The 238281-nt window shown below is 41.8% G+C and overlaps 1 protein-coding gene and 1 pseudogene across 2 annotated transcripts; one reads left to right on the top strand and one right to left on the bottom strand.

Annotated features, from left to right (window-relative positions):
- The first annotated feature begins 31555 nt into the window (after positions 1–31555).
- On the top strand, positions 31556–219304 carry DAPK2 (death associated protein kinase 2). Of its 2 annotated transcripts, XM_043985910.1 has the most exons (12): positions 31556–31690; positions 45781–45878; positions 134081–134302; positions 152650–152788; positions 178412–178541; positions 186300–186348; positions 186908–186934; positions 192045–192197; positions 194180–194225; positions 210208–210297; positions 210429–210512; positions 218348–219304. In XM_043985910.1, exons 2-12 carry the CDS (start codon positions 45802–45804, stop codon positions 218426–218428), a joined length of 1098 nt encoding a protein of 365 aa, XP_043841845.1. In that variant the 5' UTR covers positions 31556–31690; positions 45781–45801; the 3' UTR covers positions 218429–219304. The 2 variants fall into 2 exon arrangements, with proteins under 2 accessions (XP_043841845.1, XP_043841844.1); XM_043985909.1 differs by lacking the exons at positions 210208–210297; positions 210429–210512; positions 218348–219304 and adding an exon at positions 197118–197832.
- On the bottom strand, positions 76713–76812 carry LOC122744947 (annotated as a pseudogene).
- Positions 219305–238281: the final 18977 nt, after the last annotated feature.

Genomic DNA, 238281 nt, shown 5'->3' with positions numbered 1-238281 from the left:
ATAAATCTTTCCAGGTTTCTCTCTGAAACCCTCCCTTTTGTCATTTCTTACTGCACAATAGTGTTCCATTTTATTCATATACCATAATTGTTCAGTCATTCCCCAATTGGTAGGCGCTCCTGTAGTTTCCAGTTCTTTGTCACCACAAAAAGAATGGCTATAAATATTTTTGTACATATGGGAATTTGTCCTCTTTCTTTGATTTCCTTGGGGGTATAGACCTAGTAGAAGCATCATCGGATCAAAGGGTACACACAATTTAATAACTTCCAGAGCATGGCTTTGTTATAGGCCTGAGTACCTCATTTGAATGGTCCTGGGTACCCCAGAAGTTTTGTGGGGTAAATCAAAAGAACCTTCTCCTTGAGAAACTAAACCAAAAGATAGACACACCTAACTAGTCCCCCCCACCCTGTGGGGGAGATAAGATTGGGTGTGGCTGCTGCTTTTGTGCCAAGAGGAACAGAGAGATGGTGAGAGGGACATAGGGATATGACCCTCCACTGAGATGGAAAGTGCCCCCCACTTCGGCCTAGTGATCTGATCTCAAAGTCTTAAAGCCCCTTAGAGCCCCTTATTTCTCTCTCTGTGTGTGTTTTTTTCTCTAGAGAGAGGCAATAACGGGAAGCTACTATCCCCCTTTCTAAATATAGGCATATCAACTTAAAAATTGCTTCATAGGGTCTGCACCGAGATATTATGTAGATATGATAGATTGTTGCTGAAACAGGAAATTTTGCAAAATAACCTATGGCTGAACCCCTGAGGTTGGGGCACTCTGACCCAGGAGAGAGAGACTTACCGCTGAACATCCCAGGAGAGAAAGATTTATTGCTGAACATATAGTATTAACCCAATTACCGCATTTTTGTTCAAATTAGATGTCTGTAAAGAGTATAAAAACTGCTTGGTTTCCTAATCTTGGTGTGTCACACCTCCTGGTTGTCCCAGTGAGTGTGGTACACCTTTCTTTCAAAAGAAATAAAATCAGTGCTTTGGCCTCCTTTCTCCTCGCGTCTCTATTACAGGAGTCAGTGGGTATACTTCCCATCCCACTCAATGGCTTGAGAGATCTAAAGCCGTCCCTCACCCAACTGCCCCCAGATACCACCAGTGGGGGATGGTCCTCCCCCAATAGGGGAACTTTCCACGGTTAGACGATCACCTCATTGGGCCACCATCGGACTTCTATAAAAATATCTGCCTGTCTCCTGCTTGAGGAAATAGGTATCTCAGAGCCATGCCTCTGTGCCATGCCTTCTCCCCATGAGAAGTCCAAGGATTTCTCTCTTGGTTTCCTTTCCCTAGCACCCCAAATAAACTATCATTTTATTCTAATTGGATTTGTGTGCAAGAGGGTATAATTCTTTAAAGAGGAAGTCCTAAGGACCCCTATCCCAAACCCCTATCCCAAATCCCTATCCCAACCCCCTATTCTATTTCCCCATAACAGCTTCAAATTGCTTTCTGAAATGTCTGAAAAAGTTCATAGTTCTACCCACAGTTCATTAATGTGCCCGTTTTCCCTTAGACCCTTCAATTTCAATATTCGTTTTTTTCCTTTTTTCTTTGTCAGCTTTGTTAATTTGATAGATATGAGCTGAAACCTCAGAGTTGCTTTAATGTGCATTTCTCTGATTACTAGTGATTTGGAGCACTTTTTCATACTGCCATTGATTGCTTGGATTTTTTCCTTTACAAACTACATCGTAGGGGGCAGCTAGGTGGCACAGTGGATAGAGTACCGGCCCTGGAGTCAGGAGTACCTGAGTTCAAATCTGACCTCAGGCGCTTAACACTTACTAGCTGTGTGACCCTGGGCAAGTCACTTAACCCCAATTGCCTAACCCCCCCCCCAAATAAATAAAATAAAAAACTACATTGTCACATCCATTTATCAATTCCTTCTCAATATTGTTGACACCCAACCCTCACTCCATAACTCTTGTGGACACCTATGTCATCTTCATTGAAAATTCTGAACAATAAGTATTTATGTTCAGAGTCATGGTCCTGGAGTCTTCAAGTTCATCCACTGGCCAGATTTTCTATTTTAAAGCAATTTTCAATGACCATATTTGAAACAAAAATTGTTTCCTGGAAAATTCCATGAACTAGAACTCCTAAGCCTTCCCATGAAGGGAAACATGTGGTACAGTGTGGATTTGTAGTCTCAGAGGACCTAATTTGAAATCCTTGCTCTAATATTTATTTCCTATGTGACCTTGGACAAGTCTGGACCTCACCTTCCTAATTTGTGGAATGTGAAGTCGTACTACATAACTTCTTCTTCTTCTTTTTTTTTTTTTTTTGCGGGGCAATGGGGGTTAAGTGACTTGCCCAGGGTCACACAGCTAGTAAGTGTCAAGTGTCCGAGGCTGGATTTGAACTCAGGTCCTCCTGAATCCAGGGCTGGTGCTTTTATACACTGCGCCACCTAGCCGCCCCCGTACTACATAACTTCTAATAGCACATATAAGCTCTAAATATATGATCCCAATTGATATTTTACTATAATGATCTACATGCCCCCAAATATGACAAACCCTCTACTAAAGTCCTAATTTGATACCTGATCATTTTGTATGCAATTGACCTTCAGTTGCTGAAGGTTATAGCAGTGAAACACAAACTCTGATAGGTCCTATCAAGCTGATCCAAGAAAATAACTAGGGTGGGACAATAGGTTATTTGCCCAAGGGCTGTGAAATCTAAGGTTCCTGACATTTACATTCCTGTGGAGAAACAACTAAGTTTAGCAGCTAGTTAGTAAGAATAATTAGTTAATATACGATGTTCCTCTTCTCTGTAGCTATATCGCCTAAGTAAGTACCCCTAACCTATCTCCCTCAGCAGCAACCTTGCAGTGTTCCATCTCTTAGCACAGTGCCTGGTAAATAATAGGAACTTAATAAATGCTTATTGATTTATTGTCCAAGAGTTTCTGTCTCCTCCTCTTCAAGGTTCTCTCCTGGGGTTCTTTCCTTCCATGGAGAGCTGTTGTGCATTAGGTACTCTTGTTCCCAATTGGATTTGTCTTTCATGAACCTTGTTGCTAAGCACCAAAATTTATAGTTTTGATTCCAGGGCCTGGTGGTGAACTGTAGGACCAAACCAGTTGAGTTTGGAATGACCATTCACCAAATATATGAGGCTATAGCCTCATTCTATCTCTCAGAATCTCTAGTTTCCTTCAGAGCTCAGCTTTAAACCCAAATCATTCTGGCTGTCATTGAATGGCCAATAATAGCTCCCAAACCAAGCCTCTGTGACTCATTATTTAGGTTTTGGTGGCTTAGAATGAGTGTAAATATCAATTTTTTTCTGTTCTAGCCAGAAACTCTAAGGGTCTTCCCTCCCAAACTGATAGTTTTGTGATGATAAATTGGGCCATCTTTTGTTTCAATTCTTACCTAGCCCTTAGTCACTGAATGAGTGTTGCCTCAAACAAACTGAGACTTAAAGAAAGGCCAAAGTCACCTACTACATGCTGGGCCATTGCCAGTCATCTTGACTTTTGTCTTGCCACCAGACTTCTGATATGAGAAGACTAGGGGAGAGAGTGAGGCTGATGTCTGCCCAGCTTTGTCTCACTTAAATTCAATTCAAGAGCAAGTCAAGACATCACCCTTGGTATGTCACTGGTCCTCTTCCAGAGTGAAGGATGAACCATTGTAGAAATTCTTGAAGACAGTCTGCTAATTTATTAGTGGGGTTGTAATCTGAATTGCACACACAGGGATACAATAATAGATCCTTGTACTCAGGGGTATTGTGAAAATCAAATGAGATAATGGATATGAAGCAATTTGTAAACCTCAAAGTGCTATATAAATGCCAGTTATCATCATTATTATTATTAGCCTCCAGTCACCAGGCCTCCAGTGTGGCAATTACTGCATTCCCTGAGCCCTTTGCTATAGTCCTGTTGAGCTCAAGAAATATTTATAGAACGCTACAAGGGTGTGCTGGTAAATGTTTAACTATAGGGCTCTTAAGGGAAAAGAAATTATAGACACATATACTTTTTTTTTTTTTTTGCGGGGCAATGGGGGTTAAGTGACTTGCCCAGGGTCACACAGTCAGTAAGTGTCAAGTGTCTGAGGCCGGATTTGAACTCAGGAACTCCTGAATCCAGGGCCAGTGCTTTATCCACTGCGCCACCTAGCTGCCCCTGACAATATACTTTTAAGTTTAATCTGTATTATTAACATTTTAGACAATCAGTAAAACAACAAATCAAGTCTTGATTTATAGTTTTTGTTGATTTTCAAGGTGTAAATGCTCACACTGAAAATTTAACAATGAGCTTTCTCAAACCAGAGATAGCTCCAGCACAGTACTTTTGAAGTGTAAGGCTAGAGAAGATAATATTCAACTCTGAGGCCTCAGACAAAAGGCAGTACATAAAATCCAAGGAACACTGCTCCTCATCTTATCACCTCCATCATTCCTGTATTCATTATCTTGGTTTCAAATGCCTGAGAGCTTAGTGAAACTCAATACTCCTTAGCAAGAATGATGAAATTTAATAAATGGCCATCAAATGGAATTAAGATAATCAAGTATGAATGAGCATTAGCCGAATTTAACATGTATTAACATGCCTTAGCCAAGATTTCATGAGTACTAATGGTCATTATTAATCATGACATTCAATAACAATCATCATCATGATGGATAAAGTGTGTCATCTTCCAGGTAACTAGGAAAAGTATAGGATCAAGAGTTGATTGAGATTCACAATCTAGGGTTTTCTTTTACTTTTTTTTTTTTCAATTGGAGGATTTGGGAGAGAGAAGGCTATAGGCATAGGGAAAAAAGGAAGAAAAAGAGAAGAGAATCATTGAAGCATCTTTTAGAAATGCACAGAAGTAGGGGGCAGCTAGGTAGCACAGTGGATAAAGCACCGGCCCTGAATTTAAGAGGACCTGAGTTCAAATCCCGCCTAAGACATTTGACACTTACTAGCTGTATGACCCTGGACAAGTCACTTAACCTTCATTGCCCCACCAAAAAAGAAAGAAAGAAAGAAAGAAATGCACAGAAGAGAACATAAGGAAGACAAGAAAAGAACCACAGATAATTGGGTTAAGTGACTTGCCATGGGTCACACAGCTACTAAGTGTCAGAGGTGAGATTTTAACTCAGGTCCTCTCAACTTCAGGATCAGTGCCCTATCCACTTTGCTACCTAGCTGCCCCTGAATTTGTTATATACTAAAAAGAAAAACAAGCAGTGAGAAAATGGGGAATGGTCTCCTCTCAATAAGGATATAACAGTCACCATTCAAATTACACTCCTCTGGATCTGTTTGAGGACAAAGGTCTCAGTTACCTTCCTTTCCCTCCAGCAAACAAGATCACATGGATCAAGGAGCCCTGAGCTGGTCTCAGTAAGGTCCTCTTCTCTGCTGTGTCCATATAAAGGAAGATTGAAAAAATGTCCCTGTGTCACCTCCCCTATTGGCTAAGAACTCAAAGAATAACTATGGAAATTAGGGTTAGGAATACTGTGTTCTGGTTAGCTAGTTTTTGCACATATATTGTAACCCTTGAGTAATTGACCAGTGATGAAAAAGGGGAGGGTCCATTTGTGTTAGGGACTAGGGGTTAAAACAGGGCCTGTGAGCCCCCATTCTTTGTACCCACCAGCTGTACACTGGGTGACCATTCTTGTGAGAATGACAATAAATGAGCCTTTGGCACATCACCACCCCTGAATTCCAGAGAATTATTGAGCAGGACTCATTTTCCTCTCACAAGCTATGTATAATAGAGATTCATATGCAGGACATTTTATTTGATGTTTAAGTTCATAAGTTCTTTTTAAAGAATAATAAACATTTTTATTTATAATTTTGAGTTCCAAATTTTATTCCTCTCCCTTCCCTGAGGCATTAAACAATCAGATATGGGTTATATATGTGCAATTATGTAAAACATTACCATATTAGTAATTTTGTACAAGAAAACTTGAATAAAAGAAAAAATCAAAGAAAGAGAAAAATAGCATGCTTCAGTCTGCATTCAATCAATATCAGTTCTTTCTTTGGAGATGGATAGTATATTTTATCGTTAGTCCTTTGGGGTTGTCTTGGATCATTGTATTGCTGAGATTAAATCATTCACAGTTCTTCATCAAATAATATTGCTGTCTCTGTACACAATATTCTCTTGGTTCTGCTCTCTTCACTATACATCAGTTCATACAAGTCTTTCCAGGCCTTGCTGAAATCATCACATTGCTTCTCATTTCTTTTCTTTTCTTTTCTTTTTTTGGTGGGGCAATGAGGGTTAAGTGACTTGCCCAGGGTCACACAGCTAGTAAGTGTCAAGTATCTGAGGCAGGATTTGAACTCAGGTCCTCCTGAATCCAGGGCTGGTGTTTTATCCACTGTGCCACCTAGCTGCCCCCCTGCTTGTCATTTCTTATAGCACAGTAATATTCCATCACCATCATATACCACAGCTTGTTGGGTTTTTTTGTTTTGTTTTGGGTTTTTTTGGTGAGGCAATTGGGTTTAAGTGACTTGCCCAGGGTCACACAGATAGTAAGTGTCAAGTGTCTGAGGCCAGATTTGAACTCAGGTCCTCCTGACTCCAGGGCTGGTACTCTACCCACTGCACCACCTAGCTGCCCCTATATACCACAGCTAGTTTATCCATTCCCCAATTGATGGGCATTCTTTTGATTTCCAATTCTTAGCCAACACAAAAAGAGCTACCATAAATAAGTTCATAGTAAAAAAAAAATCTTTAAAGAATAGGTATACAAAGGTAAAATTTCCTAAAATGCCTGCATTATAATTATACTTTTAGAGTTCGAAGGTTCTTTATAGGCAGAGGTATGCTGGCAAATATTTAACAACCAGCTCCCCAGGTGGAAAATGTACCCTTTTAAGATTAATCTGAAATTAACAGTTTTTTCCATAACTTTCTTTTATCTAGACAATCAATAAAACAGTAGATCAAGCCCTGATTTTTAGCATTTGCTGATTTCCAAGAAGTAAGAGATGAATTTTCATACCGAAAATTTAAGAAACAGCTCTTAGCAGTACAACCTAACTCCAGCATCCCCTTTGTTGGGTCCAATCTCTTCATTTTACAGATGAGACTAGTGAGGCCCAGAAAAGTGAAGTCATTTTCTCAAGATCACAAAGGATAAAATTAGGCTTTAAATCCTAGTTTTCTATCAATCCAGAGGTTCTTTCCATTAGGGAAAATGAGGTAGAGAAGTTAAGTGATTTGCGGTAGTTCACATATCACGTATCAATGACTTCTATTTCCCAATTGTTACTTAGCCACTGAGATTCCATGCTGTCTCCTAAAATTAGAATGTGATTATAAATAACTGGGTAGTTCAACAGCACTTACACCTATAATGCCTATATTATTTGATGTTAAGAATTGAAGTTGAAATGGTTTGGTGGTATATTAGGGAAGGTATATTGGGAAATTAGATATATTAGGAAATCAACTGTGGTGAATATATACATTGAGTGTATATATATCAGCAGTGGAACTGAAGCTAGACAATAAAAGCTATTATCTTGGGCACAACACTCAGAGGAAGCAAACAAGGATCACTTTGATATGACCTGAGATAGCTTGGCTCTATGATATCCTAATTGTCAAGACCTCCCTAAATTTAGACTACTCCAAACTCAATCAGTTTGGCCAATCAATGGTCACCCTGACCATTTTCTAACACTCTACCACATGTGTATTTCCCCCTTTCCAGCTTACTCTGTGGAAACTGTCAAATTCAAATCCTATTGCTTCTAGAAAGATATAACAATTGACTGCCTTCTGGTTGCATTCATCATTCTTATGACTTTCAGACCAAAGCACATTTCCTTGGCTACTACTCTCAAGTATATGTTGCCTCCCTTTATTAGAATCCAAGACCCTCGAAGGCAGAAATTGTCTTATTTTTATACTCTCTGTTCTTAGCATAGTACCTGGAACATAAAAAAATGCTTAAGAAGTGATTCTTCACTTGCATTGCATGAATTTTTACAAACACAAAAATTTTAATGCCAGAAAATTCTGCTTTCCACAGCATGTAGAAACTTATTTTGGAACAGGTCAAGTTGCATGTTACAGTTTAAAGTCAAAGCCTCCAGTGTACAATATCACCCAAGGGGCAGATATGTCTTTCTTTCTTTCTTTCTCTCTGTCTCTGTCTCTTTCTCTGTCTCTGTCTCTATCTCTATCTCTCTTTCTTTCTTTGATAATAATCATTTTTATTTAAAGTTTTGAGTTCCAAATTGTATCCCTCCTTTCCTCCCTCTCCTCTCCCCTCCTCCCTCCCTTAGGCAGTAAGTAATACGATATAGATTATACAAACAGGCACATTTTAAAAATGCAGGGGTGGGACACTTGACACTTACTAGCTATCTGACGCTGGGCAAGTCACTTAACCCCCATTGCCCGCAAAAAACCAAACCAAACAAAAATAAAAAATAAATAAATTCTGGGGCAGCTAGGTGGTGCAGTGGATAGAGCACCAGCCCTGGAGCCAGGAGGACCTAAGTTCAAATCTGGCCTCACACACTTGACACTTATTAGCTGTGAGATCCTGGGCAAGTCACTTAATCCCAATTACTTCACCAAAAAAAAAAAAAAAAAGACTTATAAGATACCCTGTATTTTGGGGCAGGTAGGTGGCACAGTGGATAAAGTACCAGCCCTGGATTCAGGAGGACCTGATTTCAAATCTGACCTCAGACACTTGACACTTACTAGCTGTGTGACTCTGGGCAAGTCACTTAACCCTCATTGCCCCGCAAAAAAATAATAAAACATTTAAAAAATGCAGGGGTGGGAATAGAAAAAGAAGAGCAATTTTAAAACCCTTTTTAAGGGCATACAAATGCCCTTTTTTGCCAGGCAATGAGGCTTAAGTGACTTGCCCAGGGTCACACAGATAGTAAGTGTCAAGTGTCTAAGGCCAGACTTGAATTCAAGTCCTCCTGGATTGAGGGCTAGTGCTTTAACTACTGTGCCACCTAGCTGCCCCCCACAAATGCCTTTTTTCAGGCTTCTCTGGGGTTTACAGCATTGTTGTTGTTCAGTCAATCAGTCCCCATGGATCAAGTATCGATGGGGTCTTCTTGGCAAAGATACTGAAGTGATTTGTGATTTCCTTTTCCAGTAGATTTTTTTGTCAGGCAATCAGAGGTTAAGTGACTTGCCCAATTTGAACTCAGATCTTCTTGATTCCAGCCCCAGTGCTTCATCCACTGAGCCACCAGCTGCCTCATAGAGTATTAGAAAGGTTAGCTTTTCTCTTTAGCTCTTTGGAATGAAGGGAGATAGGAGAGATGGAAATGGCCTGATCTACAAATATTTCCTGAATGCTTGCTATGTGGAGGGCACCATGGGAGGTAGAGAAGAAGAAGAAAGTATGATCCTTTTCATGAGGGAGATTGTGAGATTCAATAATAACATAAAATAACAGTACAAGGTAGATGATTAATAGCCAAATAAATGAGACACACAATTAATGCTATGAGTTCAGAGGAGAGGAACATTCCAGTGGGTTAGAGTAGACTGTGAATGCTTCTTTGAGGACCTGGGACTTGAATTAGAATTTGAAGAAGGGGTAGGATGTATCTAGGTGGAAGAGGGAGTTAGTCATGTGACCTCAGCAGGGTCACTTTGCCTCACTTGTCTTATCTGTCAAATGGGAATAATAATACTTTAGCTACCCGAAGACAGGGGGCTGGGCTAGATGATTTCTTGAAGCCCCTTCTAGCTCAAGGTCTATGATTAGATGTATTAAAGGATATCGTGATGGGGCGAGGGAAAGAAAATGCAAGCGGTTGGGTGTGAATTTGAAGTTTCCTACACTGAAACTGTGGGACTGGGAGGGGCAGGGTCCTTTACTGTTGGCTAAGTCAGCGATTCTCAAAAAGCTTGTCTCTCTTCCCCAGTCCAGGATGCATCTGCTGGTAATCGTGGTCAGAACCCCACCATTTGGTGACTGCCCTAACGTGTGAACCAGGTCGAGTTGGCAAGCCATACAGGGCAGCGGGATTAATTTATCACAGCAAGTTGGCGGGGAAAGAAGACTAAGCTGCCCAGGGTGGGCAGGAATGTAGTGTGGGAAATGACTCTCCAGATGAGGGGACAGTTTGTTCCCAGCAGTGTCTGTGTGACTCGAGGAGATGGAAACGGGCCTCATTGTAGGGCATCTGAGGCCACTGAAGGGCTGAAGAAGGGCTAGCCTGCAGCTGAGAGTCAGAGATTCTCTCTAGGATAGTATAAGGGGTACCACCCCCTTGAAATGGTCTAGCAGTCTCTCCCTCTAGAAAGTTTCATTTGGTGACTTCCATGGTGGACAGAGCTGTACACTTGGAACCAAGAGAGTCTGGTTTTTAATTCTAGCTCAGACACTTATAAAATAGCATGACCCTAGATAAGTCATTTCATATTTCTTACCCTTTGGGCTTTTTTGTTCATTTATTCATTTATTTATTTATCTATTTATCCATTTATCTATCTATTTATTTATTACCTATTCATTCATTCATTTATCTATCAATTCATTCATTCATCTATTTATTTATTGCAGGGCACTGAGGGTTAAGTGACTTGCCCAGGGTCACACAGCTAGTAAGTGTCAAGTGTCTGAGGTCAGATTGAACTCAGGTCCTCCTGAAATCCAGGGCTGGTGCTTTATCCACCATGCCACCTAGCTGCCCCCCTTGTTTTTATTTTTTAATCTATTAAATGATAGGGGGAAGCTTAACATTATCATGTCAAACAGCTGACAGAGTATCTAGAGTAGTAGTTGGACCCTCTAAGACTTGGGTTCAAATCCTGTCTCAGATACTTACTAGGTGTGTGGACCTAGGCAAGTTATTTTTAATTTTTTTAAAATATTTTTTATTTTTTGGTGAGGCAATTGGGGCTAAGTGACTTGCCTAGGGTCACACAGCTAGTAAGTGTTAAGTGTCTGAGGCCGGATTTGAACTCAGGTCCTCCTGACTCTAGGGCCGGTGCTCCACCCACTGTGCCACCCAGCTTCCCCTAGGTAAGTTATTTAATCTCATTCAGCCTCAGTTTCCTTATCAGTAAAATGGAGGTTATAATAGCAACCTACCTCCCAGGGTTCTTAGGAGGATCAAATGAGATGATGTAAATGGCACAGTTGATAGAGTGCAGGGCCTGAAGTCAGGAAGACCAGAGTTCAAATTTGACTTCTGACACTTACTAGGTATGTGACCCTGGCCAAGTCACTTAACCTCAGCATGCCTCAGTTTCCTCATCTATAAAATAAGGCTAAAAATAGCGCTGCCCTCACAGGGTTTTTGTAATAATCAAATGAGATAATATATGAAAAACACTTAGCTTTTAATTTGTATTTATGTTCCAGGCACAAAGTAAGCACCATATAAATGTTAGTTCTTGTTGCTGTTGTTATCTAAAGTACTTGGCCAACCTTAAAGTGCTTTTAGAATGTCATTATTGTTATCTTCCTTACCATTTTGTAATAAGCCTTAAAATGCCCTATAAATGAGAGCTATTATTAGTAATCAATCCAAAAACATGTACTTGGCTTCAAATGAACTTCATCCTTTACCAAGTTCTACTGGAAATATTGAAGGAGTGTAAGGCATGGCTTCTGCCCTCCTACAATCTGTCTGGGTAGACTAATACCCTTGAAGAAATTAGGAAACGGGACAAGATAAAATGTAATCAAACTCTAGGTCATGACATCCAGGCTGTAGATGCTGTGGAAGGTCAGGGCCAGGAAATATTGAGGGCTGAAATAACAGGGTGAGTTTATAGAAGAGAGCCAAGGTCTGGAAGGGAAGGAGGAGGAGGAGGAAGAGGAGGAGAAAAAGAAGAGGAGAAGGGAGAGGAGAGAAGGAGGAGAAGGAGGAGGAAGAGAAAGAAGAGGCGGAAAAGGAGGAAGAGATGGAGGATAAACAGGAGGAGAAGGAAGATATTTTAATAAATCAAATACACAGAAGAGCCCCACTGTGGTTGTGCATTCCTTTAATCCCTGCTACTGGGGAAACTGAGGTTGGTGGCAGTTGGGTATTTGCACTAAATCCAATACTGGTATGGTGAGCCCCTGGGAATAAGCAGCCATCAGGGTGTCTAAGGAGGGGTGAACTTTTGGGAAAACAAGAGCAGATGGGGGCTTCCATGTCCCAAAGTACTGGAATCTGGCCTGTGAGTGGCTGTTGTACTTCCAGACCAGGCTAGATATAGAGAAGAAAGGAAGGAAGGAGAGAAGGAAAAAAGAAAGAAGGAAGGAAAAAAGAAAAGAAAGAAGGAAAAAAGAGAGAAGGAAGGAAAAAAGAGAGAAGGAAGCAATAAAGGAATAAAAGGGAAAGAAGAAGAAAAAGAGAAAGAAAGAGAAAAAGAAAGGGAGTGAGGGAGAGAAGGAGGGAGAAAGAAAGGAAAAGAAAAGAGAAAAAAGTTCAGAAGGGGACAAACAAATAGGGCAATTTTGTTACTACCTTGTTAAATTTAATATTCATTTTTTAAAAAGTTGTATATGATACACTTATAATAATAATGTTAGATCACATTTATATAGCTCTTGAAGCTTTTAAAACCAACTTACATCTATTCTTTCATTTCATTTTATCCTCATAATAATCCTCTGAGGTAGATGTTACTATTATGCCCATTTCACAGATTGTTGTTGTTTGTCTTTTATTCTCAAAGAATGCCATGAGGTAGGGGTGATGTCATGACTTGCAGTGAATTGGATTTAAGTGAGGGAGGGCTGTGCAAGGTTACCAACCTCACTCTCTCCTCCAAAGCCATCTGGGTCGAGTGGCAAGGTATATATCAGGACAACTAGATGGACCCCTATGTTTAAGGCAATTGGGGTTAAGTGACTTGACCAGGGTCACACAGCTAGTAAGAGTCTGAGGTGAGATTTGAACTCAGGTCTTCCCAACTTCAGGGCCAATGCTCTATCCACTGTACCACCTAGCTGTCCCTTTTCATAGATTAGGAAGCAGAACAAGAGAGGGTAAGTGACCATAATATTATTGACCATAATCTCACAAATACACAAGTGTTTAGGATAGGATTTAAACACCAGTCTATACCTCATTTAAAACAACACTGAGGTGTAATAGTGTCTCCACCACACCAGTGATGTCAAATTCAAATAGAAACAGGGGCCATTAAATTGCACATTAAGGATCCATGTGGGCCACATATTGACTTTTTTTTTTTTGGTGGGGCAATGAGGGTTAAGTGTCTTGCCCAAGGTCACACAGCTAGTAAGGGTCAAGTGTTTGAGGCAGCATTTGAAATCAGGTCCTCCTGAATCCAGGGCCAATGCTTTATTTACTGTGCCACCTAGCTGCCCCCGTGGGCCACATATTGACCTAGAAAATCATGTATTAACATCACCCATGTTCTATTATATATGTATTTTTTGTTAAATGTTTCCTCATTACTTTTTTTTTTAATTTTTTTTTTTTTTAGTGAGGCAATTGGGGTTAAGTGACTTGCCCAGGGTCACACAGCTAGCAAATGTTAAGTGTCTGAGGCCGGATTTGAACTCAGGTACTCCTGACTCCCGGGCTGGTGCTCTATCCACTGCGCCACCTAGCTGCCCCTCCTCATTACATTTTGTTTTTGTTTTTCCCATTACATTTTAACTTGGATAGGGTTGCACGCAGGAGTGTTATAGGTCTCATGTGTGACATCATGGCACTACACCAAGTAGCTCTTTCTACTTTATATACAGTTCTCTTTTTTGTTCTTCTTTGTATATGGAAATATGTGCTTGTTGAGGATTAAATTCATAATAAAAAAGAAAATATGAGAATATTTAAAAGAAAGAAGATAGAGAGGAAGAGAGAGACATTTCCAAGGCAGTGTATGCACATGAGCAAAGGTGCAGAGGTCAGAAATAGCAAGGTCTAGATTTGGGTGGGTGGAGGGACTAATAAGGAGGGTGGCCATACTTCACTGGAGAGTCTATTTGGCAAAAAAGTAAATCCAGATCTGGTAGAAGAACAACTGAAGCAAAGAGGTAGAAAGATAACAGCTACAACCCTTACAGGAACCTACAGTGATAGGGACACAAGTTTATCTTCTTAAAAATATTTTTTTAAAATGTTTTAAATCATAGGAATAAACAAAACCTATCTTAAAATGATACATAATATCTCTCTAAAACCAAGAGTAAGCATTATCTCTAATGGAAACAAGCTAGAAGAAACCTTCCCCATAAGATCCTTGGAGAAGCAAGGATGTCCATCATCACCACTATTATTCAGTATTGTATTAGAAATGCTGGCTAGAGCAATAAAAAAAGAAAATGAAATACAAGGAATAAACATAAGCAATGAGGAAACAAAACTATCACTCTGTGTAGATGATATGATATACTTAGAGAACCCTAGAGAATCCACTAAAAAACTAATTGAAACAATGAACAAGTTTAGCAAAATTGCAGGATATAAAATAAACCCACATAAATTATTAGCATTTCTGTATATTACCAACAGAACTCAGCAGAAAGAGATAGGAGATATTCCATTTAAGACAATTTCAGACAATATAAAATACTTGGGAGTCTGTCTGCCAAAACAAACCTAGGGGCTATATGAACACAATTACAAAACACTTTTCACATGGATAAAGACAAATCTCAACAATTGGAGAAATGTTCATTGCTCACAGATAGGTGGATCTGATATAATAAAATGACAATTCTACTTAAATTAACTTACTTATTCAGTTCCATACCAATCAAATCGCCAAAGAATTACTTTGTAGAGCTGGGAAAAAATCATCTGAAAGGACAAAAGGTCAAAAATATTAAAAGAATCAATGAAAGAAAAATGAAGTGCAGCCTTGCAGTACCAGATTTCAAACTATATTACAAAGTGGTAATGATAAAAAACAATCTCATATCTCAAAAAATAGAGTGGTGGATCAATGGAATAGATTAGGTACATAATACACAGTAGTAAAGGACCATAGTCATCTAGTGTTTGGTAAGCTAAAAAAATCTAAGCTTTTGGGGCAACAAATTACCATTTGACAAAAATTGCTGAGAAAACTGAAAAGCAGAGTGACAGAAACTAGGTATAGACTAACATTTCACACCCTATCCCAAGATAAGATCAAAATCAGTAGATGATTTAGATATAGGGTAATGTCATAAGCAAATTAAAAGAGCATAGAAAAATATACCTGTCAGATTTATGGATAAAAGAAGAGCTTATGATCAAGCAAAAGATAGAGATGATCATGGAATATAAAATGGATAATTTTGATTACTTGAAATTTAAAAGGTTTTTTGCACAAACAAAACCAATGCAGCCAAAATTAGAAAGGTCTCATTTCTCAAATATATAGGGAACTGAGCTAAATTTATAAAATAAGAGCCATTCCCCAATTGATAAAGAATATGAACAGGCAGGACCATGACATCAGGGTGATGTCATGACTTGCACTGAATTGGATTTAAGTAAAGGAGGGATGTGCAAGGTTGCCAACCTGACTCTCTCCTCCAGAGCCACCTGGGTCCCAGTGGCAAGATATACATCAGGATGACTGAAGATGGCCCTGGATGTTTTAAGGTGATCAGGGTTAAGTGATTTGCCCGGGGTCACACAGTTAATAAATGTCTGAGGTAAGATTTGTATACAGGTCCTCCCATCTTCAGGGCTAGACTGCATCACCTATCTCCAGAGAGAGAACTAATGAACTCTTGAGTGACTTTTCTGTCACTGACCTCCTTGGAGTACATGCTTAGTAGTAGACTTATTGAGCTAGAGGGTGTGATTATTTGAATAACTTTTCTCACAAAATGTCAAATTGATTTCCAGAATGGTGGCACCATTTGCCACTCTACCTGAAGTCTGTTATCTACGCATAGCATATTTTCCATATTTCCCTGCTATTAGTGAACAAGGTTAAACCATAAGGTTGGATCCATGATGTCACAAAATATGAGCAAGCTGATGTCATCATTTCTTTTTTGTTCTTTTTTTTTGTGGAGCAATGAGGGTTAAGTGACTTGCCCAGGGTCACACAGCTAGTAAGTGTCAAGTGTCTGAGGTCGGATTTGAACTCAGGTCCTCCTGAATCCAGGGCTGGTGCTTTATCCACTGCATCACCTAGCTGCCCTCTGATGTCATCATTTCTTATGTGAGTCATCAGGGACCATCAGTACTACTTTCCCTGTTAGAACTCTGAGGTTCCCTGGGCACCTGAAGCCCTAGGGTCTATGGACAAGAATGACATGGACTATTGAGAAGGGGGACTGGGAGGAGTTTTAAATCTTCCCAGGAAGGCATGTCCAGAGAATCTACATCCTTTTTGTCAGAAAGAGTGTTAAGTCAGCAGAGGAGGAGCCCTGGGCACTGAACACAGTGAGGAAGGAAATAAAAACTGTCAGGTCGTCCCCCAAGCACACACACCAAATGTGTGAGCCAAATGGGTCATGATGCTGAGTTGAAGTGAGCTTGGGTGTGAGAAAGTGGATGAGAACATGGCAGATCTTGGCAAGAGCTTATCCTCCTGATCGAAGGAGAACTTTCTTGACGCCACCAGGGTCAGAGGGCAGAAATGAATGCTCCCAAAGGAAGAAGGAGGCTTCCTGAGACTCTTGAACACCTAGATATAAGAGTAGCCAGGGAATTAACTGTGCTTGGTCATCCTTAGCCTGGGAACTGGTTTAGCCCTGCACCCATGCAGGTTGGGGATTTCTTTACTGGGTTGGGCAATGGGAAAGGTCCATGTGAATCATTAGACAGAGATTTGATTCTGTCCACATCAATGGGAGCCCTTAGCCTTGGTGCCTTCTAGGGAGAGATCAGCTTTGCCAGAGTTGTGAAGGGAGAAAAACTTGTCTTCTTATCACCCCTTTTCCCTCTCTAGGGGGGCAGCTAGGTAGCTCTGCAGTGGATAGAACACTGGCCCTGGAGTCAGGCAGCCCTGTTCAAATTTGACCTCAGACACTTGACACTTACTAGCTGTGTGACCCTGGGCAAGTCACTTAACCCTGATCGCCTCAAAACATCTGGGGCCATCTCCAGTTGTCCTGATGTATATCTTGCCACTGGACCCAGATGGCTCTGGAGGAGAGAGTGAGGTTGGTGACATTGCACAGCTTTCCCTCACTTAAATCCTATTTGCGGCAAGTCACGACATAACCTCCCGATGTCATGATCCTCTTTGAGAACAAAAGATGAACAGCTACAATATCCCCTCACTAGGTCCTATCTCCTCCTCACATAACCCCCATCTACCTGAGTAACCTGGGGTCTGCACTCAAGTTTTTCTCCAACCCCTTGCCAGTACTTTTATTTCCCTCTCCTGTGAAATAAGGGGGTTGGGCTCAGGGCTTCTGAACTCTTCTTTGTATGTATCATTGACCCCTTTGGCAGTCTGATAAAGTACATATAGATCCCTTCACAAAATAATATCTAAAACAAAATATAAAACATATACATGTAGATACACATATAATACAAACAAAATTAAACACATAGGATTGCAAAGGAAAACAATTATATTGAAATTAAGATGTAAATTTTTTCCCATCCAAGTTCATGAACCCTTGAACCCCCATGATTCTCTGGATCCAGATAGCATCTTCCTTCATGTGTCTGTTGTAGTTAATTTGGGTATTTATAATAGTGAAAATGACTTATTCACTCAAAGTTGTTCTTAACATAATATTGTAATAATCCAGGTGTGAGATGATGAAGGCAGCTGGCAATGTCAAAGGAGAAAAGAGGGTTTATATGAGAGATGTTACGAAGTTGAATTGGCGAAGCTTAGCAACAGTTATCAACCAACCTCTTAGTTGAATAACCAGTGGAGAACACCTTGGAGAAGTAGATGAGCTATCTGAATATGTGTGGTAGGGGCAGTTTCTGGAGGGAGGAGAGGGATACCAATGGGACAGTGAGATGCACAAAAATAAACTTTATTTATTTCACAATTTGGCCAAAAGTTAACCCTGTGAACTGATGGGGTTATGATTAGAACTACACCGCGTTAAAGCTGGAAGTGTCTCTTGGTAGCAGCCTCTTTTTAGAAGTGCTCACCCAAATTTATCACAAGAACTTTCTTACTTCCTCTTTCCCACCTCAAATGCTCTCAGAACATCCTCCCCTACTGTTCCTTCCCCTATGAATGGAGGCAAATAGTTGGAATAAACTTGAAGTGCTAGATGAGAAAACAAGAGGCAAAAAGAGATGTTACGACTACCCAGAGTCTCTGGCAAAGCCGGAAAACTGAACGGAACGAAGAATATAATAAACACTTTCACATAAAAAACATGGGTGACCCTTATTTCAGAGATCTGCATAACACAGAGGGCTGAGGTACACTTCGGAAACTTTTCTTTCTCTTTAGCCACCCATTCCCAACCCAGGAAAGCTGGGAAAATATATTAACCATATCCCTGGTATTCTGAGACCAACTGCCCATTTTGCAAGCACACTGTTCATATTACTGAGGAATGTTTGATTGAAAGGAAGGAAACCAAACAGAAATTTTAGAATGAGCAAGCATTCCTCCACGAATCTATGTAAATCCTTAAAGGCTTGTACAGTCTTGAGAATAAAAGTTCCCTTGATGAAGGCCCCTGCACAAATATTCTAAGTCTGAGGCTCCCTGTGTCCAAACGCTTGGTCCAATTGTTCAATGCCATCTCCCAAGTGTGAGATGAAGGCAAAATTATCTTCTGGAACTTCTCCTCTCTGGCCATTCTTTTTCTTCTTCTTCTTTTTTTTTTTTTTTGGTGGGGCAATGAGGGTTAAGTGACTTGCCCAGGGTCACACAGCTAATAAAGTGTCAAGTGTCTGAGGCTGGATTTGAACTCAGGTCTTCCTGAATCCAAGGCCAGTGCTTTATCCACTGCGCCATCTAGCTGCCCCCTCATTATTCTTTTCTAACCAGCCTTCTTCTTCATACTGTTTTTGCTTGTCAGTTCTCCTTGGTTACCAGTCCTGACCCCCAAATCATCAGGCATATGCTTTCAGAAAGACACCTTTCCCCAGTTATTCAAATGGAAAAGAGCCAAATATCCCAGAATTTGCTATTTATTTATGCTTCATGGTTCAGAAGGGCCCAAAAACGTCATCTCCTAGTGGCCAGCTTTCTAGTGATAAACTCTGGTTACATTGAGGTTGGTCTCCAGACTTCAGATACTACAGAAATAAAACTCAAACTCTTTTTATTTTGGAAGATCCAATAGAGTTTAGCCAACTCTGATGTGAGACTACAGTTATCCAGACAATGCTAGAGTTCTTTTGTTTCCAATGGTAACTTCTTGTTTTGCCTGAACGACTGTGCCATTTTTTTTTCAATGGTGAAGGAACCAACAAGGGGAAATTCTATTCTGGATCTGATGCTGAATGCCAAAGAGGAACTGATTACTATGGTGGAAATGATGGTAAGCCTAAGGGGAAGTTATTCCTCTACCTTAGAGTTTGTGAAAGAGAAGAAGAGGAAACCTAGGTCTAGATTCACACGTACCTTAGATTTTTGGAGAGCAGATTTTGAAGTGTTCAGAAGAAAGATAAATAGGATTGCTAATTGCTATCCAAATATCTCATTACATTTTTTTTTTTTTTGTGGGGCAATGAGGGTTAAGTGACTTGCCCAGGGTCACACAGCTAGTAAGTGTCAAGTGTCTGAGGCTGGATTTGAACTCAAGTCCTCTCGAATCCAAGGCCAGTGCTTTATCCACTGCGCCACCTAGCTGCCCCTCAAATATCTCATTTAATCAATGAAATGCCAGGAGAGTGAGACACAGGAATCTTGGAATAGGAATCCAGGCTGGGGTTTGCAGCCAGTAAGGCATCAGTGCCCTGTGGAACAAAGAGTGATCTTCAGGAGTAAAGTTCGGGACTCCAGCCCAGCAGAACAACTCACCCAAAAGTCACACTAGATCAAGACATGAAATTTGGTGGCACCAAAGCTATGTTGAAAGTGAGCTAGGTTTTGAGCCTATTCTTCCAGAAACTGAGGTGATGTAGGTGGAGAACCTGGAGATATTGAGGGGAAATATACTCTGCTTTTGCTATGTCTTTGAAGTAAATACCCTTTTATAAAAGCAACTTGAGGTGGCAGCTAGGTGGCGCAGAGGATAAAGCACTGGCCCTGGATTCAGGAGGACCTGAGTTCAAATCTGGCCTCAGACACTTGACACTTACTAGCTATGTGACCCTGGGCAAGTCACTTAACCCTCATTACCCCACAAAAAAAAAAAGCTAAAAAAAAAAAGCTACTTGATATGAAATGGCTAAGTGGAACCGGAGTGCTCGTCACAGACTCTTAGGAACAAGGGTAAAGGGGGATAGTCAGTGGGGGCTTGAGCTGATGGTGCAGAGAAGAGAAACTTTTACCCCCTGGAACCTTGAGGGGAGATGTAGCTGACTTGGCCCAACTTAGGATTGCTTTTTGGTGTGCTCAGTGAAAAAAACTCAAAGAAGAGGAAGAGAGATTTGAGGTTCAGCCTCAGGCCCATCTCTGCTAACATAGGTACTCAATCTTAAACTCAGTAAGCTGTCACTGCTTCAAGCGTGGGGGTAGAGGAAGAGATCCCCTCCTACCTTCTTGCTGCAAATCTGAGAGCAAGAACCATGTGCTGGGCAAATGGGGAAAAAAGAGAATATAAGAGTCACTGTTTTCAAAGTCTATTAAGTGGGCCTACTTTTCCTGGCTTACTGGATAATCCTTTTAGACTGCTTCCATTTTGGAGAAGGTAGCAGAAATAGCACATGGGCAAACTTCTAATTTTATATGTGCTTTAGCAAAGGCCACAAGAAGAAATGGGCCAGGGGCATGCTTAGCTTCAGGAGGTGTGACCCAGTCTGGAAGATGGAATAGAATTCCCCTGATTACCTATTACACATAGAAAATTATATGGAAAATATTTATAATGTAATTTCTGAGGGGAGAGAACTAGGAACTAGGGAAATCAGAATAGGCTTCCTGGAAGAGGTGGCACTTGATCTAAGCTCTGAAGGAAGTTAGGGCAATAATGAAGAGGTCAGTGTGGCACAGTGGGAAGAGCAATGGCTTTTAGAAATTCTACTACTTTGTACATGTATGTTCTATGGTAGGTCATTCATTCAAATTCTCTGGTACCTTGGATGATGCAGTGAAAAGAGCACTGGGCTTGGAGTCAAGAAGACTTGAGTTCAAATCTGGCCTCAGACATTTGCTAGCTGTGTGACCCTGGGCAAGTCATTTAAGCTTTGTCTGCCTCAGTTTCTTCAACTGTAAAATGGGAATAATAATAATAGTACCAGACCTCACAGGGTTATTTTGAAATTACTGACAGACAGAAAGTACTTAATCAATGTTTATTCCTTTTCCCTACCCTTAATCTTAATTTTTTCATCTGTAAAATAAAAGGGTTGGATCAGCTGGGCTCGAGGTTCCTTCTATCCCTATTTCTGTGATGCTATGAATATATTCCTTGTGCAAAGGAGCAGAGACAAGAGATAGAATCCCATAACACCCGATTACCATTATAAGCTCTATGAAGGCAAGGAACCTGTCAGCTCCAATCTTTGTAAATGTTCCAAGGATTAACATAAGAAATAAAAATAGCTGTTGGAGGTTGTTGAATTTACCATACACTGCCTAGAATTGTTCATTATCTTTTTACCACTCAAATTCCTTGAGGGTAGGACTGTATCTTCCGGAATAAGTTCTTGTTATGCATCTGGGACAGTGTCCTATCCATAGCAGACACTCGATAGGTAATTCTTTGTTGATTGATTGGTTGATTGATTGCCAACAAGGGATGTGATCTGATTTTCTAGCCTTTATCAGCTAGTGTATAACTTCAGGCTCCTTAAATCACCTTGAAAAAAACAACGGTAAAAGCTCTTAGTACACTCTTGGTACACTTTGCTGAGGGCATTGAGAAATGGTGTCATCTTTCCAGAAAGCAATATGGTCACAGACAACAAGGTTTATAAAACTAACCATTCTCTTTGACCCGGTAATCCCACCATTAGGAATTTGCCCCAAAGGTTAATGTGGTCACAGTCAACAAGGTATATAAAGTTGGATATCCTCTTTGACCTAGTAGTCTCACCATTGGAAATGTGTCTCATTGGAAGTAACTGAAGATGACTTAAAATAAGAAAAGAGCTATTTGCTCAAAACTATTTATAGTTGTCTTATGTGTAATAGGGAAAACCTGGAAACAATCTAAATGCCTAACAGTCAGGGAATGGATAAACAGACTGGGATACATCAATGTACTGGAGCCCTAAACTGTCATAAAGAGTGATAAGCATGAGGAAAATACAGAAATGTAGAATGCTTTGTGGGAAATTACATGAAATGAGACAAGGAGTAGGAGCATACAAGCTATGTCTTAAAATGTGCATGTAAATAGCAGCATAGAGCAGTGAACTTGGAGTCAGTAGACTTAGATTTTAGTCCCATTTGACAGGTGGCTCAGTGGATAGAGTGCCGGGCCTGGAGTTAGGAAGACTTGAGTTCAAATCCAGCTTCAGACACTAATTGTATCACCCTGGGCAAGTCACTTAACCTCTCTTTGCCCTAATCCGCTGGAGAAGGAAATGGTAAACCACTCTAGTGTCTTTGCCAAGAAAACCCCTTGAACAGTACTGGCATGCTAGGGTCCACAAGGTCATGAAGAATCAGACACAACAACAACAACAACAACAACAACAACAAGTTTCTCATTGGGCTAAAACTGCCATTTGGGACTCAGCCGGACTGTTTAAAAACCATGGCAACTAGTAAATGAAAATGAGCTTATTTTATGTATTAATAATAATAAAATCTACATGGATTCCACGAAAGGTAAGGAATCCAAGTCTCTGAAGTATATCTCCCTTGGAAAATAATCCCGGTGTAAGCAAAGATATTTTTTTCAATGTCCTAGGCATGGTGTTAGTCCTTGATAAATGGTATCACTATGCCTCCAGTCCTTGACTAAGTGACAAGAGTTAGATTAGATGATCCCTGAGGTTTGTTCCAGCTCTAACATCAAGGACAACAACTCAGGAAGTATGGAGGGTTTGTTTCTGGGACTCCGGCCCCTTGCCTTTTCTGTATTCATCTTCCCCTTTTGGTTTTCTCACGTACTCAACGTCCTTATGCCTCTTCTCTGGTTCTCCATATCAAAATCTCCACCTAAGAAAGGATTTGATAAATCATAGACACTGAGGTGTCAGTGACCGAAAGGGCTTAATGGGTTACTTCTCAGGGTATATTTTCAGAACACAAAGTTCATGTTTGGCTTGGGTCCAAAGAATAAAGTTCTAATGGTGCAATTTCAAACAGTTGCTGAGCTGGTTGGGTTGGTAGAAGGAGATTTCCTTTTCTTAACTTCTTCAAGTCATACAAGTAGGTGACCTCCTATTGTATTATGCAAAAGGCTGACCTTGATTATCATGAATAATTAGAACTTACACTTATATAGCTTTGTTTGCAATGTCTGTATGATGTTGTAGCCTGAGGAAGATGGAAATTAAATTTGCCTTTGAACTCTGTGGTGTAGTGGAATAAGGGATGTTTCTGGAATCAGAGGATATTGGTTCAAATTCTGCTTCTGACACTTATTACCTGTGTGACCTTGGGTAGATCACTGAACTTTCCTGGACTTTAGTTTCCTCATCTGTAAAATGAGGGGGTTGGGGGGGACAGCTAGATGGCTCAGTGGATAAAGCACTGGCCCTGGATTCAGGAGGACCTGAGTTCAAATCTGACCTCAGAGACTTGACACTTACTAGCTATGTGACCCTGGGCAAGTCATTTAACCCCCATTGCCTGGCCAAAAAACAAAAACAAAAAAAAAAAATGAGGGGGTTGGACTAGGTAGCCTCTGAGGTTCTTTACTTCTCAAGATCCATAGTCATTCATAAGAATGCTGGTTGAGACACTACTCAGGACTAGTTAAAATTTATCTTCTACTGTCTATGTCCTACATCTCAGTGTGTGTGTGTGTGTGTGTGTGTGTGTGTGCAGCTGGGTAGCTCATTGAGTTCAAATCTGACTTCAGACACTTACTAGCTATGTGACCCTGGGAAAGTCACTTAACCCCAATTGCTTTAAACATTCAGGGCCATCTGCAGTTGTCCTGATGAATATCTTGCCACTGGACCCAGGTGGCTCTGGAGGAGAGAGTGAGAGTCACCAAGACTTTGCACATCCCTCCATCACTTAAATCTGATTCACTGCAAGTCATGACATTACCCCAATGTCATGGTCCTCTTAGAGAAAGAAGGACCACCACCACCACCACCACCACCATCTCAATGGGAGTGATGAATATGGAGAAGCAAAGGAAGACTAATGTGAATTGATTTAAAGTGAAGTAAGCAGAGCTAGGAAAAAAATATATACAATAAATGTATTTTATTTATAAATATATAAGCATTTTAATTTATAAAATATATACACTTTTATTTATAAAATATAGGCAATAAATACAATTATATAAAAGGATAGAACGAGAAAGAAAGAAAGAAAGAAACAATGCTGTGAGATTATAATGATCAATCTTGGCCCTGAAGAGGAGGTGAAAAAATGCACCTTCTTCCCTTTTTTTTTAATTTTCTGGAGATGAGAGACTACAGTTGTCTAACATTATACATGTTATATGCAATAATTCCTACATTAAAAAAACAAAACTGGATTACTACATTTTTGACATGGGAGGATCTCAAAGGTGGGTTTTGGGTTTTTTTTTGCGGGGCAATCGGGGTTAAGTTACTTGCCCAGGGTCACACAGCTAGTAAGTGTCAAGTGTCTGAGGCCGGATTTGAACTCAGGTCCTCCTGAATCCAGGGCTGGTGCCTTATCCACTGCGCCACCTAGCTGCCGCCTTCTTTCTTTCTTTCTTTATTTTAAGATATTGCCTGTTTTGTTTTTATTTTTGGAGGCAATGGGGGTTAAGTGACTTGTCCCAGGGTCATGTAGCTAGTGATACTCTGAGGCTGGATTTGAACTCAGGTCCTCCTGACTCCAGGGTTGGTGCTCTATCAACTATCCACTGAACCACCTAGCAGCCCCAAGATTCTATCTGTTATAGAATGTAGGAATCTAAGCTTTCTGAAGTAGGCAAGGAAGAAGAACAGGATTACTCTGAGAAAGATAGCATAGTGGGAAGGAAAAAGGAAATACACTTTTATATAATGTCCACGATGTGCCAGGCATTGTGCTAAGTGACTTTTACAAATATGATTTCATTTGAGGTAGAGTATATAGAGTGCTGGCTTTGGACTTCAGGGTTTAACTCTGACACTTATTAGTTGATAGTCCACAAGTAAGTCACTTCAGCTCTGTAAGATTGCAAGTATGCAAGTATACAGAGTGTTCTAAAAGTCTACAAAAGCTTATCACTGCACTAAGACTTTGGGGATGCCCTATATTGCTATTAATAATAGAGTGCCCCCTTTGAGGCCAACTGAGCATTAGAACTTACATGTTGGGATCCCATAGAATAGCTACTTCTTATTATTTTATTTTATTTATTTAAAAAAATACATGGGGAGCTAGGTGGCGCAGTGGATAGAGCACCGGCCCTGGAGTCAGGAGTACCTGGGTTCAAATCTGGCCTCAGACACTTAATACTTACTAGCTGTGTGACCCTGGGCAAGTCACTTAATCCCAATTGCCTCACTAAATATATATATATATATGCACATTTATTTGTTTTTTCCTTGTAATAAACATTTTTATTTATAGTTCTGAGTTCCAAATTTTTATCCCTTCTTCCCTCCCTCCCATTCCCTCTCCCTGAGGCAACAAGCAATCAGATGGGTTATACCTGTGCAATTATGTAAAACATTGACATATGAGTCATTTTGTACAAGAAAACTTGAATAAAACAAAAAATGAAAAAAAAGTGAAAAATAGCATGCTTCAGTCTGTGTTCAATCAACACCAGTTCTTTCTTTGGAGGATAGTATGTTTCATCATTAGTCCTTTGGGATTGCCTTGGATTGTTGTATTGTTGAGAATAGTTAAGCCATTCACAGTTCTTCATCAAACAATATTGCTGTCTCTGTGTACAACATTCTTCTGGTTCTGCTCACTTCACTATACATCGGTTCATAGAAACCTTTCTAGGCCTTTTTGAAATCATCCTACTTGTCATTTCTTATAGCAGAATAATATTCCATCACCATCATATACCACGGATTGTTTAGCCATTCCCCAATTGATGGGCATTCCTTTGATCTACAGTTCTTAGCCTCCACAACAAGAGCTGCTATAAATATTTTTGTACAAATAGGTCTTTTTTCTCTTCTTTTGGGATGTCTTTGGGATATAAACCTAACAGCGATATTGCTGGATCAAAGAGTATATGCACAGTTCTATAGCCCTTTGGGCATAGTTCCAAATTATTCTCCAGAATGGCTGCATCTTTTTACAACTCCAGCAGTGGATTAGCATCCTGGCTTTCCCACATCCCCTTCAACATCCAATATTTCCCATTTTTGTTATATTTGCCACTCTGATAAGTGTAAGGTGATACCTCAGAGTTGTTTTAATTTGCATTTCTTTGATCAATAGTAATCTAGAGCATTTTTTCATATGATTAGAGATAGCTTTGATTTCTTTGTCTGAAAACTGCCTGTTCATATCCTTTGACCATTTATTAATTGGGGAATTGGGGAATGATTTTTATAAATTTGAGTCAGTTCTCTATATAATTGAGAAATGAAGCCTTTATCAGAGTTGTTTCAAAAATTATTTCCTTGGTTTTTGCTTCCCTTGTAACATTTATTTATTTTTAATAATATTTTAACCTCCCCAATTACATGTTAAAACTTTTTTTTACATTTTAAAAAAGTTTTGAGTTTCAAATTTTACCCCTCCTTCTCCTTCCCCCTCCCTGGGATGACAAACAGTCTGATACAGGTTATACACACGCAATCATGTAAAAGATTTCCATATTAGTCATTTAGTACAAGATGACCCAAACAAAAAGAGAGAGAGGAAGGAAGGAAGAAGAATATGCTTCAGTCTGTTTTTAGACAATATCAGTTCTTTCTCTGGAGGCAGATGACATATTTCATCATGAGTCCTTTGGGATTGTCTTGGATTATTGTATTGCTGAGAATAAGCTAAACCATTCACAATTCTTCATTAAACAATATTGCTGTTACTGTGTACAACATTCTCCTGGTTCTGCTCATTTCACTTTGTATTAGTTCATTTAAGTCTTTCCAGGTTTTTCTGAAATCATCCTGCTTTTCATTTCTTATAGCACAATAATATTCCATCACTATCATATACCACTACTACTTATTCTCTTTTCAGTTCTAGCAGTAATCCAGAGGGACTGTGGTTCTAATACTTTTGCTCATGAGTTCCCACCAATGTACTTACTTCATATTTACGGTTAGCCAGTAAACTTCAATTAGCTTTTAGAAAAGAGATTTACTGAGAAGCTTTCACAACAACAATTGGTACAAAACATTTTCCCCAAAGCCAAGAGAGCACTGTCTCACAAATCTACTGGCTTCTCTGACTTCCTTTAAGTCAAAGCTAAACTTCCATTTTCCACAGGAAGTCTTTCCCAACTCCTCTTAATTCTAATGTTTCCCCTCTTTTAATTATTTCCTATTTATCCTGTATGTAGCTTGTTTGTACGTATTTGTTAGCTGGTTATTTCCTTCATTACATTGTGGGCTCTTTGAGGGCTGGAACTGTCTTTTGCTTTTTTTGTTTGTTTGTTTGTTTTTGGTATTCCCAGCTCTTGGCACAGTGATACATGTTGTTGTTCAGTTGTATCCCAGTCAGTGACTCCATTTGGAGTTTTCTTGACAAAGATACTGGCGTGGTTTACCACTTCTTCTCCAGTGGATGAAGACAAACAGAGGTTAAGAGACTTGCCCAAGGTCACACAGCTAGTAAGTGTCTGAGGTTGGATTGGAACTCAGGTCTTCCTGACTCCAGGCCCAGTGCTCTATCCACTGATCCACCTAGCTGCCTCAACAGTAGTACATAGTAGGTACTTTTTTTTTTTTTTTGCAGGGCTATGGGGGTTAAGTGACTTGCCCAGGGTCACACAGCTAGTAAGTGTCAAGTGTCTGAGGCCGGATTTGAACTCAGGTACTCCTGAATCCAGGGCCGGTGCTTTATCCACTGCGCCACCTAGCTGCCCCTCATAGTAGGTACTTAATAAATGTTAATCCATTAACTGACTTAAATGTACACAAAGTCCATGGGTAGCGTGGGCACTAACTTAGAGAATAATGAAACTTGGGGCAGCTAGGTGGCACAGTGGATAAAGCACCGGCCCTGGATTCAGGAGTACCTGAGTTCAAATCTGACCTCAGACACTTGACACTTACTAGCTGTGTGACCCTGGGCAAGTTACTTAACCCCCATTGCTCTGGGGAGGGAGAGAGAGAATAATGAAACTGGCACATGTGAGGAGAACATATATGGCAAATTCCAAGCCCTGGAAATCCTTTTTTTTTTTCTTTTGTGGCGTCCTCAAGAAGCTCCCGTTATGATATGGCAGCTTCCTTTCGCGTGTTGTCTTCCCCCATTAGATTGTAAGCCCCTTGAGGGCAAGGATATCTTTCTTTTTCTTATTTGTATAAGCTTAGCACCAATGCCTGGCATGTAGTAGGAGCTTAATAACTATTTATTGTATTGCACTTTGTTGTTCTATTGGGCTCTCCTCCTCTTGCTGATTATTCTGGTATTGTCTTGCCCCCTTATGATTGGGTGTCAGAAGAGGGGAAGACACCAGCTGTCATCCTGCAATCTCTTCAGACTTGAAAATGCTCATAAAGTCAGTGCTGGGGCACTTTTTATCTCCAAGCTGCTTATCTCAAGGCCTGGACCCTTAATTAGGGAAGAAAACACAAAAAAGACAAAGTTGGCTATATGCTCAGAACCAGTGTTATCCAGATGGGAGACAGGGCAGCCCTTTCCTGACTTGGCTCTGGGGAGGTAACTCCAAGTAATCTTGCTACAAAAGAAAAAGGAGCAACATAGGGGCATGCTGACCCTTTTGTATAAATACTGGGTTCCAGCCCAGCAGCCCAGGAGTCATCAGTTCTGGTTCTGAACCCAATTAGAGAGAATTCTATCATCATACAGCACCGGTTCCCATTTATAAATGGCTCTCCTCCAAGTTTCCACATGGTTGCATGGACTACAACCAGGCAGGGAACATTTATGCCTGATTCACTCTCATATGCCAGTCCACCTCCTCCCACCCCCTCCACCCCCTAGTTACAATAATAATTGACCTTCATGTAGGTCTTTACAATTTCCAAAGTGCTTTCCTTATAGTCATCCTTCGAGGAAGGTAGCACAAGTATTGTTATACCCATAGTATAGATGAGGAAATTGAGTCACAAAGACATGAAGTAGCTTGCTTAGGGTTACAGTCAGATTGGAAATAAGGGTCTTCTGCTTCTAAGACCAGTGCTCATTCTGCTATGCCAACCTACTACAAGTCAAACTCAGGCCATACACTTAGTCAACATTGTGAAATATTCGTTCATCTGACCCATGCTAGTGCTCTTTCCACTAGACCCCAGAAACATGGATCACTCCCTGGCAGCTGAGCTCAAGTTGAACGACTTCTATTGTTGCTTCTGACATTTACCAGTTGTGTTACTTTGAGTAAGTCTCTTGATCTCTCTGAGAAGCAGTTTCTTCGTCTGTAATGGAGATATTACTTCTTTTCTACCTTCACTATTGTTGTGAGGAACAAGGGAGATAGTGTAAAAGTACTTTGTAAAGCATTCCTTTTTTTATCCTCTTCCTCTTCCTCTTCCTCCTCCTCCTCTTCCTTCTTCTTCCTCTTCTTCTTCTTCTTCTTCTTCTTCTTCTTCTTCTTCTCCTTCTTCTTCTTCGTCTTCATCTTCTTCTTCGTCTTCTCTCTCTGTTGATCACTCTCTCTCCCTTTCTTTGATTTTGGGGTGGAGGTGGATAGGCATCCACACTCTTGTTCTCCCTTATCTGGAAAAAGGCTTTCTGGAGAAAAAGAGGTACAGAGGGCATGTTCCAAATACTGTACCTGAATTTCATCTTCCACAGCTTCACAGTTTTATTTTTCCTATAGATTTCATAAACTCCAGGGACTCCTTATTGCCTATAGAACAAAATATAAACTCTTCTGTTTGGCTTTTAAAGCCCTTCACAACCCATTCCCAATTTATTGTTCTAGCTTCAGTCCCTACCCCCCAGTCTAAGATCCAGCTAAACATAAAATACCTACTATGTGTTGAGCCCTGTGCTAAGTAGTAGGGATACAAAGAAAGGCCAACAACAACAAAACAGTGTTTTCTCAAGGAGATCACAGTCTAATGGAGAGGACAACCTACAAATAACTATATAAACTATCATCTATCTATCTATCTATGATAAATTTGAGATAATCTCAGAGAGAAGGCACTAAGATTATGGACCAGGGATGGATTCTTGTAGAAGGTGGGACTTTGGCTGAGATTTGAAGGAATTCAGGAGATGGAGAGGAGGAGGGAAATAGTTTGAGGTATGGGGGAGAGACAGGCAGTGAAAATTCCTGGAGCTGGGAAATTGTGGCGTTGTGTACCGAGGAGCTGCAGGGAGGCCAGTGTCACTGAATCACAGAGTAAGAGTAGGAGAGTAAGGTGCAATTACATGGGAAAGGTAAGAAGGACTCTGCCTTCCATCTCTGCCTTTGCACTGGCCATCCCTCTACCCCCTGTGCCTGCAATATGCTCTCTCACTTTTCTTCTTATACAGAATTTCTCTCTTCCTTCAAGGTGCAACAATAACAAGAACCACTTTCTTCAAGTAGCCTTTCCCGATCCCCCCAACTGCTAGTGCTCTTCCTTCTTAATTACCTTGTAATTTTTCCATATTATTCTATTCCAGTTATTCCACACACATACTTATTTTGCTTTCCTTAATAGAATGTGAGATCTTTGAGGTCAGGGAATCAATCATAGGACCATAGATTGGGAGTTAGAAGGTAACTTGGGGGGACAGCTAGTTGGGCAGTGGATGAAGCACCTGCCCTGGATTCAGGAGGACCTGAGTTCAATTTCGACCTCAGACACTTGACACGTACTAGCTGTGTGAGTGACCCTGGGCAAGTCACTTAACCCTCATTGCCCTGCCCCCACCCCAAAAGAAGGTAATTTAATCTGCTCTAACCCCCTTAATTGTACAGGTAAGGAAACAGAGGCCCAGAGAGGTTAAATGACATCAAAATTAGAACCTAGATCCTGACTTCAAATCTACAGTTCTACTGAACCACATTCCCTCTCTCCTTGAATTGCTTCTTTCTTTTTTTTCTTTGTAATTTTCATTGTTTAAGCGGTGCCTGGCACAAAGTAGTTCTTAATAGAGGCTTATTTGTTTGATTGATTGATTCCGATCCTAGAAGTCCCCAATATACTTCGCCAAGATTAGGGATTGCTAGAAACTCCGAGGTTCTAGTCCCGCCCTCTCGCCCCTGCCCCCGGCAAGGCTGCAGGCTGCCAGCAGGGGACGCCCCAATCCCCACCCCCTGTCCCGGGGCCGAAGGGGACCTCTAACGGGTGGCTGAGTCCGAGCCACCCCGCTCCTCCCCTTCTGCTCCTGTGCTGCGTCTCTCCTCTCCGGGCGCACTCGGAGAGCTGGAGCTGAGCGCTGCGCATTCCCCGCGGTGTCCGTGCCCGGCGCAGCAGCGGCAGCAACGCTAGCAGTGGCAGCAGCAGCAGCAGCGTCCCGCGGTGAGTAACGAGCGCCCCTGAGACCCGACGGAAACAGCCCAGCCAGGGGGGTTCTTTCAGGACCCGACGGCTGCAGCCCAGCTTCCCAGGGGGTCCAGCACCCAGCGGAGAGGGCGCAGGGATTGACAGCCAGAGACTCCCCCTGTTCCTTCCAGAGGAGCTGAGTTCGGAACTCCCAAGCACTTTGCTGTCCTCCCTCTTACCGTCGGGGTCCCAGCCTAGCCAGAGTTGGTGACTTTTACTTTCCTTCGCTCCTCGCGAGTTTGATTTAGCGCATTGTGCCGGCTCCACTCCTAGCCCAGGCTTCCCCGAGCGTCCAAGTGGGTCTTCTCTTCCACCTCCTCTACTATATCCAGACTTCTCTTGGACAGCGGGCTCCCTCAAGGTTGAGGGTAGGTGGGTAGGAGCCGAGGCGGCAAATCCTTCCTCCGATTGGCCCCTCTCCTAGTCTTCGGAGAGAGATCGCGGCATCCAAACGGAGTTTTATTTAGCGTGTGATTTTCCAAGTTACTCTCTCTCATCGTCTTGCTTCCCAGAATCCTCACTATCCCAGTTCCCACCTGTCTCCGGGTGTAGAGGCTGTTCCCTGGACAAACCTGTTGTCTGCAATGGGACTTGGGGAGCTTGGTGATAGCTATAGACCTTCAAATCCCACTCCCCCCTGACCCTCAAGGTGGTTGTTTCTTTGAGCCTTTGTTTTGTCCTGGGGGAATCCTCTGGTTTGACATGAAGATGAGTTTGAGACTGACAGCACAAGGCTCTGTGAGACCTCGTTTGACCGTTGCTACTTCCCCAGCCCTGTCTGTCATTCGGGGCTAATTCTCTGCATGGGCCCTGTCTTTCTCCATTTAAAACTCAGGGTCATCCTTGCTACCTAGGGGCAAGTAGCAAAGGAAGCACAATAATAATAACAGCAATAACTTCATGCAGCATTTTAAAGTCTACACAGCACTTTTCCACAGGAGTAGTAGGTAATAACAAATGTTAATCTCCATTCTACAGATTAAGAGACTGAAGCTCCGGGAAGTTTAGTAACTTGCTAACACGAAGTGCTGGAGCAGGATTCGTACCCAAATCTCCTACACTTTTTCTGCTATATTACGCTGCTCTCCCCAAAATCTTTTGAGCTTAAGAGGGTTGAAGTTCTTTTTTTTTTTTTATTTTTTTATTTTTTGGGGGGGGCAATGGGGGTTAAGTGACTTGCCCAGGGTCAGACAGCTAGTAAGTGTCAAGTGTCTGAGGTTGGATTTGAACTCAGGTACTCCTGAATCCAGGGCCGGTGCTTTATCCACTGCGCCACCTAGCTGCCCCTGAAGTTCTTTTTTTAAAAACTAGCCGGGGGGGGGGGGGGGAAGGGGGGAAAAAACTAGTCCTAGAACCCCTATCATGATGCAGAGACTGTATTTCTTAGGAGAGCATATTTGTTACCCACTCAGACTGTCATCTCCCTATGACCCCATTATATAAAATACCATACAAGGGAGAGGAAGTTAGAAAATCTTCAATACCCATGGCTGCACCAGCCTCATCTTTAAAATGCTGAATTCTAGGATTTAGATCTGGAAGGGAACTTAGAGATCATGTCTTTCATTTTACAAATGATTAGGAGATGTAGGGATGGAAAGTTACTTTGCCAAAGATGACACAGTAAAACAGGACATTGGAACCCAGGTCCTCTCACCCCAGAGCCAATTATTTTTTTCATTATACGATGCAGCTTCTTGGGGCTCAATATACTCTTAGGCTTAGTAAATGTTGAATCTTAACTCCTGGGCTGTATCCTGGACATATGAGAGTTCTACTGCCCCGTGGGCAAGATGGCTAGGGATGGGGAGTGAATGAAAGGAAAGAAAGTCAGAAACTATGGAACATCAAGAGGTAGAGAGCCTTGTTCAGATGGGTAGGGAAGGGAGATGGGGCAGAAGTCTTTTTATACCATCCTGGATGACACCTTGTCCCTGATTTCTTGGGGCAAAATTATATATCAATTAGAATTGCAGTTCTTGTCTAAAAAGGCCACTTCCTACACCATTGAAACACAGTCCTAGTGTACTTCCTAGTAGAGAGTTGGAATTTGAACACTGGTATACCATAGCTATAGGAAGGCAGTAGGGTTTTGTGCCCAACAGAGCAGGTCCTTCTATCCTTAATCCTGATTCTCTCTCCCCTTTTTATGTTATCGTCTCAAGGGACCAAAAACATCCCCATCTGTCCCAAATTTGTCTCTACTTCTTGGTGAGTATCTGGAAATGTAGTGAAAAGAGCACGGGAAGTATGAAAAGTCATAGGTTCATATATTTAGATCTGGAAGAGATCTTAGAGGCCATCTAGTCTAACCTCTTCATTTTACAGATGAGGAAACTGAGGCCCAGAGAGAATAAGTGATTTGCCCAAGATCACACAGTTAGCAGGTATTAGAACTCAGAGTCAAACCCAGGTCCTCCAACTTCAAAACCACCACTTTTTTTTTTTTTTAGTAAGGCAATTGGGGTTAAGTGACTTGCCCAGGGTCACACAGCTAGTAAGTGTTAAGTGTCTGAGGTCGGATTTGAACTCAGGTACTCCTGAATCCAGGGCCAATGCTGTATCCACTGCGCCACCTAGCTGCCCGAAAACCACCACTTTTGTGACCCTGGGCAAGTCATTTTAACTCTGGGAAAGAGTCTTACTTTCCTTATTCGTAAAAAGAAGGGGTTGGACCAGATGACCCCTAACCTCTCTTTAGTGCTAGATTCCTTATAATAATAGCTAACCTATACATAATGCTTTGAGGTTTTCAAAATGCTTTGCAAATACTCATTTCCTCCTCACAATAATCCTGGGAGGTGGGTACTATTTATAATCTCCATTTTACATATGGGCATACAGAGGTTAAGTGACTTACTTGCCTAAGGTCACATAGTTTATCCGTGTCTGAGGCCAGATTTGAACTCAGGTCTTCCTGACTGCAGATTTCTTCCTGACTCTGCTAGCTGCCTAATTTGTAGAAACATAACGCTGAACCAGATAGCCTCTGAGGTCTCTTCTAGATATTCGATTTTATAATTTTAAGGCATCCCAGGATACAATCCTTTGAAATCTTATTGCATACCATTACTCCTTTGGCTCAGTGTTTTGAACCTGGTTAAAATTCAAGTCTTTCCTTATAATGGTAACTTTAAGGGGTATCAATCTTAAAGACTTTGATGTCAATCTCAGAAGGGCCCAACAGTTTTCATGAAGAGAAGATAGAGCGGAATGGTGCAGTAATCCATAGGAGGGCAAGGAGGGAGATGGGCTTGTAGCTGGGCAGCTGGATCACTTCATTGAATTCCAGATTTTCCATACTGCCCACCTTGGGACTCACAGTCCCACTCCCCGCAAACCCAGGGAGCTAGTCCCTTAGGTAATTTCAGGACCATTTGAATGTTTCAGTGGTGCAAAAGAGTTGGAGCCTTGGATAGTAGTTCCTTTGCCAGGAGCTTCTCTTTTAGGGGAAGAGGAAGTCTGGAAGCAGGGCCACTGCGGATGAATGTGCTGAGGGTGAATAGAATGTCACACTCCATAGAACTGGCTTCCATCCAAGCTGATGGTCTGTTTGTCCATTCCTGGGACCACTGCCAGTGGATTGTTTTGGGGGCTTCCACTGTAATTCCAGCTGTGCATGAACCAGTAAACTGTCCTCCCCCCCAGGCATGGATTGTTGGGAGGATTTAAAAAATAATAATAATAAACATTTTTATTTAAAGCTTTGAGTTTTAAATTCTATCCCTCCCTCCCCTCCCTCCTTCCTGAGGCTATAAGCAATCAAAAATGGATTATACATGTACAATTATGTAAAGCATTTCCATATTAATCATTTTATATAAAACAATTCAAATAAAAGGAAAAATGAAAAAAAGAAAGTGAAAAATGCACTCTATCAGTTCTTTCTCTGGAGGTGGATCGTATGCTTCATCATTAATACTTTGGGGTTATCTTGGATCATTGTATTGCTGAGAATAGCTAAGTCATTCACAGTTCTTCATCGAACAATATAATTGTTACAGTGTATGACATTCTCCTGGTTCTGTTCATTTCACTATACATCAGTTTATTTATTTATTTATGGTTTTTGTTGTTGTTGGACACATCAGTTTATGTAAGTCTTTCCAAGTTTTTTCTGAAATCATCCTGCTTGTCATTTCTTATAGCACAATAATGTTCCATTGCAATCATATACCACTGCTTGTTTAGCCATTCCTCAATTGATGGTTATCTCTTTGATGTCCCAATTCTTAGCTACTGCAAAAAGAGCTGCTATAAATATTTTTGTACAAATGAGTCCTTTTCTCTTTTTTTAAATGTCTTTCGGATATAAACTTAGCAGTGATATTTTCTGGATCAAAGGGTATGCACAGTTATTTATTTATTTATTCTTAATTTTTTTTTTTTAGTGAGGCAATTGGGGTCAAGTGACTTGCCCAGGGTCACACAGCTAGTAAGTGTTAAGTGTCTGAGGCCGGATTTGAACTCAGGTACTCCTGACTCCAGGGCCAGTGCTCTATCCACTGCGCCACCTAGCTGCCCCCAGTATGCACAGTTTTATAGCTCTTTAGGCATAATTCCAAATTGCTCTCCAGAATGGTTGGATCAGTTCACAACTCCACCAACAATTCATTAGAGTCAATTGTTGGGAGGAGTTTTGCATCAAAATTGAGAAACCAGAGGCCATAGCCATCCCTGGCTGACCCTGAAAGGGGCCTAAATTTGTGGTGGGGGTGGGTATTTCTTATATGTCTGGCTAAACTTGGACTGCCAGAGGACCCTTGAACCCCACCCCCACTACCCCTGTAGAGGCAGCACAGTGTCATGGAAATAGTACTGGATTTAGCACAGAAAGACTAGGTTCAAATCCTGGTTCTGTTTCTTTATTATGGGGATGATCTTGAACAAGTCTTAATCCCTCTGGGCCTCAGTTTCCTCATTTGTAAATTGTAGGTGTTATTTGATCTCTAAAGTCCCTTCCATCTCTAAATTGAGATACTCTGTTATCTGCTTTCCACCGAAAGGAACCAAAGAACCTACAAACATTATTAAGTATCTGTGTACAAAGCCTTATGGTAGATCTGAGGGAAACATGAGGTAAAATAAACTATAGTCCTCATGGAAAAATAAATTAGTAGGGGAGAGGTCATGTATCTAAATAACTATACTGTAAACTCGTGTATTATAAGAGAGGCACCAAGTGCTTTGAGAGATGTGGGGAGGGAGATATCAATTCTGGCCAGAGGGATCTGGGACAAGTGTGAGGGAAGAAAAAAGCAGAGTTGGAGCTGGACATTGGAGGAGATCCAGCCCTGAAGGGAGGATGAAGACCGGAGATGGAGGGAGGTGGGAGGGTGGGGCAGCTGTGATCAAAGGCACAGAGAGAGGAATGCTCAGGTTGTGTTGTTGGTGGAACAATGCAGAAATAGTTCAGTTTGGCAGGAGCACGGGAGAGATGAAGGGGAGTAGTGTAAAATCAGCCTGAAAAGATAGGTTGAGGTCAGATTAGAGAAGCCCTTGAATACTACACTCAGAAGCTGAGGCTTTGTTTGGTAGGCTCTGGGGAATCACTAAAGATCTTCAGCAAGGGAATGTTTTCGAGTCTGTACTTTAAGATTACTTTGATAGTGCAATTCAGGGGGCCTTGGACGCTGGGAGACACTGGACAAGAAGGAATCTCTTAAGAGGTTATTGCAGTAATCTAGGGGAGAGGTAATGAAGGCCTGGATCAGGGTGGGGCAGCATGGTGTTGGGGAAACAGCAACTGTGTATCAGGGTTTAGATCCTGGTGAGCAGTATTTTCTCTGTGGGATCTTGGACTGGTTACTTAATGGGCTACCATTTCCTCATCTATAAGAGAGGTTGGTCTAGATAGCCCCTTTTCCAGCTCTAAAATCTACCATCCTATGAATAACAGGTTTTCCACTGATTAGATGTGATTGGCAAGGGGAAGGAGGGAGGAAATAAATATTTATGAAGTGCCTACTGTGCGCCAAATGCTTTCTAAATATGATCTCATCTGATCCTCACAACAACCCTGTGAGGTAAATGCTGTTATTCCCATTGTACAGTTGAGAAAACTGAAGCAGAGAGTAAGTGACTTGTCCAGGGTCACACAAGCTACTAATCATCTGAGGCCATATTTGAACTCAGGTCTTCCTGACTTTAAGCCCAGCACTCTGTCTATTTCACCACCTAGCTGTAAGGTAGAGGCAAGAGTCAAAGAGGACTTTGAGGTTTTAAGTCTGAATAACTGGGGAAAGAAAGCGCCATTAATAGAAACACCAGAAAGAACAGGTTTTCCACCTCAAAAGTCTATGTTGGATTGGAAGTACTGGGAAGAATTTATGCCTGATAGCACATCCAGACAATTGTTTCAATTCAAACCAGTTCAGCAAACTTCTGTTAGGAACATTCAATAAAATGAGATTAGATGAAGTGATCCCTAAGTATCTAGCTGCAAGACTTATGATCATGTGGCTTACCCTGTAGATAGAATATGATTCTAGGCACTGGAGGATACAAAGACACAGTTCTTATCCTCACGGAGTTTGTAATCTAGCCAGATGATTAGAATAAATATTGAAACATGATGTAAGTAAGGTACAGAGTGCCTTATCGGCATGCAAGTCCAACCAAAGGAGGAAAGGATTTCTGACTGAAGACACCAACCAACAAAAACTTCTTGGAAGAAGTATCATTTGAGCAGGGCCTTAAAGGATGAGTAAGATTCAAAAGGTAGATATTGGGAGGACATGCCAGTTATGAGCAAAAGCATACAAACAGGAAAGTTTAGGAAATGTATAGGTGGATGGTGAACAATGTAGTTTAGTTGAAGCACTGAGTAATTGATTGTGAATAACGTGAAATTAGGCTGGCGAGGTAGGGTAGCATTGTGTTGTGAAAGATTTTTTTTTTAGTGAGGCAATTGGGGTTAAGTGACTTGCCCAAGGTCATACAGCTAGTAAGTGTCAAGTGTCTGAGGCTGGATTTGAACTCAGGTCCTCCTGAATCCAAGGCCAGTGCTTTATCCACTGCGCCACCTAGCCGCCCCTGTATTGTGAAAGATTTTGAATGCCAGGCCAATGATATTGGATTTTATTGGGTCTGAATAAAGAGTCATGGTTTTTTTCGGGGGGATCAGAGAAACAGTGTGATGCAATGAAAAGAACACTGGATCCAGAGTCCAAGGACCTGGGTTCAAATCTTGACGGCCACTTATTACTTGCGTGATTATAGACAAATCACTTAACCTCCTTGGGCCTCAGTTTTCTTATCTGTAAAATGAGGGGATCGGATTCATCTTTGCTTTCCCTTTCAACTCTAGATTTTTGATCCTGCAAGATCATATTTGTTCATAAACGAAGCTAATTTGGTAGCAGTGCAAAGTATCATTAGGAAAGGGGTCAGTCTAGCAGCGGAGAGATTGGTTAGGTGATTGTAGCCTTCTGTGTAGGAGGTAATGTGGGAGTAGATTAGATGGTGACAATGAGAATAGAAAGGAGGGATAAGCAAGAGATATGTTGTGAGGTAGAATTGGCAGCTGTTGGGATGTGTCTGAGTAGGAGGGAGTGAGGATGTTATTGACAGAAATAGGGAAGTTGGTTGTGGTTGAGTCATTTTTCAGTCTTGCCTGATTCTGCATGACCCAATTTGAGGTTTTCTTGGCACAGATACTGGAATGGTTTGCTATGTCCTTCTTCAGCTTATTTGACAGATGAGGAAACTGAGGCAAACAAGGTGAAGTGACTTGCCCAGGGCCACACAGCTACAATGTGTCTGAGGCCTCAGTGGAGGAGGGGAGAGGGGTGGTTATTGAACATGATTTATTTCCTCCTGGAAAGGAGGGCACTGTGTCCTAGGAATTGTGCTCCGGGTTTTAGAAAGGGCTGAAGTGGATGAAAGAGAATGAAATTTACACACCCGCTGCCATATTTGACCTTTATAAGGCTCACTGTTGTGTAATACAACCTCTACCAGAGCTGGCTAAAACAATCTGATTGTCTGCCAGGAGAAAAGCTGCCCTGGAAGGTAATTTTTTGATCTCTTAAAGTCTCTGCTGATGGTTGGTTTTGTTTTGCAAAATGTGTCTTAGGTGCTTCAAGGATGTCATTTAGAGGTGAGGTGGGATGGATGAGAATTCTGCCTTGGGAGACTGGGGGAGTCACACTCATGGTAGTGTGTGTGTGTGTGTGTGTGTGTGTGTGTGTGTGTGTGAGAGAGAGAGAGAGAGAGAGAGAGAGAGAGAGAGAGAGAGAGAGAGAGAGAGAGAGGATAATTCTTTGCATTTCCTTAGTGCTTTGATTTTTTTTTTTTGGTGAGGCAATTGGGGTTAAGTGACTTGCCCAGGGTCACACAGCTAGTAAGTGTCAAGCATCTGAGGTTGGATTTGAACTCAAGCACTCCTCACTCCAGGGCTGGTGCTTTATTCACTGCACCACCTAGCTGCCCCAGTGCTTTGATTTTTAAAAATTCTCTCATGCTCATTATCTTATTTCAGCAACCCTAAGTACAGCCATTATTGTCCTAATTTTTCTATTTAGGAAACAGAAAGATTGAGAAATGTATTGGGAAGCATTTGGTATATAAAGTTGTATAGTAGACAAATGCTGATTTGAAGTGAGAGTTCAGATAATTATTTAACCTTCCATGGGCCTCAATTTCCCTACTATAAAACGGGATTCTATTAAGTCCTTTTCAGTGCTAACTCTATGATTTAATAGATTTAGGAATAAGCCTTGTTTCTCCCAATACCCTTTCCCTCTTGAAATTCCTTTGTATTTACTCACTTGCTTAAAAGTTGTATTCCCATAGGGGCATATTCTTTGAAAGATGAAGTTGTTTTGTTTTGGTTTCTTTAGAAAGTGACTTACATGCTGGAGCATTTAAATGTTTGTTAAATTAAATTGCAACCTCTCTCCAACTTAAACTCCAGCCCAATGTTACTGGCACTTTTTTTTTTTAAACTTAACTTGACTGTGGACAAAATGAATGAGGTGGGGCATACTTGTATCGGAAAACTGAATTTGGAGCCAGAGGACCAGGGTTCAAATACTAGCTCTATTCCTTATTCTCTTTGTGGCCATGGGGCCACATAACTTTTCTAACCCTCATTTCCTCAGCTACAGAATGAATTCATTAGACTGGAACTGGGTTATTAATCTGCAATACAGTTCATGACCTCTTGCAATAGAAAGAAGTCATGAAGTCTGTGAACTTGAATAGAAAAGAGATTACAGCTTTATTTTTACACACCTCTAATTGAAATTTAGCATTTCTTTTTCTTTTTTCTTTTTTTTGGGGCACACAGCTACTAAGTGTCAAGTGTCTGAGGTCGCATTTGAATTCGGGTCCTCCTGAATCCTGGACCAGTGTTATATCCACTGTGCCATCTAGCTGCCCCCTAGCATTTCTTTCAATTATGAATTTTTACTACTTGTGTGACCCTGGGAAAGTCACTTAACCCTGTTCGCCTTAGTTTCCTCATTTGTAAAATGGCAAACCACTCTGGTACTTTTGCCAAGAAAACCTCAGATGGGGTCATGAAGAGTCGGACATGACTGAAAAAAGACTGGGGGGAAAAAGAATCTGTTCAGTCAGTCATCCTACGGAAGATTGAGAAATGAAGTGATTTGCTTAACCTCTCCAGCTAATTAGTGGTAGAATGTGGACCAGAACCCAGAGCTACTGACCCCTCATCTAGGGAGGGACTACCAAGCTCCCTTTTGGTAAGAGTAGGGTGCTCTTTCCACTTGTTATCCTTTTTCACTGGAGAAATTTTTACAGTACCCCAGGTATATAGGTGTATAAAATAGGTATGCATAACTTTTTACTGTTGCCAATTTTTTCATGATTCCCCCCCCCCATTCAGTTAGGTGACTCCACATGGGGTCTTAGCCCATGGTTTAAGAAGCTTTGTTCTTAATCACCCAAAGCAAATTAAGGAATCATAGTTGAATCGATTAGAATGAGGCCAGTCACTTAGTTTTGCACCCTATATCTTTCTCCAACTTTCTCAACATACATTTGATTCTTTAAATGAATGAAGGAAAATCACTTTGGAAAGGCTGGCAATCGTTATCTGTTTTTGAATTTATTTTTCTCTAACAAGGCACCTTCTCCACCCTCCTCCCCCATTTGAATATTTCTGTGGGGTCCTCCACTGCTGTAGATTGCAACCCCTTCTTGCTTTTCCATCTTGTGCTGGCCTTTGTGCATTTCCATCTACCTAATTTGCTTGGGGAGGGGTGTGGTGTAGGGAGGGAGAGGGGATCCCTCTGGTTCCTTCCATTTCATGACCAGGAGAGCAGCAAGTGGGCTGTCCATCCGTTTTCCCTTAATCTTTTTCAGATTAAACATCGTAAAATTAAGCTATAAGAACAGCTGTGACTTGAGAGATTATAAGAAAGCCCCACTCTTCTCCAAAATATGGACTAGGGAGACTTGGATTTAAGTCCCATCTCTGACACATACTAGGTAATTGACCCTAAGCAAATCATTTAATGCTCTGGGCCAGTGGTTTCCAAAGTAGGGTAGGGGGCCTTTCTCCCTCAGGTTGTCCTTACTCCAAGAGCATCCTGGTCTGACTTCGAAAGGTGTGTGACCTGCCATTGGGAGAGTGGAAAGCAGGTATCATCCCATCCTGTAATGAGGCTTATCTTCTTGTCAGCCATACCTCTCTTCTACCTGTTCCTCCCTCCCTCTACTGTGCAAATTCCCAACCTTTCCCCTTCTGTATCAGCATCACTGTTTAGAGCAGTTACAAGGCAGATATAACCTGTGACCCAGGTACACACAGTAGCACCTGCACAAGTGCACCCCATCCATACAATACCCATTTGCCTGTACATCAGATCATCTTGTGATGGTAGCAAGCAACCCGTGGAAGATGGACTCTGGCTCAGGGGCAGTGACTGGTAGATGAGAGAACTGCTTTCCCCCTTTTCATTTAGGGTGGGGCAGAGTAATGCCCACAGGATGATCAGGAATAGGTGGGTTCCAATATCCAATATTAGATCCAATATTGCAGATCTTATTGCATGTTATTGTTTTCTCCTCCCTTCAGATCTAATCCTCTTCCCAAATTCCTTATTACTGTTGAGGATTCTTCTAATCACCTAAGTGTTTAGGCTTGGTATCACCCTTATTTCTTCTAATTAGTTTCCAAATCTTGTTCCTTGACCTCTATAGCATCTCTCTTGAAGGTCTCCCTTCCCTTTTAGCAAAATGACAACCACCCTAGTTCAGGTCTTCATTACACCTTACCTGAATTCTTTTGGTGGCCTCCCAGTTGGTCTTCTGCTTCAAGTCTCTCCCCAATCCTACATACTATTGCCAAAGTAATATTCCTTAAACTCAGATCTGGACATGTGGCTCCCCTATTTAATGAACTGCAGTAGCTTCCTATTGCCTGCAGGATAAAGTATAAACTCTAGCTTTTTTTTTTTTTTAAGTGAGGCAATTGGGGTTAAGTGACTTGCCCAGGGTCACACAGCTAGTAAGTGTTAAGTGTCTGAGGCTGGATTTGAACTCAGGTACTCCTGACTCCAGGGCAGGTGCTTTATCCACTGCGCCACCTAGCTGTCCCTCTATTTAGCTTTTAAAGCCCTTCACAACCTGATCCCAACCCATCTTTCCATCCTCATTCTTCATTATTTTCTCTTTCAAACTCTGGGATCCAATCAAACTGACCTTTTCTTTGTATCTCACACACAACACCCCATCTCCAATCTCTGTGGTCTATACTGACTGTCCTACGTGCCTGGAATGCACTCCCACCTTACTTCTGCACAACTGATCTGCCTCAATACAAGGTGACTTGGGAAAGAGGGGACCAGCTGTTGGGGGAAATCAGGAAAGACTTCATGGTGTAAAAGACGGAACTCTCTTCCCTTACAACATGGCTCAGGCACCATCTTCTATACCATGAAGCTTCTCCTGCTTTCCCCCAAGTGCTAGTCCCCTCTTTCCCAAATCACCTTGTATTGAGGTAGTTATGTGGTGCAAGGTATCGATGTACTGGGCTTGGAGTTGGGAATACAAATTCAGCTTCAGACACTTAACTAGCTATGTGACCTTGAGCAAGTCACTTAACCTGTTTGCCTCAGTTTTCTCAACTGTAAAATGGAGATGATAATAGCACCTACCTTGCATGGTCATTAAAGATCAAATACAATAATATTTGTAAGATATTTAGCACATTGCTTGGAACATAAGTGCTAGCTATTATTATTAACTACATATTTGTATTATTCATTTTATATTTGTGCTGTTTATATTTTTGTATGTTCTTCTTGTCCCCCTTATTAGAATATAAGCTTCCTTTTAATAGGAAGCTTACATCCCAATGTAAATAGAGATTGGGATTGCTTTTTCTTTTTGTATTTGTATCACCATTACCTGGCACATTTTTGGCAAGTGCTTAATAAATACTTCTTGATTTGCAAGTATTTACATCTGAAACCTTCTTATCTTGAAATATCTTTCTAACATGCCAGTTCCCCGTCCCCCCACCCCACCCCATTGGTGAGTTCCTTTCTGGGCTTCCATTTTGGGGATGTGCCCAGGCTGGCTATTCTTTATTCCTGTTCCAGCTTCTTATTCTACAGATTTCAGACACCATGCCCCTACTCCTTAATCCCACCCATCTTGCTTTTCAGCTTCCTTTTATGTGTTATCTTCCCCCATTAGGATGTAAACTCTTTGAGGTTAGGGTCTGTCATTAGCTTGTATTTGTATCATCAGGGCTTAACACAATGTCTGGTTGAGCACTTTAATAAATTCTTATTGCCTTACTGCCTTGATTGATTGATTGTGTGTGGGGGTGGGGGTGGGGGTGGGGGGGTGGATTGGAACAGAAATCCCTTTTTCTTTAGGATGACACTCAGTGTATTCCCAATAAATAATAGTATTGGGCAAAGGGCATGCTTATTTTATGACTGTATACTGCCAGATTATTCTCCAAAAAGATCCTACCTTATACAAATACACTAACAATAAAGGAATGTGCCTGTTTCTACACAAACCTGCCAACATTGTGTTTTGACACTTGAGGTTATATTGTAATTCCCCCCACCTCCGGATTCTTAGAGAAGTTTCTTCCTAGTGATATGTGGAATGTTATTAACTCCTAAACCAAATGAACCTAGAAGGCTGTGTTTTTCATTCTTATGTCTGCTTTTAATCCTCTTTTGTTTGTTTGTTTGTTTCTTCCCTTACTTTCAGACCATTCCTGTTATAGGCTCAAAGACTTAAAGCTAGAAGGGACTTTAAAGGTCATTTAGTCCAGTCCATTGCTTTTGATAAGCCTTGTTTCCAGGTGTCTTCCCACCTTCTACTGTTCTGATTTTAGATAACCAAGTGATTTAGAGTTATGTGCAAAGTAAGGGTTATCACCAGAGCTACCTGAGAACCCTTCCTTGGAAGTAGGTGCGGGCTTTGGACGTTTCTTTCTAGACTCGGCGGCCTCTCTTGCCTCCTTCTACATGTGCGGCTGCATGTGTTCTGAGTCTTTGAAGTTGCTGGAAATCTGACCCCCAGATAAGTGGGATATTAGTGTAGTACTTGCCAAGAACAATTTCAGATGGCCTGCTTTAGTTGGGCTCACATACAGGTTTTAATGCACTCTGCCAAAAAGTCAGTGGATCTTTTTCCAGACTTAACAGGGCCAAAGCTGTGATATAGTTGATGAGAGCAAGCACCAATATTCAAAGAAATGTTACTCAGATGGAGGTGGGGGTGGGGGGTGGGCAAAATTTCAAGGGCTTGTGGAGATCAGAAATGTAGGCCAACTTTTTGGTAGTGGTGACAGCACCAGTAAACTCTGGGTTATATATGTGATTTTTGTCTGACCCCTTCTGAGTCTTCCTCCTGGTTTTAAAATCACAGCATAGAGAGGGTAGGGTCCCAGTATTTAAAAATGTTTGAGAATGGGTTTTCTAAAAAAGCCAGGTTTATAAAGCTCTGCTTTATTTATTTATTAAAGATTTATACTTTCTCTGCAGCCTGATTTGTTTCCATGCCCAGGCTTTGAGGTCATGTTAATTTGCATGGCTGTGCTAACACTTCTTCCCATCTATTGGCAGGTGTATTAGCTCCAAGCCTCAATGAGGAGCCCAAACATGGCGACCTTCAAACAGCAGAAGGTGGAGGATGTATATGAAATTGGAGAAGAGTTGGGAAGGTAAGAGCCTGTGGATTCTGTGTATGTGTGTGTGTACCAGAGATGATAACAGATGCAGCCACGTCTGTTTACCCTTGTCTTATTACAATCGTAAACCAGTTTCCCAGGGGCCTGCCTGGTAACTGCACCCAGACACTGGTGTGTGGTTTTAGAAATGAATGTTCCCAGCCTGAGTTTTATGTTCAGCTTTCAGGTGAGCCTTAAGGAACATAGCCACATGTTTGCCTCTTTGGACATTTGCTGCTCAAGACAAAGGGACGGAAACGGTAGACTTCTCTATTCTCAGGGCAGTAGAGTGGACCTATTTGGTAAGGTCACAATGGTCTTATATTGTTATTCATTTTTAAACAGTTTCTCATTAAGAACTCTGACTAGTCTCAGGGCAGAGACCTGACCTGTTGATCCGTTTCTCCTGTTCCCATTTGTGACTCTCCATGGCTCCCAGGAATTTCCCTTTTTAAGCTCACAGCTTGATAGAAAGGTGATGTAATCTTTCCCAAAACTAGTTTGTATAAAAAACAAAAAATAAATTGGTCTATCCATGATGAAATCTCTGATCTGAGTTATTTGGTATATCAAGTTTGTTAAGCCCAGGACTCCCAGGGAAGAATTCTTTTCAAGATCTTGAAAGCAAGTAACAGTTGGAAGGGAGTGGAAATTTTTTTTTCTACATTTCTTTTGACCTACTGATTATAAAAGACCTATTTAAGAAATGCCTATTAACTTATTGACATGCACTCTTAGTGGTTCATTTATGCATGTGCAGCAACACACTCATAGACATACACTCTCATAATTACCTCATTAGGGTCTTGCGATTTAGAACTACACCTTTGAGGTCATCTAACCTGAACCCCCGCACCCCCCTGCCATTTTTCTGGCACAGGAGGTAGTGGGAGGAGGGCCTAAATTGAGGTCTTTAATCTGAAATTGGACGAACACTTCTCAAGGAGTCAAATTTAATTCAAAGAACATTTCTTAAGCACCTGCAATGGGTAAGACACACTGTACTAGCTGCTGAGACAGAAGAGAAAATAAAATCAAAGAGCTTCTGCCTTCAAGAACCTTCATTCACCGAAATGGAATATTGGAAGGGGGTGGGTGTGGGGAACAGTCTTGTTCACATATGGGTAGAACTAGATGTCTTCTGATGCCCCTTTTGTCTTGGAGGTTCCAATGAAGATGAGGGAACTGAGGCCCAGATTGGTTGAGTGACATCCATTTTCTAAGGTTGTATTGGTTGTGACAGGCCCTGGATTCAAGTCTAGGTCTATGGGTTCCACATTGAGGACTCTTTCCAGAACATACACACACGTGCTCTCTCTCTCTCTCTCTCTCTCTCTCTCTCTCTCTCTCTCTCTCTCTCTCGGCTAAAGCTAGGCCATGAAGGCTATATAACTCCATTACCTTTGGATTACTTCATTTCTCTGGGAAAGTTGATACAGAATGCATTATGGGAAGAGACAGTGCAGAAGTTATTTTGTCTTCCTGGGAAGCTCTTAAGAGTGAGGTCAAATTTTTGTCTCCCTTTTATTTATTTTTTTTCCTTTAAAAGGTGAAAAAAAAAACAAAGAGAAAAAGCTTCAAAGGGTCAGAGAAACCTTTTTTGCAGGAAGAATAGGATCTCTGGCTGTTTAAAGTTCAATCCGAGTTATCCAGGCAGGGGAGCTGACTCACCCTGAGGAAGGAGGGAGCTGGGGCATCTGTTGGGGGGGGGGGAGGGGTGGGAAATAAGAATCTTGACAGTTATTGACACTAGGGACCAGCTGCCTTTGCTGATGTAGATTCTGTTTGGAGGAGTCGGGGGAAGGAGTAGGGGAAATCAGGGCCAAGAGTTTGCCTGGGATCTTGAGTTAGAGTCTGCTTTTGTAACATGAAGCCAGCTTCTTGCTAGTTCTCAGTTCTTGGTCAGTGCCCAGGGAAGCCGAAGGTTGAGATGCTTCCCCCAGGAAGTGGGGCCCTGGCAGACAGTGTCATCATCCCCTTATTGTCCATCATTCCGTTAGCTCCTAAAAGATGATCAGAGGATGGGTGTGGGCCAAGTAACCTCCTAATCATCCCCCACAGAAGATGTTTATTTAGTTGCATTTAGAGGAAGAGTTTTCTTGGATAGGGCTGTCTCCTATGAGATTGTTTTGAGTCCTCCCTGAGAGGCAGCATGACAGAATGGATAGAAAGCTGGCCTCAAAAACAAGGTTCAAATCTTGCCTTAGATACATAGCAGTCATGTGACCCCAAGAAAGTCACTTAACCTCTGTGTTCTAGGTAATTCTCTCGGGCTATAAGTCCCAAAGAATGTGACAGCCTGCGCTGATGGGGGGAGTTTTCCATATTGGTGAAATGATAGGTACCTACTTCTATTAACCTTGACTCTCTTCCCACACTCCTTTTTCTCTTTGGATTTGGAGAAATAGGTGGAGGGGAGGGAGGGGAGATGTCATTAAGGTTCCACCATTCACTACCTTTCCCTCCTTCCTAGTTAATCTATTTTGGTTTTGTTTCTCATTTTTCCGGGCTTCATTTTATTGCACTGTGCAGACACTGTGTTTTTTACAAACTGAAAGTTTGTGACAACCCTGAGTCAAGCAAGTCTATCAGCACCGTTTTCCCAATGGCATATGCTCACATTGTATCTGTTACATTTTAGTAATTTTCATGATATTTCAGACTTTTTCATTATTATTATATCTGTTGTGGTGACCTGTGATAAGTGATCTTTGATATTACTATTGTAATTATTTTGGGGCACCCTGTTAGCATTTTAGAGCAAAAAAGTATTTTAAAATTAAGGTATGTGCACTGCATTTTTGGACATAATACTATTGCACACTTAATAAACTACGGTGTAGTGTAAACATAACTTATATATGCATTGGGAAACCAAAAGATTCATGTGATTCACTTTATTGTGATATTTGCTTTATTTTGGTGGTCTGGAACCAAACCCACAATATCTCCAAGGTATGCCTGTATGTAATCCCTTCTGATTTAGAGTATTGCATTTGGACCCTCACCACCCTTCTCAAGGGGAGCCCTTTGTTCTCTTTAGCCTGAAGACCCTAATCAAGGACCTGTAGCACAGGCCTGAGGCCAGTAACCTGAATCTCTGATCCTTCTTTGGGAACCTTTCCAAATAAATGATTTAGACTTGGAACCTAAAGGTACCATACAGTGCACTTAGTCCAACACCCCCATTTTACAGATGAAAAAAAAACAGAAGCCTGGGCAAGTTAATTGAACTGCCCAAGGTGACACAAAGTTAGATATAGCAGAGTTTACAAATCCAAATCCGGGACACTTTCACTGTACTTTGCTGGGCTCAGATATGAGCAGTGCCATGGGATCAAGTCTCACGAGCTCTGAGTAGTTCTCCAAACAAGGCAAAGAAGACTCTCCTAATCTGCTAAGTGCCACGTTTTGGGAACGAGAATCTCTTTCTATGGGAAAAGCTGGGTGAGTCCGGTTTCACATTTGGAGTGATTGACCGGGCATGGAGAGCCCTGATCTCTGCTGCTGGGTCTTTGACCCTGGAGCTGGGAACAATGCCTGCTTATCTCAGCGTCAGCCTGAGTTTCTGCCTCTCAGGCCCAAGTGCAGAAACTTGGCGGGTGAGTGGAGTCCTGATGCTCACACTCCCAGGACAGGGAAGGTTATCACCTCATGACGCCGGATGATGTTTTGAGAAATGGTCGCTAAAGCATTTTGGCTTCTCTTGTTCTTGGCCAAATGCAAAGAGTACCAGACCATCTGTGACAAGAGAATCATAGATCATGGGAGCCAGAAGAGGGAAAGACAAGATGATACAGTGGAAGGGCTATGTATAGAATCCAGAAAGACCTGGTTCACATCTTCTTTTCTATACCTCCTACTTGTGTGGCCATGGATGGGCAAGCCACTTAGTTCTTTTTTCTTTTCTTTTTTTTTTTTTTCCGGTGGGTCAATGGGGATTAAGTGACTTGCCCAAGGTCACATATCTAGTAAGTGTCAAGTGTCTAAATCCGGATTTGAACTCAGGTCTTCCTGATTCCAGGGCCAGTGCTTTATCCACTGCACCACCTAGCTGCCCCAACTTAGTTCTTTTGACCCTCAGTCTGTAAAATCTTTGTAATACTTATCTCATAGCCTTGTGAGGATCCAACAAGGTCATATATTATAAAGTGCTTTTTACATCTGAAATTGCCATATTAATTTCATTTATTATCTTTATTATTAGAAGGATTGCTAAAGATTATCTAAAACATTATCTAAAAGGGTATACCACAAAATTCTGACTGTTATTATCAGTCCAGATAGCCTAAATTGTTTATAAATTTTCTGCAAATATAAATTTTACTTTACCATGGCATGGTCAATTTAGAATTTTCAAGATAAACAAAACTTGCCTATTACATGTACATGTTATTGAAGGGAAGGGTCAGTTAGGTGGCAGGGTCTATAGTCTGGAAGATTCATCTTCCTGGGTTTAAATCCAGCCTCAGGGGGGAGCTAGGTGGTACTGTGGATAAAGTGCCAGCCCTGGATTCAGGAGGACCTGAGTTCAAATCCACCTCAGATACTCGACACTTACTAGCTGTGTGACCCTGGGAAAGTCACTTAACCCTGTTTGCCTCTGTTTATTCATCTGTAAAATGGACTGGAGAAGAAAATGGCAAACCCGCATCTTTGCCAAGAAGACCCCAAAGGGGGTCATGAAGAGTCCGGCACAATTGAACAGCAGCAACATTGAGGAGAAGCTGTCTTTTGATTCTACTGAAGTGTCTTTAACAACTTTCATAGTCAGTATGGCCCAGATCCTCACAGAAAATAATATGGTAGGGGGCAGCTAGGTGGTGCAGTGGATAAAGCACCAGCCCTGGATTCAGGAGGACCTGAGTTCAAATCCAGCCTCAGACACTTGACACTTACTAGCTGTGTGACCCTGGCAAGTCACTTAACCCCCACTGCTCTGCAAAAAAAAAAAAAAAGAATATGGTGCCATGAGCAGAATTAAAAAAAAAAAGGTGTAAGAACCATCAATCTAGTACAAGTCCCTTCTTTTTTTTTTATTTTTATTTTTTATTTTTGCAAGGCAGTGGGGGTTAAGTGACTTGCCCAGGGTCACACAACTAATATGTGTCAAGTGTCTGAGGCCGGATTTGAACTCAGGTACTCCTGAATTCAGGGCCAGTGCTTTATCCACTGTGCCACCTAGCTGCCCCCCTAAGTCCCTTCTTTTTTGCTGAGGAAAAAGCAAGCTCCAGAAGCAGTTAGTGGCAGAGATTGAACTTGAACCCAGGCCTTCTGACTTCAGTCTAGTGTTCTGGCCACTGCTGGGCTGCCCTGTCAAAGTTTGTTTTCCTCCTTTTCCAGGAGAAGGAGGTGCAGAGCAATTGCTCTGGTCACATCAGATTGGTAAGGCCTAGGGGAGGAAAGGGGAGCATTTGAGGGGTGGTAGACATGAGTGGGATGTCTCCATACAGGTCTGTGCTGTTTACATACACACACATTCTCCTTCTTAAACATGTATTTGCTCTCAGACTCATGATATATGTACAGACATTTATTTCAGGGCATTCAAGGGGCAGGCTAAGGCCCAGCCCCAGGTTTGGCACTGAAGGGCTTCCATGATTTGTTCTTTACTTAGCTCCCCAGACTTATCTCTGTTATTCCTTGACATGAACCCTTTGCTCCTGCCTTCCTGTTCCCAGCACATGCCATTTCTGGACCTTTGCTCATTCTGTTGCTTTTTCCTGATATAACCTCCCTGCAGTTCTTTGTCTGAATGTTATTGTTCCTTCAAGGCCTAGTTCAGGTCTCTCTCCCTCTATTCCTTTCTCTTCTGTTTGGCACTTGCACATGCTGCCTTGTATTGTTATCTTGCTATTTAATTCCTGGAATGAACTTCTTGTCTCCCTTTTTCAGAATCCATCTCTTCCTTCAAGACCTAGCTTAGGTGCTTCCTCCACCTTAAATCTTTCCCCAATCCCCCCCACCCCTTGTTAGTGCTCCATCTCTCTCCTCAAATTACCATGCTGTCTTATCTATTTGTGTACATAGAATCTAGGATTTAGAGCCAGAGGGACCTCTAGAGATCATCCATCCAGTCTAGCCCACCCCCTCATTTTGTAGATGAAAGAACTAAAGACCCAAGGTCACAGAGGTAGCAAGTGCCAGGGCTGGGGTTCAGACTGGGGCAGGGACACTCAAAACCCAGCATCCTGTTATTTCCCTGGCAGCTCATATTGTATCCTTCTACTTCAGTGACTTTCTGCTTGCCTCAGACATTTAATGAGCTGTGTGTCCCTGGGTAAGTCACCAAAGTTCTCTGAGCCTCACCTTTTTCACCTAGAAAGCAGGGACAACATCACCTACCTCACAGGGTCTTTGAGAGACTCAGACGAGTGTCCTAAATAAGCTTCACAGAAGGCTCAAACAGGGTCACATGCAGGGTATCCTAAGTCTTAGTGCATTTTTTGTAATAATAGTACCTATCTTTTTTTTTTTTTAGTGAGGCAATTGGAGTTAAGTGACTTGCCCAGGGTCACACAGCTAGTAAGTGTTAAGTGTCTGAGGCTGGATTTGAACTCAGGTCCTCCTGAATCCAGGGCCAGTGCTTTGTCCACTGCACCACCTAGCTGCCCCCAGTGCATTTTTAAGCTTTGAAAGTGTAAAACTGCACTAAGACTTATGGTATGCCCTGTATGTAAAGTGTTTTATAGACTGAAAAGCCCTAAAGAGTGGAAGCTGTTATTAAGCTTTTGCTTCCACTGGGACACACACACACAGATTTTTTTTTTCTCTCAAAACTCTCAAATATATATTTATTTAGGACCTGAAATGAAAAACAATGGAAGACTTTTATGAAAGGTGATGTCCTACTGATGATAAGCCTGAGTTCAGGAGGCATCATCACAGTGTGCCAAGGACCCTGGAGGTTGTGGAAGGAACAGCTTTTGCCTTGAGGAAGGAAATAGAGAAGAAAAGGGAATAAGCATTTATATAGAGCACCTTTTGTGTGGCAGGAACTTGGCTAAGCACTCTACACATATTATCTCATTTGAGGCCACTAAGTGGCACAGTGGAGAGTACTGGGCTTGGAGTCAGAAAGACCAGAGTTCAAATTTGACTTCAGATACTAGCTTTATGAGCTTGGATAAGTTACTTAATCATTCTGTGCCTTGCTTTCCTCATTTTTAAAATGAGGGACACTCTCTCCATTGCTTCTCTCCCAGGTCGATGTTTTCATGATGGTAAATGAGTCTAAAGTCATCCACCACATCCCAGGCCATTGTCAGTCACCTTGACTTTTGTCTTGCCACTGGACTTCAGTGACTCTGGGAGAGAGAATGAGCCTGATGACTGTCAAGACACCTCCCCATCATGTCATTAAACAAAGGACAAACAACAAAATCAGGAGGTTGGATTCAATAGCCTCTGAGGTCTCTTATGATCTTTCCTTTTTGATACTTAACTTCCTCATCTGACAAGTGGTAGGTTTGACTAGCCCTTACTTAAGGTCCTTTTTAGCTCAAATATGCTGTGGATTTATGAAAATCCCATAAGACCATCCTCACTATACAACGGAAGGAAATGTACATTGGCTCAGACTTGGAAAGACCTACTTGTTGGAAATGGGGGAGGGAAAGGAAGTAGGTAGGGGAGGTGGGAATTCCTAAGTTCTATTTGTGACTTTCTTCGGGGATTTGTCAAGTTTCCTGGAAGAGGTCTCTGGGCCTTGGATGCTCCTTTGGTAAAGAGGGAGAAACCTCTTTCTGTTTTATTTTAAACATAGATATTCATTGACATATTTTCTTTTTATGTGACCTACATTTTCCTCCATATCCCTTCACCCCTCCCAGAGAGCTGATATAGTGGGGAATGGGGTACGGGTTGGGGTTGGGGTTCTTGGGAATTCCTCTTTAAAGAATTACACCCTCTTGCACACAAAACTTAGTTAGAATAAGGTGATAGTTTATTTTGGGCCAAGGGAAGGGAAGGGGGGGGGGGGAAACCATGAAAGAAATCCTTAGACTTTTCATGGGGAGATTTGGCATAAAGCACATGGCTCAGAGGTACCAAATCTCCTCGAACAGGAGACCGGAAGGTACTTTTATAGATGACTGATGGGGGTGGACCATCTGCCCGTGAAAAGTTCCTTTAGTGAGAGAGGACCATCCCCCACTGGTGGTAGCTGGGGGAATTGGGTGAGCAGTGGAGGACCATCCCCCACTAGTAGTGACTAGAGGAATTGGGTGAGGGGTGGCTACGGATCCCTCTTCAGGACACAAAGGCCGCAGCCACACCCAAATTTATCTCCCCAGGGTAAGGGAGACCAGAATGAAGGGTAGGAATCCCAAACTAGCTCAGTCCGATTTGGTTCCTCTAGGCGTTATCTGTCCTCTGGTTTAGTTTCTCAAGGAGAAGATTCCTCGGTGTGCCCCAGAGAAATTCTGGGGTGCTCTGTGCCCCATGACAGAGCCATTCCTTTCACTAATTATTTGAGAGAAATTCTGGGTTCCAGGACCTTTTGAAGTTCAAGGCAACCATGGTACCGGCTTAGTGGTTCTGCCTCTAGCTGGGCCTAGTGTGAAGTGGGCAAAAGAGCACAGAATCATATTATGGGGAAATAGATGGGGGTTTGGGGTAGGAGTTCTTAGGAATTTCTCTGTAAAGAACTACACCCTCTTGCACACAAATCCAATTATAATAAAATAATAGTTTATTTAAGGGCTAGGGAAAGGAAACCAAGAGCGAATTCCTTGGACTTCTTCTCATGGGGAGAAGGCATGGCACAGAGGCATGGCTCTGAGATACCTGTCTCCTTGAGCAGGAGAGAGGGAAATCCTTTTAATAGAGGACTGATGGGGGTGATGATCTGACTGTGGAAAGTTTTCTAATTGGGGGAGGACCATCCCCCACTGGTGGTGGCTGGGGGAAGTTGGGTGAGGGGCAGTTCTGGATCTCTCAAGCCATCTCTGTCCTCCTCATGTCACAAAAGCAGCAGCCACACCTAATTTTGTATCCCCAGGAGTGGGGGAGACTAGAATAAAGGGTGGCGGTCCTGGAGCTAGCTCAGTCCCAATCTGGTGCCACTTATCTCTTTAGGTATGCCTGTCCTTTGGTTTAGTTTCTCAAGGAGAAGGTTCTTTGATTTACCCCCAGAAAGCTTCTGGGGTACGCCAAAGGGGCCATAAATCTAGAGCTGGAAAGGCTCCCAGGTTCTAGCTCTGGCTTTGCTGTTAACTTGCCATGTTCCCTTTGAGAAATCACTTAAACTTCCAGTGTTCCATTTTTTCTTCCTTCTTTCTTTTTCTTTTTTTCTAAATTCAATTTTATTTTCAGTTCTAAATTTTGTTCTTTTCCCTCTTCGACCCATTGAGAAGGCAAGAAAATCCCTTTACACTGATTATCTCTTTTGAACCTCAAGAGATAGGTTGTATAGGTATCATTTGTAGCCCATAGAAACAGAATTTTAGGTTTGGAAAAGGACCTGGGGGGAGGGGGCGGTTTTCTAGTCTGACTCATTCCTGAAAGGACAGGGAGAGGGACTGGAACCATGAATTAATCTGTACAGGAAACTTCTCAGTGAGGAATTTTCTTCTATTAATGCAAGTCAGAACCTTCTCTGCAATTAATTCCCTGATCCCCCCATCTTCTACCCCTCCAGGGAACAGGATGCTAATCGTAGCACCCCAGATTCAATTCTCCCCAAACCGAGCCTAGCCAGGGCCTCCCGGCAGGAGATGCATTTGCCTTCCAGGCCTGTGTCTCGACTGTGGGATGAATGTGTGGTTAGGATCTTTCTCTGCTGGCTCAGCCCTGAGAGGCAATCTCTAGAGGGGGAAAGACAAAACCTACAGGAAATTCTTAAGAGCTCAAATGAGGCCGGGCTGCTTCCCCCACCTCCTCCCAGAACCAGCAGTCTTGTTTATTGAAAAGAATAACAAAAGAGGACATCAAATACCTGCCGCACCTCATTTTCCTCTCCACCTCCTGCTTTAAAGTAACTTCCAGGAATGATGCTTGGGAGAAGAGACTGTTTCTGACACCTAACAGTATTCTTTCTCAAAAAATAACTCCCATGCCTCTTCAGTCAGTCAATCAACGAGGATTTGTTAAGTCACAACCATGTGCCCAATGCTAGAAATACTAGTAGAAAGAATGAAAGGATTTCTATTCTCAGTAAGTTTGCATTTTAATGGGGAAGACAACAAATATGTATAAAATGGAGACAGAATAAATGTAAAGTTAATAAACGCACCTACATGCATGTATATATACACACAGAGACAATGGCGCAATAGCAAATGTTTAATAACTAGGTTTTTTGCGGGGGGTGGGGCATGAGCATAGCACACTTTTAACTTTAATCGGCATTATTAACATTTTCCTCGACAACTAGTTTTATTGTTTTTAGTTTTATTGCTGAATTTAATCCAGAGAAGTTAGATGATATGGCCAACGTCACATAGTTTGTGGCAAAGTTGAAAACCCAGCTCTTTGGTCTCCTGGTCTAGATCTCTTCCCAGCAGATGATGCTGTCTCCTCTCTCCTCCTCATATGACAACTTCTGAATCAGAAATGTAGAGGGCATGTGTGAATCCCAGGGGACAGAGAATTATCTGTATTTCCTCAACCTAGCTGGAGGGAGTTAGGATTTAGCAATTACTAAATTGGAGGAGGGAGAGATGTTTCAGGGATGTGTTTCTCTCTCTTGTGTGTGTGTGTGTGTGTGTGTGTTTTCTCTCTGTCTTCTCTCTCTCTCTCTCTCTCTCTCTCTCTGTCATCACTCAACAGACTGTCTCATCCTTTGGCCCCCCTTCCCCATCGCTCTCTCTCTCTGTGTCTGTCTTCTCTCCTCTCTTTCTCTTTTTCATCACTCTCTGACTGTCTCTCTGTTTCTATCTCTGTCTCTCCCCATCCTCATCTTTCTCTCAATACTTGGACCACCTGAATTTGTGAGGTCAGGCCATTCATAGATACTTAACCAGACTCTTCTTTTTCAACTCAATTTCCCCAGAAACATATAAGCTGAAATAAAAGCTGAAAGCTAAGGTGAAAGCTGGGGTGGGTGGGTTCGGGAAACGGGACAGCCTTCTGAAAGAGGTTTTCTCACAGCTCACAGCTCTCTGGCTGGGGCCAGAAACTATTGGGGGAGGTGTAGGCAGCTTTGCCTGCAGCTGGGGATGAATGAGCCTGCCCCACTGACACTTTCCTCACAATACAAGTGGTTAGCCTGTCAGACTCCTACTAGGGATTACTCTCCTGGGCTTTATCCTATACCCAAGAGCCAGATTCTTGGTTCCCGGTGGATTCTGGAGGGTGTGGCTAAATTCTAGCTGCGGTTTCCATAAACTCCACCTTGATACTCACTTAACTGGGCCAAGGGATCATTCTGATGCCTTTGACCAAGGGCACTCATGTGTATCACACACTTATCACTACTGGCATTAGAGACCTAGGTTCTAGTCCATAATTCTCCTGCAAATCCCTTCCTTTCCCAGGACTTCCCTTGCCTCATCTTTAAATTGAAGGGCTAGATTTCCAGTTCTAATGGTTGTGCATGATGATGCAGTGGAAAGACTGTTGGATTTGAAGCCAAATTTGACCCAAATTCAAATCCTGGTGCCAATCTCTATTATTGGGGCAGCTAGATGGTGCAGTGGTTAAAGCACTGGCCCTGGATTCAGGAGTACCTGAGTTCAAATCCAGCCTTAGACACTTGACACTTACTAGCTGTGTGACCCTGGACAAGTCACTTAACCCCCATTGCCTACAAAAACAAACAAACAAAAACCAATCTCTATTATTTTGGGTAAGTCACTTTAATTCTCTGAGCCTCAGTTTCCCCATCTGTTCTAGGTGAGGAAGTTGTTCTAGGTGATCTCTAAGATCTTTCTAAATCTGCGTTGCCCTTGAAAGGCAGATACTAGCACACAGGCCAGCACTCGACTGGATCTCAGAAGACCCAAGTGCTAGTTCTGGCTCTGTAAGTCCTTGTTCACACCAGTCTTAGCTCACCCTTTGCTGTGTGAACTTGGGCAAATCACTTTCTCTCCCTGGGCCTCAGCTGGAAATGAGGGGTTTGGATCGAATGGTCTCCAAAGCCCCTTTAAACCTTGACCACCTGTGCTCCGGGATAGCTTACTTGCCCTTTTATTGTTTTTTCCAGGATTTGTGAAGGAGACTCTATCTCTCACTGTTTCTCCCTTCCCCCCTTCATAGTTTTCTGGGCAAGATTTTGCCCTTTTCTCATTTCATACCAAACCCAGGGGTCTTAAAACGAGTGGGAAACACAGCAAAAACAAGGGTCCCAAGAACAGGGGTCCCGATGGCCCGATGGCTGGCCTGGCCCGAGACCTCGAGCATTGTCATTTTCTTCCTGGGGATGCTGTAATATTTGCCTGGTGCTCAGTGGGTAGGGGCCCAAGAGCCTGAGGGGAGGAATTGCTGTTGAGGTGACACAGGAGTGGGGGACCCTGTTTGAGGAGGTAGAAGGGTCCTTTCTGATCTGGGCTGCAGATACTTTGGAGACACCTGTACCAGGCATGGAGAGCTCTTAGATGAGGCCAGGGAGGAAGTGGGGAAAGGGAAGTGGTAAAGGAGAGTGAGAAGTGAGCTAAGTGATGAGAAGGCCGAGAAATGGGGCTCTGAGGAAAGGATGGGAGTATCTTCAAGCTGTAGCCAAATACCGTGCTGTTTCCAAAAATATATATATATATTTTTTATTCTGAACTTAATAAACACCAAACAAAACTATCATTTCCATGTTCACAGTAGACAGAAAAAGATTGTACTTGAAACCACACATATTATATCTTTTATCTTTAAATATACACTTGATCTTACCCCAAATATGTCAAGAAGCGATTTAACATAGTTTTCATCATGCTTGTCTGTGAGTCTGTCTGGCCTTGCTTCTGTTCTTCAGTCAAATGCCATACTTTTTATTGTTTTTGTTTTCTTTATGATTTCTTTTTCTAATTAAATTTTATTTTTTATTCAATTAGCAAAAATATGCTTTCTCTCCCTCCTGGCTACCCTCCCTCCCCCATTGAAAAAAGAAAGAAAAACAAAACCCTTCTAAGAAATATATATATACACACACATACACACATATATTTCTTAGAAGGGTTTTGTTATATATAGTCAAACAAAACGAATTCTCACGTTGTTGTTCAGTTGTTTCAGGTGTGTCTGACTCTACACGACTGAATTTGGGGTTTTCTGGACAAAATACTGGAGTGATTTGCCATTTCCTTTTCTAGCTCATTTTACGGATGAGGAAACTGAGGCAAATGGGGTGAAGTGGCTTGCCCAATAAGTGTCTGAGGCTGGATTTGAACTTGGGTTTTCTTGACTCCAGGTCCTACAGTCTATCCATTACACCACCTAGCTGCCCATAATTTCCACATTAGCCAAGTCTAAAAAGTAAGTATCTCTCAGTCTGTGCTCTGAGTCCATCACATTTCTGTGAGGTAGTATTTTATTATGAGTCCTTTAGAATCATAGTTGATCATTGTATGAATCAGAACTCTAATGAAGTCTTTCAAAGTCATTTGTCATTACAATACTGTTGCTATTGTAGAAATTCTTCTCTTGATTCTGCTCATTTCATTCTGTATGTTTATACAAATTCTTGCAGATTTCTCTGAAATCATTCCCTTCTTCATTTCTCATAGCATAATAGCATTCCATTATATTTGTATGCCATATTTTTTTTAGCTGTTCCCCAATTGATAGACATCCTCTTAAATCTAGTTATTTGCTAAGACAAAAATATCTTCTATAAATATTTTTGTACATCTGAGTCCTTTTTTTTTTTTTTTTTTGGCCAGGGTAATGGGGGTTAAGTGACTTGCTCAGGGTCACACAGCTAGTAAGTGTCAAGTGTCTAAGGCTGGATTTGAACTCAGGTCCTCCTGAATTCAGGGCTGGTGCTTTATCCACTGCACCACCTAGTTGCCCCCTCATCTGAGTCCTTTTTCTCTCTCTCTCTTTTAAAAAATCTCTTTCAGTTTAAATCTAGTAGCGATATTATTGGGTCAAAGGGTGTACCCAGTTGAATAACTTTTGGAGCATATTTCCAAATGACTTTCCATAATGGTCAGACCAGTTCACAGCTCCATCTACAAGGCACTAATATCCCCGTTTTCCCATGGTCCCTCTGTCTAAATGTTGTACCTTTTAAAAAGCACCTGTAGAAAACTAGGCTAAATCCTTTCTGGAACTGATCTAGTGTCTAAAACTGAATGGTACACAGTAGGCCTTTAATAAATGTTTGCTGGGTTTTATTGACTTTGAGAAGTCCCGATAGTGTCCCCAGCTTCCTGCATAGACAACATCAAAAAGTCCAGAGGAAGTAAGTTAGTCAGCTGGCAGTATTCATTTAGCTTATGCTGAGGTCTGGGACACTGCAGAGAAAATGAAATAGTAATAGTATTATCTTGTATTTGTTGGGTCTTCAGATACACAGGCATCTTATTTAATCCTCCTAATACCCCGATAAGGTCAGCAAGAGTGGGATTATGATTATCATTTTACAAATGAAGACACTGAGGCTCAGAGCGGTTAAAGAAGACTTTATTGTATAATTTGAAGAAAAAGTTAGACACAAATGAAATAGAAATTGTGCCATGTGTAGCAGAAACATGGATGCAAAGTTATTGAGTTATCTTAAAAGAAGAATTTTTCCAAGAAAAAGATGTTCTCTTACGGCATCAAGAAACACTCCATGTTGTCTCCCCAGCCTTAGGTTGAATTCAGTTTGACAAGCATGTAAATATTAACTGCCGACTCTTTGCCAGTCTCTGTTAACAAGTTCCTCATAATGTTTTACTTGAATCTCTGATAGAGAAACTTCCTTAAAGGGGAGAGAGGGAGCCCTGGCTCTTGTCTGAAAACTACACGGTGTTTGGGCACATCAGGATGCACCGTTATACCCTTCCTTGTTCTATGTAGGGAACTGGGATAAGTGGATGACCACTTAAACTGTCACCAGTTGGGCACAGCCCTGGCGTCTTCTTTTAGCCCCAGGGCTTCTCTGGATTGAGAAGTCTGTGCCTGAGGAGCCACTCTTACCACCCTCATCTCTCTCAGAAGATGCTCAGGTTTCAGACATCTGGTTCTGATTCAGAGCAGAGAGAGGAGCAGAGCGAGGTCACTGGTGGGAAGGGTCGACCCATATCTTTTCCTTTTGTCCCCAGTAGGCCACAAAGGAAACTATGTAGAAATGACAGGCTGTGACTCCACTATTTCTAGGTCCTGAACTTCTGGGGAAGATGAACTAAGTCCAGTGGTTTTAATTCTGGGGTAGGGCCAGCTAAGAGGTTTCATATGGTGCCTCTTCCCCACCCTATTCTCCTGCCTGCCAGCTGGGAAGATCTCCCTGTATCCAGCATCTACCAAACAATTCCATGCCTTTATGTCCTTGTTCATGTTGTTCCCCTTCCCAGAATGTTGTTTCTTTTCTTCTTATCCAAAGTCAACTCATCCTTTTTTTTTGTGGGGCAATGGGGGTTAAGTGACTTGCCCAGGGTCACACAGCTAGTACATGTCAAGTGTCTGAGGCTGGATTTGAACTCAGGTACTCCTGAATCCAGGGCCGGTGCTTTATCCACTGTGCCACCTAGCCACCCTCAGTCACCTAGTCGCCTCATCAACTCATCATTTAAGATCCTTTTCTAGGAAGCCTTCAGGACAACTGCATCTAAGACTGATCCCTTCTTTGTGCCTTTGTGGTGCTGATGATCACTTTTCTGCCTTATTATTATTATTATTATTATTTTTTTTTTTTAGTGAGGCAATTGGGGTTAAGTGACTTGCCCAGGGTCACACAGCTAGTAAGTGTGTGTTAAGTGTCTGAGGCCAGATTTGAACTCAGGTACTCCTGACTCCAGGGCCAGTGCTCTATCCACTGTGCCACCTAGCTGCCCCTCTGCCTTATTATTTTTAATTATTTCATATATGTCATTTTCATGTCCTTCACCAGGCTTTAAACTCATAGAGAGCAAGGACCCTTTCTTAACCTTCTTTGTATCTATCATTCTTGCTTCCCTCCTACCCACTATACCTAGAAAAGAGCTGGGAAGGGAATAGATGCTCAGTAGATATTTTTGATCGGTTCTCCAAATTTGGGATTTCTTTGCTCCAAAACGGGTCTGTTCTCTATGCTAGGGCTTGTCCGAGATCTTTGTTAGTTCTTCCGTGGCCAACTACTGGGTGGAATTTGGGACCCAGAATAATATTCCCTCTTACCAAGATGGAAGACCTAGCTAGTTAGCAAAGTATAAACCACTACTTAATGGTTCTGATATGAATGGCTTTAATGGTAAATATGTGGTGGTATGTAATCCTATTTAGAGCTGGTTTAGTAACTTGGTACTTTCAAGTGAAAGATTAACTGAGGCTGTTAGGCTTACTGATTTTTCTATCCGATAATAATGAAAAGATAGTAAGAGCTGGCATCTATCCGGTAGTTGAAGGCTTACAAAATACTTCACCATAAATTATTTTACTTGGTCTTTGCAACAACTGTAGGGAGGTGGTGTTATCCCATTTTACAGATGAAGGTGATGAGGCTTTGAGAGATTCCACAAGAGGTTCTCAGGGTCACAGGGCTAGGGAAGAGGTTACAGTGGGATTCGAACCCAAGGCTTGTGATTGCAAGCCCATCACTTTCTCTCTTTAACATTCTGGAACCTAGAAGCCCCTGGTTTGGGAAAATTAAGGTTCAGGAAAGCCATGGAACTACAGAGCTGGGATTTCAGGCAACCAGATGAACATCAAAATCCGAAAAGACCCTACCTATGGAGTAAAAAGTTGTGATCAGTTATCAGGATGTGGGATGATGGTTTTAGTAGGGGCCTTCAGGAAAGATGGACTTCTGTTTTGACCATGGGAGGAGGGACTTACTTTGTGTCTCCTCCAATCCCCACCTAGTACAGGGGTGGTGGTTCAAGGGTTGCTGAGTAGAGACTTGTTGATGGAGTGAATGATTTCACTTTTCCCCTTTCCACACTCATCTTAGGTTGCAGCTAGGAACCAGCTGGGTCAGTACTGTTGTGCCCTGGATGGCTCTCTCAAAGGCAACATGATAAAGACTGGGTGCTTTTCTCTGCATGGCCTTGGATGATTCTCTTTGTTTCCTTGGTGAGGCCCTTGAGGGGAGGGGGAAATCCACATGTCGGGGAGTTTCTTTGTTATCCCCAGCAGATGCACAGAATGCTCACTTGTTCTGCCTTCTTGGGTGCCAGGGCTGCCCTGGTCACATGCGGCCTCGGTCCCCAGCTGTAGAAGGGCCATGGACATCAACCACATCCTATGTCCTGTACCCTCTGGGGATGGAAAGCAACTATAGTCACAAATGGAGACCCCTGGGAGAAAAAGAAGGGGTGGGGTTGACATCACACATCACAGCTGGATAGATTTAGACTTGGAAGGGACCTTGCAGATCATTTTATAATAATTCACATTTACAAAGTGCTTAAGAACTCTGGGTAAAACTCTCTGTTCCAAAGACTGTATGTGAGTCTTCTGGTGGCATAAGATACCATTGCATTTATTTACTTGATAGGGCACCAAATACAGGAGAAAAACATGTGGAATAAAGAAGAAAAGAGCAAAGGAATGACTTGTATGCTGGACTTGTTAGGAGACCAGGACTTGAATTCCTGTGTGATCTTAGACAAGTGACGTGATTGCTGAAGCTCAGTTTCCTTTCTTGTCTGAAATGAAGTGGTTGGACTAGACTCTAAGATCCCTTTCATCTACATCTATGATCCAATAGTGTTGGTTTTTAAGGAGATGACCCATCTCATTAGAGATGAGCACAGACACTGTCACATTCTCAGCCCACTGATGGCCAGCCTTGGAGGCCAGGGTGTGACAATCACTGACTGCCTTAGAATAATAGCTAGTGCCATTCAAAGGACAGCCAAGCCTCCCTCCCACTTAAATTCCCTCCCTCTCCTCTTTTCCTAAATTCTACTATATTTGAATGGAAGGCCACTTGGGAAAATGGCAAAACAACAACAAAAACAACAACTGACTAAGCCTCAGGGACCCCATCAGATATGGGCTATACATGTATGATTATGTAAAACATTACCATATTTGTCATTTTGTACAAGAAAACTTGATTAAAAGAGAAAAATGAAAGAAAGTGAAAAATAGCATGCTTCAGTCTGTTACATCAATATCAGTTCTTTCTTTGGAGATATATAATATGTTTCATCAGTAGTCCTTTGGGATTGTCTTGGATTGTTGTATGGTTGAGAGTAGTTAAGTCATTCACGGTTCTTCAAATTGAAGGAAATATTAAATATAATTTTGAATTTAATGAAAACAAAGATGAACTTTTTCCCACCCCAGTTCATTGATTCCCTGAAATTTGTACATAGAAACCAGGTTAAAAAAAAAAGAAAGAAAGAAAAAGAAAAACTCTGCTCTAGATGACATTGGGGGTTCCTTCCATCTCTTGTATTAATGAAAACTTTGCTGTTTCAGAGATAGATTGCCCACTAAGTCACAGAATCCCCTTCTGAGGACCTTGGGACATTTGTGTGACACTGGGGATCTGGTCTGAGATTAGACTAGGAGGTTTGTCATAGGGTCACACAGCGCAGTGCCTGTTTTTAGCAACATAGCTAGTAAATATTGACTTTGCTGGAGTGAAAATGGAAAGCAGAGATGACTCGGTTAGTGCTGCTAAGAGGGTAGAAGTTCACTGGTGATAAGATGAAGGGTGGTTGTGTAACATGGAGGGGACGTGTCATTGTCCAGTAAGTTGTTTAGGTATGGGTGGAGATGCAGAGGGTGGGAAGAAGAGGTGACAAAGCAACCTTCTAGTGGCTACTCAAGTTCTGGCTTCCTGCCTGGTCCCTTTCATTCTCCCCTCCTCCCCCCTTGACTAGGAGGGAAAATCCAAAATATAGGAACATATAACACATACTTGAGATCTTGTATTTTCTCAATTCTCATGAGCTGTGTGTATGCATGTGGGCTTGTGTGTATATATATATATACATGTATATGTACACACATACAATTATATAATTTAACACACATGTGTATACATACATATAGACAGCTCATGAGAGTTGAGGGAAATATATTCACACACGTGTCAATATTGTATATACATTTATACATACACAGGTGGGTATGCACACTGCATATACATATATGCATACGACAGACACATGTACATGCATACACACGTACACAATACACACATACACACCAAGCTGTCTTTTTTCCTTTGATTTAATTCAGCACAGATTTGTAAAGCATTCTTGTTTTTCCAGAGTGGTTGAGGAAAGGACAATTCTCAGTAAGGTACTTAGCCACTTAGCAGGTCACTTCATCTCTCTGGACCTCAGTTTCCTCATCTGTAAAGTGATAAGAGTTGGATTAGATGATCTCTGAGGAACCTTCCAGTTCCAACATTCTATGGTTCTCTGACTGTGTAATCTTGTTTACTGAGATTTATCATAAATTTGCCAATTGTTTCATCCCAAACTAGAATAGAGTAAATAAAACATAATTTAATTGTATCTGATGATTCAGAAGGCATATCAGGATTTTGCTGAGCCTCAGTTTCCTCACTTTAAATATTGGGTCTTTCTGTTCAGGAGTTGGGCTGTAGGAGTAAGAGAATCTTGACTGACTCCATGGTGTATCCCAGAAATTGATTTTATGAATCCCAGATTGTATTGTATTATTTGTTGTTTGTGGAGAAAAAAAAAGAATTATAGTTATTTGAGTCTTTGGTATTTCTAAGAAATTCTGGATAAATAGATGTTTACTATATTAAAAAAAATCTCTGTAAGTCTAGCCCTTAAACCTTTGCTTGTGTCCGATATGCCCAGATGGGGACCAAAGCTGGTCAGGCAGGAAGCAAGGACTGGTTTCTAGATGAGGAAATGGCAGGGTCCACTGATTGCACCAGAATAATTCCTACTGCTGATTCCCTTCTTCCTTCTTCCCTTCTCCTACGTGGGTAGGTTGGTAAATGTTTAACAACTGACACTCCAAATAAAATATGCTAGACACACTTTTAGGTTTAATCTCCATTATAAACATTTTCTCCATCACTTTCTTAAATGTCAACAATTAAATCAAGCCCTGATTTGTAGTGGTTGCTGATTTCTGAGGTGTAAATGATCCCACTGAAATTTTAACAAGTTGCCTTGGGAGCCAGTCCTGTCCATCTCCATTTCCTGCGCCACCCCCCACCATCCCCAGGTTGATGCACTGAAGTGTAAAGCTCCTTAGTTTGGGTTCACAGTTTCCTTATGTGAAACATAGCTCTTGCAAGCAGAAAACACCCAAGTGAGTTCTGTCCTAGGGACTGGCCACTCCGACTCTTTGCCCCCTTTTTACATATCCTGCCCAGGTTGGAAGTGACTTTGGGGTGGTGGATCCAGGCCTGAAGATATGTAAGGAAAAGGGACTGTCACTGGTTAAGGAAAGTGTGAAGGGTCAGTATGTGGAGCATGACTGAAAGCCGGGCCAGATGGCAGGTGCTACCGTGGGCCCAGGATGAGGTCTAAGAAACCCTGATTGATGGTTCTGGCTGAGTAGTGCTCCTATCACTAGAACAGGGATCCACAACCTTTGAATGGTGATTTGCTAAAGTTTCTGACCCTTTCTTTTGTTCTCATGAGAGCTCAGGAATATGGTAGAGGGAGACAGGTGAGTGTGTGTGCGTGTGTGCGTGTGTGTTTTTAGGGATAAGGAAGGATGAGTGAGTACCAGTGGTGGGCTCTTCGTGCAGGTTTTGGAGAAGGCACACCTTTCAAAGATGGTGGGGAGAGAGATGGATTGGTAACAACTGACCTGAGTCTCAAATTGTCAGTGAGACAACATTGGCTTGTGTGACCCATTTGCACGTGTCATAGGTATGTTGCTGTGTCATGTAGAATATTTTAAGGAAATGGTGTTGCTTCATACAGAGGACAGAACCTCTGATTTCATTGATACAGATATATTCATCAGTGAGGGAACTCCCTTTACTAATATAGGTTGGGACTTTCTCTGGGACTTTGGTTTTAGAGAGTTGCCTGAAGCACTGAGAGATTAAGTTGCTTGAACTCACATAGCTAGTGGTCTGTGGGATTTGAACCCACATCTGCTGGCGCTTATACCACATTGCCTCTCCAGAGAAGGGAATTAATTCTCTTTTTTATAAAGTTAAAAGTCAAAGAGATTGCTTTAACTTTTAACCTTATTGCCCATGAACTAACTAATGCATTTGCTCATTAAAAGAGATTTAAAGAAATCTCATTGGCTTAACTTTTTAGCTGCTGTAGGCTCTAACATTAGCATTTTCACTGACTAATACACTAGTATTGCCATTTAGCTGTCTGGATTGATCAGAAGCCACATCTGCATCTTTCTACCTCCACTAGAAATATCTTTAAGTCTTAACTTTTAAAAAATACATTTTTGTTGATATCTTTTGTTTTTATATCACCTTAATTTCCCTCCTTCCCCTCCCAGAGGCCCATCCCTTATTGCAAAGACTTAAAAAAGGGGGGGGGGGAAGCAGTTCAACAAAACTAATCAATGTACTGGAAAAAGGTTGATATTGTATACAGTGTTCCACACTCAAAGGCCTTGCTTTGACCAAGAAGTGGGGGGAGGTACTCTAATTTGGGACTGATTAGTCTTTATAATTTTGCAGCATTCAGTTTTAAATGTTAAGTTGTTTTCCTTTCCATCTAGATATCATTGTAATAATTGTGTATTAGCAATTGGGAGTATTTTTAAAATCACAGTAACATTGTAAAGACAAACAATTTTGAAAGATTTCAAAACTCACAACAATGCAATAATAAAATTAACCATAATTCCAGAGGACCAATGATGAAGCATGCTACCCACCTTCTGACAAGTGTAGTAATGAATTCAAGATGCAGAATGAGACATCTATCTTTGGACATTCTAATGTGGGATTTTTTTTTTGGTTGAGCATGCATATACACTACTAAGTTTTTGTTTTCCTTTAATTTTTTTTTTTGGTGGTGTGGAAAGAATGGAGCTATCAATAGAATTACCAAAATTGGGGAGGGAGGAAAGAAAATAAAGGAGATCACTGAAACTTTTTTCTTTTACCAAAGCTTTTTTAAAAAATGCAAAAAAGACAACAGAAAGATCAATGTAGGAAACACAGAAAAGCAGGACAGCTTTGAAAACAACATGTTGAATTCATTGTGTACTTGGAGGTCGAAGCAAGCTGCTCATGGTATAACTTACAACTGCATGTATCACCCTCCCTTTCTGTTTTGCCTTATGTATGGCAATACCTATCTTGATATTTGTTAAGTTATGAATTGAAAAAAATATTTCGAAGCAACACTGACAAGAAGTCAAGCAGTTTTTATCCAAGGCTGCACAGCTAGTGTAAGAGCTAGAATTTGAACCTAGGGCTTTTATTCCAGGACAAGAGCCTTTTTGTATCTATACCACATCCTGGCTTGGATTTTGTCAGTTAAGAGTCACTGTCAGTTAGGTGCTTAAAAAATTCTGTTGGGTTTGTGTGTATGTGTGGGTTGGGGCATGTATTATTTTGTTTTATTTTTTTAGCCCAAGGTTCTGTGTTGATTAAAGCACAGTTGGTAGCAGTTGTGGTAATGGCTTGCTTTGTGGTTCCCCAGTGGCATAGCTAGAATATTTTTGGTTTCCTGGCAAAGTCAGATAGGCTTTTGTAGTTTGTAAAAGATGCTACAATATTCCAGTCCCTGCAGTCTAGGGAGCTTTCCTCCTGCATATTATACACTGAGTGGCCTTTTTCTTGTTGTCAAAACTTGAATGACATGTCGCGAGTCTTCTTAGTAGCTGTTCTAATTGGATCTGGAATGGGAACAGGCTTGGCATAACGGCAGCCTTATCTAGCAGCCCTGTTACCGAAGTAGTTCAAGATGTTGAGTCATCCCATTCCAGAATGCTCTCTCTTTGGAAATAAGAGATAAATAGGAATGCCATGAATGCCAGAGATCAGGCCCATGGGCCATCTAGTCCAATGGTGCCAGACTGCAGGTAATGAGTTCCTCCTTCCGTAGTGTAATGTGATGAAGCCCAGGGAGGTCCCTCCCTTCTCGTCTCCCTTCCCCCAAATATCTCTCCCCCTGTGTGTTACAGTGCCTGATATGTCACTGTAAGAGCTTCATGCCTTTGAATTTTGTACAAGTCTTCAAGAGACTCCTTTTATCGACTTGGAAAGACTTAAGAATTCTGATCAATGTAATGACCAACCACAGTTCCTGATGATGAAGAATGCAACCCATCACTTGAGAGAAAGAGAGATATGATGATGATGATGGTGGTGGTGGTGGTGGTGATGAATGAACCCAAGGCATAGAAGGAGATAAACATTTTTGGACATGATCACTGGGAATTTGTTTTGCCTGACTACCCATATTGGTTATGAGGGTTTATTTTTGTTTTTCTGTTGGGGAGGGTAATTCGGGAGAGAGAAGGGTCAAGTGATCTATAGAAAAAAAAGAAGAAAAAGAAAAGAGGGTCATCACAATATTTAAAAATGCACAAAGACTGTGACAGAAGGAAGACAAGATGGAAACACAAACAAAATCACCACTCGTTGAATTTATATACTTAAAGGGAAAAGCAAAATGATCACAACAGCCTGAGACTTATCTACTAAGTGAAGAGATGGGTTGTGATCTGAGTTGATGGACAGAATTGCCCAAACCTAGGAAATCATAGAATCTTTATGTATTGATATATTGTTTCATGCTCTACTCATAAAAAACCTATGGTATAGGTAGGATGGGCATTGGTGTACCCATTGAACTGATCAGGAAACTGAGGCCCAGGGAAGTAACTCGGCTAGTCAATGGCTGAACCAGAACTGAAAGTCCTGATACACAGCCCAGTGCCCTTTCCATAGTACCCAGTGGCAATCTAGCACTGTATTGTAACTAAGCTATACCTTGGTTAACTTTGCCTTCGAGGGTTTTAGGATAAGTCTGGGTGGGATTCTGCAGTGCAGAGAACAATGGATTAGGAACCCTTGAGGCCTGGGGTTCTAATCCTGGTGTAGCCACTACTGTGCTGTCTGACTGTGGACTTCACTTGAAGAGACAGTGTTGTACATTTGGAGGGAGGTAATGAATTCGGAGTTGAGGGCTTGGGTTCAAATCTCACTTTTACAATTTACCACTTGTGTGACCTTGGATGAGCAAATTATGTCTCTGGGCTTTAGTTTCATCATCTGTGAAAAATGAAGGGGTTGGATTTTATTTCCATTGTAGCTCTAAATCTATAATTCCATGATTCTCCAGGTCTTAGTTTTCTCATCTATTAAATAGGTATCGCAATAACCTGGAAGGGAGTTTCCTTCTATAAAATGAGGGTGTTGGATTGGATATTTTATTCTTGATACCTGAATATCCTCTAATCCAGCTTTGGATACTTACTCACTTTGTGACCCTGGGCAAGTAATTGAACATCTCTCTGCCTCAGTTTTCTCATCTGTAAAATGATGGTGATAATAGCACCTATCTCACAGGGTTGTTGGGAAGGAGTCAGGGAATACACATTTTTATAGTACCTACAATGTGCCAGGCACTATGTCAAGTGCTTTCCTTAAAAATTATCTTATTTCATCCTCACAACAATCCTGTGAGGTAGGTGCTGTTAAGTGACTTGAACAAAGTCACACAGCTGGTAAGTGTCTGTGGATTTGAACTCGAGTCTTCCTTACTCCAGGCCTGGAGCTCTGTCCACTGTATCCAGTGCTTTGTAAATCTTAAAGCCCTATATAAATGCTTTGTTGTTGTCTTTTGGTCACGTCTGACTCTTTGTGACTCCATTTGGGGTTTTCTTGGCAAAGATACTGGGATGCCTTGCCATTTCCTTCTCCAGCTCATTTTGCAGATGAGGAAACTGAGGCAAATGGGGTTAAGTGAATTGCACAGGGTCACATTGCTAGTTAGTGTCTGAGACCGGATTTGAACTCAGGAAAATGAGTCTTCCTGATTCTAGGCCCTTCACTCCATACACCACCACCTAGTTGCCTTTATATGAATGCTGGTTATTCTCATTATTCTTTGACTACGCAGAGGAGGTGCTGATCCAGCCAGATTGAGCTCATTTGAAGAAGTTCTTAGAATTTCCTCTTCCCTTTCCCCAGGTGTGTGTGGGCTCTCAGCTTGTAGGCTGATGTAAGTGATTGATACTATTTGGCGCATGTCTTTTTGGCTCTGATTCCTCAATTATCCTGCACCTGGGTGCCACAGGTGTTAGGCAAGTCATTCCTTGGAGACTCTTCGTTTTTTCATTGTTGATCGATTGCATGGTTCAGGTGAGCAATATGCCAAGTCCTCATTTGGACTTCTAAGAGCTTCTGACTTGAGTTTGCTTTCTTTCCATTTAACAGATGGGAAAATTGAGATATGGGGTGGTTATATGTTCAGGACAACAGTGAAGAATTGCATCTCTGCCCCATCAGAGCCCTTCTCTCTAATGTGATTGTAAAAGGTCATTTCTCTTTTGGGATGGCTGACCAGACAGTTTTCCCGGGGTCAGCCACAAAGCCCCTCGAATTAGCATTGAGGCCTTCCTTATCCTTCACACTTATTCAGATGCCGTTCATCCTTCAAGTCCTGGCTTCAGGCCCACCTCTGCCATTAAGCCTTTCCAAAGCACCCTAATGGATAGGGATCTCTCCTTCCCTCTGATCTCAGTAGCACTTAACTGCTGGTATCATGGACTGGATAACAAGCATGCTGCCTCATATTTTATCTTTTGCCTATGTGTGTTTTGTCTCCACTTAGATTGTGAGGTTCTGGAGGCAGAATACAAGTCTTACTCATGTTTGTGCTTTATACGCAGTAGGTACTCAATAAATATTTGTTGTCGATAGCAAGAACAATGTGAGGAAAGCAAGTAGAGTGGATATTGACCTGGCTTCTGGGAGCCAGAATGCCTCCCAATTCAGTAGGTAAAGAGGAAGAGAGAGGAAGAATATTTGAAAATAGGGAACAGCATGAGCATGGAGATGGGAAAGTACAGGGCATGTGGGGGAGGGGAGGGCACCCTAATTTAGTTTTTTTTTTTTTTTAGTGAGGCAATTGGGGTTAAGTGACTTGTCCAGGATCATGCAGCTAGTAAGTGTTAAGTGTCTGAGGCCGGATTTGAACTCAGGTCCTCCTGACTCCAGGGCTGATGCTCTATCCACTGCACCACTTAGCTGCCCCACCCTAATTTAATTTTGAGGAGGAGTCAGTCAGAGGGGAGAAACTGACAGATGTGGAGGGGATTCAGAGCAGGCAGGGATGAAGCTGTTTTTCTGGAGCAGAGAGAGAGCTATGTAGCCTGTGGGCAGGGCCCATCTTTAGCTCCTGCTAACAAGACCTGTAGAACCCTGTTGTGTCACACGATGAGAGAGCAGGATGGGAAATATTGTCCACCCATCTTTGAGTCACACTGGCACTGGCCCAGAGCCCAAGGGGCTGGGGCTTCCTCAGCAGCTGCACCCCTGTGCAATGGCTTCAATCCTAGAGAACCAGTTGCAGCTGCTGCTTGACTCCCTCTGCAAGGTAGCTAATAATTCTTTGCTTTTCTTGGTGTTTTACTTTTTTACAAAGTGCTTTCACTTACCTCATCTCCTCTGATCTTCCCAAGTATCCCTTGGGATAGAGAAGACAGGTCTCCCACAAGCATTTATTAGGCTCCTACTGTGTGCAAGGTTCTAAGTGAGAGAAAAAGTTTAGGTGAGACAAGATCCCTACCTTCATGGAGGTTGCAATCAAGTTGGTGTAGCTGGAGTACAGAATAATACATGCTAATTGCTGGAAAGAAGGCCCCCAAAACGCTATCTGAGGCAGGTGGTGCAGTAGGTGAAATACTAGAACTGCAGTTAGGAAAACCAGAGTTCAAATCCAGCCTCAGACACTTACTAGCTACATGATTCTGGGCAAATCATTTAACCTGTTTGCCTCTGTTTTCTCAACAGTAGAATAGGAGTTCTACTACACCTACCTCCCAGGGTTGTTGTGCGGATCAAATGAAGTAATATTTATAACATGCTTAGCACAGTGCCTGGTACATACATCATTTCCTTCCTAGGGGGAAGGGGTTGTTACCGCTGGATGATGAGGGAAGGCTTCTGTAGAAGAGGTCATATTTGAGTTGGGGTTTTAAAGGATGGGTAGGAATTCATAAGACCATAAATTTAGAGCTAGAAGGGACCTTAGAAGTCAACTACTTTGTTCCGATCCTTCATTTTACAGCTGAGAAAACGACACTCAGAGAGACTTGTGATTCACTCAGGGTCCGGCAAGTCATAAAAGATAGAGCCTGAATTGAAGCCCAAGTCTTCTAACTCCAAGCAGAGCCCTCTTTCCTCATCTCTCGGGTCAGAAGGTGGAGGGAGGGAGAGGGGAAGAGGGAGGGAGGGAGAGGGAGAGACAGAGGGAGGGATTGAGGGAAAGCGGGAGGGAGAGAGAGAGCTAGAGAGAGAAAGAGAGACAGAGACAGAGAGTACAGTATGTGTGGGGAACATTGTATTGGGACATAGAATTTCCATTTGGTTGGAGCACGGGATCACATGTTAGTATTCCTGATTCATCAATAAGGACACTGAGGCCTTGCTAAGTTAAAAACTAAGTCGTCAGTGCCATGATGGTTCAGACTTCAGCCCCATGTTGTCTCACCTTGGAACTCAGGGTTTTCTCTACCCTTGATGAGCAAGAACCTCTTTCTATCTGGAAATAATCAGTCATAAGTCCCATGTTCTTTTCCCTTGTCTTTCCTCCTTCCACCTAGCCCTAGGTTTTCCTTTACTCATCACAGACCTTTTTATTAAAAACCAGCACTGTGATAGGCAATTCACCTTGCTGAGAGTAGCTGGCACCTGTCCACAGATTTGCCCATTCACTGGTGGGGGCTCGGGTGGAGCCCTTGCTGATAGGTAGGTTGGAGGACATCATGTAAGTAGTGGTGTGTGCACTGTGCTGAGCAATCTCTGACCTTCAGAGTAAAGACACACAAGTATAGAACATGCTGATCCATCTCTCTTCCCCCAGCTCCCGAACAGTGCAAACAGACCAGCATTTTCCAAAATAGCTGGGCAAGAGGATGAAGCCAATCTGTTCCCCTGCCAGTTGGTTCTCACCATCCTTCAAACACGCCTCACACTTTTCTGCTTTCTCTGATTCCCCTCATCTGGAAAGCCCAGCTCGTGCCCCTTGTCTGCCTTTCTCAATCCAGCCATCCTTCAGGACTCGGTCCCCTTGTCCTCCCTGACCACTCCAGTGCATCATGCTTCCCTTCATGCTCCCATAACAATTGTCCAAAGCACTCGTTTGGTGATTTATTACACAGCACCATGTGACAACGGCCGTGTGGTTAATTATCTTGTATGCCCATTCAGCTTTTCCTGTGTCTATATCTTATCACCCCACCTAGACTGTAAATTGCTCTAGGGCAATATCGAGCCTTATATAGTAGTATCTTCCATGATGCTTTGTCTATTAAGTGTACACTTCTAAGTCCAATTGAACTTAGGAAGGGAGATCACTCTGTGGGCTGGAGGAGTAGATGGGTCTACCAGCAGTTTTCAAGTTATAAAGAAACCTGGGTTTGAGAAAGGCAGAGTGTTAAGCAATAAGCCTAGCTGGGAAGCCCAGGACAAAGGGAATGAGTGTCAGGGAAAACAATGGTACAGAAATGTTGCATCATGACATTGTATTCACGAACAGGGTGAAAGTGTATGACTGTATTTGGAATCTTAGAAAATGGACAGGAAACACATCCTTCTTTCTTTTCTCTACAAAACAAGCATGCCTCAGGAATGGTTCCTAACACCTCCCCTTCTTGTCATTTCCCTTTGGAAAGAGACAAGGCTAAGCATCATGGTGCAGCAGAAAGAGGGCTAGTTTTGCAGTCACCTACTTCTGCCACCTCCTATCTGTGTGAAAGTCATTTAAACTCTCTGGGCCTCACTTTGTCCACATTTAAGAGGAGGAGAGTGACCTTGGAGGTCTCTCCCAGTTCTCTCAACCTTTGGTCAAGAATCATGGAGCTGGGGCAGCTAGGTTGGCGCAGTGGACAAAGCACCGGCCCTGGATTCAGGAGTACCTAAGTTCAAAACTGGCCTCAGACACTTGACACTTACTAGCTGTGTCACCCTGGGCAAGTCACTTAACCCCCATTGCCCTGCAAAAAAAAAAAAAAAAAGAGGAGCCACAGTAAAGTCTCATTGGTTCCAGGCTGCTGGTTGTTGCCTATGTGATCCAAGCCCACAGTTCTGCCCATTCTCCTTTTATCCCCAGCATTGGTAAGAACATTGTTCTTTTTCTGACTGAGCAGTTAGTTCACCACACCCAGATTATGCTGGTGCCCTCTCCAATTTTGCTGAGTGAAATAACCAATTAGGCCTGAAGAGGGAGATTTATATCAATTCATAATGCCAGTCATGATTTATTCATGTGAAGTTGAAACGTTTATATGGATCAGGTCCTTGGTTCAGGCAGTTCCTATGTAATTTTGGGTCAGTTGGGCAATATGCCATCAGTATTTTTCCAGAAAAAAAAATTGTTTTTGAAAATCTGATTTGCTTTAACAATTTCAAGAAAATCTCTGCTCCTGGTCATTTAATAATATGCTCCTTAACCCCACCCCACCCCATCCCCATCCCTCCAAATTGCATTTCATGCTTTTGGAAAACAGCATGGCTTAGTGCTAGATGAAGGCAGAATACATGGGTCCAAGTTCTGATTCCTCCACTCACTTGGACAGATCATTTCCTCTTGATGGGTCTCGATTTTCTCTTTTATACAGTGAAGGGTTACTCTCGAATACCTAGGTATGTGATACTGGGCAATCACTTAAACTCAGTTTGCTTCAGTTTCCTCATCTATAAAATAATAACAATGATAATAATGCTATTATATAACAGCAAAATATTTATAAAGATATATGGTTCTCGAAGATTTGCAAAGCATTTGCAAATATCTCATTTTATACTCACAATAACCCTGGGAAGTAGGTGCTATTTTATTTTATATGAAGAAACTGAGGTAGACAGAAGTTAAGTGACTTGCCCAGAGTCATACTGCTAGTTAAGTGTCTGAGGCTTGATTTGAACTCAGGTGTCTCTCCTTCCCTTCTTCATTTTTCATTTCCCTCCCTCACTTCCATTCTCTCTCCTTCCCTTCCTCCCTTCCTCTAATTCCCTATAATATGATGAATGCTGGTAGATACTGATCTCTTTAAGAAGCCATGAAACTGGGGCAGCTAGGTGGCGCAGTGGATAAATAAAGCACTGGCCCTGGATTCAGAAGGACCTGAGTTCAAATGCAGCCTCAGACACTTGAAACATACTAGCTGTGTGACCCTGGGCAAGTCACTTAACCCTCATTGCCCCCCCCCAAAAGAAACCATGAAACCTTTCAAATTATCTTTAGATTGGATGGAAGCCTGACCTACCTCACTTCAGTATCTGAAAGATCTCCCTCCTTGGGCTGATTTTGTTTCAGGACAATTAGCTTGTATCTTAGTGGGTCCTGACAAGCACATCTGTACATCAGGTTTGATATTTGGAATGAGTTGACAGCAGAAAAGAAATTGTGATCATCTCCCGGTTTTTTGTATTTGTTCCTCTGTGGAACATCAGGTGGATCTCCTATCTCTCTCTCTCTCTCTCTCTCTTTCTTTTTTTTTAGTTTTTTTTTTTAGTGAGGCAATTGGGATTAAGTGACTTGCCCAGGGTCACACGGCTAGTAAGTGTTAAGTGTCTGAGGCTGGATTTGAACTCAGGTCCTCCTGAATCCAGGGCTGGTGCTCTATCCACTGCACCACATAGCTGCCCCCCCCCAAAGTCTTAAAAACATGAAACATTTCAGGAATTTGGGTGTCATCCTTGCTCAGGGGCCGTGCTTCTCTCTGTTTTGTTCCAATTTTAGTAAATATGCTGCTGAAGCAAACATGGAGTCAGAAGATTTTAGAGCTAAGCTGGATCTTTGAGTGGGCAGCTAGGTGCCACAGTGGATAGTGTCAGGTTTGGAGTCAGGAAGGCCTGAATTCAAATTTGGCCTCAGACAACTTACTATCTATGTGACTCTGGGCAAGTCATTTCACCATATTTACTTCAGTGTCCTGATCTGTAAAATGAGCTGGAGAAGGAAATGGCAAGCCACTTTAGTATCTTTGCCAAGAAACCCCCAAATGGGGTCACAGAGAGTCAGACGTGACTAAGAAGAAATCAACAACAACGGCAGACCTTTGAGCTTATCCAGTGCAAATCTCTTTATTTTATAGATGAGGTAACTCAAGTCTGGAAAGGCCAGAGGTTCATAAATCTAGATCAGGAAGGAGCCTTAAAGGTTACAACTCTCACATTTTACAGTCAAGGAAACCAAAGCTTAGAAAGGTTAAGTGACTTGGCCACTTAGATGGTAGATAAATGTTAGCTGTTTGATAAATATGCATCAGTCAACATCTCTCCCTGCCATTGTTACTGTGGATAGTCAAGAGTTGAGGGGGCAGCTAGGTTGCACAGTGGATAGAGCACCGGCCCTGGATTCAGGAGGACCTGAGTTCAAATCCAGACTCAGACACTTAACAATTACTCGCTGTGTGACCCTGGGCAAGTCACTTAACCTCAATTGCCTCATCAAAAAAAAAAGAGTTGAGTAATTTTTAAACATGCATTTGTGATTATTCTCCTCTAAAATTATCATGAGGTGGTTTGCCTGAGAATACTCCTGTTTCACCATTGTGATGAGGCCTGGAAATAAGGAAGACAGCATGGTGTAGTGAAGAGGGGGCTGGCCTTGGAATCAGGACTTCCAAGATGATCAGTTACAGATGAGTTGTCACTCTGCATCAGTGAAGGGTGTTTGATGATGAGAGTTCCTTACAGGAATGAAATGACAGGTCCCAATCAAAGGAGATCATAATATTTATTAAGGGAGATAATATGTACATATAGACAGATATATAGAGGATAGTTTAGGGAAGAGATAATAATAATAATTGTAGAAATACTAATGCCACCTTGTGTTTACATCACATTTGTGTTTTACTCTTCTTTTTCCTTTTCCAATTGTACGATCTCATTTTGGTCTTTCTAGTAACCCAGTGAGGTAGGTAGATTGGGCTCGCACAATTATTCCCATTTTATAGATGAGGAAACTGAGGCTGGGGAGAGATTAAATGGTTTGCCCAAAGTCTCACAAAGAGTGTTATAGCCAGGGAGGGGAGACCTGGACTCGCAGTGTTTTCCTTGGGTGATAGTGCAGCTTAGAATCACGGGTGGTCAGAAGAAGAAAGAATCTTACAGCCCATAGATGTAGAGTTGGAAGGGACCTTGGAGGTCTTTTAGTCTATTCCCCTCTTTTTGTATATGAGTTAACTGAGGCCAAGCAACTAAAGTGGTTTGTGTAGAGTCACACTGTGAAATGGATGGCCTTATAACCACATGGTATTTTTTTTTTTTAGTGTGTGTGTGGGGGGGAGATGGGACAAGTTAGGAAAAGTTTGAAGGAGATAGATTTTGGCATGGCCCACTGGATAATGAGCTCTGTGCTAAGGTAGCATCCTTCTACAGGGCTCCTTAGCTGGTGTCTCACATATCAGTCATTGTTGTGCCCAGAAGGCTTAGCTGCTGCTGTCAGATGAGTTAGAAACAGTCACAGTAATGGGAAGGCTATGCCTTCCGGACTTTACACTCTCGTGCCCACAGACCTGCCTCCTTGAACCCCGTCCTATTTCTGACAAAGACAGAGGCATGGGTATAAACAAGAGTTTATGAAAAGGATTACTAAAGGTGTGGCTGAGAAACAACTCTGCCCAGCAATCTTTAGTTCTGAGGCAGGTGCTGACGCCAGGCGAGCCTTGAATTTTGCCCTTGGCAGAGTGAAATCTGAGGAGCTGATATTACCTTAAGTCACTCTTGAAAGGGGAGTGGGGGTGGGTGGGGGTGAGGGTGAGAACTTGGGCTGGAGACAGGATGGCCAGAGGAGAGTATACCAGATCTTAGGGGTTTATTGAAGTCATTGTACTCTAAAGCCCCTGCCTACTCTGATGCCTCATTAGGGTGTGGACGTGACTCTGGGTTTTCCAAGTCTCTCTCAGTGGAAGGAAGACAAGCTGTGGTATCACCTAGAACGTCTTCTAGTAGGGATCCAATGAGGAACTATGTTCCAGGGACTAGATTGTATAGAAAGCCACTATTTTTTTTTTTAGATTTTATTGAAGATTGATCAGTCCAATTTGTCAATCATGTCATTCAACAAATATTTATTGAAAATACATTGAATAAATATGTTTGTGCTGGGTATTTCCTTAAAAAGGAGGGTATGGGAGAAATTGACCCATCAGAGAAAGGGGTGGCTGGGGTAAGTGGGATCTTCCATGATGAAAAGGTTGCTGTAGCATAGTGACAGAGGCATCTCCCAGGGTGATTGAATAAAGGAATGAAGGTAGGGTTTTTTTTGGGGGGGGGTGGCACTAGCACTTGAGGAAATCATAAAGAAGATGATGCTGGAGCTCCATCTTTTTTTTGTTTAGAATTTTATTTTCCACATTACATGTAAAAACATAGAGCTGCATCTTAAAGCAAGAGAGGGACTCTGTGAGGGGGAAGTGAGGAAGGAGTGCATCCCAGGCATGGGGGATGACCAATACAAAGGCATGGAGGTGGGGCTGTATCACATGTGATGAATAGGGGAAAAAAGCCAATTTGACTAGATTACAGAATGCAGAGCAGGGAGTGATGTCCAATTCATCTAGAAAGGTAGCATGGGGGGCAAGATTGTGTACAGCTTTTAGAGTTAAACTGGAGAATTTCCATATTGTCCTAGAGGAAAGAGGGAGACACTGGAATTTATCGAGTTGGGAATTCAGAATGCTAGACTTGGAGTTAGATCAGGTTTCTAGTCTCAGCTCTGTCACCAAGTAGCTATGTGACCTTGAGACAGGTCACTTAACCTTGGCCAAATTCCAGGCTATAAAGTAAGGGCATCGAATCAAGGTCTCTTGTAGTTCTGAAAATCTGTGACTAACACATTATCAATACAAATTATTATATAGTTGAGGCACCATGTTGTCTTTGATACAAATGAGAAGTATTTTAGGATCAGAAGAGAGGGAGGTCATTGAATAATTGGAGAAGTCCATAGGGATGGTAGGATTTGAATTAGACCTTCTAGATTGAGTAGGATTTACATGGAAGGTCACAGCAAGTGGGAGAAATAACACAAGTAAGAAGGGGAGAGTGGAGATGCCACATTTATGGCACGGCAAGCCCAGCCTGACCAAAGCAGGAAGTATGATTTGGAGAGTAGTGATAAATAAACTTAGATTGGTGAGATAGGGACAGAATAGGGAGGGCTTTGAAAATCTGATGGAATAATTTTTTTTTTTGGTGGGGCAATGAGGATTAAGTGACTTGCCCAGGGTCATACAGCCAGTAAGTGTCAAGTGTCTGAGGCCACATTTGAACTCAGGTCCTCCTGAATCCAGGGCTGGTGCTTCATCCACTGTGCCACCTAGCTGCCCCATGATGGAATAATTTAAAATTGACTGTGATGCCTCCTGGTGACATGGAGATGGCCTTGGGTTCTTAAATGCTATGTCGATCGAACTCAAGGGTCTACTAAGGGAACAGGACCGTACTTATACTCTCTGAATTTGATTAACTAGGCTAGTTGAGAAGGAGTTTAGAGTAACAGGAAGACTACTGGGCTTGGTGTCCACCATCACGAGGACCCTACTCATACTGTATAACTGAAAAAAATCACATCATCTACACATCACATCAGCCCTGGTACTCACACCTCATCGGTACTCTCTGCCCCTGGATCCTCTTTGATTAGAGGGTGAAGTGGAGAGCATCTTTTCAAACTTCCATTTAAGGAGGATCCTCAGGCCAGCCATCTCTGCATTTGCCATCTGGCTGCTGCTCTCCTTTGGACTTCTCTATCATGTCCCACTATCTTGCTTGCTCCTAACCCCTTTTCAGCTCTCTTTCATGTATTATCTTCCTCCATTAAGCTTCTTGAGGACATGAACTATGGACACCAAGTCCAATAGTCTTTTTATTACTCAAAACTCCTCAGTTAGCCTAGTTAGAGAGGCCAGGCATCAGAAAGTTATCCACAGGGTGATGAATTTTTCAGCCATAAAAACTTATGAAGATGTCTCCTATGGGGGATCACAGGATAATGGAGCCGAAAGACAAAGAATTATGGAGCTGGAAGACACCTGAGAGGTTTTTTAGTGCCTTTCACTACATTTGTATAAATGAGAAGACTAAGGAACAGAGAAGTTAAGTAACTTGCCCAAGGTTGCATAAGTAGTGGTAGAACTAAGATATGAACATAGCTCCTCTGCTTCCAAGTCTAGTACTGTTTTCACCACAGTGTGACCCATATGGGTAAAAGTGCCTGTGATGATACCTCATGCCTCCTTTAAGTACTGATGTTAATGATTGTAAATTCAAAGTCACTGAACAACAGGAAAGTGACGTGATGAAGAGAGTGTTTTAGGAAGATTAATTTGGTTATTGGGACATGCATGGGCATGAGCAGACTGCAACATGTTACTAGTGAAGAATTGCACAGGAAAAACAGCATGAAAGGATGTCATTGGGAGAGGGAAAATCCATAGGGAACAGTATACCCTGGACAACTTATCCTCCTCAGGCTATATCCCAGCTGGAACACTTCTCTACTACTGAAGCTCTAGTTTGCTGCTTATCTGTAGAGATGATGACTATCATCTGCTATGCTGTTTTTTTCACTTTGCTAAATTGCTACTTCCATCTGCTAGTTTTCTTCTGAATTTTAGCTTATATTTAGCCTCTTCTCTAGAGGAAAGCAGTTATAACTTTTTTTGTTGGCAACATACCCCATTTCTTCAGGGCTATTTCACCTCTTTTGTGAGTCGGGCCCATAACTGCACTTGGCCAGTACAAGGAAAATCTCTTAGGTCAAATCTACATTTTGATCTACTTCTCTTTCTTTCTTTTTGTTTTTTTTGTTTTGTTTTTTAGTGAGGCAATTGGGGTCAAGTGACTTGCCCAGAGTCACACAGTTAGTAAGTCTCAAGTGTCTGAGGCCAGATTTGAACTCAGGTCCTTCTGACTCCAGGACCAGTGCTCTATCCACTGTGTCACCTAGCTGCCCCGATCTACTTCTCTTTCAATACCAACTCTCTCAGGCCAACCTGTTATTTGGGTTGGGGAAAGTAAATTTCTTGTCATTTTCCCTGAAAAACCATACTAGAGTCATTCAATATTACTCTGGAATTTCCTTAGCAGAATTGTAGATATAAGTTATCTTTGGCTTGCATTCCTAAAACTATACCCAAATTAATGCTTTCCCTACACAAATATTTATTGAATACTCGCTATGTCCTTGTCTTCTCTTTGACAAAAGGAAAGTCAGAAGCTTTTTAAAGGAAGCACAATGAATTAGACTTTAATGTGTTGGGTTTTTCCTCTACTACCAGACTTAATTTTTGTATTTACTTTTTAAATGGTTTGTTGTATTGTATTACTGTACTGTATCAAAAAATATTTGAATAGGGAGCACAGTGTTTTAGAGGATACAAAGAATAATTCATAGTTTTTGCCTTCAAGAACTTTATGATCTCATTGAGAAGATATGATATTCACCACAAGAAAAAATATGGGAAATGTGCCTAGGTAGTATTAGATGCTAAGTACCAAATGTTCATATAGTTAAGTGTTATCGGAGGAACTCAGAGTAGGAAGAAGGAGAGCACTGTGGATAGTAGTGGTTATAAAAGGATGCATGAAAGAGGAGACAGGCCTTGAGTTGGACCTTGAGGGCAAAGAGGATCAAAGGCACAGAGACAAAAACTGACACGTTCAGGGGATAGGTAGTAGATCAGTCTGGCTGGAATGGAGGATTCATGTACAGGGGAATAGGGAGGGAAGTCTGGGAAAATATGATAGGGACAGATTATGGAGAGCCTTGAATTTCAAGCTAAGGGAAGATTGTGCATTGCCACTGTGGGTCCTCTTTGCCTTGTGTGTTTCTTGGACCTCATCCTAAGAGTGAAGGGAATGCTTCTGCAGCCCATATGGGTTGTATAAGTGAAAAGACAGAATTGAGATTCTGAAACATGAGTGGTTGTCTTTTATATATTTCTCCTCTGTCATAGGCATCCCTCTGTTGACTATCTTAGCTGTGACAAGAGTATTTGACAGGTTTTAGCTGGTTGTTTTTCAGGAGCTTCATGGAAATTGGGTTGCTTGTGAGAGGAAAGGAGAATAGTTTCTACTTATTTCTTAGCTAGCTACCTGTGAAGTTGGTGTGTTTTGTGCCCCCCCCCATTTCCATTCCCTCTATCAGCTCAGATTTCCCTGGATTGGTTGTATATCAGTGAAGTTTGAAAGCATGAGGAGATGTGATGCAGTGGAAAGAACACTGAGCAGTGGGGGAAAATGACCCCTCTTTTATTGTAGGTGAATTTTTTTGCTATCATATGTGTAAAACAATGGGATAATACAAAACTGTAAGGTGGAGTTTTAGGAAAGGATCAGTGAAGTGGGTAAAGGCAGAAAGGAATCCTGAAAAACAATGACCCATTACCTTGATATCTTAATGAAATAGAAAGACTAGGCCCTGGGATGGGATGAAATGTTCATTGAACCCAGTAAATATCAATATTTACTGTCCATATGTTTTGGAAGCAACTGAAGTAAGATCTTGCTAGGAAGCCTAGTGGGGACAAGCTAGAAAAGGACAATCATTCCTAATCAGTGAGAAGTGAATCACTCCAAGGATTTGTTCTAGGGTTTAAAGTGGTACAGCCATTGAGAGCCCAGTGGATAGGTTTGGATCAAGGCTGAAATGTCGGTTGAAGGTGAAGATGCTAGATTTTACTAAAGGAAAGAATCAGGCTTAAGGAATATGCTAGGCTACTGAACTGGGAATAAAGATGGATGAGGGCATGGGTAGGGCTGTGAAGAAAGGGTCCCAAGGTGCTAAATGGGATATTATGATACTCCTTCATAAGTTAGACAGTTCTTTGTGATTTTGCTTCAAATGACTTTTCCTCTTATTTCTTAGTAAACCTCTTAAACCCTGATTTCATCTGCACCCCTAAGGGAAGCTGGTTTTGCTAAAACACAGGCCAGAGAGATAAGGGAAACAGCTTCCACTGGGGTAAGGAAGAGGGAGAGAGAGAACAAGAAAATCCTTTTGGGGAAGGGGCATTGAGCTTTAGCAGCAAGAAGCTGTTTCCAGCCTCCCAAGTGTATTCTATTAGATAAGCAATCAGAAGATGTAGATTCTCATCCCATCCCTGCCTCCAACAAGCTGTGTGACCTTGGAACTTTTGACTTCCCTTATCTGAGCCTCAGGTTCCTCATGAGAAAAATGAGGTAGTTGGACCAGATGAACTCTAACTTCCCTTCTTGACTCAAAAATCTTGAGTCTATGTGAAATAGGTTTATGGTAAATGCTTGGGATAAATGTTGTGGCTTTTTTAAAATATAAGGTTTTGGCATGTATAGGTCTGCATTTGCAGAGTTTGTCCCTTGGGCTGATAATCCTGCCTAGACCAGAGCTGTCAAAAATTCTCTTGAGTCCACCCAAACCAGATTAAAATGTAAATGGAAACTATTTGACAAAATTTCAAAAAACAGTCAAAACATAGATAATATTGATCAATTTTCTAGGTCAATATGTAGCCCACAGGGATCCTTATGTAAGGTTCCTGTTTCTATCTGAGTTTGACCCCAGTGGTCTAGTGTGACAGCAGACCAAGGCTCCCTTCCCTTTCTGCCCCTTCCCCATATGTGCTGTATACCCATAATGCATGGTTTATTTACCTAGAGTTCATGGACTCCCAGGGGGGTCTGTGGATAGATTGCAGAGGTCTGAGAACTTGGATGAGGAAAAAACAATGACATCATGATTTTCATTAGTAGAATGTAAGCTCCTTGAGGTCAGGGGTGGTCTAACTCTTATATTTGTATCCCCCATTTCTGGTACAGTGTCTGGTATAAAGCAGTTGCTTTATGTAATGTTTATTGATTGCCACAGGTACAAAGGCTTCTTTCTTTAGCTGTTTGTGGGCACCATGACCACACCAACCAAAAATGTGAGGTAGGCAATGCTTGGCATAGATTCATAGCTTCCTCTTCTTTCTCCTATTGATGAAACTCTTGTGCCTGCTGCCTGTCTCTGGGTTCTGTTCAACTCTTACAAAGTAGAGTGTGGGATAATGGAAAATACACCAGAATCATCATCAGAGGGTCAATGAATAAAATGATGGCAATTTTTGCATTGCACCATTCAGGCAAATTCTCTGTCAAATTTTGATATGTTATAGAAATGTGAACTGTTATTTATGTATGTTATATTAGATATTTTGTTATATGTAAAAATGTATTTTATAAATTTATATTTATTTTTACACGCTATTGTTTATGTATTATTATTTGGTCATGACATGTGAGACGCAGTAACCAAAATTATGTACAATATTCCAGGTGTGGGCACAACACAGTTTGGGTAACATCTATTTTGTTGCTAGTACCCTTCTTGATACTCCTGATCTCTCCCTGCCCCCAACTCCTGTAGGTCTACACTGAGTCCAGGGAATTAAAGGCCCCTCGGTGGAGATTATGGTTTCATTCAGAAAAGTCAAGTTTAAATAGAGGAGGCTCCACTTTCCAAAATCAAGCTCCTGCATTCTTCATGTCTAGTTCTTATGCTAAGAGCCAGAGAACAGCAGGGAGGATGGTGCTCTCTATGATCTCTTTCCCTACTTGTGAAATGGGAATTGTAACAAAGTACCCCCTTTCTATTTTGCTGAAATGGTCTAAGGATTAAATAGAGAATGTGTTCAAAGCCCTTGAAAATACTCCAATAAAAGGAGCTATGTAAGTAGAAAGATTTAACACTGCCAAAGGATGGGGGGGGGGGAGAGGGGAGTAATTATCACTGATATTGGTACCAAGCCAAGAATGTGAGGTTAAGAAATAACCTGTAACTTCTAGTAGAAGAGAGCTCTCAAGAGGGAAGGATTCTTGAGTTTAGTCCTTGACACAATTAGGAGCCAGTTCTGCCAGTTGGCCCTTTTGTGTTTAGTGGGGGCAATGCTGGGGTAAGACTGAAGGGCTAAAGGCACATGAAGGAAGTCAAGGAACACGTGCTAGACTGAAGGATGGCAAGACCAACCTAACACATTTCTATGGTGTTGGGCAGGGACACTTAGGATTATAAAATCATAGATGATAGGTTTAAAAGATTTATAGTTGGAAGGGACCATCTAATTCAGTCCTATTTCTACTGTACCATTTTACAGGTGAGGAAACTGAGGCTCAGAGATAAGCCAGTTGTCCATGGTCATACATGTAGAATAGAATCTAGAAGTGGAATTTAGTCCCTGGTCTTCCTTCCTTCCTTCCTTCTTTCTTTCTTTCTTTCTTTCTCTCTCTCTTTCTTTCTTTCTTTCTTTCTTTCTTTCTTTCTTTCTTTCTTTCTTTCTTTCTTTCTTTCCTTCTTTCTTTCTTTCTTTCTTTCTTTCTTTCTTTCTTTCTTTCTTTCTTTCTTTCTTTCTTTCTTTCTTTCTTTCTTTCTTTCTTTCTTTCTTTCTTTTGGCAAGGCAATGATGGTTAAGTGACTTGCCTAGGGTCACACACCTAGTAAGTCTGAGGCCAGATTTGAACTCAGGTCCTCCTGAATCCAAGGCCAGTGCTTTGCCCACTATACCACCTAGCTGCCCCAGTCCCGGGTATTTCTGACTCCAAATCCCAGCACTTTCTGCTCACTATCTCAAGGGTTCTTAACTTTTTTGGATCCCTTTGGCAAGAATGGCAATGGTGATGGATCCCTTCTCAGAATCATTCTTTTAAATGAATAAGCTAAAATACATGGGATTACAGAGGAAACCAATTATATTGAAATACCATCAAAATGGTTTTTTTAATTGAATAGAATTTTATTTTCCAAAATATATGTTAAAACAAATTTTGACATCAATTTTTTAAAACTTTGTGTTCCAACTTCTCTTCCTTCCTCCCTTCCCACCCCCACCCACAAGAACTCAAGCAATTCAAAATAAGTTATACATGAGTAGTCATGGAAAACATTCCCATATTAGCTAGGTTGTGAGAGAAAACAGTCAAAAAACAAAACTTCATATCAAGGAGCTATCAAAGAGAAAAAAAATTTAAAAATGTGTTTCCATCTGTTTTCAGATACTATTAGTTCTTTCTCTGTAGATGAGTTGAAATTTTCATAAGTCTTTCAGGGTTATATTGGATCATTGCCTTGCTGAAAATAACCACATGCTTCCCAGCAGATCATCCCCGACTATTGCTGTTATTTTGTATACAGTACATTTCACTCTGCTTCAGTTCGTGTAGGTCTTTCCAGGTTTTTCTGATAGTATCTTGTTCATCATAACCTGTATATAGTACCTTAAACTTGACAAAGAGTTTTCTTCATAATAGCCCAGCAAAGTAGGTACCATACATTTTGCCATTATAATCAATCATCATAACTATTTCCCTCCATCCCATTCCCTTCCCATGATATTTACTCTATCGTCTATCTTCTTTTAACTTATTCCTCTTCAAAAGTGTTTTACTTCTGACTGTCCCCTCCCCTGCTCTGCACTCCCTTTTTTCACCCTTCCCTCCTTATCCTCTTCCCCTCCTACTTTCCTGCAGGGTTAAATAGATTACTCCTCCCAATTGGGTGTGAATGTTATTCCCTCCTTGAGCCCACTCTGAAGAGCTAATTCTGTGTTCTAAATTTTTCTTCCTCTCTCCCTCCTCAACCCTCCCTATGAAATCAAGCAATTCAATATGTCATACTTATGTAGTAATGCAGAACATCCTCACCTTCCTTGAAAGTGTTTTCATCAAAACGTTTTTAAGAAAAAAAACCCAACCAAACCAAGTTCACAGACTCTAGGTCAAGGACCCTTGAACTCTAATAATTTGCAGATTCACTCTATATAGTGCTTTAATGTTTACAAAGTGCTTTACAAATACCTCATTTCATCCTCACAGCAACCCTGGGAGGTAGGTGCTTTTATTATCATCCCCATTTTATAGACAAGGAAACTGAGGCAGACAAAGGTTAAACGACTTGCCCAGAGTCATACAGCTAGTAAGTGCTTGGGGTTAGATTTGAACTCAGGTATTCCTGACTGCATGCTCAGCACTCTGTGCACTATTTGGAGCCACCTAGCTGCCAACTCCATGCTGATTCTGAATTGAAAGGGACCCCTAATCATCAGTGAAGTGAATAGAGACCAGGAAGACCTGGATCCAAATCCCTGCTTCTAACACTAGCTGTATGTCTATGGACAAGTCTTGTCATCTCTGAGTATGGTTTGCTCATCTGTAAAAGTGGTATGGTAATGCCAGTGCTACACTATACCACAGAGGTACTGCCGGGTGGTGCAGTGGATAGAGTGCTGGGACTGGAGTCAGGAAGTCTCATCTTCTTGAGTTCAAATCTGGCCTCAGACACTTACTAGCTGTATGACCGTAGGCAAATCACTTAACTCTGTTTGCCTCAGTTTCCTCATCTGTCAAATGAGCTGGAGAAGGAAATGGTAAACCATTCCAGTATCTTTGCCAAGAAAACCCCAAATGGGGTTACAGTCGGACGCAACTCAACAACAACCACCTATTAACACTGAACCTGGAGTTAATATCTCAAGCTTAATTTTTTAAAAAAGAAAAAAACCTGGGGCGGCTAGGTGGCGCAGTGGATAAAGCACGGGCCCTGGATTCAGGACTGCCTGAGTTCAAATCCGGCCTCAGACACTTGACACTTAACTAGCTGTGTGACCCTGGGCAAGTCACTTAACCCCCGTTGCCCCGCAAAAAAAAAAAAAAAACAAAAAAAAAACCCACTACAGTTGTTTTGAGGCTAAAATGCCTGGCAAACTTTAAAGCACTGTAGAAACGTGAGTTCAGAGGATCATCAAGACCTGCCATGGACCTTAGAAGTTTTCTCTTGACATCTTATCTTTCAACAGATGTGGAAAACTGAAGCCCAGAAAGGTCAATGTCTTTCCCAAGATCACACAGGTGGTATGAGACAGCTGGGATTCCAGCCTAGAATGCCTGACTCCAGACCCAGGCCTCATTCTGTTTTTGTTTTTGTTTTTGTGGGGCAGCGGGGGTTAAGTGACTTGCCCAGGGTCACACAGCTAGTAAGTGTCAAATGTCTGAGGCCGGATTTGAACTCAGGTCCTTCTGAATCCAGGGCTGGTGCTTTATCCACTGTGCTACCTAGCTGCCCCCCCCAGGCCTCATTTTACTGTACCATGGTTATTATTATTATTATTATTATTATTATTATTTTTAGTCTACCCTCCTTCTCTGACTCTTCTCCCCCCTCCCACTTGCCAGTTTTATAGATAAAGAACCTAAAAGGTTGGGGATGGGGTTCAGAAATGACTTGTCCAATGTCTTACCAGTAGTAAATAGCAGAGTCAGGTTTTGGGCCCCAGGTCATGTGACCTCTCTAATCAAGTGTTCTTTCCACCTCAGCACTCTGTCCTTTCTCTTGGCAAATGGAGCAGCCACCCTCACATCCCTCTATAACAGAGGGCCCATAATTCTAGGCACTTAAAACAATTACTTTTAGAAAGGCAGATGGGATATTTGTCAGCCTGTGTCAACAGCTGATGTGGCAGTTGATCAGTCAGTGTGACAATCCTGTTCAAGGAACTTGTCCCATCGCAGATGTGGCTTTGAGGATGAATGCCTTCCAGACTAATGATCCCAAACTGCTGAGTGATCTTTTTCTACAATGTAGTCGATGAAAATCATGCATCAGACAAATGTGACCCCACGTTGTCTGACAAATCTTAATTACTTACACTGACATTATTGAAATATTGATGAGCCAGAAGGCTCATTAAGATATTGCCTTAAAGTAAGTGATGCAATTCATGAACTGTTTTTGTTCCTCAAAAGGTGATCATAATGGAAAAGACTGAAAGGAGGTAACTCAGCCGACAAGGCAGGCTCTGGACTTGGCCAGGGGTGAAGTCCCGTTGTGTTCGATGAGCATTTATCCAATGCCTTTTGTGTTTAAGGCAAGGTGCTAGGTAGGGGCTGGGGAGATGCAATATATCTCCTCCCATGGAGATGACTTAATGAAAGGGAAAAGGCATGCATACCAACATCCAGACCCTGGTCAGTTTCCTTTTTTGACTTCTGAAGGCAGAACTAGAAGCAATGGGTGGCAAGTTAAGACTCCATGTAAGGAAAAGACTTCCTGATAATTAGAGGGATTCAAAGAATGGGCTGCCTCAGGAGCTAAGTATGTGGGCTTCCCCTCATAAGAGACCTTCAAGCTAAGGCTGGATGATGGCTTGTCAAGGAGGTTGTTGTAGAGATCATTTTTGTTCCACTTATCACTGAACCTCTTTGGTCTCAGTTTCCTCATCTGTAAAATTAGAAGTTGGAGTAGATGATAGGAACCCTTCTAGTTCTAAATCTGTGAAACTGGAAATCTTGTCTTCTTTTGCTTCCTCATCTCGGTTGTGAGAGGCAGCATTGAGAAAGTGTTGGATTTGAAGTTAGAGGTGGTTCGGTCGTTCCAGTTGTGTCAGACTCTTTGTGACCTCATTTGGGGGATTCTTTGCAGAGGTACTGGAGTAGTTTGCCATTTCATTCTCCACCTCATTTTACAGATGAAGAAACTGAGGCAAATAGGGTTAAGTGTCTTGCCCAGGGTCACAGAGCTCATAAGTGTCTGATTTGAACTCAGAAGGATGAGTCTTCCTGACTCTGTCCCCACGCTCTATCCTCTGTGCCACCCCTAATGTTAGAGAACCTGGGTTCAAATCCTTACTCTGCTCTTGAATTTTACCTTTGTCACCTGGGACAAGTCAAACCATCTCTCTGGACCTCTGTCCTCTATAACAATGAGGCAATTGAACTAACTAACTTCTGAGCTGCCTTCCACCTCTTTGATATGATTCTAATACTTGATGAATTAAGGCTGAATTCATTATTTTCACCTTCCAAAACCATTCCACTTTTTAGGTGGTGTAGTGGATAGAACACTGGGACTGGAGTGAGGAAGGCCTGAGTTCAAATTCAGCCTCAGACACTTATTAGCTGTGTAACCCTAGGCAAGTCTCTTAACCTCTGCCTCATTTTCCTCAACTGTAAAATGGAGATTATAATAGCATCTATCTCCCAGGGTTGTTGTTAAGATCAAATGATATAATAATTGTAACATGCTTAGCCCAGTGTCTGACATATAGTAAGCAGCATATAAATGTCTACTATCATTATTATCGTTACTGTTGTTGTGAAGATCAAATAAGATAATATTTGTTAAAAGCTCTTACTTAGCACTCTGCCTGGAGCATAGTAGGTACTTAAATGTTTGTTTCTCCCTCCCTCCCTTCCTCTCTTCCTTTCTTCCTTCTTTCTTCCTTTTCTTCCTCTCTCTTCCTCCCTCCCTCCCTCCCTCCCAATGAGGGTACCATCCTCCTGTCAGTTCATCTGGTTTGTACCTATGGTATTATCCTTGACCCCTCACTCTCCCTCATCACACATAATCACTTACCCATAATGCTGTTTCTTCCTCCATGACATCTCTCGCATCCATCCTCTTCTCTTTATTCAACCAGCCTCCACCCACTTTTAGGTCTTCATCACTGCTCATCAGGACTATTGCAGTAACCTCCTAATCTCCTTGTCTCACATTTCTCCCCTCTTTAATCCATTCTTCCACATAGCTGCCAAAGTTATTTTCCTAAAGTGCAGATCTGACTATATTATTTCCCTACTCGAGCACTCCAGAGGCTGACTCTTCTCTTGCTTCTAGGATGAGACATAAGTTCCTCTTTTTGTGGGCAGTTAGGTGGGGCAGTGGATAGAGCCCCAGGTCTGAAGTCAGGAAGGCCTGAATTCTAATGCAGCTTCATACCCTTACTAGCTTTGTGACCCTGGGCAAGTCACTTCACCTTGCTTGCCTCAGTTTCCTCATCTGTAAAATAAGCTGGAGGAGGAAATGGCAGACCACTCTATTCATTGCCAAGAAAACCCCAAAAAGGGTCACAAAGAGTTGGAAATGACTGAAAAACGACAGAATGACAACTTCTTTTTGCCTACCCATTGGCCCTAACTTACATTTCCAGCCTTATTAGATAGAGGCAACTAGTGGCACAGTAGAGTTCTAGGCCTGCAATCAGGAAGACCTGAATTCAAATGTGGCCTTGTACCCTTACTAGCTGTATGACATCAGGCAAGTGATTTAACTCTCTCTACCTCAGTTTCCTTGACTGGAAAATGGGAATGATAACAGCACCTACCTCACAGAGTTGTTGTGAGGATAAAATTTTAAAGTGCTCTATAAGGGCAACCTATTCTTATGATAAGGGCCTATCCTTCTCTAAGTCCTATGTGCACAATATCATATTGACTAAAGGAGAGTAATGGTGACTTATTCAGTTTAGAAAAAAAAAATTAACAGGGGCAGCTAGGTGGCACAGTGGGAAGGGCATTGGCCTTGGAGTCAGGAAGACCTGAGTTCAAATCTGGCCTCAGACACTTACTAGCTGTGTGATGCTGAGCAAGTCACTTAACCCCAATTGCTGAAAGAAAGAAAGAAGGAAAGGAAGAGAAGGAAGGAAGGAAGGAAGGAAAGAAGGAAACAAAGAAAGAGAATGAAAGAGAGAGAAAGGTGTAAAACAAAATGGAGTTTCTGGTAGGATTCTTTCTGCCTTCTTTCTAACTCCCTCAGTTGTTTGTTGTTGTTTGTCCTTCATTCTCAAAGAAGACCATGACATCAAAGTGATGTCATGACTTGCAGTGAATTGGATTTAAGTGAGGGAGGACTATGCAAGGTCACCAGCCTCACTCTCTCCTCCAGAACAATCTGGATCCACTGGCAAGAAATACATTAGCTTGACTGAAGATGGCCCTGGATGTTTAAGTCTATGTTATTTGGCATGAGGAGTTGTGATGGAGAGATGACAATATTGGGAAGTAGGTCAGCTTCCTTAATGAATAAGAGATTTGGGAAAAATGGAAAGGGAACAGATGTTTCTGTGAAGTATCTTCATACCATGGCTCATACTGGAGTAAAAGATAATTTTGACTTCCTTCTCTTCTTTGGGCCCTGAGAGAAGCTTGCATCTCCTAGATCAGGGTTTATGCTTTTGTTTTATTGGGGAGACTCTGTGCCTGTCTTGATGAGAAGGAAGGAGATCACTGTCACAGTAACTGCCTTTTGCTTTTAAGGTGCCAAGACATTTTTCCTCCCCGCCAAAGACTTAGAGGTTTGCAGTATAAGCAAGCCATTTTCTTCCTTGTCATAGGGCTGGGAGATGGAGCAATGATGACTCCCTTGGAAGGGTGTGTCCAACTTTCTCTGTCTATTGGGCTGGATCTTAGTTGTAAACAAGGGCAGAGTTGGGAAGGAAGTGCAAAAAGAAGTGTATTTTGTGCCTTCTGCCTCCTTGTCTATATCTTCTTTAGTATTCAGGTGGCCCCAGATGGGTAGAAGCACAACATTGTAGATTTAGAGGGAATTTGGAGGCCATTTTACAGACAAGGAAATTGGAGCTGAGCCCATCTCCTTTTGACTCCAAGTCCAAATTTCTTTCAGTTACATCCCATGGTGCTCTAGCAGCCCATCATGCCCTTGTTTTGAGAGGGAGCGTGGCATAGTGGATAGAACCCTGGACCCGGAGTCAGGAAGACCTGAGTCCAGATTTGGCTTCAGACACTTACTAGTCGTGTGATCCTGGGGAAGTCATTTAACCTCTGTTTGCCTCAGTTTCCTTATCTGTCAAATGAGGATAACTCCCAGGATTGTTGTGAGGACAAAACGAGCTAATATTGGTGAAGCTCTTTGCAAAATCTTGGAGAACTATATAAATGTGAGTTGTTATTATTATTATTATTATTATTATTATTATTAATTAGTTGTTATTTTCTATCATACCACTTTCTAGTCCCTTTGAATCCTACTTGATTTCAGTCCACCACCCACTCTGCCTCCTACTGGAGATGTGGACATCTCAGTCCTGTTCTTATCAAAGTTGCAGGTGTTGACAGGCTGTTCTTTGTGTGGGTCTGATGGAGCTCATTGTATTGTTCTTCCACATCCTCTCTCAGTTAGAGCCTGGGGCCTTGAGGTGAATGGTAAGCTTTGTCATTTTGGCCTATGATTTCACTGAGACAGAAAACTCCCAGGTGAGGAAACCCCTCCTATCAATGCAGGTCTGCACCTCTTCTGTGAGTCTTAGAGGTTTACTAGAAAACTGAGGTTAAGTGACTTGCCTAGGGTCACACATCCAATATGTGACAGAGGTAGACTTCGAACTCAGGTCTTCCTGGCTCTGAGGCCAGTTCTCTAGCTACTGTTCCATACTGCCATTTTTCAATCTTTGCAAAAATAATAATAGTTCCATTTAGGTAAAAATGGAGCTGCCGGTGGTGATCCTCCTGGTGTTTGGGTATATGTTGGGGGTACCTAGCGGCAACTATGGGAACCTATACAGAATTATGGGGAAAATGAAAATTTCCACCAGACTGAGCCTCTCCTCACCTGGTGTGTGGTGGAGTGGCCATGAGTACCACCCAATGTGGGAAGGGCATAGTCTTTCAGATTAGGAAGTCTGGCTTCTGGCTCTATCTCTGCCACTGAGTGGCTGGACAAGTGGGCTCCAGGCCTCATTACCCTTATTTGTAAATGAGGGGGTTGGAAAAAATGCTCTCTGAGGTCTCTTCCAGTTCTGAACAACCACAATTTTTTTTTTAAATATCTGGGAAGGGCCCCAGAGTTTTTGTGGATTGCTTTTCATACAGTAGCCCTGAGCACCCAAGGCCAAGGACCTGAGAATGTGGTAGAGGTGTAGGGAAGGGTGCTGCTGAATCAGGAAGCCAAACTAGGTGTGGGCAATTTCAAAATTCCAGTCCCCTCTAAGTCAGTCAGAGATTTGCAAGGGTAGAGGGGAGTGGAATTTTGAATGGGTCTCTTCGCTTCTTTCTTGCTCATATAAGTCATGGTCTTCTTCAGGAATATAAGACAAACAACAAACAAACTGGTAATATATGCCAGGATTGATTATGTAGGAGAGTCTTCGAGGGCCACTAGGTGGTGTATTGGATAGAGTTAGGGGCCTGAAGTCAGGAAGACTCATCTTCCTGAGTTCAAATCCAGCCTCGAACACTAACTAGCTGTGTGACCCCAGGCAAGTCACTTCACTCTGTTTGCCTCAGTTCTCTCATCTATAAAATGAGCTGGAGAAGGAAATAGCAAAGCACTCCAGTAGCTTTACCAAGAAAACCCCAGATGGGGTCACAAAGAGTTGGATGCAAATGAAATGACTCATCATCTTCAACAACAACAACAACAAAAGAGGACCTGGACGGACTTTCTGGCAGATTACAGATATTGACCTGGAGTCTGTATGTCAATCAGAAAACATTTGTTAAGGGCTTACTGTGTGCCTGGCGCTGTTAGCAAATCAAAGGTGAATAAGACAGTCTCCTCCCTTGAGGAACTCACTGTGATTGGAAAAACAAGAAACAGATATGAGAAAAGACACAGTTATTCATAGCAGCATCCCATTAAAAGCCAAGTCATGGTTATTGTGGCAATACTTGCTGGCATTTAAGTAGTGTGTTATAATTAAAAAATGTTTTACTTACAGATTATTCCATTGGCTTCTCATTCCAACCCTGTGAAAGTATAGGCGGTGTAAATATTGTGGTCCCCACTTAATTGATGAGGAAAATGAAGCTCAGAAAGGTTAAGGAAGTTGTTTAAGGTCACTCAACTAATAAGTTTTAGAGTTGAGACCTAGGTCTTTTGATTTTAACGGCAGTGTTTTTACCACTGTAGCAAAATATTTCTTTAAAAAAATGTTTGTTGAGATAAGCAGGTGGATTTCAGAAAAACCTGGAAAGACTTACATGAATTGATGATGAGTAAAATGAGCAGAACCAGGAGAACATTGTACACAGTATCAGCAATGCTGTGTGGATTAGATTTAACTCTTCTCAGCAATACAATGGGCCAAGATAATTCCAAAGGACTCATGATGGAAAATACTCTCCACATCCAGAAAAACAGAACTGTGGAATTTGGATGCAGATTGAATCATACTGTTTCTATTTTTTTGTTTTCTTTTTTGAGGTTTTCCCCTTTTGTTCCGATTCTTCTTTCACAACATGACTGATGCAGAAATATGTTTAATGTGACCATACATATATAACCTATATCAGACTGCTTGCTATCTTGGGGAGGGAAGGGAGGGAGGGAGAAAAATTTGGAAGTAGAAATCTTATAAAAACAAATGTTGAAAACTATCTCTACATGTAATTGGAAAAGAATAAAATACTTTTATGATTTAAAAAATGTTTGTTGAATTGAATCAAATACTAAAAATATAAAGGAATAAGTGCTAACTGGTAGTACAAATAGGAAGTACTCTAAGATTTAGAGCTGGAAGGGACAGACCTTAGATGCCATTTAGTCCCTCATTTTACAGAAGAGGAAACTGAGGGTCAGAGAAGTTAAGTAATTTGTCCAGGTCACAGAGGCATTAAGTGGAAGTGCCAGTGTTTGGACCCAACTGCTCTGATTCCAAACCCACTATTCTTTCCATTGCCCCTTTATTGCCTCTTTCAGAATTTGGGGAGAAGGGGAAGGACTGCCCTTAGCCTAGGAAGACTTCATGGAGGTGTAGAGTTTGAGCTGAGCTTTGAAGGATAGGAAGAATTTGGAGAGGCCAAGAAGAGAGAGGCAGAAGTGGGGAAAATACATTGTGTGTTTTAGGAGGCAAGTCTCTCTACCCCTGTCTTCCTTTTCTTTGGAAGATTCACAACTGGCAGATCAATCCTATAAAAATATAACAGACCCAAAGGAGTGTGCATGGGATGAGTGGGTGGAGGCTGGCTGTAGGCTTCTTCAAGATTCAAGTGAGCAAGCAGGGTTGTTCTCCAAAGGTACGTGTACAGATGTGTGTGTGTGTGTGTGTGTGTGTGTGTGTGTGTGTGTGTTTACGTGCCACACAGTGTTGGCTGAGATTATTCATTTGTTCATTCAACAGCTATTTATTAGACACTCCAGCTACCAACTAAGGGAAAAGGTTCTTCTCCCCCGCCCCTCTCACCCCCTAATCTGGGAGTGTCTTGGGCTTCCAACCTTGGCTTTGGTCCTGGCCTGGAATAGTACAGTAGAGCATATTGACAAAAGATCAAACTGTTCTTCATATCTGCCTGTTGTTGAGATGTCTGGATCATCACCTGGGACTGGGGGCATCTGGAAGGTCTTCTGTGAAAGTCTCAGGAAGTCTACTGTTTAAGACCCTGTGATAAGGTGGCGCAGTGGATAGAGCACTGGCCCTGGAGTCAGGAGGACCTGAGTTCAAATCTGGCCTCAGACACTTAACACTTACTAGCTGTGTGACCCTGGGCAAGTCACTTAACCCCAATTGCCTCACACACACACACACACACACACACAAAAGACCCTATGATAAAGTCATAGGGGATACAGAGAATAATAATAATAATAGCATTTATGTAGTGCCTGCTATATGCCAAGCACCTCTCATTTGATCCTCATAACAACTCTGGGAGGTAAATGCTATTATTATTCCCATTTTGCAGTTGAGAAAACTGAGGCAAACAGAGGTTAAGTGACTTGTCCAAGGTTTCACGTCTAGTAAATGTCTGAGGCCAGATTTGAACTCAGGTCTTTCTGACTCCAGGCTCAGTCATATATGCACTGCAGCACTGGGCTGCCCCTTGAAGAGAAACATAACAGTGCCCTTGCCCACCTCAGTTTCCTAATCTGTAAAATGAATTTGAACTAAAAGGCCTCTAAGTTTTTTGGTGCTTAAAAAGTTTGAGGGATATAATTTCTGGGTGGTCATTTTATTAATAATGCTAGAGTTTTAGTGAGAGGTCAGTGGCACTCTTGAATGCAAAAGACTGTCATGGTGGCAGGTATGTGGCTTATATGCCCTTGGAAGAGGAGTGTTCCTGAGGATGGCAGTCAGCTCTAATTAACAATTAATAAGAGACAAAATATTACAGTGAGTGGCTGACAGTGACATCATGTCACTCTTGGACAGAGAGACTATCCCTATACCCAGATCACCACCAGCCTTGGGCATTCTAGAAGAAAGATCAATTTCCACCCTAGCTTGATTGAGTGGAACTCACCTTAGATGAGAGATTCCTTGTAAATTTGAGTAGGATCTGATAGAGAAGAAAATTAGTTCAACTTTCAGAGACTGAATTTTTGAAATGGGGACTTTGTTGTCATTGTCATCTTCATTGTTGTCATCGTTGTTGTTATTTGTCCTTCATTCTCGAAGAGGACCATGACATCGGGATGATGTCGTGACTTGCAGTGAATTGGATTTAAGTGCTGTACAAGGTCACCAACTTCACCCTCTCCTCCAGAGCCATATATGGGTCCAGTGGTAGGGATGGGGAGGGGGGAGAAAGAAAGAGACAGAGACAGACACCACTCCCCCCCTTCATGGTTGCCCCCCCCCTCCATCCACTGATGTTTAAGGCAATAGAGGTTAAGTGACTCACCCAGGCTCACACAGCTAGTAAGTGCCTAAGGTGAGATTTAAACTCAGGTCCTCCCAACTTCAGGGCCAATGCTCTATCTATTGCACCACTTAGTTGGCTCCAATGGGGACTTTAGAAAAAGGAGGAACTCAGGATCTCCTCAAATCATTGGTTACTAATAGTCATTTTTCTCAGTTTTCAGCTCTAAATTTATGATCCTGTGAATTAATAGTCCAGTTGGGTCAAGAAGACTAACATACTTTGAGAGATTAATAACATGACAGAAGGTCAATGACTTTGGACTGGTTCGTTGTTAAAGTATCACTCATTCTATCTTTCCCATTTTAGAAATTTGGTGACTAGACTGTTCACACACAGAACTAGAATACTTCTAAGGTCATTTGTCCTGTCCTTACCAATAAGGAGGGATGGAGGGAGTTTTTTACCCATTTTACAGATGAATAAATAGAGACACAGGAGCCATTAATGACACTATATGACATCTCTCTGAACCAATTCTCATGTTAAACTTTTTCTGACTATAGAAGTGTGAACCCTACTTGGGCCAACTTCATGGCTCTTTTTCTGTTAGTACTTCTACTAACACATAGGGATATGGCTCAGTGATATGGCTTCCAGGAATTTGCCTAGGTTACTTTGTCAGGGTCATCTCGCCCCACCAATGGGCCAAGAGCAGTGTTTTCTGAGGTTTGATTTCATCAGGTAGATTCTTTATATTTGTGCTGTGGTGTTATTGTTAAGAGCCTCAACAAAGCAGGAAGAAAGGGTGCTGAATTCCTCACCCTATGAAGGGTGTGTGTGTGAGAGAGAAACTGATCCTTATGGGTGGGGTAACAGACAGCCTGTCTTCCATGATTACTACACTTCTAGCTGTTCTTGGCCCTGCCATGCTGGGACATGACTTCAGTCTTGCTCTCTGTTAGGAAAATGGAGACCTGTCAGTTCTCATGATAAGACAAGAACGTGCACGCTCGGCCAGATCTCAGATCTGGGTTGAGCTTTGGTTGCTCTTGGGCAGCCCTGTGACCCTGGTGGGTGATATAACTTCCCAGGCCCAAGGTGGACCAGACCTGATGGCCAATGGATGGGACAATCTTACTTGGACCCTTATCCCCAGGCTATCAAGCTACATTTTCATTTAAGTGGATTATTTTATCAGTAGTCCCTATGCCTTCTCTCAGATGGTACTGTTTCCACTTGTGAGGCAATCCCAGAATCCCTGCTCTTCTTCAGACTTCTTTCTTGCTCCTAATTATGATCAGCAACTATGGACCTAGGACCATGCACACCTAACAGTCTGTATGAAATAGTCAAGAGATCAAATTGCCTCTTCTCTAGGATCAGAGTTTGACCAATCCTATTTTCTAGTCTTAGTCTTTTTAAAAAGTATTCAATTTTATGGTTTTTTTTAATTAATAAAATGTTTTCTCTACTTACCTACTACAACTAAAAAAACAAAAACAATACCTCAAACCTTTGTAACAAATGTGTAAAGTCAAGTAAAACACATTCCAGCGTTTTCCATGTTCACAAAATACATGTCTCATTTTGCATCTATCATCTCTCAGGAGGTGGTTAACGTCTTCGTCATCAGTCCTCTAGAACTGTGGTTGGTCATTGTGTTGATCAGAATTTTTAAATCTTTCAAAGTTATTTGTTTTTTATAGTGTTGTTATTGTATATCTTAGTTTCTTGGTTCTGCTCACTTCACTCTGCATCAGTCTACATGAGTCTTCCCAGATTTCACTGAAACCAAACCATTCACCATTTCTTATGGTTTCCCGTGCCATTCATCTAACACCTCTCCCCTCCCCGTGACTTTGGACTTTGCCTCCCTGCTAGACCTGAATTCTCTTGACTTTTGTCTGTCTGTACCTGAGGGTTTCTACTGATTCCTTCCACTTAACCAGACTCCTGATTTCTCCTGGCCAGCTGAGTGGTTATGTTGCTCACTGTTTGAACTGAAGGAAGGAGTTTGTGAAGGAGGCCCACATGGACATCCATTTTAGAAAACACAAGGACGGGAGCCATTTTAGGGGACTGCCAGCTTGGGAAGGCCAGGAAAGTAAATGACACGTGTTGGGCGTGGCCCCATCTCTTCTATGCCTTGACTGTAATGTTAGACCCAAAGGAAACATCTCAAGCAAACCAAAGCCTGTTATGTGGGTTAGATCAACACGATGCAGAGAGGAATGCCAGTGCCCCAAGGAAACTCAGATGCTACTAGTTGGTGATGATAGAGGAGATATGCTGAAAAATTAGTTACCTGTCTCTCTGAAACTCATAGGAGCTTGAGTTCAATGGGTGCTTGGAGCTCCTCTGGTCTAATCTCTTCCTTTAACAGGTGAGGAAACTTAATCTTTGGGAGACCCAGAGAGATGTGAGATAGTTTGAAACCTGACCTTGGTCCAAGGATCTCCAACCTTTTGTGGGGTTGGGCTCCTTTTCGTAGCATCTCAGAGCCTTCCAGCACGTGGAGGTTTCAGTGGTGAAGTCCCTTAGTGGGCAGAGGTGTGATACACAATCCCAGATGGATGACCAGAGAGCTCCAGAGAAAGAGGACATGGGGTGTGGTCCTCCATCATGTCATGTCTGCAAAAGCAAGCCAGATATTATGGAAATAGTGGGAATATGCTGGGGATGGACTCAGTACAAGTCTTGGCCCTGCTCTTCTCTCTTTTTAGGACTTGGGACAAGTCACTTAACATTTCTGGGCCTCATTTTTTTCATCTGTAAAATGAAAAACATAGAATGGATGACCTGTGAGGTCCTCTCCAGCTCTTTGTGACCATGAAGAAGTCAATTCATTGCTGTGAGCCTTGATTTACTAATCTGTGAAATGGAGCTGGTAACGCTCACTGGATAGTGTGAAGAGAACACTTTGTAAACTTAAGTGTTATATAAATGTGAGTGGTTAGCATTATTGTCTTATTATTTACATAATTATATTATGTGTTTTAGTCATCTTCCCCAATTAAGGGGAGGATGATTTCTGTCTCACTGGCATCCCCCAGTATTAAATATCTATTGGGTACATGGTAACTTCTTTCTGGCTTGCCTTACAAGGCACAAGATTTATATGTTTTGCTGTTAGGTTCACCCCACTAAGGGAAACACTCTTTCCTTCCTCCTTTCCTAGGAGCTAGGAAGGCACGGTGGGTTTCCCAATGGAATGTATTACCCTGGCACAACAACATCAATGATAAGCCAGAATCCAAGAGGTCCTGGAACCAGCTCTAACCAGCTCTCAAGACCTCACCATTAAAAGTTTCAGTGGGAGCATTTATACCTTGGAAACGACAAGCAAATGAAGGCTTGATTTATTGTTTTGTTGATTGTCTAGTCTTAAGAAAGTGATGGAGAAAATGTTAATAATGCAGATTAAAGTTAAACCAGAGAACCAGTTGTTAAACATTTACCAGCATAGTGCTGCCAAAATCCTACACCTGAGGATTCTAATCAAAGACTGGCTGGCATGTAGTGAGAAAATATCACTTAATGCTAGTACTACATCACATAAGTCTATGAAGATCCCAGTTATATTCCGCTCCTTCTTGTTATTGTTATTCAGTCACTTCAGTTGTGTCAGACTCTCTGTGACCCTATTTGGGGTTTTCTTGGCAAAGATACTGGAGTGGTTTACCATCTCCTTATCCAGCTCATTTTACAGATGAGTAAACTGAGGCAAACAGTTAAGTGACTTGCCCTGGGTCACAAAGCTAGTAAGTGTCTGAGGTTGGATTTGAATTTGGGTCTTCCTGACTCTAGGCCCTGCACTCTATCCACTGTACCATGTAGCTGCCCTCCCCCAAGCCTAGAACAATTTTAATTGATAGAGTTACTGGCCTGGGAGTTAATACCTCAGTTCTAGTTTTAGCCTTGCCAATGACTGACCTTATGAGCTTGCATAAGTCACAACTTTGAGAGGGTTGGATTTGCTGTCCTTGCATTTTTGTTTAAACTGTTTGACCCACCCATAATGCCCCACCTACTTATCTTAGCCTATCCAAATTTTACCCATTCTTCAAAGCCCAGGTCAAATCCTGTCCTTTCTGTGAAGCTTTTGCTGACTACCACATGTAATAATGATCTCTTCCTACTCCACTTGGCATTAAAATAACATAATGCATGAACTGGAAGGCACTATAAAGATAGAGAGGTTCTTAACCTAGGACCTTGAAAAGGTCCATGGATAGGTTTCAGGGGGTACATGAACTAAGGTGAGAAAAATTATGTCTTTATTTAAATAGAATATATGTGTGTATGCACATGTATATAATTTTGTGAAAGGGTCCATAGACTTCACCAGACTGCCGAAGCCATCCCCGACACATGATTAAGAACCCTCCTTCATTTTATAGACGAGGAAATTGATGCTCGCCTTCTCCCCCTGCAAGATTTGATGACTAGCCCAAGTTTACACACATTTAGTTGGTGATAAAGGCAAGACTAAAACTTAAGTCTCTTGATATGTTTCCATTTCTAAAATTGTTTATAGCTTTCTTCATAAAAATGTGCTGTCTGTTGTGTATTATTTTCCCCATTTTACATGTGAGGAAACTGAGGCACAGATTATTGAAATGAATTGCTCATGGTCATATGGCTAATAAGTGTAAAAGTTAGAGTTCCAGCTCAGATCCACATTCACTGTTCTTTCTTCTACACCACATTCCTCCAAATTACAAAAATTTCAACACACCCACTAAGACACTGAACTCAGAGCCACTCAAAGCTACCCTGATCTGAATTTTCTTTCTCCCTCTCTCCCCAACCCTTCCTATGGAATCAAGCAATTCAATATATAAGTCATCCATGTGCAGTCATGCCAAGCATCTTCCCATTAGTCAAATTGTGACAGAAAACAGAACAACTTTAGAAAGAGGAACCAACAAAGAAAACCACACTACAGTCTGTATTCAAACACCATCAGCTCTTCCTCTGTTGATGGTTTGCACCTTTCATATGACCTTCTGGTGGCATCCTGCTCATCATTTCTTTCACAGTTACTATTGCTTCCTGTATTACCCTCCATCCTATTCCCTCCCCTTGATATTTACTCCATTTTCTATCTTCTTTCACCCTAACCTTCCTCAAAAGTGTTTTGCTTTTTACTGCCCCCTGTCCCAATCTGCCCTAAAAAAATCAATTTGAAGAAATGATGAGCAAGCAGATTTCAGAGAAATCTGGAAGGACTCACATGAACTGATGCTAAGTGAGATGAGCAGAACCAGGAAAACATTGTACACAGTATCAACAACATTGTGTGTTGATCAGCTGTGATAGACCTGACTCTTCACAGCAATACAGTGGTCCAGGATACTTCCAAAGGACTCATGATGGAAAATGCTCTCCAAACCCCCCCCCCCAAAAAAAAAAAGAACTGTGGAATATAGATGGAGATTGAACCATACTATTTCTACTTTTTTTTTTTTGAGGTTTTTCCCATTTGCTCTGATTCTGCTTTCACAGCATGGCTAATGCAGAGATATGTTTAGTGTGATTGTACTTACATACACACACACACACATAACATATATCAGATTGATTACTTGCTGTCTCTGGGAAGGGAGGGAAGGAGAAAAATTTGAAACTAGAAATCTTATAAAAATGAATGTTGAAAACTGTCTCTACATGTAACTAGAAAATAATAAAACACTTGAATTCAAGGCTACCCTGAGGGTAAGGTGGATTGGGGTAACTCCCTCAGGCTAAACCAAAAAGTAGTCATTAGTAGCTGATGTTCAGTTAATCAATCAGTAAGCGTTTATTAAGCTCTTATTGCATGCCACACAGCAACATAAAGGTGCTAACATTCTGTCAGACAAGACAACACATACACACATATTATATATCATAATATATGTTGTATAATATATAATTATATTGAATATTATTGTGAGGACCAAAATTTGATATATGGAGCATTATTTGGGTGACTCGCCTTAATATTGGGGTCCCGGAAATATGAGGGAACTTTTAGGTTTACCCTCCCCTCTGAATTGCCCTTTTTAGATATTTCTCCCAGGCCAATAAGAAAGGAGCCTCTAAGCTTTAGTTCACAAAAGGATCAGATTTTATTACTTGGGAATTAATTAAACAACAAATGTGAAACTAATAAAAAATCAAAGATAAGGAAATAGGAAAATAGAAATACAGAGAAATACTCTTAACTCTAAACTTAACCTATGTGATACCCAGACTGTTTCTAATTAAGCTAGTTCAAAGGAATTTAGGGTTTTCCATAATTAACTCACTGAACCTGAAAGTCTACAGCTGCTTGTGCTGCCAGAACAGCTAACACGCCACCACAAGGGGAGTCGCCAGACAGAGAGCGAACATGCCACCAGCTCAAGGGCCAAGAAGGAAAAAGGCTGAGTTCCGGAAGACACCTAGCGTTCCGGAAGCAGCCTGCCTCCCTTCAGGGAGCGTTCAATCTCCCCTCCCCCAAAAGGGGAGGTCCTTCAAAAGCTGCCTATGGAGAGTTCTCCTTCTGACTTCAGTAGCATACCCAACCTTGGAGTGGGCCAGGTGTGGCCCCTCCCAAATGATTCAGCTAAAACTACGATATTAATCTTTACCACAAATAATTTTTACCACATTATACTGTTATAATGTATTAAATATGAAAATGTATGTTTATGAAAATATGTAGAGGGTAAAACTATATATGTGTATATTATAATGTATAATCAACTTACACAACTTACACAAATATATGCATGTCACATATAGTATTATAATAATATATCCATATAGAATATTATGTAATATGTGATTTTATGTGTGTATGCATATAAATTTTTATTTCTGTGTAATCTTTCCTTCCACTTAATTTCCTCTGCCATTCTGGAAACACCATGCCTCTACTTCTCTATTCACTACGGCTTTCTCCTCTCTACCCCACAAAGAAGCAAAATGAAAGGACCCTAAGACCTTCTCTCTTTGGAAACTGTTCAGGAAAACAAATGATTGTTAAATCTCTTATCTGGGGCAGGGGGGAAGATAAAGGGAAGCCCTGCTTCTCTTTCATTTTGGCATCCTGAAAGCCTCATAGAATGACTTGGCAGCACATATTCCTCCCTCCCTAGTGATGTTACCTAATATACAATGAGTGCTGGGGAGAGATGGTCTAGAATAGGGTTTTTGCTTTTTTTTTTTTTTCCCCAGGGCAATGAGTGTTAAGTTACTTGCCCAGGGTCACACAGCTAGTAAGTGTCAAGTGTCTGAGGTCATATTTGAACTCAGGTCCTCTTGAATCCAGGGCCAGTGCTTCATCCACTGCACCACCTACCTGTGCCCTACCCCGGAAGAGGGCTTCTTAAATTTTTCCCACTCGTGACCCCTTTTTGCCTGAGAAATTTCTATGCAACCCTGGGAATATAGGGATATAAAATCAGTATATATAACCTTTTACTGTTGCCATATTTTTCACAACCCCCACATTCAGTTACTTGACCCCATATGGGGTGGTAACCTACAGTTTAAGAAGCAGGTTGGGATGGGGCAAGCGGGTGTAAGCTGTCTTAGGATAATTAATTCACAGATATAGCACAATGTAAAAACCCACATATGGGTAATCAGATAAGTGAACATAATAACAATATGGTAATGATAGATAATCAGATAATTGAACTAAATAATAACAAAGTTGAAGCCAGAATCACATTTATAATACTGTATGTTTTATTGTGCACTTGTTTCAATTGTGTCCTTCTCTTCATGATCCCGTTTGGGTAAAATCCTGGAGTGGTTTGCCATTTCCTTCTCCAGCTCATTTTACAGATGAGGAAATTTAAGCAAACAGGGTAAAGTGACTTGCCCAGGGTCACACACCTAGGAAGTGTTGGAGTCCAGATTTGAAATCAGGAAGATGAGTCTCCCTGACTCTAGGCTTGGCAGTTTATCCACTATACCACTTTGGTGTCTGGGTGGCACCTGTTATTTTTTGTTGTTGTTCAGTTGTTTTTCAGTCATGTCTGACTCTTCATGACCCCCATTTGGGGTTTTCTTGGTAAAGATATAGTAATGGTTTTCCATTTCCTTTTCCGGCTCATTTTGCACATGGGGAAACTGAGGCAAACAGTGTTAAGTGATTTGCTCACGGTCATACAGCTAGTAAGTGTCTGAAGCCAGGTTTAAATTCAGGTCTTCCTGACTCTAGGCCCAGTACTCTACCTACTGTGCCACCTAACTGCCCCCACCTAGTATTTTAGAGACCTCTAAAACAAAAAGGGTGGGGGGTAAATGATCTCTGAGGTCTTTTCTAGGTCTAAATCTTGTGATTTAATCCAAACCCTCATTTTATAGGTGAAAAAAAGGAAACTGAAGCTTAGAAGGGGAAGAGAACTTAGCAAAGTTGACACAATAGATTGGTGGCGATTGGTAGCAATTGATTAGTGATGACAACCTGAATCTTTTTTTTTTTTTTTTTGCCGGGCAGTGAGAGTTAAGTGACTTGCCCAGGGTCACACAGCTAGTAAGTGTCAAGTGTCTGAGACCAGCTTTGAACTCAGGTCCTCTTGAATCCAGGGCCTGTGCTTTATCCACTGCGCCACCTAGCTGCCCCAACCTAGATCTTTTGACCCCCACCTCCCCAGTTCCACAGCACTGCCCTTTTGGTGCAAGTCAAGGGAGGGAATGCAGACCCAGGTAGGGTGCCATTATATACATGGATGGGTGGGACTGCATAGCAGGAAGACCTCAGGCTCACCTAATAGCAATAGCACTGAAGACGGACAATAACTCTGCCAAGGTCTAGCCCTTCCCACCCACATTCAATTCAGTAACATTTATTAAGGGCCAGTATATTCAATGCATTGTGGTGAGTGCTGGGGATAGAATCTTTTTTTTTTTTTTTCAAATGGCAAGGTACCTTCTCTCAAAGGACTCATATACTGCATGTATAGAATGAAGTATGATACAAGGTGGGGTGTAATAGGGGCAAAGGAGAGCCAGACAAAACACTCTAAGGAAACAAGGAGGGAGAGAAGACTTTTGGCTGGATTGGATCAGAGAAGGCCTCATGGAAGAGATAGCACCTGAGCTGCTCCTGGAAGGAAGGGTACCATATCACCAAGCAGAGAGAAGGAAGGATTTCATTCCAAATAATAGGGAAAAGCCTGTGAGAATGCATGGAGGTGGAAGGGGGCATGTGCCAGCACTTAGCATGGTGCCAGGCACCTAGTGGGAACTTAATGAATATCTATTGAATTGAATTGAGCATGGACTAGAAGAATAGCTAGGAATCCATTTGGATGGAACATAGAATTATGGGGGAGGGAAGTAATGTGAAATGAAGGCTGAATGAAGACAAAGCCTTGGATACCCACACTGGGAGGTGGGAAGAGGAACATACATGTATGCTTGGGCCTCTCGTTGGATTGTCTTCCATCCAGGCTTCTAGCTCACTGCTAATGTTTATTTTCCTTTGTTCCACAATGGGCAGAATGAGTTTACTTTTGCAGCCCAGACCTGTTATTACTTAGGAAAACACTGAAGCTATTGCTGGCCCAACTTCCTGGAGTTGTGGAGATGCCTGCCGTGGGTAGCCCCCTGTGCCTTTGGACTGTGTGAACCAGCTGGTCAAAATATCAGGCATAGCTGTTTAGAAAAGGCTTCTATTTTTGGCCAGTGTGCATCTGATCAGGAACTGCCCCACAGTAGGAAGTGGAGGCTAACCTTGTTAAGCATAATAAACAACCTAGTCTGCTTTCCCTTCCCCCTCCACTTCCCTCCGGCCTCATGAATGAGAAATGAAGAAAGGTGAAGTTCGTCTTCCCATTTGGTTTCCTCCAGAAGATGGTGGGTGAGCCAGAGAAGGGAACTTGAGGGTCGAGTAGGTGTGTCTGGCCAATGCTTTGGGAAGCACCTGGCGAAATCTCTACTGGTTCACGTGGGATCATAGATCTAGAGGTCATTTAGTCCGACGGTCTCATTTTACAGATGAGAAAACTGAGGCAGTGAGTGAGCAGAGCTGGGATTGATTCATCCTCGGGTGGTATGACTTTCAAGTTCAGCATTCTCTTCCCTTGCTGTTGTTAGAACTAGAGAGTTTTAGAAGGGGCCTTCAAAATCATCTGGTGCAGCTCCCTCATTTCATAGGTAAGAAGACCGGGGCCTCCAGAGGTGACATGACCTGTTCCAAGGTTACCCAGTCAGTATGAATCAGTGGCAACGACTGCCAGGTTACTATTCTCTTTGTCTCCAAGAATTCTCCCCTTCATTCAGCCTTTAGCTGAAAATCCTAACTTCAGGCCTCATTGCACTTTTTTCTCTCTTTAGAACTCTACCTCCAGAGAAGGGGTTTTTAATTTCTCTGTCTCTCTCTGTCTCTCTGTCTCTCTGTGAGTTGGGACCTCTCCGGCAGTCTGAGGAAGCCTGTGGACCCCTTCTCTAAATAAGGTTTTAATATATCAGATTACCTGCTGTCTAGGGGAGGGGGGAGGGAGGGGAGGGAGGGAGAAAAATCTGAGATTGTAAAGCTTGTATAAACAAAAGTTGAGAACTATCTTTACATGTAACAGAAAAAATAAAATACCTTATATGTAAAAAAAAAATAAGGTTTTAAAATGTACAAAATAAGGAACTCAAAACTTTAAATTAAAAATGTTTATTAAAAATGTAAAAATAAAATACATGAGGTTTTAAACAAAACTATGTTGAAATAGAGTTAATGAAAACATTTTTTTTAAAAGTTCACAGACACCAGGTTAAGAACCACTTCTCCAGGGCAGCTAGGTGATGCAGTGGATAAAGCACCAGCCCTGGATTCAGGAGGACCTAGTTCAAATCCAGCCTCAGACACTTGACACTTACTAGCTGTGTGACTCTAAGCAAGTCACTTAACCCTCATTGCCCACCCTCCCCAACCCCCCAAAAAAAGAACCACTTCACTCAGACTTACTGACAATACCACTTGTTTGTTATTTAAACACAGGCCACCTTTCAGTTTAGTCTCCCTGGATTTTGGCGGTGTGAAGAGCTCCCTCTGACTTTGCAGATCTTAAACCTATAAATCTTAGGGACTTGCCTGAGACACATAGATATTAAGTGACTTGCCCAGGGTCACATGACTAGCAAGAGTCAGAGGCAGTAATTTGAAGTTAGGTCTTCCCAATTCCAAGGCCAGTACTTGATCCACTATGACAAGGCTGCTTCCTTTGAAATGGGTTTTGTTTTTTTTGTTGTTGTTGTTGTTGTTTGTTTATTTTTAATCTTTTTAAAAAATCTTTTCTCCCCAACTACAGTATAAATAAAGCTAAGGGCTCTACATTGATAAGACACGCCTACTCTTTCACTATAGTGCTGTAGGTATATAGAGTTGGAAATCTGGAGCCAGAAAGGACCCCAGAGGTCATCTAGTCCAACTCCCTTATTTTTCAGTTGAGGAAACTGAGGCACAGGGAGTTTAAATGTTTTGCCTGATGTCCCTCATGTGGCATTTGAACCCAGGTTCTTTGACCCCATAGCCAATGTTCTTACTACTATACCACGATGCAAAATGTGATCCTATGATCCTCTCAGTAAATACTTATTAGAGAAATAAATGAAAATCTTTCTACCCATAATATCACAATTACCATGATAGCAGAGAAAATCAGTATTGGGATCAAGTAAAGTTCTAAGGCTGTTGGTTGTAATTCTGGTGTTTAGTGAGAATCTCTTGTTGCACACTAGTAGATCCTTGGGGAAGTCACTTGTGTCTGGGTCTCGCTTTCCTCATCTGTAAAAAGAGGGGCTGGATAGATAGGAAAGAGACCTTCTGGCTTTACTTATGACTCATTGAGGCTCAACTCAATTCTATCCAGGCCTCACATGGGCACAATTGTATCAAAACTTACTTTGCTAAAGAATGGACTCTATGATACCATACCCATAGCCTGACTTGACCTCATTCAAGGATTCTACACTTTATAGGTCTTTAAAGTCATGAAAACCTGGACTTTTCTGACAAAATTAAGTCCTAGCAATAGGCGTTAACTTGACCATACTGGTCTCTTGATTTGAGTTCAACATTCCACATGGTGCTTCCAAGTTCCTTAAAACTTAAGTGAATGGTGGTGGGCAGAGTCAAGATGGTGGAGTATGAGCAGCCACCCAGCTGACCTCTCCCAATATTCCCCTCCAAACACATTTAAAATAATGTCTTCAATCAAATTTTGAAGTGATAGAGCCAACAGGTCAGAGCAAGACATTTTTCCAGCCTAAGACAACAGGAGAGGGATATGACATTGGGGTGGGAGTGAGCCCATAGCATGGCAGCAGCACTAGCGATGGGCCTTGGAGGTGGTGTGACAGCAGTGGCAGTAGCTGCTCTAGGAGGTCTCTGTCCAGAGAGGTCAAGGGGGTCAGACGACTGGTCAGAAACATATTACAGGGGATGTTTTACTGGACTGGGTATGGCTGGCGCTTACTGGTGATTCTATTACCCATAATTACTTCTGAGTCACAGTTCCAGGGTAGAAAGGAACATTTGTGGTTGGTCTCAAGGGAGTAAATGACCTGGTCACAGTTCCAAGGCAGAGAGGAACATTAGTACTTTGGTTGAAGGAAGGCAAGAACCCTGGTCACAGTTCCAGGGAAATAGGATAAAGACCAGAGTGTAGACCTGGAAAGCAGTGACCACACCTCTCCCTGGATCATACCACCTTGGAAGCACTGAAAACTTGAAAGACCTCCAGAACTAGCTCTGAAAACAGCAGCGTGAAAAATCTGAAGCTTGGCACAGTGCCTCCCCACCCCGAGGTGAGCAGAGACAAACTTTAACAGAACATTCAAAGTCAAGAAATAGTCTGTAAGGGGCAGCTAGGTGGCACAGTGGATAGAGCACCGGCCCTGGATTCAGAAGGAGCTGAGTTCAAATCCGGCCTCAGACACTTAACAATTACCAGCTGTGTGACCCTGGGCAAGTCACTTAACTCCAATTGCCTCAAACCCCCCCCCCCCCAAAAAAAAAAAAGAAAAAAAGAAAGAAATAGGCTGGAAAATGAGTAAGCAACAAAAAATAGAACATGACAATAAAAGGTGACTATGGTGGCAGGGAAGACCAAGACATAAAATCAGAAGATGACAATATGAAAACAGCTACAAGAAAAGCCTCAGAGAAAAATGCTCATTGGATCCAGGCCAATAAGAATTCCTAGAAGAGTTAAAGAAAGAGATAAGAATGGTAGAGGGAAAATTGGAGAAAGAAATGAGAGTGCTATAAGACAATTATGAAGAGAGAATGAGCTTGGTAAAAGAGGCACAAAAAATACTGAAGAAAGACCTTAGAAAACAGAATTGTCTTAATGGTAAAAGACAAAAATTCACTAAAGGAAAGAACTCCTCAAAAAGCAGAATTGGTCAAATGGAAAATGGAGGTACAAAAAGATAATACTAGGTACTAAAGATAATAATTCCTTTAATAAGAATTGGGCAAATGGAAAGTAATGACTTTATGAGACATAATGAAACAACAAAACAAAATCAAAAGAATGAAATAATAGGAGAAAATGTGAAATATCTCATTAGAAAAATAAATGATGAAAAATAAATCCAGGAGAAATAATTTAAGAATTATTGGACCAGGGCAGCTAGGTGGCACAGTGGATAGAGCACCAGCCCTGGAGTCAGGAGTACCTGAGTTCAAATCCGGCCTCAGACACTTAACACTTACTAGCCGTGTGACCCCAGGCAAGTCACTTAACCCCAGTTGCCTCACTAAAAAAAAAAAAGAATTATTGGACTACCTGAAAGCCATGATCAAAAAAAGAGCCTAGACATCATCTTTCAAGAAATTATCAGGTCTTCCTGACTCCAAGTCTGATGCTCTATCCACTGCATCAGCTGTAACTGATGTTATTAAGATCTAGAAGGGATTACTGGCTAAGTAACTTGGTTTGTTCTATTGATTAAAGATAGGGTATTCAAAAGTCAGGCACTGTCTCCTGCACAGCATCTGGGAGGTATATCCCTCCCACCCTCACCTTGGGGATGCCAATGGTATGACAGCTGTATTTCTTCTTTGATTGAAATTGGTTCTGATGACTATAGATTTGAGCTTCTGCCTCTATAGGATTCTTTTGGGATATTTTGGCAGAAAATTGCATTCCCCCACCTGCCTAGCCTAACACCTGGGGTGGCCTTGATGGAAAGTTATCAAACGTCATTCCCATTTCTACTTTGTGGTTCTGGAAATTTGGAGGGTAATTCCAGAGGAATCATGGTCTATTGTTCTGCTATGGGATGGGTGGAATCTCCCTGACCACTGTAGGGGAAGTAAGACAAGTAACATCACTTGGAAATATTCCAAAACAGAAATATATCCTAATCTTGAATAGTTTCCCCTGGTACCCCAATTAGTGAATTGGAAAGTTTCTGTAATACTGCCCTCTTCATTACAGTACACAATGGAAAAATATTTTAGGTACATGCCTGCCTTATAAGTAGGTAGGTAGGTAGATAGGTGGACTAGGTCAGGGCTTCTTAAACTTTTTCCACTCGTGATCCCCTTTTGCCTGAGAGATTTTTACCCAGCCTTGGGTATATAGATATATAAAATAAGTATACATAACCTTTTACTGTTGTCAAATTTTTTGTGACCCCCACATTTAGTTGTGCAACCCCATATAGGGTTGCAGCCCACAGTTTAAGAAGCTTTGGACTAAGTGACCTATCGCCAGTGTAGTTGAATGCAAATAGCGCTGATCTTGTAGTTAGAAGATCTGAGTTCAAATTTCTCCTTTGATATTGACTAAGGTGTGACTTTGAACTTAGTGATGATTTCTCAGAGCCTATTTCTTTTTCTGTAAAATGGGATAATAAAACTTGTTCTGTCCCCTCTCATAGAGTTGTTATAAAGAAAACAAACATCCAAATACATATGACTTCTTATTAGTGAGAGAGCTTGTCTTGCATAGGAGATGAAACAACTGACTTGGAGTCAAGAAAACTTAGGTTTGAATTCCTCCTCAGACTCTTACTAGCTGTGTTGTCATGGGCAAGTCTCTTAACCTCTGTCGGCCTTAGTTTCTTCATTTGTAAAGTGAGGATAATAATGTCACCCATCTCACAAGGTTAGGGGGAGGTTATTAAATGAGATTGTACATAAAAAGAATATTGCAGATTTAAAGGGCTGTAATTATGAACTCTTATAATTATTAGTGTTACAAACACTTCAACACGTCCAAAAACAGAACTGATTATCTTTTTTCCAAACTTCCTAATTTCAGATGAGAGCACCACCTCCCAATTAACTGAGGTCTATGACCTTGGAGTCAATTTCGACTTTCCCTCTCTCTTACCCCATTATCCAATCAGTTACCAAATTTTGGCTGATTTTATCTCTACAGCTTTCTTTTCTCTCCCCAGTTAGAATGTGGGCTCCCTGAGAGCAGGGACTGGCTTACTTTTCTATTGAATATGGTAATCACTAAATGAGTTCTTCATTTTGTATCCATCCTGTTCTCTCTTTTCACCCAGCTACTACTTTAGTCCAGTATAAGAGCCTCTCAATTGGTCTTTCACTGAAAACCTCATCTATTTAAAACGGTCTTCCTAAATATAGGTTTGATCATGGCATTTCCCTGCTTATAAACTGTCAATGGCTCCCTATCACCTCTCGAATGAAATCCAAACTTTCCAGCCTAATGTTTAAGACCTGACATAATCTGGCTTCAGTTCCCATTTCGTATGACTCTCTTTGATGAACTCTGCATTCCAGCCAAACTGTTAATATCTTTTCTCTAAACTTGATATTCTATCTCTCACCTCTGGGCATTGCCTTCAACATGAAATGCGCCCTCCTCATCTCACCTGATCTCCCTGAAGCTTTCTTTATCTTCCTTTGAGGAAGGGTCCTTAGTGAATGAAGCCTCTCTGATCTCTTCCACTCCTCAGCTGTTAGTATGATCTCTCCCTTCTCAAAATGCCTTTTATTTCCTAATTTGGTTACATGCTATATTCTTTCTTTTTTTTTTTTTTTTTTTTTTAGTGAGGCAATTGGGGTTAAGTGACTTGCCCAGGGTCACACAGCTAGTAAGTATTAAGTGTCTGAGGCCGGATTTGAACTCAGGTACTCCTGACTCCAGGGCCGGTGCTCTATCCACTGCGCCACCTAGCTGCCCCGTGCTATATTCTTTCCATCAAAATAAGGAGGGACTATTTTGTTTTGGTTTTTTATTACTATTGGTTAGCACAATGCCATGCGCATAGTAGGCATCTAATAAATATTTGTTGGATTGGATTGAACTGAATTGATTTAAAAAAACCTAGCCATCATGTGCAAAATATCCTCATCCTACCCGCTGTTATCTAAAATCCCACCATTAAAGTTGAATCCTTTTAGATGAAGATTAGCTGTTCATTTGTTCATTGTTCAGCTGTTCATTTAGATGAAGGGTTAGCTGTTCATTTGGTCAGTGACGTCTGACTCTCTGTGACCCCATGGACCATAGAATTCCAGGCCCTTCTATCCTCCACTGTCTCTCAAAGTCTGTCCAAATTCATGTTAATTGCTTTTGTAACACCTTTTGTCCATCATCTTCTGCCATCCCCTTTCCCTTTTGCCTTCAATCTTTCCCAACATCAGGGTCTTTTCCATTGAGTCCTGCCTTCTCATTATGTGGCCAAAGTATTTAAGCTTCACCTTCAGTATTTGACCTTCCAGTGAATAGTGTGAATTAATTTCTTTAAATATTGACTGATTTAATCTCCTTGCTGTCCAAGGACTCTCAAAAACTTCTCCAGCATCACAATTTGAAATATCAATTCTGAGACACTCAATTTACCTTATAGTCCAACTCTCATGGACATACATTGCTACTGGAAAAAACCATAGCTTTGACTATATGGACCTTTGTCTCCTTTTTTAGTATGCTGTCCAGATTTGCTATAGCTTTCTTTCCAAGGTGGAAGCATCTTTTAATTTTATGGCCACAGTCATTAGCTGCAATGATCTTTGAGCCCAAGAATATAAAATATGACACTGCTTCCATTTCTTCTTCTATTTGCCAAGAAGTGATAGGACCAATTGCCAAGATCTTAGGGTCGTTTTTTTTTAATGTTAAGCTTCTAGGCAGCTCTTTCACCCTCATCAAGAGGCTTCTTAATTCTTCTTTACCTTCTGTCAGAGTGGCATCATCTGCATAGCTGAGATTGTTAATATTTCTTCTGACAACCTTAATTCTGGCTTTTGATTCATCTAGCCTGGCATTTTGCATAAGGCACTCTTTATATAAGTTAAATAAACAACAAGACAATATACAGCCTTGTTCTATTCTTTTTCCCATCTTAAAGCAATCAGTTGTTCCATATTTGGTTTTAACTGTTGCTTCTTGGCCTGCATACAGGTTCCTCAGAAGACAAGATGATCTGGTATTACCATCTCTTTGAGGACTTGCCACATTCTGTTGTGATCCACAGTCAAAGGATTCAATGCAATTAATGAAACAGAAGTAGATGTTTTTCTAAAACTCTTTTGCTTTCTCCATAATCCAGCAAATGTTGGCAATTTGGTCGCTCGTTCCTCTGCCTCCTCAAAAACCAGCTTGATCTTCATGTAATTCTCAGTTCACATATTGCTGAAGTCTAACTCATAGAATCTTTTATTTATTTAGTTGTCTACTCACACATCTATCTATTCATTCATTCATTTGTTTATTTTTAGGGTGAGGCAATTGGGGTTAAGTGACTTGTCCAGGGTCACATAGGTATAGCTCATAGAATCTTAAATATAACCTTGGTGGTTGCACTTGCTGAGTGCAACTGTTCAGCAATTTGAACATCCTTTGTTCATATAGTTAGAACAGCACTTTATTTATAGACCATAAAAAACCATTTAACAACATTAGCAACCCTATCTCTGTCAGTTATGAAGCAAGTTTGGTCACTTTGAACAGTTCATCAGGCTTTCCCAGTCTGGTTGATTAGGTCATGGTGGATGGTAGGTATCCTTGCCCAACCTATTCTCCATTTGGCCTTGTTAAAAAGGAGATATCTAATCTGACTCAACCTTTTCTGGGAAACTAGACTGGAAGTCCTGAAGTGAAACTTGTAAGGAAGCTGGTATGAGCACACATTCCAAATGCCTGAGAAATTTTCAACTTGACAGGCTTCGAGCATCATTAGAAAGCCTTGGAGACAGGTGTCCAGAAAGTGCTGGTGTGTCTGACTGCCCTAAAATGCTTGCATCAATCCTCTACAGGCAAAGCTGATGAACCAACAGTAAGCCTGAAGACAATCCAAGTCATGTAGCAGGAAACCTTGTAGCTAACCTAAGACTTGCTGAAAGCTGTTAGGAAATTCTGATATTTGGGCAACCCACTGTTGAATGATAGGTGCTGACCCATCCCCTCTTGGGGATTAAGTCAAGAAGAACCCAATTTCGAGAATTTATTCAAATTGTAGATTGAATACAAGCTATTCGATTTATTATTATTTTGTTTTGTTTTGTTTTTGCGGGGCTATGGGGGTTAAGTGACTTGCCCAGGGTCACGCAGCTAATAAGTGTCAAGTGTCTGAGGCCGGATTTGAACTCAGGTACTCCTAAATCCAGGGCCAGTGCTTTATCCACTGCGCCACCTAGCTGCCCCCCAAGCTATTCAATTTAAGACAACTATAGTTCAACAAATTAGTTCCGCAAACATTTATTATGCTTTCTGGGTTCAGACAGCAGGGGAAGGTGCAAAGTTTACATTGTTGTTGTTTGTCCTTCTTTCTCAAAGAGGACTATGACATCGAGGTGATGTCCTGACTTGCAGTGAATTGGGTGTAAATGTGGGAGGGCTATGCAACCTCACTCTCTCACCCAGAGCCATCTGGGTCCAGTGGCAAGATATACATCAGAATGACAGGAGATGGCCCCAGAAGTTTAAGGTAATTGGGGTTAAGTGACTTGCCCAGGGTCACACAGCTAGTAAGTGTCTGAGGTAAGATTTTAACTCAGGTCCTCTTGATTCTAGGATCAGTGCTCTAACCACTGTGCCACCTAGCTTCCCCAAAGTTTACATAAAACAGTTCTTAAAGGCCATCTAGAGGCAAATGGTGCAGAGGAAAGAGTGTTAGGCCTGGAGTAAGGAAGACCTGAATTCAAATTCAGCCTTGGATACTTACCAGCTATGTGACCCTAGGCTAGTTAACTTATGCTCTGATTGCCATAATTTCCTCAGATGTAAAAAGGGGATAAATAATAGCACTTACCTCACAAAGTTGTGAGGCTCAAATGAGATATTTGTAAAACACAGTGCCTGGCACATAGTGGGCACTTAATAAATGTTTATTCCCTTCTCCTTTCCTACCTACATGGAACTTAAGGTCTAGCAGCAATATCTTTTTTAAAAAATTCAGTTAACAGGGGCAGCTAGGTGGCGCAGTGGATAAAGCACCGGCCCTGGATTCAGGAGTACCTGAGTTCAAATCTGGCCTCAGACACTTGACACTTACTAGCTGTGTGACCCTGGGCAAGTCACTTAACCCCCATTGCCCCGCAAAAAAAAAAAAAATTCAGTTAACAAACATTTATTTTCTCTCCTTCCCATTGGGGGAGAAAAAGAAAAACAAAACTCTTCTAACAGATATGGCAACAATGTGGTCAATTCAATAATAAATCACCAAGCATTTTTTCCCCCACAATTTATTTATTTATTTTTATGCAGGTCAATGAGGGTTAAGTGACTTGCCCAGGGTCACACAGCTAGTAAGTGTCAAGTGTCTGAGACTGGATTTGAACTCAGGTCCTCCTAAATTCAGGGCCAGTGCTTTATCCACTGCGCCACCTAGCTGCTCCTCACCAAGCATTTTTAAAGCAACTATTATATACTAGGCTCTGTGTTAGCCACTGGGGATACAAAGACAATTATAAGAAACTATACCAGTCTTCAAGGAGTTTCTACTTTACTGAAGATATACAACATATAAAAATATTAGTAGCTATAATTTGAGGATGAGGGAGCACTAATAAGTAGGAGGACTTAAAAAGGCTTATTGTAGGAGGTAGAATCTGAGCTTAGACTTAAAGGAAGCTAAGGGTTCTAACAGGCAGAAGGAAATGAGAGAGCGTGGTCCAGGCATAAGGTACTGCTTGTGCAAAGGTTTTTAGGCAGGAGATGGGATTGCTGAATTCAGGGAACAGCATGTAACCCAGTTTGGCCAGAATAAAATTAAATAAGTCTGGAAAGCTAAAGTAGAGTCATATAGGGAAGGCCTTTCAAATACCAAGGTGAGAGGTATAGCTAGGTGGTGCAGTGGATAGAGCACTGTCCCTGGAGTCAGGAGGACCTGAGTTCAAATGTGGCCTCAGACATTTATTAACTATGTGAACCTGTGCAAATCAGCTAACTCTTCCAAAAACAAACAAAAGACCCTGAAATACCAAACTGACATAGTGAAAAGAGGGGGAGGCTCTGGAGTTTCAAATCTTCTGCTCCTTACTACCTATATGACCTTCAGTAAATCACTTTACCTCTGTGACTCAGTTTCCTCATCTGTAAAATAAGTGGGTGCATCAAGATGACTTCTAAGGTTCTTTCCACCTCTAGATCTATGGTCTTATTTTATCTTAGAGGCAATAGGGTTGGTTTTTGTTTGTTTTTTTAAACTAGGGAATGACATACTCATAACTTTGTCTTAGGAAGACTATTTTGGCAATTGTGTGAAATATAGAATAGAGAGAGAAGAGACTGGAAGCAGGGAAATCAATTAGGAGGCCTCTACTGTAATGTTTTTGTATATACAGTGCTAACAGATTTCACCTGTATAAAACATACTATTGGGGGAGAAGCAGGTAGGTATGGGGAGGCATGGCCTTTCATCCCTGCAGAGAAATACAGCTGCTTAGAACATACAGAAGCCAGTCAATGTCTATTTCTATTGAAAGCTGGCACAAAGGTTACATCTGAGTGACCTGAAAAGAATACAGTCTAGACAAAGATGTAATTTGGGTGTTTTCAAGACCATATGGTAAATGGTGTGACTTTGTGGTCTCCTTATGTAAACTGGTTTTCATGTTCTTGTTGGAGATGTGAGAATTCTTGGTCAGGTAGGAAGAAAATTAAATAATTTGAGAAAATAGGTTTTATGTAGTATTTTTAGTGGTTCACTTCCATTTCTCCCTATATTATTGCAACTTTAGACAAATTTTTGTCTAAAAAGCCCCCAGCATTGGGGACATCTAGGTACAGTGGATAGAGCACTGGCCCTGGATTCAGGAGGACCTGAATTCAAATCCAACCTCAGACACTTGGCACTTACTAAGCTGTATGACCCTGAGCAAGTCACTTAACCCCAATTCCCTCACCAAAACCAAAACCAAACCAAACAAACAAAAACCAGCATCAATATCAAGCAGTGATTTAACATGATGATGCCACATGGTTCTGGAAGCTTCTAAGATGGGAATTCTTACTCTAGGGTTTGTGAACTTAAAAAAAAATTCTTTTGATGACTGTATATCAGTATAATTGATTTCTTTTGTATTCTTATGTATTTAATTTTATGCATTTAAAATATTCTTAGAAAGGGCCCTATAGGTTTTTCCATGGTACAACAAAGGTTAAGAACTCCTAAGAAATAGTATGTCCTAGGAGAAATTTAAAATTCCTTAAAGCATGTGTCTATTCAGGTAGTACTTGTGTAAAATAATGAAGAAATAAGCAGCATGTACATTGACTATAGTTTATACATAGGGGGTAAATGGACAAAGAGTAAAAGAGGGACATGGAGTGGAAGGGATCTGGGTTCAAATTGTGCCTCTTACACTTACTACCTCAGGCAACTACACTTAATCTCCAAGGGCCTCAATTTCCACAACTGTAAAATGAGGAGATTGGATAATGCCATATCTGAAGTGCCTTCTAGTTTTGTGTCTATGATCTGTGAGCCCTGGTAGCTGGTGATGGAACTCCTTTAATAAACTCGGCTATTCACAGTTCTCCCTGGTTACTGTATCTGGGGTGGTAGCAGCAAGGTAGAAGGGGATGGGGGTGAATCTCTGTTGTTCTTCATTAGTTTTTAGTCATGTCCAACTCTACGACCCCTTTTGGAGTTTTTGTTTGGTTTTTGTTTGTTTGGTTTTTTTTAGTGAGGCAATTGGGGTTAAGTGACTTGCCCAGGGTCACACAGCTAGTAAATGTTGTTAAGGGCTAAAATTCTAGCTAAACTGTCTAAAATATCTAATGAGTGGTCGCCAATAAATTATAAGCTTTAGCAAGAGTTAGACTTTTAAGCATTTATTAAGGAGAATAAGAATTTGGTAAAGAGAGAGAAAAAGGCCTAAATTCCTAGCTATTAAAGGGAGAGCACATTTCTAGCTCCGCTCTCCACCAGAGTCCAAAGGAAAGAGAGCGCGAGACTGAGCGCCAGTCTCTTCCTTCCTCCTCCCACTAGTCCGCGTCACTTCCTGACTCCTGAAGAAAAGACTCCTGGTCTTGCCCTCAAAGACCTTCGCTTCATGGGCAGAACTCTTCTACAGTTAGTATCCAGCAGGTGGCGTTATTCCAATCGTTACAGTCCCCCCTGTTGTTCCTCAAGAAACAAAATGTTTCCTTGACGGAACAGTAAAAAGAATATAATAACTATTGCTAGCTAATAATATGTGAACAACAATATAGAAAAGGAAGAGAGGAAAGTTTTGTCCAGAGGGGCGATTTTTTTTTTGTCCTCATGAACCGACGCTTTGACATTAGTCTTGCAAAGGGAGGGCCTCTGCAGAGAGTACATGTTACAGATGGTGTATATTATAACAGAAAGAGAAAAAAAACAACAAAAACAACAAATCAAAACTGTTCATTTAAAGTCTCTGAAAGTCTTTTCTTAGATGTCCTCTAGGTGTAGTCGTGGAATGGAAGTCTTTTCAGGGGTTGATGTGTGGATGCTGGTAATCAGCCAGGAAAATTTCCTACAAAATTGAGCTTAACACAACTTTAAAATAGCTTTGTCAATAATCAAATCCAACAATGAAAGTTCTCAAAAACATGTCTAAGGGAATTCAGAATCTTAGTTGTTACACATGAAACATATAATAAAACAAAAATTGAACCATTCTTTAAAATTATAATATTACTATAGTCCCCCCTTATGGAGGGTAATTGAGAAGACAATTGCTGCAATATTAATTAATAAAAATAATTTTTATCTTTGTTTTATCACTTTTTGCATCATCTGCCTAATTATCCTCATGCCATTATGAGAAATTAAAAAATCTAATATAATTGGTAACAGGTGTCAAGGCCAAATTCAACACTGTATTTATCATGACACCTGAGATAATTATGGGGGTTACCATAAAAGAACAGAGAAATGATGGGATATGAGCATTCCCACACTTGAGCAATATGTACTGCCCATACAGTATGCCAGGCTTAAAATAGGTGGATGGAATATATGTCCATGCCACCGAACATATTGGAAGAAACTGAGTCAGACTTAATCAGATGCATGGGACTGAGATGTCCATGGCATCAGGCATATAGGAGGGAGCATGGAAGCCAGGTGTAGAAGTGAGATGGGTGGGATGAATACTTCCAGCCATCTGTACAATATTGTGGGGAAAAATAAAATAAAATATTAAACCAAGAGAATCCAACCTCAACATTAGTCAAAAGCCGTTCCCTCGGCCATACCTTGACTTCATGCATGTCTCCCCTCATGTGACAATTCAGTGTCTGCTCTTGCATGTATTCCTCTTGTGATTGGATGGCATCTTGGCCAACTGGCATCTGATAACTCAGAATAAAGGCAATTAATGTCTTAAATGATAAGTTCCCATAATCCAAGTCTCATATGGATTTAAAAATTGAGGATAATAAATGATTGCAAAAAATGTGAATACATCTTGACTCAGAACACAATATATAATTATGCAACAATTTCAAATAATACCCCTTTTTTTTACTTAGTATACAATTACTTTTTTGAAAAATCTGAACATATTTAAATAAAAGTTAAAGCACAACACAATCTCAAAGACAACTTTTACAAATGTTCCCCTCTTTTTTTTTTTTTTGGAATATGCTTATCAAAAATAATACTTCTAGAATCAATTTACACTTGCCATGGCAAACAATTTGCCAGGGAAATGCTTTAAAGAGTTTGATCAAATAATCAGTTGAGAAAAAATAACAAAAACAAACAACTCAGAATATGGGAGCACAATACTCCTAGAATTAACATTGTATAATAAAATCAAAACCATCTTGCAATGTTTCAAAATTAGAGATGAATAAATAGAAAAAAAATACACATGGAACAATAAAAGACAATGAAATTCAAACTAGGGAAATCTAAATGAATATGAACTTAATATTAATAAGAGTATTATAAAATATAAACTTGATCACATGACTATAAAAAGCTTTTACAAATATTCTCCTTGTTTTAAAAACTAAGTATAAAACACAATCTCAAAAGCATGAAAATCTCTATGAAAATAAACCCATACCATTAATTTCAAAATGTAGGTGTAATAGCATAGAAATCCTATGTAACCTCTGAACTGATACTATTAATAATCTGAGTGAATTTAGAACACTTTTGATTCCGATATCTAAAATCCCCAATACTCATATCAATACCTTGCTTCTTACTTCTACATTTCTGTAAAATATATATACTTCCATGGCAAAAGAAGCAGAGTCTTGAACTATGTTGATTGTTATTATTCTTATTCAGCTTAACTTTTTCTTCTTTAACCCCTCTATATTGTCTGTCAGTCTTTTCACCATACAAATGCTTTATAAGATTACTAATTAAAGACAAAAGCAGGTTAGCAAAATTATGAACAAAACGAGCATATCTGGAATTTAAAGGGTTTTCTAAGGTTGTCTCAGAAGCACAGCCAGGCTGGGGAAGGACTGAGCCTGAAGCTGCAAATGTAGTTACAGAAAGTTGAGCATGCGCATCAGATCTCTGGACTTCCCAGGCAGGGGAAGCAATGGGCTTGGCCATAGGAGGAGTAGAGGGTGGGGTCTGGAGAGGAGGGGAGGGACCAGAGCAATTTGAATCAGACTTGATTTTGAACTCAGGCCTGGATTCCTCTTCCCCCACTTTGCCTCCAGGTGCTAGGGGATTAAAAGCTTCTAGAGGGTGGGTCATTGCCTCCAGGCATGCAAAATTAAAGCAACAATTAGTGTTAGAACTGGGAAAAGCTGCGGGAATCTCTTCAGGTTTCTCTGAAAAAGCATGGTTGGGAGAGGGAGAGATATTTCCTTGTGTGAGTAAGTTGCTGGCTCTTTTAACAAAAATAAAAAGAAAAATAGAAAATCCACAAAAACAAAGCATTAACATGATCTTATCCCCCATTTGTCTGGTTAAACAGACTAAAATCAAAAATAGGGTAATTAGGGAGTTTAAAAGGTCCATTCGAAAAAATTTAAAGGAAAACACAGCCAGTACGCCAGTACTTAGCAGTTAAAGGGAGAGGGAGGGGAAATTTCTTACCCAACCAGAAGATCAGAAGACTGAAGTTTAGCTTTCCTCTTCGTGGTCAGCCATCTGTTAAGGGCTAAAATTCTAGCTAAACTGTCTAAAATATCTAATGAGTGGTCGCCAATAAATTATAAGCTTTAGCAAGAGTTAGACTTTTAAGCATTTATTAAGGAGAATAAGAATTTGGTAAAGAGAGAGAAAAAGGCCTAAATTCCTAGCTATTAAAGGGAGAGCACATTTCTAGCTCCGCTCTCCACCAGAGTCCAAAGGAAAGAGAGCGCGAGACTGAGCGCCAGTCTCTTCCTTCCTCCTCCCACTAGTCCGCGTCACTTCCTGACTCCTGAAGAAAAGACTCCTGGTCTTGCCCTCAAAGACCTTCGCTTCATGGGCAGAACTCTTCTACAGTTAGTATCCAGCAGGTGGCGTTATTCCAATCGTTACAATGTTAAGTGTCTGAGGCCAGATTTGAACTCAGGTCCTCCTGAATCCAGGGCCAGTGCTCTATCCACTGCGCCACCTAGCTGCCCCTGGAGTTTTCTTGACAAAGATAATGGAGTGGTTTGCCCTTGATGAGGAGACTGAGGCAAACAGTGACTTGCCCAGGGTCACACAGCTAGTGGGTGTCTGAGGCCAGATTTTAACTCAGCAAGATGAGTCTTTTTACTCCAGGCCTGGTGCTCTGTTCACTGTGCCACCCAGATGCCCTGGTGAATCTCTAGGGAGAGTGCTAACCTTGAGTGTTCACAGGACCCCACTTCTTCTCCAGGTGTCTTCACCCATCAGTATCCATTTCATAATCCAGAAGGGAAGGACTGTCCTAAGGCCAGGGCATAGTTTCACCTCTAGGATTTGAGTAGGGCAGCCCCATCATGGAATGAGCTACCACAAAGGGACCATGATCCCTTGCCTTCTTTTTTCCCAGGCACAAACATATGTGCTCATTTTGTGACTCACCATCCCCTAGAGTTATCCAAAGGGTCCTTCCTGCCATGAAGGGTAAATCTCCATGGGATAGGGGAAGCTCTCCATGGTATTGACTAATAGATGCTAATAATAACTTAAATTTATATGGTACTTCAGACTTTGCAAATGCCTGTCCCATGTCTCATTTTATCCTTAACCTCCTTGTGTGGTATGGTGTTTTGACTTCTTTTTGGCAGATAAGAAAACTGAAAGCCAGGGAGTTCAAAATGAAATGCCTAACACGGGTAGCAGAATGGAGGCTAAAACTTCATCATAACAAAAACCATCCTGTATTTGGACTTCAAGGTCTCAAGTTCAGGTTCTGGTACTTACTACTTGAGTGACCTTGTCCAAGTCATTTAACATTTATGAATTTTGGTTTCCTCATCGATAAAATGAGGGAATAATACTGGGTGACCTCTAAAGCTCCCTTCCTGTTCTGAATTCTATAATTCCTGATCTTCTTATTGCCAACCCTTTCCTCTGTTAATAAAGTACTTCATGGAGCAAGTCCTGACTTTAGCAATTAAAAAAGAAATTAATTTTGGAGGGCATGGCTGAGATGAGTAAAGTGGGAGGGTACCCTGCTTGGAAATTGTTCCCCCAGCCAGGGTTTATCTCCTGGTGCCTGCAGAGACTTGGCATCAAGTGCCTGGCATAGTGGAGACAAGATGAAGTTTTTCCTACTCTTGTGGTTGAGTTAGTGAATCAGACAGAGGCCTCCGCTTAAGAAGGGGTGTGTATTAATTACATAATTCTGAGAGAATGTGTTGTTATAAGCTGTGGTTCAGTATGTAATTTCAGTGTTTGGGGGGATTAACTGTAACACTAACTATTCTCTCCTACAAGGCTTCTTAAATCCACTATTAGGCAAAGAGTTCCCAACATTGGAAATGTCACCTCACCCGGCCTCACCTTTGCATGACAGTTTATACTCTGTGAAACACACTCACCTATCCTCCATTTATTCTTTTTTTTTTTTTAAGTGAGGCAATTGGGGTTAAGTGACTTGCTCAAGGTCACACAGCTAGTAAGTGTTAAGTGTCTGAGGCCGGATTTGAACTCAGGTACTCCTGACTCCAGGGCCAGTGCTCTATTCACTGCGCCACCTAGCTGCCCCTCCATTTATTCTTACAAGAGTCCTGGCACAAAGGCTGATCCGTGGATATTATAGATTAAGAAATAGAGGCACAGGGGAGGTGGTTGCAGAGTTCACCCAGCTGAGAATCAGGCACTGGGTCTATTGACTCCAGGGTCTGAGCTCTTTCTACATGATTGGGGGGCCTGGGAAAACAGCGAATCTCAGTAATTTGCTGCAGGCTCATTGGTGCTTCCTGAAGGGCACAGGTAGAAGGGTCTGCACCTGAAGTTCCCACAGATTATAATGGAAGGAGCTCCTGACCTAGAGTTAGAAAAGACCTGAATTTGAATCCTGCTTCTCATACTCACCAGACAAATCAAAGGACGTCTTTGAGCAGGTGTCTTCTTTTATGTAAAATGGGCATCAGTCAGTCAACAAGCATTTGTTTAGTGGCTGCTACGTCACTCATTACCGAGCCTTTATTAAGTACCCACTTCCTGCCTGGCACCATGCTGGGTGTTTCAGATACAGAGACAAAAGCCAAATTGGTCTTGGGCCTTGAGGAGTTCACATTCTATCAGGGAGACAACATGTACATGTGTGAGATAAATATGGGGCTATGAAAGTGGGGTTGGGGAAGCACGAACATCTGGGGAGATTGGAAAAGGCTTCAAGTGAAAAGTGGTATCTCGGTTGAGCTCTGGAGGCAGCTAGGTGGCTCAGTGGATAGAGTGCTGGGCCTAGAGTCAGGAAGATCTGAGTTCAAATCCAGCCTCAGACACTTACTAGCTGTGTGACCCTGGGCAAGTCACTTAACCTCTGTTTGCCTTAATCCACTGGGGAAGGAACTGGCAAAGTACTCCAGTATCCTTACCAAGAAAATTCCATGGACAATATGGTCTATGGGGCTGAAAACAGTTGGACTTGACTAAATAACAAGTATCCTAAGGGATGATAATACACACAGCTCACAGGGTTGGGAGCATTAAATTAGAACACACATGTGAAGTATTTTAAAAGAACTGTGTCCACATTAGATACCATTCCTATTAATGATTATGAAAGACATCCGCCTAGAATTATTCATTTTTTAAATCGGTGCTGATAAGGACAGAAGCGACTCTATTCTAAGTGAAGCCCTCTAGCCTTTCTTACTTGAAGGCTGGGCTAAGTAGGGGGTGACATTTTCTTTCTTTCTTTCTTTCTTTCTTTCTTTCTTTCTTTCTTTCTTTCTTTCTTTCTTTCTTTCTTTCTTTCTTTCTTTCTTTCTTTCTTTCTTTCTTTCTTTCTTTCTTTTTTAGTGAGGCAATTGGGGTTAAGTGACTTGCCCAGGGTCACACAGCTAGTTAAGTATTAAGTGTCTGAGGCCGGATTTGGACTCAGGTACTCCTGACTCCAGGGCCTGTGCCCTATCCACTGCACCATCTAGCTGCCCCAGGGGTGACATTTTCATGGAGATACTTCACCAATGGAAGCTGATGCTACCCCTGATAATTTCGTTGCCTCCCTCAGCTATTAGACTCCGATTGCAATCTGGGAGCCTAAAAATCTGGTATTTTTCTCTAGGAATTTTTGGGTTTCCAGTTGTTTTTTCTCTCTTAAAGGAGAATCTCATTCAATCTTGCATTCCTGGGAAGAAGCAAATAAAAACAGTCACAGCATTAGTTTAATTTCTCAGAACAAACCTGGGCCTGGCTGAGAAGGATACTCTTGGGGAGGGGGGGGGGTAGTGCATGGCAAGGACCCATCCCATCCTCTGATAATCTCTGAGCTCATAGATCCAGAGTTTGAAGGGACCTCAGGCAAACTGGTCCACCTGGCTCATTCTGCAGATGAGGAAACAGGCCCAGAGAAGTTGAATAGTTTGCCCAAGGCCACACAGGGAGTAAGTAGCAGAGATAGCATTGCTACCCAGGTACTTCTTCCTCCAAATCCTAGCTATTTGTTTGCACTTGTAGATTCTTATTTGTATTATGTTCTTTTTCTTTGTCTTATCTGCCTAGATTGTTAGGTTCTTCTGGGAAGGAACCAGGCCTTATTTATCTTGGTACCTCATAGTAATATTTTTTTTTATGAGATATTTTATTTTTTCCGTTACATGTAAAGATAGTTCTCAACTTTTGTTTTCATAGTAATATTAATAGTTAAGATTTAAATGACACTTTAAGAATTACAAAATGCTTTACATACACTAGAATTTGGCAGTACTATAACCTGCATTTTATAGATGAGGAAATTGAGGGGTAGGAATAGTTAATGGACTTTCCAGGGGTCATGCTTTAGTTAGCAAGTGCCTTGAGGAAAATTTTGAACTCAGGTCTTCCTGATTACCAAGTCTAGTGCTCCTTCCACTATCTCAGGGTTCTCTTGGTGCTCATCCTTAGCACAGTGCATTGCACATAGTAGGCACATATTTGTACCTACCATATTTACACATAGTAGGTACATATTTGTTGATCTAGTGGTCTTCCTAGGCAGAAGAGACCTAATAATAAAGCTTTCCAAATGGGAATCCTTGGCTTATTTCTCCCCTTTGTTCAGTCATTTTAGTCATGTCTGACTATTCATGAGACACTTAAGTAGCTGTGTGACCCTGGACAAGTCATTTGACCCTATTTGCCTCAGTTTCCTCATCTGTAAAATGAGCTGGAGAAGGGAATGGTGAACCACTCCAGTATCTTTGCCAAGGAAACCCCCAAAATGGATCACAGAGTCAGACGTGACTGAAATGACTGAACGTCAATAACAAAGCTCAGAGCCCTATATAAATGTGAGATGTGAGACCTGATCTGGACTTTTAACGCTAGTAGAATTTGGGATGATTTCCAAGTTCTCACTTAGGGCATCAGTATCAGTCGGAATGAGCCTGAGCATGGAATATTGCAGGAGACAGGAAGGATGAGACCAACCTGCTCGGAGTCCTATAGGCTTCAGTGGCTTCCTATTCACTGTGGATCTAAAGGAGGCCCAGGGGCAAGAAGGAGGAGTTCTGGGCTGGGGCTCATGCCAGGGATGGGTCTCTAATGAGAATCCCATCCTCAGAAAGCCTCTCCCGTCATAAAGAGAATGCTAAATGAGTCTCAGTTCTGTCTGGTATTCTATTAGTCATCCACTCTTAAAAATACTTCCCTCTCAGTGTGATAGGAAGACGCCAGCACTCAGCCTGACCAACATTAACCTCTCACATTTAACTACTGCTCTGCAACAAGAAAATCTGCCAGCCAGTGCAAACTACATTCATTCTCCTCTAGGAGCTTAAAGGGGAATTTTAAAAAGTCCAGCGTCAGAGGGACGTCACTGCTCCCCTTTAACACAGACAAGGGGAAAGTGGATCAAGGTGACCTGCACTCTCTGTGGGTGGAGATCCTGTTCTCAGAAAACTGTCTTCCCCTCCTTGGGTTCAAATCTGCTGGTCTGGGAAATAGTGATGGAGAGGAAGGCACGTAGGGCTCATGGTAGGGGGTTTAGGCTCTGCCACAAATTAGCTTGGCCCAGGTGCCTTCCTAAGCTTCACTTTCCTCATCTGTCAACCCCACCTGTCTTGTAGGATCATTGTGAGGATCAAAGAAGAGATCTGAGAAAAGGAGGAAGCGCTATTTAAATGTGTCATCCTCACTGTTTATTAGTGAGTTAGGAAAGAGAAGGGAGCAAGGCTGTCCTGATTCTTGGCAATATCAGTGGGGTTTTGGCAGCACACACAATTGGAAGGGATGTTTGGGGCATGATGAATGAGGCCTACTTTGACCAGAAGGGCCTGACTGGAAGCATTTGTAAGTAATTCAATTTAGTTCACCTGACATTTATTAAACTCCATCCTAGAGCAGAATCTGGTGCTAGGCACCAGGAAAGATACATAGATAAATAAGGCCAAGTTGAAGCCTTTGAGTGGATGCTGGGATTTGGGCAGCTGGAGATGACAAGATGCAGCAGTGGGATGTTCATCTTGGTGCTAAATGGGTTGGCTTGGCTTTGGTCTGAGTCAGATCCTAAAGTAGATGGTTTAAAGCCAGCATTGGGCCTAAGCATAGGGTAGGGTTAATGTACGGTTTAAGTATTTCTTTCAATGAAGCCTTTTTGGCCCACCGCTGCCCTCAGGGCTCTCTCCCCTCCTCTGAATATCTATAATCCTTATTCATGGGGCTTATGTCTCCTACTGTGTCCTGACAGCTCCAGCTCCAATATTATTGTCTTTTCATGTATATATACCATGTCATTCTAATTTTATATTTATGACTTTGTCCTTTAATGGTGATGATGATAATAATAATAATTTTGAGTCAGGTTCAATTCTTTGTGACCCTATGGACCATAGCATGACAGTATTGTCCATGGGGTTTTATTCTTTCTTTCTTTTCTTTTTTTTTTTTTGGTGAGGCATTTGGGGTTAAGTGACTTGCTCAAGGTCACACAGCTAGTAAGTGTCAAGTGTCTAAGGCCGGATTTGAACTCAGGTCCTCCTGATTCCAGGGCCAGTGCTCTATCCACTGCGCCACCTAGCTGCTCCCATGGGGTTTTCTTGATAAAGATCCTGGAGTGGTTTGCCATTCCTTCTCTACTAGATTAAAGCAAACTGGTTAAGTAGCTTGCCCAGGGTTATACAACTAGTAAGTGTCTGAGTCTGGATTTGAACTCAGGTCTTTCTGATTCCAGGCCCAGTACTCTATGTGCTAAGCCACCTAGTTGCCTCCAATAATAGTAATAACTAACAATGTAGCATGTTTCAAACCTTAAAGTGCTACATTTATAATAACTTGTGGTACAATCATTTTAGTAGTGTCCAATTCTACATGACTCCATTTGGAGGGTTTTGTTTTGTTTTTCGGGTGGGGCAATGAGGGTTTGAGTGACTTGCCCAGAGCCACACAGCTAGTGTCAAGTGTCTGAGGCCAGATTTGAACCCAGGTCCTCCTGAATCCAGGGCTGGTGCTTTATCCACTGCGCCACCTAGCTGCCCCCCATTTGGAGTTTTCTTAGTAAAGATTTTGGAGTGGTTTGCCATTTCCTTTTCCAGCTCATTTTATTTTTTTAAAATTTTATTTATCTTCATTATTTTTCCAATTACATGTAAAATATATACATATTTTTAAATTCCAGGTTTCTCTCCCACCCTCCCTTCCCTCATCCCTCCTGAGGACAGCAAGCAATTTGATATAGGTTTTACATTACAATCATGTTAAACACATTTCCCACATTAATCATGTTGTAACAGAAGAATAAGAACAAAAGGAAAAAATGCAAGAAAGAATAAACAAGAACAATAACAAAAAAGCAACAACAAAAATGAAAATAGTATGCTTCAATCTGCATTCAGACTCCATAGTCCTTTTTCTGAATGTAGAGAGAGAGCATTATCCACCAAAAGTCTTTTGGCATTATCTTGGATCATTGCATTGCTGAGAAGAGTTAAGTCTTTCACAGTTGATCATCACACAATGTTGTTGATACTGTGAACAATGTTCTCTTGGTTCTGCTCATTTCACTCAGCATCAGTCCACTTAAGCTTTTCCAGGTTTCTCTGAAATTTGGCTGCTCATCATTTCTTATAGCACAATAGTATTTCATTACATTCATACACCACAACTTGTTAGGCATTCCCCAATCATTGGGCATTCCTTCTACCTCCAATTCCTTGCCACCACAAAGAGAGCTGCTAGAAATATTTTTGTACACATGGGTCCTTTTCCCTTTTTTATGATCTCATTGGGATATAGAACTAGTAGTGGTATTGCTGGGTCAAAGGGTATGCATAGTTTTATATCCAGCTCATTTTATACATGAGGAAACTGAGGCAGACAGGATTGTGACTTGTCCAGGGTCACATAGCTAGTAAGTTTCTGAGGCCAGATTTGTACTCAGGTCTTCCTGACTCCAAGCCTAGTACTCTGTATACTGTACTACCTAGCTGCCTATAATATTATAATAATAGCTAACATTAACATAGCGTTTTAAGGTTTACAGAGTGATCTACTTGGAAAGAAGGAAATAAACATTTATTAAGCACCTACCATTTGCCAGGCATTCTGCCAAGTGCTTTGACAAATGATCTCATTTTACAGTGGAGGAAACTGCGGCAGACTGAGGTTAGGTAACTTGTTCAGTGTCACACAGATAGGAAGTATCTTAGGCTGGATTTGAACTCAGGTCCTCCTGGCTCTAGGCCTAACATTTTATCCACTATGCCACCTAGTTACTTCTTTATATAATGGTAACAAGAATGATAATAATAATCGTGCCTACTCTATGCTAGGCATTGGGCTAGGCCCTTTACAAATTTCATATCATTTGAATCTCACGAGAACCCCAGGAAGTAACTGTTATCGTTCTCCCCATTTTACAGATGAGGAAACTGAGACTTATCAAGGTTCAATGACTTGCTCAGGGTTGCACAGCTAGTTAAGTGCCTGAGGCGAGATTCAAACTCAGCTTTTCCTGACTCTGAGGGCAGAGTCTATATTTGATCCATTTTTCATATCTCTCACTATGCCTAGCACTATGGTGAGCTCAGGAAAGGAGGTCAGTAAATATTTGTTGATTGATTTTAGTTCCTGTGTGTGCCGTTTCCTGAGTCTGGGCTGTTTTTATGGCTTCCTCTGGATTGGAGCGGTCTCAATCTGGAGCAACTTTCTGAAATGAGAATAAATTTCCCACCTCTCCTAATAGTAATGGTCATTCTGTTGTCCATAAATGAATGTAGTATACAAAAAGCATGGAAGACTGGTTTATAGGACCATAGGATTTAGGGTGCTTAGACATGATCTCACACAGCCAGCTTATTTAACAGATGAAGAACCTGATAGGGGAAGGGGGAAAAGGGAAGAGAGACAGAGACAGAGAAAGAAAAACAGATGGACAGAGAGACAGACAAACAAAGAGAGAGACATACAGAGAGAGACACACACAGATTAAAGAGCTTTTACTGTAGTAATTTAAGTAGTAAGATACAGAGCCAGGATTTGAACCCAGGTCTTTGAACTTCAGATGCAGTGCCTTCTGCACTAGCATGTGTTGGTTGTTCTTCATTAAGTTTTCTAAGCCTGACTTCATCACCTTTGTAATTCTCTGTAGCTCCAAGGGCTCTGTGGACTGGGGGAAGTATGGGGAAAGAACAGGGTAGAGTAGTCTCTGACAGGACTAGCAGATACCCACCGGGATAGGCCCCTTGGCAGTTTCCAGTGAGTGGCAGGTCCAAAAGTTACTTATTCTGTCTCTCTGCTTCCTTGTAAAATGATAAAGGGAAAGTCTTCCCAGATGCCTCTCCTCTCCTGGTATAGTCATATCCTAGAGAACAGATGGGAAGACATTTTTGAGATTAGCCAGACCAGCTGTATGGAGTCCAGGGCTCCTAGCATAATTTTCTTTGGCTAGACTATGGATGTCTAGCCAAGGTAGAAGAATGTTTTATCTGATCCTCTTTTCCTTTTCATCCTGCATCGTCATCACCTTTAAGATCCGATGTCCCACCAAAGTCCCACAACTCATGACCTAGCCTGAAGTAGCTCTCTACCTTCATAAACCACTTCACTTTTTTTGGCCTGTCTCCTCATCCATAAAATAAAGGATGTTGTAATTAATGACTTTTTTGGGGGCTCCTTTCAACTCTAAATCTATGATTCTATTACAATAGTTGCTAATTTGCCAACTTCTCCCTTCATTCTGGTCTCAAGGTAACTTGGTTTAGGAATCTAAGGTCCTGGGACCCAGCTCTGCCTTAACCAACTCATTGTGTGTCCTTGCCCTCTCTGAGACTCAGTTTTCTTTCTTTCTTTCTTTCCTTCCTTTCTTTCCTTCTTTCTTTCCTTCTTTCTTTCTTTCCTTCCTTCCTTCCTTCCTTCCTTCCTTCCTTCCTTCCTTCCTTCCTTCCTTCCTTTCTTTTTTCTTTCTTTCTTTCTTCCTTTCTTCCTTATTAATTTCCTTATTTATTTATTTATTCATTCATTCATTTATTAATTTAATTTAATTTTTACTGAGAGTAAATGGCATAGATGTCCTTCCCTGTCTCATAGGGCAGTTAATTGAAATCCTGACATGAAAGCCTATGAATGGTACTGAAGATTCCAGGCTGGAATCACAACTTTTTTTTCATTCATTATCTGAATGACTTAGAAAATCTGATTGTGAACATGCTCATTGCTGTTGGTCATTTTTATTGTTATCGCCATTGCAATCACCAGAAGATCAGCATTGTGGTGTGGATTTGTGTTTCTGCAGTGGCCAGTTTGCCATAGTGAAGAAATGCCGGGAGAAGAGCACTGGAGCTGAGTACGCTGCCAAATTCATCAAGAAACGTCAGAGCCGGGCAAGCCGCCGAGGGGTGCAGCGGGAGGAAATCGAGAGGGAGGTGCACATTTTGCAACAGATCCTGCATCCCAATGTCATCAAACTTCATGATGTTTATGAGAACCGAACAGATGTGGTCCTCATCCTTGAGCTGTGAGTGGAAGCATCTCCTTTTCTATATACACAGACTAGCTGGGGAAAGCAAGGACAGGAAAAAAGAAAAACTTTATGGGGAGATTGGGGTGAGGTTAGTGAGAGAAGTGGGAGGAGAAGGGCTGAGGACAAGCATCAATCCATCAACAGGCACTTATTAAGTGTCTGCTAGGTTTCAGGCACTGTTCTAGGCCTGAGAATATAAAGATAAAAGTGAGACAGTCCCTGCCCTCAAGGAACTTCCATTCTAGTGGAGGGGGATACATGTTCATGGACAGGTGAATCCATTATTCATGACTTCTCACTGTCCATCACCTCACACAGCTGATGAGTGGCCAAATCTTTTCTTCCTACCTTTATGACGTTTCTTGCATCTGACTTTTCTCTACCCACACAGCTTATACTCTAGTTCAAGCTCCTCACCTAGATTATTGTAATAGACTCCTAAATAGTCTCCCGGTTTCCAGTCTTCCTGCACCAGAATGCTAAAGTGATCCCTTAATCACAGATCTTATTTTATCAGTCATTCACCAAGCATTTATCAAGCACCCATGTCCCAGGCACTGTACTAACTTCTGGGGATGGAAATACAAAGAATGAAGTAATCCTTACTAGCTGTGTGACCCTGGGCAAGTCATTTAACCCTAATTGCCCTGCAAAAAAACCCAACCAAACAAACAAAAACCAATGAAGCAATCTCTGATCTCAAGGTGCTTCCAAGCCTAATAGGGGAGACCACAAATATGCATCACATACAGAATAAATGTAAAAAGATGAAGTCTTCTCTGCCTCATAGAATACTGCTCTTCCTTTGAGACACAGCTAAAGCATCCCCTTCTGTCTCAAGCTAGTCCTGATCTCAACTTCTAGTGCCCTCCCTCTCAGACTATCTTGTATTTAAGTTGTTGTTTGGTTGTTTCAGTCGTGTTTGACTTTATCACCCCATTTGGGGTTTTCTCGGTGAAGATCCTGGAGTGGTTTGCCATCTCCTTCTCCAGCTCATTTTACAGATGAGGAAACTGAGGCAAACAGGGTTAAGCAACATACCCTAGGTCACATAGTACTGGTGAGAGGAGCGCTAACACCTGGAGAAATCAGGAAAGGCCTCTTGAAGGACATAGGAAACGTCAGATGCATGGGCCTGGGAAAGTTTGGCAGAGAGAGGAAGATGAGGTCAGCAGCCAGTAGCTTCCCTTTGCAGTTAATCACTCTAGTCCTGCCTTCAGAAACATAAACTGAGGAAGGGGGAGGAGGGAGCTGTCCAGGACAGGGTGTCTCTCTATTAGAAGAGACAAGAGGTTACAGGGGTCTCACTTGGTTAAGCCTGGGCCAAGGAACCTGAAGGGGGAAAAAAAACAGAACACTTCACTGGAAATCATTGTTGGCCTGGATGTGAAATACAGCAAAAGGAGACTGTGAGATGAGGGTAGAAGTAGGAATTGATGAAGGAAGAAGTTAAAGAGAGAACGCTATAATAGAAGGGTCTCTTTGGGTGGCATGGGGAAAATAAACATAAATTAAAGCTGTCTTCTAACCCTCTAATAATGTCTATGTATAAGCAGCATAGTTTAATGGGGAAAACCCCTCCCCCCTGAATTTGGGATCAGAAAACCTATATCCTTGATCAGCACTTATTAGCCATGTGATCTTGGGTAAGTCATTAAGTGGCATGAGCCTTAATTTCCCCTGCTATAAAATGGTGATAATACTCGTATTTTCTACATAATAGGGCTGTTTGGGGGCTTAAGTTGAATTATATATGAGAAGGTTGGTTTATAAAGTCTAATGTGCTATACAAGCCTGGGTGTTATTAAGAATAATTAGCTGTTGTTGTTTAGTCATTTCAATTGTCTCTGACACTCTGTGATCCCATTTTAGGTTTTCTTGGCAAAGGTACTGGAATGTTTTGCCATTTCCTTCTGTAGCTCATTTGACATATGAGGAAACTGAAGCAAATAAAGTGAAGTGACTTAGCGAGGATCACCCAGCTAGTCTGAATTTGAATTGAGCCTGAATTTGAACTCAGGTCTTCCTGACTCCAGGCCTATCCACCATGTCACCTAAGAAATAATGAAAATATAATCAACTAAAATTAATATAATTAATTTAAAAATAATTAAAATGTAACAAAATTAGCATCAGAGGCAACTAAGTGTCTCAGTGGATAATAATTTGGAATCAGAAAGACCTGGGCTGGTCTTCTACTTAATAGTTTAATGACCCTAGGGAAGTAACTTAACTCATCTGAGCCTCAGTTTCTTTATCTGTAAAATGGGCATATCACTAGCACCCACCTCAGAGGATTATTGTGTGCATCAAATGAGATAATGCATAAAACACTTTGACAGTTAGTCAACAAGCATTTTCTTTTCAATCTTAGCAGTATTTTATTTTTTTCCAGTTACACATAAAGATAGTTTTCAACATTCTTTTTTTTCCCCCCCGTGGGGCAATGAGGGTTAAGTGACTTGCCCAGGGTCACACAGCTAGTAAGTGTCAAGTGTCTGAGGCTGGATTTGAACTCAGGTCCTCCTGAATCCAGGGCCAGTGCTTTATCCACTGGGTCACCTAGTTGCCCCCTCAACATTCATTTTTTATAAGATTTTGAGTTCCAAAATTTTCTCCCTCCCTCCCTCCCTCCCTCCCTTCAACAAGCACTTATTCAGTACTTGTTATGTGAGGGGACTTTGCTAAGAGCTTGGGATACAGAGAAAGGCCAAAACAACCACTCCAAACCAGTCCCTGATCCCAAGGAGCTCACAGCCTAATGGGGAAGACAACATTCAATCAATGATGTGCCAACAAGCTGTGTAAAGGTGAGATTGGAGTAATTGACAGAGGGAGGGCATGAGAATTAAGGCAGATTGGGAAAGGCTTTGAAACCTTGAAAGAGCTATTGAACCTCCTCCTTCTCCTCCATATAGATGCCTTCCCTGTGCCCATCTCAGTGCTAGAGGCATAAAAAAGAAGACCATTAGAGATTGCAATATGATAAATAGTTAAAGGGCAGATTGTGTGGAATCGACTATAAATCCTATAAAAACTCAGGGAAGGGGGCAGCTAGGTGGCGCAGTGGATAAAGCACCAACCCTGGATTCAGGAGTACCTGAGTTCAAATCCGGCCTCAGACACTTAACACTAACTGTGGGGCCCTGGGCAAGTCACTTAACCCCAATTGCCTCACTAAAAAAACAAAAAAACAAAAACCCAAAAAACCAAACAACTCAGGGAAGGGTGAGATCACTTTGGACTTTAGTAGCCAAGGAAGGAAGGAAGGCAAGCAGGCAGGCAGAAATGGGTTTCAATATGGGCTAGGATTTGGATGGGGGGGACTTGAAATTTTCATTCCTTGTACACATTCATTCCTGTTTTCTCTTGCTTGTCTGACGGGTTAGAAGGCCCTTGGAGAGCAGGACCTTTTACATTTTTTTTATTTGCTTAACCTAGACTAAGTCCCTTTGCCCTGTGGAGTGATCACAATGTGCTTGGCAAATTGAAAAAAATTGTTCAAACATTCTATAGTCTGTTTATCTCTCTGATCCCTCTGCTCACTTGAGAGCTATGGGCCAAGTCCAATTCCCTGAATGCTGTCATTTATTAGAAATACTTTCCCCAGAAGTGGAATCTAGGTCGGTCAAATTTTTAAAACCCATAGAATTTTAGATAACAATAATAGTTAAGATAGCTAGCTTTTACACAATACCTTAAAGTTTGCAAATTTTGCTTAATATACAGTATTTTATTTGATCCTTGCTCACAGTCCTGTGAGATAGGTGCTATCATTAGAGGTAGTGAAATAACCTTCCCTGAGCCACACAATTTACAGTGAGTGTCTCAAAGGCTACATTTGACCTCAGGTCTTCTTGACTTCAAGTCTATCACTATCTAGTGTGTCCCAGAGATCATAAGATTTTAGGGCTGAAGGGGATCTTAGATATCATCTAGTCTAACCCCACCCCTGCCTTATTTTACAGATGTGGAATCAAGACTCAGAGAAGAATTTCCTTAAGTTCACATAGCTCCTAAGTTCATTGATTCAGTAGCCACCTTGTGTAAGACACTGTTCTAGGTGCTATGGGATTTTTTTTTTAAAAAGTATAGCTACATCCCTACTCTTTAGGAACTTCCAACCTAGTAGGGGAGAAAAGGTCTACATGCATAATAAGTTATTGTTTAAAAAGCTAAATAATAGCTCAAGACAGTGGCAAGCAGAAATAATAATAATAATTGAAATTAATCATGCACCAAGTAATTATCAAGCACCTATTGCGGAGCAAGCACAGTGCTGGAGGCTAGGAATAGGAATAAAAATAAGGGGCTGAATTTCCAAGAACAAATAAGGGTCCTAAATGTTTGTAGCATTTAAAAGAATGGAAACCACTATCCATATGGTAACAATCTTGTGAGGTATGCCCATTTTACAAATAAGAAACTGAGGCTCAGAAAGGTTGAGTAATTTGTCAGGGGTCACAAAAGGCAGAGAGATCAGGAAGGGGCCAAAGAATTATACAGGGAGTATCATTGGGAGGGGGCGAGGGAAGATTATAGGAGGGAGAGCTCTCTATAGCCCTGGGTGACCAGGGTCAATGGCTTGGTGGAGGAAGGAAGTGAGATTGGAGCAGAGGGAACTGTCCCCAGGTCAGGATTGTAGGATGGGATACTCTGGTAGCCTCCCTCCTTTGGGGGACCAGACTGAGAGGAAAACTGGGGAGCTGAATCAGACTTGGAGTCTGATGATATAGCTCCAGTAACAGTGACCAAACTGATTCCATCTTTGAGGCTAATGATGTGAATTTTTTTCTGAGCCGAATAAATGGATCTGTAATCCTGGGTCTCCTGAGTACAGTGTTATCAGTTAATTATAAAAAGTTAATTTGCTTTTGGCTCAAAAAAATCTTTTTGAGGGGCAGCTAGGTGGTGCAGTGGATAAAGTACCAGCCCTGGATTCAGGAGGACCTGAGTTCAAATCTGGCCTCAGACACTTGACACTAGCTGTGTGACCCTGGGCAAGTCACTTAACCCTCATTGCCCTACAAAAAAAGCTGTGCAATCACAACTTCTCACTGCTTTTCAAAGCTCCCCATCCTAGCTTTGGGCAGGTCTTCTTCTTCTTCTTCTTCTTCTTCTTCTTTTTCTTCTTCTTCTTCTTCTTCTTCCTCTTCTTCTTCTTCTCTTTCTCCTCCTCCTCCTCCTCCTCCTTCTCCTCCTCCTCCTCCTCCTCCTCCTCCTCCTCCTCCTTTTCCTCCTCCTTCTCCTTCTCCTTCTCCTTCTCCTTCTCCTCCTTCTCCTCCTTCTCCCTCTCCTTCTCCCTCTCCTTCTCCCCTTCTCCTCCTCCTCCTCCTCCTCCTTCTTCTTCTTCAATTGGGGTTAAGTGACTTGCCCAGGATCATGCAGCTAGTAAGTGTCAAGTGTCTGAGGTCAGATTTGAACTCAGGTCCTCCTGACTCCAGGGCTGGTGCTCTATCTACTGTGCTACCTAGCTGCCCCAGATCTGCTTCTTAAGACATTTTTTTTTTCTTTTTAGGAATCTGAAATCTCCCTTTCTTCCACTTCCACTCCTTACTTTGTGTTTTTTCTTTTGGTATCAAGCAAAGCAAATCTAAGCTCTCTTCCACAGGAGTCAAATGTGTGACTAAAGCTATTCTGTCTAACCCTAACCCAACCAAGTTTCCTTTTCTCCAGGCTAAAGATCTTCAGTTCTTTCAGTGAATCCTGTGGTTTTCAGTCCTGGCCACTTCCCTTGGGGTAAAGAAAAACAAAACCATCTGATGCAGAGACCGTGCCTGACAGTGTATAGTGTGAGATTAAAAATCGGATATTAGATCATAAATCTCCCCTACTTAACCTTTCCCTTCATTTATCTCCCAGACTAGTAAATGGAAGAAGCTTCTGGTTTTCTAGATAGAGCCTTTATTGTATGGTAGTCACAAGGTGATGTTGATGAGAAGGGTAGAAACACAATACAAATCGTCTTAAGTCTAGGCTTAGTCTATATTCCGTATAAAACTCACCAAAACCCAAGGCCACTTTTGGGGAGAGAGACCGAGTCAAGCGAGTGCTGTTAACCGAGAGCCGGGCCGAGTCAAACTCCAGTCTGCGTCTCTCTGTGCAGCGCAGCCAGGAGACCAGCGGAGCAGGGGAAAAAAAAAGCCCACTTCCGTTCGCTCCTTGTCTTTTAAGCTCGCACCCCGGAAGTCGAGTGCGTAGCAGGCAGTCTGACATGCACAGCAGGCGCACTGGCATGCATAGCTCATGCCACTGGTCTCCTTCCTGAAAGGGTGGTCCTTAAAGAAAAACTGTCAGTTATCCTAACCGACTGTTAAAAAACTTTCATATTTTTTTACCACAATATAATATTCTTCCCTAGTGATCTTCCATCTCTCTTACCTGAGGGAAAGGATAGCTAGCTAGCTAGACAGACAGATAGACTAGATAGATGTATAAATAGATATAGATGTATAGAGATAGATATAAACATATCTATCTCTGTGTATATGTATGTATGCATGTATATATACATGTATGTGTATGCATAATAATACACATTTATATATAATTATCTCATATATTAAAATTATATGTATATGTGTGTATACATACATATTTGTGTTTGTAAATAAATGATCTCTTCTCTAGGACCCTCAGTGATTTTCCCATTATTTGGAGATCAACTTTCTGTTTGAGACCATTTTTATTTTCATTACTGCATTAATTTTTTACATTTTACCTCGATTTTTTCTTGGTTCTCTTGGTTATTTTCCTTTGCTCATCCAAATTTATCCATATTTGTTCACACGAATCTCTCCATATTTCTCTGAATCCCTGGTATTTGTCATTTCTTACTATATAATAGTATTCCGTTATATCCATTATACCATACCCCCAGTCATTCTCTAATTAGTAAGTGCTCATTTTGTTTCCAGTTCTGTTCAAACACAAAGAAACCAACCCTTGCTTCTGCCCTCCAACCTTTACCCCTTTGTTCTCAAGGCCTTCTAGCAGCTACTGAATCAGGTTGGGCAGCTCAGTCTGGCCAGATAATTGATGGGATTCCCTGGGCATGCACACTCAACTTTGCTTGAATGATACTCTGAGGTCAAGGTTCTAGGAGGCATGACAGTTCATAATGGAATTAAAAGATATGAATCCCGCCCTTAAGGAGTTTCTAATCTGATAGGGGAGACAACAAATATGTATAAAATGTATGCACAATAAAAATAAAACAAAAGAATACAAATGTACACAAAGTTAAATGCACATTGGTTTGGGGTGGGTTGGGCCCTAGCATTTGGAGGAAGGAGAGGAGAGACAAGAGAGGAAGAAGAGCTTCATACAGAAACTGGTCTTGGTGTCATTAGCTCAGTTCTCAGCACTTGATCTAAAGAGACCCAAAAAAATCCCCCCCCCCACCAGTGTATAGGGCATGAGGGAATTAAATTCAACATAGATCGAGGGCTGGGCCTTCATCTTTCATCTTCCTGAGCCTTTGGCAGGACTGTATGTCTCACCCTGCTGTCTTTGTTCCTCATTAACCCCATCCACCTGTTCATTTATTCACTCAGTCACTTAGCAAATATTTAATGAACACTTAATGCACACCCAAAATAGGATGAGGCACTTTAGGGAGGCTGAGGTGAAAAAGAATAAAAGTGGAAGACTTAGTATCACTGGGTTTCTGTTACCATTTAGAAAACTCTAATTGCTCCCAGGACTGTCACCAGCCTGGCCCAACCACATGGTACACCCAAACACAGAGGGGCAAGAACATTCTGTCCTCCTTCAACAGAAAGACTACCAGGTGAAGGAAACTGACCCACTCACCCATTCCGCTTCATACATTATTGATTATTGTGAATTATAAACTGATCTGTATTTTTCTATAGAAATTCCTTTTCTTTCTTTTGTTCTCTTTCTTTTTCTTGCTCTGTGTGTTTGTGTACGAAAGCATTTCCTGATTCCACTTAAGAATGACGTGTCTCAGTGAAAAGATGGTTATTTTCTCTCAGGCTGATTCATTCATTTATCAAATTTTTTTAATGACTCTTGCGTGCAGAACATTGAGCTTAGTGCCAAAGGCCACTCTGGATGAGTACAAGGTTCTCTTTAAATGCTTTGAGAACATCTGCCCTGGGAATGTTGAGCAGTTGGTCCTGACATTTCTGGGGCTGGCCTATCTCTAAGCAAGTAGAAAATGGCGGCCCAGTGACCTCATACCATATGAGTGCCTGCCAGAACTCTCCTGAGAAGCAGGATAGGTAGCAGAGAAAGTAGCACTTCCTGAGCTCCTATCAGTGATGGCGCAGCCTCTTACCCACCCTAGGATGCAGTTCATTGGACCTCCAAAAGTGTTGACTCCATCCACATGGGCTAAAAACTAAAGCAGAGAAGGAAGCAAAGGCCATGTTGACCCAGAGGTGATTGAACTCCAAGGCATTGGGAAGCTTAGGAAAAGAAGCTGAACTGCTAGGTTGCCCTTTATTTTTCTTTTCAATTTTTAAGCTCTCAGAGGTTTAGGAATTGAAAATGCAGGGATGGAATATGAAGCAGAAGAATATCAGTGCCAAGAGATTCGAGTTTATATCCTTGAGGTAGTGAGGTGGTGCAGTGCATCGAGCACTGGGCCTGGAGTCAGGAAGACCTGAGTACAAATCCAGCCCCAGATACTTACTAGCTACTTGACCCTGGGCAAGTCACTTATTGCTATCTGCCTCAGTTTCCTCAACTATAAAATGAGGATAATAGCATCTGACTCCAGGGTTGTGAAAAATCAAATGAGAATATTTGTAAAGTGCTTATTAGCACAGTGGATGGTGTAGGTGAATTACTTTACCTCTCTAAACCTCAGTTTCCCTAGTTGTGTTTTTTTAAATGGGCAAATAATTTCACTCTCTCCTCCATGCAGATATATATATATATATATATACATACACACACACACACACACACACATATATATATATATAGAGAGAGAGAGAGAGTGTGTGTGTGTGTGTGTGTGTGAGGAAAGCATTTTGTAAACCTTAAAGTGCTATACAAATTTGATTTATAAGTGGAAAGAGTGTTGGACATAGAATCAAGAAGACCTGAGATCAAATAACATCTCAAATATTTTCTAGATATGTGACTCCGAGCAAGGGAGTGAGTGAGTGAGTGAATGGCTATGAGCTTCATTTTTCTCCATGGCAAAATGTACTTAATAATAGCACCTACCTCACAGAACTATCATGAGACCCAAATGAGATCATGTATGTAAAATGCTTTGCAAAACTTAAGGCATTTGGGGGCAGCTAGATGGTGGGTGGAGTGGATAAAGCACAGGCCCTGGATTCAGGAGGACCTGAGTTCAAATCCAGCCTCAGCCACTTGACACTTACTAGCTGTGTGACCTTGGGCAAGTCACTTAACCTTCATTGCCCCACAAAAACCAAACCAAAACAAAAACCTTAAGGCATTCTATAAATTTCAGCTATTGCCCTGGTCAGCATCAAACACTTCTCACCCAGTTTTATGTCACTTATTCTGAGAATAAGTATGCCACTGTTGTTTGTTACCACCATTTTGCAGATGAGGAAAATTGAGGCCAAAGATCATATGGTGAGTCTTGGGAAAGGGAATGGTTGGTCTTGGTGTTGTGATCCTTAGTCCTGTGCCCTGGACTCGAATCCCTGCTTACTCCTTCAATGGCCTTGGACAGCTCCGTGTCCAAGCAACCTGCTGTTTCTGGAGTGGAAGAGGAAAGAGGCTGAATATGCAGTAATTTGGGTGATCTCACTGGGCAGATATGTCCAGAAAATAGCGCACCAGCTCCTGTACCCAACACAAAGCCAGTGGCTTCCTGCCTTACCCAGGCCAGCTCAGCCATTTTGTTCAGAAAGACCCAGGAACTCAGTTGCACAGCCCTGTGGAATTCTTCCCCAATATCTTTGAAGAGCTGTGGGCTGGACTTTGGGGTGTCTCCAAGTTAATGCTGCTTTGGCCTCACTGATGTGTGAAGTCTGACAAGTGCCAACCTCTGGGAACTTCCTCTCCCTTATCTACAGGGGGAAAAAGTCTTCCATATCTGATTGCATACCTAGGAACTATAGAAACAAAGCCCTCCCCACTTTGGCCCCACCCTGCCTTTGTAACCAGTGGAAATGTACCCCTTCATCCAGAGCCCCCTGCTGCAGCCTGCAAAGCTGCCTGCTGCCCTAATTCTCTTGCCTCCTCCTCACCCCTCTGCTTTTGCTCATGTTTACACATACGGTTACTCTACCCACACTGCTGTCTCTCCTCCTTTCTAAATCCTACCCGTTCTTCACAGGGCTGGGCTCAGCTTCTCTCTCCTCCTTGCTGATGTTTCTGCCCACCCACGCTAACCAAATCGAATTGAACATTTCTGCTTTCTCTAAACTCCTCTTGCATTGATAGTTTGTGCTGCACAAATGAGCACTTGGGTTAATCACTTTCCATTAGCCTTTTTGGTTTTGTTTTTTGTTTTTGTGTGTGAGGCAATTGGGGTTAAGTGACTTGCCCAGGCTCACACAGCTAGTAAGTGTCAAGTGTCTGAGGTTGGATTTGAACTCAGGTCCTCCTGAATCCACGGCCGGTACTCTATCCACTGCGCCACCTAGCTGCACACTTTCCATTAGTCTTGAAGCTAGGTGACAGAGCATGGGACCTGGAGTCAGGAAGACTCATCTTCCCACATTCAAATCTGGCCTCGGACACATACCTAACGGTGTGACTTTGGGTAAGTCACTTAACTCTGTTTGCCTCAATTTCCCCATTTGTAAAAGGAGCTAGAGAAGGAAATAGCAAACCATTCTGCAAGAAAACCCCAAATGGGGTCACAAAGAGTTAGACACAATTGAAAAGTAACCAACCAACAACCAGTTAGATTATAAACACCTTATTGGTGGGGCCTTAGAGAGGATCTATTTCAAAGCCTTCTTTTACAGGTGATGAAACTGAGGCCCTACTTACCCAAGGCCTCACAGCTGGTCATTGACAGAGCTAGAACCAGAGTCTAGGTATTGTGAGTCCTATTCCAGTGCTCTTTCTTATAACACTACCTGGTTTCCATTGGTGGTCCTTTATGGTGCCTAGTAGAGAGAAAGGGAATCGTCTGGCATTGGCCACTGTGATGGAGATAATGGTGGGGTGGATGGGACACTCCAGGTGAAGGAAACACAGCTGGAGCTGGAGGGTGGTTCTGGCCATTTATTGTTAGACCTAGAAATCCCTGCTCTTTGTTAAGCTCAACCCCCTTGTTGCTCACCCCAGGATGAAACACCTCTCTATCCTGACTCTGGACCTCTCCTGCTTGACACTCCCCTAAGACTTCACAGGGATCTTGGTCTTCATCCAGTCTCTGATTAAGTCACCGCTAGATCTTTGAACATGCAGTCAGGGAATTCTAGGGACAGATCTCAACCCAGACTCTTACTAGCTTCGTGATTCCAGACAAGACCTATGAACATGGAATGAGAAGTCCAAAGCTGTAAGACACCCCAGCCTCTCTCATTTTAACAGATGAAGAAGTCCCTTAACCTCTGTATTTCCTGTCTGAAAAATAGGAAGCCCCTTGTGACACCTACCTCACAGGGCTGTCATGAGACTAAGTAACCAGTGTTTATTAAGTGCTTACTGTGTGCCAGGCGATCTGCAGGGTGCTGGGGATAACAGACAACAAAATGGAATAGCCTATGTCCTCAGGAAGTATCTGTTCTATGAGGAGAAACTAGATGTTTACAGATCTAGCAGTGACTCAGAAGACCAGTTTTGGAAACCCAAGTATTATATAGATGTCACCTAGGTGGTACCACAGTGCACAGAGTGCTGGACCTGGAGTCAGGAAGACTTATCTTTATGAGTTCAAATTTGGCCTCAAACACTTAGCAGCTGCGTGACCCTGGGCAAGTCACTTAACCCTATGTACCTCAGTTTCCTCATCTGGAAAATGAGCTGGAGAAAGAAATAGCAAACCACTCCGGTATCTTTGCCAAGAAAACCGTTATTGGGGTCACAAAGAGTCAGACACAACTGAACAACAGTAACAACATTATCTTTATTATGTCAGTCAATAAGCATTTATTAAGTGCCTACTGTGTACCAGACACTATGTTAAATACTGGGATACAAAGAAAGGCAAAAAACAATCCTTACTTTCAAGAGGCTCACAGTTTAATGGGAGAGACAACATGTAAAAAAAAATTACAAACAAGATATAGACAAGATAACTTGGAATTAATCTTAGGCTAAAGTCACTAAGATTAAGGATTGGGAAAATCTTCATGCAGAAGGTAGGACTTGAGCTGCTTCTTGAAGGAAGTCAGAAGATGAGAAGGGGAAACATTCCAGTAATAGGGGACGGTGTGTAAAAAGGCTCAGGGTCAAAAGATTTTTGTTATTATTTTACTGCTCCCATTTCCCAAGGGGGCCATCTGAATTTACTGATAGCAAGTCCAACATGCTTTCCTCTTACAACTCACATTTGGATAGCATTTTAGGGTGTATAAAATACTTTCCTAATAACATCCTTGTAGAGGAGAAATGGCAGGTATACTTCCCTCTCTTTTAAACATACAGATAGGTAAGGGCAGCTAGGTGGTGCAGTGGATAAAGCACTGGCCCTGGATTCAGGAGGAACTGAGTTCAAATCTGGCCTCAGACACTTAACATTTACTAGCTGTGTGACCCTGGGCAAGTCACAACCCCAATTGCCTCACCAAAAACAACAACAACAACAACAAAACCAACAAAAATACAGATAGGGAAACTGAGACCCATAGGGGTTAAATGATTCAGGGTCACTTAGCTAGTAAGTGTCAAAACTGAGACCGTCACTTTGATGGAACTACGTATATTGGTGTGAGCATCATCCCTACTGATCACAGATCACATTCTTGTCTGTTTCCGTAGATTCCCCCAAAGAGGATCTATGTGGTCATTCAGAGCTTCCCTCTGGTCCTCAGTGGGGACAGTGTCCAGGACCAATACCAAGCTGCCCATCTGTTGCCTGTTCTACTTACATGACAGGTTTCCCTCCTTTTTTTCTGTCATGCTTATCCTCAGTGTCTTTTTTTTTGCCACTTCTCTTTGATGGCCGTGTCATCATTGGTAATGAGTTGCTGCCTACAACCACCCACCAGGCTTTTTTTCCCCTTTGAGTTGCTTGTAATTTTGAGTCTTCTGAGTTTTCAGTGTTCCATGAGTCACAACCATGTACTGTCATCACTGTACTCAGAGCTGACTCTAGAGCAGGAGATCTCAGCTGTGTGTGTGTGTGTGTGTGTGTGTGTGTGTGTGAGAGAGAGAGAGAGAGAGAGAGAGAGAGAGAGAGAGAGAGAGAGAGAGAGAGAGAGAGAGAGAGAGACCCAATCTGGCAATATGGTGAAGCCTGTAAAGTCTCAGAAACACATTTTTGCATGCCTAAAATAAAATACAGCGTGTCCCCAAAGTCTTAGTGCCATTTTATGAAACAAAAGCTATTGGAGCTTAAAACTGCCCTTAAATTTTTGGGATACCCTCTAGATAGAATTACAAAGAAAACTAGGTATATTGAAAAGCAGTTATCAAAGCATCTTTAAAAAAATAAAACAACAAGAACAAAATTCATAGACCTCAGATTAAAATCTCTGATCTAGAGGTTCTGGATGATAGTGATGGGGGCAGAAGAGGGTTCAGGAGAGAGAAATCCCTGCAATTCTTTTCCTCAAACGATGATAATTGACCCAAGCTGCACAATAGACCATCTTCTCTCTTGACTGATGTTCCACAGCATCCTGCCTCTCTCTGCCCAGTCTCTACCCTAGCAGCATCCACACACTTCCCCCTCCAACCCCCCAACTGGGAACTTGTGATTGAATAACTAACATTTATATAGAACTTTAAAGTTTTTGAAGTATTTTAAGTATAAAAATAAATACATAAAGATTAAATTATTTCTTGTGACCCTCTAAATAACTCCTTTGGAACTGGCAACGTTAAGCTCTCATTTACCAAATGAAGAAATTGCAGCCCCAGGATGTCTGGTGACTTGCACAAGGTCACACACAAGGTGGGTATCAGAGCTGGGCATCAGTCCCAGTCTCCCACCTACAGACCCAGGTCCCTTTCCATGACAGCTCAACTGCCTCTGTCAATCTACCTTCACTGGGGCCACTTCAAGAAGGATGCGAGAGTCTAGCCAGCTGTGTCATTTTTGCTGGGCCATTCCCACTGTGCCTCCTACATGTTGTAGACATTTTGATGGCTCTGAAGTTAGGTTAGAAACGACAAAGGCAGCCTTGGAGGAAAAGGGAAATCACCAAATGAGAGAATACATCCTAAGGAAAGGGGAATGACTGCCCATTTCCTGAGCTCATGACAAAGAGGAGGCAGCAGTGTTACAGGGCTAATTGTATGTTTGTATACCAGTTTTCAGGTGTTTCTTTAAAGCAATCCACCAAAGACTTAGGAGAGAGATTGGTATGAAAAATCTCTATTTAAATAGGAAAGATTCCTGTACCACCACACCCTCCAACTCTGTATTCCCGACCTTATTTGCTAATGCATGTGTCTGTCTCTCCTGTTCCCAAAAAGCTTTAGCGCTTCCTTTCTGCTTGCAGGAGAAAAAACAAACTCCTTTGTCTGGCATTTATATCCCTTTACAATCTGGCTCCAACTTATCTCTCCAAACTGATTTCATATTATCTCCCCCCACTCCCCATTGTAATCTCTGTTCTAGACAAATTGACCTGTTAATATTCTCTTTTTTATAGCATTCCATTTCTTGACTTGGTGATGAGATATAGGCTGTTTCTCAAGCATGGAATTCTCTGTCTCCATCTTTTGACATCCCTAACCTTCTTCTTGACTCAGTTCAAGTATTATCCCTAAGTCCTTTCCTGACCCATATCATTATTTAATATTTATTTTATGTATCGTTTGTATGTGTATATATATATATATAATTTCCCCACAGAAATGTAGGCTCCTTGAGGTCAGGGACATCTGTTGTTTTTGTCTTTCTCTCCACAGAACCCAGCATACAGTAAGTGCTTAATAAGTGCTTATTTCCTTCCTTGTTTCTTTCCTTTCTATCCCCAGCACCTAGAACACAGCCTTGGTAAATTGATAAATTGTTGAATTTAATGAATACCAGCCTCACTGGCCTCTGGAATGATTCTAAGGGTGAGGAATACCCAAAGTAGGGATGGGAAGTAGGTGTGTGGTGGTGGGGGGCATTATCTCCCCATTATGGACTTTATATGGTTCAGGAAACCAACAGGGCTCCACAGGAAGAAGTTAGAGGTGATGAAAATTGCTAATGGGTAACTGAGGGAGAATAGGAAAACTGCTTCTTTAATGACCTTTAAAGAAAGGATAGAACTGCTTTAGGTGTGTCTGGCTCTTCCTGGAGATAGGGGACTAATTTATATGACCTCTTGATCCAGAATTCTACAATAATTTCAAAAAACACAATAGTTCCTAGGCACACACTCAGACAAGTGTTTACAAGTGTTTATTGGAGCAGGAATAGCCTCACAGGGTATTTACACTATGAATTTCCCACATCTTTTTTTCTATAACCCATCAATGTCACCAGAACACAGCTGTTGAGTACAAGAAAAGACTATCCACTATGGTACAGCCTGAATGGAAGGAAAGCTCCCAGTTCTCTTAAGGATAAGCAAGAATGGAGAAAAAATCCCAGCAGAAAAGGCCTTTTCCCAGTCAGTCAACCAACAAATCAGCCACCACTGAAGGCAAAATATTTGTCTGAGGCAAATATTTTTTGTCCATTGACATGCCATCGTGTTCTAGAAAGCAGATAGTAATCTAGGTGTATAAAATAGGACCAAAAGAAATCTTGATCCTGGGGATCAATTAATATTTTATGTAATTCTTAATTACTGGAGGGCCCAAGCAATCTCTCTTTTTTTTTCTTTTCTTTTCTTTTTTTTTTGTGGGGCAGTGAGGGTTAATTAACTTGGCCAGGGTCACACAGCTAGGAAGTGTCAAGTGTCTGAGACTGGATTTGAACTCAGGTCCTCCTGAATCCAGGGTCAGTGCTTTATCCACTTCACCACCTAGCTGCCCCCACCCAAGCAATCTTTCAATCAATCAAGAACATTTATTAACTCCCCACTAGGGGCCCATATGTATGCACTCTGTTAGGCTCTGGGAGTATAGAGACAGAAATGAAAGTCTCTTCCCTCAAAGAGCTTCTCTTATCAAGGGAAACAACTTATCTCTTGAACTCCGCCCCCCCCCAATTTCCTTCTATTTAATTTATGTATCTTTTATATACTTTCCTATGTACATGCTGTCTACCCCAATGGAATGTGAGTTCTTTGAGGGAAGATACTGGTTCATTTTGGTTTTTGTATCACTGATACATAGAGCAGTTCCCAGTACATAGTAGGTTCCTTTTTAAATTTTTTTTATATTTTTTTAAGTGAGGCAATTGGGGTTAAGTAACTTGCCCAGGGTCACACAGCTAGTAAGTGTTAAGTGTCTGGGGCTGGATTTGAACTCAGGTCCTCCTGACTCCAGGGCCAGTACTCTGTCCACTGCACCACCTAGCTGCCCCTACATAGTAGGTTCTTAATAAGTAAGTACCTGTTGATTGATTGATTTACACACATATAAACAGACGCAAAATTTGCCCAAAGACAGTACAAGTTCACTTTGTAGAGGAAGTGCTAGTAGCTGGGGATTTCTGGAAAGGCTTTATTGCAAGAGGAGTCACTTGAACCACACGCTGAAGGAAGCTAGGGACTCTAAAGATGGGGCAGCCATGCAGAGGCACAGAGATAGAGATGAAATGACCCGTGTGAGCAACAGAAAGATGTCCAGTTGTGTAGGGCATGGTGGATTGTATAAAGTAGACAAGACTGGAGACAGGTACAAAATAGAAATTTGTGTTTATGGGAAGAGGCAAGAGGGATCCACTGAGGGTTATTGAACCTTACAGTGACATAGGTCCAACCTGTGCTTTAGGAGTATTACTTTAGTAGTTGGGTGGAGGATGGATTGGGGTGGGTAAAGACTTGAGTCAGAGACCTGTTAGGAAGCTACTGCAGTAAGTCCAGGTGAGGTGATGAGGGCCTAAAATAGGGGTGGTGGCCACTGAAGTGGAGAGAAGGAAATAGATATGAGAAATATTGTAAAGATTTTTAAAAATGATAAGATTTGGCAACAGAATGAATATGTGGGCTGAGTGAGAGTGAGTCCTTAAATCCAAGCCAGGATTTCTTAATCCTTGTCTTTGTTATTTGACCTAGTTATATGACCTTGGGACTCTGCCCCTATGAACCACTGATCCTCTTCTCTTCTACTCCTTGTCCCCTATTTGTCACTATTGAAGCCAGTTAGATGAACTCAGTTCCTCAGGGGGCCTAGTATGTGTCTGAAGTCTACCCTTGTCATACATTCTGATGTTGTTTGCGCCACAAGTTTACAGTCCAAAGAACAAACATGCATGATAGAGGGGGAAGGAACACATAAGCAAGGACTTCTGAGGATTCCTGGAGAGATGTGCAGACCAAGGGGGATATAATAAAATGTGTATTGTTCAGTCGTTTCAGTTATGTCCAACTCATCAGGAGCCCATTTGGGTTTTTCTTGGCAAAGATGCTGGAATGGTTTGCCATTTTTTCTCTAGCTCATTTGACTGATAAAGAAATTGAGGCAAACAGGATTACGTATCTTGCCCAGGATCACACAGTTTGTGTGTGTGTGTTGTGAGGCAGCTAGGTGGAATAATAGATAAAACAATGGACCTAGAGTCAAGAAGAGCTGAGTTCAAATCCTTCCTTTGATACTTGCTAGCTGTGTGGCAAGTTACTTAACTGTAGTTTGCCTCAGTTTCCCAATCTTTAAAATGGATATAATAATATCATCTACATCCCAGGGTTGTTGCCAGGCTCGAAGAAAATAATATTTGTAAAGTGTTTTGAAAACCTTAAAATGCTATATAAATAGGGGCAGCTGGGTGGCGCAGTGGATAAAGCACCGGCCCTGGAATCAGGAGGACCTGAGTTCAAATCTGGCCTCAGACACTTAACACTTATTAGCTGTGTGACCCTGGGCAAGTCACTTAACCCCAATTGCCTCACTAAAAAAAAAAATGCTATATAAATAATAGCTATGTGTTGGTGATAATGATGATGATTTATAGGGTGTTGTAAAGGAGGCATCTCTGAAGGGAGGCGAGTTTTACACAATGGGTAGTTTCAGCCCAGGTAGGGAGAAATAACTGATGTCAAGATTCAGAGAAAGTAGAATTCATCTGAAGCTGGGGAAGGGTCAGTTTTAGGTGGGCATCCTACATTGGTCAGAGATCTTTAAATTCCAGCCCCCTTTTCTTTGTCTTCCAGAGTTTCTGGGGGAGAGCTTTTTGACTTCCTGGCACAGAAAGAGTCTTTGAGTGAGGAAGAAGCAACCAGTTTCATTAAGCAAATCCTGGAAGGCGTTAACTACCTGCATGCCAAGAAAATTGCTCACTTTGACCTCAAGGTAAGTGAAGGAGATGAGGGAAAATTTGCTACATTGACATTTATGGAATCATAAAAATGTTAGAGTTGGAAAAGATCTAAGAGACCACATAATTCAGCCCCTCTGTTTTATTATTTTATTTTAAGGCTTTATCGATGCGCTTTGTTTTTCATAGGATAATAGATTTAGAGCTAGAAGGGCCCTTATTCAGTCCAGCCCACCTCATTTTACAGATGAGGGAACTGAGGCCCAGCGATGTGGGGGGAAATGACTTACCCAAGGTGTTTAACTACAAGTTTCCTGTACCCTTCGTGTAGCTGTGGAGGATATTGAATCAATGAGCTCACAAGAAAATTTCCACATAAACTCCAAACAAGCCATTTTGCAACAAGTGAGTAAGTTTAGATAGTCAAGAACTTCAATGAGCAAAATTCACACCATGGATGAAGGGCTGCAAAAGATTGGCTGGTTCTCTGGGTCCTTCTTTATACTGTCTCTCTCTCTTTTTTGGGGGGGGGGCGGGGCAATGAGGGTTAAGTGTCTTGCCCAGGGTCACACAGCTCAAGTGTCTTGAGGCTGGATTTGAATCTGGGTCCTCCTGAATCCTGGGCCGGTGCTTTATCCGCTGTGGCACCGAGATGCCCCCTGTACTATTTTGCTTGTTTTTTCAAAAGATGTAAACCCAGTGAAAATGCCACCTGCTAGCCCACTTCCCTAAACTACATAAAATATTAAATAGGGGTAATGTATTTAGACGTTAGAAAGCTCATTCTACAACCAAAGGCCTCAATGAATTAAAGAATGAATGAATGAATGAAAAAAATTAGGTACCTACTTCACACTGGTCACTGTAATAAACATTAGGTATACGAATAAAAAAGCAAGATAGTCCCTGCCCACAAGGAGCTTGCATTCTAATGTGTTTTTTATTATATATACATATACATATATACATCTATCAAATATTCACCTATATCTATAAATACATATATGCACATATGTGTGTGTATATATATATACATATTTGTGTATAGGTATGTATACATATGAGAGTTCTAGTCAGGGAAGCAGGGTATCTTGGGAGTCACATAGATGGCAAGTTGATCCATAGGCATGCTCTTTCCAGAAAAAATGGTAAGTATGGCAATATTGATTGATTGATTTAATTACTAAGCCCAGAGCAAGAAGAGGGGAACTGGAGCAGGGGCAGGATCCTGCAGCAGTAGGGGCAGAATCATAAAATGAGAGTGTAGCAGAATAGAAAAGCTAAGCATTAAGATAATTAAGCCTTAAAATTAAGCCTTTCCTGAATTGACTCAGCAGTCAAGGGACTGAGATTTATGTGTGGAGTCATAGAACATTAGAGCTAGAAGTGACCTCAGAGATTACTCAGTTCAACCTTCCATTTCACTGATGAAGAAAAGAAATCCAAAAAAATTTAGTGATTTGGCCAAAGCAGGGTTGAGAATAAGCCCAAGCTCTCTGGCCACTTCTTTTTCTGCCTTTGCTAGGTGCCCCTGTCATAAACCATCTCATTGCCAGACAACCTTTACCTCTGTCAATTGTTTATAAAGCCTTTGGAAGTCTTCAAAAGATGTTGCCAGAGGTTTTATAGAGTACTATTCATAAAATCATAGATTTAGATCTGGGCAGTACCTTAGAGATCATCTGGTCTAACCCCTTTATTTTATAGACGAGAAAACTGAGGCCTAGAGATGTGACACATATTTTCCCAGAATCCCAAAGACATTTAGTGGCTGGCAGAGCCCAGGATTCAGTTCCAGGTCCTCTGAATCCAAATTAAGCATTCTTTCCACTGTTCCACACTTCATGGCAGAATGGTGTCTCCCAGAGAATCAATGGATTGAACAAGGCCATTGAACTCAATGCAATAGTAAGAACAGGAAATAAATTAGCCTCTGCCTTTCTTGTAAAGGCTGCACACCATCAACATGTTTTGATGTCAGTGCTGGCTCCCAGATGCATACCTTCAAACAGGCTTCTTTTGTCAGCCCTCCAGAGCTACCTGGCACAGGTATAGAGTAAAGATTGCATGACATCAGACCTAGGCAGAGGCCAACAAGTGTGTTATTGGTTAAACTTCCATTTTACTCATTTTATCTCCAGGGAAACTACTTGATTTGCATAAGTGAAAGCACCTTCTCCCCACCCTAGAAGGGAATGAAAGGAAAGCATTTGTTGAGGAGTTTTGGCCCCTGACAGAATAGAAAAACAACCTTGTTATAGCCTGTTCAATGAACCAGGGAATTTTACAGTTCTGTTCAGCTGCTCTGTATAGGGCTGGTCACATAGTAGGTGCTCAAGAAATACTTGTTGATTGATGAGGGGAAAGCCCACGCTGGGTTGGATGTGGTTTGTGAGCTCACCTCTCCACCTGGTGTTCACCACCACCACCACCACCTTTGGATATATCTGAAAAATGAGGAAGCTGGTAATTTCTCAAAGATGTCCACTTAGTTGTATGGGCAGCAGAACTTTTCCATCTTGAGAGAATCCTTTAGGTCATGGCTTTGGCCTTCTACAGAGAGAAGAATGGTAGCAAATCAAAGAGATTGTGCAGTTGTGTGGTTAATCAAGGGGCAAAATGTAGACATGAGTACCACCCAGCTGAAAATTTCCAGTCACAGATGATGTATACTCAAAAGAGTTAGCCTGTAGGTGAGAGGTTTCTTCTATAGTCAAAGTAATATGTAGTAATTTTTGTGCCTGGGGAAAATCAGTTGAAGAGGTAGGGTGATGGGAGAAAGTAGGCCCTAGGAAGGAGTCACTGTTGTGTGAGACTCTAGAGGTAGCAATCCAGGGCTGGGTGATGGAGTACAATTGGCTTCATTTCACAGATAAAGAAATGTGTCTCTTCTGGAAGATAGAGCCCTAGGAAAAGGCCCCACTAGCCTCATCCTAGTTAATGCTCTCTGTAGTACAACTTCACATTGTATGTTGATCATAACCAGACATACCTGAGCATCTTTTTCCAGCACTTTTCTACCTTGCTCATTCCCAGTTCTATTTTTTATTAAGGGCTCATGTGTGGGAGCTCTCAATGTATAGAACATGTCTGCCTAGAGCAGTCTTGTCCAAATATAAGAACATTGAAGGCTATTCGGAAGCATTAGTCATATTCTAACTTGAGATGAACAGAATTACTTGTTTTCCATAAACTTTCAGAGTATCCACAACAGAAGTTCTCAAAGTCTGGATGTTTCCCCAGCACCTTGGTGTGGGCTCTTAGTTTCATTTATTTTGGTCATGGGCAGCCTGGATTTTGCCCTTCAGATGTTTTTAGGACTTCCATAAATGTGGAAAGTTCCTAAATACTGAACAATTCAATTCAATTCAAGAAGCATTTATTAAGCACCTACTATGTGCCAGACACTGTGATAAGCAGGGGTAAAAAGAAAGAGAAAAAAAAAAGTGGACTCAACCCTTGCAGACTTTCCATCCTACCAAGAGTAGGTGGCATCCAAGTTCAAGCAGGATTGAGTTGACTTTTCCCTGATACTCTCCTATTACTACTTAAGAGTTCTAATTGCTTTTATTGACTTGGTTGACAAAATACCTCACTTGGTCCTCTCATGAAACACTATGTACACTGTACTATTCTGCAGAATGTATTCAACTTATTTTGGGCTCCTTGAAACAAGTCATCAAGACTCAAAGGTTCATTCACTACAAATTATTCCCAAATGTAGGCCTATTTAGCTTGGAAAACAAGTACTTTATAAACACATCGACCAATAAACATTTATTAAGTACCTACTATGTGCCAGGCACTGTGCTAAATGCTGGGGGTACAAAAAGGAGCAAAAGACAGTCCCTTACAATCAAATTGGGGAGACAGCATACAAACAAATATATATTTTTTAAAAAGCTATGTATAGGATAAATAGGAAAAAATCAAAAGAGGGGAAGCATGGAGTTTAAGAGAGAGTGGTGGGGGGCAGCTAGGTGGTGTAGTGGATAGAGCACCAGCCCTGGAGTCAGGAGTACCTGAGTTCAAATCCAGCCTCAGACACTTAACACTTACTAGCTGTGTGACTCTGGGCAAGTCACTTAACCCCAATTGCCTCACTAAAAAAAAAAAAAAAAAAAAAAAAGAGAAGGTGGTGGGACAGCTAGGTGGTGCAGTGGATAGAGTACTGACCCTGCATGCAGGAGGACCTGAGTTCAAATCTGGCCTCAGACACTTAACATTTACTAGCTGTGTGACCCTGGGCAAGTCACTTAACCCCAATTGCCTCACCCAGAGAGAGAGAGAAAGAGAGAGAGGGTGGTGAAGGCATCCTGTAGAATGTAGGATTGAATTGGGACATAAAGGAAGTCAGGAAGATAAGTAGACAGAGTAGAGGAGGGAATGCCCACAGTTGAAAGATAGAATGCTTTATTCATGAAACATCCAGGAGGTCAGTGTTACAGGAACAGAGAGTAGAGTGAAGAGTAAGGTGTAAGGAGGCTAGAAAGGTAGGAGGAATCTCCGTTATGAAGGGCTTTGAATGCCAAACAGAGAATTTTGTATTTGCTACTGAATGCAATAGGAAGCCACTGGCATTTATTGAGTGTGTGTGTGTGTGGGGGGGGGGGGTTGACATGGTCAGACCTGTGTTTTAGGAAAATCACATTAGTGGCTGCATGGAGAGTGGATTGGAGTGGGGAGAGACTTGAGGCAGGCAGACCCACAAGTAGACTATTGCAATAATCAAGGCTGTTAGCTAACCTATTATTCAATGATAGGCAAGCCTCCCTTAGAGCTCCTACCCCCTACTCAGAGATACACAGAAGAGGAAGAAGACACAACGAGGATAGACAGCTGACACCAAGCAGGGTTATATGCAACAAGAAGTAATTTCACTAGTCTCTAACCATTGGTGGTTTTCCTAATCCCCATTGTTTTCACATCAGCCAAAGTAAACTCAAACGTCCTTTCCTGGACTATGAAATTATCCCTAACACAATCACCCTAATCCTTTCTTGACAATACCTATTCTAAAACCTCATTACCTTCCCTTCCATATTGCCCTATTTCTCTCCCCAATAAAAAACCCACTACTAACTACTTTCACAAATTTGTGCTGGAGAAATTTGTGGGTTCTGAATAACCCAGCAGATTACTTCAATATCAAAAGCTCCTATATTTCTTTGCTATGTTCTATCTAGGCTTGAGATACTGCTGATAGACCCAGAAGTACTATGCCCCTCCCTGCTCTGAGGTGGTTCAGCTTTGGGGAGCCAGTAACACTAGCCCAAGGAAAGGTGTAAATATTGGTCCCAAGGCATGTCTGTCATCATTTCTTTGTTCATTCATTCAACAAACATTTATTAAATACTATGTGTCAGGCACTGTACTAGGTGATGGAAATACAAAGATGAAAACAAAACAGTTCGTACCCCTGATCCTATTAGGGAGGAACAACATATATAAGTAAATACAAAATAAATACAAGGTAAATACAAGTATTTGGGGGATGGGACACTAGTAACTGGGAGGATCAAGTTAGGCCTGTGTAGGAAGGACCATTAAAGACATGCTGCAGTAGATTAATCAAGCATTAGGAAGAGAAGGGGATGTGTTGAGAGCTGTCATGTCGGTAGAGTCAAATGGGTGAGATGTGGGGATGATGAAGATGAAAGATTCCCAGATGGCTTCTAGATTGTGAACATGAATGGAGAGTCTGTGGTACCTTCAACAGGAAGAGGGGAGGGTTTAGATAGGAAGATGATGAGCTACATTTAAGATGCCTTCTGGTTGGAAATGTCCAATCAGTGACTGATGATGAGAGACTAGAATTCATGAAAGAGACTAGGACTCGATATATGGATTTGATAGTCATGTGCATCGATATGATTGTTGAACCCATGAGAATTGACAAGATCACCAAGAGAAAAAAGAGGATCCAAGTCAGAGCTTCAGGGGATACCCAGAATTAACAACAACAGCTGACATTTATATAGTACTTTAAGGTGTGCAAAGTGCTTTACAAATATTATTTTATTCTCTCAGTAACTCTGGGAGGTAAATGCCATTATCCCCCTTTTACAGATGAGGAGATAGATTGTGACTTGTCCAGGACCACACAACCAGTAAGTGAGGCTGGATTTTAACACATCTTCCTGACTCTAAGTCTAGCGATCTTGTGCTGTCTCACAGCTGCCTAGTGGTTAGGTCATGTGTAATGATCCTGCAAAAGTGCCTGAGAACTGACCATATAAGAGGAGAACAAAGAGAGAATTTTGCCAAAAAGAGAACCAGATGAACCGGCCCTAGCCTCGGCCCAGGGACTGAGTGGAATACTGACAAGAATGGTGAATTTGGAGTTAGAGGCCCCAAGTTCAAGTGCCAACTCTGCCCCTTTACTGCTGTGTGATCCTGGGAAAGCTCCTTCATTTCTCTGAGCCTTAATTTCCCATCTCTAAAAGGATGGAGTAGACGAAATGGTCTCTGAGGTACTTTTTAGCTTGCAATCCATTATCCGTGCTCTCCATCCATTTGATAATTATGTGTATGAAGGTGACAGGGAGTTATCAACCCATGAGAGTAAATGAGATCACTGGGAGAGGAAAGAAGATCCAGGTCAGAGCTTGGGGGTGGGGGGTGGGGTGTTACCTGTAGTTAACCACAATGTTAGCTAGCATAACAACAGAATGAATAAATGAGTGAAGCATTTTTAAAGGAGTCAAAAGGCATTTATTAACAGGCATTATGCTAACTACTGAGGATACAAAGAATGGTAAAACAACTCATTCAAGGAACCTATATTCCTGCAAAACAAAAACAAAAACAAAACAAAACCCCCAAAAGGGGGCAGTTAGATGGCACAGTGGATAAAACACCGGCCCTGGATTCAGGAGGACCTGAGTTCAAATCCAGCCTCAGACACTTAACATTTACTAGCTGTGTGACCCTGGGCAAGTCACTTAACTCTAATTGCCCTGCAAAACAACAACAACAAAACCAAAAACCAAAAAAACAAAACCAAGGAGTCCATATTCTAATGGAGATGTCATGGGTATAACTAAGATACAAATAGAAAAAATGAGACCATTACAACCCTCAAAGATTGATTCTGATGAGGAGAGAATAAATATTGGGCATCATGGGCAAGGGGGGAGGTATTCTGATTTGAGAAGTCACAGGGTAGGTGAATGGGGCCTTGAGGAAATCAATTGACATATCTTTCCCACCCAGTAGTAATGGTGGTATTGATTTGATTATGGTTCCCAGAGGAAGAAGTAGAAAGGGGTGAATGTGGGGATGCAGCAACAGGGAAAATAATATAACAATAGTTAGTATTTTAAAAGTGCTTTCATGTTTACAAAGTGCCTTCTTTGTGTTATCTCTTTTGGTCCTCACAACAACCCTGAGAAATAGATGCTAGTATTGTCATTCCCATTGTACACATGAAGAAACTAAATCTGAAAGCAGTTAAGTGATTTTCCCAGGGTCACACAGCTTATAAATATCTGAGGCAGGATTTGAACTCAGGCCTTCCTGACTTCAAGTTCAGCACTCTATCCACTACACCACCTTGATGCCCAGATAATAAAAAGATGTCCAGGGTAGAAAGCAATGCCTTTCTGAGACTGATTACATACAATGGGCCATGTGAGTTTATGTTCTTGAACCCACCAATCTGGACAGCTCCAGGGCAGGTGTTCCAAAGTGGAACAGGTTATGGGAGAGCTGAGCTTTACCTTAGGATAAAAGCAACCTAATCTGTGCCCAGGGAATATGATAGACTGGTCTCCCTTATACAGAGTTGAATTAGGAAGGAGAAGGGAGGACAAGGTTAAACTATAGGAATGTTTACCACCTGGTCTAGAGAGCTGGAGACTCTAGAGACAATGTTCAAATTCTGTCCTGGGTCTGGGATAGATGGATGAGAGGGAAAGAAGAAAGGGAGAAACCCTGTTTCTGGCTTCCCAGGGCTCTTTCTTCCTAATGCCAAGTCCTTTACTACCCAAAAGAAGCCTCTGAGTTTATCTCTGAGGAAAGCCGAGTGGAGGTGGGCTTATAACAGTCTGGAAGAGGTGGGATTGGATGTAAAAATGTGTAAAGATGTTAGATAAGGCTGATCTGACGTGTGTGTCTTGAAATAAGGGAGGAAGGACCCAGGCTGGTGATTTTTTTAAGTCACCTCATTTCCTCTTTTATCTCTTCCACATCCTTCCAAAAGGAAATTGAATTCACCATTTCAGTGCATGCCCAGATTTGGAACGATGCCTTAAGACATCATGGTATAAATGACGCATCTGGTTTCACAGAATAAAAGCCCAGTTTTTCCAGGCATTTACAAAATGCTAGCCAGGCACATATTTTTAAATGATAACCAAGCTAACAAAAAGAGCCCCCCCTGATTCTGTCACTGATGTAGGCAATCTTGCTTTAGGGTAACAAGGACTAACTACCAGAAAGAAAAAAATAAGACTCCCTAAAAGCAAGAAGGCATTCAAAATGTGATAGAAATTAATTAGATGAAATGACATTTAGAGAATTTTTACTTGTATGGTAAAAGAAACATAAATACAGCGACAATGATTACATTTCTCTGTCATCATTGGGGAATATGAGAAGGGGTGGGGGAGGGGATGTTCCATATAACCATTCAAATGCCAAAGAAGTAGCATTCGAGTTGGGGAGGCCACACACTGGAGTGGAAAGAATGCTGGATTTAGAATGAGGAGACCAGGATCTATTCCCCACTCTGTTAACTCATCTGTAAAATGTAACTGGATGCTCTCTGAAGGCCTTTCTAATTCCAAGTCTATGACCGTATGACTTGAGTGATCTCTAAGGTCCCTTGTTATTCAGTCATTTTCAGTCGTTTCTGAATCTTCCTGACCCCATTTGGGGTTGTCTTAGCAAAGATACTGGAGTGGTTTGCCATTTCCTTCTCCAGCTTATTTTACAAATGAGGAAATTGAGGAAAACAGGGTGAAGTGATATACCCAGAGTCACACAGCTACTAAGTGTTTGAGGCCAGGTTTAAATTCAGGTCTTCCTGACTCCAGGGGCCAGCACTCTATCCACTGCACCACCTAGCTGCCTTATAAATGGACAACCTGTGTGTTCCATTGGTGTTTATTAAATGTCTGTTGTTGTTTAGTCATTTTCAGTCATGTCTGACTCTTTGTGACCCCATTTGGGGTTGCCTTAGAAAAGATACAGGAGGGGCCAGCTAGGTGACACAGTGGATAAAGCACGGGCCCTGGATTCAGGAGGACCTGAGTTCAAATCCGGCCTCTGACACTTAACACTTTACTAGCTGTGTGACCCTGGGCAAATCACTTAACCCCCATTGCCCTGCAAAAAAAAAAAAAAAGATACAGGAGTGGTTTGCCATTTCCTTCTCCAGCTCATTTGACAGATGAGGAACTGAGGCAAACAGGGTTAAGTGACTTGCCCAGCATCTGAAGCTAGTAAGCATCAGAGGCCAGGTTTGAATTCAGGAAGAGGAATCTTCCTGACTCCAGGCTCTGCACTTTATCCACTGTACTAACTAGTTGCCCTTAGGTCCCTTACAGCTTCACAACTATTTCCCTGGGAGTCAAAGAATTTAAGCTGTTGGGTCCAACCTTTACAATGAAAGAAGCCCAGAGCTGGGCTTTAAAGGCTGGATTGGAAAGGATGGTTGTTAAAGGGAAGCTGTTGTCAGCTTAGAGGGCCAGGAAAAAGTATACAGAATACGGTTCTGTCCCAGAATCAACTATCTCCAGGCCTGGCCCTGTCTCTCCTTCCACCTGTGGCCTTACTTTTCCCATCCACCAGAGACCCTGGAGATTATGCGAGGTAACCTAAAGGCACAATAGAAATGTGACTTGGCCAAAGGGCCTGGGGGGATGTTTTGAGAACCCAGCCAATGCAAATTAGAAAATCAGTAGTCATATGCCAACTAGACCTTTAAATGGGTTGCTTGAAGCACAGCAGGGGAGTCAGCATGTCAGCCAGCATTTATTAAGCACCTGCTGCATGCTTGGCACTTTGCCAAGTACTGGGGTTACAAAGAAAGGGAAAAGATAGTATCCCAGTCCAGGGCTTACTGTCTTTGTGTCCCAGTCCAGGGTCAAATCTGCTCCTTTGACTCCCCTATCAGCTGAATTTACAGTGGCAGTGTCTCCCATCTCCCTCCAAGGAAGGGAATATTTCTTCTTCCTCTAATATTTTTTGGGTTGCTGCCCTGGTTTCTCATTAACTCTCCTCAAGCAAGGAAAAACATTCCTATCTCTGGGAGAACTCTTAAAGAATCATAACTATGACTTTCTACTTGTTGTACTGCACTGTTAATACACGGAGGCCCTCAGGGGCTGTGGAATTGGGTCGTGCTTTTTCCCCAAACTAAAAGTCTTCAGGCTACCGTGCACTTGGAATGGCTGTGTTCTGGCATTTTGTAGTTTTTCTGTCTCCTCCTCCATTGCTGTCAGGCTGACAGGTGTTGGTTCTTGTTATCAGTTGCCTGCCTAAAGCAGTCCTCCTTCCTTAATCCTTTTAATTTACCAGGATCATAGATTTAGAGTTTGGAGGCTGTCTGGTCCAACTCCCTTGTTTTACTGCTAGATAAACTGAGGCTCAGACATGTTAAATGACCAAAGTGCCATAGATAGTAGCATAACAGGGACTTGAACCCAGCTCCTTTGGCTCCCAAGTTAGTCATGCAGCAAGCATTTATCAATCACCTACTATATCACAGGCACTGTGCCAAGTTGTAGGATTGCAAAGAAAGGCAAAAATATAGCATCTGCCCTCAAATAGCCCATGTTCTAGTAGGGGAGGCAACATGCAAATACAAACAACATACAGCATCTACATGTGAAATAGAAGGTGATCTCCCACATAAGGCACCAGCAGAGGGAGGGACTGGGAAAAGTCTCTAGGCTTCTGAAGAGCTGAGTCCTGAAGAAAGCCAGCAGGTAGAGGGGAGGGGGGAGAGCGTTTCAGGCATGGCAGAGCCTTTGGAAAGGCAGAGTTGGGAGATGGATGCCAGCATTCTCTCCCGTGTCCATGCTGCTGCTTCTAAAATGTTGTTACCCAGGAAACCAGAGACTTAGTAGACCTGCGTCTCAAAGTATGAGGAAAACACAGCATGACCATCACCTCCCACCACCACCATCATCATAAATGGTATATATCCTGTCCTATGGTCATAGACAGAGGTACAAGGCATGCTCCCTGCCCTTCAGAGGGTTATATTTTGTTTGTTTGTTTGTTTTTAGTGAGGCAATTGGGGTCAAGTGACTTGCCCAGGGTCACACAGTCAAGTGTCAAGTGTCTGAGGCCGGATTTGAACTCAGATACTTCTGAATCCAGGGCCGGTGCTCCATCTACTGCGCCACCTAGCTGCCCCAGAGGGTTATATTTTGTAAGAAAGAGGATGGATTTTAAAAATAAAATGATATACATTTAAGAACTATCACCAAAGAATATCAAATAAACATTCCAAACGAGGGGCAAAATCATAGCTTTTGATGTGTTGGACAGAGCCAAATAACTTGTGGAACAACCAACAAGCAAAGAAAATTATTTTTTTCAGTGTTTCCTACCAGGTCTGCCTAGAATTCTACTACCTTTGACCCTTTCTTCCTTCCTTCTATCTTTTTTTTTTTTTTTTTTGCGGGGCAATGGGGGTTAAGTGACTTGCCTGGGGACACACAGCTAGTAAGTGTCAAGTGTCTGAGGCCGCATTTGAACTCAGGTCCTCCTGAATCCAGGGCCCATGCTTTATCCACTGCACAACCTAGCTGCCCCCCTATCTTTTTTAATAAACATAGTTGTGGGGGCAGCTAAGTGGTACAGTGGATAAAACACAGGCTCTGAATTCAGGAGGACTTGAGTTCAAATCCAGCCTCAGACACTGGACACTTTCTAGCTGTGTGACCCTGGGCAAGTCACTTAACCCTCATTGCCCTGCAAAAAAACAAAAAAAACCCCAAAAAACCAACAACAAAAAAACAAACAAACTATAAAAGTATAGCTGTCATCAATGTATATACAGTTCTGATGATTTCATATGGCCTCACTTTATATTGGCTTTTCCATATTTCCTTTCATGTTTTATACTTCATATATTCATAATACCATAATATATATTCTATTGTATTAAGCATTAATTATAATTTTTTCAAGGCAGCTAGGTGGCTGAATGAATAGAATACCAGACCTGGAGCCAGGAAGACCTGAGTTCAATCTTGGCCTCAGACATGTACTAGCTGTTTGACCTTGGGCAAGTCACTTAACCCCTATTAATCCACTGTAGAAGGAAATGGCAAACTACTTCAGTACCTTTGCCAAGAAAACCCTAAGGACAGTATAGTCCACGGGGACAGGAAGAGGCAGATACAACTAGACAACAACACAATAATTTGTTCAGCCATTCCCCAGTTGTGGGACATACGAGTTTCCATTTTTTGTTGGAATAAAGAGAACCTCCATGACAATGTTTATACGGATTAGTACTTATTTATGATGTTTTGGGGATAAAATCCTAGTAATGAGATGGCTGGGTCAAGAAGTATAAAGATTTTTGTAACTTACTATATATCATTATCCAAAATGTTTTTAGTCCTGCTGACAGAGTGCCTACTTCCCCACAACCCCTCCAACATCACATCCTTTTGAGTGGAGGCGTATTTGAGAGATGAGTCATAAAAATTTGATCACCCGAGACACTTTTGAGAGTGACAAGGAATAAAAATGTGATTGCCTGAATTTCCATGCGGGCCAGAATAGTTCAGAATAGCAAAATTATGAATAAAAACATGATTATTAGTCCACAAATTAGATGAAAAAAATCTAGAAAATGACCTGTAGCATTTCTGCTTTAGAAATTATATTTAGAAAATATCTGTGTTTTATTGTACCTCTTGCCAGTTCTTAGGGAAAATTGTCACATCACTGGACTTTGATGACCCTGGAAGAGAGAATGAAGCTGAGAGCTTTGTGCAACTCTGCCTCACTTAAATCACCCATGAGTCATTCATCCCATGATGTCATTGGTCCTCTTCAAAAATGAAGGACATACAACAACCTAGCCTATAGTCTTTTTTTTTTTTAAAGTAATTGAGGTTAAGTGACTTGCCCAGGATCCAACAGCTAGTAAGAGTCTGAGCTCAAATTTGAACTCAGGTCCTCCTAACTCCAGGGCCAATTCTCTATTCATTGTACCACTTAGCTACCCCTAACACCTAGTCTTTTGCATTTTTTTTTTGTCTAGACTTATGTTTTGGGATTTTTTTTTTGTTTTTTAGTGAGGCAATTGGGGTTAAGTGACTTGCCCAGGGTCACACAGCTAGTAAGTGTTAAGTGTCTGAGGCTGGATTTGAACTCAGGTACTCCTGACTCCAGGGCTGGTGCTCTATCCACTGCGTTACCTAGCTGCCCCTAGACTTATGTTTTCATCAATATAGGAAACTCCCCACATCCACCCCAATTCATCCATAACCCTGGGGCCACTAAGAAGTAAGTGAAGTGACTCACCCAAGATGCATTACCAGATATACCAGAGGGAACACTTGAACCAGGGTCTTCCTTATTCCAAATCCAGTCTTCTATTCAGCCAGCTTAATATGGTACAATATGATAAACATTTATTAAGCTTCTGCTATGTGCCAGACACTGTGTTAGGTGTTAGAAATACAAATAAGAAGAAGGAAAAGAGCTTGCATTCTTTTTTTTTTTTAAGCGGGACAATGGGGGTTAAGTGACTTGCCCAGGGTCACACAGCTAGTAAGTGTCAAGTGTCTGAGGCTGGATTTGAACTCAGGTACTCCTGAATTCAGGGCCGGTGCTTTATCCACTGCGCCACCTAGCCACCCCAAGAGCTTGCATTCTAATGAGAGAAGATCATACATAAAAGGAAGCTGCTAGGGTGGAGATGGGGAATGTCAGAAGATAATTGTGCATGATCAAGATGATGATGGAGTTGCAAACAAGCAGAGCAGCTGGTGACAAATGAAGAGATGGCTGCCATTTTGAACCCTCTATAAAGGGAGGCTAGTGGAGTAGTTTTTTTGCTCTGCCCTCTAGCGCTCCAGTCAGAGAAGCGCAAGCAACAGATGGTACTGATGGGGAATGAAAAGCCAAGCAGAAGCGATCTCCGTCATGTTGTTTCCTGATGATGAGCATATCTGGTGATAAATTTATCCTGGGCAGAGTATGATGAAGATGTTGATGGAGTTGAAACCAAGCAGAGCAGCTGGTGGCAAATGAAGAGAATTATTAACACATCATAAAGATTTAATAGAGGTTTATTGAATTGAATCCTTTTCACCAGAGCCCAGGGCAGAATGGAAAAGTTTTGTCTTTAGCATCCTTCCACATGTCTTCTTGTGCCCCAAGTCATCAGTGTAGTGGAAAGGTGACACAGATTCTCATGCTGATACTGCTGTTATGTGACCTTGGATAAGTCATATCACCTCTCTGGGTCTCAGGATTTTTATCTGTAAAATGGAGCTTCCTAACTCTAAATCCTATAAAACTATGATTTACTCACAGATACCCAGTGACTTCACATGACATTCTGGCTGTCCAACGTCTCCCCTGCAGCATCCTACCCGGGGCCTGTTCTCTTCTAAAGGACCACATGCTGCAAAATTACTTTCAATTTGCATTTTCTCAGTTTGGTGGCTCTCAATGAGGAGAAAGATAATTAGATTTTTTGATTACAGTAATTTTCATTATGTGAATGACCAGTAGGAAGAGTCTTCCTTCCATAGACTATATGCTGAGTTGTAACTAGGGAGGCACTGGGAAAGGAACATCTAGCTAGCATTGAAAAAAATGCCTGAGGCTCATAAAGCTTGGCATCTTAAATGCCTTGCTTAGCTATCTTTTGAATTAGCCTCTTAGAGTCCATTTTCTTCATTCATATATATATATACATACATATATACACATATACACACATATAGAAAATATTTTGTTATACATATATTATATATTATATGAATTATATAGCATAATATAATAATAGAATGTATAACAATAATATAACATATAGATTATTTTTATTTATATGTGTGTCCAGTAGTGACTCCCCATCACTTCCAGGATCAAATATAAAATCCCATTTGTCATTCAAAGTCGTCCATAATCTGCATTCCAGCCCCACCCCCTTTCCAGTATTTTTACATTTTATAACCCACCAGGTCCTCTGTGATCCAGTGTCACTGACATCCTCATTATTCTCTGTGTGTGTGTGTGTGTGTGTGTGTGTGGCAATTGGGGTTAAGTGACTTGCCCAGGGTCACACAGCTAGTAAGTGTCAAATGTCTGAGGCTGGATTTGAACTCAGGTCCTCCTGAATGCAGGGCCGGTGCTCTATCCACTGTGCCACCTAGCTGCCCCTCTCATTATTCTTTAAACTGTTCCTTCCTCTCCTGACTCTAGGCATTTTCCCTGGCAGTTCCTCATGACTAGAATGAGGGGATGGGCTTAGATGCCCCTTTCTGGTTGTCCCAGTTCTAAATCTGTGATCTCAAGTCAGCAACCCAACACTCCACTTTCTGAAAGGTTTATACACAATCACTTGCTTGTGACACCCTTGTTTTGTTTTAATTTATCTTGTTTTGATTTCTTTGGAGATCTCTTAACCCTTCCAGTTCTACACCTATGGTCTTCACATGACATCACTCTAGAAAGAGCCAGTCCTTCCCATGTGTTGGGAATCTCTTCCTTTCCTTTCTTGCTTACTTCCACTGCTTTCATCTGCAACTGTGCCTTTCTCTCTTGGCCTTCACACCCCATCCAGGGAATATTTTGTCCTTTTGAGACTTCTTTAAAAAATTTTTTTTTAAATAGGAGACTTCTTTTCCCCCTTGTTCATTGTCACTTTTTTCATCTGTACCCAGATGTTGGGAGAGAGCAGAACAACTCAACCAGAGTATCCAATTCACTCTTTGAAATGAGTAGGTTGGACTAGGGAGGATGCTAAGTTCTATACAACACTTATCCAGCCTTCAGATTTTTTAGACGAAGAAATCAAGAAACAGAGAGATGAAGTGAGTTCCCCAGTAGTTCAAATTATGTAAATGATATGCTTATATATTATATTATATATTATAAATATATAAATAGCATTTTGGGGGGGCGGGGCATTGGGGGTTAAGTGACTTGCCCAGGGTCACACAGCTAGTGTCAAGTGTCTGAGGCCGGATTTGAACTCAGGTCCTCCTGAATCCAGGGCCGGTGCTTTAACCACTGCGCCACCTAGATGCCCCCTTATAAATAGCATTTTAAGGTTTGCAAAATGCTTTAGATACATTTGCTCTTTTGATTCTCACTACAACTCAGTGAGGTGGGTACTATTTTTATTCTTTCCCCCCCCCACCCCCAGGTGAAGAAACCAAGGGGAGGAGTTAAGTAACTCTCCCTGGTTCATACAGCTAGTTAGTAGTGGCTGGGGTAGGATTTTAACCCAGGTCATCTTGACTCCAGGTCCAACACTTTATCCCTTTACCACTTTGCCTCTTATATCCAGGTATCAGTCAGAATCTTCCCAAGGAGTATTTGTGGTTTTTTATTTTTTATTTTTGGGGGGTTTTTTTGGAGGGGGGGTTTGGAATATTTGTATTTTGTTTTTGTTTTTGTTTTTTGCAAGGCAATGAGGGTTAAGTGACTTGCCCAGGGTCACACAGCTAGTAAGTATAAAGTGTCTGAATCCGAATTTGAACTCAGGTTCTCCTGAATCCAGGGCTGGTGCTTTATCCACTGTGCCACCTATCTGCCCCTGTAGTATTTATATTTTAAAACAGCTAGCTGCATGCCCCTTGTGGTGGTACATGCCTGTAGTACTTGCTGCTGCCCAGGCCTGGCACTTCTGAGCTTCAGGAGGGCTAAAGCTAATTTGGTGTCTACACAGTCTGGCCCCAATATGACGAGCCTCTGGGAGCAGGGGAAATGCCCAGGCTGCCTGGCAAGGGATGAATTTACCTAGGTCAAAGACTAAGTACATCAGAGCCCCCATGTCCATCAGTATCCTGTGAGTGGCTGCTGCAATTTCAACCTGGATGAATGAGATAAAGGAGACCCAGTCTCAAACCCCAAATAAAAACAAGGACCCAACTGCTTATTAGCCCAGATCCTTGGCTGAAGTCTTATTCTGAAGGCTTGCCATGGTTTGGAGATGGCCTTGATGTTGTAAGCAGTCCCATCACACTGGGAAGGATGGTCCAAGGACTGACTCTTGTCTGCTGTCGAAGACCTTGCTAAACTTAGAAAAGCTGATTGCCAGAAGGTTGGCCACGATGTGATGGATTTTGTCACAGCAATTCAGCAAGATCATCTGCTAAATTGTGGAGGGTTTGCCCACTTTGATGAAACCACAGATCTTCAGAAGTATTAAAATAGAGAGCGCAGAGGAGAATTTTTTTGAACAAGACCCCTCCATGAGTAATATAGCGACACCTCCTCTACTGAGGGACAACTGTAGACCAATCTTCCTTACCTCCAGCCCATACAAGAATCCTGGAGCAGGGTGGTAAAAGCAGAGAATCTGAACTCAGATCCCACCTTTGCCATTGACTATCTGTGTGACCTTGGGTAGGTCACTTCCCTTTTCTGGTCCTCAGTTTCTATATTTGTCAAATATGGAAGGTAGACTAAGGTCCCTTCCAGCTCTAGATCTGTTATCCCAGGTCAGCAACCTGATACCCCCACTTCTGAAGGCATATACATCATTAACTAGATTTGCTCTTGTTTCATTTTATTTTGCTTTCTTTAAATGTCTTTAACACCATTACTTCTTCCTTCACCCCCCACTTCTGTGGCCTTCCAAGGAGAGATTCCTCTGTGAGGCTAGGTATAGCATCTATCTCTGGTTCCCATGCCGAGACGATGAAGAGTGGGATCTATAGAGTTATTGTTCTTCATTCACCTTAAAAGAGCATCCCTCCCACTTGCCCCATCCTCCCCTTGCACCTCCCAAGGAAACTACTGCTGGTTTTTGAGACTGTTTAACCAGCATAGTTGACCCTGAACTGAAATCATATGATGTATGATTTGAAAAATCTTTGAATTTGAAAAAATTTTCATATTTTTCTGACCATCCCTTACACATGGAGCCAAGAGATGGGGTAGGTTTGGGTTGTCATCTTTGCTTTCCTTGGTCGGATGATATGAGCCTCCAGTGCCCTATTAGCAGCAACTGGACAGAGATTGAGGCTCCTAGGCAGCTGGCCAGAGGCTGTGGTTTTGAAATGACAAATGTAGCCAAGTTCAGGCTTTTAAACAAGCCACAGCTGTGGCCATTGGGCTTTCTGGGAAAAACAGAGATATAGGACTGCAAAGGTAGGTGTCTAACTGATGAAGACCATAGTGGTAAATACCCAGGCAGCATTGCAGTGACCAGGCTCAGATAATCCCAGAGGATGGCAGGAAGTTACAGTCAACAAATACTAATTCCGTACATTGATTTCAAATTTGAGGGATGTTAGAACGTTGCCTTAAGTCAATCATAAAGTTAAAAAACAATCCTCTTCCTCAAACACCTTCTTTTTAAAAAATAATTTTAGTGATATCCTTTAGATTTTACATCTCTTAGATTTCCACCTGTATCCCTCTCTTTAATCTTTGCAAGAGAGCTATCCCTATTAACAAATATTTTTTTTCAAAAAGGGAAATAGGAAAAATCTTAAAATCCAGAAAAACTAATAAATACATTGATAAAAATCTGACATTATATGCAATGTTCCACACCAGTAGATCCTCAACACCTCTTCAAAGGAGTGGGAAGATGTTTTCCCATATCTCTTCTTTGGGGCTGGGCTCTATAATTTTGCAACATTCATTTTTATTATTTTGTGATTTTTTTCCATTTACATTGATACAATCATTTCACATAGTGTTTTTTGGCTCTGTTGACTTTACTTTGATACAGTCATGTAAGTCTTTCCATGTTTCTCTGTATCTTATCATGTACCACAATTTGTTTAGCCATTCCCCAGTTGATTAACATGTATTTTCCTTCCAGCTGTTGGTTATCATAAAAAGCGCTACTATAAATATTTTTGTGTACATGGAACCTTTTTAAAAATTGACCTTGGGGCATGTGCCTAACAGTAGAATCTGTTGGTCACTTAGCCACTTGTACCATTCCAAATTGCTTTCCAGAATGGTTTTTACTATTTCACAATCAAACCAACAGTGTACTAGCATGCCTGTCTTTCCACAACCCCACCAACATCAACTATTCTTATATTTTGTCACCTTTGCCAGTTTTCTGAATGTTTGCTGAAACTTTTCGGGATTGTTTTGATTTGCATTTATCTTATTATTAGTGATTTGGAACATTCTTTCATAAGGTTTACAATTCTTTTGAGAATCATTTGTTCATTTCCTTTGACCACTTATCAATTGAAGAATGACTTTTAGTCTGATACATTTCTGTTGTCCTTATCAGAGATAGTTGTTACAAAAATTTTTTCCCAGTTTACCACTTCCTTCTTTATGCCAAATGCATTAATTTTGTTTGTGCAAAAGCTTTTCAGTTTCATGTAATCAAAATGATCTATTTTATCTTTTGAAATTGCCTCTATCTCTTGTTTGGTTAAAAATTTTCCTCCTGCCCACAGCTTACTTTTTAATGGGAGAGGCAATACAACAGTAACTCCTGACTCCAAATTCACTCATTCTTCTATATCATGCTGCCTTGACTATTGATCCATCACTGTGCACATGATTCAATAGAAACTCAATCAAGCTTCCTGGTGTTAGCCATTCTAATTATCTCCCTGACCAGAGAGTTTCCCCCCACCTGTCAGGCATTTGGCAGAAAGATCATCCCCTCTATTTGTACACAGTAGAATCAAGGACTTACCACATCCAAGTGTGCAGATATCAATTGACACGCATCACACCCCTTGGAACCCACTTCCCACTGGCAAGCCAGAACAGCACCTTTGAACCAAAAGCTCATCAGGATGCGAATGGGCACGTTGGCTTCTCCAGGCTGTCCTTAGGGTGGGAGATTGTTATGACAGGCAGGGTGTAGTTCTGCCTATTACTGACAACTCCTTGGGGCCCAAACAACAGGTTGCCAAAGGTGGGAAGAACCTCTGTAATATGAGCCCTCACCTTGCAAGGGTTCTGTAGGAAGGGGAGGGGAGGGGAGGGGAGGACAGAAACATTTTTTGGAGATGATGGTCAAGTTAGGGAATTAATTTGCTGAAGTAGGTAAAATCAGTGTGCAGAGGGAAAATCCTTGATGAAGGAAGTGATAGTCTAGGGAGAGAATCTGACCACTGAAAAGGACAGTCATGTATAAGGCCAGAATCCTGTGGGTTAAGCTATACATTTTCTAGATCTACTGGTTGGGGAAGGGTGAAGAAGTAGTGCCCTTAGCCCCTGGAAGTTCTGCCTGGTGACCCAGCTTTGTGGGAATTTGCTCAGCCTGCTGGGGGAGGTGGGCCCATCCTGTCTGCAGGGATTCCCAGGGAAAGCTGAGTCAAAGTAGATTGCTTCCCAGCCACTGAGAGAGGTTATTGTTTAAATATTTTATTTTTCCCCAGTTACATGTAAAGACAATTTTTTAACATTCATTCAAAAAATGTTTTGAGTTCCAAATTCTCTCTCCTTTCCTCACCTCCCCCCTCCCTGAAACAATAAGTAATTTGGGGCAGCTAGGTGGTGCAGTGGATAGAACACTGGCCCTGGATTCAGGAAGACCTGAGTTCAAATCCAGACTCAGACACTTAACACTTACTAGCTGTGTGACCCTGGGCAAGTCACAACTCCAATTGCCTCACCAAACAAACAAACAAACAAACAAACCAAACAATAAGCAATTTGATAAAGGTTATCCATGTTCAATCATGTAAAACATATTGCCGGAAGAGAGAGGTTATTATTATTATTGTTGTTGTTTCTCCCTCTTCTGGGCCTCTTTTTCCCTCTGATGTTCCAGGGAACATAGGAATTGTTTTTTCTTAAGGCATTTGGCTATGATACCCCCAGTGGCGATGGACATCACTGCTCTGGGATATCCTATATGGACAATATTAAGTTCAAGTCAGTCCCCTGTAGTACAATGAGAGTATGAGGTGGGATTCAAACTCTCCCAGGGTCGCACAGTTTCTAAGAAAGGATTCAGACCTCAGGCATCCTGACTTTAGCACCAATGTTCTATCTGCCCCACCATGATGCCTTTTCCATATAACTTGATAGTTTATGTCCCAGGCAACCCAGACCCCCATCTGGACCCCAATGGAGCGGTTGTTGAAGGTTGTCATTCTCTTCCTGTCTTCCTGCCAGTGTTCCCTCCTTCTTCCCACCTCCTGGCTGAACTCCAGCTTTCCCCTCCCCCTCAAATTGGTAAGGCAATTGGGGTTAAGTGACTTGCCTAGGGTCACACAGCTAGGAAGTGTCAAATGTCTGAGACCAGATTTGAACTCAGGTCCTCCTGAATCCAGGGCTGGTGCTCTATCCACTGCACCACCTTGCTGCCCCTATTCTGTTTTCTTAATGAAGCTCAGACTCCTTGAATAAGCAGGGAATCATAAGCTATAGTCCTTTCAGAAAGATGGAGGACCACAAGGCCTCAACATGTCCCCTGACATGGCCTTACCATCTGCCCATTTGCTATACTCACTAGACCTCCAGGCACTTCCATCTTCTCAGCTGATGCAGCCCAAGAACCTGGGGCTTTGCCATTTGCGCTTTCACTGCACCTGTAGAACTTGCAGACCTTTCTATTCACCCTACAAGGGAACCCTGTCATATGTGTTGTCTTCTCCTTATATCACCAGTGCTTAGCACGGGAGTTGGCGCATAGTAGGCACTTAAATTGTTTTTCCTTCCTTCTTTCATTCGTTTGTTCAAAGCACTCTCCTCAACAGCAATTCTCTGAGGATGATAGTGCCATCATCATCTCCATCTTACAGAGGACAAACTTGAGCTAAGATGACTTGGCCAGGTTGGCAGAGCTGGTGAAAGGTAGACTTTGTACTGAAATGCCTGGTCTGTCTACACCCAACTGCTAAACACTCTGAGACTATGATCTGAGATACTAGAGAGAAAGAAACGGAGATCCTTAACAATAACCTCTCTTCTTTTGTGGGGCAGAGGAGGTGGTCGAAGAGGAAAATAGATTTTTGTTCATTGAAAAAATAAAATCTTTTATGTGGGGCATTGAGGGTTAAGTGACTTGCCCAGGGTCACACAGCTAGTGTCAAATGTCTGAGGTCAGATTTGAACTCAGGTCCTCCTGAATCCAGGATCAGTGCTTTATCCACTGGGCTACCTACCTGCCCCCAAATAGTTTCTTTTAAAGACTTAAAACAACTACAACACCATCACTCAGTAACCCTCTCTTAAAGGCAACAATATAATCTGGTTTGACTCTGCTTTCCCTGGAAATTCCCTTTTTTTGTTGTTTTTGTGGTGGTGAGACATACATTCCCGGCTTGGTCTCTATAGCATGTCCCAAAAGTCTTTTTGAAATTGTATTAGCTTAAAATGTACTAACACTCTTAGGACTTCCTCTGTGTGTGTGTGTACACATACACATACCTCATATTTGTATGATATGTTTAGGAATCCTGTACACACACCCTACATATACATACAGAGACACATATATACACATATACATCACATGCATGCCATATGCATTATATATATGCATGTATAACATGCCCTCTGTGTCTAATTTATACATATATCATGTGTGTATGATTCACATATATGTGTATTTCTGTGTACACACACAACACACACACATCCTCTGACCCCAAGCCAGGTACCTCTCACAAATACTTGAGACTTTTTGTGTCCCAAAGACAGGCACCTAGCTCAGGTTGAAGTGGAATGTTGCACAAGGCTGAGGTCTGCTTGGGCTTTGCTGCCCTTTCCTTCCCTCCCCACCTCCTTCCTGCAAAAAAAAAAAAAAAAAATACCAAGTCTTCAGTCAATTAGCTCAGGCCGAGATCAACAATTGCCTTGGGAAAATATTTCTGTGTATTTTGAAAATCTAATTGGGAGATGGCTCCCAGATAGAGGAAAGATAAACAAGCTTTAAAAATTCCAAAAGGGAAACATGTTGGGATTTTTTTTTTTAAGTAAAAGAAGTTGAGATATAGTCTACTTCCTCAAGTGAAAGTTTCCAGCAGCAATTGGGGGGTCAGAAGGAATCTAGGGAGTCTGATTTCTTAGGAGAGAAGGGCATGAGGGAGGGAAGAGGGCCTGGCAGGTCTTCAGACTAGAGAGAAACTAGAATTTGTGTACTTGGATTGTGCCAACCACCAAGATAGCAACGCATGAAAGCCTTGCAAGCAAGGGTCCTGAGCTGGGCTGCTCAGGCTCACCGTCGTGGTTGTAGTTAGGCTTCCCAGCTGTTTACAGGACTGGAAATAGCCCCAACAGCTGGTATTTTCCCTGGAAATCAGGTGTATTCTTTCCTGCGTCCTGCTGGGAGCTAGAATTAGTTAAACAAACACAAAAAGTCCGGGCAGCAATAGAAGGGGGAGAGTTGTCAACAGGAAGCTGGGGTGGATGGAGAAAGATGTAGCCAGGAAGGGCCAGAACCAGATAAGCTGAGGAAACTGTTCTGCATTAGTGGAACAGAGGCTCAGCTTCATTGAGATCTCTTCCTCCTCTTCCTCCTCATTATTCTCCCTCCCCCCCCCCCCCAGCAGATTCACACTTAGCCATAAGGGACCAGCTTTAAAACAAACAAACAGGAAATGCTCCAAGTATTTCTTGGTCCCCATTTGAAAGACTGTAAAAACTGAGCAAAAATAGTGGTAGTTTATGTTCACAAAGCACTTTCCCAGTTGTGAAAGTCCTATCAGCCCCATTTTAGAGATGAAGAAACTGAGGGTTAGAAAGAGCAAATAATTTGTCAGTCACATGGCTAGTACGTGTTAGAGTTGGGACTCAAGCCCAGGGCCTGTCTCTGTATCTTTATTGGCTTGCTGTTTTGTTCTTGTCTCTCTGTCTTACCATCTGTCAAGGGACACAATGAGATGTTTAGAGCCCTTCCTGTTTACTCTCATGTCTGAGTGTGAAATACCACTGAAGCAGTTACAGTAGGAAGATGAAATGTTAGTGTCTGATGCAGGAAACCTCAGACCCAGAGCTCTTTCTACCAAGCAGTGCTGGGTGGTTAAGTGACTTGTCTGTATATCAGACACAGGATTTGAACCCAGGATCATAGAATCATAGATTTAGAGCTAGAAGCAAGCAACGGACACTTATTAAGTGCCTACCATATCCCAAGCACCGTGCTAGGCTCCGGAGACACAAGAACAAAAATGGAAGACTCCTTGACTTCAAAGAATATAAATTCATAGTCACTTTATTTTTTATTTTATTTTATTTTTTTGGTGAGGCAATTGGGGTTAAGTGACTTGCCCAGGGTCACACAGCTAGTAAGTGTCAAGTGTCTGAGGCCAGATTTGAACTCAGGTCCTCCTGACTCCAGAGCTGGTGCTCTATCCACTGCGCCACCTAGCTGCCTCCGAGAATATAAACTCGATCGGGGGAGGCAAACCATACATACATAAAAATATAAATACAAGTTAAATTTTGGGTAAAGGGGTCTTTGAGTTCAGCCTTCTCATTTGGAGGCAGCTGCATAGCACAGCAGATAAGAGAGCTAGATCAAGACTCAGGTGGACCTGAGCTCAAATACTAGTGGAGAGCATGATAACTATGGACAAATCATGTCATGTCTGTCTGCCTCAGTTTTCTCATCCGAAAAATGGGGATAAAAATAGCATCTACCTCCCAGGGTTTTTGTGAGGATCAAATGAGATAATATTTATAAAGTGCTTTGTTTTAGTCACTATAGATAGTAGTAATTATTGTATATGAACAAACTGAAGCTCAACAGAGGTGTGGTAACTTGCCCAGAATCATGCAGCTAGTAAATATTTAACAAGGGATTCGAACCCAGGTCTTCCTGACTCCAAGTGCAGTGCCCTATCTACCAGGGTAGTGTTCTTCCTGACATCGAGGCTAGTCCTTTTTCAATTATGTCATGATTCTTCTCATCTTTAAACATTTGTTGTTGTTATACGATCGTGTCTAACTCTGTGGATTTTGTCCATGGGGTTTTCTTGACAAAGATTCTGGAGTGGTTGGCCATTTCCTTCTCTAGTTTAGCCCCATTTTACAGATGAGGGACTGGGGCAAATAGAGGTTAAATGACTTGCCCAGGGCCACACATCTAGTAAGTGTCTGAGGTCGGATTTGAACTCTAATCTTCCTTACACTAGGCCTGGAGTTCTCTATCCACTGTACCACCTAGCTGCCCTTGGCCTTAAATAACAAGCTCTTTTAATTGAATCATTTGACCTCCATATCTAGTCTTGATTCCATTATACTCAATAGCTTCCTTCCCAAGAAAGAGAACTGGCCTGATAACCACTTAGAGGCAGAATGGGGTCTGGAGACCCCTCCATCTTTGGCTGCCCAGTCTCTTGCTATCAGCAAGAGTTGGGTAAAGCCCAGGGCTTGGGATATTTATACTCTCTTAGGGCTGTTTTGAGTTCACCGAAGATGATTAAGGATACAAAAACAAGCTAGAATTTTTTTTCTGTTTCAGTAGCTTAAAAAAGAACACAAAACCCTGCCCCAAATCCTTAACTAAAAACACAAACCAGAGCTTTAATTACCATCTTTCCCCCCCTTTTGTTCTGTAGCCAGAGAACATTATGCTGCTGGATAAGAATATTCCCATTCCACACATCAAGTTGATCGACTTTGGCCTGGCTCATGAAATTGAAGATGGAGTGGAGTTTAAGAACATTTTTGGAACCCCAGAATTTGTAGGTAAGTTTAGTTTCTGTGGCCTGACAGAGGATAAGGGTGAGGCAGGAAAAAACGGAAGGGAGGCTCTATGCTTGAGCTAAGACTATGCCCTCTTAAAAGCATCCTTCTTTTCCTCCACTGCGCACCTTCTGGGTTGGGGATGCTTATGGGCCATGTCCTCTCAGGACACATACCTGGGGTTGGGGCATGTTTTGGAGGAGGGGAATGGCTTTTCTGGGCTTGCACACAGAGAAATAAACTTTGTTGCTTTGGAGAACAAGAGCTGGAAGAGGGGAGCACAGAAATAGGGTGACATTTCCTCCCTTTCCCATGATGCTTCCACCACCACTAACCCCCCCCCAGCTTCTCTAAAGAGAAATTTTTCTCTCTTCCTCTTGCCCCCAGCCTTTATTCTCACGGGGGCTTATTTGCAGGACTTAAAGTAGCCTCACCCTCCTGAATTCCAGTAAACTCAGCCTTCTGGAGTAGCTTTTGATCTTCTAAAAGGAAAAAAAAAAACACAACACAGAAAATCAACCATCTACCAGATGCCAGATCCACCCACTCACCTACTTACCTCCCATTTCTTTATTCCCATTCCTTTATGCAGGCAAAGGGAGAATTGAGCTGGTGGGAGGGCTCCATAGACCTCTTTTCTCTGGTATACGCCCTTATCCCTCTCCCCTGGAGAGCAAGCCATCTGTATCCTAAGCCACCTCCACTATCTCCCTCTGCTCCAGATACAGGGCAGGAATTTTGAAGTTACAATGTGCTTTCGAATAGATTTTCTAATGTGAGACTCCCAATAGCACATGCATCATTAGTCCTGTTTTTAAAGATGGGGAGTCTTGGGGGGATCATAATGATTTGTCCATGTTCACATGAATGGTTAAGCCACTCGAACCCCCAGCCTTCTGACTCCAAGATCAGTGCTGTTAAGTACAGAGTTGAAAAGGAAGCTCAGTGAGAAAGGGGGATTCATAAGAAACCCAGAATGTACAGGAAAAAAGACACAAATTGAGGGTTGTTTACTTTCGGTTTGGGGTATTAGAGTTAGCCCTGAAGATCCAGGCAAGTAGCAGCCTCTGCAACCCTGACCTGATGAAAAAGGAAGGAGGGAGGACTAAGCATAGTCGGAAAGGACGGAATATTCCAGACAGTCCACTCAGATAGGTGGCAAAATTGATTTTTTTTTGGTCAGTACAAAGAGCTAATATTGTATACCTGCTATGAACAAAGCATGGTAGCTAGGTTCTGTGAGAAATACAAAGAAGTGCCAAAGGGAGATAACTTATCTCTGTATGGCCTGACTCATAGGTGCTTAACAAATGCCTGTTGATTGATTGGCTGATTGATGATTGATTGATTGATTGATAAAAGGGTGAGTACTTCTGGGAGCTTAGAGATCCAGTGGGTGCCCCACATGTGGGATATCTTCTGGATGTGTCAATGAAGTATTAGCGAACAGGTATTTCACGGAGCACCTACCCTATGCCAGGCACTCTGCTAGTCACCAGGGATGCAAGTGGCCCCTACTTATAAGATGTTTTTGTTGTTCAGTCATGTCCAACTCTTCATGAATCTGTGGACTCTATCATGGCAATACTATCTATGAATTTCTTGGCAAAGACACTGGAGTGGTTTACCATTTGCTTTCTCCAGTAGGAAAACAGAGGTTAAAATGACTTGCCGAGGGTCACACAACTAGTATGTGTCTAAGACTAGATTTGAACTTGGGTCTTCCTGACTCCAGGGTCAAGTATTCTATCCCCTGAGCCACCTAGTTGACTCTTAGACAAACAGAGGTTAACTGACTTGCCCAAGATCACATAGCTAGTAATTGTCTGAGGCTACATTTGAACTCAGGTCTTCTTGATTCTAGTCCCAGTGCTCTATCCACTCAAGCACCTAGCTGCCTCCCAGTTATAAGATGCTTACATTCTAATGGGGGAAGACAATGAGTATCTATGTAAATCTATACAGAATAGATACAAATAAATACAAAGTAGTTAAATTCAAGGTAGTTTAGTTTGAGAGGTAGGGCACTAACAATTGACAGTACCAAAGAAGGCTTCACATGGAAGATGGTGTTTGTTAGAAGGAAGAGATTGATTCTATGAGGCAGAAGTAAGGAGGGAGACATTCCTAGCGTGGGAGCCAGCCCATGCAAAGGGAGATGGTGAGTCACTGGTGAGGAACAGAGAGAACGCTGATTTGTCTGGATCACAGAACAGAAAAGAGGGATTATTTTTTCTACCTTTTCTGGAATTCATCCTGTTCTTTCTACTCACCGGGAAGCAGAGCTGCTTGATGAATGTTTGTTGCATTGGTTGAATCTAAAGGAGCCAGTCCCTGCCCTCGAGGAGTTTATAATCTCATTGGAAAGACAAGACATAATTATGTGAGCAATTAAATAACAGTAAAAGGATTAAATAGAATTCCAAGATTGAGAGACTTATTGAGAGAGAGAAAATGATTGATTGTGAAAAAAATGGCAAGACTTGTGTGCACATGCGAAGATAGCTATACACAGCTAATAATAATCCAAGGCAGTATGCATGCTGTGGCCAGATGCTTGGTATAGACAGTAAGACTAATGGGAGTTAAAAGAAAGGTGGATTTCTTCTATCTATCATATTAAGGAGAAGTGGAAAAGAGTGCAGAAGGCAATCCAGAGAGGTGAAACTATGTACAAAAAATGTGGAAGTAGAAATTCAAGGGGTACAGCAATAAGATTAATCTGACTGTCTAGGGATAAATATTCACAGAGTAATTGGCCTGTGGATAGAACACTGGACCTGAAGTCCAGAACACCCGAGTTCAAATCCTGCCTAGATGCTAGCTGTGTGACCCCAGAGAAGTCATTTATCCTCTGCTTGTCTCAGTTTCCTCATCTGTAAAATGAGGATAATAATGCCATCCATCTCCCAGAGTTGTTGTGAGGACCAAATTGAGATTAATAACTGTAAGGCATTTAGCACAGTGCCTGGTATATAGTAAGCATAATATAAGTGGGAGATGATCATCATGATAATAAATATGTCCTCAGACCCTTACTAGCTGTGTGACCCTTGGCAAGTGACTTGGCCTCTCTCTAAACTAGTTTCCTCATCTATAAAATGGTGATAACTCCTACTTCTAGGAGTTGTTGTGATGATCAAATGAGACATTTGTAAAGCACTTTGCAAACCTTAAATTGCTAGCTGTTATTATTATTGAGGCCACACTGTAAAAGGCTTTATATGCTATCGATAAGTAATCTATCTCAATTAAATGCATTAACATTTATCGAATTAATTGATTAGTTAATGAGCACCTACTTGGGAATACAAAGATGCAAAATAACAATTCCTGTCCTCAAGGAACTTTTTTTTTCTTTTTGGTGCTTTTCAAACTGATTTTTTTTTTTTTTATGTTAAGGTCACTTTCCAGTAACTAAGGCTCTCTCTCTTTTTGTCTCTTTTTTTCTCTCTCTGTACCTCTCTTCTCTCTCTGTCTCTCTCACTCTTGAAAACCTCCCTTATGTTAAAAAAAAAAAGTTAAAACCAACCAACCCAGCCACCACATGTGACAGCATGTACAACATTCTTCACCCATGACTTGCTCCTCTCTTATTGAGAGAAAGGAGGCATGTCTCACCATCAGGCCTCTAGAACCAATATTACATTACAGTACTAAATGTAATTTGATCTCTGATATGATAGTGTTGTTTTCATTTATGTTATTATAGCCATTGCATAGATTGTTCTGACCTGCCTTCTTTATTCTGCATCAGTTCAGACAAGTCTTCCAATGTTTCCCTGAATTCCTCAAGGTATTTATAATCTCATGATGGGGATAATATGCACAAGTAAAGACAATATAAGGTAGAATATAATAAAAGCAAAGATCCATGCAAAATGCTATAAAATAATATTTAAATAGAAAGAATAAAAACACAAAACTAAATTCTATAAAATTATAATGTCCCAGAAACTTTGGTCCTAGAAAGAATTGAGAAAATGCACCCTCTTCTCTTCCTTGTAGAGGTGGGGAAACTGTCTGGTGGAATATTATGAAGACTGATAGATGTAATTGATATGTTGGTTTATTTTGCAGAACTGCTTTTTTTTTCTTTCTCAATTCTTCATTACCAAGAAATGCCTCATTAGGTAGGAATATATGTAGAAATAAAGGTGATATAAAAACAAAAAGTATCAATGCAATTTTTCTTAATGAATCTGAAACTGGAGAGATCATTTTCAAATGAATTGATGCTCCACCTTCAGGGAAAAGATGGCACCTGAGCTATCCCTCTAAATAAGAAAAGGATTTTAAGAGGAAAAAAGTCCTACAACTAAATACAACTGAGTCAAACTATATGGAATAAGAGTGATCAATGATAAAAAAAATAGAATAAAAGCTAGAGACTACGTCATTTCCATCTACATCCCTGATACCAAGCACATTGTCTTGTACATAAGTGTTTAATAAATATCAGTTGAATTTAAAAAATAAGAAAAGGATTTTAATAGTCAGAGGAAGAAAGTGCATTCCAAGCTGAGATCATCTGGGCCAGGAGTTCTTAACCTCTGTTATGTCATAGTCCCCTTGGGTAGTCAGGCCAATGGAACCTATGGACCCCTTCTTAGAATTTTTGTTGTTATTATTGTTCAGTCAAGTCCAACTCTTTATTACCTAATTTGGGGTTTTCTGGGCAATGATACTGGGATGGTTTGCCATATCCTTTGCCAGCTCATTTTACAGATGAGAAAACGGAGGCAAACAAGGTTAAGTGACTTACCCAGGGTCACACAGCTGGTATCGGTGACTAGATTTGAACTCAGGGCTTTCCTTACTCCAGGCCCAGTACTCTATCTACTGCACCACCTAGATACCACCTCTTTCTTAAAATCCTGTTCTTAAATACATAAAATAAAGTTCCTGGGTTTACAAAGGAAAACCCATTATATTGAAATAAAGATATCATTTTCTTCCCACCCAAGTTCATGGACTCCCAAGTTAAGAACCCCTAATCCAATCTGGCCTAACACCCTCATTTTAGAGATGAGACCCAGAGAGATTTCTATAACTGCCCAGAGTTGCACAGCAAGATAGTTCAAGGGTTAAATCTAGTTGGTTCTCTGGTGGCAGCTCAGCATTCTAGCCCCTGCCCTGATTGAAGCAGCTAAAAGAAGAAACATTTTGGGATGCAAGGCAGCTTTCATGTGGGAATTTATTCTTAACTTGACCCCAGTACCACAGTGGGAAGGAAGGCCCTTTGATCCAGAGGTGTGAATGGAAGTAGTGACGCACCCCAGGATTCTTTGCAAAAAGGAAGTCCTCCCTCTGACAGAGTAACCTTCTCTTCCCCCATCTCTCCCACCCTCTCCCCTTTCCTCTCCCTTCCTTTCCTCCTCCTCCTCCACAGACTCCATCCTCTGATAAGCCAATCGGCTAACAAGTATTTATTGAGTAACCCCTCGGCCTCGTGCCAAGAACTGTGGAGAAGACACATCTCAGAGTAGTAGAAGGAAACATCTCCTGACAATTAGAACTGACCAGAGATTAAGCAGGATGCCCCAGGGAGTTCATGTGGTCCATCCTGTGAGGTGTTTAAGCAGAGGCTGACAACCACTATGTTGTGGACTAGATTCACGATTAGGGTAAGGCTTGAATTAGAAGAGCCATGAAGTCTCTTCCAACTCTGTTGTCTGAGATCCCACAAAAGTGGTCCCTGCCTTCATTGCAGTCTGCCAAGGATATATAACTTAGTAATAATAATAATAATAATAATAGCTTATTTACATGGCGTTTTAGGGTTTGCCAAGTCCTTGACGTATTCTTTCCTTTGATCCTCCCACCAATTCTGCAGAGCAGGTATTGTTATAATCCTTATTTTGCAGATGAGAAAACTGAGTCTTAGGGAGGTTCAGTAACATGCCCAGGGTCACAAAGCTAGGATTCAAACCCATACCAGCTCTCAGTTTCATTATTGTGGGCCTTTTCTCCACTGAGGAGGTCTCACCATCTCTATAACTTAGATGGGCTTTGAAGGTTGCCACACACACACACACACACACACACATACACACAAATCACTATGGCTGGTTTTGGTGATGAGAACCTCTTCTCTCTAGGAGTTTATCAGTAAATTGGAAAGACAAGATACACATAGCAATAGGGAACAATAAAAGTGGTATGTAAAGGAAGGGCAGCTAAGTGGCGCAGTAGATAAAGCACCAGCCCTGGATTCAGAAGGACCTGAGTTCAAATTCGGCCTCAGACACTTGATACTTACTAGCTGTGTGACCCTGGGCAAGTCACTTAGCCCTCATTGCCCTGCAAAAAAAAAAAAAAAAAGTGGTATGTAAAAATTTCATGATCCAAGCTAGTCAGGAGGGGCTCCCTAAAGAATGTAGAACCTGAGCTGGGCTCCAAAGGATAGTGATGAAGCAGAATTTCTGAGTTGAAAGGGACTTTAGATGCCATCTGATTGGGCCTGTGCAGTGGTCATCCATCCTCTGTCTAAAACCTCCTGTAAAGGGGGGCTCACTACATTACCCACTTCCCAAGGCAGCCCATTCTGCTTTTGAACAGCTCTCATTGTTAGGGAATTGGGGGTGGGGTGGGGTGTTAAATTTAGCCACTTTCTTTCTTTCTTTCTTTCTTTTTTTGGTTTTGTTTTGTTTTGTTTTTTTGGTTTTTTTAGTGAGGCAATTGGGGTTAAGTGACTTGCCCAGGGTCACACAGCTAGTAAGTGTTAAGGGTCTGAGGCTGGATTTGGAGGCCAAACCCAAGTCTTATTCCTATTGCACATGATGGTCTTTCACACCCTTCAAGGCAGCCATCACTTAGCCAGGGCTAAGTCTTCTCATTCTCAGGCTGACCATCCCCATTTCTTTCACCCAAACTTCAGGTGGCAAAGACTCAAGGGCCTTTGCCTTCCTGGTTACCGTCCCCAGGACAATCTCTGGTTTATCACTGTCCTTGAACTGTGGTGGTGCTCTTAAAAGATGAATAGGAGGGGCAGCTAGGTGGCGCAGTGGATAGAGCACCGGCCCTGGATTCAGTAGTACCTGAGTTCAAATCCGGCCTCAGACACTTAACACTTACTAGCTGTATGACCCTGGGCAAGTCACTTAACCCCAATTGCCTCACTAAAAAAAACAAAAAACAACAACAACAACAACAAAGATGAATGGGAATTTCAAGTCATTTCAAGTATCTTGTCCCACTAAACTCCTCCAAACCCTAAGATTCTCCCTCTTAGTATAGTGGGAAAAAGACAGGATTTGGAGGCAGAGAAGCTTAGTTCAAATTATGGCTCATAAATTGCTACCTTTGTGCTCCTAGGCAAGTCACTTAACCTCTGTTATAAGCTCTAGTTTATTCACTTGTAAAATGAGAAATTACTAGGTGACTTTGAAATGTACTTGAAGTCAGGAAGACCTGAGTTCAGATTTGGTCTTGTACACTTGCTATATGACTGTGGGCAAGGCATTGAGACCTCTCTCTGTCTCAGTTTCCTCATCTGTAAAATGGGGATATATGGTAGCACCTGTTTCACAGGATTTTTGTGAGGATCAAATGAGATCACACATATAAAGTGCAAACATTAAAGCATGACATTAACATGATTATTATTTAACTCTATGATTTTATATTCTGAAATATGAAGGTCTTTGGCAACTGGCCTGATTTTCCTCCTAAGGAGTAGAGAGGAGACCATTCAATCTCTGATAGGTACCTCAATGTCATGTCATACTTTACTGATCCTCTAACGCTGGCTTCTTTCAGCTCCAGAAATTGTGAATTATGAACCCCTTGGGCTGGAGGCTGATATGTGGTAAGTTTTCCAAAGAGATCTCTGCCAGGTCAGCGTTTGCTCAGTCGTCCTTTGTACCCAGCCTTCTTAGCTCAGGGGTGTCCTCCCGAAATGTAGGATCCTCTTGACCTTTTTGGGGGTGGTTATCTAGGTCAGCAATCCATTTCTCTAAGCACCCATATCTTCGGGCAACCTCCCTCCCATGCCCCCTCTGTGTATCCTAGGAGCAGCTCTGAGTAGAGGGCATGAACATGAAGTCCTATTTAGAATGCAATGATGTTGCCACTTTGGTAACAGTTAAAAGGGAAAGAAAACATCCCATTTGTCTCTTTGGACTTCAGATCAATGACCTGGAATAGGGTGCAGAGCCCGCACACCTGTATCCAGCTCAGAATAATGTATCCAGTGTCCCCCAGAGGTGACTAGCTTCCTCAAAGATAGGTGGGAAATGCAGAGACTGGGGGGCGGGGCTCAAGAGGTATGTCCAGTGGGCCACTGAGGATCCTATGGAAGAATCCTTTTTGAGGTCTGGGATTCCAGCTTAGGAAGGCACTGATTCACATTGCTTTTTGTCTTGCAGGAGCATAGGAGTCATCACCTACATACTGTAAGTATCTCAGCAGGGCTCTCAGTCGTAGCTCGGGTCTTCAGGTAGGGTGGGAAAGTGTTAGCTCCTAACCCTCCCTACCCAGAGCCACTGGGACATCCCACCTTTAATGCTTCCTGTCTCTGTCATTTTAGACTAGTCATTTAAACTCCATGGGCCTCTGTTTCTTCATCTGTAAAATTAAAGGATTGGACAGAACAACCTCTGAGGTCTTTTCCAGCCCTAGCTCTATGGGCCTGTATCTTCCTTATGAAACTTGCCCCTCTAGGCCTTGGTTACCCAGGGTACAGGGAAGCTAGGTATAGTAGATGGAGCACCAGGCCTGGAGTCAGAAGGACCTGAGGTCATATCTGGCCTCGGACACTAGCTCTGTGACCCTGGGCAAGTCAATTAACCCTGCTTGCCTCAGTTTCCTCATCTATAAAACAAGCTGGAAAAGGAAATGGCAAGGCAGTCCAGTATCTTTGCCAAGAAAACACCAAATGGGGTCACAAAGAGTTGGACACTACTGAACAACAATCAAAATTTCCATTTTGGGGGCAGCTAGGTGGCCTAGTGGATAGAGTGTCCATCTTGGACACCTCATCTTCCTGAATTCAGATGTGGCCTCAGATACTTACTAGCTTTGTGACCGTGGGCAAGTCACTTAACCCATAACCCTGTTTGCCTCAATTTCCAAATCTTTTAAAAGATCTGGAGAAGGAAATAGCAGACCATTCTAATATCTTTTCCAAGAAAACCCCATACTGGGTGACAAAGAGTCGGACACAACTGAAAATGACTGGACAACAGCAGCAATTCCCAAGGTGCTGGGAGTAAGGTAAAAACCCAGGTTGAATTGAAGTGCTGCTCCCCATCCCCACCTGTGAGACAGAAGCAGAAGAGATACATTCACCTCAGCCATCCCACAGTACTTCTCATGTAGCAAGGTTGTGGGTCTCATTGCTTGCAAGATTGATTACTTACTGTTATTAATGGCAATTAATATTCTGCAGCCTGTCTCTGCAGTTCCTACGGTGCCCCTGAGAGCCTACTAATCAGCCTCTTCTATCTCCTTCTTTAGTTACTGTCAGAATCTAAAAGTGTCGTGTTTTATTTTAAAACTATGAAAGAGGGCCCCAGCACTGCAGGCTGCAAAACCGTCACGTGTTAAGGAAATTGGATCATTCCAGCCTTTACCTTGAGCCTGACTCCTCCTCTTTTTTGGTCTCTCCTCCTTCCTATCTACCCCCACCTTGTCTCTCTTCTTTCCTCTCCTTCCTTATCTCTCCTGCTCTCTTTCTTCCAACCTCTCTCCACTTGATTTTTTCTCTTCCCTTCCTATCTTAGAGCATTAAGGTACTAGACTGACATTTCTTTATCTAGGATATTCAATTAGGAGCAGTAATAGTCTCTGTGTGTGTGTGTGTGTGTCTGCACGTACACGTGCACACACATGCATCTGACTCTGCCACATTTAGCCTTCCTCTCTTCATGAACCCTATTTTCTGTAGTAGGGTTATTATATTTGACTCCCCAAAGCAGACAGCGCTCCTGTGGCTTTTTTGCTTAATAGTGACTGCAGATGTGGTCCAAATGATATAAGTAAGTACTGAGTCCCTCAATCACCAAGCATTTATTAAATGCTCATCATGTTCTAAGTACTGTGCTAGGGACCTGAGATATAACAACCAGAATGAAATAGCTGCTTCCCCCTCCTCCCCTCCCCTCACACCACCTCCTTCACCTTCAAGGAGTTTAGAGTTTATTGGGAGAGACAACACGTACACTCTGTTAGAGTCACTGTTCCATAGAAGGACCTTGAGTCCCTATTTAAAGTAACACTGTGCTGACAGGTCTCCCACTCTGTCCACAGGTATGATCACATGCATTTATTCTTGTCTTTTTTCCTTTCCATCTCCCCTTTTCTCCCTTTATGTAACGTACTGCATCTAGGCATTTCAGAGAGATTCTTAGGCATCATCTGATGAAAATGAATGCAGGCATTACCATCTTTACAACTGAAGCCTGAACTCAATCAATCAGCAAATGTTTAGTGATTATCTTTGTTCCAGAGATCTCCAAGCAGGATGGGAAAGTGGTAGCTCCTAACCTTCCCTTCCCAGAGACAATCAGGAGCCGCTAGAAGAGGAATGGGCCCCAGACTCTCACTCTAGGGAGGCACAAAAAGTATGTGTGGGGCAGTTAGGTGGCACAGTGGATAGAGCACTGGCCCTGGATTCAGGAGGACCTGAGTTCTAATCTGGCCTCAGACACTTGACAGTTACTACCTGTGTGACCCTGGGCAAATCACTTAATCCCAATTGCCTCACCAAAAAACCCAAAACAAAACAAAACCAAAACCACCAAACAAAAGGTATGTGTGCACATATGCACACACACACACACACACACACACACACACACACACACACATATTCTCCAGAGCCAGGGGAATTCAGCTTAGGTGCTGGGCAGAGCACCCAGGAAGCCTTGCAGAAGCACTGGAATCCTCTATTGCGAGGGTCTGTAACCCACACTTGTTAATTGGTTTTAATTCAACAAACATTTATATGAAATACCTACTAGGTGCCAAGGGCTAGGTCTACAAAGGGAAAAACAAAGCATCCCTCCAGCAGCTCACAAGCTCCAGTGGGGATAAAATGTGTCTGGATATATTTAAGGAATTCAAGGTTATTTGAGGAGAGAGAGAACAGTGATGACTGGGAGGGATCAGGGCAAGCTCAAGGCTTAAAGGACAGGAAAGGTGGAAGTGATGAGGGAGCACTTTCCAGGCCTGGGGAATGGCTTATGTAAATACACAGAGGGCAAAGATAGAATGCAGAGTATGGGCAACAGCTGGTCTCTCAGTTTGACTGATGTGTAAGAGAAGTAAACAATAAGCCTGGAAAGGTGGGTTGGAAACCTTTGATAGCAGGCCTTAAAAACTCACATTCTAAAAAAAAATAAACACAAAAAAACTCACATTGTCTTGGGGGAGGCAGAGTGTAAAGTAGACCCTAGCTAGTTTTCCCCCACACTGGGAACAGGAAAAAGGCAACCACACATTAGATTTTACTCATCACAGGGTTGAGTGACTTGTCCAGAGTCACATAGCTAGTAAGTATCTGAGGCTGAATTTGAACTCAGGTCTTCTGGACTTCAGGTCCAACGTTCTATCCATACCTACCTGCCTCTTGGAGTGGAGCAAGAGGACCAGCATTGAAATGGACCAGCGTTCAAATTCAGGGTTGTGTCACTTAATGCCAGTGTGACCTTGGTGCAAATTACATAACCTCTTGGGGATTCAGTTTCTTCATCCATAAAAAGAGGATGTTGCACTATATAATCCCTACAGGTCCTTCCAGCTCTAAATGTTTGATCCTGTTGAAATTATATCCTACACACAATACAAAGGTTAACATTATGCCTCTCTAATTATTTCAGTTATCTTATGTGTCTCCCTAACTAGACTATAAGCTCTTTGCCTGCAGGGGCTGTATTTTATGTATGCTCCTTCTTATCTCCTGTGGTATCTAGCACAGGGCTGAATACATAGTAAGTGTTCAATTAAGAGTTATGGATTTTTTGAATGGAGTAAGCAGGCCGTGCAGTTTGTGATCCTGGGAAGGGTCAGGGTGAGAAGAGGAAGGCATTTATGTTAATAGGACAGAATTTCCAGAGAAAATGACATCCATTTCTAGCTTAATTTAATCGAGAATCTCTGAGTGATTTCTAGTTTAATTGAGAATCTCCAAGCTTCAGTTTCCTCATCTGTAAAATGACCTCCTTCCCTCACAGGGTTGTTGTTAGAAAAGTGGTTTACAAATTTTAAAGGACTATATAAATATGAGTTAAATGCCAGAGGCACTAAGTGGGATACAAAGCTGGAGACATTCTACCTACCCTCAGGGAGCTCACAATCTTTTGGAGGAAGGAAAAGTATAAACACAGATAAGTGTATTACAGTGTAAAAATATATACTTCATTGGTTCCAGTATCTCATCTGGGCAGATCAAAAGCCATCTATGTCTTCTCACCTGTGCCATCCTTGTCCATGGTTTGCTTTAAACTTGTCATTGGTGCCTCTAGTTCTCTCATAGATTTAATTGAAGAATTCAGGCTTCCTATCTGTTAGCTCTCTTGCTTACAACATGAATGACCCATTTCTTCTTTTTTATTGTAAATGATTGTTAGTAATATACTAGAGCATGCTTACATTCATTATGTGTCTTCTCATTAACCTTCAGGTCACCTGCCATTTTAATTCTTCTGTCGTATTTTAATGGGCAGCTAGGTGGCACGGTGGATAGAGAGCCAGGCCCGGGGTCAGAAAGACCTGGGTTCAGATGTGGCCTCAGACACTAGTTGTGTGGTCCTGGGCAAATCACTTAACCCTGTTTCACTCAGTTTCTTCATCTCTAAAATGAGCTGGATAAGGAAATGGCAACTCATCCTAGTATCTTTGCCAAGAAAATCCCAAATGATGTCATGAAGAGTCAGATATAACTGAACAATAATCATTGTCTTTTACGACTGACAACCATATAGCCTCACTAGAAGAATTTTGGCGGTAAACACCATAGGCTGTTGTGGCTGTGCAAGATTGTTCCCATTGATTGTGTTTTTCAGCTTCCTCAATTCAATCTGTCCATCTTTCCTCTTCCAATTCAATTCTGGGCTCATGTTATTGACTGTAATACTATTATATAAATAATTGCATGGGATGCCCATCTTAACCGCATGTCATAATCTGGTCAACGTGCACTTTTCATCCACTTTGGTTTTCTGGTAGGACTGGTTAGGACCGATTGGTTTCTTTTGAAAGACATTGTATCCCTTGTGTGAAAGTGCATGAGAGGGGCAGCTAGATGGCGCAGTGGATAGAGCAGCGGCCCTGGAGTCAGGAGTACCTGAGTTCAAATCCGGCTTCAGACACTTAACACTTACTAGCTGTGTGACCCTGGGCAAGTCACTTAACCCCAATTGCCTCACTAAAAAAAAAAAAAAAAAAAAAAATGCATGAGAACAAAAAAAATGGTAAGAAAATTAAAAGAGGGAGATTTATATCACTTTTCACATACTTCATGCTTGAAATTACTTAGTTCCCTGTTGGTTCTCTTGTGCTCAGGTTAAGTGGTGCTTCACCTTTCCTTGGAGACACGAAACAGGAGACATTGGCAAACATCACAGCAGTGAGTTATGCTTTTGATGAGGAATTCTTCAGCCAGACCAGCGAGTTAGCCAAAGACTTCATTCGGAAGCTCCTGGTTAAAGAAACAAGGTGAGATTGATTTTTCAAAGAATTTATCAGGCAGCAGCCCCACTCCTTTCCCTCATACCTACTTTGCCAAACCTCTGAAGGAGTGTTGATTTATACGCCACCTGCATGGGACCCATTGAGGAGAGAGTTCTGTCATCATGAGCATTGTGACTATTCTGGCAGGTGTTGGAAAATGTGTACAAGGCTTAGACTTGTCATTCAGCCAGTTTACTCAAGGGGTTTTTTTTTTGGTTGTTCTTCTCATACTGAAATGTACATAATTGTATATGGGGTTTGGAAGCCAGCCTGGCATTTTCTAATGCTCATTTGTCCTGAATATATCTCGCAATCTGTCTCAAGGTGTGTTTGGGGTTTGAACAGTTTAAGATCAAGCGGTGACATTTTCAATCAGCACATTTAGGAAAGGGGACAGGGCTAGGTGGGGGAGGGTTTGGAGCGGAGATGCAGACAGGATGGGAGAAGGTGAGGGGCACCATCTTTTTTTTTCATTCTTCAGAATTCTCCAAAGCTCACTCAGTGCTTGTCAGTGAGAGGATGGGAGATGTCTGACTCAGCCTTGCCTGTTCCATTCTTGGAGTCTTCTTCATTTAGATAGTGTCCTTTCCCCAGCCATCTCTTTACTCAAAGAGAGAGAAGTCTGTATCTAACCAGTCAACCTTTAAGGTTTACAGAATGCCTTGTAGATGTCATTTCCTCATTGGATATGAGCTGTGGAAAAACTATTGCACACAATATATCATTCTGTGAACTGCCACATAACCAGTATTGCTTGGTAACATACACAGACACAAAGCCACTAGACCCAGATGGCTCTGGAGAAGAGAGTGAGATTGGTGACTTTGCACAGCCCTTCCTCACTTAAATCCAATTCACAGCAACCTCAGATGAACTTCGTGGTTTGTCCATAGCTGTGGTTAGGGATGTGTTGGAGCCGGGTCAAATTGGCTCAAGAGCCCATTGTTAAATTTCCAGCATGAACATATACTACAAATTAGGGCTTGATTTATTGTTTTTGTTGATAGTCTAGACTTAAAGAAGGTGATGGAGAAATGTGAATAATGTTAATAATGGAGATTGAATTTATTTTTGGGGGGGGAGGCAGTAGGGGTTTTATGTTTTAGGGGAAGGCAGTAGGGGTTAAGTGACTTGACTAGAGTCATGCAGCTTGTTGTTTGTTTGTCCTTCCTTCTCAAAGAGGACCATGACATCAGGGTGATGTCATGACTTGCAGTGAATTGGATTTAAGTGAGAGAGGGCTGTGCAAGATCACCAATATCACTCTCTCCTAAAGAGCCATCTGGGTCCAGTGGCAAGATATACATCAGAATGACTGGAGATGGCCCCAGATGTTTAAGGCAGTTGGGGTTAAGTGACTTGCCCAGGGTCACACAGCTAGTAAGTATCTGAGATCAGATTTGAACTCAGGTCCTCCTGACTCCAGGGCCAGTACCTTCATAGGCTTTGATCCTGCATTCCATTCCCCAAGATTTTAATTATCAGGGCTCTAGTTGACCTGAGTTCAAATCTAGTCTCAGATATTTAGTAGCTGTGTGACCCTGGGCAAGTCACTTAACCTGTTTACCTTTATCCACTAGAGAAAGAAGGGGCAGCTAGGTGGCACAGTGGATAGAGCACCAGCCCTGGATTCAGGAGGACCTGAGTTCAAATCTGACCTTAGACACTTGACATTTACTAGTTGTGTGACCCTGGGCAAGTCACTTAACCACAATTGCCTCACCAAAAAAAAACCCAAAAGATGTCTTTATCCACTAGAGAAAGAAATGACAAACCACTCCAGTATCTTTGCCAAGAAAACACTATAGATAGTATTGGCATGTTATGGTCCACAGGGTCATGAAGAGCCATACACAACTGAATAACAACAATTGAAAGAGGCAAAATTTAATTTCTGTAAACATTAGGTGGGGAGTGTGTTGTAAGCAGATACTTTCCTCATAAACTTTTCTTTGTCCCTTCTTCAGGAAACGGCTCACAATCCAAGAAGCACTCACTCATCCCTGGATCATGGTAAGGACAGATGTGATGCATAAGTGCGTGTGACGCTTTTTTTTTCAGTGAGTGAACTTGAACTCCTCTTGCTCAGTTACCAGAATTGTAGTGTGGCTCAAGATTGAGACACACTTTACCCCCATTCAGAATCTGTTGCTTACTCATCTGATGCATCCTTCAATACCAGGCTTTCTTGTGCTGTACTCAACTCTAGTGAGTGTTAGACACCAGCTAACCAGAATGCCATAATTTATTAGAATGAGCTGATGCTAATTTAATTTACTTTGCCAATTCATTGAAGATTATGAACCTCATTTGGAGGGAAAACAACAAAACAAATGCAAATGGGAATTTCCTCATTTGGGACCACTGCATAGAGAGCTCATGGACAGGAAGAACTTTGGGTCATCTTTCCTTCTTAAAGTAAAAAATCAATGTTTCATAATAATCCTAATGCCAATGCCAGTTTTTAAAAAATGATCTACATTTTATACCTCATCCCACAGGTTTGACATATTTGAAACCAGTAGCATACCTCTTTTCCTTTCCTCTCTTTTTCCTGACCCAAACTGGCTGCCCTTTGAGTAGTGAGAAGCATGTACCCCTAAAGGTAGATGAGAAAAGACCACAGGAGACAGTGTTCTTGGACTGAAGACTGAAGACTGAAGGAAGAAACCCAGGCAGGCCTTAGCATTGCAGAAACAACTTGACCTCTTGTCAATCCTTTCTCTCTTTACCCCTTTCTTATTCTGCCCCCCCCAAAGATGCTGGCCCTTTGAATTCCTGCCCATTACCTTTGTGGTCACCCTTCCAAGTAGTCTTTGTTGAAAGAGAACTGCACTATAGCAAAGTAGAAAGGGAAATGAGTTGGGAGAGTGTGTCAAAGATAGTCCTTACCTTTGACATAGATTAAGTATGTGACTTCTAGCAAGTCACTCACATCACTAGAATTCATTTACCTCATCTGTAAAATGAGATGGTGTCCAAGTTCCCTTGGAGATGTAACATTCTACGATTCTGTGATTAAGGGTTATGCTGGCATCTAGCAACCATGCAGTGGTTTGCTATTTCCTTCTCCAGTTCATTTTACAGATGAGGAAACTGAGGCAAACGGTTAAGTGACTTGCCCAAGGTCACACAGCTTATTGTTGTTTGTCCTTTGTTCTCCAAGAGGATCATGACTTTGGATTTAAGTGAGAGAGGTCTGTGCAAGATCACCAACCTTTCTCTCCTCCAGAGCCATCTGGGTCCAGTGGCAAGATATACATTAGAATGACTGGAGATGGCCCCAGATGTTTGAGGCAATTGGGGTTAAGTGACTTGCCCAGAGTCACACAGCCAGTAAGTGTCTGGGATGATATTTGAACTCAGGTCCTCCCAACTTCAGGGCCAATGGTCTATCCATTGTATCCCCAGCTGCAGTCATACAAGGCTGTATATGTGCTAAATGAATAACAAAAGATAGTAAGTGTTATGAAAGTTTGTGGGAGGAATATCAATATAGAGCTAGAATAGTCCGGCATAGCTTCAAGGAGGGGGTGGTTTTGGGGGCTGGTTCTTAAGAGGTTGGATTTTGAAAAGTGAAGGAGAAATAGGTAGGACATTCCACTCAGGGCAAATGTGCAGAGGTGGGAATTGTTTTGAGGTGATCACCTTTCCTATCCAGCATGCTGCCTTGTTTTTGTTGCTTGGTTGTGAGTACACAATGCGCCACAAAAAAAGGCCTCCCATAGCTACTCTTTTTGAATCAATCCACATATAATCATTAATTTTGTGATTCAATTCAATCCAATCAACATTTATTAAATGCCTGCCAAGTACAAGTCTGAGAGGCAAGGTGTTATGGTTAATAGAGAACCATCCCCAAAACAGGAAGACCAAGGTTCAGATCCTGCTGCTGATCCCTCTTTTTTTTTTTTTTAATTTTAGTGAGGCAATTGGGGTCAAGTGACTTGCCCAGGGTCACACAGCTAGTAAGTGTCAAGTGTCTGAGGCCGGATTTGAACTCAGGTACTCCTGAATCCAGGGCCGGTGCTTTAACCACTACGCCATCTAGCTGCCCCTGCTGATCCCTCTTAATGCTTAGACAAAACTCTTTAGAACATAAATTTCAGGGGGCAGTTAGGTGGTGCAGTGGATAAAGCACCAGCCCTAGATTCAGGAGGACCTGAGTTCAAATCCGGCCTTAGACACTTGACACTTACTAGCTGTGTGACCCTGGGCAAGTCACTTAACCCTCATTGCCCCACCAAAAAAAAAAAAAAAAAAAAAAGAAGAAGAAGAGGAAGAAGAAGGACATAAATTTTAGAGGAAGGGCCAACCTGTATGAGTAAAGAGAATTTCTTCTTCACCCTGGAGTTTCCTATAACAATGCAATCCCTGGTCCAGTCTTCATCCCTAAAGTACAAGGCACTAGGTATTCAGGAAAGAAAATAAAGCCCTCAAGCTTACATTTGAAAAAGCTGTGTTTGCTCTGGTCCTTGAATGAGTTGTTGCCTTTTAACTGCAGGCTGCTTGCTTGTGTGAGCATCTCATGATCGAGTTTGCTGATCTTTGCATGACTATAAGAACTGAGCAGTCCCGGGACCCCATGGGAGCCTGAACTACCAGTAATAGTGATGCCACTTTGTGTGTACCTGGGGGAGGGTCCTCATTACTGAGAGTGATGAGTTGACTTCTCTGGTAGTGGATATGCAGGGCATGGCCCCCCCCTCCCCATCTTCAAATCCACTCCTTATTCCTTTCCATTTGGTCTTGGGGAATGCTGGGTACTTCTATGCCCTTGCCTTTCCCAGAGTCCGTTGCATGCAGGAAATGCTCAAGAGTGTGAGTCCTTGGCCTGCCTTGTGCCTGACTCTCCCTGCACGTGCCCAATTAATACTCTGGTTCTTCTGTCCAAATGCTCACCAGTCGAAAGGAGAGACCAAAGTCCCCGAACACAGGAAGACGGAGCCCCCCCAGGTGAAGACCAAGCGTTTGAGAGAATACACCATCAAGTGCCACTCTAGCATGCCCCGCAACAATACCTACGTCAACTTTGAGCGCTTTGCCCGCATGGTGGAAGACGTGGCAGAGGCCGAGCGTGGCTGCAACAAGCTGGTCTCGGCCCACGACTCCCTCCAGGATGACGTGGAGGCTCTGGTGTCCATCTATAATGAGAAGGAGGCCTGGTACCGAGGGGAGAGCGAAAACACTCGCTATAGCCTTTCCCAGCTCAAGTATGAGTACCGAAAGGTGGAGGCCATGAAGAAGGCCCTGCGGGAAGACATCCAGGCCATGGGCTCTGACCTGGGGAGTGTCGCTGGCAAATACACTCAGCTTGGGGCTCAGTATGAATCTCTAAGGCAGGAACTTGCCCAGGACCTGAGATGGATACAAGACCTCATGAGCGATTTCCAGCAAGAGAATGGAGGTGAAGGGGGTCTTGGCTCCGTCGTCAATAGAGATGTGAATGAGTCACTAATGGAACTCTTAAATAGGTCTTGCAGCGAAGACTTCCTTGCAGGTTTGAAGCTCTGGGTTACAGAATCTAGCCAGTAATGGAGCCTAATTGGTTTGCCGACGCACGTCCTCAATTGTCTTGCTGCTGGGATCCTTACTGCGGCAGAGAGGAATTGTTCCAGCCGTCTTCCATTCCCTCCCACCCCCCACCCCCCCATCCCCCATCCCCTTTCAGGCTGGCCTCCTCACCCTAGCACTGAATCAGAAATTGCAGGTACTAATTAGTGATGCAGATTATGTTCCCTCCCTCCCCCTACCTCCCCCAAAGCAACACATCTTCCACTCCTTTTCAGTCTGTACTGGAAGCACATTAGGGCACTGCTGAGGCAGCTTGGAGAGTATAAGAGAGGGCACGACCCTCACTACAAAACCCTGAGTGATGACGTGCCTGTGGCCCTGTTGTGTTTACCACCTACTCCCCTCACAGTTTCTAGATGTTAGCCTGTGTTACCATTACTTGTGAGGTGCTTATTTACTTACTCTCTGTGAGGGTTCAGTGTGAAGTAGGCTGGAGGAAGGAATGCCTCGGGGCATCTAATGGAGCTTCTAGCTTTTTTGCAGAACCCCCTTTCAGAACCTCCCCTCCCCCTTAGCTCTCCCAAGAACTCTGTGAAGTAGGAAGAGGAGCAGCTGTTATTATTTTATGCCTTTGTGACAGATGAGGAGCCAGAAGTCAGCCCAGGACTCCTGAGCCCTAGCATCCTAAAAGTCAGTGGGTAAACAAACATTTATTAAGCACTTACTGTGTACCAAGTACTATACTGGGGGACAGGGCAGGGACGAGAATAAGAGGAAGCAAAGAAAGGCAAAAAGTTGTCTCTGCCTTTAAGGAGCTTGTATATTCTAATGGGGCAGGCAACATTTATTTAAATAGGTGCATACAATCACTGTCAGTCAATAGGCATTTATTAAGCACTTACTGTATGCCAGACACTAAGTTGGAGGGAGAAGAATGGAAAGAAAGACAAAAAAATCGTCTCTGGGAGCTTGTGTATTCTAATTGGGGATGTAACATTCCTTTAAATAGGTGCCTAGAAACAGTAAATCAGTTAACAGACATTTATTAAGTGCTTACCAGCTAAGGGCTAAAGATACCCAAAAAAGGAAAATAATAGTCCCCCAAGGAGCCTACAGGCAGAATATTGACATATATTTTTTTCCCAGGGAAATTTGAATGTTTTGGAAGATGCATCATCTGTATGGGTCACTGCCCAGGAACTGTTCATTCATTCATTTTCACTGTGTGCAGTGAAAGCAACAAGGGGAGTCAAGAAGCATTTATTAAGCACTTACTATGTTCCAGGCACCATGCTCCCATCTGGAGATGCAAAGAAAGGCAAAACAAGGGTCCCCACACTCAGGGAGCTCACCTTCTGATGGGGGACACAACCATGAACATACAAGATGTGTGTAGTAAAGACTGGAGATAACCTTAGAAGGAAGACATTGCATGGGGCAGGAACCAGGAAAGGCTTCTTGCAGAAGGTGGGAATTGAGCTGAGACTTTAAAGGGAGCCAGGAGGTGGGCAGGAGGTGTGAGTACATTTTGAACATGGGGTTCAAGCTCTGAAAAGGCCCAGGGACAGGAGATGGAGTGTCTTCTGAGAGGAACTAGCCAGAAGGCCATTGTATCACTGGAGTGTGGAGTTTGAGGAGGGAACGAAAGGATGGGGTCCCATCTTACTGATCTGTAAGAGGAGGTTAGGAAGAAGATGATGAGTCAAGTAATATCTGGCCCTTAATCTTTTCCTACATACTAGATCATAGCCCCAAAGTTCAGCTGAGGACCAGACCGAAGGGGGTAAAGGTCCCCTCTCCTTGCTCATAGGGACTTGTGGTTCTTTCTGATGTGAGAATTTCACAGTGAGTTTTGTGGTCTACAGCTCTGGAAACCTTGGGAATCATCATAATGAACGGTACCTTGAGACAGCGTGATATATTGGGGCTGGGGGGGAGATGAATCCAGAGTCAGGAGAGCTGGGTTCAAATCCTGGCTGGCATTTTAACTTTATGACCCTGGATAAATCATTTCACTTCTCTCCATGACCTTTGTCTGTAAAATGGGATGATAATACATCCAATTACCTACTTCACAGTTCTTCCTGTGAGAAAAGTGTCTTATAAACCTAAGGTTCAATATAGGTCCTCAATAACTATTTGTTGATTATCTAAATGTGAGCTGGTATGATGCCTTCACGATCTAATATAATGACCATAGCACCTAGAAGTCTGATTCCCATCTGTCCCTGATAGAGGGAATCTTTCAATCAATTGTTAATTAGGTAACTAATATATGCTAGGCACTTTGTAGCACAGATTACTGAGGAAGGAAGACTTGTACATAGAAACATTGACATCGATGCAAGGCAGTAGCTACATGACAAGTGTCAAATGAATCAGACTGACAGTAAGTAAGTGCTAGAGTAGGATTAGTTCACCCAACAGAATTTTAATCCTGCTAAGTCCAGTATAACTAACAACAAACCAAAATAAAGAAATAAAGAAAAGAAATCTACTAAGGAACAGAATCTCAAACTTGGAAGAGACTATATAGATCCCAACTGTACTGAACAGGAATCACCTCTGTACCATCCCCAGTGGTCATCCAGCCTTTTTTTTTTTTTTTAAAGTCTTCAAATAACAGGGAATCCACTACTTCCTGAAACAGCCCATTCACCAATTCTACCTTTGGATAATTCTAATGATTAGGAAGATTTTCCTTACACAAGCCTAAACATGTCCCTCTAACATTTTTTTCCCCATTTTGATAGACTTGACCTCTGGGGCCAAGTAGAAAAGAATCCACAGTATTCTCTTATATGGAACAGCTCTTCAGACATTTATCTGATAATAATAATTATGATATCTGATGCACACACACACACACACACACACACATATAAATGACACAATAAGGCTTGCAAAATGCCTTACCGATTCAGGACTGAAAACTATACTAAGACTTTTGGGACAGAATTGGCCATAATCCTCTAGATGTGATTTGACTAGGGTGCTTCATAAGTTTGTTGTGTTTCAGTCATGACCCCATTTGGAGTTTTCTTGGCAAAGATACTGGAGTGATTTTCCATTTCCTCCTCCAGCTCATTTTACAGGTGAGGAAACTGGGGTAGATAGGGTTAAGTGATTTGCCCAGGGTCACACAGTTGGTAAGTGTCTGAAAGTGGATTTGAACTCAGAAAAATGAGTCTCTCCATTTTAGATTCTCTATCTTGAAAGTCAGAGTTCTTTCCACTGCTCTGTGTTGCTCTGAGAGACAATACGATCTTATGGAAAGAGTCCTGGACTTGGACACAAGACAGACCCGGGTTCAAATTATGCCTCCGAACATTACTAGTTGTATAAGGAACCAAGGGCAAATTACTGAACTACACTGGACCACAGCGCCCTCATCTGTCAAATGAGGATAATACCGGCCATATCCTTAGCTTGTAGGGTTGTCGTGAGGATCAACTGAGGTAATGTATGTAGGAACCAGTTACTCTCTAACCTCTCATTTTAAAAAGGAGGAAACCAAGGCCCAGAAAGGTGAAGTCATTTTTCTAGGGTCCCACAACTGGTTAGCTATCTCTTGGCTCCCAGTCAGCAGTACTTCTAGTAAACGTTTAACAATAGTCTCTGAAAAAAGAAAGTATAGGCAAGACACACCTTTAAGATTAATTTGCATTATTAATATTTTCTCCATTTTTTCTCAAGTCTACACAATAAACAAAGTAGTCCATCAAATCCTGATTTATAGTGTTTGTATATTTCTAAGGCATAAATTCTCATACTGAAAAAAATTTAACAGTTGGTTTTGGGGACTGGAACAAGCTGGCTTCAGCTCCCAGATCAGTGGTGGATCAGGGAATGGAATTACCCCTCTGGGCTCACATTGAAACACTGGTGACACCATTACACTTGGAATCACCACAATCCTGAACAAAATAATCCCGAGCCCCCCAGCACATGGGGACTTGGAGCTACCTTTCAGGAAACTTAGAGGAGATGTGATGAATCTCTCCCTGACTCATTGGTTATCAAGCAGCTCCCAACTGGGTGAGCTAAAGAAGGTCCCTGTCTGAAGGATTCAGGGAACAAGGAAAGGAGCTGATTGTGGTTTTCTCAGTACATCTCCTGGCAAGAAACAGCTGCCGCTGAATCAAGGGCAAAGCTCAGAGGACCAGAGATGGAGTGTCCAGACTAGAAAACTTCTCGCTGTCTTTCTTGAGATGGAAGAGACTATTTGGAGGTATCATTGAGAGCCCCCAGAAGGCTGCTTGCTTCCCTCTCGGAAATCACTGAGGACTTGTGACTTTTAAGAATATTCAGGAAGAATCCGTCCAAAGCTGTGTTTGGTGTGTGGGCACCGCACCGTTGTGAAGAATTTTATTTTTTTAAACTATGACTCCTCAGTTTGCTGTATACATTCTAATTTTCACAGTCTTGTGTTACCTTTTCTTAAAGATAGGCATACCTGTGAAATCTCAAATCTTATCTTAGCCATGAGTTTCTGTGCTTTCAGTTCTTTCCACCTTTTCCAAGGACTGCCAACAAGCTTGAGCCATCTGGTTGGAATTTCCACTTTTCTCCCCGAACCCCACTGGAGGTCTTAGGGGTGACAAGACCATACGACCCAGGGCTGAGTTGTGGGAGAGACAGAGGGAGATAGGGAGTAACCTTTCAACCCCTAGGACTGAAATGCTTAGTGCTACACCATTTCTAAGGATAGTTTTCATGACTACGTTCTGATCTACCTTCTGAGGCAAAAATGGCAAAGTGAACACTTGGATATTTAAAAACAGAGGCGGGGGGCAGCTAGATGGCTCAGTGGTAAAGCACCGGCCCTGGATTCAGAAGGACCTGAGTTCAAATCCGGCCTCAGACACTTGACACTTACTAGCTGTGTGACCCTGGGCAAGTCACTTAACCCCCATTGCCCCGCAAAAAAAAAAAAAAAAAGAAAAAAAAGAAAAACAGAGGCGGACAATTGACTAGAAGAGGCCAAGAAGTCACTGATTTCTCCACTTTGTTCTTGTTCATTCTCTCTCTCTCTCTCTCTCTCTCTCTCTCTCTCTCTCTTTCTCTCTCTCTCTCTCTTCTCTCCTCTCCCCCCCATCTCTCTCTGTCTCTCTTTCCCTCTTTCCCTCCCTCCCTCTCCTTCTTCTCTCTCTTTTCCTGTTTCTCCCTCCCTCCATCATCCCCCTCTCTCATCTCAGCAGATATCCCTTTGTTGAAAATAATTTAGCAATTCCCTGATTCTTCACCTAAGTCAGAATGTCCTTAATGTCTTCCATGGTAGTAGACCTACCATCCCTCTTCTAGTGAGGATTCATTGGAATTTTGCACATCAACCAGGGATTTTGCTGTGGGGATGTATACACTAAAGGAGCATAGAACCTTTGAGGATGGAGGGGCCAAGCTGCTGACTCTTTGCTCCTCCAAAGGAAGAGTGATAACAAAAGGATAACAGGAAGGTTTCTACATCCCTCTGCCAAAATTTCTTCTGGAATCCCTTCCTCCACTAATTAGAGATTTATTTGGCTTCTTATGCTGCCCTAGTAAGGTACAAATATCCCATGATCAGGACAAAAGGGACCTGGGTAGCCAAGGCAGAGGCTGCCACAGATCCCTTTCTATGCCTTTTAAAAAAGATATGTAGGGGGCAGCTAGGTGGCACAGTAGATAAAGCACCAGCCCTGGATTCAGGAAGACCTCAGTTCAAATCCGGTCTCAGACACTTGACACTTAACTAGCTGTGTGACCCTGAGCAAGTCACTTAACCCTCATTGCCCCACAAAAAAAGATATATTGATAAATTATAACTAGGTGAGCTAGCATTTGTATATCACCTTTAAGATTTGCAAAATTCTTCACAGTTTTATCTCATGTGGCCTTCAAATCAAGCCTGGATTGTTGTTGAGTCATTTCAGTTATGTCCTACTCTCCATGAATCCATTTGGGGTTTTCTTGGCAAATATAGTGAGTGGAGTGGTTAATCATTTCCTTCTTCAGCTCATTTTATAGATGAGGAACTGAGACAAACAGGGTTAAGTGATTTGCCCAGGGTCACACAGAGTCACAAATGTCTGTCAGATTTGAACTCAATGTCCTTCTGACTCCAGGGTCATTACTATCCACCACACCACCTAGCTGCCCCATCAACCCTGGGAGGTAGGTTCCATAATTATCTCCATTCTACAGCTGAGGAAACCGAGGCAAACAGGTTAAGTGACTAACCCAAGGTCACACAACTAGTAAGTATCTGAGACAGGATTTTAACTTGGGTCCTCCTGACTGAAGGTCCGGTACCACTATGTGCCAGGCACTGGAGACACAAATGCAATTCCTGGCATTGCCAGGACCCTACAGTCTAAGGCTGATCCCTTGGGGTGCTTAGAAGCCATCTAGCTCTCTGTGTCCTCTTTTGCAAGAGGAGTGAAGGGAATGACCTTGGTTCTGTCCATGGCAAGCAACAGAGAGTGAAACATATTTTCATTCCTTGGCGTAGGCTTAACAGTTCAATGAAGTTCTTTTGGGTTGCTGCCTTGTGCCCAGAATATGCTAGGCCTTCTAGAAGAAGTAGCAACAGTCCCAGTCCTTAAGGAGGTTATTTTGTTTGACTGGCCAGCTGGAAGTTTAGACTGATGCTCTCTGAGCTCCCACAGGTACAGTGTAAGTAAGGCTGGCCTAGCCAGAGAAGAAAGTCTTGGCAGTCAAGTCTCAGCTCCCAAAGGATGAGAGAAAGAGGTAGGTTATACAGAGAAAGAAAAAAGATCAGTGAATGGAATAATAAACATGGACCACAAATTAAATAGGGGCCCATGATTGGAGAGGCATCTGGGAAATAGATGAATAGGTAGGCAATGCATTGCTAATGAGATGAGAAGCAAGCAAAAGACACAAATCTGTGATCAGGCAAGAATTCAAAGAAATCAGGTAAAGAGCACCTGCCCTGGGCTTGTTTCCTCATCTGTATACTGAGAGCTTTGGACTAAATAGCTTCTTGGGCCCCTTCCAAAAGTTCTAGGCCTGTGATGCAATGATCCTGAGGCCTGATCTTGAGCAAAGATTATGCACACAATACGTCAACGTGAGTGTGAGCACACACCTTTTAATCCCAGTCCTGTGATGCAAACCTTTACTCTCTTTGTTCAGACACATGAGCTTCAGGTGTGAACAGCTCCCAAACACTGGAGTTATTTTTAATCAGTCAACAAGGATTTTTAAGGGGCAGGGGGGACTTAAAGGGGTCCATGACACAAAGGAAAACTAAGAAACCCTACTCTAGTGGGCTAATTATTGAGCATACAAAGACAAAAAATAAAATAGTTCCTGCCCTCAAGAAGCTTACATTCCTTTATGAGGAAACAACTGTCTGAACTATTATTACCTGTAAGACCTTGGCCACGTCACAACTTCTCTCTGGACTCGGGTGTAGGTGGTAAGACAAATCTATAATGTGATACTCAGTTTGGTGAGAAATGAAAGAGGTGAGACATGAGCCAGGCCTTGAAGGATATAAAGGGTTTGGGTGGCGGTGGGAGAACTAGAAGGTACGGATACTATAATGAGCATGCCCTTTGTGGAAGACTGGAATTTGGTCTTTCCTTTCCCTGAGTACTCCTCATTTTCTTGTATTGTCTTCCTTGGATTTTTATTTCCCTTTCTCCACTAATTTTTTTAAATCATGGAATCTTAAGAGTTGAAGGGAGCTCAGAGGTTATCTCATCTAATGGATGCCTTCCATGATATCTATAATGAGTGATCTTTCAGTCTCAACTTGAAGATTGCCAGGAATGGGCAACTGACCACTCCTCCAGGCCTCCCATTCCACTTTTTGACAACTCTAATTATTAGGAAGGTGTTTTTTTCTTATATGAATCTAAAAATGCATCTCTTCAAGTCAACTCCTTCCTAATTGCACAATCTGATGAGGCAAATCCAATCCTTCTTCCACATCATAGCTCTTCAAATTCTTGAAAATAGCTGTTCTATTGTCTCCAAACCTTGATTTTTTTTCCAGGATAAGCATCCCTATATCTTACAGCCAGTCCTTATATGGCAAGGTTTTGAGTCCCCTCGCCATATTGGTCACTCTCCTCTGGACAGGATCCAACCTACAATTTTTGTTGTCATTCTTGTTGTCCCATTTCATCAATGTTTAAAGTTCCTGGAGAAGAACTTTCAGGTAACTATGTAGTTCAGTGGATCGTGTTGGATGTGGAGTCAGAAAGACCTGAGTTCAAATCCCACCTCAGAAACTTACTAGTTCTGTGACCCTGGGCAAGTCACATCACTTCCTATCTGCCTCAGTTTCTTTAATTGTAAAATGGGGATAATAATAGTACTTATGTCTCAGGGTTGTTGTGAATATTAAATGAGATAATATTAGGAAGTGCTTTGTAAACCTTAAAGTACCATATAAATGCTAGCTCTTATTACCAGTGCAAATTGGTACTTTCTCTGAAATTTGTATTCTTAGTTGCCTGGGGCTCTGGGAACATAGGTGACTTGCCCAGGGTAACATAAATATGCATCAGGCAGGACTTTGAACCAAGGTTTTCCTGATTCTAAATCTATCTCCCTATTGACTACATTCTTCTTGTTGCTTGGTAGTTTTCAAATTATGTCCTACTCTTCATGACCTCATTTGGGGTTTTCTTGCCAAAGATACTGGAACAGTTTGCCATTTCCTTCTCCAGCTCATTTTCCAGATCAAGAAACTGAGGCAAGTGGGGTTAAGTGACTTGCTCAGGGTCACACAACTAGTAAGTGTCTGAGGCCAGATTTGAACTCAGAAACATAAGTCTTTCTGATTCTAGGCCCAGCACTCTATCCACTGCATCACAGAGGTGTCCTGACTATACTCTAATGCCTTTTCACTTAGTCTCCTCAGAGCTAAACACAGCTGTGCTGCTGACCTCATTGGCTTTTATTAGATTGGCCTAGGTTAGCTTCTTTGGTTCCTGATCACACTTCTGATTCATTTCAAGCTTGAAATCCATTAAAGATTCCCAGGTCTTTTCACACAAACAGTCCCATCTCCCCGACCCTGTACATGTGCAGTCATTTTTTTCATACTTGCTGTGTTGCCTTGAACAGGTCAGAGCCTCTTTTTCACATCTGTAAAATAGATGTTTAAAATACTTGCACTGTTATCTTTATGGCATTCTTGTGAGTAAGCATTCTTTTTTTGTTGCTTTTTTGGTGGGGCAATGAGGGTTAAGTGACTTGCCCAGGGTCACACAGCTAGCAAATGTCAAGTGTCTGAGGCAGGATTTGAACTCAGGTCCTCCTGACTCCAGGGCCGGTGCTTTATCCACTGCACCACCTAGCTGCCCCCATGAGTAAGTATTCTTATGGCCATTGGACCATAAGTTCCTTATGAGCAGGTACATTTTTTTCTCCTTTCTTTGTATCCTCAGTCCTTAGCACACTGCCTGGCACCCTCTTGTTGTTCAGTCATGTCTGATTCTTTGTAACCCCATTTGGGGTTTTCTTGGCAGAGATACAGGAGTGGCTTGCCATTTCCTTCTCCAGCTCATTTTACAGATGAGGAAACTGAGGCAAATGGGGTTAAGTGACTTGCCCAGGGTCACACAGGTACTAAGTGTCTGAGGCCATATTTGAACTCAAGAAGATGAGTCTTCCTGACTCTAGGTCCAGCTCTCTATCCACTGTGCCACCTAGCTGCACCCCCCCACCCCTACCTGGCACAGAGTAAGTGCCTAATAAATGCTTATTGACTGATTATAAACATGCATTAGGCATTATTATTGTTGTTACTATTATTTTTTCTTAGAAATATTCATACTTTTGTATCTGTTCAGCTTTTCCAATTAACCACATCATAGATAAAAATATTTAGGTTGATCTTCAGAAGTTCTTCTCTATTCTCTTCAGTGTCTTTATGAAGAGTAATCTAGGATCATTGGATGGATGGATGGATGGATGGATGGATGGATGGATGGATGGATGGATGGATGGATGGATGAATGAATGAATGAATGAATGAATGAATGAATGAATGAATGAATGAATGAAAAACATTTATTAAACATTTGCTATATGCAGAACACTGCTCAAATAGGTGGTGTTATGGATAAAGTTCTGGGCCTGGAGTCAGGAAGACTCATCTTCCTGAGTTAAAATCCAGCTTCAGATACTTCCTAGCTACATGACCCTGGGCAATCAATTAACCCCATTTGCTTCAGTTTCCTCATCTATAAAATGAACTAGAGAAGGAAATGGCAAACCACTCCTGTATCTCTGCCAAGAAAACCCCAAATGCAGTCACAGAAAGTGGGAACTGAAATGACTGAACAACAAACTCTTAAGTGTTGGGGATGCAAAGACCAATCCTGTTTTCAAGAAGTTCATAGTTTAATAGGGTCATGGATTTAGATTGTATTCTGGAAGAGACCTGAGAGGTCACTTAGAACAACCTCCTCATTTGACAAATGAGGAATTGAGGTCTAGAAATGTTAAATCATTTGACCAAAGTATTAAGTAGCAGAACCAGGATTTTAATCCGGGTCCTCTGACTCCAAATCTGTGTCATGCTGTTTCCCGCCACTCCCTCTTTCTGGCCCCTCAAAAGAAAGTAACCCTTACATTTCTTCCCTTTCCACTTCTCCATTTCCCAATGAAGCCTCTTCGGGGCAGCTAGGTGGCGCAGTGGATAGAGAACCAGCCCTGGAGTCAGGAGGACCTGAGTTCAAATCCGACCTCAGACACTTAACAATTACTAGCTGTGTGACCCTGGGCAAGTCACTTAACCCCAATTGCCTCAAATCCCCACCCCCCCAAAAAAGAAAGAAAAACTCTTAAATAGCAGCCCACTGTGGGGGCTCCCTGAGAAGGTGACTGTGGCATATAGGGCACAGCTAAGGAAGTCTCAGAGTGGTGTCTTCTCATTATAGTCGGCCCACCAGCCACATTGTCCACAGCATCAAGGGCCTCCCCAAAGGACTGTTCAGGGGTGCATGACAGGGTCTTCCTGCCAATTGATGCCAATCTATCATTCTGATTGTTTCTCTGCTGTGGGCCCAGCACTATGCAGGGCTGAGGGGGAAGGGAACAAGGAAAGAAGAGAGAGGAGAGAAGCAAACCTTGAGGGGCTTGTCAACTAGAAACAGATAAAGATTTATCCTTATGACATAAACAGAGAGCAGCACAGAATACTATGTTGTGTTGAACTGAGTAGCAGACTAGCATAGTTTATGGCATCATAGAGTTGAGACTTTAAGGGGCCTAAAAATTACCTAGACCAAGAATTCTTAATTTAGGATCCACAGACGTCTAAGATATTGGTAGATAGATTTCAGGAGGTATTTGAACTTGGATGGGAAAAAAATTACATCCTTACCTCAATACAGTTGGTTTCCTTTGTAATCCTATGTGTTTCATGAATTTAAACATATTATTCTGAGGACTCCAAGGCCTCCCCCAGACTGCCAAAGGGGTAAATAACACACAAAAATTTTCTAGATCAGGACTTCTTAAACTTTTCCCACTTGTGACCCCTTTTCACCTGAGAAATGTTTATGGGACCCTGGGTACATAGATATAAAAACAGGTATACATAGCCTTTTACTATTGCCAAATTTTTCACAATCCTGACACGACCCCATATGGGGTTAAGACCCACAGTTTAAGAAGCTAGACTCTAGAATAACCTCCTCACTTTATAGATAAGGATACTATACAGCCTGGAATACTCAGAGACCTGGAGGAAATGATGAGACTTAGAGCATCATAGGATTATAGATTTCGAACTGGAAAGGGCCTTAGAGACCTTCTAATACAATATTCCTTTTGACAGATAAGGAAACTGAGAGCCAGAGGAGCTCAAGTTCGAACTATGAGATGGAGCCAAGATTGCTTCCAAACCGAGTGCTTTGACTTGGAGCAGTGTGTTTCAAAGACATTCAAAACACCATAGGGCTTGAACTCCATTCCTGTTCCCTTTAGATGGTGCCCACGTTTCCATTACATTTGAATATTGAGAAACAACACAGCCATTTGAGTATGCCCCCTCTTCCATTGTGTTCATGTTTTTCTTTCCTGACCCTACTACAGATCTTGTGCCATTATGTAAATGCTATCAGCTGACCCTTGCCACACACTGTGATGCTGAAATCTCATTCCACTATCCTGCCCGTAGCCCCAGGAGCAGCTGGGATTTTGCCAGCCACAGTGGAGCCTGGAGCATAGAGTCTCTGTCGGCATTTTTTCTACTATGGTAATACTAGATCAGCCAAAGGAGCAAGGACGTATCACCTTCACAGCTGACAAATCTGAAACTGGATTGCTTCGCCATCAAGCTTATGCTCTGAACCCCTGGTGAAGCCAGGAAATATAAGAATTGAGCAATGCATTCATACTGTGCAACCCCAGCACAAATCAGTGTGCCTCTTGCTTCTAGGGGTTTGGAAAGCAAGGAAAGAGAACCTCAAAAAATGCCCAGAAATAACCACAGTTTGTATTTGTTTTGCAGCCAGTGGATAATCGGCAAGCCATGGTCCGGAGGGAATCAGTTGTCAACTTGGAAAATTTCAAAAAGCAGTACGTCCGAAGGCGGTGGAAGGTATGAAGGCCAATGGGCTTCACCCAGAGTTTTCATGGCAGAAAAGGGTGGTATGTGGGAGGTTTCTCTTGGGCTCTAAATTACTTTCTTCTCACAGTTTCTTTTTTGTGTGTCCTCTCTTCCGGCCCCAGCTTTCATTTAGCATTGTCTCACTGTGTAACCACCTTACCCGTTCCCTGATGAAAAAGGTCCATTTGAAGCAGGAAAACGATTTGGTATGTATTCATTCCCTTCATCAGCAAGCTTCTATCAAGTGGCTACTGTGGCCCTATGGATAAAAAGACAATGCAAGGGAAAAACAACATCCCTTACCTTCAAGGGGTTTACATGTGGGGAGGAGGGAGGGCTGATGAGCAACAACATTTAAACAGACAAGTAAATACATACATAATATAATTTGGGAAAGAAGAGAAATTAAATACTAAGAGGAATCATCAAAGGCTTTCCATGGGAGATGGCGACTGAGCTGCATCTTAGAGGAATTCAAGGATTCAAAGAGTCATTGAGTTGAGGAGAGAGTTGATTCTAGGCCTATGGAATGACCAGAGCAAAAGCAGATGGGATGGAATGCCAAGTTCATTGAGGTTCATTAACAGATAACGTTGGCCAACAGATGATAAAAAGTTTTACTTTGGCCAAAGTCAGGTTCGTGAAAAGGTTGTAAGATAACATGAAAGGATTGTGTGATCCAGTCAGGAGTAGGAGTACCCAGAACCAGAGTATTTGTATTATTTATTTTTGTCTTTATCTTTATTTCTTGGACCCCCACTAACCAGAGTGATGGGGAGGAGCAAAGAAATGGAGCATATCTTATAAGCATCCCAGATATCAAAGGGAGAAAAATCCTAGGATTAAAAGTCCCTCATAGAACAACTAGATAATGTAATGTTGATTCTACCAGTATTGATAAGTGTTAGGACATTCAACTAGTATTAAGTAATCACATTTAAAAGGCATAGCATTGATTTACCCAGGGAGTTTTAAACTTTTTTGTGTTATAAACCCCTTTGGGAGTCTGCTGAAACCTATAGATCCCTTCTCAGATAATATTTTAAAATGCATTAAATAAACTACATAGGAATACAAAGGAAACCAAATATATTGAAATGGAATTATCAACATTTTTTTTTTTTTAGTGAGGCAATTGGGGTTAAGTGACTTGCTGAGGGTCACACAGCTAATAAGTATTAAGTGTCTGAGGCCGGATTTGAACTCACGTACTCCTGATTCCAGAGCCAGTGCTCTATCCACTGCGCCACCTAGCTGCCCCTCAACGTTTTTTTAAAAGTTCACAGACCCCAATTTAAGAACCCCTGACTTTTTTCTTTCTTTCTTTCTTCCTTTCTTTTTCTTCTTCTTCTTCTTCTTCTTCTTCTTCTTCTTCTTCTTCTTGCAGGACAATGAGGGTCAAGTGACTTGCCAAGGGTCACACAGCTAGTAAGTGTCAATTGTCTGAGGTTGGATTTGAACTCAGGTCCTCCTGAATCCAGGGCCAGTACTTTATCCACTATGCCACCTAGCTGCCCTGTTCAGTCATTTTTCAATCATGTCTGACCCTTCGTGACCCCATTTGGAATTTTGTTGGCAAAGATACTATAAAAGTTTTGCCATTTCCTTCTCCATCTCATTTTACAGATGAGGAACTGAGGCAAACAAGGTGAAGTGACTTTTCCAGGGTCACACAGCTAGTAAGTGTTTGAGGCCAGATTTGAACTCAGGAAGATGATGAGTCTTCCAGATTCCAAGGCCAAGTGCTTCAACCACTACACCACCTAGCTGCCTTAAGTAGAAGGAGCTTCTAAGAGAAATCATCCCCATTTTGCCCAAGGTCTTATTTTATTGACCTAAGGGTTCACATTTATAGATCTGACTTGGTCATGTGGTAAGTTTCCAGGACATTACCATCTAAATGACCTTAAGTGATTCGTTTCAGTTTCTGGGGTCTCAGTTTCCTCTGTTGTAAAAAGGAGAGGTATTGCACTATATGATCTCTAAGGTCCATTCCAGCCTTAATTTATGTTTGTTGGAGATGTTTTAGAAGAAATTCTAGGTCAGGGGTAAATTATATTAGATGGTCTTTGAAAATGGCTTCCATCACCAAAAAAGAAAAAAAAAAGAAAAGAAAAGAAAAGAAAAAAGTGGCTTCCTACTCATAGATTCTTCAATACATCTTTTAGGATAATTAAGTTTTGCCCAAGAGAAAAAGAAAAGCCCAAGAAATTTCTACCATGCTCTATTTGTGTTGGAACATTCATGTTGCATGTGCTGTCAGACTTGGTAGATCTGTGTGTGTGTGATAGATATATCTGGAAATAACTAGAATGAAAAAACAAAAGACATCAATATAATGCACACACCAAAGTATAGCCCCCATCCTTAAGAAGTTTATAATTCATTTGGTGTTTTAGGCCAGAAGAGTGATAGAAATGGAGAAATCAATCCCCCACACTTCTACAACCACAGCCAGGGTTATAGGGGGACATCTGAGTTAGTTTTGTTCCTAGGTAGATCTATCTGCAACCCAGTAATAGGCCCTTTGAACAAGGAGAGTCTTTCTTTATTTTGGGTGGAGGAGAGGCAATGGGGTTTGTGATTTGCCCAGGATCACCTATTAGTAAGTGTCTGAGTTTGGATTTGAACTCAGGTCCTTCTGACTCCAGGGCAAGTGCTCTATCTACTGCACCTAGGAGAGGAATTAAAGTCCATTACCTCCAGGGGCAGCTAGGTGGCACAGTGGATAGAGCACCGGCCCTGAAGTCAGGAGTATCTGAGTTCAAATCTGGCCTCAGACACTTAACACTTACTAGCTGTGTGACCCTGGGCAAGTCACTTAACCCCAATTGCCTCAGTAAAAAAAAAAATAATAATTAAAATTAAAAAATTAAAGTCCATTACCTCCCAAAGTCTGGCATCCTTACCTTTTTGCTTCTATCCTCCTCACTGAAGCTTTTTGTTTCCTTTTTTCCTTCTTGTGGGCTACTTTTTAACTGTTTTGCAGACAGTTGGGGTATTTGAATATATTTTCATTAAATGAATTGTTTATTGAAACCTCGGGTTCTGGGGTGATCCATTGCAGGGGTGGAATCACTACCCAGGCAATGGAAGAAACAAGATAGATGGGTAGGATATAATAGTCGTGTTGGAAATAGGCTATTAAGCAAGGTTGAATTGGTGGGTTTTTTTAGTTGCCTCAGTATCTTATTTTATATTCAATATTTGACAAACACAAAAAATAGCATTTCCATATACAACGTAGAACAGTAAAAAGGGTTTTATGTGAGAATAGGAATATCTATTATGTACAGCTTGCTTCTTAAAAATATAATAAATTCAAAATGTTATTTTCAAAGCTGCCCTGCTGTTTGTGTTTCCTTTTGAACTACCTTCTGTAGTCTTCTGTGCATTTAAAACTGCTTCAGTGGTCCTCTTTTCCTTTCTTTTCCTTTGTTTTTTTTTGTTTGCTAACTATACTTCCATCCCACCCCCAAATAAAAAAAAGAAAAACATATGAATTGTTTTAAAATTGTTATTGTATAGCTTGAGTCTTAGGATCATAGATTTAAAGGATCTTAAAGGGTCAAGGTTCACTTAGATCAAGTTGATCATAAGCCTAGATTTCCATTTGGCCAGTTCAGGGACAAGACTGCATGAATACACCACGTGGCAGTGCAGACTGTAAGCTACATTTGACTTCTCTGGTCCCACAGATTCAATTGTTATCTCTGTGCTGATGATTTAAAGATCTTATATAACAAAACAAAAAAAAAAAAAGAAAGAAAGAAATTCCTTTTGGATAAAGCACTGGCCCTGGATTCAGGAGGACCTGAGTTCAAATCCAGCCTCAGACCCTTGACACTTACTAGCTGTGTGACCCTGGACAAGTCACTTAACCCTCACTGCCCCACAAAACAAAACAAAACCAAAATACAAAACCAAAAAAAAAATCTTATTTAGCTGTAACCTCTCTGCTGACCTATAGTCTCTTCTCCAGCTGCCTGTCGGATGTCTTAAACTGGAGGTACTATAGACATCTTAAACTTGACATGTCTAAAACTAAACTCATTTTCTAGCCCCCCAACATTCCTCTCTTCCTTACTTTCTCACTGTTCATGAGGGTACCACTATCTTCCTAATCATAATCACCAAGTTTCGAACCTACGTATCTTCCTCTATTCCTTACTCTCTCTTACTTTTCATATCCAGACTGCTGCCAAGTCCAGTCGATTTCACCTTTATAATATCTCTGGAATATGATGCATTCTCTCCTCTGATACTCTCCCAAGAAATAATTCCATGCTTCAGTTATTTTGGTAGCCTGCTAGTTTGTCTCTCTGCCACAAGTCTCTCCCCATCCAGTCCACCATCCATTCATCTATCAAATTGATCTTCCTAAAGTGTAGGTCTGACCATGTCATCCCCTTAATCAATAAACTCCAGTTGCTTGTTATTGCCTCCAGGATTAGATATAAAATACCCTGCTTGCTGTTCAAAGCCCTTTAAAATCTTCTTATTTTTCCAGGCTTCTTATGTCTTATATTCCCTCCTCTCTCCCCTGATCATATAGTCTTAGATCCAGTGACACTGGCCTCCTTTCTGTTTCTCAAAACATTCTATCTCCCTGAATCTTGGCATTTTTTTTTTTTTTTTGGTCAGGGCACTGAGGGTTAAGTGACTTGCCCAGGGTCACACAGCTAGTGTCAAGTGTCTGGGGCTGGATTTGAACTCAGGTCCTCCTGAATCCAAGGCCAGTGCTTTATCCACTGCGCCACCTAGCTGCCCCCAAATTTTGGCATTTTTACTGGCTGTCCTTTGTGCCTGGAATTCTCTCCCTCCTCATTTCTACCTGCTGGCTTCCCTGGCTTCTTTCAAGTTCCAGCTAAAATCTCACCTTCTACAAGAAGCCTTTCCCAATGTCCCTTAATCCCAGTGCCCTCTCTCCATTATCTCCAATTTATGCTTTCTATATCTTGTTTGCACATAATTGTTTGTATGTTGTCTTCCCCCATTGGACTGTGAGTTCCTTGAGAGCAAGGACTTTTAGGGCAGCTAGGTGGCGCAGTGGCTAAAGCACCGGCCCTGGATTCAGGAGGACCTGAGTTCAAATTCAGCCTCAGACACTTGACACTAGCTGTGTGACCCTGGGCAAGTCACTTAACCCTCATTGCCCCGCAAAAGAAAAAAGAAAAAGAGAGCAAGGACTTTTTTTTTTTTTCATTTTCTCTCCAGTGCTTGGTATATAGTAGGTGCTTAACAAAGCCTGACTTGTATGCCTATGATACTGAGAAATTGCCAGACTTTAACTGAAAAGAATCTACCCTTTCCTAAATCATTGTCATTCCTCGGGCATTTCTAAATAGTTCATCTTCCTGTTCAGTCATCCTGCACAGTTAGCCTCTGGGACCCTCCCATCTGTTGCAGATATTGATGGCTTCTCAGAAATGTGTTTATCTAGTTTTTCTAGATTGAATTTTTTCCCCCCAAATAAATAAAATAATAATAGACCAGTTTGTTTGGAAGCATTAAATGAGGCCATCATGACAATTAGTTTCTCATTTCCAGAATGACATTTTCCTGAACTGGTACCTTCTTTTTAAGAGCTTTGTATTATATTCAAATGTACCAGCTCGATATTAATGAGATTAAATCAGTTTAACCCAAATGAAAATACAATTGGATTAAGGCTCCAGTATGGCTCCTCTGTCCCTTGTTCAGCCATTTTCTTGTTGTTCAGTCTCTGTGAGCCCATTTGGAGGTTTCTTGGCAAAGATACTGGAGTTGTTTGCCATTTTCTTCTCCAGCTCATTTTACAGATGAAGGAACTAAAGCAAACAGGAATAAGTGACTTGCCCAGGGTCACACAGATAGTAACTATCATAGGCTGAATTTGAACTCAGTTCTTACTGACTCCAGGTCAGGCATTCTATTGACTACACCACCTAGTCATGCAGAAGCTCAAATGAAATATTTTAGTATTTTTCTCTCCTAAACATTTTTTTTCAAGCGGCTGTTTTTAAAAAATTGTCCTTTTTTAAAAAATAGTTTTAAAGAATTCTTGGGGAAAAAATGTATCATAACTTTCTTCAAAAGTCCAGACCTGAGCCCTGTTAAGAAAGAGAGTCCTATTATCTATTCTCCAAATTTCTAGCTATCCTGGACTAGGCATTTGGACTTAATGGTGTTCTCAACTCAGTGTGCTCAGTGGATCCCCATTGCCGCAGTGGAGAGGAACCCTGTGGCTTGATCGTGGCTCTCTGCCAGTTTAGTTGGCAACAAACTGAGCTAGTCTGCTAAATTTTAGCATCTGAGAAAGTCAAACCACCTCATTTGACTTTCACCTGGGTGTAAATGAATGACATTAATCAATCAGCAAGAATTTATTATGTATTTACCATGTGTCCGGCACTGTATTAGGCACCAAGGGATACAAAAACAGAGGTGAGACAGCCCTTGCCCTCAAAGAGCTTGAGGAGATCAACATGTTCAGATTTTTTAAAAAATATAGGGGCAGCTAGGTGGCACAGTGGATAGAGCACCGGCCCTGGATTCAGGAGGACCTGAGTTCAAATCTGACCTCAGACACTTGACACTTACTAGCTGTGTGACCCTTGGCAAGTCACTTAACCCTCATTGCCCCACCAAAAAAAAAAAACGTATAGTTCACATACAAGATAAATACACAATGATGGGGAGGAAATGTTAACAACTGGGGGAATTCACTCTTTTAAAAAAAATTTTTTTTTGGTAAGGCAATTGGGGTTAAGTGACTTGCCCAGGGTCACACAGCTAGTAAGTGTCAAGTGTCTGAGGCCGAATTTGAACTCAAGTCCTCCTGAATCCAGGGCTGGTGCTCTATCCACTGTACCATCTGGCTGCCCCGGAATTCACTCTTAAAGGAGGTGGAACCTGAGGTATCTTGAACCCCAGTGGAGGTAGAGATGGAGAGAGCATTCCAAGCATGGTGGATGGTATGTACAAAGGTCAAGAAGCCAGAGAGACCTTTCCAGACCATCATATTGACCTTCAGAAGTCCTTCTAATATGTTGTCATTTGAGAGATCCAAAGGCCACAGAGGGTGGCATGTCTGATGCTTACCAACGCAGAGCAAATGGTCTATAGTAAAAACAAAAACATAAAATAAGAAAGGAGCCAAGGCACCCCCATTCTAGTCCCAGCTGCTCTGTGACCTTTGGAAAGTTACTTGTCCCTGAGCCTCCATTCCTCAACTGTAAAATGGGAAGACTGGAGGAGATGAATTCTAAAGGACTTTCTAGCTCTTAAAAAAAATCTGTGATTCTGTTTAATCCCATATCAGACTATATCAAGGTATATGGTCAAAAGGTCATGGTTCCTAATTAGGCTTTTAAATGATACAGCAGCTTTGAAGGTAGGTTCAGCAAACCTAGCCACCCATGAACATTGTTCCCAACAAATTTCTCCATTTATCCAAGGTGTAGTGACTATGCGTGAGACAGCAGCAAGCAGCAGTAACTAGATCATAGCATTTGTTCACCTCAGTTGTAATTTTCATTTTTATTTTTAATTAAAAAAATTTTTTTTTTTTTAGTGAGGCAACTGGGGTTAAGTGACTTGCTCAGGGTCACACAGCTAGTAAGTGTCAAGTGTCTGAGGCCGGATTTGAACTCAGATACTCCTGAATCCAGGGCCGGTGCTTTATTCACTGCGCCACCTAGCTGCCCCCCTAGCCCAGTTGGTCTTACAGAGTCATAGGGTTAAGCAGGATGTCAAGATAACAGCAACAGCAGCCTTCCCTGGGTCCACCTTCCCATTTCATACCACTGGCTTAATACCTCTAACCAAAGAGGAATAGCCCAGAGAAGCAATATGGTGGATGAGAAAGGATACTGGCTTTGAGTTCAAGTCTTGGCCTTGTCCCCACGTACAACCTGAAGCATATCACTACTTAGAGCTCCTGTTTGGCCATCTATAAAGTAGGGGTCACGATTCTTGTACCAGCTATCCCACTAAGTTATCACATTATGTAAAGGTGACCTCTTTCTATCATATGACACCTTCTCCTGCTCTTTTTCAGAGGAATTGTGAGAGTGACACAGAGGAGGATATCGTCAAGAGGAAAGTGCTTCACCCCAGGAGGAGAAGCAGCACTTCCTAATCTAGCCCAGCTCCTCTCCTGGGAGGGAAATGCAGGTCCCTTTGGAGAACTCCACCATCCCAGCGTGGTTTACAATCTGTGGACATTCATGGGCCCCGATCACAACCAGCACCCTGGTTTTCTAAGTCTCTGAGCCTTTGAGAGGGAGCATCCAAGGTGCTTACTCTCTTAAGAAGACTTTCGAAGGGAGGAAGATTTAAGAGGTTCTGGAGGTGTCCTCCTGTTGAAGCTCTGAGCCAATCAAGGCCTTTGCTTAAGAACCCAAAGCTCTTAATTGTTGGCAAACACCAGTTTGCCAACCCTCAGAACCAATGGGTAAGGTCTATGGGCCTTTGTGGGATTTTTATTTTTATTTTTCAAGTTTAAACCTGGTGTTATTCACATAAGGCACCACAAGTAAAGAGGAGTCTACTGGACTGCTGAGAGAGCTGAGGAGTATTCCTAGGCATCTTTAAGTCCTGTGCGTCATCTTTAAAAGTAGACGCGTTCTTCAGTGCAATTGGATTCAGAACATTAATGAGAAATGATTTATAGGCAGAAAGAATAATGGAGGTCCAAGGAATCCTATTCCTGGAAGAGAAGAATTATTGGATTTCCATTTGGTTCAACTGACTGATTATTCTAAGATAAGCGATCTTCAGAGAAATAGGGGAGGAAATCCTGCTGATCCACAGAGTTTGGACAAGGTTGTATGGGAGGGCAAAAACTGAGAAAATTTGGGGGTTAAGGCCTGCATGAAAAGGGCCTGTAACACAGAAGGGGAATCTGTCCATAAATGGCTTTCTTGTGGGTATCGGGCATGGGAGTGAAATGAGACCTCGTTTGGTGGCCACCATGGGAAGATGGCAGCCTCTGGCCTTCAGGGATCAGGAAAAAGATCAAGAAAACAATTTAAAAAAATTTTTAAATCTGTTGCATGTTGAACTCATATTCATGCTCACATTCAGCCTGAGGGCGTGAATGAGCAGCATAGTAAGCCTTCTCCAAACATCCGGGCCATTCCTTCCAAGGCTGGCATTAGTGAGTCTTCAAAGAAGGTGGAGGTGGAGGTTCAGGAAGAGAGTGGGCCACACAGCTAGAGATCTCTTTGCAATAAAAACAAAAACAAACACAGAGATATTTGGACCCAGCCTTCCAACTCAGTTTGACTGGAACCCAGGTAGGAGAGCCAATGAAAGTGCAGAACAAGGAAGAAGGGAGAGAAGATCTGAGAGGGATAGAGAAAGAGGAATTAAGAAGTGGAGGAGGAAGGGGAGTTGAGTTGGGGGGGAAGAGAGAAGAGAAGTTTTAGAAAGTGAATGAGGGAACTAAGGAAGAAGAAAATTGGAAGAGAGAAGGAATGAAAGGGACAATATAAATGGAAGGAAGGAATTGGGGACAGAGACAGCTCTCCTTTTGCCATTTGAAGATCTGTGATCATTAGTACAGTTTGACAGGGGAATTATGGTCTGATTATCTCGAGTTTCCAGTCCTGTCCAAAGAGGCATAGCATTTTGCTTCCAGAAAGGCCCTGAGATGTCCTCTAGTCCAGCTCTTTCATTTTGCAGACAAGGAAACAGGTCTAAAGAGAAAAGGTAATTTGCCTAAATCCCCTCAGTTAGTCAATAGTAGAGAGCAGGACCCATAATCCAGGTTTTCTGACTCCCAGCCCAGTGTTCTCCCTATACTCCCTACACTGCCCTCTTAGGGGAACAGATGGTAGCTTGTGTTTTTATGTTTCCAGGTTTACAAAGCACACAGGTGACCATGGAAGGCAAAGGCCTAACAGGTCCATTGAAAAATGAATAGCATCTCTAATCCCCTCACCTCCATTAAAAAAAAAAATTAAGTTCTCATTTGCCTCCTAATGTTTTCCACTTTGCTGCTTCCAGGAGAAAACTAGAGAGCTTAACTAGATTCTATTCATTTGCAACCTTGTGGGGCTGGTTCCTTCAGAGTAGAGGAAGCTCCTGAGGACTTGTCAAGTCGACGTTTATTAAGAGCTTCTCATATGTCAGCATCTGTTGGAGGCGATGGGGATACAAAGAAAGTCTACCTAGCCTAGAATAGGAGGAAGTTGTGTCCCTGTGCTCATTAAGTAGTTTCCTGGACCCTTTTTCAAAAGCCCTATGAACTCTTTCGTTCCTTTCCACCACCACCTTACACCCTAAGGAGGGAAGCCAAATGAAATCTCCCTGAAGGCCAATTGGTCAGTTGCTAGTCGTGGTAGGAATTCAGGAAAGCCATTATCAGTATCTGAGAGTAATTACAGAGGTAAGGTGTACCACTTGTCAATAGCCACTGATATGGAGTTGGAAGGGTATCCATCTCTACTGTGGATCCTGGTACAGTAGAAAGATCTCTGGAAATTAAAGTCCTTCCTGTACCATGTCCACCAGTGTGACCTCAGGCAATCAACTCGTCTGGGCCTCAATTTCCTTCTTTATAAAATGAAAGATTTGGAAGATAACATCTAAAGTCTCTTCCAGCTTCAAATCTGTGGTCTCTCACCACAATTGTGTGAAGCTGCCTTTGAGATGAGTGGCAACACAGAACAGAATTAGGTCGATTCTGCTGACATTGAAGTACTGAGGGATGATTCCTTAGCTTTTAAAGGAGGTTGTAAGTTTTGCTCTAAGGAAAAAAGTTCATTTACAGTATTAAAAAAACCCAACCCGTTTAAACCCAAATGCTGTTTCATAAATAGGTCTAGAAATGCCCCTTCTATTCTGCAATATTTGCCTCTGTTTTTCCAATGTGCCAAATTATTTTTAGTAGTTCTCTTATGAATGAATAGTTTAGTGTTTTATTTTAATGTGAATTCCACTAAGTGTTCCTCACTCTAGAGCTTGGAATATATACAATATTCTCTTTTCCATTCAGATATTTATATGCTGAAATGATGTCTTTAAAAATAAACAGGAGGGGGGCAGCTAGGTGGCTCAGTGGATGGAGCACCGGCCCTGGATTCCAGAGGATCTGAGTTCAAGTCTGGCCTCGGACACTTGACACTTGCTGGCTGTGTGACCCTGGGCAAGTCACTTAGCCCTCATTGCTTTGCCCCCCAAAACAACCCCCCCCAAATAATAAAATAAACAGGAGGGGCAGCTAGGTGGCACAGTGGTTAGAGCACCGGCCCTGGATTCAGGAGGATGTGAGTTCAAATTTGACCTCAGACACTTGACACTTACTAGCTATGTAACCCTGGGCAAGTCACTTAACCCCAGTTGCCTCACCAAAAAAACAAACAAAAATAAATAGAAGACAAATACTAATGTTCAAACCTCAGAAAGTAGACCAGGAAATCTCACCTTTGTGTCCTTGTAGGTTATTTAAAAAAAAAAAAAGACCTTTGGTTTAGACCTGTGCTTTCACTGGTGTTGAAACCCTCATTATCAGTGCAGATTGCACCTTCTAGTTTCAGAGTTGGCTGGGAGGATGAAGAGGTGGTGACTCACATAGGTCACAGGGTCAATGGGTATTAGAGGCAGAATTTGAATCCATGTCCTATTGATTCTTAGGTCACTCTCTCCACTACACCATGATAACTGACATGTCAACTAAAACAGAAAAACCAAGTGAGTTCTAGTGAGATTTTTCTGCTGCAGAACCATCCCACCTCCAGCTTTTGTTCCGGACTTTGTATGGATCACTGCTGGTGGACTGCTGTGGTATCCTATTCAGAGGCTGCTGAAGGCCTGAAGATTAAAGCAGCTGTAGAGCTGTGAATGATGATTAATTTGTATTTCAAAAAGCAGTCTTTGGACTGCGGGAAGTGACCTCCAATCGACACTCCTTTGCCTAAGCCTCTCTTTTATTGGTGATTCCCTTTTTATTTTCTTCCGGTATTTTTTTCTGTCCCTTTTCCTCTAATTATTAGACCTTATTTCTACCCCTCACCTTTTGAAGTTGAGCTCCCTAAAAAAAAAGTTTCATCCATTTTCTCACCTATAAAATGAAGGGGATAATTTCTAAAGGTTCTTTCCAATTCTAACAGCCTATGAACCTCTGTATGATATTCCTAATTTTAAAAACAGTTGACTTTTTTTTTTTTTGAGGAGCAATGAGGGTTAAGTGACTTGCCAAGGGTCACACAGCTAGTGAGTGTCTGAGGCAGAATTTGAACTCAGGTCCTCCTGAATCCAGGGCCTGTGCCTTATCCACTGCATCACCTCGCTGCCCTGACTTCTATATTTCTAATGGATTGGAGGGGAACCCACAATCAAAATGACAAATTAAGGGGTTTTTAAAAATCTGACCCTTGATTGATTTTTGTGGGTCAAGGACCTTCATCAGAAATAGATTCCCCCATCCTCTATGAAGCAGCATAGTCAAGTGGAAAAACGGCTATATTTGGAGTCAGAAGACCCAGGTTCAAATGCTACCCTTGCTAATTTACTTCCTGTGCCGCAAATCACTTTAGTTTCCTTACCTGGGGAATGAAAGGATCTGACTAAATATGACATCTAAGGTTCTTTCCAGCCCTAAATCTGTGATTCTAGGATGCCATGACCCCTGTGGCAGGGGTAAAAATAAAATAAAAGTGAACTTTCCCAAGGCAATGCAGCTTTGGGGCTATTGATTGGTTTCTCACTCAGCAGAGGAAAAACATCCAGAAAGATTTGGCACTTTGTAGGGGGGGGGGTTCCTCTTTCCCTCTATATCTCTATAGAGAAATTTTCTCTCTGTGGGCTCCCTCTATAGGGGAGGGGAAGGTTGATCCTTTAACTACCAGCAGATCTGGCTATAGGGATGTCTCAGAGGACACACTGGAAGTGGTTTGGACTATGGGATGGAGTATGGTAACCACAATATTAACTGTCTACCTATGAGTGATGCTTCTACAAGGCAAGCTCTCCATTCCAATAGTCATAATTATCCCTCACATTTCTATCTCATTTGATAATTCTGACCAACCTGTGAGGTAAGCCAGAAGCATATATCACTCTCATGAACTACCTTCCCATTCCTCTTCTATATGGTGACATCACACAGATCAATACAGAGGTTATTGGGATCTCTGCAAATACCATCCTTTGGGAGCCTACATCCACCCTAGTGGAGATTTTCCCCATTGTCTGGACGGAGGTTATCTATTTGTCCCAGCCTCAGTGGTTTTCTTTGGTATTGAATCTTCTAGAGATTCCAGGTTTTCCCCTTAGGTATTGTACTTAATAGCCCTTTATACTTTTGAGTTAATTAGTAAGGTCTTTGGTTTTTCCTCCCTATGTTCCATATGGATAGTACAATCTAGGAAATGAAACAAACCAACAACAAAAACACCAATAGGTATTTGAGCTTGGTTCAGTGGAAAGAATGCCAAATCTGTGACGGGTTCAAATGCAGGCTTTACCAATTGCTACCTATTTGACCTTGGAGAAGTCACTCAATGGCTTCTAAGGTCCCTTCCAGCCCCAGAGCTGTGTTCTCCACAAGGGATCATTTTCCTTCATATTTTTCATGACAAGCATTCCTCAGCTCTGCATAGGAGTCAGAGTTCCTAGCCTGATTATTCTCTCCTCCCTAACCACCTACACCCCTGGGAATGGCAGACACCTGCTAGCAAGGAGATGGTCCATTAGCAAGCATTTAGTCTGAGAGAAAGATCAGTGAAATTGTAGCTCTGGGAATCGGTTGCTGTCATGGTGGTGTTTTTCTTTTCAACCAAGAGTCTTGCTGAATGTCTCCAAAACAAGTCAACATGTTCCTTAAAGATGTATATCTCAGATTTAAAGTTCCAATTAGTTTGGGAGTGGAGAAGAAAAAATTCACATTTTCATTATCTGTCTATGGAGTTATTCTAGTTTTTTATTCAACTTTTAAATGAAGTGAGTATTTTATTTTTTTTAAATCCCATTAGCAACCAGGGAAGTGGGATGGTAGCCTTTTAAAAGAAAGCAAACTTGGGTCCAAAGAATTTAGGTGATTTGTCCAAGGTCACACAGGAAGTCCGTAACAGAATGGAGGCTGGAACTCCATCAGGGCTTTATTTCTGATTTACAGTCCAGCATCTTAGCTACTGGACCTCCCTCTATAGAGTCTCATTTTTGAACCAGCAAAAAAAAAAAGGGGGACCTGGTCAAATTATAGTGTTAAAGTAAATATTATATATATACGTATATATATATATGTTGGGATAATATTCATGTGTATGGTTTGCATATAAGTGGCTCTCCCCCACTATTTTTATTAAGGGGAATATTCTAATTTTTATTGCATATCTGAAAAAAGATCATTAAGACAAAAAAGATCTATTGTCTTTGAGAGTTATAAATAAAACTTTAAAACCCAATACTAAGATTTGCATTGGTTTCTTTGTTCACTTCTGGGTTGTTTGACCTTTGTTCTCCAAGAGGACCATGACATCAAGGTGATGTCATGACTTGCACTGAATCGGATTTAAGTGAGGGAGGGCTGTTCAAGGTCACTAACCTCACTCTTTCTTCCAGAGCCATCTGGGTCCAGTGGCAAAATATACATCAGGACAACTGGAGATGGCCAGGGATGTTTAAGGCAATTGGAGGTTTAAGTGACTTGCTCAGGGTCACACAGCTAGTATCAAAGGTGAGATTTTAACTCAAGTCCTCTCACCTAGCTGCCCCGCCCTCCCCTCCACTTTAAAGATAAGGAAACTAAGGTCTAGAGGGGCCACCTGACTTGCCCAAGGCCACACAGGTAATAATAATAGCATTATAATAATATAATATATCTAGCATTTATATAGCACTTTAAGGTTTGCAAAATGCTTTAGATGCTATCTCATTTGATATCATGTGAGGTTAGTATCATTTTTATCACCATCTTACAGGTAAGGATACTGAGGCTGGGAAAATTAAGTGGATTGATGGACTAAGATCCCTACTTACATTTTGCTGTTATTTGTGTCATGAGTTTGCAATCCAAAGAACCAACACTTGATCTATTGTGCTACCTAGTTGCCTCATTTAATAAAATGTAAGGAATTATGATGATATGCATGAAAAAAATCTTCCTTATACACATCTGGCCATTATTACAGCTGACATTTATCTAGTACTTGTAGGTTTGTAGCTACATGCTATAGTGGATAGAGTGTTGGGCCTGGAGTTAGGAAGATATGAGTTCAAATCTGGAATCAGACACTTACTAGCTGTGTGATCCCAGGCAAGTCACTTAACTCTGTTTGCCTCAGTTTCCTTATCCGGAAAATGACCTGGAGAAGGAAATGGCAAACCACTCCAGAATCTTTGCCAAGAAAACCCCAAACGGAGTCACAAATAGTTAGACATAGCTGAACAACATTTTATATGTGTTTTTGCCTTTGTATTGTTAATTATCTTCACCTCAATCTTATCATAGGTTTTTAATCTCCCCAACTGGATTGTAAACTAGAACTGTGCCTTTTATGTCTTTCTGTCTTCTGAGTATGTAACAGTGCAAGAGGGTACTTAACACAGACTGTCTTTGTTTTTTAATATAATGAATTCTCACAAACACTTCATGAAGAAGATGGTTATAAGCAGATCATGTGTAGCCGTGGGAACAATTTTATCTTTAGAATAATATTCCCGACTGACGAGGACTTGACATCAAATAAATCCCAACCACGGCCAATAAGAAATAGAGATACAACTATATACCCCCCATTATAAGTTATTTGATTTTTAATCAAGTTTCATTTTTTTCAATTACCAAGTATTTATTTTCTCCCCCTTCCATTGAGAAAGAAAAAATCCTTGTGACAAATATGCATATTCAAAGAAAAAAATTCTCACATTAGCCATGTTCAAAAATATATGTCTCATTTGTACTGAGTCCATCACATCTCTGTGAGGAGGTGGGTAGCATTCTTCATTGTTTGTCCTTCAGAATCATGATGGATCATTGCAATGATCAGAGATATTAAATCTTACAAAATTATTCATTTTTACAAGGCTGTTGTACAAATTGTCCTACTTTTGCTCAGTTCATAAAAGTCTTCCCTGTTTTCTCTGAATTCATCTCCTTCATCATTAATTCTCATAGCACAATAGTATTCCATCACATTCATGAACCATAACTTGGTCAGCTATTCCCCATGAGAGCACTTCCATAGTTTCCAGTTCCTTGCCACAACAAAAAGTTGCTATAAATATTTTTGTACATCTCTCTCTCTCTCTCTCTCTCTCTCTCTCTCTCTCTCTCTCTCTCTCTCTCTCTCTCTCTCTCTCTCTCTCTCTCTCTCTCTCTCTCCCCATCACGTAAATTACTTCAATGGATCTGTGCTTTCATCAAAGTGGATGTTCCCTTCAATAATGCAGATTGCAGCCTATCCATGACTGCTTATCCTGTGTGAGTCTTGTCCATTTTCTCCCACAAGTCCCCCACAGTGGGTCCACCCAGTATTATGGAGGCCTTCTTTAAAGCTCTTGATGTTATACAAATACCAATAGAACTAACCAATAAGTATCCTTTATTCTCACCCTATGAGGGGGATACATTTGGATACCTTTAAAAAAAGTGGCAAGTGTACTTACTTGACTTGCTATCAAAGCACTTCATATTTGACTGGAAAACCATAAAAACAATATAACAAATATTTTCAACTCTTCAAAAGAAGTTTTAAAACCAGAGCTATAGCTAGGGAAGGGTCACTGGAGCTTTGCCTCACAGTGAGACATCTAGAAGGGAAAACAGCACTTGCCAGTGGCATGCTTCCTCCCCTACCCACATATAGAACAGCACACTCCTTCCTTCCCTCTTTATGCTTCCTTTTCCTAATAGCTGTACAGTTTCTTTGCCATCCTCTCCTCCAGAAGCATATATACCTTCTGGTGTCCTGAAATGGGATTCCCTCCCCTCTTCCATCTCTACCCAAGGTGATCCTCGCCCTCTTCCACCCACCACAGTCAATGCCCAAGCAGTATGTAAACCTCGGGATGCACAAGTTGATCTTCCCCTCTTCCTTGCTTGCCCCAAGTGCAAAAATTGCTCATGAGGGCTTAGTTTAAAATAGCTCTCAATGAATTGCTAAAACAGGCACAAATCCATATCCTGTTATCCTTGGTATTTGATAGAAACATAATGAAATGGAGAGTGTGGGTGTTAATCCAGTGGCCTGGACAGGAATGACTAGAAGCTCATTCCTTTCCTTCAACTCAGAACCTAAGCCCCATGTTTAGACATCCCATCACCCTCAAAAATAATTGTTATTCACCTGGGTGGAGGCCAAATTCAAATCAGGTTTCAAAAGGAATGTCGGTATAGGGAACTAAATCAAATTTATATGAATCCAAGTTATTCCCCAATTGAGAAATGGTCAAAGGATATGAACAGGTAGTTTTCTGATGAAGAAATCAAAGCTATCTGTTCCCATATGAAAAAATGCTCTAAATCACTATTGATTAGAGAGATGCAAATTAAAACAACTCTGAGATACCACCTGACACCTATCAGATTGGCTAATATGACAAAAAAGGAAAATAATGAATGTTGGAGAAGCTGGGGGAAAATTGGAACACTAATGCATTGTTGGTGGAGCTGTGAACTGATCCAACCATTCTGGAGAGCAATCTAGAATTATGCCCAAAGGGCTATAAAGCTGTGCATACTCTTTGACCCAGCAATACCACTTTTGGGTCTTTTCCCCAAGGAGATCATGAAAAAGGGAAAAGGACCCACATATACAAAAATATTTATAGCTGCTCTTTTTGTGGTGGCAAGGAATTGGAAGTTGAGGGGATGCCCATCAATTGGGGAATGGCTGGACAAGTTGTGGTATATGAATACAATGGAATACTATTGTGCTGTAAGAAACGATGAGCAGGAGGAGTTCAGAGAAACCTGGAAGGACTTGCATGAACTGATGATGAGTGAGATGAGCATAACCAGAAGAACATTGTACACAGTATCATCAACATTGTGTGTTGATCTACTGTAATGCACTAGATTCTTCTCACCAATGCAATGGTACAAAAGAGTTCCAGGGGACTCATGATGGAAGGGGATCTCCAAATCCAGAAAAAAAAAAAGAAAAGAATTGTGGAGTATAGATACTGATTGAACTATACTATTTCTTTTGTTTTTAGTGCTGTTGTTTTTCTATTTTGAGGGTTTTTTCCCCCTCATTGCTCTGATTCTTCTCTTATAACACGACTAATGAAGAAATGTATTTAATGTTATATATATATATATATATAACCTATATCAGATTACCTGCTGTCTAGGGGAAGGAGGAGGGAGGGGAGGGAGGGAGAAAAATCTGAAATTGGAAAGCTGGTATAAACAAATGTTGAGACCTATTTTTACATGTAACTGGAAAAAACAAAATACTTTTATCAGAAAAAAAAAAGGGATGTCAGGGTAGCTAGGTGGTGCAGTGGATAGAGGACCATCCGGCCTCAGATACTTAACACTTACTAGCTGTGTGACCCTGGGCAAGTCACTTAACCCCAATTGCCTCACCAAAAAGAAAGAAAGAAAGAAAGAAAAGGCATGTCCTCTTGAATCTGCTGCCTCTCTGTGATATCCATTTGATATCTGTGATGCTACTTTGGGGGATCCAGAAATGTCTGAACAATCCCTATAGAGAAGTGATTGTGGGGCAGCTAGGTGGCGCAGTGGATAGAGCACTGGCTCTGGAGTCAGGAGGACCTGAGTTCAAATCCGGCCCCAGACACTTGACACTTACTAGCTGTGTGACCCTGGGCAAGTCACTTAACCCCAATTGCCTCACCAAAAAAATACAAAAAAACTTAGAGAAGTGATTGCAACAGCTGGGAGGGGGTGGGAGGAGAGGAGAGTTCAGGAAGGAGAATTCATTTTCTTTCAAGCCAGAAACCACCGACTATGGCCTTATCCCTTCCCAGGAGCATGGTGGTTTCTGGTAGATTTCAGGGGGTTTGGGGTTTTGTTTTTCCAATACAAGTAGATTTCTAGAAAAAAAATACTTTTTGTGTAGCATCTGTTTCCAATCTACTTAGGCCACTCAATTTGGACAGCTTGAAAATTGAGTGGGCATTGGGGAGGAAAAAGGAGGGGGAGACTGTGGAGAAGAGAGCCACATCTGCTGAATCCTAAGTAATTGATCTGGAAAGCTTTGCTTATGAAGCAAAGTGCTTTCAAACCAGAGTTTGAAGAAGTCTTTGACTAAAAGTTCTTGACTTTTCTAGTTTTATGGATCCCTTTAGCAATCTGGTGAAGCCTATGGATCCTTTCTTAGAACAGTATTTTTAAATACATAAAAAAATACATGGGATTATGAAGAAAACCAATTATATTGAAAAACAGTTATCAAAATAATTTTTAAACAAGTTTTCAAAGACCCCGGGTTTCAGAGGATTAAACTGACCCAGCATGATTTCGAAGGTTATGACCTTAGTCAACACTGGTAACTAAGGAAATAAAGGTATTTGGTGGCCCTGGAATGACTAAGAAATCCGGCTGCAATCAGATCTTTCTCCACTTGGCTCTCCATGGTGATTTATTTCTCACTTTATTTCCAATAATCAAGTAAGAAGCTTTCCCACTGACAGCACACGTCTTGCTTGATTGCAGAGAAAACATGATAGGAGTAGATTTCCCAGAAGGAACAGAGCCTGAAACTTCAAGGTCACTTTGGTAATCAGGGTTGGTCTTAGACACAACTATGTGTTGTAGTTACAGGGACTGGAAAGACCTCCCTGTGCCCCCAAATGCCTCATAATATAATGCCTCCTCTAGATTGGAAGGGGAATAGCCTGGACTGGTATAAACTTCTGGGATCTGAGGGTTTTCTGCTTATCTTGTGAGGGAAAGAAATACCACATGGTTTGGGATGAAAACTGCTTGGGGAAGCAACATGCCCTGTCTTATTTTGTTCCTTCCTTTTGGGGGGAGGAGGAGTACTCCATTTAGTCCTACCCCCCCATTCCAAACCATGAAATATTTTCTTGCTTCAGGAGATGGGCATAAAAACTCCAAATCACAGAAGTCTCTGCCTTTCTGGAGAAAGCATTACATTCATACTTTCTTTTTCTCCAGAGAAAGAACATACCTATTGCTAGGTATAGATAAGGCATTGTCTTAGATCTGGGGATTTTGTTGTTGTTCAGTCATTTAAGTCATGTCTAATGCTTCATGTCCTTATTTGGGGTTTTCTTGACAGAAATACTGGAGTGGTTTGCCATTTCCTTCTCCAGCCCATTTTACAGATGAGAAAACTGAGGCAAACAGGGTTAAGCGATTTGCCCAGGGTCACACATTGACAAACAGTAAGTGTTCTGGGAGAAGGGGCTCTCCATTTAGATTTCAGATTTGAACTAAAATAGATGAGTCTTCATGATTCCAGGCCTGCCACTTTATCGACTTTGCTACCTAGCTACCCAGATCTGGGTAATAAAAAGATGAAAACTAGATAGTTGCCTTGCTTGAGGGCAACTATTTATAATCTAATTGAAGAGACGGGATTTGTATACATGGTGTATACACATATCATTCATAGGTGATATGTAGTATAATGGAATAGTGATTAAACAAGAAATTCAAAGTACCTTTGAAGATTCTGAGGAGGGAGAGCTTTCTTTTGGCTAAAGGCATCAGGGAAGACTTGGTGGAAGAGGTGACACACTGAGGCTGGGTCTTGAAGAAGGAGAAAGATTTCAACAGGCAGAGATGAGGAGGGGTCAATTTCATGCCTGCACCTGCATGAAGGCAGACAGGAAATCTCAGGCCAAGATAAGGGAGCAGTTAATTGTCCAGTCTAACTGGAACAAAGAGGGAGGGCAAGAAAGGTAGCTATGTGAAATAAAGCAGGAAAGGAAGGCTAGCGCCAGGTTTGTGGAAAGCCTGAAATGCCAGGCAAGAAAAACTTCTGGGATAATCTACAACTCAGGTCCATGAGGACAGAGAAGGCCCTGTCTTATCTAAATTCTGTATCTCCTACAACCCCTCTTCCCTTCATAAAGGTTCATTGAATTGTTATTTATTGAATGGGAGAGAGGGAGGGAGTTGAACATTATTAAACCATGCAATAATGCAGGTTAAGCCCTACCTAACTGGTTGGGAATTAGGACCAGCCTTATTCAAATGAAATCAGGAGCCCCCTAAATGTGGTGTGATTTAAGGGCTTCCACCCCCTACCACCAGTTCCTAGGAACAAAAAACTCCCTGCCCCAAGCCTTCTTGCTTGAGTCCATGACCTTCTTGCTATTGTTTATTCCTTAAATTTAGGAATGTAATTATTACCTGGGAAGGGGAACACATTAAGGATTTATTAGCTGTTAGTGGCTTAAGTAGTTTATTAGCTTGGTTAGTTTATCAGAATAATATTAATCATTTATAGAGTCTGGGAGACAAGGACACAAGATTTGTAGGCTTTATTGAGAAAGAGGGGACTTAGAAACATTTAGAGCAAAAGGTGATATGACTCCGCCTTTCTTCCCCATTCTCCAAAGTAGGGCCTATAGTGGGGAACCCAGGAAGGGTTAGAAAGAAAAAAAATATATTAATCAATAAACATTTATTAAGTGTCTACCATATGCCAGGCACTGTGTAAGTTCTGGGGATACAAAGAAAGACAAAAGACAGTCCTGCCCTCAAGGAGTTTATATATCTAGTAGGGAAGACAGCATGCAGACAGATGCAAAGTTACAAGCAGGATAGAGATAGAGATAGATAGAGAGATAGGTAGATAGATAGATAGATAGATAGATAGATAGATAGATAGATAGATAGATAGATAGATAGATAGATAGATAGATAGATAGATAGATTGTAGATATAGATATATAAAATAATTAACGTAACGAAGGCACTAAAATTGAGTGATAGGGAAAGGCTTCCAGTAAAAGAAGAGATTTTAAAGAGATTTAAGGAAGATTTTAAAGGAAGCTAGGGAGGTTAGTAGGCAGAGATGAAAAGAAATAGCTTTCCAGGCATGGAGGAAAGAAAGACAAAATACCTGGAGCCAAGAGGAGTGTCTTGTTTATGGAAAAGCCTCAGAAGGCCAATGTTACTGGATGGAAGAGTATGTGTCCCAGAATAACGTGTAAGAAGACCGGAAAGGGAGTAGAGGGAGTAGGGGGATAATTTATGAAGAGTTTTGAATAACAAACAGCATTTTGTTGGAGGCAATAGGAAGCTATAGGAGTTTATTGAGTAGGGGAGAGACATGGTGAGACCTGAGCTTTAGGAATGTCACTTTAGTGGCTAGAGAATGGGTTGGAATGGGGGACAGGCTTGAGGCAGTCAGACCCACCAGCAAACTATAACAATAGTAGAGTTGTAAAGTGGGTGATGAGGGCCTGTGAGTGGTCAGTGAGAAAAAGGTAAAATCCTAAAAAATAACCTGGGAATAAATGAATGAAATAGAAAGCATTTATCAAGTATAACCTACTATGTGCCATGCATGGTAATAAATAATGGGGATACAGATACAAAAGTATAGACAGTCCCTGGATTAAAAAAGCTTATATTCTAATAGGGGGAAAGAATACACCCAGGAGAGGAGGGTCCTGGAAAGGGCTTCTTTTGTCCAGATGTAACCCCTGTCCCAAAGCCCTTTGGTATTGGACTCTTTTCTTATTGGTGGAGTTGAAGGCCCTACCTTACATGAAGGGTGAGCAAACTTGATGGGAGGTGAGAGTTTCTTTTTTTTTAATTTTAAATTTTAATTTTTCTCAATTACATGTAAAGATATTTTTTGAGTTCCAAATTTTTCTCCCACCTTTCTTTCCCTCCCCCCTCCTGAGGCCAGCAAGAAATTTGATATAGGTTATACATTACAATCATGTTCAACATATTTCCACATTAATCAGAACAAAAGGGAAAAAAAGAGGTGAGTTTCAATTCTCAAGGTGGGTCCCTTTAAGGACTCCCCACCTAAGAGTTCCCTTGAGTCCCCACTTTGAGACTCTTCAATCAAGAGTTACTCTTTTGGGATTGGTCAAGTTTTGATTTTTTTTTTTCTGTGTGGAGTTGACTTCCAGATCCAAGAGAGAAGATGAAAGAGGCCAACCCTGCTTCAGGCTGCTGAAGGAAAAAGACTGTGGGAAGACATGACAGGAACTGGCAATATCCATCATGTCCCTATCTCCAGCTTGCTACTCCAGAGACAGAGGAGAGTTTTCCCCTTGGGTGAGACCTAGGACACTCTATTGAATGCTTCTTCTTCTTCTTCTTCTTCTTCTTCTTCTTCTTCTTCTTCTTCTTCTTCTTCTTCTTTTGCGGGGCAATGAGGGTTAAGTGACTTGCCCAGAGTCACACAGCTAATGTGTCAAGTATCTGAGGCCAGATTTGAACTCAGGTCCTCCTGAATCCAGGGCCGGTGCTTTATCCACTGTGCCACCTAGCTGCCCCCTGGTACCCTATTTCTCTGGGGAGAATAGATTAGCTCCTGGCCCCAATTTCCTGCTTCCCCTCTTGGTAGGAATGAAAGTATCCTTTAGAAAGGAGTGGAGAGAGAAGTAGCTAGAGATGTCTATTCCACCTCCCTTGGAGCCACGCTCAAAGACAGGATCATAGGTGGATCCTCACCACACATATGGGGATCACTATATTTTTATTGCTACACAAGGGATAGCAAATTGGGGCCACAGGGGAGTAGATTGATATGCCCATTCAAGGAACGATGGCAGAGTTGATTTGATCATGATTGCACAAAAAAGGGTGGCAGTCTGAGGCTGTTGAGAATATGCTAGAAAGAGAAATGGATAGTGAAGCATGGCTGGGTCATGGGGTGGGCATGAAATGATGGGACTGGTGAGGCAGTCGCCAATCAGGACAATAGGGCCCCAGGTCAGAAGTTTCAGAGATGAAAGGTTCAAACAACCAGGACATAATCTCTGATCCTGCTGGCAAGGGGAATTGTGAAGACACATCGGTAAGATGCTAATATACAGTTAAATACAGCTCAGTTGACAGTTCTATGCCCTGGCCAGTCAGACTCATTTTGGCACTGGCTGTCTGCATTTGGAGACAGATGCAAAAGGAAATGATAGGGGAACCAAAGCCCAATTTGTCTCCCTCATCATTTTGCAGAAGGCCAGACTTTTATAGTTCTTGTGACTTTTAACATACAGGAGTTGAGACGACCTGAATGCTCTCTCTGGTTCAATCTGTCCCCATGTGGTTTGACCTCTTATCAAGTCAGCCCCTCAATGGCAGAATCAAAGGGTACTCCCCTTTCCCCTTCTATCTCACTACCTAGCTTGGGCTTCTCCAAGCATCCTAGGAGTTGGGGTCCTGTGAGTTCCTTCCTGTCCAATGCCAGATCAGCCTTCAGTTTAACCGAGTCTCCAAAAAAGGCCTTATTATGAAGAGAGGCAGAAAGGACTTGGGGCACTGCAAAGTCTTCAGGTCTGTCCATGGTTCTGCTATTTCTGAGGCTCAGTTGAATGAAATATAATAAGGTTGATGCCTGCAGGACAGTGCTGATGCTGCAAGGGGACTGAAAATAAATCTCAGGCCTGGCCTTCACCCAGGCCCATGAAAAGCCTCTAGTGACATGTCTCAGGATTAAAGGGGGAGGAAACATGAATGTGAATTGGGTCTGTGCCCTTGTCTCCCATGAGCCCAGCCTCAAGCAGAGCTTAGCTGTCCTTCTGAGCAGAGCCCATGGGTCATTGACTCCAGGGCACCAGGAAGCTTCCTGCCCCTTTTCAAATGGGTCCTCTACCTGCTTACTGGTGCTTGATATTCCTTTCATTTCTTACTTAGAGAGAAGGCTTCAAATTCATTCAAACAGCCCAGTGATTTATCTGTCCACACTGAAATGTAGATGACTAATATTGGGATCTTTATTAGGAACTAGTTTTGAAAGGGAAAAAGGCTTTGGTCACCTGAAAGGGATGTGAAGGCATGGGGGAGGGAGGAAAGGAAAAGCGGAGAGGGAAGTCTGTGTCTTCCTACATTAGAGCTATGCTTCCCCCCCACCCCCACCCCCAAGAGCAAGATGGTGCCAAGGAAGGAGGGGATGGGAAAGTAGTAGATTTCTTTCTTTCTTTCTTTCTTTCTTTCTTTCTTTCTTTCTTTCTTTCTTTCTTTCTTTCTTTCTTTCTTTCTTTCTTTCTTTCTTTTTGTAGTGAGGCAATTGGGGTTAAGTGACTTGCCCAGGGTCACACAGCTAGTAAGTGTCTGAGACCGGATTTGAACTCAGGTCCTACTGAATCCAGGGCTGATGCTCTATCCACTGCGCCACCTAGCTGCCCCTATTTATTTCTGATAGACCTTCATGACAAAGTCCTCATTGAAAAAGACTGCCTCTGTGATGTGACATGGTGGGACAGAAAAGCCCTGTCCTCCTGCCTATTTCCTCCATGTGTGAAAATGTACTGCCAGAGTTTGAAGCTTGTAGTTTAAGACTTTCATCCCCATTAAAGTGAAAATCCCGCTGGGAGGGGATCACATTTCAAGTGCTTGAAAGTTAGTTGGATGAAAGATGTAGGACAAGTTTTGTCGGGAGATGGAAAGAGAGCTTGGATCACTAGAGATTAGTGGGGTGGGGACTTGATACCATAGGGTTGGTCAGGGACAAGTATTAGATAAAGGAGATTGCGATAACCCCAGGGTACAGCAAATGGATGGGGTGATAACTTTGTTAGGCCTCCATGAAAGGGCAGGGCAAATGTGTCCTATAAAGGAGTCATGAAGACCCAAGTTTGAATGTTGCCTCAGACACTTACTAGTTGTGTGACCCTGGGCAAGTCACTTAACTTCTGTGTGCCTCAGTTTCTTCATCAATAACACCTACCTCCCAGTGTTGTGAGGTTCAAATAAGATACAGTTATCCCTTCCACATCATGATTTTCCCCATTGTGATTTCAATATATAACAGGCTGGCATAAGAAATGAAATGGGAATTTGGGGAGAGTTTTGTAGAAGCTACAGATAATACGCAAAGGCCAGAAGAAGACACAGAAAAAGTTTAGAAACTCAGAAATGCATAAAATATATGTCTAGTCTTATATAATATAGTCTGTGACCAAATACTTAACCAAATTTTACAATGTGGTCCTGTAAACACCTCATAAAAGAAAAAAAATTCAGACCTTTTCTGGTACCAAGGGAAGGGCAAAAACATTTACTTTGATTTTCCTGATTGAGGGGGTGCCACCCCCCAATGACTGCAATGTGGAAGGGATAACTAATATATGAAAAATTTGTGTAAACTTTAAAGCATGATGGAGATGGTATTTCTAAAATAAGGTAGCCAGAGTGACAATTCAGGGAAACGGTAGCAAAGATTTGGTAGTATCAAAGAGAGATTTTTTGTGTGTGTGGAGCAATGAGGGTTAAGTGACTTGCTCAGGGTCACACAGCTAGTAAGTGTCAAGTGTCTGAGGCCGAATTTGAACTCAGGTCCTCCTGAATCCAAGGCCAGTGCTTTATCCACTGTGCCACCCAGCCGCCCCAAAAATAGAATTTGAACTAAAATTTTCTTGTGGGATCTTTTATCCTTTCTGGACCTCAATTTCTTCAGTTCTAAAATAAGAGGAATGGACCCAATGGTTTTTAAGTTCCTTTCCAACTATAGAACCCATGACTCCAAGTGCAGCATTTTATCCATGTGCCCTATTTCTTCTCATTATCATACCAATAAAGAAAATGAAGCTCATTACTGAGGCTAGACGAGGGTATGGTATTTTTATAAACTCTGTACAGAATCTACTAAACTCCAAATCTGGTAGGGACCCAGATATTCTGATCTTTTAGGTAATTACCTATAAAGTACCATGAAGCTAAGCACCAGTAATTACAGACATAATCTTGCTAGGAGAGATGGAATGAGGATTTAATGAGGATTATTAGACATATGAACTATAGGGGAAATTCTTAGCTCAGAAATGAACTGACTAGTTGAGACCTGTCAAGCGCTGCTTAACGTTTTCTGTTTCACTTATTTGATCAACAGAAATTATCTTGAGGTTGGCATCCTAACCTTATCTAATTAGGTGTCGTTTCGAAGACAGGTTCAAGGCTACTTCTCCTAGAGAGTACTTAGAAAATTCCAATTGGGAGCCCTACACAACCACTCAGTTCTATATTGTGCCCGAAATTCCAGATTGAATTGAATAATACTGGGCTCTCCTGTTTCTGGTCCCAACCACAAAAGGCCCTTTTCATTTGGCTGTGGCCAAGGGGAAACTGGGAAGGGGACAGACAGCTTCTACTCTTCAAGCACACAGTGCAGAGCCACTGTCTCAAATTTAAATTACTCCTCCACATCTGCTCTTCCTAAGCCCCAAATACACTGAGCTTCCAGACCTTTCCCAGCCCCTCATGCTCCAATACAAACATCTTTGCCCTATTTTCCATTCCGTTGGGATCCTTCTCTCTGCTAGGTGATAACTAGCACATTTGATAAATTAATCCTGTGCAGTAGGTACTAATAGATCAAGGTGCTGCTCCTCCAAGGAAACACGTGTTCACGTTAAGAACTCAAAACTCATGGCTGACACATTTAAGAGGCTGTCTCCTCCAGCCCCCTCATTTTCCCTTCTAGAGAGTGATGACATTATGTTAATGGGAGTCTGCTTCTAACCAGTCTTCCTGCCTCTACTCTTTCCCACTTCTAATCTCCTGGCTGTCGACTAATTTTCTTTTTTTAGTTAGGGAAGTGAATGGAATTAGCATTTTATAGCACCTACTATGTGCCAGGATTGTGCTGCTTTAGAAATATTATCTTATTTGATCCTCCCTACAGCTCTTCAAGATAGGTGCTATTAAACCCCCATTTTTCTTGTTGTTCAGTCATTTTTTGGTCATGTCTAACCCCTATTTGGGGTTTTCTTGGCAGAGATACTACAGTGGTTTGCCATTTCCTTCTCTGCCTCATTTTACAGGTGAGGAAACTGAGGTAAACAGGGTGAAATGACTTGCTCAGGGTCACACATATAGCATCTGAAGCAAAATTTTAATTCAGGTCTTCCTGACTCCAA

Source organism: Dromiciops gliroides, chromosome 2 (genome assembly GCF_019393635.1).
Source record: "Dromiciops gliroides isolate mDroGli1 chromosome 2, mDroGli1.pri, whole genome shotgun sequence".
NCBI lineage: Eukaryota > Metazoa > Chordata > Mammalia > Microbiotheria > Microbiotheriidae > Dromiciops > Dromiciops gliroides.
Note: the sequence above shows the minus strand (reverse complement) of the source record. Positions and strands in the feature narration are given on the sequence as shown.

What these genes read in the sequence shown, in the direction of transcription:
- DAPK2 (XM_043985909.1), top strand. Translation starts at nt 45,802, where the DNA reads ATGAGGAGCCCAAACATGGCGACCTTCAAACAGCAGAAGGTGGAGGAT. An exon ending in TTGCTCACTTTGACCTCAAG is followed by an intron (nt 152,789 to 178,411) that starts GTAAGTGAAGGA and finishes TTTGTTCTGTAG; the next exon opens with CCAGAGAACATTATGCTGCT. An exon ending in TCACTCATCCCTGGATCATG is followed by an intron (nt 194,226 to 197,117) that starts GTAAGGACAGAT and finishes AATGCTCACCAG; the next exon opens with TCGAAAGGAGAGACCAAAGT.